Raw genomic sequence first — 288,358 nt, 5'->3', positions numbered from 1 at the left:
GCCCAAGAAAATAAGCCCCTAGGCTACGAGGTCAGGAAGGTCGTCCCCCATCAGCACAGCTGGAGCTGGCTGTCTCCCAAACAACTGTCTCACAAGGTGGAGTTAACTCAGTGCAGAGCCCAGCTCTTGGTTGTGCAAGTGACAATATTAACTGTCAGAGCACTGAGAGAGAGAGAGAGAACATCTCATCTTTCAGGGACATGTTCCTCGTTACCGCGCCTCACAGACTGACCCGTCACAGCCAGAAAGGTGCCGCGCTGTGACAACCATTGCACTTGACTCCAGGGTCCTCCAGCCTGCCCAGCTCTCCCTGTCTTCCTGCTGCAAAGGGAAGCTGTGCTCAGAGGGTCCCTAGAGCCTGGAGTCAGACAAGGAGAGTTCGTTACAGGGCTTCACATCAGGTGATAGCAAGTCGGCAGCCTAAGGATGTTCTTCTGCATCACGCAGATGTACCTGCTGCTCGGCCCAAACAGGGGAGTCCCAGGCAGGACCAGTCCACATGGGAGGTGCCTGAATTGGTCCTGCACCTTCAGTCAGGTTCATGGTCGCATGAGGTATGTGTTTAGGATAAACGTTATAAAGTATGAACATCTTTCCCCGGATGTGGGGGAGAGCGGGAGTGGAACAAAGGAGGGTTTACACCAGAGTTTTCCAGGTGGTGTGCTGAGGGTGGGTCACAACTACGATGGCCCTCGGGGTACCCAGGCAAGCCTGGGGACAGCAGAGCTGCCTGGCTGTGACCTCTAGCTGCACCTTGTCTATGCCTATGGTGGGCTGAACTGTGTGCCTCCAAAAGACACGTTCAAGTCCTCACCCATGATACCTGTGACTGTGACCTTCTTTGGAAATAGGATTGTTGCAGGTAGAGTTAGTGGAGTAGGAGAAGCTGATGCCCATGTAAGGGGAAGTTGGGCACTCAGAGGGGAGGAGGCTCTGTGAAGACACACAGACAGACAGACATGCTGAGAGACAGATGCACAGGGGGATGGCCATAGGACAACGGAGGGAGAGATTGGAGGGAAGCATCTAGAAGCCAAGGGATGTCACCAATTGCCTGCAGCACTGGAGCCAGGAGAGAGGCCAGGGACAGAGTCTCCCTCAGACCTCCAGAGGAAGCCCATCCTGCCCGAGAACACCTTTTTATTCTTTTAAGCCACCTGGTTTCTGGTACTTTGTGGCAACAACCACAGGGAACTGAGTGGTACAAATGCCATACAAACAGAATCACTTTATCTCCAATAAACGCAGGCAGGTACCAGCCTTCAGCGCCTGTCCTCCCCTCAGGGGCACCAGCTCACTGATCCCTTTCCCCTCCCCACCTCAGTCCTTCTCTTTACCTCTTTTCTTCTGAGGGAAAACACCCATTTCTCCACCTCTTAGTCCTAAGCAGGACCTTGAGCTCAGTAGCCACTGGCTTCTGCCCTGAGAGTCACGTGAGTGCCTTAGCCGAGGAGGAAAGGCTGAAATTTAAGGAAACTCACAAAGGTTCACACGGATCACTGTGCCTTCAATTGTTCTTTAGCAACTATTCAAAATACAGCTTAAAAAATTCAAATTGTTGAATGATTGCCACATGCAACATACAAATGGAGATAATGTAGGGATTATCTCCACCTACACTGGGGGAAACCGAGGCTTGGGTGGGTTATGCAACTTGCCCAAGATGGAGCCAAGGTTTGAACCTAAAACTGTCTGATTACAAAGCTCTTTCTGTTAACAACATGATCAAATCGACCTCAAAATATGTAGTCTTATTAATACTTGGAGGGGCTTGCCAAATTTCTCCTACTCTTCCTATAAGTTTAATATTTTATAGATCTGCTGGCTGTAAGTAGATATAAGATGCTTAAAAAAACCCAGAATGGAGAACCCATATATGTTATTATTAATAGTTTATTTTCTCAATTGATAATGAAAGTAATAATTATTATTTGGTCCAGAGCCTACAAGCCAGGAAAAGAAATTCTAGTAAATCTGCCCTGGCTGGTGTAGCTCAGTGGATTGAACATGGGCCTGCGAACCACACGATCGTGGTTCGATTCCCAGTCAGGGCACATGCCTGGGTTGCAGGCCAGTTCCTGGCAGGGGACACACCAGAGGCAACCATACATTGATATTTCTCTCTCTCTCCTTCCTTTCCCCTCTAAAAATAAATAAAATCTTTTAAAAAAAAAGAAATTCTAGTAAATCTATAGGCAGTTTCTTGAATAATCGGTTGATTGTGTTATACCTTAAGCTTTGGTAAAACAAACAAACAAACAAACAAACAAAACCTTTCTCTTTTTTCTTCCCTGAAGATCAAGTGTAGGAATATTCGCATACTTTTTAAAACCCGTTCAATAATAATTTTATTTCAAAAGCAAATTTTGTGTTGCATGAGATTCAGACATCCTATGAAATTCTTAGCCAGATAAAATAACAAGCACTCACTTATAGAAAGTCTTTTGCTGCCAAACTGCTTACCTGTTTGGCTGCGGCTTGACCTCCTGGAACTGTTCAGCCTGAATTGCTAACCTAAACAGAACTTGGGGGAGGGACATTCCTGTCTTACTCAAGCAGCCAGCCCCACCACTCTCATGTCACTAGTGGGCCCACTAGTGAGCCCTCGGTCCCCCGAGCACCTCCCAGGCTCTTAAACAGTTGGTCTCCGTCTCCCTTGGGCCCTGGGAACTTCTTCACAGACCATTCCTGAGACGCTCACGGATGCACACGGTGTCGAGCTGGGCCCAGTGCATATACTGTCTTATACTTTTGTTGGGATAAATGAACAATCTCAAGGCTTTGGAAAGGATTCAAGTCCCATTTGCCAAGTGAAGATTCTACCTAAATGTGTAGAAGGCACTGTGCCCTGGGCAGCACCAGCTATGGCATTTGCAGGCCTAATGCAAAATGAAAACCCAGGGCCCCTCGTTCAGAAATGATGAAGCATTTCAGGACTGCCCCCGGGGTTGTCCTTCCAGCTCCCAGACTGTTGGCCTCTCCTTCTGAAACCAGTCACTTGGTCCCCCGGTCTCGCCCCACCTTTAATCAGTCACCAGGTGCTATTGATGCTGTCAGCCAGGTAGCTTGCCAACACACCCATTTCCCCCTTGTCCTCTCCAGATGTTTCTCACCTCTGGCCACTCTCTCCCACACCCACCCTCTCAGCAGACCACTGTGCTCACAGTAGGGGTCCTGACCACCCATGCAGATGAGCCTTGTGTACCAGGGGGGTGGCGGGGCGGGTCTTATTGCTCTTGGTGGAAGGCCACCAACCAAAACATGGACCTCCAGACCTGGCCCTCCGTCCCGCTTCCTCCCCTGGCATCTCCAGCTCATGCCTCAGTCTCTTGGCGCTGTGTGTTTTAGTTTCCCTGGCCTTCTTCCACGCTGCCCCTCAAATAGGGACCTCCACCTCTGAGCCTCCTCACAGGCTGTCCCTTCAGGCTGGACCATCCTTTCTCCATCTTCACCTGAACCTCTCCTCAGGTCTTGGCTTAAGTACAGTGTCCTCGGGAAGCCTTCCAGACTAGGACAGGAGCCCCTGGCCACCCACTCCCCACTCACTCTCTCCGCCAGCTGACACAACTAGTCACGCTCCCTCCGCGCGTTTCCTGCCCGTGGAGGTGGCTGCTCTGCCACAGAAGCTCTGGAAGTGCCTGTTGACTGACTCAAGGCTCTGTCATGGATTCGGAATCCTGGAGCAAGAGAGCTCCTGTCAGTGAGTGAGGAGGGGAAGGTGCTCGCTGCGGCTGCTGGTGCGTGAAAGGCCACGGAAGGCGGAAGGTTCTGAGCAGCTGGGAGCTCTGCGAATGGCAGCGGGACCATCCGAACACGGGCAGCTCCCCGGAGAGGTCCGCTGCTGCTGCTGCTGCTGGACCTCAGTGTGTTTAAAAGGCGCCATTCCGAGATGACGTGGGTTTTTAAATTCCTTCTCTATTTTCCCAGTTTGTCCCATTATAGGCATGCATTACTTTGATAAGCATAATGAACCACCATGCCCAGCAAAGTTTGCTTTAAAAAAAAAAAGTGCCGGCAAGAGGAATTTCCTTTGGGGCTCATTTTCTTTGAAAACGTGTTTCCTCTGGTTGGAAAGGGGAAGCCCCGCCCCTAGCTGCTCCGCTGGTGGCAGCAGAAAGGGTGAGGAAGGTGGGATGGTGTCAGTGGTGCCAACTGAGTTCGTTACTGTTCTTTTAAAACGTTTATATAAAAGTAAGAAAGCAAGCACTGCCCAAAAGCTAAGCCCTGGGGGCTGCCGATTCCGGGAATGGGGTTTCTGCAGTGGAGGCCCTGAGCTTTGAGCCTGGGGAGGGCAGGTGCCCTCTGCGCCAACGTTGTGGCCGTACAGAGACAGGGTTTCCAGCCTCGCCCTCATATCTGTCTCCCAACACTCACTGTCTGCCCTTTTATTTCTCTTCTGCTACATTGGGAAGGAAGGAAAGTTTGAGCAAAGTCCATGGGGCAGAGCAGGCAGGGTCCGATGTCTAGTAAGGCGGAAGGGTCAGATGTACACGGATCAGATGTACGAGGGTCAGATGTAAGGCGCAAGGGGCAGAGCCGCGCCCGACAGGGTGACCAGCCATCTCGGTCTGTCCAGGACTGAGAAGTCACCCGGATCCTGGACTTAAAACTGGGTCGGTGCTGAACGAACCAGGATGAGCTGATCACCTGCCACCTGATGGCCTGTGAGGTAGCAGGTGTGCTTCTGGCCCCACCCCGCCCCGGAAGTTCAGACAGCCCCAGGGTGGTGTCGCATGGCCAGCCCCTCCCCCCCACTCCACCCTAGGACCTCAGCTCATTACCCTGGAGTGTGTCACTTTGTGTGTGTGTGCATGTTTGTAATTTTCTAGAATGAAACTCTTTTAACTTTTGTTTTAAAATGACTTGGGACTAAAGAGAAAACGGGGTCCTGGTATGAACTGAGTGTTAGACACATTTGCACTGTCAAAACTGTTCCCTTTAAGTTGCACAGAATGCAAATTTCAGTTCCTAAAAAAACCAAATAAGGTAGCAAGTGTTAAAGGAAGGAGGTTTGATGTATCTCTTTCCCTAAAATGATGACCTCGTAGGAAAATCGCTGATTGAGGAAGAACACGTCAGAGGTCCATGCTAACGCAGAGGCACACGGCATCGCCGTCAGCCGCAACCCCATTTCTGCTGAAGCGGGGGCGGGAGGGGGGCGGTCTCAGTAATTAGCTGCGAGCACCATTTTATACACACTCTGCTCCCGACGTTTCTTCTGCTCCCCGATGCCGTTCTCACCCTGGTTTCACAGGGAGGTGAAGGGGCCTGAGGACGGGCATCCGGGTCTGGCTGCCTCTGGAGTCAGCAGCTTTCCGGCCATGGGTCGCTGGGCTGCATTTCTTCTTCCAAGGTGGTAGAAGCTTGTCCTCTACCTGTGGGTAGCTCCCAGGCTGGATCAGCCAGTGGGAGCTGGGGAGTCAGACTGCTGCAGAGCTGAGCACCTCTCGCTGAGTAGGAGACATGAAACAGCCAGAGGCGTACTTTTAAGAGAGACGCTCTGAGGATTCCCTTGATTTAGGGAATTGTTCTTTAGGGAGAGCTTTCATGTCCCTTGGGAAGAGAAGGCAGAGCAGTAGCAGTGGCGGCAATAACAGTCACAGTAACAAAAGTGCCTGTGTGTAGGACTTGTCACATACCCAGTGCACTGACCTACACTTTTCTCTAATTTTTCAGAGGCTCTGAGAGGTGACTGAGCTGGGACCTTATCCCAAGGCTAACCTCAAAGTTCCAGCCTTCCGAACTTGATCACATTATTATTTTTTAGTTACTTTCTCTATTTTACAGTTTAGGAAACGAAGAATGCTGGAGGCTAAAGAACCTGCCCAGTTCACACCCTTAGAATGAACAGGGTTCATGGCCGTGTCACCCCAAGTCTCTGCAGGAGGACCTCGGAGCCCGGGTTTGTGAGCAGACGCAAGCCTTACGATGTCCAGTCAACGGGGCACCGCAAACCTGTGGGATGATGTGACTCTGAAATAAGAATCTGTCCAAGCTGGGAGCTTGCGACTGACGATACGGGCTAGAAAAGACCAGAGTGAAACTGACCAGAGGGGCCAGTTTCAGGAGTGTCCAGCAGGACCAGGAGTGAGCCTGTAGCCAGGCCTCTGGGAGGGACTGGCCACAAGCCTGGGAAGAAATCAGGGCCTTCTCTGTGGTTTCTGGAGACCAACATCCCCTGCTCCTCAGCATGAGGGGGAAGGAGGGGAGTGGACACATGATCACTGGCTGCTCCCAAGGTTACATATTTGAAGTCCAGCTAATGGGAAAGATTTCTTTGTTCCACTTCATTTTCCTGGAGAAGGGCCTGAGAATGGCTAAGTCTGGGAAGGTGGGCACCCACACTGCTTTAGACGGGAGGCGGGTGACCCAGGACAGAGGGCCAGCTCAACTCCCTAGAACCCTCACCCCCTCGACAGATGGACAGAGGATCTGGAGGGTGTCTGTATGTATCCAGCTGTCAGAACTTTTTAAAAAGTTACAATGAAGCATTATAATAACATCTAGACAAGAGCCATGCTACCGTTAAATGTGCCTGAATTCGTAAATAGATACCTAAAGTATTTATTTCATTAAAACCCTCCGGGAAATATGTATGGACTATGAGTATTGTTTACATTGTTGTGGTCAATTATTTTGCTGGAGCTTTTTTATTTTTAAAACTTTTGTAATGACAGCTTAGCTGAGAAATGTGCTAATGTAGTCCCGGTCAACTACGAGAATGGGCCCGAGAGTCTTCATAAGTTTTTTGGTACGAAGGAGTCTGCCACGACAAGTTTTCCTGGCTTGTGGTCAAATGGTTCCTGAAGCTCCGTTGTGAATAAATATTACAGTCTTTTTGCAAGAGAGTCGGGATGGAACATTAGCAGATGTGAAATTTTTGGCTCGTGATGTGGGTGGACGCTGCCCAACCTAACCCAGTTCCTTTCCCTCTGGAAAATTACTGAAGTACATTCATATGGTAAACAAATCAATTTAAAAAATGAATGCTTCAAACCCCCGCACGATAGCTGTTCACTTCTGCCACGTGGTGGGACTGGGAACATTCACCCAACCAGGAGGGTCTCTGATCTGGTTCTTTGCAGAGGGTGGGAGCTGGGGGCTGTTGGCTCAGGGCAATGCATTCATCTCTGAATGCAGCAATTGCCTTCTGAACTGAAAAGGCTTAGTGACCCTTGGCCTTCCTCCGGGTCCCTGTTCAGAAATCTGCACGGCAGGTTTACACTCTGCCTTTGTTACTATTTTAAGTTGATTTGGATAATTTCCCCATAAACTCTCAGGGCACTGGCATGTGTAATTATGTTTTGCAAGAGATTATTAAGTGCAGCACGTTTTATAGTGTGGTGTTGCGCGGCAGGGGCTGTGACTTTTTGACACGTGGTTGTTTAATTCCATGCAGGACAGAGGAGGAGACCTGTCCCGTCTGGCACGAGGAAGTGTGAGAGCCTTCCTGCTGCTGCCACATTCCTGCTCTGCACGCCTTCACTCCCGGAAGCCCGGTCGTGTCCGCCACGGGATGGCCCCACGATGCCAACAGATGATTCATCGTCAGCTCACGGGGAAAAACAGACTGTGTAGGAAGGTGCCATCTGGTCATACATCCGGGGTTTTGGGTTGTTGTTTTTTTTTGCCTTCAACTGGGTAACCCTGACCTTATTATCACACGTTCAAGGTGGAAATGTGACGTAATTGAAATGATTTACAAAAGTCACACATAGAAGCCAGTGTGACTTTTTTTAGCCTCGGTGCGGTTAAGACTTCCTTCCTCTGAGCCCTCACTGTGCAGAAGCTTTTAGAAGCTTCTGTGGCCTGGGGAGAAAGCCCACTTCGCATACAAGGTTTATTTTGCCTCCACCTCCGTGTTGCCCAGGAAAGGCCTTTGCAGCCCCAGTTAAATGCGAAGGTTGTGTTGCTCTGCATCCGCGGGCCACTCCTGAGGGACAGCCAACGGGGCGCAGCAGAATGGTGATTTGAGAACGGTCAGAGAGGGCTCGGGTGGGATACACAGCCACAGACCATTTTAGGTCCAGAATATCAGAGTGGAGAGGGTCTTGATCCAGTTTTAGGGACTGGCTCAAACAAGGACCTAAAAGTGCACACACCAAGCAAGTACAGTTTTGCATCACGTGCATGGGGACGTTCGAAGTCATCCTGGACATCTCAGCAGGTCAACTTGCAGAAAGGGACCGAGACGAGGTTAACGAACCTTGACCCCTGCTTCGCTTCCTTCCTCTGCCTGGTGAGATGCTGTCTTGGCTCACAGACATTGTATCCGGAGGACAAGAAGCACTTTGTGCAATACACTGAAACATAATGAGGCTGATTCTAAATTCGCTGGTAATTAATTGAAGGTGCTGGGCCATGTTTCTTAACCTGCAAACTTTCCCAGGATAAAATTTCCTGTTGCCTCTCCTCAGTGCTTTGAGGAATTGCCCGCAAGATCATCAAGCCCGTGGGTAATGTAAGCTGTTAGTGGGCATCATGGGCTGGGCCCTGGACGCAGGCAGGTGCACGCACCGGGGTGACTCGTGGAGAAGGGGGATTCCACCTGGGAGGGGAGCTCGCTTGGTGCTTCTCCAGCTGAGAAGAGCAAGTCAGCAGGATCGTGGCTCCCTGCCCGACCTACTACTGGGTCAGTCACCTGAACTACAGGACCATCTTGACGGCTTGCTTCTTCAAACCTGGTCAGCAGCAGTGTGGATGGACCTAGAGGGCACTGTGCTGAGTGAAACTCGTCAGACTGAGGAAGACAAACACCATACGATTCCACTTGTATGTGGGACCTGAAGAAAAAAGGAATGAAATAGAAATGGGCTCCTAGACACGGAGAATACACTGGTGGTTGGGAGGGGAGAGGTGCTGGGACTGGGTGAAGAAGGCGAAGGGGTTGGGAAGTGCAGATGGGTAGTCACAAACAGAGACGTGGAAAGTACAGCACAGGGAATACAGTCAATAATATGGTGATAACTGTGCACGGGTCCGGGTAGGGACTGGAACTATGGGGGGCCTGCTCTGTCAAGTACACGACTGCCTAACCACGATGCTGGACATCTGAAACCGAGACAGAACATTGTGGAGTGTTGAGCGTAACTGAAAAGCAAAATGAAGTCTGCTCTGCTCCCTCCTCGGCCTCAGCCTGGTCACTCAGCACCAGTTACCAGGGCAGCACACCCTTTTCTGTCTGATCCGTCCTCAATTCCACAGAGAAGGCTTGGGCACCAGGCGGAAGAGTTCCCCTCATTCCACGAGGGTCTGGCCTGGGAGCACAGGGCAGGGAGGCCCAGCTCCCGCTCAGCACTGAGCAGGGCAGGTGGGCCGTGCCTGGGAGGGCTGGCCGCCTCCCACCCACCTTCCCAATGAAACAACCACTCATTTCCAGCAGTAGAGAAAGAGCCCGAAGCCCAAGTCACACATAAGCAGCGAGTGGGTGCCTGTACAGAGGGAGCCAGAGAGAGGCCAGAGGGCATTGGCTTGCGTTCGTTCGTTTTCCCTTTTACTGGGGAGATGCGGTACGTTCACAGGATTTGTAGCCCTGTCCTCTGCAGAAGAAACATCACTCTTCAAAAATGCAGCGAAGCGAATGAGAAGAGAAGAGTCACCCGGTTACAAAGCGAGTCTGCCAGTTGGCAAGCGGTGCTGGCCACGCGGCTCCCAGAGCTGCTTCTGGACCTAGCCGGCCTGACACAGGAACGGTGAGTCGGGGAGATGTGCAGCCCCCCCGTGACCACTGCTCCCCAGGACTTTCCTTTTTGCTCGCTTCCTGGGGTGAACCACACCCCTCTGGAGCCCTGGCCTGGCTCCTTTCCCCGCTGAGCTGTTGCCCAGGGTCCAGTTGCGGCTTTCACTTTGCTGTCCTCAGACTTTTCACAGCACAGTGTGTCTGCCGTGCAAATGAGAGCTTCGGCTCTGAAGCCACGTGTAACCTCCTCCATGTGCTCACTCTGGGCACACGCTCTCCCTGGGCACACACTCCCTCCCACCACTGGATTCTGGAAAGTGTTTGAATATGCATCAGCCCTTCCTAGCCCTGGTTTCGAGGGACCCTCGTGATAACCCGTCAGAAACTATCAGCCTCCTGTCACAGATGGCGAAACGGAGGCCCAGAGCACTTCCGTAGACCACATCTGAGGTTATGTAGTTGAGATGCGCCAGAACTTGCCTCTAGGCCGACCCTTTCGCATCCTGCAAGCTCATGTCTTTGTAAAGAGCCCGTTTATGCTTAAGAGCCCCGTCTACTCTGCAGGGCCCGATTCTAGAATAATAGGAAAGAGGTGACTCATAACCAGCTTGACTTCTTGCGCTGCACACACAAAACCAGGCTCTCTACTTTGTTTTTCTGAAGAACCCATTACGTCCCTAAGAATGCTCTTCAGCTTCAAGCGTAAGTGACAGAGAGCGATCAGGGACCCTTGAAACCTGCTGTTGTCTGAATGAAAACCAAACCGTGCCTCCAACACTCCAAAAATAAGTGACTCTATGAAACGAACACCACAGAAAGAAACTGCAGGGGAATGTGTCGTCTCTTCTGATACAATCAACAGAGTCACCCAGGACGCTGTCAAAAACCCCCATCCGTGCGGCAGGTGGCTGTGGGACAGGCTTCCCCCAAGAAGAAGGGACTTGTCTCTGTCTTTGCTCACAATTGCCGCATATGGCAATAATGGAAAGCAGGCCAATTAGCTGGCTTTCTTATTATTTTCTCAATTCTCTGCCGACAATGCCCCTCCGTTCCCATGACGCCCTCCGCCCCCTCAGCACACTGCCAAGTGTAACCAGTGACTCATGCTACCCATCAGGTCAGATGGTTTCAAAATTGTTTTTATGGGTTTTAACTTTTTTTCTTTTTAAATAAGTAAATCTCACTTCCCACTGCTTGGTGGCTAGGTCCCGCCTTCCCTAGCCTGGTTACTCCCAGCTGCTGGCAGGCTCCTGTCGGCCAGGCCAGAGGCAGTGGGAACTGAACCCCCTTCCCCATAGGAAGCAGGGACTGGGGTCTGTCTGCTGGGACCCCCACCCCCACTCAAGCACAGTGGGGTGACCAGTCCACCAGGTTGGCCTCTGCCCTGATCCTGGCTTTCCTGTGACCCCAAAATCCAGCCCTGGGTGCCAAGCTAGACACTTGTGCCCCAGTCCCTGAAACCTACTTCCGCCCTGTCCCCAAATCCTCTGTATCCTGGACAGAGCTTGGTAGCACCATGGCACCAGCATCCCCGGGTGAAGAACCACCCTTGCCCGCATCCTCCCTGTCAGCCCTCTCCTGCACCAGCCTCGCCAGGCTGTCTGAGATCGGTGCTGGTCCCTGGGGCAGATACATGGGGTGGCAGCCCTGGCCTGGTTCCAGCGGTGCACTGGCAGAGGTTGACAGCCAGCTCTGGAAGGAAAGAGCCCTGCACCAGCTACATGGTGCACATCCTCCCGCCGTGGCCAAGGGCCTCCAAGGCGCCAGTGAATGCGGAGTTGGGAGATGTATAGCCACGCGCCGGTCAGGTAGGGCCTCCCCCCAGGCCTAGGGAATGGGTGTATTTAAATGAGCTCGACAGCTTAGAAGATGTAAACTATTAAGAAGTGATGAGGTGTAGGTGTTCATTCATTTCACTTTTAGTGTAATTCATTCCATTTGTGAGTTTACATAATTTAGTTTGTCATGGTGGCTGGTTTACGTTGGTTCCCCTGGGCCTGTCTGGGCCAGCCACCGCACACCACTGCCTGCTGGTTCCTCAGGCCCCATCCCCTACTGCTCAGCTCTGCTCACCTCATCTGGGAGCAGCTGGTGGGGCCAGTGGGGCAGGTGGGATCTCCCATCTCCGGGCTCTAACCAGCCAGGGCCAAGTGACTTCTACGCCCTGGGTTGCTAAATTGAGTGTATACATTCCAGCCCTCATTCCACCTGGCCTTCCAGGGGCACCAGCTCCTTGAAATGCACAGCATTCTGTTTTCCTGCCGCTGGTTTCAAGGGGCTCCTGAAGGTTCCTGCGGGCTCCGTTTCCCTGCTGGCCCATTAACCGCCCGCGGTGCCCTGGATCTGGCCATGGCTTCTGTCTCTCCTCCGTCCTCCATACTCTGAAGGTGAATGTGGATTTTTTTCCCCCAGACTATACCTTTGGCCCAGATCTCTCTTTTTTAAAAACAATACCTGTTTATTTTTCAATTACAGTTGACACACAATATTATATTCACTTTGGGGTATATGACTTTCTATAACTCATGAAGTGATCACCCCGATAAATCTAGTACACGTCTGACACCACGGTTATTACAATATTATGGGCTGTATTCCCTACACTGCACATTACATCCTATGACTGTTTTTATAACTGGCAATTTGTACACCTTAATCCTCTCCCTTTTTCACCCACCCCTGCAACCCCCTCCAGTCTAGCAACCATCAAAATGTTCTCTGTGTCCATGAGTTTGTTTCTACTTTTTTTGTTGTTTGCTTATTTTGTTTTTCAGAGTCCACATGGAAGTGAGTCATGTGGTAGAGAGAGCTCTATCTGACTTATTTCATTTTGCGTACTACTCCTTAGGTCCACCCATCTTGTTGCAGAAGGTAAGATTTTATCTATTTTATGGCCCAGTCACACTCCATTGTCTATACGGATCCCTTCCTCATCCATGTGCCTGCTGACGGGCACGTAGGTTGCTTCCACACCTTGGCGACTGCACGGACTACGGGGTGGGTGCGCTTCTTTGGGTAACCGCGGAGCCACCGGACCTGTCCTCTGAACCCTGGGCTCAGGCGGGTCACTGCCTGCAGCACCCCTCCCCCTGACCGCCTCCCACTGGACGAGTGCCGTCCTCCCCACCCCACGCGTGTTCTTCAGGCCCATTCCTCCCTCGGGCACTCTCGCTGGCCTCTGCTCCACACACACTCACTGACCACTGCTGACAATGCAGCCCTAAAGAAGCCACGGTCCCGGTCCTCGTGCAGCTTGCTCAGAGGAAGTGGTGTCACATCCTCCCGGGTGACCTAAGCCCGAACGCTGAGGCACCCCCGATTCCTGCCTCTCCCTCGTTTCTTACTTATCACCATTGGGTGAGGAAATCCAGTCTCTCCCACTTCCAAAACAAGCCTAGAACCCCGCCTCCTCCTCTTCTAACCGCACCACGACTGTGTCCTCTCAGGTCCGGGTGGTCTGTCCCCGGGTGACACAGGAAGCCTCTCGCTGGTCCTTCCATCCAGAGACTTACTGCCTTCTGTCCACTCTCTGTCATGTGGCATGACGAGGATTCTGAAATCACACCTATGATATTACTATTTCCTGGTATAGAATCTGTCTGTACACCTTCATAGTCTTCAGAACCAAAATCTCTTCTCCATGGCATGAAATAAAAGGCCGTCTCTGTGACTTGGCCCGTCTACCATTTAGTCTTCTTGTCACCGTTCCACTTGGGCCCTGTGGTCCAGCCAGAGGGACCTTCCTTGGGCCTCCCCACCCTTCTCTCCACCTGAAATCCCTCCACCCTCCCTTGCCATCCCCAGCCCCAGTCTCTTCTCGAATTGCCTGCTCCTCCCAGCCACCCTTCAAAACTTGTCCTGACGCCACTCGGCCAGTGTGGCCGTGCAGCAGCCATTGCAAAACCAGGGAGGGGCCTCGTTTGCACCCGTGGTCACCGCAGAGCATCAGGACCACTTTCTGGCACGTGGTGGTAAGGTGAATAGTGTCATTAAGGCCATCAATGGGGCTGCTCCTGCCACTTCCTCCTGCAGGTGTCGGTGAGCCCTCCCAGTCTGCATTCGGTGACTCTTCTCTGTCATGGCCACGCTGGGCCATGCTGTCAGCGTCTGTCGGCTTCTTTGGGAAATGAACTTCTAAGGGAGGGGGACGACTGTGTCTTTCATCTCTGTGTCCCCGACAACGAGGAGGGTGCAGGGCCCCTAGTAAGTAAGTGGTTAATAAACGCTTGTGAAAGGAGAGAATGTGTAAGTGATGACAGAGTGAGGTGGCCAAGGGCACGGGACCCCGAGTGACTCCTGGTGCAGACATCCCCGCATAGAGCGGTCTGGGCACCTCGCTCCACAAAGTTGCTACTTCATACGGGGGTGCGAAGCTTACGTGAGGAAAGGGGCTGGCGGGCTCCGGGTACACAGGCATCGAACGGCAGCTACTGCGAGAGAGTGTGTTTAGGTGCTTACGTTGCTTCTCTGTCGTGCTCCACAGTCCACTTTTTTGTGCTCCCTCTCACTGGTGGATCATTGTTACCTTCCTGATTTTTCCTAGAGAAGCGGCATAATCCTGATGGTATAGATTATTTTAAACTGCTGGCTCTTGGGGTGGGGTGGGGGTGGGTGTAGAAGGGGACGGTTATTCCAAGGTCCAGTGTACTGACGTGTGAGGTTCTGTAACTCACACACGGGACCGCTGAAATCTGGGGGAAAAGCTGCCCAAACCTGGATTATCTGGCCGTTCCCAGCAGCGGTCAGGCTTCCAGCCTGGCTTCATTTGTGCGCTGGACCACTTCCTGCATTCCCGACGAGCCGGCTCCCTGTCACCACGCCCTGTGCCTGCGGCAGCCAGACGGGCTTCAGTGACTTGGACTATGTTGCCCCCTAGGGATCAGGCCTAATTTTCAGTGAGTATTTCCTTGCTGGCTGGAGCATCTCCTACCTGCGTGTTGGGTTAGAAACTATAGGGGCAGAGAAGGGATTCCTATCCTCAAGGTGTGATGTCCACATTCAAGGATCGAGAAACTCGACTAATCTTGGAAAAACGTCAAGCAGGATTGAAATCCAGAAGATTTCTGAGTACAGTGAGGCACATGTTCCTGTGCCTAGTCCTGGATGACAACGAATTATGGCAAGGAATCGTATCTGTGGGGAGCTTGCAATTTACAGAGGGCGGTGACGTTTTCTCATTTAACCCTTTCAGCTCTTTTCAATAGTCCAATGGAACTACTGATAACTGCCTTGTCAGTCAGCTGGTGCTGTGTCTTGTCTCAAAGGTCATGCTTAGTTTCACAGGAAACAAAAACAACCCAGGATGTGACTCACTGGTATTAGCTTTCTGCAGCCTGGGAGCTCCCTGCCCCGCCTCTCCCGCGACATCTAAGAAGATCAAAGCGGAGGCAGACAGATGAGATTACTGGGGAGGCACCTTGTGGGTAATTCCCAATCCCTGCCTGGTGGCCATGATCCTAGAATTTAGAAAAAAATGTGTTTAAGATTAAAAGCATTTAGCTCTGTTTCTTTGTGGAAATAGAAAACCAAAATCATTCCGAAGTCATGTTTCTTTTTTTAAGAATCAAAACAACTTTTAAGCCCTGGCTGGTGTAGCTCAGTGGATTGAGAACAGGCCTGCGAACCAGACGATCCTGGTTCGATTCCCAGTCAGGGCACATGCCTGGGTTGCAGGCCATTTCCCAGCAGGGGACTCACGAGAGGCAATCATACATTGATATTTCTCTCCTTCTCTCCTTCCCTTCCCCTCTAAAGATAAATAAATAAATTCTAAAAAAAAGAATCAAAACAACTTTTAAATTTCTCATATTTAAGCTTAACTCACAGTGACGTTGTCCAATTATAATCTATGTAAGTTAAGTCGAATAGTGGGAAAGGGTCCTTTCTTTTTCTCCCTTTAGTGTTTGAGGAAACAAACAAACAAACAAAACCCCAAAAACCTCCAAAATTATGCCAGGCTGTCAGGAGCTTCTCTTGCCACACACACTCAAAGAAATGTCCCCAAACTCTGAGCCGGTGTTTGCCCTACTCAGAGGCATTCCCTTCCCTATTGAGAAGGAAGGAGGGGTTAACGCTCAGGAATATGGTGTCATAAGGGGCCACCAGGAAGGCGAGACAACGGAGAGAATTTCTTCCTGGGTCTTGTGAATACTCTTTTCAGGAGAGAAGACCCCTCTGCTAGGTTCCCTTCCTATCTCCTTGGCCAGGGTGGGGGTTGCTTATCTATTCCATGTCTATTGCTAAATCACCCACTGGCAGAAGTTGTGGGGTGGGGCGACTATGTTACCTCTCTGAGTGCTTTGGGTAATTCTTTTGGTGTAGGATGAATATTGGGGAGTTGACCATCACTTTGGACACTGTGTCTAGAAACTTTGACAGCCAGACCAGGCGTTTTTTGGTGTTAGACAGATCAGAGGTCCTTGGTGATTAAATGAAAGGGGAAAAGAAACGTGAATACATGTGTACTCCAAATCTGAATGCAGGATGTATCCGTTGTTGTCCTTTGGTGGAACACCTTCCACTCCCGGAGCTCTCCCATCAGCCTGCAGGGCAGGGATGCTTGCTTGGTCCCTCTGTGACTCTTTGTGATGGTGGGGAGGTCCTTTCTGGGTCCCTGGACAGCCCCTGGGTAATAATGACATTTCACAAATAACTTCAGCTTGCAGCAATTTGCTTTTAGCAAAATTGAAGTCCTTTGATTGGGGATCAGGAAAGCATTACAAGGAAACTGAGTCTTTTGACCTTTCTTTCTGAAGGGCAGCCACCAGATGCGGGCAATTCGAGCCCATTTTCTCCAGGACCCGTCTGCACGGGGAGGCCAGCAGGATCTCTGTGGTTCAGCAGCACAGGCACAGGACAGTGTTTCTCTTCCCGAGATTGTTGCTCTTTCTGGAAACACCTCAGCCTTTTGAAACAGTTTTTCAGAGGTTGTAACTAGAGAACAGTCCCACCAGTGGAGATATTTAATGTTAGGCAAAAGTGAGGCATGGCAGGAGCCTGGTTGGGAGACGGGGAAGGAGTCCCGTCAATCATGTCTCTGGGCCTTTTAGTTCTGTGGTCTTGGGTTCCAATCCATTGAGGGACACGCATTTAATACGTGTCCTTTGAAGTACATTGCCTTCTTGGACGGCTGCCTGGTCCCCTCTCTCTCCCCACCCTTATTCTGACAACAGCATTGGATGCTTCGGGGTTCTGACAGCTGCACCGTTATGCAGGAAAGCTCTTATTAAGAAATTTTGTCACAGAACCCCAGAGGCACAGAGCAGAGTATGAGAGGTTGATGTCTATTTTTAGGACTGACTTCCTGCCCATTTGGCACAAGGTTGAATACGTATAGACCCAGTTTCAAGAAAGCACTTTTTTTGGTCTAGACTCATGGTGGACAGCGGATGAACACAGACACGGTTCGGAGCCCACCCAGCAGCCACTCCGGCTTCCTCCCTGCTAACCGAGTCCCGATGGGGTCCGAGTCTGTATTCTGTGTCCCACTTCCAGCCCCAGGGACCAGTTTAGAGTAAGTACACCACTGGTGCTGGCCAATCTGGATTTCCCCCAGATTGCTGTGGGGAAATCTGGAAGCTTCTGGGGCGGGTTTCTCTGATTCTTGAAACAGAGGAAAGAGACAGCTCTGCCCGTTCTTCTGGACTCTGCAATAGCTGTTTGTAAGAGGCGGCCGCCGTGTGAAGGAGAAGGGAGTGACCAGGGGCAAATCTGACCTGTTATGGAGTATAGTGGGCTGCAGAAATGTAGATTGCTTGGATCCTGGGGTGTTCCGAGGCATTGCATTGATAAACTCCGAGAGGGCAACACCTCTGAATTTCTTGTTTTATGAGATTGAGTCCCCTTGTTCAGACCATCCTGAGTTTGGACTGAGAGCATCCTGAATAGCAGGCCACATGGGCTTCGGTCTCTGTGCACAGGCTGCTGTGTCCCCTGCCCTCTAGAAGTTCTCCACCCTCCATCTCAGCAGAAGTTTTTCTAAGCTTTGTGGGGTGGCGTCTCCATGCCTGAAGCTCATTAGCACAACTCAAGAACAGAAATACTCCTCAGCACAACTGCCAATGCTGATGCGAACTCCTCCCGTTTCCTCATCAGGGGCCCCTCATGGGGCCAGCGCTAAGCCTTTGTACCTTATCTTATTTAACTATCAAATGAGCTATTTAAATAATATCATTAATATGGTATTTAACGATCTTATTTAATTATCAAATTGACTCCATGAGGTAGGGACTCTAATGATTCCTGTTTGATAAATGAGAAAACCAAGGCCCACAAAAGCTGTTGTTTTCCCTGAGTTCTTGAAGAGAGTAAGTGACAGAGGTCAGGGTCAAACCAGACTCCAGCCTCCCCCTTGCCCCTGACCCTGAACTCTCGGCCCCACTAATCACGGGAAATGCAGACATTCACAGGGCAGAGACCTTGTCACCTGACGGGTTCTCAGCATCAGTGAGTTCCCTGGAGATGTAAAGTCTAATTAGGCTCTAAAAGTGACCGAATATATAAATTCACCACTTGGCATGCATTCTCCTGTGAGTCCTGTTTAACCTCCTGTACCGTAGATTCTCTATTTGTGAGGTTGTGACAAAGAGACTTCCCACCGCCTACTTCCTCAGGATATGAAAAGATAAGTGCGATAATGTATCTAAAAGCGTTTTTGCAATATTGAGAGGAAAAGTACCACAGAATGCCAGGCCATTGTTAATGTGATTTTAATAACCCCTCCCAACTCTTAGGACGTTGATGGTGTAATGGAACATGTTAATTTGTTGAAATTTTTCCATTCTGCTCCTTAAACTCTGGGGAGAAAAGTCTTTGTGAAAACAAAAATGAAAAATCAGAATTATCAGCTATTGGTTGAATGTTCTTTAATAATCGGCGTTTTACACGGAATAAAAGACAAGCCTGTGTTGAATTAGAGGTGTTTGTATTTCTACCTTGGTATTTGTAAAACGTAAGTAAAGGATGGATCTTTTTAAAAAAGACTTTACGTATTTATTTTTAGAGAGAGGGGAAGGGAGGGAGAAACAGAGGGAGAGAAACATCAATGTCAAGAGATCCATGGACTGGTTGCCTCTCACATGCCTCCAACTGGGGACCTGACCTGCAACCCAGGCATGTGCCCTGACTGGGAATTGAACTGCAGACCTTTTGGTTTGTGGGCTGGGGCTCAATCTACTGAACCACAGCCAGGGTGACCATTTTATAAAGGAAAAATTTCTTACTGATATCTGATATCAACCTAAATTATTTTTTATCTTACTTAAATATGAACAGAATAAAACTAGGTAGCAAGCTTTATACTGATAGACCTAATATAATTATAAAACCAAGAAAAATTTACAAATTAGATAAAAACAAAACGGTACAATGAATAAAAGTTGGACTAATGACATTAATTTAAGATGATGGATGGTGTTTTGTTGAAATAAGATAAGTTGCTTTAACAATATAAAGAGCAAAGCTCTTGTTCCTTTCCCTGTGTTTAGAGTTTCAGTTCCAGATTCTGGCAGTCTGGGTTCAAATCCCAGCTCTGCACAATCCGCCCCCCCCAGCTGTGTGGCTTTGGGTGGGTTGGTTACCCTCTCTGAGACGATGGGTGCTCATCTCTTAGGGTTCCAGTGAGGGTTCCAGGTGGTGACGTGTATTGACAACTTTGCACAATGCCTCGTACATAACAGGGGCTCAATATGTGTTAGCTGTTACTACAGATGTCACTTGTATTACTTCATGAACACTAATTCAGAGGATTCCTATTTTCCATAAGTGCGCTTTGTGAGAAATGAATGATTTTAATAACTTGTGTCCAGTTCCAAATGGTCAAGCTCTGTGTGTGAGCAAACTGTCAGTGAGTGACCCCGGAACGTACGGGGCGACAAGGGGCCCCTGGGGAACAGTGTGGAGTAGCCTCGCCGTCTGCAGAGCAGCTGAACACGAGGCAGTGTTACAATTTGCCTTAAGTGTAAGTTCGAACGGTTATTGCCGGAACGAATAGAACAGAAACTTTTCATTACGTGTTTACTCTTGCCCTTGGCACCAGATGCTGTGAGTGGAGAAGGAACAACCCAGCTGCTCCCAAAGTCAGGGGCACTGAACCCTGAATCTGGCCCGAGGCTTACAAAGTCTCGATTCGTCGACCATGTTTTAAAAAATGTGGACTACTGCAGTAAGACATGATTTGGTCAGGTTTGGCTAAGAGTAGACTCTGTTTTTGTTTGGTAAAAATGTCTCTGTGCATGCATGTGTACACACACATGTGCACACGTGTTTTGTCCGTTTCCCCGGGACCCTCTTTTGTTCTGTGCTGGGATATACTTTCTTGTAGGCCGTCTTTCTCCTGTGTTTCAGAGGATATATTTTTGAGTTCATGTTTCAAATGACAGAAATGTTTATTAATCTAATTGCCAGTGAGTCTTTGGGTTCCCTCCCAAATCTGCAGCTGCCCGGGAGACACCTTCCTTTCCTGAAGGCCCCTCCTCACTGGGAGCCAGAGCGGTGCCCGGGCCCGGGGTAGGGGCTGCACTGCTGCTGGCCACTTGGCAGGAAGAGGAACTTCCTGGAAACATCACCCCAGTGGGCAGACACACAGCCCCTTGACACTCGGTATGAAGGGCCAGGTTAAGCGTTGCGCCTGGGGACAGAGCTCAGGAGCATGACTGCCCCTGGCATCATGCCCAGCAATGACCACAGATGACCTCTTTTGGTATACTTGCAGTTTTAATGATTTCTTTTAAAGAGAAACAACTGTGTCCTAAATATATACAACCTCGATCTTAGAATACTTCAACTTTTAGGCATAGTGCACCTCACATACTTCAGGGTTTCACAGAATGATTATAAAGAAACGTCGATAATTATAAACTAAAAACTAACTCATGAGACATTGGATTGCTGGGGTTTTACCTGTGAGATGCCATCTATTAATTCCAACATTCAGCGCATTTTTGTTGAGCCCTGTTTTGGGTTCTGTATCTGTCTGTTGAGCCCCTACATGCAGGGGAACGAAATGCCAGGGCTAGTGAGGTCAGTGAGGAATAACAACGTCCTTACGTAACGTCGTACTCAAGCCACGAGACTGAAAAATCTCCCCTACATTTATTTGTTTCCATGCTCTCAGAGTGTAGTTGGAAAGAGAGGAAAAGAGCAATTTTGGATCAAGGGAGCATACCCGAGGAACTGGGTCGGAGCAGTCCCCAATTTAAAGAGCTTCCTTGATTCCCCACCCAGGATCCCAGGATAGTCCTCTGACCAGGGGGTGCACTTTGTCACCCATTTATCTACTCTTGCCCCTCATGAGTCAACCCTTCATTTTCGTGTTCTTGGAGCCGCTCAGAGAGCTGGTCAGTGACTCACCCGTCCTCGGCTCAGTCAGGGGAACCGGAGGTTAGCATCACTCCAGGCAGAATGGAGAAGCCGGGCTTCCAAGTCAGCTTCTCCCGAGTTAAAATCAAACAGCGGCTGGGAAGGATCAAGTCTTCTCCTCGTGGATCAACAAATCACACAGGGAACGACAACATCATCATTTAACACATGGGAAAGTTTCCTGCACCTGCGAAGGAGCTTGCTAGGTTTGGAGAAGGAAGAAATGTTGCTATAGGAATCCAGGCCTGGGCTTTCAGGTTGTCCCAAAATGACTCTTTTACTTGTGTGCTGCATGTAGCCTTCACTGACACCTGGCTGCGGCTGTGATTGTTGCTATTAAGTGAGCACCTACTGTATACCAGACTGTTGATACATTGTATTTTACTTCTCCCAAGAGCCCAGCAAAAAGGTAATTTGTTTGCACTTTGTAGATGAAAGGGGCAGAGGCTCAGAGAAGTTTGAAGCGGGTCCAAATCATATACGCGGTGAATAGTGAAAGCTTTGAACTTAGCTCTGCCGGACTCAGGACTCGGTCACTTTCTACCAGTTTATTTTTGCTTATTGTACGGGCCCTTGTCCTCCCCGAAGCTGTAGAGGAAGACGGAGTCCAGATGGAGCCAGAAAAGTTACCCCGTGAGATCCTAGTGAGGGGTTAGGGGATGAGCTGCTGCGGTGGGAAGATTTCCAGGCCCTTCTTGGTCCCAAGCGGTGGGTGGGGATGTGCTCCCCCCCCAGAAGTGCCATGCATCTCCTGGGCATGGGAGGACTGAGGAATCAGGGTGTCTGGAGTGGTCCACGGGGGAGGTGATTGCATTTGAGTGAATCCTGGAAGCAGGAGAGAAGACATGCCTTTCTGCTGATTATTGTCTTTAATCTACTAACTGCTTTAGACGATGTTTTGTATGGACACATCATAATTAGTTTATCCTGTCCCCTAACGATGCCTGCATGTATGTTGTTCCCAGTCCTTTAGTATAAGAATATACAGGCCCGATGGACTCAGGTGTTCGCGACTTTGCTAGATACTGCCAGTTGCTCAGCCACTACAATCACGCCGACCCCATCGGCTGGAACGCCGTCATAAAGCAACACTGAGCTGCGACAGAAGCAGGAAGAGGCAGTTGTTACTCCGGGTGGTGAGGTGCCTTGTTAAAAATGTAGTTCTCATGGAAGAAAGGAGAACAGACACTGAGGATGAGAAACAGATCTTTGAAACTTGAACTTCTTTGACTTTTAAAAACACTCCCTCCTGTCCTCTTCCTATTGGCTCTGGCGTGTCCCAGGATGAGGGGTCCTCCTCCCACCCTCTCCCTACTGAGGTGCAGGGATGGGGCTGGACATGTTGATGCCCCCCCCTCCCCGGGCAGCCCACCCATTCCCACTCCTGTAACTGCCGTCTGTGTGCCGACGACCCTCACCCGCACCCCTTCCCTGTGTCCTGACAGGGCTGTCAATGCTCTCTGCCATCTGGCATCTCCTTCACCCGGAACAGAACCATCCAGGGCCACCATTTTTAGTCTCCTTTTGAAATGAGGTTTCTTAGAAGTTTGAGCTGGATCTCAGGATGTAAGAGAAATCCTTGATTGCCAAGCCTCAGGTGGCCCTGGGTCTCCCTCAGACCTTTCCAGAGGTTGGTGGGTTTGTCCTTGGTGGGTGAGACCCTTGAAGCAAAGGTCTTCAAACTGGCCATGCAATTCTCCTTTGCAGGTTTGCGCTGGTGAGGTTCCTTCCCCTTATTATGGGATGGGTTACCTGGGGTGGAGGCTGGGGGCTGCTGGGGGAATTGCCAATGGTTTTTCAAAGAGGGGCATGCTTAACACACGTCCCCACCCGTCCAACTTCTCCACGGGGCTCAGCCTGGGACCTCACATCCCACACTCCCACGATGAGGTGTAAATACACTCTAAGGGGACAAGCTCTGTTCTTTCTCTGTGGTACCAGCCAGGAAACCACAGAGTCTATCGCCCTGGGGGGCTGAACCCAGCACTGATAACCCACCATCCACTGGACATTTCTACAGGGCCGTGTCTTGTGACACGGGTAGGTCACTTACCCAGAACTCATGCTGCCCCCTGCCTGGCTGCCTGGGGTGGGGGCTGGGGGGGACACTCACCCATGAAGAACCAGCTCCAGGAGAGTATGGAGCCTCCTCCGCCCCCTGGTGGAGACTCTGCCCACCCCCTCCTTGCACTCTGGCACTGTTCCCACCCACATTCCTGTGATCCTCAGCCCCTCCCCATCCCATCCAAGAAGGGTGTGGCGTAGCTCTCAAGTTGTGTTTCCTTCTTCCTTGTTCTCCATTTCGCTTTATTTTATTTTGCGTCTTCATTGGGTGGTCACTTTTCCATTTTTAACAAATGTTCAGTTGGGCATAGCTTTAGTTGTGGATCTAGCAAAATCAATTTCTATTGGGAACAATGCATGCCATGCCTTGCAAATATAAAGAATCAGTAGATACTGGCCACAACGCATGAGCAGTGAGCTCTGAGTTCATCTGTTGTTGTTTTAACCAAGTCTTTGACATTTCTCCAGTTTTAAGCCTACCTTTTGCTCAGGCCTAAGGCCTTGGAGGCCAAATTCCATGAGCCTTGTACAATGTGGGAAATGGTAGCGATTTAAGGAGGTGGGCGTGCTCAGAAGCCATCTAGCACATTCTCTGTTCCGACGGAAAGAGCACAGCACTTGGAATGAGAGAGCTTAGCTTTTTGTCCTGGGCTGCCTCTTAGTAACTGTGTGATTTCAGAGAAATCACTTTATGTGGCTGGTATTTTATCTCATCTCTAAAGTGATATTTACCTATTTACCTCCCAGAGGTGCATGTGAACGTGTGTGTGTGTGTGTGTGTGTGTGTGTGTGTGTTTACAAGGTGTTTGCTCCGTTCAACACCTACAGAGTGATGGAGCCCAGGACAGATAATTAAATCCAAATTATACCAATAAAAACTCAAAGTAAAAATTAATAAGAAATTAACTAAATGGCTGAAAAATATTAAATCCACTACTTCAGTTGTTAAATTTGATGTTTATGAGAATTTCGTTACATAAGAAAGTTATTGGTGAATTATATATATTTTTTACTTTGCAAAAATTCCTTAGTAAATGGATGATCCCCAACACACAACAACAAATGTCAAAGCCATATGATTAAACTTTATCTAAAGTGGGTTGTGCGTGCCTTCCAGTATTTTGCTGTGACGGGGGCTCACAGAGACCTTAACATGATGCTGGCCGCTAGGGCCGATCGCACATACGAGTAACAAATTACAGGATGATGCATTGACGGCTCAGAAAAACCTACAGAAGAACTGCTCTTGCCCCAAAAGGCCATCAGCCAGGAACCTCTGCCAAGTACTGAGCCAGCGGCTCCCGAATGTACCCGATCACCAAACAGCTGGTGGGGAGAGCCCGGGAGGTGACTGGGATGGGTTTTTAGGCAGCATTTCAAGTGCTTCTGACACCAGGCCCGACTTGGGAGCCACTGGGTTTAACCAGAGCCTCTCCCATCTCATTTCACTTCACTTGACCTTGGTTCATCCTTTTGAAAACGAGTAGCCCATGGTGCTCGTCTGGACCACATTTCTTCATGAATCTGACTGCGGCCAGCTCTCTCTTAGCCACGCAGGATGAGCCCGGTGCTGTTCGGATCACAGTGGAATGTGGCTCTGTCCTCAGCCCTTTCCTTCTCACACCTCTGAGCCATTCGAACTTGCCTCCCGCCACACCCCTCCCCCACCAAATCTCATCATTTGCACTGTCCTTGAAGTTCCTTCTAAGCTCTCAGATGCTGGCTGGACCGCCTTTTCTCTTCCCCGCTTTTTGTTCCCAGTCATGGCTTCTGCAAACCGTTTTTCTATGCTGGTTCGGCAACACTGGGCAGTAACAGGGATTTCAGGGCAGACCGCTGTCGAGGCTGGAAGCCCGGGACTGGGAATCGGAACCGATCATCGTTACAACCTCCTAGAGACCAAGAGCAGAGCCAAAGTCATTGCAGTGCCGGAGGGGGCAGGCGCAGAGACCTTTGTTGTTCTGGGCATTTAACCTTTCCTGGGGCAGAATGCCACCTGGACAGATGGAATTCTAAAGCCAAGTGGGGCACCACACTCTTCACTAAGCCAGGCCGGAGGTTCTCTGCTAGGAATGCGGCACTTGGTCATTTTAGTAGGGGTCTTGTTTTGGCTGTGAAGGTGGAGGTAGCTGCCTTCCTTCCCAGGCGGTAGGGGGGGGGGGGGGGGGGGGGCTTCCCCCNTAGGGGGGGGGGGGGGGGAGGGCTTCCCACTCGAGGTCTGTGTGCTTGGTTGGTTTGCGCAAGGAAAATATCCCAGGAATTACGTAGCATTTACCAATGGGACTGTGGCATGCCTCAAAAACTGCAGGTTTAATTATTTCTTTTTTAAAAAAGGTATTATTTATTTATCTTTAGAGGGGAAGGGAAGGAGAGAAATATCAATGTATGGTTGCCTCCCGTGAGTCCCCTGCTGGGAACTGGCCTGCAACCCAGGCATGTGCCCTGACTGGGAATCGAACCGTGATTGTGTGGTTCGCAGGCCCATGTTCAATCCACTGAGCTACACCAGCCAGGGCCAGACTTAATTATTTCTAACGGAGTGCAGCTAATTATAGATAGACAACTAACACGATGATGAACTTGCTTGTTGCATGAGGTGTTCATCAGGCTCACAATGCACCTAGTACATCATAGCACAATAACCACACACAGGCATTGGCACCACTTTAGTTCAGTGCTGCTCAGTGTGTGCGGCCAGCGAGTCACTGAGGTCAGAGTCACCAGGGGCAGCTGTTGAAAATTGCAGGTTCCTGGGCTCGGAGGCATCTGTCAGGATGTCTGGGGTGTGAGGCCCAGGAATGGGCATGTTCAGCTGGGCTTTCAGGTGATTCTTAGGACACAGAAATTCAAGAGTCCTAGATCAAATGAGTACTGAGTTTGTGTTAGAGATTTTATCTGATGTGAATAAAAATCTTGACGACAGTCTTAGAAAGTAGATGTTATTTTCTCCACTTTTTGACTGAAGCTTCCAGACAGTCAATAACATTTCTGAGGTCACAAAGCTAGTAAATGGTAAAGCCCGGATTCACACTCAGGCCCAGCGGATTCCAGAGCCTGTGCCTTCCCTGCCTTGCCCCCACCTTCCCTTAGAGGCCCCAGGGGCTGCCAGGCTACCTATGCAGCCTGTGACATTTGTGGTGACTGAGATGGCATTGAATGGGCGTGAGAGAGCCCCTGGCGGGGCCCTAACTTTGTGGGAGGCAGGTGGCAGTTGTGACCTCTCTCCTCCAGCAGTTGCTGTGTTTATTCTCCTCTGACTTGTGGGGACTCATAGATCCTCAGAGTCCATACTCCCTGCTGTGCCAGGGGCTCTCCCTGACCCCGGACACCCACACCATTGGAAACGCCGATGATCCAAAGCAAAGGGTGGCAGGTGCTACTGGGGACTCGCTCTCCTAGTGCTGGGTGACTGGGCGTCAGGGAGGGACACCCACTGCAGTCCCAGGAATGTGGTTCTGAATTAGCTTAATGATGCTGGGAATTCCTTTCTGTACCAGTGACTCAGCCACGGGCAAGTGACCCAATTCTTGTCAATGAGATGAGACAGAAAGTCTGTTGGGTGGTTCCTGAGATGTATCCTTCCCCAGCAGGAGTTGTCTGAGCCTTCCACAGAAAGAATAACACTGGGTGCGGTTCAAAACTTGTTCCCACGATCACCGATCAACGGGCAGGAGGGGCGTTAAATCCTGCTGGAAGCCCAGTATGAGCTGCACCTTGGGGAGAACACTGAGGGGCTCTGGGGGAGATAATGGGGTCCCCTTTAGAATAAACGGTTCTGCCTGCTGTCAAAAGCAATACACACTCTAAGCAAATGTCAGCCAGTCCATGGCTCTGGAACTCCAGCACGAAATCACAGGTATAATGTGACCGGGAGGAGGAAAAGACAACGTTCCTTCTGGGCCGCGCCGTGGTGTCATATTTACCATGGTGGACAGGCAACACTGAGAATCACACACTGCAAACGTGATAAAACAATCACCCCGAGGGGAGATGCAAAGACAAAGGCAGAACTCTACTCCAGGTCAGGCCACTAAACCGTGTCCTGTTGACAGACGTCCCTCTGAACCCTCACCACGCACTGCTGATGCCATTCATTTGAGGGAGTCATGTTTCACCCACGTGTCAGCTGGCGATGACCCTGTACTTTAGGTTCTCCTGAGCAGAAGTGACCTGTGCCCCATCCCACCCGCACCTGCAGACTCTGGGGAATCCGCAGGGTGGGGGTCGTCCGCACCGCGCGTTTCCTGTGTCACTTCTAGGTCTGAAATCCCGATTCCATGAAAATCAGCTCAGTTTGTGGGACACCCTGCACCTCACTGCCCTAACTGGTCACAACTTTCATTTTCCAAAATGCCTCTGACTGAGGAAGGCTGTGCACGCCGCTGACTTTTCCTGACAGTTTGAGGCCATGGAGAGGTTTATGTAACAGCATCTGAATCTAAACTGGAAATTAAAACGGAACTGAGTTGGGGAGTGAGCAGCAGACCCGTGGCTTTGGCCTTCGGTCTACTTTGTCCAGAGCGTCCGACGCCAGGTTTCCCCCGCCCCCTGCGCACTCCTGTCTCCCCTCCCCCTTCCCTGGCCTTCTCCGCTGGCTTGGTGTACTTTTCTCCACTCTCACCCAAACCCCCGACGCACCTGCACAGAGCAGTTTGCTCTTTCTCACTGTTTTCTTCAAGACAGAAGATGGCAGCCTCACCTCCCACCTGGAGTGGCCTATCCAGGTATTTCTGAAAACAAGGGCAATTATTTTTCTGAATGAAATTCTAGTGTGTTAGCTGGTAAATAACATTTTACCAAATACAGGTATAATTCCTTGTGAGAGCAACCTTATGATAGTTCTGAATTTTATTTAATGCCTGTGTTATTTTTAATATTTTAGTTGAATAGTAAGATAGTACACAGAATAGCCCCAGTTTCCATCCGCCAGACAAGAACCTCATGATTCCCTGGGCACCGGTCAGAGTGCTCAGAAGGGCTTTACCTCAATAGTGGAGAACAATGAACCCAAGGTTAAATGTGACTCTAGTCCACCTAGGAAATCATAAGACAGAAAGACAAACTTTTCCAAGTAACTTGTATAAAAATAATTCAAGAATCTTTATAGTAATACAAAAATATCTAGTATTTAACAAGATAAAATCCATAATGTCTGAAATCCAGTCAAAAATTTCCGGGCATGTAAAGAAGCATAAATGTACTCTTCATAACAAGAAGAAAATTAATCAAAATGAACCTAGAATTGATACAGATAATAGAATTAGACAAGGATATTAAAACAAGTACTGTAGCTGTATGTTTAAAAAACGAAGGACAGATGGGGAATATATAAGAAGGACCCAAACTAAATTTCCAGAGATGAAAGCTACACTGTCTGAGATGAAAAGAACATTGGATGGGATTAATAACCAGAGTAGATTACCAAAAAAATTAGTAAACTTCAAAATAACAGTAGAATCTACTTAAAGGGAAAAACACAGAGAAAAAAAGAGTTTGACAACGACAGATCCCCGGCGAGCTGTGGGACTGCTTTGGTTGGCTTAGCCTGTGGTGACTGGAATCCGGGGAGGGGAGGAGAGAGAGCAGGACAGAAAAGATGCTTTAAGAAACAATGGTTGAAAGATTTCCAACTTTTCTGTAAAAGTATCAATCCATAGACCCAAAAAGTTCAACAAACTTACATGAAGAAAGAACACGAAGAAAACAAGACACATCTTAACCCAATTGCTCAAAACCTGTGATGAAGAGGAAATCCTAAAGGAAGCCAGAAAAGACACACTGTGAAGGGAGAAGCAAAGTCAACAGCAGACTTCTAACCAGAAACAATGCAAGTGAGACGTCAGTGGCACAGCGTCTGAAGTGCTGACAGAAGAACAAAGTCCACCGGGAGTCCTGTACCCACTGAGATATCTCTCAGAAATGAAGGCAAGCCCTGGCCAGTGTGGCTCAGTCCATTGGAGAACCATTGCATAAATCAAAAGGTTTCGATTCCCGGTCAGGGTACATGCCTAGGTTGTAGGTTCGGTCCCTGGTGGGGCTTGTACAAAAGGCAATGGATCGATTTCTTCCCCTTCTCTAAAAATAAATAAACAAAATCTTTTATATAAAAAGGTGAAATAATTCATCACCAGCAGACCTGCACTATGTGAAAGAAAATGCTTCAGACAGAAAAAAAAAGATAGGAATCCACACAAGAGAGAACACAGGAACGGAAACCTGTGACACAGCATAGCACTCCACCGTGTCTGGGACCTCGGCTGGGAAAACTGGACTGGCCGGGGCCTGGAACCCACGAGACACGTCCTCACTGGTGTCTTACATCTGAGCTGGGATGACCTAAAGTCTGGCTCAGCTGGGGCGGCCTACTGGACCACCTACGCATGACTTCTCACGGCGTGGCCACTGGAGTTCCGAGGGGAAGGGTCTCCATAGCAGACACTGCAAGAGGAAAAAGGGGAAGCTACCTGGCCTTTCGTGTGCTAGGCTTGGAAGTCATACGGTGGCACTTCGGATGCCCTATATCTAGTTGCAATGGTCAAAAGCCTACTCAGGTTCAAGGGAACCCCACCTCTCAATGGAAGAGAGTCAAAAATTTTTGAGGCCAAATTTTAACTTGCCACATAATCCGAAGCCCAATGTCTTATAAAAACAACCATTTGTTTAAGTCACGCCAGGCAGTTTGTGTGGTCTGAGCTAGGCCTGGCTGATCCTGGCCGGGCTCATCTGTGGTTGGTTGGCAGGTTGGCTGGCGTTGGCTGGTTTATGCAAGTCTCGATTGAGGGCTCAATGACTGGTTTATGGTCTCCCCTCCCCTGGCAGACTGGTCACACCTAATTTATATGGTGGCTTCAGAGTTCCACTGTAGCACGAGGTCAAGCCTCAGTCAGAAAGCACTTTCCAGCCCTGGCTTGTGTGGCTCAGTGGATTGGGTGCTGGTCTGCCAACCAAAGGGTCACCAGTTCGATTCCCAGTCAGGGTCACAGGCCAGGTCCCCTGTCGGGAGCATGTGAGAGGCAATCCATAGATGTATCACTCACACACTGGTGTTTCTCTCCATCTTTCTCCCTCCCTTCCCCCTCTCTAAAAATAAATAAAATCTTTTAAAATAAAAATAAAGAGAAAGTACATTTGATTTATACTGGGACATCCTGCTCCACAGCCTGTGCTTCCGGTGGTTACACTGAACAAGTGGTGGGTGGGTGTGAAACCCCGGAGGGTCAGCTCAGGCCCTTGGAAGAGGAGCTGGGGATGGCCTGGGACTCGGGATACTTGGCCGTGCATCCGAGAGGCTCACCGCTTACCGAGTCAGCGTGTGTGCACTTGGGTCAAGGACTGTGCAGAATCAACCTGCATTCGGCATCAGGAAATCTATCAACAGTGGGGCCACTTAGAGATATAGAAATGGGGGGGGGAGACATGAACCAACGACTTGGTTTTGCTACGGAAAAGCAGTACGAATCGTAGTAATCTATGAAAACGGAGGACTATTTCTGCGGATTAGTTTTCTGGCAAATGCGAATGAACGCATACTCTTTGCAAGGGGCGTGCACATTGCTGTGGGTGGCAAGACGGTGACTCTTGACGTCATGAAGATTTCAGTTCAGAAGGACGGGAAACTGAGTAGTGACTGCACGTCTCAGGGCCGAGCTGTTGATTTGCAGTTTGGTTACGACAAGGGCTAACAGAATGAGCTCCCTTTCCCTCGGCCCCCGCAGCCTGACTATCCAATCACTGCTTAAACAATTTGAGGTTGCACTGTTGAGAACGGAGGGGATGTGATGACTGCGACATCTCCCACCACCAGCAGAAGAGGATTCGGGCCTCACCTGCTGGGCTGTGCTCAGCAAGCGTGGGGACTGACTGACCCTGTCCACAGGGAGGATGTCAAACTGGGCGCTTGTCCCCGACATGGTTGCAGCTTCACCAGGCTACAGGTGTCCTTGCTATCAGGTTACCAGAGCTAAATTTCCTTTGTCCTTTGATTGTGAGCCCTGGGGCTCAGTACTTGGAGGGCACCCAGAGGTTTCCTATAAAATGTCCATTCACGCCCAGACAGGAGATGCCTGGCGGGCTCTGGGCAGCCTCTGGGGGGGTTGGTGTCTGGGAGCCAGGGGGACCCCCAGGGGTCCCTGGATGGCGTATCTGGCTCAGGAGGGGCAAACACAGAGTCCAAGGAAAGGAAATGACAGAAAACAGGGTTGGCTACACGACAGGCCTGAAGGTAAGAGTTCACAGTACAATTCAGCTCTCTCAGGGATTAAAAATAAATGTGATTCTACTCTTTTAAGAGAATGTGATTTCATAAGATTAAAGAATCTTTTAATATTAGGAAAAAGAATGTTTTCACTTATGCCCTGTCTACTTAAAAAGGGGTATTAAGGTGGCTTAAAATATTAAAGCTTGTGTGAAGTGGGGCGGTGAACACGGAGATGAGAAGGAGCTCAGAAGCCAGGGGCGGAGGCTGAGGCGGCTAAATTTAGTGCTCACTCTGGAAGTCTCTAATTCGGGGCATAAAGGGGACTGGCTGTGACCGGCTATCCAGTCCATGTTGCCAGATTAGAGAAAACCTGCTAGAGAATATTTTCCAGGTACTGAATTTTATGAAGCATTGAAAAAAATGGATCTCATAGGAGGGGCCTGGGGTAGCACCTTCCACCATGTTTTTGCAGTGATTTTGTAAAGATAAAAAAAAAAAAAACTTCTGAGAATTTGAGGGTGCATCGGCGCCTACTTGCAGGGTGACCGGAGTGCTGTGCCTTCTCTGAGCTTCTGTTCACTCCCCCCCCCCCCAGCCTCACGAAGCCACTGAAGGCAGACAGAAACCCTTTGCTGACATCACTGCAGGAGGGAGCAACGGCGGCTGCAGGAGGAGCTGGCAGGGGTCCTTGGCATTAAGAGCACGGGGAGAGAAAAGGGAGGACGCAGCAAAGAAATGACAGAGGGCGTGCAGCGCTGTAATCCCTAAACGCAGATTTAAGATCGATGTGACCACAGAGCAGCAAGATTTACAACGACTTCCCTTTCCTCTCTCGTCCAGGGCATGGACAGCAGCACCACCAAAGGAATCACTCAGTATCAGACTGAGATACGAGAGAGGTGACTTCCACCTTCACCGCACCAGTCAAATAGAGAAGGCGATTATTGGAGAAGCAGCGCTGGCCTTTGGGTAAGTGAAACCGTAGAGAAAGTCACCGGTTGCAGCTTAGGGGTTAGGAAGGAAACGTCACGACACTTGACCTCTTGCTCCTTCAGCACCTGTATCAGACTGGGTGGTTTCAAAGCACTTGAGCCATCTCCCATCCCCCTCTCAGGTGAGCCTTTGATGGCCACATGGGAGGGCCTGCAAACCTCAGTGCCCCCAGAGCCAAAGGCGAGTCAAAGGGGTAATGAGGGAGAGCCACTCTGTCCTTGGGGCAGGTGCCACTTTGATCTCTGAAGCTGGCTCTGCCACTGCCTCCTAGGCCTGGCTCATTCAGCGGACACATGGGCTCTGAATGTCTCTGTGTGGCCAGGTATTGTGCAAGGGGCCCACACCACAATGAATAAAAACAGACCACGCGTCCCTGTTCATTTGTAACCACACTGCATAGCCAAGAGAAGCACCAGGAGGGGCGACAACAGGCCTGCCAGGTTCGGCGGCAAAGGGTCTGGCCAACGTGGCCCCAGGTGCGGAGAGGCAGGAGGGTGACCAGCTGACTCGCCTTGGGGGGTGCCCAGTGTGGGGGAGTCAGAGGGGCTCTCCAAGAGGCTCCAGATCCTACAAACAAATGCTCGTAGGCTCTATCCCGAGAGAACAGGGTGTCTTATGTGATGTAAGCGTGGGAGGGTGTGAGCGAACCTAGGTTTTGAAAAGATCTTGTTGTCTGTAGTTTGGAGAAGGGATTGAATAAGGACCCGAATCAGGTTAGTACTTTACCTCCGTGAGTAACTCTGACTTTGTATTTTCTGTAAGCTGAAGGTGATGAATAGGGTACTGTTTGATTACTAGCTGTAAGATTAGTGGGACCCAGCACTCCTGCTGGCCCGAAACAGTCCCCGTTGCTGTCGGTGGCCCTGGCATGATCAGATTACTAACGGTGCCCTTTGCACTCTCAAAAGTGGCTGAGTTTAGACAGTGAATTATACGACCGCTCTCACTAGAATGTCATTAATCACTGTTCCAGAACACCAAACGGGCTACTGGCTGGCCCGTGAGGGCTCTCCTTTCCTGCAGGGGCCAGAGTTAGGGCTGCTTCGGGGACGGCTGGTTACCTGGCTCCACGGTGTCTTCCCAAGCCTGGTTCTCCTCGTCTCTCTCCTCTGCCTCCCAGAGGGATGGCGTCGTCCTCGGCCCGGCTCCTCTCGGGCTGACAGCGTTGTCACAGCAGCCACAGTGCTGCAGATGGAGACGGGGGCCGGGCTCTCGGTGGTTGTGAACAAAGAATGGGGGTGACCACGCAGATATTGTAAAGCAAAGCAAGTGGGAAATTCATGAAGGAAAGGACGCTCCCCGAGATGTGGGAGCGGCTCTCTGCTATCGACTGGCTACAGGCGCCATAGGGTTTTCCCTTAAGCTTCTGCGCATGCGATTTCCCACAGTCCTCCTTGACTGCCCTCTTGGGGAGGAAACCCCACTGCTGATCACTGTCAGGTGTTACCAGGCCGACTGATGACAGCCGCAGGGTCCCCGGATTTCCCATTCCGTCTCCTGCCTCAACAGGACTCACTGCCCGCTGGGAGACACGGCCTCACTCAGCCAATCTGCTGTGTCCTAGCAGCCCAGACTGGGTCACAGGCCACTGCTGAGCCGGTGCTCTATTAACTGAATGCCATTCTCTGTGCCTGAACCTACACTTCATGGTCTGAGATACTATCCCCCCGATTTGGGGGTCCACCCCCCTCAAAATCCACGGGCTGTGTGAGGTGGAGGAAGCTACGTCCATGAAAATGTGCGTTCCCTCAGGAAAGCAAACGGGAGGAGGGACCCTGGACACCACGCACAGAAGTCGACAACACAGGGCATCAGCGCACCAGGGTTCTCTCATGGCTGAGGAGTTTGGGGAGCTTGTTTGGACAGACGGATGGTCCTCCTCTTTGGGGGAAGGTTGTGCTCTCTGACTGAGTGTACAAATTCCAGAGTGATGCGCGAAGCACGTTGAGGGAGGGAGGGTGGGGCCTCCCCAGTGCCAGATCAGTGAATCAACCCTGGTGATCAAGGGAGCCACAGATGTCGCAGGAAGATCACCTTCATGTCCCTTGAAGTGTTTTGGAAGGGACTGCTCTTTCTCTTTGAAGGAGAACAAGATTCCTTGTGACTAATGTCTCATTAGTACATCTTTGTGACCAGACATACTCAAGACTATTCAATAATATCCTCAGACCCAGAGAGTTCAGTGCTGTGTGCTGATGCCTGCTGGGAGCTCAAGTTCACCTCTAGTTTTTCTTCCTGCTGTTTTGGCATCACCGAGCTCCTGACGTGATACCTGTGTTCCCCCACCCCCCCACCCCCACCCAACAGCGCCTTTGTTTTCCAAACATCATCTTCAGTGAGTTGTCTTTGCTCAGTCCCAGGAGAGATGGAGCCTGATTCGGGAAAAGACAAACCTGAGTCTACTTTGTCTCTCGGCATCTAAATGTGCTTGCTTCTGTGTTTGACTCCTTGGCTTAATTCCAAAACAAAGTGTAAGCACTTCGGGAATGGCCATTATTTCGTGCGTTCTGACCTTGGCTCTCTTCCATGACCATAACAGCTACCCTCACACTTTTTACGAAAGAATCAGACAATTGCCCCATCTCTGAAAAGGGTGGAGGCAGTGGGTTTTCCCTTGGTCCTGGAGTCCGGGAAACCTTATTTTTATTCCCATTCTGGCTGTGCCCACCCGAAACAGATGGCGGAAGGAGAAGTAGATGGCGAAGTCACTGCTCTCTCGCCAAGAGGTGAGCATTCTGACAGGTCAAGGGACACCTGGGAGGCAGCTGCACTGAGACCTTCTGCCATTGCCCCAGAGGCAGGAGGCCATGGGATGTTCCCTGGGGTGGGCCTGGGGTGGGGTCCAGAAGGGCTGTGGGTGAGGACCCCCTACAGAACCTCCCAGAGGAAACACCTGCTACCGCTGGGCACCGACAGCCGAGGGCGGGCAGGATGGTGCCACCGGGTGAATACTCGCCCTCCTCTGCCTCCTTGTCCTCTTCACAGCGTGTTGGAGGAAGAAGGGGCCATGCGGAGAGGGAGGCGAGAGGGCCCACACTGCCCCTCCCCCACGCCACATCTCTGAAGCGGGGACTTTGACCCTGCTGATGGGAGGTGTGGGCAGGCAACAGAAGTTGGCATGATTGAACAGAGTTGTATTTTTCCCTCAGATAGCACTGCGTCATCAAAGAAATATGGAATCAGAATAGGATCACTAAGGAACTTTAACGAGTGAGAAAGATAAAGCAATGCCGCCTCTGTTTGGCACTGAAGGCCAAGGTAACCTTATTCAATAACGCAGTTAGCTACACACATCCAGTAGGAGTGGTGCCAGACCGATCGAGCTTTCATTGTTTAAGTTCAGGACTTCTCAACTACTAAGGGTGGAAGCTCTTTATTAGGGCAGGGTCTTCTGTATTTTTCATGCTGTGATGTCAGAATACATGGAGAAATAAGGAAAAGGATTTGAATCCGAAGAGGCTCGTGACGAGTCTCTATAGCAACAGCATATGGCTCCACCCTAACACAAGTCTGCTCAGCCTCCGTTACTTGCATGGAGCCTACTGTGTGCAAGGCCTGTGTTAGGGGCTGGAGAGGCACGACACACCCACTGCGTGTGGACACACCCACCCCATCTAGGGAGTGTTGGGCAGTAACTAATAGGACAGTGCAACGGGGAGGAGATGCTGCAGGGAGGTGGGGGAGGTGGAGGGAGAGACGGGGGTGTTCCCGCCCCCCAGGCCGGGGGTGGGGGGAGAGGAGAGCAGGGCGTGCTCCAGACCAGAACGAGGGAGGCCTGCCAGGCAGACACATGCTGCTTTCAGTGACAAACGAGCAGGGATGACAAAGATGAACTCTAGCCGACCTTGGGCTAATTCCAACAGCCCTCCTCTTGGTCACTCTGGAACATGTGCCATGGTGGTGGAGTCATTCGGCGAGAGCCCTGGGGCGGACAGTGCGGCAGATGCCACGGCTGCCACTGTTCAGTGACCCAAATGCAGCCTGGCCAGCGTGGTGCCCACGGAGATGGGCCACGGGCACGCCCAGCGGGGTTCGCAGTCACTGGACGCTGACTTTGCTTTGTGGTGGTATTTTCCCCTCCTTCCAAAAAGAAGCCATAATGGAAGTAGGGCATAAATCACTTCCTGGCAAACTGAGACAAATTTCTAAAATGGGCTGTGGCATACAACCAATATCCCATTAAACGCTGCTCCTTCTAAATGCTGAAAAGCTGTAAATCAACAAGCCTAATGGATTTTGTCCTGTCTGTTTGGTACATTCTGGAGCACTGAATTTAGGGTGTAAACATCATGGGGCCGGGGGGGACGGAACCCTCCAGCAAAGCACACAAGTTTGAAGATCTGCGGGGTGAAATCCTCCAGCAGAAAGCTTCCCTTCGTCTTCGTTACAGGCCGTCACCCCCGCCTGCCTCATACACTCACCTCTGGGTGCGGCGGGAGCAACGCGGCTGCCCGGCAGCTGCAGGACCGTGGGCCACAGACTTCTCATCCAGCTGGTGGACCCCTATGGGGCTACTCTGATTCCAAAGGAAGGAGGCTACACACGGCTCAACATAGCTCCTGCCCAATAACCCCCATGGGATCTCCATTCCTGTGATTCTGCTCCTGTTCTAGTTGTTTGCTTGGTTTGTTTTGGTGCAGGGAATAAGAAGCATAAATGGTAGGTGCAAAATAGACAGGGGGAGGTTAAGGACAGCATAGGAAAGGGAGAAGCCAAAGAACTTGTACGTATGACGCATGGACATGAACTGAGGGTGGGGGGATCCTGGAGGTTGGGAGGGTGCAGGGTGGAGGGGAATGAAAAGGAGGGAAAAAAAGGACAACTGTAATAGCATAATCAATAAAATATACTAAAGAAAAGAAAGCTCTGGCTCTATCACAGTTGTTCGAAACATTGCCAACTTCATGGTGGCGGTTTTTACGTAGCATCTCCCGTTCCCTTGCCCACTGTGTCCTCCCGTCTGGCTCAGAGGACAGCCAGCCATCAGTGCCTTACTCTTGGCTTGCCTGCCTCCCCTTCTCTCTCTGAGCAGGACAGAAATGGTGAGGGAAGGGCTCTGCTTTGAAACACAGCAGAGCCCACTGTGACCTCCTGCCATGCGAGGAGACGTCCTGTGTGGGGCTCTGGTTTCAGGTCAGCTGGGGACGGGGAGGGTTCCAGCATCGAAGTCCTTTTCCGGGAATAGCTGGCTGGCCCCCCAGCTAAGTGGAGCTGCCTTCCAGGCTGCAAGGACAGGGCCCACCCTTGCTGCTCAGAGCCCTGTGGGGCCAGGGACAGGCAGCCAGGGCCCGGGGCTGCCAGTTTGGTCATGAGGCCTGTTCTCACTCACTGTTGGGGTCACTCAGCCCTGGAAAACATAGCTGCATTGCACGATTTCTTCATTCCTTGGTTGCGCACCATCAAATTACTCATAAATTTAATGTAATTTGAGGTTTTCCTCACAAATGAGTCACATGGCAAAGACCCAAAGGAGCTGGCCAAACCCACAAGGACTCCTAGTTTTCAGATGTTGTCTGTGTGTTCCTGTTTATAGGTCATCTGTCCCATAATCTTTACAGAGGAGACTAATAAGGACAGACAGACACGGCTGGCTTCCTGCTGCCAGTAGCACCCAAGGGCTTAGAAAGAGGCTTAATTCAGAAAAGGATGTTTGACTCAGACGCCGAGCGTGAGGAAAGAACAAGGAGGAGAGAACATTTATTCACTGCCACGGTTTCTTTGGTCCGGGTAAAGGTTTGTTTCTACAGAAGCCTTTGTCCAACTGGTATGTGAGCACCTGTTATCTTGACCTTGGAATACAGGGGTGGGCAGAAGTAGGCTTACAGTGGCTCAAATAAATAGTACAATCATTAATAAATACTAACACAAGAATATATTCTATGTTTTGTATACTTACAACTGTAAAACTACTTTTGCCCACCCCTGTGTATAATAGAGGCCCGTTGAAGAGCGGGTGCTTAGACCAGGCTTGTCAAGTTTATGGCATATGCATCATTCCTAGGCATTGCTCAGGGCAGACATTGCACATGGCACACAGTCCTCTTTCTGGGGCAGCCTCAAGAATCCTTCGTGGCCCTGAACTCTGGATAGTTAGCAGCGATCCGTCAGTGCAGACGTGAGAGAGACGTTTTACTTATCACCCTGAAGGTCAGGCTATCATGTGAGCCTGGACTTAGATGTCAGCTGCCTTGGGGTAGAGAAGAGCTCGTTTCTCCTAAACCATAAACCATTGACTCTTGTCACATAGATGCTGACCGAGAAGACTGTTTTAGGGAGAGGAGTTGATGAAATTATCCTCTGAATTCATACCTTCCCAATTAGTTAGGACTCTGTCGTTCCAAAGATAGCACAGGTCAATGAGCTATTGCATTTCTGAGCAAGCAAAGCGCATTCAGGCAGGAAGCGGGCATCTGTTGTCATTTGGGATGGCGGTTGTTTAGGGCCCCCTCAGAGGGACACCTCTGTCCTCTGGCACCTGTTACAGATTGAGGACCGTCTGATGAAGCCCCTGGTAGGCAGAACTCCTCCAGGGGTGAGCTTTATAAGCAACTGGATGTGAAGGGAAGGGTGAAAGAGGGGACTGGGGACTGGGGAATGGGAGGAGGGACAGGTGGGTGGGGTGAGGGCACGTCCGATTCCCCACTTGGTAGAGCAGGTATCCTGTGCAGCACAGCAGCTATGGGCGCTGATAATGGGCTAAGTTCCAAAGGGCCACATACCCCTCAACCCTGACATTTCATTTCCCTCCACAGATGCAAACAACCTGGGCCTGAGTGCACTTCTCCTAGGTACAGCCGACCCCTGCAAAAGGGATCGTGTTCTGGCCACCACAAGCTCCTGCTTGGCAGAGGTAACTGGTCAGCTTTAAGGCAACTTACATGATTGGGTGGTGGACACTGTCAGTCAACTGCCCAATAGCTCTGTTCCCTTCCTGCTCCCTAACAGAATCCAGTCCTGAAGGATTCCAATAAGACTTAAGCAATCATGGTAATCCCATGCTGCTTGTCAGTGATTGGCTCTGTAGTCTAGGTTAAGCCAATCAGAGTTCATCATCCAGTTAGATGCTCTAATGGCAGAATGGGGTGAGTTTTTGAGCAAGGTTTCTCCATTATGCCTCATGCTTGTTTTGTCTTTCCCCCTTCATCCGTGAGCAAGAAATGGCCACCAGGTAAATTGTTCGTGGTGCCATGGTGTGGGCGGCCTCCACCGTAGCTGATAACTACGGCAGGTCTCAGGTCTCAGGTCTCATAGCTGTTAGTCTCGGCAGGTCTTAGGGGCTCCTTTAGTGGCTTTTAAATCTGCAAGAGTCCAGGAGAGGTTGGGAGGGGCTGTGTAAGAGAAACTCTCTCTTCCACCTCTCCTTCCTTGCTCTCTGGTGGAGGAATCTGGGGGAGCCGACAAGGGGAGATGGTGCTGGAGAGTCCCATCCTACCAAGGGAAGCCAACTAATTGCCAAAGGTAAATCCCCGTCCGACAAACATGCTGTGTGTTCTGTGTCTACGACAGGGAGGTTTGGGAAAGGGGTCCTTGGCTGGAGAGGACCCCGGCATCACGTGCTGGGACAGGCCAGCTCAGAGAAGCCACGGTCCTGGGGTGCTCAGCCCTTGTCCTGCTCTCCAGCCTGAAACCCCGGAGCCCTTCCAGGGACTGGGCATTAGTTTCCTTCACATCAGGCAGCCCCCCTCCCTAACTGTAAGTCATGATGGGGGAGATAATAATAACTGCCGCTTACTAAGAGTCACTGTATTAGCCACACGCTCTGCATGGACCTGCTCTACCGCTAAGCGCTATTGCAGAGGATGTGGGATGGTGCCCACTGTACAGGCAGGAAACAGTGGAGGCCTGCACACAGGGGCAGCTTGCCTGGGTGTACTCAGTCAGTAAGAAACGGAGCTTGGAGTCCATCAGAGACTGGTGGGTCTGTAAGTCGCACCCCTGTCACTAGACAGCACCACACCCACCATGGTGGTGCCCCACCATGCCCGTGTCCTCCTTGCCTGCCAGCCCACTCCAGCCTCTGCTTGTCACTGGGGGCTGACCCGGGGGGTGAGAAGGCAGAGAAGCTGCACTTTGCTGGTCAACCAGCTCCCCAGCCAGCTCTCAGTGGGTGGAGTGCATTGTCTCAAACCACATGCACCCCCCACTCCAGTGGGACCCAAGGGTCTTAGTGCCATTGTACAGCTGACAAGCAAAAGACCAGAGAGGGAGTGACCGGTGTCAAGCCACTCAAGGCAGGGACAGGATCAGTGGCTCCGCTCAGACCTCCTGCTTCTGCCCTGGTGACAGCGCTGCCTCTCAGGCCAGGCCGGCCAGGCCAGACTGCAGATTAGACCACTTCCCTTTGGGATGGACGTGATTCCAGTTCGATCAGGTGCAGGCTCGCCCAACGGGCAGGGGCTGCACAGAGAGCCACGCCTGGGGACTCTGGGAGAGGGGTGGGGGTTGTAGAAGCGCAGGGCCAAGTGGAAGGAGGTTTCCTTCAGGCCTTCATATCAGGGGCTGCAGACAGTCTCACTGTGACTAGTGGTTTTGGACTTGTCACTGTGGGTTGGGCACCTGGAGCGAGCTGTCTTGCATACACGCCTCTGTCACAGCACCCTGGTGAGGCAGGCCAAGGCGGTGTCATTTGAAAATGGAAGAAGTGACTCTCTACGAGATCGAGTGACTTGCCTGAGGTCACGAAATTCACAGGCAATGGGATCAGCGCTTGAATTCAGAGCTGCCAGAATCTAACTCCCTGGGTCTTCATGTTTGCCCAGGCTCCTCAATGCCCAGGACTTTGCTGCTTATGGACTCAACGTCTTTCTGGAAACTGGTAGAGCAAAGAAGGCCACTCCAGCGAAATCTGAATGGTGACTAGAAAATCGGCGTTTTCCTTATTGATAAGCCAGACTGGTGCTGGAACCTGTCCGGTAAGTCTGACTCCGCCCAGAAGGAGACGTGCAGACCCGTATACTTCACCTGCCCCCAAGTGGTGGCTCTTCAGTGGGCTCACAAACAGTGCAGGGATTCTGTTAGGGACTGACTGTGGTCCCCAGATTCAGGTGCGAAAGCCTTAGCCCCCAATATGACCTTGTGTGGAGACTGGGCCTCCAGGGAGGCTGAATGAGGTCATAACTGTGGTGCCCTAGTCTGGCAGGACTGGCGTCCTTAGAAGAGGAAGTTGAACCCAAGAGTTCTCTCTCTCTCTCTCTTTCTCGCTCGCTCTCCCCACCCCCACGCAGAAGAGGCCGTGTGGGGACACAGGAAGGTGTCATCTACAGGCCAGGACAAGAGGCCTCACCAGAAACCACCCACAGAGGCACCTTGATCTCAGACGTACAGCCCCCAGCACTGTGAGAAGAGAGGCATCTGTGTGGGCGCCCAGCCTGGGGCCTCTTGTCACGGCAGACAGAGCAGCCTAACAGTTCTCTTTTGGGAACCCCAACCCCACCTTCCGATGCAGGGGTGAGAGCAGGGGCTCTGGGGCCCCAGGGGTGCTCAGGTTCACCCTGGCTTTCCATTTAGTGGGGACCTTGGGTTTCCTGTCCTTCCACGAGCCTGTGACATGGAATTGCTAGGATAATTCACTGCAAAGATGTGCAGACAGTGCTTATCCTGATGGGTGGGACATTTAATGTGGTTACCGTTGTCCCAGTAAAGTTACCCTCCCTCTGCGTGGCCCGGGAGGGGGCGCTCGGCCAGAGGGACTGGCCGGCAGTGTGGAATACCTGCGGAAGGCCTGGTTTCTCCATGACAAATTTTCTGTTACTCTACACAATCATTTCATCCTTGTTTTTAACTTTTTAATTTAAAGTTTTGAGAGAGAGAGGAAGGGAAGGAGAAAGAGAGGGAGAGAAACATCGATGTGTGAGAGAAACACTCACCGGTTGCCTTCTAGGGACCAAACCGGCAACTCAGACATGGGCCCTGACCGGGAATCGAACCCGCAACACTGCCGTGCGCGAGACGATGCCCAACCAACGGAGTCACACCAACCGCGGCTCACTTTATCCTGTTTCAAAGTCATAGATACAGACTTGGAAACAGGTATTTTCTCTCTGTAGCAGCTCCCGAGAGGTGGGGACTGTGACAGGGACAGGGCAGCTCAGGGGAGGCACGGCACCACCTCCCTATCCGTAGCAAGTCTCGCTCTTGCTGGGGATGTAGGAAAACCCAGTCATTGGCAGAGGAGCGTGTACCTGGGTAACTCTAAAGGTTCTCAAAAAGCTGCTCGAAGGAGACAGGAGTTGTGAAGGGGAAGGAAGGCCCCACTTCCTGCAGCCTTGGAAGGACAAAGGACACAAAGGACACGAAGCCTCGGGCTTAGTTACTTCCTCCTGCAGCAGTGAAATCGGTCCTTTTTCAAATATATTTCCTCCTCAGATGCCCCGACGTCCCTCTACATCAGGCAGCTGGATGTGTGCAGGCTAAATGGGACTTTTGCTCCGCAAAGGAAACTGGGCCACTGGTTGGGAGCCTGAAATAGCCCTGACCCAGGAAATCCCGAACTGGTTTTCCCGGCTCCTCGCCGACGAAAGGGGACCGAGACATCGCATCCCTACTCCCTGTCTTTGGATGGGAACTGGGCACTGACTGTGGGTGCCAGTCCATGGGGGAAGACAGCCTGCTGGTACTGCCTGGGGCCAGACTCCACACAGAGGCCGCTGGAAGGGACATCTGTACCTGCTGTGACTTTTCATGGGAGAGATACTTGGGAAATGCCCTGTTCATTTCACGGTTCATCTGACTTTGTATGTAACTTACTTTTGATAACATCATCACTTTCTTGAACATGTGGCCAGTGCTTTTAATTTGTTTAATTAATATACTTCATTATTTAGAGCAGTTTTTGGTTCCTAGCAAAACCGAGCAAAAGCGTAGAGAGCTCTCATGTGCCCCTTTGGTTCCAGTGGCCACTGGGGAGGGTGGGTGCGAGGGTGTGACAAGGAGAGAGGCAGCTGCCAGAGAAGTGTGGAGGGAGTCCGAAGACCCCTGGCCCAGCCCGGACCTTAGTTGTTCTGCAGATATTTGGAGGAAGAGTCTCTGTCCTGAGGAGCCTCTGGTCAAGCAGAGCAGTGGACTGTCCAAAGCCTTGCCTTAGGGACAATGATTACTTCTCCTTTTTATTCCCCAGGGCTGGACCAGAGCTGCTGACAAACTAGGTCCAAAAGGCGAGCCTCAGGTTACCAGCCCTGCTTTCCTTTGCTTACCCTCAAGTGGAAGGTCAGAAAGGCAGGAGACGGCTGTAAACAGGCGGCAGAGGTTGGGGAGGCGTGGGGCCAGGAGCCACTCGGGCTGGCTGTCACCACCTTCAAGTCCTGGTGACGGGTGGCTGTGGAGGTGACTTCACAGTCTGCGCAGTGTCCCTGTGTCTGTGTGAAGCGCACTTACCGGGAGGTGGTGGTGATGCAGGAGCTTTACCCTGCCCTAGAATGGGAGACGACCACGTCGCTTTACTCCCACCCCACCCCCGCTTCGTGTGTGTGGGGGGCTAGCAGCACTGACACCCCATGGAGCCCCAGCAACCACGGTTGTGCTGAAATCCACAGAGGAGAAAACTAAGATCTTTCCCACCCACGCTGGATGTTGGGAGTCCTTGAACTCCCCTGGAGCCGGTAGGGAAGTCACACACGGACGGACCTCCGGAACTGGAGCCCGGGACGGGGGGGGGGGGGGGGGGGGGGGGGGGGGGGGGGGGCAGGGGCAAGTGCAGCTTGCACAGTCTCTGCGGACTGGCCCCCGGGCCCTGGGCTGTGTACCTGCCGCTGCAGATCTCAGCTTCTTCTGAGTTAAAGTCTTCCCTGGCCAGTGGGTGCAATGGTTGGGCCCTTGTCCTGTAACCAAAAGGTTGTGGGTTCGATTCCAGGTCAGGGCACATGCCAGTCCTGGCGCAGATTCCTGGTCTGGGTGAATACGAAGGCAACCAATCGACGCTTCTCTCCCATTGATGTTTCTCTCTAAAAAGCAAACAAACAAACCAAAAAAACTGTCCTTGGATGAGGATACCAAAAGGATCTTTCATCTATCTAAAAACTTGAGCACCTACTGTGTGCCAGGCCTTGCTCTGGGCTCTGGGAATACAGTAGTGAGCCACAGAGTTCCTGATTTTTAGGGGATTTATGCTTTATTGCGGGGAATGGGACAAAAATAACTTCAGTATGCTATACACGTATACCATGATGTTGAGAAGCAAAAAGCTCTATGGAAAATTAAAAAAGCAAAGTAAGGGGCTGGAGATGGATGGAGGGGGTGGGTTTATGAAAGGCGTTTGAGCTAAGAAGTGGGTCACAGATGCCTGGACAGGGGGTTCCACCCCGGCTGCAGCTGAGGGCTGGGTGTCGGAGGAGAGTCCGGTGCAGCTGCAGTGTGGACAGGACGCGGGAGGGATGGTGGGCTGGGAGGCAATTTCCTCCAGGTCGGCCCCACAGGCCGCTGAGGGAGAAATCACACGTGGCCGGGGCCCAGCCCTCTTTGTGCGAGGCACGAATTTCACAGTCACCAACTGTGCTGTAAAAAAGCCAAGTTCTGAGAACTACACACTTCCCAACTCTGAACCACCGCAGCTGAGTAGTCTAGGTACTGCTAGGTAAAGTGAGTCTGTGCTGGACTTCCTGGTCACCTCAGAGTCCCCTCTGCCCCCGATGCTGGGGGCTTCTCTCGAATCTGTGTGGTGTTTGTCACAGTGTCCTTGCTCACCGTTTCTGCTCAGTGGCCTCTGTGGGGATGTGACACCCCTCACAGCATCTTCAGTGAGGCTATGGCTCTGGGCATCCAGTTGCCTCTGCTCGCAGCAACCCCGTCGGACCCCAGAGGGCTGCTGCTGCCCGAGGGTGCTGCTTGCATGGTCAGCATCACAGATCCGCATGTTCACTCAGATGACTTTGCGGCAGTAAGTCACCATCTGCTCATAAACATCCGTCCCAGGTGTTTCCTGGCAGGTGGAAGTAACAGGTCTCCAGTACCTTCTCCCAATTAGCACATTGGTGCTCCACCCTGCTCTGCCCAGCCCAGTGCCCACCGCTCCTCTCTGCCACGCGGGGGCCTGGGCACGAAGGATGGGCTCTGCCTCTTTAATTTTCCTCAACCCGCTGTGACTTCCACCAGCTGCAAACCACATCAGAATTGAGTCTGTAGGCAAATGATCTCTGAGGTCTTCTTTTGGATTATCTGTATACGCATTGACTTTTTAAATAAAATATACAGAATTGAACGTACCTTGGTTGGTTTCCATGGGTTACAAAAACGGAAGTCGATTCTGTTAAAAAAGAAAAAGTAAAAGAAAGAGCTCTGCTCCCCCTTAGACAACGCCCGCCCTCCTGTGCAGCTCAGAGGGGCCCTCTGCTTCCGGCAGTGAAGGGCGCTGGAAGGCTCTAAGGGATTCTTCTCAGCAACAGACACTCCCCTCCCCCCAGCCGGTGGTGGAGCTGATCTGGAGGCATTTTCGGAAACAAAGGCCAGCCCCTTCCTTCAGATAATACAGACCTTAAAAATAGGTTAACCACAGCGACAGGAAGCTCACACGTGAATGAATTTCTGAAAATACATAGAAGCCCTTGGGTCACAGGGAAGCGCCAAATCACAGGGAAGGTGACAGCCGGGGTGGGGGGGCTGCTCTTCCTTTCAGAGGTCCCTGGTTTACATCCTGTACGGAACAAGAAGCAGGGGCTGAGCCTGAGAAGTGCAGTGCTGAGTGTGGCACACCAAGTACAGGGGGGTTTGAGGGGGGCACGAGCTTCCTAGAAGGCCCCCTCCCAGCCACGTCTGGGTCACCCGCCGCCGGGTTCTTGGACTAGGTTTTACTGCAGGATGTTGGTTTTCATTCAGATCTGGGGGGACAACCTCCTGAGGCACCCCCAGGATCCTGGCGACAGAGGAGAGCCCTGGGAGGCGGGGTCGCACTCTGACCTCCGCACAGTCAGTCCGAGACCATTACGTAGGGACGCGAAGGCCCTCGTCTGCGTTTCCCTGGGAACAATGGGTGCAGAACAATCCTGGTGGCCTCCAACTCCATCTGTTCTCACTGTCCCCAGAAACTGTGTTTTCTAGAACAGCCTCCAGACTGACCCAATAGCCTAATCAAGTTTCAATCCTCAGGCTAGAGTGCAATAGAAACACAGATGCTGCCAACAGAAGCATCGGCTGGCCAGCTTTCTCAAAAAGGGACATTGGGACGGACCTCCGTGTGTTGCCATCTCCTTTGTATCTTTCCAGAATGTTGATGGCTCAAGGAAGCCTTTTCAAAAGGCTTTATGGAATAATCTACATTTTTCCACTATGGTGTTCAATGCCAGCCGGGCAGAGCCCATGACGTGCTTTGAGCCAGGAGAACAACAGAAAAACGAATTCTCAGTCCCAAGTGAGTCAAACTGAGTTTAGCTATAGTGTCATCTAGAACTTCTGCCAGAAAAGCACCCCGGCTGAAATTCCTGAAGGCTCTCAGGAGAGAGGGAAAGCTTGTTGTCAAGAGATGCCTTGGAAGAAAACGTAAGGATTTTAAATCACCGGAAGTAGGAAATGAAAAGTTCTCTTTTTAAGTTTTGTTTGTTTCTAGTAGTGACAGAAAAACAATCTGATGCATTCCATGGGTTTCCAAAAATGGATTTATAATCTACTTGGTGGTGAGGCAGGAACAGCAGCCGACGGGAAGTCCATTTTCTGGGGCCTGGGACCTCCAGGTTCACAGGCCCAGGCTCAGGGCTCAGAACTTAGGAAAGCCTGGGGTTCAGGAATGCTTCGGGGTGTTCAGATTCTATGACTGTCATTAGTATTAGTTCAGGCAGATTATGGATTATTTTGCGGTCTGGCCTAAATGTTACTTATGATTTGTGTTTCTATGTAAAAACATATTCCAAGTTGCAAGCTAATTTATGGAATATCGTCAATCCATTAGTAAAAAGTACACAAAATATGCATTACTAGTATGTACTATCGTCATTAGTACATATGATATAAAACTAGTTATGTATGAATATGGACCAGTCTGTGATATGTTTGAGTATGATACATACTTTCAAGTGCATGCCTTATGCTCGCTTCATTCTCGGCTCATCACAGATTAGCCTTGTTTGTGATACGAACGGTCCCGACTGTCCATTTGTCAGTCATTTTGCCCCTTTGTCAGATACAGTTAGCTCGTTTGGAGCACGTGCCCTGACTCAGCATGAGCCCCAGCGACGAGCGTGGCGCTGTGCTCGGGGCTGGCAGCAATGAACACGGGAGAGACGGCGTCTGCCCTCGCAGAGCAGAACTTCTGGTAGGCTAGCGTTGGAGCCGCAGAGGACATCTTGGCACTGTGACTTCCTGTGTGCCCCGGACAAAACTCTCCGTTTCCTGCTCCCTCCAACAGGGACCATAATGCTGTTTGTGCATGCATTTCACTGAATCGCCCAGGTTTCTGTTTCTGAGTAAAAATGTGACTTTAGAAAAGTGGCATGTAAATATTTATTTTATGTTGTACTTCAAGGGCATCTTTTTTAAAAAAGATTTTTAATTATTTATTTATTTTATCTTTAGAGGGGAAGGGAAGGAGAGAGGGAGAGAAATATCAATGTGTGGTTGCCTCTCATGCGTCCCCTGCCCGGAACTGGCCTGCAACCCAGGCATGTGCCCCGACTGGGAATCGAACCGCAGTTGTTTGGTTCACAGGCCCACGCTCAATCCACTGAGCTACACCAGCCAGGGCAAGGGCATCTTTTTTACCAAAGATCTATTATCCAGTGATAAACGATTGTGGCTGTGAAATGTGAGTGCCTGGCACTTACTTCTCGTGGTACAAACAGCATGCACATTATTCAATGACTAATAGTATGTCATATGCCCAATGAATGCTTATTAATGGAACCGGTTAATAGATTTGTATTTAAAAAAATTTAAAGCATGCAATTCCCACATTATATACGTTAAATACTATGACTTTTTTTCTATTGGAATCATAGGCCTCAATTTTACCCCATATTAGGATACGCAGCCTGCCATAAGAACTGAAGGGGAGGCCTCAGGGGATCCTGTGGGGCTGAGCCAGACGCCCAGAAGCAAGTTCTTAGTTCAAGTTCTTGCTCCTAGTCCAAGTTCTCTCTGCACAGGGACTTGCATCTCAGCAACTTCCTTTCCTTACCAGTTGGACACGTAAGTGGGTAAAAGAGGAGGTGGCTTTTCTCTGAGGCCCTCAGGCCTCAGGACGCGGTCTGCTCCACAAGCCCGGGCCTCTGCTCCTAGAACTCTGGTCACTGCATCCTGGTCACCTCCACCAACCACCCCACACCTTCCCCAGCATTTGATTGTCACCTGTAGGTGTTTGCAGGGACAGAGAACATCCACATGAAAATAGAAACAACAGGTAGTTTACAAAGACTGTCCAATATGTGATGGAAATGTGATGGAGCTGGTTAGTGGTGGTGGTAGAACTGAGTGTACTGAAAACCACGGAATCGTAAGTTTTAAAAGGGCGAATGTACGATGTGTGAATTATATCTCAACTTGAGGAAATACACGGTGGACCAAGGACTTCAGGAGTTGTGAGGAAGGTGGTCCTTCAGGCTGTCAGAGATCTCATGGAGGTGTTGGTCCTTGAGCAGGTCGTGAAGACTGGGAAGGACTCAGCTGGAGGAGCACATGGCCCTTGCACACAAGACGGGGTGAGACGGGACGAGGGTGGGGCAGCCAGAAGGCACAGGGGTGTGAACGCCAGCCGGGGCCAGATGACAGAGGCTTTGATGTAGGTCCAAGCTTTACCCCGGGACCTGGGACATGCCTGGCGACGGCTGCGAAGAGTGATTTGCCAGGTTCACATAGGATGGACCTGGGAATTGGAAAAGATCCGAGAGGGGACCTCTTGGCCACTATTCTTACACTCTGGGGTAGGTAGTGAAGGTAGCAATAAGAGGAAAAGAGGAACAAGTGTATTGGGGGTTGAGGATCTGTATAGCTCTATGGTCATTTATGAACCGAAGAAGTTGAGAGTCACAACCGCAGGGAACCAGCGTGGGTATCTGTGATCAGCAAACCCTGCTACTGTCCAGAGGGGTGTCCACATAGTGCAAACCTACTGAGTACAAGTTGGTCCTTGAACACAATAAAGTTGCACTCTTCCCTACAACTGTTGACCTCGACAATATCTCTCTTTTGTTTTTAAAGATTTTATTCACTTATTTTCGGGGGGGGGGGAGAGAAGGAGAGAAACATCAATGTGTGGTTGCCTCTTGCACATCCCCCACTGGGGACCTGGCCCACAACCCAGGCTTGTGCCTTGACTGGGAATTGAACCAATGACCCTTTGGTTCACAGGCCTGTGCTCAATCAAGTGGGCCACGCCAGCCAGGGTGACAATATCTCTCTTATAAATACTTGCTTATATTTGAGGCCATTAGTGGTGTTTACTGAAGGAGGAAAATATTTTAATTTATTTCAGGTTCAAGGTCAATTCTGCAAATGTTTATTAAAAGATGAAAGGCACTTCAGTGAACATAATGACCTCTGAACACATGCAATGTCATGTGTGATGTTCATCACTGCTCAGACCATGGGCTTTGAGTACAGTGTGCTTGTAGTTTAAAATGCTTTATTTTTCATTTACACAACAATGTTGGACTCTTGTGAAATAACAACCCAGAGTGCCCCAGTGCCCTGAGCAAATGGTTAGTAAGGCTTCAACTTTATTATATTATTTATATTATTGTTTTTCTATTGCAGGGTAAAATCATCTCCATTCGTATAGAACCCAGAAGCCGTGTTTCCTTGGAGATGCCCGCCTCTCGGTATCCACGTTAAAACAACCAGGGCACTTAAGAGACTTCGTTCATTCATGTCTTCACCAGCAGTACCGAACACCTTTTAAAATGTCAACAACTGATGGAAGAAAAGTCTTTGCAAAGCACATGATCATCTGCTTTCCAGTCCATTCTGTATATAATTCCTGGGTTTGTAAGACTGAAGAAATAATTCCAGGTGAGGCCATTTATCTAGTCTTTGGCGGCTGCAAATGCAGTTGCGACAGAAATGATCTAATCTTGAATGTCCCAATTATTTCTAATGTCTGGATTCATGTACTAAACGCTGGTATTTAAATCCACCTTGACTGTCTTATCAGGATCGTGTGCAACGGGCTGGTAGATGGAGGATTTACTGATTTACAAAAATAACCTGTTACACCCCTGACATTTATTTGAAAGAAAAGGATGCTTCAGCTTATTCAATATCTCAGTGATAACTTATTCATAGGAGACAGAGAAAGACATCGCAAGGGACCAAAGGAGAAGCTGTTTCTCATGGAACACAGCACACGGAGCCACTCACAGACTTCCAGGCCAGTGCGGGGGACCAGGGGCCATTCAAGTTCATCAGAAAGGCTCTCGCACTTGGACAAGACTGTGCTAGACTCCCACAGCTCACAGGTACTTCATACAAAATGTAAACATCCTTTTGATGTAGGCTCAGCTTCAAAACAGTGGTAAGGCATTAATCAGAAAAGTATGTCTAACATTTGTCCCTTTATTCTCTCTTCTTACCTGAGCAAGAACTAACCGGGCTGCACAGTGTACTCGCGTGGAGGAGTGAACGGCAACCAACTCTGGAAACATTCCTTAAATAATTCATGTGATCCCTCTAGCTAACCCAGAAACTTAGGCTGGGGTGGGTAAACACTGGGTTCCTGGTGGAGAGGATGGTTTGTCAGGGGCAGGGGGCAACTGTTAAGTCACAGAAATGCATTCACTGAAGGGGGGAGTGCGGTGGCTCTGGGACCTGCAAAGGGACTGACTGGTCAGGCTGTGCCCTTCAGAAGCCTCAGCATTTCCCAGCAGTTCCAGAACTTCCCTAGAGATGCTGCCGTAAGCCCCAGTGTCCAGGACGCCTGCTGCCCAGCCTGGTGAACCCATTTTTCTTGCTGCTGAACAGATGAGAAGGCTCAGGACTGGGGCTTTCAAAGCCCTGAAAGGAGCCCTGCCCACTCAGGAGCAGGAATGTGGCTCCGAAAATGGGGCTTGCTTCTTGTTTTGAAGCCCGGTTGGTACCCTAAACAGGACAGGTGAAGACAGTGGTGCACGCAGAGGGCTGGGCAGAGCCCTACAAAGTTCTCCTCCGTGTGCTGTCCGCGGCAGCACAGGCATTTGGCATTTGCTGGCACAGGGTGGATGGACGCCAGCATTCTCACAGGCTGAAACAGTTCCATTGAAAAGCTGGCACGAGCACACACCCACATGCTGGGCCAGTTCTCCCAGGCACAGGGTGACTCGTCAACGTGCCCTTTCAGAGGAGGGCTATTGGCTCCATGCACCGTCCTTCCTAGGGGACCAGGGCTTTCAGGCTACATTCAGCCTTCAAGCGCCTGCGAAGCCCATCGTCCCTAGAGGGTTTCTGGGAGGATAAAAGCAGATGAATTTTTAAAGAAGAAAATGAGTGTGGATGTGGATGTTTGATAATGGTCCAAGCTTTAATAGCACAGTAAAATATTTATCTTATTTTTTTTATAGCTAGCATGCAATCAACCTGTGACACCCGGACAGAATTCAGATCTACTCAGCCACGGCTAGATGGAGCCACTCAGCACTGAAAAATGTATCAACCAGTTCATGGGAAATGCAGACCAGGCCCGTCACTGTCCTGAGAGCATCCCCCCACCCAAGTGCAAGGAGGGAGCTCCTGGGAGCACAGTCGTTCGTTCTGCAACCCTCTGTTCTTTTCCAAGCCAGAGCACAGGGCTGTGGGTACCTCTGTGGTTTGGGGTTTTAAGACGCTAATTGTCCCAGCAAATGGGCTCATTGAGTGAATATCTCTCTCTTGGACCCCGAAGAGCCTTGATTCGTTTCACTAGACTTCCCCATCCCCTCTTAGATAAATGATGTGGGTACTGGGGACGGGGTGCAGGCTGGGCTGGGGGATGGATAATACATATTATGTAAATATTCATCAAGTAAAGACAAATGAATAATGGCTCCTGCTTCTTGAATTTTTTCATAAGGAGGTGGGAAGGAAAGCTGGTGCTTGGAAATCAGCAAGCACTGAATTAGAGAATGTTGGAAACGGAAAGACCCCAAAGACCGCTGTCTCTGTATTCCAGGGACAGAAGTTAGAGGTGAACTGAGCCACTCAGACCCAGAGTGAGAATGGGCCATCCTGCCCCTCAGTGGGGCCAGCTCTCAACCCAGCTCCAGGGAGCAGACGGAAGGAGCAGAGAGGGATGGGAAGTACGAAGGCAGGTGGTGGGCTGTCATGTTTTGCTCTCAGACAGTGCATGCAAAAAAGAATCCCTGGGCATTGCTGGCTGTGAGTGGTTTTTAAGGGCGGGGAGATGCTATCTTCCTTATCCTAAATTCCAAGTGTGTACAAGTAGTTAGGAGGTCCAGAAAACGAATGATAGCTACACACAATTTACCTCTCGCATTTTCTCTTTGATGTACTAAATGAGACAGGGATGGTTCGGAGATACCGTGGCTTAGAATTCTGTGGCTATTTCCAGCACAAATTGTTTTTTTGACTTATGAAGAATCGGCTTTATTCCAAATAAGACTAGAAACTGTGCTTTTTGGTCCTTTCCTCCTTTCTTTTTCTTTGATATAAAAACAGGAGCTCTTTCTCAGATGAAACAGCCTTTTCCCATGAATGCCAGTCGCCGGGGGCTTCTTGTGTCACCGATCAGTGCATCGTGTCTTCCCTGTGGCTGAGGGGCCTGCAGGGTCTTCGGCCTGAGTAGTGTGGCTGTTGGGTTGACCATCTGGAGAGAAGCAAGGACAGAGTCCTCGCAGTCCCCGCAGCTGCCTCCGCAGTGACCCGACTCGCTGCGACACGGCCCGTTCCTTTCCAGATGACGCGTGGGCCCGCACAGAGCGGTGACTTTCTTACTTCCACTGCGGTGAGTGTCCAGGTAAGAATGAGGAACTACGTGATCTCAGCCCAGACTTTAGGCTGGTTTCCCCTCTCTCTTCCATACCTTCACTAGGACTGCAGGTCACCCTCTGAGCATCGGTGCCACACTGGCACGAGGCAGAGCAGGGCAGACGGCCCCATGGCACACCTTGTCCCCAAGTATCCTCTGCATGGCACAGAGGAACTGCCTGAGGCCAATTTGTGAACGGGGGACAAATTCCACTAAAACGGTGTCAAAAATAGATGAGGAAAGAAATGACACAAATAATGGGAAAAGCAGCTCTCTTATCCAAGAAATCACCCCCTCTGTACCCGCAATTCAACAGTCTGATTTTTGGCGGTGTGGGGACCATTCCTTGCCAGGGACACTTCAATCAGAACAGACTCTCTGCAGCCATCCCGATGACTTGGTTGTCATTTAAGCTGTTAAGGACAACTGCACACAGACCCCAAGTAACAGAGGACGTCATTTTATTGGCTGTCCACAGGAAGTGTGGTCACACAGGAGGCGGAGACTGTGGCGGGTGCGGCGCGACACAAGACCCAGGGTGACCACTAAACAGAAGGTGAACTGATTCTCGATCTGGTAAAAGCCCACCGCGCTCTGCAGCCCGCCCGGGTGGCAGGAACCAGGCCAGAGGAGCTGGCCGGCGACGGCGCTGTCTGTTAGTCCTGGGTTCTTGTGCAGTCTTCCCATTAAACAGCACTTGGAAATTCACAAAGTTAAAAAGAAAGAGGAAAAGAAAGCAGCACTTCCTTCTGAATACCAACACCACTGTAAACAGAACAGTGTGGCATGCAAATCCACATCTGGTCGGTTTTTTCCCTTTAGGTATTTTTTTTTAAATTAACAAATGGAATGGCATGTCTATTTCAAATATTAGTAGCATAACATGTAAGTGCAATATCAGTCTGGCCACCAGTCTCACAAACCTTCCGTGTGTCTGTCACATGAGCAACAAGCAGACAGCGTGACACCCAGGCACTGTCCTTCCCCCCAGCCGTGGACGGCAGACCCCCAGGCTCCTCTGTCCCCTGGTCCACCTTTCATATTCCAAATGCCTGAAAATAGCTCCCTCTCTATTGTCGTTGTTATCAAAGCCGTCAGTTGGGGAAGAAAATGCCAGTAACACCAAGCTGCAAGCACTGGAGTCCTGCCACCTCTGCCATCGGAGGGGATCCACTGACCCTCCACGTGGTCCTTGTGACCAGGACTGGGAGTCATCCTCGCCAGCGTGGCACTGAGTCATGGGAGAGTGGCTGCGGGCAGCTGCCCTCCGCCCACTCCCGTGGCCTGCAGTCCCCGGTGGCCAGGCTCGAGGTCACACAGAGCTGAGTTTCACCAGGCCGCGCACCGAGTCTTCATGCAGAGAGTCCTGGCTGGCCAGGCCCAGGACGTGCATGGTGCGGCTGTGGGCCAGGGGGCTGCCAGCCAGCAGCCGGGGTGGCGAGGGCGCTTCCTCTGGGGTCAGGAACTGGTGGCCCACGTGCTCCTCCTTCAGGGGCAGTATGTCTGTGAGCCCGGCCTCCGTGGTGAGGTTGGGCAAGGAGGAGGGCGGCGTGGGCTGCCCGAGCGTCAGGCTGGCACAGGGTGTGCCCAGGCCCGGCTTCCCGGACAGGTGTAGCTCATCACTGGTGAGGCTGGGCTCGCTCTGCAGCAGGGGCGTGGCTGCGGCCTGCAAAACGAATTTGGTGCTCTGAATGCACTGGTCTTGGTCACACTGGAGCGCAGGAGGGAGCCAGCAGAGAGAAGCCCAGACGAGGAGATGGCACAGGGTGGGGGGGAGGGGGTACCAGGGTAGGGGGTGGGGTGGGCAGGATGTGAGAGAGAAAGAAACTGGTTAGTAATGCCTCGGTTAGCCAGGGGCAGAGAGCGTGCACAGCAGCTCGCCTTCATTTGGAGACACCCAGCATGCAGCAGCACCCTCCACCTGGCACCTCAGGAAGCGGTCCAAGCTCACAGTCCCCCACGGGCACCCAGGGGTGAGACGCAGCCTCAGGCCACGGTGCCCGGGCCCTAGTTCTCAGACAGGATCTTATTTCAAAACAACCCCACCAATGGATCGTGGACTTGTCCCACTTGAAACCTACATGATTTTATTAACCAATGTCAACTCAATGGAAACAATCCCACGGACAGGGCCACAGGCTTCGCCACCTGCCACAGTCTGAGTGGCTGTTTCCTGTTTGCTACAAACCGCTTTTACTGTGTTGTTACGAATACAGGGCCTGTCCACCCAAGCTCCTCACAGCACTATTCCCAATCACCAGAAGGTGGAGGGAACCCAAGTGTCCACTGACTGATGAACAAATAAACCAACTTCGCACAGTGGAACACCACCGAGCCGTGAAAAGGGCAGGCTTCCTCACACAGGCTATGACACAGGTGAGCCTTGAGGACGTCACGCTGTGTGAAACAAGCCAAGGACAAATGCCATATGATGCCACCTCTGCAGGTCCCTAGAGTAATCAAATTCATAGAGACAGATAGTAAAATGCTGATTGCCAGGGCCTAAGAGGACAAGTGACGAGAAGTTATTGGCAGCCACATGTGTCCCGTGATGGCTGTGAGTGTGGCCCAACACAAACTCATAAATTTACTTAAAAATGATCAGATATTTTTATGATTATACATTGCAATGTATTTAATGGATGACCCAAGATAATTCTTCTCCTTCCGGTGTGGCCCAGGGACGCCAAAAGGCCGGACACCCCCTGAGCGGCTGGCGTTTCGGTTTTGCAAGAAGAAAAGAATTCTGGAGACAAACGGCGGTGATGACTACGTAATAATGTAAATGACCTTAATGATGCTCAATTGTACACTGAGAAAGAGTTAAAATGATGTTTTCTATTACGTATATTTTAGAAAGAAAGGAAGAAAAGGAAAGAAAAGAAAGAAAAGAAAAGAAAAACAGGGGCCACAGCCGCTCCTGCATTCTGTTCAGACTGTTGGTAAAAGCCCCCGAGTCCCCTGCTAAACTGTCTTCATGTTCAAAAACCACCAATTGAGCTAATGTGGTGTTTCTTAATCTGTGAAAGAGAAAGCCAACTTTTTACAAGATATTGCCTTTCCTTCTACGCGGTTTAAAGTCATATTATATCTCGTGTCATTTCTTTCACGTTTCTCATTGGCCAAAGGAGTGTGGGTCTCTGATTCCTTGGTAAACCCTTCCCTTGAGGTGCGGGCAAATTTCCAAACAGCTAGAAGAAGCTTTACTCACGATCTTCCACTTGACTCTGTGCAATGACTTGTTAAAGTTTCTCTTATCCGTGTGGATGGTAGGTGAACATGCCGGGACTTTACATTCCAGCATAAGCCAGCATCCACTCCATGTCTTCAAAAATTCTTAGAACACATATCGTGTTTCCCTCTTTACAAATGAAGACTGTGAGGTGCAGGTGGAGACCTTGCAGCCAAGGCGAAGGGAGGGATCTGGGTGTGGGACAGGGATTGCTTGATTGCAGACCTCTCTTCACTACACATCGGACACATAGTAGGTGCTTAGTAAATGTTACTTGTCTCGTTACCCCTCCCTCTCTTTCTCAGAATTCTGGAGTTACTGAGAGCTTTGTGATGGATGTGCCACCCACTGCTGCCCAGAGGCTCCCCTGAGCTGCTCACTGTCCCACCTCCGGGCCCAGAAGCTTAACCGGGTTCCACCAAATGCAGCCTTCTGGGAAGAGAGCTCACCCGAGGTCAGGGTGAAATTCCTTAAGCTTTTATCTCATCTGCTCCAGTCCTGTGTCATTCTTAGCCGAATGGGCTTCTTTTTAACATTACAGGTGCAGTCCATCCCCTCCTTGCCCCCAAACCTCCAGTCTGAGCAAGGTACAGGTTTTAGAAGTTCACTGACCTTGGTTTCAGCCAAGATTATGCTCCTAATGGAGTGTTAAGAGCAAAGTGAGTCTCAGGGAAGATCCTGGCTTTTCTCTGATTGTCTCATCGCAGCCGAGGGAAGTTCAAAGCCTTGGAGAAGCTGGGGAAAGGGCTGGAAAAGGCTGGGGTGGGTGGAGGGTCCTCGGATGCTGTACAACCACTGGTGAAAGGTGCTTGGAAGGGGCTGTGAGGCCTTAGCCGTCACTTAAGGCAGACGTTTCCCCAGTCACCCCCCAAATTGTTTTGTCACAGCAGTCCCTGTCAAAGGGTGCCTGAGTTACTTTCTCTGCTCTTGCTGGATTTCAGCTTGGGGAAGGGACCCTTCGCGCTGGGGATCTCCAGGCAGCCCGGCTGTCGGGCTGCAGGCAGCTCTGGCTGGCCCTGGGCCCACTCTCCCTCCTGCACTGTCGTCCGGTTCCGCACGTTGGCTCAGGCCTGACAGGGCCTGAGCTATTTTCTCCTGATTAAACATCTTCTGGAAAGTAGCCCCGGGCCTTGGATGGGCTGTGCTTTGCACAGAACGTTTGTGAAAATACCATTTCGTCTTCTTACCCATGGAGCTGCTGGGCTGCCTCTGTTTCCTGCAGCTTGGAACAGCCTCCCAGCAGGCCAGCCCCTCCAGGGCCCCGGGGGCTGAGATGCCGCCACAGAGGGCAGGCCCCTTCCTGGGTGACGGAGCCCTGCTCTCACTTGGCCTGTCCTGCTGCAGGTCTTGTTCATCCTAACACCTCCGTTCACACCCACCCCCAGCTCTCTCAGGAACTATGAAATTGTAAATCAGAGGGCTTGTCTCTGTTGACTCAAAGAAAGCCTTTATTATTTTTTAACTGAAAACAGACTGACCAATTCTGTTTTAGGGACCAGCCCTGTTTTAGGGACTGGCTCTCGAAGACTCACAGGGGACCGTGTTAGAGGTCAAAGCTGGAGGAGACTGTCAAGGTCAGGAGGCCCAAGGATGAGGGGAGACAGAGGCTCCCCTCCTGCTTCCGCCTTCCTCTCTCTCGGTCACTTGCCCTTTTCCTTTTCCCTGATCAGGCCATGCCCGGCAGCAGAGCTTCTGGGTACCCACCAGAACCTTCTGGAATAAAGGCTGCAAGCAGCACTTTGTTGAGTTCCTTAGAGCTGAAGTTCATCGGGATAGTCACGTGGAATTCGAGGAACTCTCTGAGACTTGATGCTAAAACATCGCTGGGCTGGCTGAACAAGACAGCACAGGCCTGGAGACGGATTTACTCGGAAGCTCTGAGGCTTCCGTGCGGGGCTGCTTGCTTGCACCACCCGCTTCCAATGCCTCCTTCCTGGCTTATTGTTTTGTTTTGCATATTGTTTCCTTCTTCTTCAAGAAGACTCCAAATTGCATGCCTCAGACCTGGGTCCTCTTCAGCACTCTCTGACTGGCGCTTCCCATGGTCAAACGAAGGACTTGTGAAAACTAGCAAATCTGTGCTCAGCCACAGGGCCAGGGCCCTGTTGAAAATGCTCTCTGGTTTACCAGGGGTAAAACACAAAAATTGAAAATGTGAAAGAAAAATTCTAGCTCAAAGCATCTCATTAACAATGCCCATCGGTGAGCATGAGTGTCTAAATCCTGCTTGCATTCCACAACTTTGAAAATAGCTCGCCCTGTTCAACTGATTTCCGCTGAGAAGACCCCTCCCACTCGGGCACCCAGGGAGCAGGCTTCTTCCTACACTGTAGGTCCCTGTCCACATCGAGCTCCCACGGGCTCACAACCAGCCACCCGGATGGGACATGGTGGACTCTATCAGATTCCAACCAAGGGCAGGGCGATGACTCTGCCCAGTGGGACGTACAGTTTTCATCATACAAATTTTGTGCTTTTTGAACATCTCCTTTTTGGAAGAAACTCAATGATTAGGGTATAGTGGACTTTTCTAAACATCAGAGCTCTTCATCCCGCACACAGCTGAAGTTCCAAGGAGAGCGGGGGACGAACCTTCACGCTGTAAATCCCACTGGAGAACTTCGAGGGAGAAGACACCAGTATCTCAGGGTCCCGTGGAGATGGCCCATGAGAAAGTGTTCTGACATCTCTCCTTCTTCGCCTCTGCTTCTAATTCTTGTTTGCTCATTCTTGTTCATTTTTCTATTTGATGGCTTTCTGTCTGGTCCCGCCGATTCTCCCCCTCCATCTTTCCCTTTCGTTGATTTCCCTCCCACTCTTTTCATTTCTTCTCTTTCTTCTCTTCCTTCCCACCTAGCCCTCCTCTCACCTTGTTTTTTTTACCGTCCCCCTGCCCTGCCCTTCCCGGCTTTTCCTAGGAGGACTCATCTGCACCCAGTGGGGCAGACCTCACCACTCATTGGCTTCTCTCCCAACTCCGCAGGGTTATTTACCAGCATGAACACCATCAGGGGTATTTTCATGTATAGAACCAGTTACAAAACCTGAAAAGAAAGAATAGCCCCAGGATACTGGACAATGACAATTCATTACTATGAACAGGAAATTGAGACACTCACGTTTTCCTTCCAAAAAACAACCCTTTACAAATCTGTTTAGCACATACAGGGTTGAACCACAGGAAATTGCCATTTGGGGGTCAAAGTCATGCAAATGCTGAATCTGAATAGAACAGACACCTGACCTTTTGGGAGAATGTCTCTGAAAAGGCCCCTCTGTTGGCTGCATGGACCTAGCGCCCTCTGAGCTGGTGTGGGGGGCCCAGCTGGGCATTCCGGAAGCCACCCTGACAGCTACTGACTGGAGCGCTGGCATTTAACTGGCAAAGACATTTACGGCTTCAGATGTTCGAATGTCACAGGCACTGTCATCACTCAAAGTTACAACTTAAATACACTCCAGGGGTAATGCACTGTTCATTTCTGCCCACCTCTGACGCTGTGTTCTGGGGTCTTACGAATGCTCACTAACCGTTATAAAAACCCTGTAAATGTCTAAAATTTACCTAAAATGCAGGTTGGGAGGAGAGCTTCCTTTTTATTCTTCTATCTGACATCATCATTTAAAGTTGCTGAAGTTCTTTTTTCTACAATATTTGACTTTTCAGATTATGCACGGAGAGTTCTTCCGATATACTATTTTCATAAATCATGCAACCGCTGGGTTTAATCCTGTTTTGATATTGGCTTAAGGGGGATTTAAAAATTAGGTTGAGGAAAGATAGGAAGCCATTTTCTAAAAGCGAGGAAAAAGAAAAAAAAAGGAAATTCCGAGAACGGTGTGCTGTCTGTGTGTGACACATGACCCCGAAGGAACTTCAGAGCGACAAGCGCCAGATTCCAACAGAAAACGTGACCCTCACTCCACGTGTAAACTTATATCAGCAGACAATCAGACGAGTCCCATTGAAAACAAGCCCATGGGGGGTGTCGTTCCTTACTGCACACCCATGCCCAGGGCTTCGGAGTTAGGTCATAACAAAGGCTCCGTGGTGGGGGCGGGGGGTGGAGTAATGGAAATGTGATCCTCAGTGGGCACGGAGGTTATCTAGCACTTAATTCTGTGTGGCGCCTCAGAATTTCACCAGTGTCTGAAGGACAAAGGCCACGCTGGGGTGACACGCACCATTTTCATGCTTACGTGTCACTTCGTGACTTCGGTAACACTGTGCTCTTTTAGAGTTTGGAGTAGAGGGCAGGCCACTTGGGCACTAGGTCACTATCCTTGACCTCAAAGTGTGTGAGGTGGGAAGCTAACAGTGAATTTTCCTGTATTTGACACAATACTACCTCAGTGGGCACTCGGAGGCTAGGGCTAGCTATTTACCTAGGTTTTCTGTTTTGCAATATCATCGTGTTTATCTAAGACCTAATGCCTTTACCTTTAATTTTTAAAATAGCATGCATTTCCCCCGAAATACTTTTCCTATCACTCAGGAATGACCTGGACTTTGGTCATAAAACAAAACAATTTCTTCATTTCCTTCCTCTGCAAACGAACATGCCGAGCCTGGTGCTAAATCTAAATGTCTCCAAAGGTTCCTCCTTCACTGAAAGCTCTGGCCACAGAAATCGTGTGCCAAGGTCAATTCCGTCCCTGCTGCTGACAGAGTGGGTAACAACTGTGTGTGTCTGGGCACGTGGCAACATAGGTCGCAACGCATCCCCGAATCAGAGATGGGCTCTGTTCCAAGGGAGGACGCATAAGCGACGCTGGATTGGTGCCCCCTCGGTACAGGGGGTACACGAAACTGCCCCAGACAAGTGAGGCCCATGGCTTCCAACAATGCACGACAGGACGCAAAACCGAGGCCCCCCAGGAGACGGGAAAGTCCAAGGGCGAGCCCGGCAGGCGGCTGGCCCTTCCCTCGACAAGGCTTTGCCAGCCATGATGTAGGCCAGTGATTGGCGACCTTTTTCATCTCAAGGGACACAAACGAATCACTGAAATTCTGCAGCACCCCGGCATGTATATTGCATTTTTTGCCGGTTTGACAAAAACAGGAACTGTAATTTTGATTCATTCACACTGGATGGCTATGGTATTGGCTGTCGTCATTTTTTAATTTGACAACCTAAGGGAGAAAAGATCCGCTCCCCCGACTAAATATTTCAGTCATGTTTTTAAACATTCTTGCAGAACACACGTGTGCCCCTGGGGCACCACAGAGTGCCGTGGCACACCGGCGTGAGAGTCACGGACAGTGGCTGAGGTCCGCGCAGAGCCCGGCCGTTCTGCAGAGTGGAGAACGCAGAGGTCAGACTGTGAGGAAGCCGACACAGCTGGATCGCGAGGCAGGGCACTGAAGAAGAGGATGCTGTACAGAGAGGGGGGGGGCAGAAGTCCTGGTGGGGCCCCTACGAGTCTGAGGCCAAAGGCTATGGTGCGCATGTGCAGGACGAGCCCCCCTCCCTGCCAAGACGGACGGGGCAGGGGCTGTAATGGGGCTGAGGGAGGGACAGAGACACCAGAGGTTGAAAAGTGAGTTCTGGGGACACGGACCTCATTAACACTCCAACACCGTGTCAACACCCCTGACGTCCAGTGGGGGCCTCAGGAAAGCTGGGCCTTAGGAGCAAGAACCAGGGCCCTAAAGTGAGGCCCTTGGAAGTTCAAGATGATTAGCCAGTCACTGAACTGCCCACTAAAACAAGAATCAGTGCTCTTCAGGAGAAGATGACAAAATCCAGAGCCTCTACAACATGTTGTTTAAAATATACAACATCAATAGGCGTTCAAGGAAACAGGACAATGTGCTCTGGGATGAAGGAAATAAGGGGTCAACAGACACCATACCCAGGGCAGCCCACATAGACTCAGCAGGTAAAGACTTTAAGCAATATTGTAATTATGTTCGAATAATTATAGAAAAAAAATGGCCCCTTGAGGAAATGAAAAGAAAATCTCAGCACAGAAATACAACTTGGCAGAGAAATAAAAAGAACCAAATGCAAATTCTAGAATAAAAATGCATAATGCCCAAATGAAGACTGTTCTAGGTGAGCTACGTGGTAGATTGGAACTAGCAGAATAAGGAATCACTGAACATGAGGAGAGGACCAAAGAAATAACCCAAGGGAGGACGTAAATCACTAGGAGACAAAGTTTGAAGGAAAATGCACAGAACCTCAAGGAGTTGTCTCCTAGCGTCACATCAAAGGCTCTAACATGTGGGAAATTGGAGTCCCAGGAAGAGAGAGAATGAGATAAAGCAGTAAAAAAACCCTGAAGACATAATGGATAAAAATGTCTTAATCGGATGAAAAATGATAACTTTCAGACCCAAGAAACTGAATGAACTCTGAACAGCTTGATCACAGAGTTCACCCTTGGGCCAGGTCAGTAAATCACCTGGATATTGATGTGCTTCTGAAACCTGGACAAAACTTTAGCACTCAGGCTGGACTAGTCCAAGGTGCTGCCAAGTAGCTTGGGCTTCGGAGAACAAACAGAGAGAAAAGGAGTTAATCTGCTACCCATTAACACCGTTATTTGTAACAGAGCAGAAACTGAAGATACTTCATAGACATCTGCCTGGTCAAGTTGCAGTTCGATTATGAAGAGGTTACATGTTTGGTTCCACGGCCTGGTTTTGTGAGTGACCACAGCAAAGTCAACCTCCTTCTGCACAGAAGGCCCATTCGGTGTGACTTCTTCAGCCCTGGGGGGAGCCTTCATGCCATTCCACTCCGGAGACCCGCCCCCCGGGAGGCTTTTGGTATACGGGCAAGAAGAACACTGTCTCGGAGTCAGACTGCCGAGGAAGAAATTTCAGCTCAGCCACACAGCAGTCAGTCAATCTTCCCCAACCCCGCTCTCATTTAACCACCATGGACTGAAACCAATCATCACAGGGACCTTTCTAGATAATGAAGACACAGTGCTGAACAAAAAACATTAAAGTATTCAATTATTATTATTATTATTAAAGGCTGAAATGCTTTTAATAGCAAAATCTTTCATTCACAATTGAAATTCATATGTCCCTGAAATTTGGCTTAAATTCCCTTTGTGATACAGATGATGGATAACAGATATTTTCCTGAGAGCAGATTTGATAGGGGAGAGAGGGTGAGGATTCTGGTTGTGAGGATTAAAAGCGTGCAGGAGAAGTATCACCACACACAGCCAGTGTGCGCAGCCCGGGCAGGGCTACGAACACAGACTAGGAGTCAGGCTCTCTGAGCCTCAGTTGTATTAATCTGTAAAGTGGGGGTGATATTAGTAGCAGCCCCATGGGGTTGTGAGGGTCAAAACGAGTTAGCTCTGTGGTATGTCGCGTGCTGGTAGGGGGCAGGATATAGTAAATACTGTGCAAGGGGGAGCATGAACGAACTCAAAGAGGCGTGGAGACAGGTCAAGCTTCACACTCTGCTTCGTGCCAGCCCTGCCTCCACGTCCACCCAGTAACCTGCTACCCACACCACCAAAGCCCATGAAGGACAACCGGCATCACAAGAGGCACATTCTCTTGGTGCTTGAATGGCCTATAAATGCACAGCAACGCCGGCCTGTTGACCAGACCGAATGGGCTGGAGGCCCTGGAGGTCAGCGGGGTCTGCCAGACAGGGTCTGCATGGGAAGTGGCCCTCCCACCAATGCTGCACCCCTCTGTCCACATCACTGGGGGTACAGACTCCCCCAGCCTGAACATCTCTGGGGGAGGGGGCCTCTGTCCCCCACGAGCTCTGGGTGCAGGACATTTCCCTGTTGGTTGAGCAGACCGGCCTTCCTGAACCCTCTGGTCCTGGCTCTGAACTGTGGGGCCACATAGAACACTGCTCATTTTTCACCCCATGACTTTCCAATGTGTATGGGCAGCCCCAGCTGAGGGTGAGAGCCTGGGGACCAAAAAACTTTCTCCCAGCTGCAAACAGAGTGGAACCAGGGATCCTTGTAACAAAGGCAGCGGTGGGGCGGGATAGAGGGGTTAGTTCACTTCTGAACTCACCTATGGGCAGCTCACTTACTTCATCATTGCTAACGATTTCTGTGTAATCAACTGCAAATCATCTCGAAAATGTAATAAAATTTTCATGAATGCTAAATTTAATAATGAATGAAGCTGACATATTCATGTGTCTTGTCAACATTAAACATTTACTAATTTTGACTTTATAGTTTTCTTTTTGTGTTTTAGAATTTGTCTGTTTTCAGGTCTTAAAATTTTTCACTTCCCAGAAAAGCTCATAGGCACTTTGCCTATAGTGTTTAATGGGTAAATGACCATGATCTCTGGTGTCTGGGCCCATGGATTAATTTGACCCTACCAAGGCCATCACTTCGTGACGCTATGCCACAATGTGCCTGTACTGAAGAGAACTCCTTGACTCTAGTTCCTAGTTCCACACTCAGGAAGGATACTTCTGCAGATGGAACAAAATCAGAGGAAGAAAGGAATAGGCAAGGAAGACAGGAACAAATGAATATTTGCCCGGAATCTCCGTTGAGAAAACCCCAGTGATGGAAACTTTCACATTCATTCAAATGGACATTTAATAAGCACCTACTATGTGCCAGAAGCAATGTTATAGAATGGTGATGGGGGATGAAACAGACAGGATCTCAGCCAATTCCACCACTATCTAGGAAGGTGAACATCCTTATCCCTTCTTTCCTTCCCTCCCTCCCTTCCTTTCTTTCTCCCTCCTTCCCTTCCAGAATTTAAGGCTCTTGGGATGAACTGACTTATCCAAGATCAGGCCCAGCATCAGAGCTGGCAAATGCGAGCCCAGGTGACTGAGGCCATGTCCCGCTCACTCTCCTGCAGAGCACAGTGAGGGTGGTGTTAAGGGCGTCACGGGGTGACAATAATGTAAGTTCATTGGTTCTGGTGAGGACTACAGTCATCCGTGGTTGGTTCTGGTAAAAATGTCACAATATCTTTCTTCACATTGTGCTATATTCTGCCCCCAGACGACTGACCTCAAGCGCAGAGGGACTGTCCCCTATGAACCTTGCACCCCTAGCTTGTAGTTGAGTCCTCAGCACACAGTAGGGACTCGGAAGAGTTGCTGAGTAAACACAGGGGTGTCTACATAGCGAAGCAATCATGGATGGAGGGTCAGGGTGCCAGTGAGTGGTGTCCTTACAGGACTTTTGTCAGGCACCTGCAGGTGCTTGAGAAGGACTTCAGAGCGTGAACATAGTTGACCTCACTGCCTGTGCACTTGAAGGACGCAGGGCATGGAGTGAGCGTGGGCCCTGGGGTCCTCAGACTGGGCCTGGACCCCCGAGGTAATGGCTGTGTACACGGGGGCAGAGGATCAGCCCCCCGCTAGCTTCAGCGAAAGTGAGGGCAGGGAGGCCCACGTCTGCTCCTGGTCTGGGATTAAACGAGGTAGGGATCGTCGTAGGCCCTGAGCACAGCCGATGCCCAATGCACGTTACCTCCTTTCCTGTGCTTCTGTCTCTTCACTCTCTCTGTCCTGATTCCTCTCCTCCATAAAACAAGCAGGATGACCCTAAGGGCTATTTGTGCGGGCAAATGCCGACAGCACAAGACGTGCCGGGATCACAGGGAATGGGGCAGCAAGGACCGATGTACATACACTTTCTTTCAAAGAAGACAGAACATTAGCGAAGCAAAGCGAACACTAACAAAACACTGCTCCCAACAAATAAACCCAGGGAGTCCTGCTTGGGGCAGGGCCTCGCCTCCCTGTCTGTAAACACGGCCGGGGGTCATGGGAACTGAGCTGTGTGTCCGAGCCCTGAGTGGTCGGAGACTGCTGGCTTTCACCTTGCAGTTCTGTGTGCTCAGCAACCATGGGCCCAGGAGGCTGTCTGCCCCCCCAACCACCCCCCCCCCCCCCGACCCCGGTCCACCTTGAGAGGCACGTTAATCCCAGGAAGGTCAAGGTGGGCGGTTCAGGTCTATGGAGAGCACACCGCTCCACCGGAGGCCTGCATAGCCGGGCCCCTTACAGAGCCACAGGACCTCAGGGAACTCTGCTCCAGATACAGAGGGACCGTGCCTCAGGGATGTGAAGGCTGGATGGTCAGGACCAGCCGGGCTGCGATTTCAGGTGCCCACGAGAGCCCCCGTGCCTGACCCGAGCCTCCCACCCGCAGACTGGAAACAAAGCCTGCCTTCCCACAGGGCCACAGCCTGGGACCCCCTTAGAGAGGCTCCGGTCAGCTTTCTCTGGGAGAGACAAGCACTGGGTCTAACCATTCACACTAAGGTGTGCGTGGCGGACCTAAAATTTGGCTGAGGGTGGGGCAGCTGGATGTGCTCTTCGCGGCGCACCAAAGAGGGTTGGGCAGTCGGTGCGGATTGAGGCAAAGGGACAGAAGGGGACATGGGGACACTGTCTAGCCCGCCAGCCCTGCCTGGGGCAGTGTGTCTCGTCCCCCAGATGACAGTGTGCCCTGTGTAAGGGCACCTTCCATCAGGAGGCGCCACAGGCTGTTTCTGGAAGAGATTTTGTGTGTCCCTCCCCTTCCCAGCCCCTAACACACTGATCACTCGGCAGCAGCCACAGCCCCCCCTCCCCTCTTTGTTGCTGGGGTCTGGAAGCGTTCTCCGTGTGCTGGGCCTTTTACGGGGTTAGCGGACAGAGAAGCGGGGGAAGCTGCTGCGGGGGACTGGCCCTGCTGCAGGCAGCTCCTACCATGTCGCTCTGCGATGGTGTGGCCCCATACGCGGACATCCCGTTGGAGGGCGCGGCTGGCTGCGGGGTGTCAGGCTGGATGTACCCCCTTCTGTCGATGAGGCTGCAAGAGAAAATGAAACAGTGAAGGAGAAGCAGTGGGAGTAAAGAGCCGAAAACACCACCAACACTGTTCTGATTTCCACTTCGGGGGTCCCTCTTTCTGGGACGGGCCCACCTTAGACACCTTGGAATGCACCCCGGTCACTATCACGGGTAGGGAGGCACCAAGTTTGTCATTCTGCATCTTCGAATCCCATAGTACCCATTCCCTCCGTGCCACCTGCTGCAGGCCCTGTGCCGTGCGCCGGCCTCCAGCCCACTGGCCACTGCCAACCGTTCACGCCCCCAGCGGAGGGCTCGACCACAGCCCCTTCCTGAGGGCACGGCTTTGGGAGCTTCAGCACCAACAACGCCGTCCAGACTCCTGCCTTGGCCTTCAGGCCTCACGCGCCTGTCCCCCCCGCTTTCCTCTCCAGGCTTAAATCCACGTCTCCTTGTCGCACACTCAGCTCTCGTAGGCTCGTCCCTCCACAGTCCTGTCTGAGTGCCTGTCGCCTGCGAGCACACTGCAGGGGCCAGAAGCCACCTGCCTGGTACATGACATGCTCTGAGCTCCGCCAGCTCTGGATTTTCATGGAAACTGTCTTTTTCTTACCCACAGTTACTTTTCCTCCCACATTCCACTGTCCATCTTGTTTTTTATTTTTGCATTTATTTTTAGAGAGAGAGGAAGGGAGGGGAGAAAAAAGGGGAGAGAAACATCGATTTGCTAGAGAAACATCAATCGGCTGCCTCTCTCACGCCCCCATCTGGGGACCTGGCCTTCAATCCAGGCCTGTGTCCTGACCAGAAATCAAACCAGCGAGCTTTTGCTTTGTGGAACAACGTCCAACCCTGAGCCACCCTGGTCAGGGCTCCACTGTCCTTTCTTCACGGCCAGGTTCAAAAGCCCTGCAGCCCCAGCTCTTGCCCCTCCCTGTACCCGCTTTTGTCCCTCATCTGGCATCTCTTAGTGCTGCCCGGGATCCTCCTGGTGGTGCACCTCCCCGTTTGCTGGTGTCACAGGGACTTGGGACAGTCCTGGCGGGCAGCCTGAGGCCCCCGAGGGAGGACAGTCTTCCTCCTTTCTCCCCCTCTGTCCCTGGTCCCAGAGGACATGGGGCTCAGAGTCCCTGGACCCATCCTGTTGGCATTGCCTGTGCCCAGGTCTGCATCTCTCACAGGTGTGAGCTCCACGAGGGAAGGACCGAGTCTTCCTAATCACTGTCTCCATCACTGGCAGCCAGGAGGAGGTGCACAAACACTCGCTGATGAAATGAGAATGGCCCTTTGACCCCCCTGGACAGGTTTGCTGAGCAACGCCGCTACAGCATCTTTCCTTAGCTCCGAGGCGGGGCTGCCCAGTGCGAAGGTGGGGTGAAGCTCTACCGTGCCATCCAAAGAGCTGCCTGGAGTGAGGGCCCAGGGCTGACCTTGAGTCTAAGGGCAGAACAGCAAAGGGCAGCAGGAGGCTCAGCTAATAAGTGGGTGCACCCACAATGGCCCCTGCGGAGTGGGGCTTGGGCCACACTCAGCGGCTCCTGCACGATACCTGAAGTGCCCCCCCCACCTCCTCCTGGGAGGGTGGGGGCTGAGCTGCTGGCAGCAGCTCCTGCTTGTCAGCTGGGCTTTCAGAAGATAGGAATTATCATCGCAACTACTGCCTTCAGGTCTTCAAGTGAGAGAAGAACAAACCATTAACAAATGGGACAGGATCTTGGAATGGAACTCTCTCTGCTTCAGTTTCAGTTGAATCCCCAGAGGTTTAGAAAAAAACAACAGGCACCAGGAACCTCCATCTGTCAAAGGGAGGTGCTGGATCCCCATGCAGGACATCAGAGGGGTTCTCAGACCAAGCGTGTCTGGAAAGGAGGGGCAGAGTGAAACAAGCTAAGGAGGAAATCTTGGAGGAAGGAGACACTGGCACCCCACTGAGGAAGAGGACTGGGGGGCGGCTGGAGGGTGAGGTGCGGGGAAAAGTTGTCCTGAAGGGTGTGTCAGGGGTTGAATGGTATCCCCCCAAAAGGTATGTTGAAATCCCAACCCAGTGTGGAAAGTGTTAACCTTCGATCAACTTTGGAGTTCCAATTCAGTGGAATGACATGATTTTGGAGGACATGAAAGTGTCCTGAATCCTTTTTTTCTTTTAAGTGATGGGAAAAATTTGGGGATTTGCAGGGGACCTCACCCAGGAGCAGAAAAGAACTAGGTCATCAACAGTGTCTGAAGGGATGCAGGGGAGAAAAATAAAGTCACCGGCCTGCATTCCACGCGGTTAACCTGCTTCATGGACCAGCCAAGGCTGACATCTGCCACAAGTCTCCTCACAGTGGTCCATGGCACCCTGCCCCTCGATTTGGCTGTGCTCCCCTCATCTCAACTCTTGCATTCAGCTCCCTGCCCCCGCCATTCTTGCTCCCCTGACAAGCCAGGCTCTCCCCTCACCTCTGAGCCTTTGAACAGGCTCTTCCCTCTGCCGTCCTCCCATAATGCCTTCCCCCCACTCCTACTCGTCCTGTAGAACGGATCACTGAAAGCCCCCGCCCCTGGGAAGCCCACCCAGAGGTCTCCTCGCAGCCCCTCCACCACTCTGAGGACTTGCCATGGAGGGGTCTGCGTTGCCCAGGACGTTGCAAGTGGCAGAGCTGGCCACACGGCCTGTGCTCAGCAATGCTGGCCAGGCGAGTTCTTAGGATGGCTGACCCACAGCACTGCCCATAGGGCCTGACCCTGACCACACCTCGGGCCTTTCTGTCTTTCCAATTTCCATTCTTCCTGTCACAGTTGTAGGAGGACCCTCTTCCCCCAAACCTGGCCACCTCTACCCTGCTGTCCCCACACTTCTGGGGACACTTCAGGGAACTGAGTGGGGGGGCTGCAGCTCTCACTGGGCCACAGGAAGACACTCACACGCTCCCTCTCTCATATGCGCATTGCTGTGCCATTGAAGAATGTTTCAGAGGCAACTCAAGTGCACAGCTCTGGCACACAGGTGGCGCTGAGCCCCTGCCTGGAGCAAGGACACTGCTCAGTGGGCGGGGCTAGCTGGGAGCCTTCCTGTGGAATGTGGACGGCCCTGGCCCTTTCACACGCAGAGGATTTGGGAGAGGTCAGCAAAGAGAGGAGAAGGAAGGAGACAAGAGGGAGGAGAGTCCGGCCAGCTCTGGGGGGCCCGAGGACCAGGTGAGAGAGATCAGCAGCCCATGGTCCCTGCGAGATCCAAGTGGTTCAGTAAACGCCAGCTCCCGCCATTATCTGTATTACAGTTGTCTTACCGTGACCTGCTCCAGCCACAGAGATCTCCCCTCTGAACTACTTTCAAGTTCGAATTCTGTGTCACTCAGCCCTTAGCACTCGTTCCTATAGGCTTCCTAACTGCTCCCTCCTTCGTGCCCTGGTTCCCTCACTGTGCTGAACACAGCTCCCCGCTGCTACCTACGCGCATCATGCAACGATTAACCAGGCCACCCTCCTCGGTGACCCTATTTGATCCTTGGGGGACTCCCCCCGAACCTGATACAAATTTGGTGTGTCCTTGCATAACACAGCCAACAGCCAGGCCTCTACAGTCCCTATTTCATGGAGGCCGTGTCCCTGTGGCACCAAGAGGAGGCCTGACGTGGCAGTCACCCGGGCATTGTGATCTGATCCACCACTGCGGCCGGGTGCTCCCCTGGGGCTTTCCAAAATCCGGGAAGGAGCACGATGCTTTCGGGGTCTTACCTGGGGGAGACGGGCCCACACAGGGCAACACAGCAGTTTGTGAAGATGTTTCCGTAGCTGTAGGGGTTATAATTCTCTTTACCTCTTTTATTTGACCAAGAGCCTTTAATCTGAAAGAAAAGGATAGTCAGTAACACAGTACCCTTCACATCAGGACCCTGGTTTAAGAGAACTGGACTATAAGAAGTCACTGAGAATGCAAATAATCTTTACTCATTTCTTCAGCAGGAGAGAGGAAGATGTGTCCCTCAAGGAAAACTGGATTCACCCCAAATTCGGAAATACCCAAAAACAGCAGGTCAGATTAGGGAGAAGGTAACGATATCTGGGGACAACCTCTTATCTCTGCTACAGAGCACCCCCAGCCAGCTCACATGAGCCCCGGGAGACGCCTCTCGGACTCCCAGCTGATGTGCTAGAAGATTGATTAAACGGAGGGCGGCCGGAAGGGGTAAGGGGGCCCCCAATGGCCACTGTACAGCCTGTCTGAATTCGGCCTCATGGTGTTGCCAAAATGCATTTGCAGATTCTATTATTCTCAGTTACCACATATAAACAACTGTATTAACATTCCTTTGACTCTCGTATCTCACCAGCACCGATTTTCTCAAGCCCTTCCGGCCACTGGAGTGACAGGGAGACTGACAGGCTCTGTCAGAATCTAAGTATTTAGATCGAAGAGGACCAGGCTTACGAAGAAACTCGTTCCCACATCCTGTTCCTCGTTTTTACAGCCCCTCTCCACCCACATGGGGAACAGGCAGGTAACCCTGCACAGAGGTTAAACTTCGGGGCCGGCGAGTCTCTGAAATGACATAGAGACGCTGACTGTGAAAGGCGATTCTACCGGTGCTCCCAGGCGCCAGCCTGCCCTGGCCTCTGCAGGGAGGAGCTCACACGCCACTGAAAAGGACCCTGGCGGGTGTGGCTTAGTGGGTTGGGGGCCCCTCCGCAGGGCGAGGGGTCGTCAGTTTAATTCCTGGTCAGGGCACGCGCCTGGGTTGTGGGTTAAGTCTCCAGTCAGGGGGCATTGCAAGAGGCAACTGATTGATGTTTCTTTCTCACATTGACATTTCTTTTCCTCTCTGCCTCCCTCCCTGCTCCTCTCTCTAAAAATAAATAAATTTTAAAAAAAACTACTGAAAAGGAATGGAACAGAACCTCCTCAGGGCTCCGAGCTGGGTGTCACTTGGCTGATCTTAGTGTCTATTTAACTGACACCGTCAGAAAGCAGGACAATGGAGAGACATCCCACATGGAGAGCGTGGAGCGAAGGGTGAAATGCTTCCAGGCCCCTTCGTTGCCCCCAAGGGCTCACGTCTGGAGCAGGGCGGACAAAGACCCTGGCTCCCAACCTCCTCTTGCCCCCTCCCTCTTGCTCGCTGAGTACGAAGGCATCGTAGGACTTACATCTTCGTTCGTCGTCTGGTTGGAGCTGATCAGGTAGGTGTGGAAGCCTGAGAGTCCCACGATGGACCAGACGGAGAAGAAGCACACCACGGCCTCCAGCACGGTGGCCTGGAGTCAAGGTCATGAACCGGGAGGAGGAGAGAGCTCCTGGAGTGGCCTGGGAGCTGGGATGGGTGGGACTCCCTTAGGCCTCCTGTGTAGGTCCAGCCTTGCAGAGGTGTCCTCCCCAACCTGGGGGACCCCCTTGGGCAGGCCCTCTGCCACGTTCTGCTCAGCATTCCCGTGCAGTAGGAGGGGTTCCCCTAATGTGACCTGTTTACTTCCTCATGGGTCCCCTGACTGCCCCACCACCACCTGCCCTTCCTCATGACACCCCTCCTTGTGGCTCTGGGTGTAGCCACTGAGTGTGGTAGCACAACCAGGACACTTGCTGGTTGGGGTAGCAGCGGCCCAGGCCTTTGAAGAAAGGACTCAGTACTGCATCTCACTTCAATCACAGACTCTAATTTTGGCTTCTGAGTGCTGAGGGCTGTGGCACCAACAGGTTTCTCCCCCAGCCCGATGTCGGGGCTGTGAGCGAATTGCCACGAGGCTGACTGTGGGTGGCTGTAGGCGGGCAGGGTTTATCGTCACGGCTTGCTTTCTGCCGCTGCGGCCTATCCACGCCTGGGTGGCTGCCTGCGTCTGTCTGTGCGTGGGCCCCTGACCAGCGGGGCCATTTCTCAGAGTGGCATCAGGGTGAGGGTCACCCAGCCCCTCGGCCCACCCCGACACAGGAAGCTCTGACACCTGGATGCTCACCAGACATGGAGTGACAGACAGTCACACCAGACACGTGACAACCAGAGGAGAAAAAGGCTGGCGTCCTTCAGAAGAAGAGAAATGTCAACCAAGAGTGTGGCAACTTGAAAAGACTAGGGAAGTTTCCTGTCTCACAAATGTTTATGAAATTCTATTTACAAGATATAGATGATTCTCAGGGAACGGAAAACTCTTCTTAGGTCTGGGAATTTAAAATACACCCAGCAACCCCCCATGATAACTTACGGGCAGAGAAAATAAACACTCACGCTTCCCTACTGCTCCCAGGGATGGGAGCCATAGCTCATACATCACCATTGATTTTTTTATGGGATCGGAGATAACTCATTTTTAGACCATAGACATGAATGCGGCCCACAAAGAGCTCCATCCTGAGTAACGAATGCCATGTCCGGGCGCGCGGACCCCACATGAGATGGGAGAAATGGAGGGTTCCTGCCTGTTAACTGACCATCAGCACCAGGATAAGCTGGTGGGTCTGCCCTTGGAGAGGTGCACAGTGCTTTACTTTTTTAAGGTATAACCTTCTAGAAACTGCAAGCTCACAGAAAAGCACCACTCTAAATTTAAGAGGATGCCCCAGGAGGAGAAAAACGCTCCTGCGCCCGCCAACTGGCCCACAGGGAGACAGCTGCGGTCTTCGAGGCTGCCAACCCATGACGCTCCCAGCAGGCCCTGCAGATCCTCATGGAGGAGGAAGGAGGAGAACCAAAATGCTATTCCAGGAAAGCAGGTAAAACATGGAAGGGCAGGCAGGATAATTGGGGGTTCAGAGAGAGGCAGAGACGCAGACCCCTCCCCAGGGCTGCTGCCAGCCTGGGCAACCCCTTCCGCTTTCCCAGCTGGGCCAGTGGTCACGGCAGGGGACCTGCTGTGCACATGGGGACACTCGGACGGTGGCCTGTGTGGCAAGGAGGGCCTTATTCTCAACTGGCTTCCAACAGGTCAGGGCTCACAGATATCCCTTCTCCTAACCTCATCCCCCCACCCACGGGACACACAGGTTTGGAATCAGCGGTGGAGTCCAGGGACAATGATGAAGTCCACGGGGGCAGACACAGTCAGGGAAACCGGGTGTATAGGGAGGTGACTGTGACCATGAACTTGCATAGGATGGGGGAAAGACAACGGATACAAAGATCAAAGAGGAGGTGACTCAGAAACCAGGCAAGAAATGGTCAAGGGTAGGAAAGAGAATAAAAACCAGAAGCAAAGATTTATTTGCTGAACAAGCCACAGAGAGCAGAACTTTGATCTCAGAAATGCCGTACAGCCACCACACAGGTGGAAAGAGGGTCGTGACCAAATGCACACAACGTCCTCAGGCACCAGCCGCACCCGCACCGGCATCACAGTGGAGGTGAGTGGCCGCGTCTGACGCGGCCAGTGCTCCTATTCTGTCCCTTTTTAAAGCCACACAGCATCATTACCCCACCAGGAGGCATTGTTCTGCCAGTGGATGTGGAATTTTAAAGGTGTAGAGCAACAACAAGAGAAACAATGTGTCTCAGGGGATCACCATCAATATCAGTGACGACAAAGGCCGGCCTCGGGCTGTGTGTTGGGTGCTGTTCCTAAGGCTTCCCAAGAGCTAACTTCATCCTCTGACCCACCCAGGGAGACGCACTTAACTGATGGGGAAACTGAGGCAGGAAGCAGGTAAGTAATTTAAGAAACAGCGGAACTACAAGTTGAACCCCAGGGTGTGGCTCTGCCACCCGACAGACAAACCATCGATGGGCTCCTTTCTTACATCTTGCCGAGGGACAGGTGGCTCCAGGCCCACCATCCCCCTCGACTCCCCACCCCCCTAGGGGAGATCCTTGTCGGGGACCCTTGAACCTGTGGCAGCCGGAGGAGACCACCGCGCCAAACCCTCTCGGACTGCGGCGCAGACATCTGAACAACACCTCTTCTCACCGACCCAACAGCTGGGTGTTGAAAACGACTATGCTAGAATAAGAGTAATATAAATTTCTCTTAAATGTATAGAAATCCATTTACTGATTTTTTAAAAGGGAGAAACGGGAGGAAACCTGCCAACTCCATTAGGAGCCAATTTCATAAGCACTTGGATGTTTACTGCATCAGAGATGAGTGCCAAATGAACCCTGTTACCACTGTCAGCCTCTGCCTGTCCCCCTTCCACCGAACCCCAGTAAGACAGGGAGTCCCCTTTGTGGCCAGGGGTATGGCTGTCATTCCCTGCAGCCCCTGGCCCAAGATGTCACCCCCGAGGTACTCAGGAGCTGATCATAGAATTGAAAAAATACTGCGAATGCTGATGGGCAGACAGACACCCCTCTGTCCAGTCTCCTCGGGAGCCCAAGAGTGCCGGCTCGGAGCCTCCCAAGGCACCGGCCCTGCCTGGGGACAGGCCTGAAGGGCACAGCGGAGCAGCCTGTCCACCCTGGGAAGGTGAACACGGCCTTGCAAGGATATGGAAATAGTGTTGGGTAGAATGGGGAGGACCCCCGGTATTCGGAGAATCATCGAAGTGAGACGTCAAGGAAGCTAACCTTTGGGGCTCTGACTTTCTTCTCAGGAAAACAAGTACCCAAACACATTTCTTTCTTAGCATTTCAGGGGGCCTTAACACCGCCCTGATGCTGCTCCCATGGAGGTGCCCCGACCCGAGTTAAGATGTCCCAGTTGGTTCCAACACTTTCACTTCACAGGTAGGAAGGACGGACGCTGACGCTCCGGGTCGTCAAGCCCCTTACAAGAGCTCACACAGCAGTCACAGCAAAACAGGGCTGGCACTGGGTCCCCAGGCTTCTGGGAGAGACGGCCGCTTCCCCAGGCCCCAAACTGTGGCAGTGCCCCACGACAGGTGTTAACTTTGGGCTCTCAGACCTCAGAGCAGCGGGACTGAGACTACCCGGGACGTCAAGCCTCGTTTGTCGGCCCCACACCCCAGAGCTGCCCAGAGCGTGGCTCTGTTAACACGTCCGGGCCTGTCTCTTTGAATCTCAGCAGCCAGGTTTATGACTTATTTATTTATGTATTTTGCCTAGTGCCAAATCCAGGTGGCAGTTTATTTTAAAAAGTCTGTTTCATGTGGGTTTTCTTATCGACCGAAATCACCTGGATCCCAGTGTGGTCAGGGAAGGCTGAAGCCTGTGGGTCCCCTCCTTTCTGAGCTCTGAGCTGATGAGGCCCTGGGAGCCACACGGAGTTGAGGCACATTGCCCTGAAGGCACCACGCATGCGCCCCGATCCTCGTGCACCTTACTCTGTGCCAGGCCCCTGTCTGGGGTTCTGATACTTAAATACAAGAAACGGATGCTGTTGGAAATCATTTCCTTCTTTCTTTCCTAAAAATCACAGTGAAACCGGCAATGCACACTTACAGGAAGAGCCTGGATGGAACGGCGTGTATCGGAGATATCTCCCTTTGTTCTCCAGATTCAACGTCTCCACCAGCACTCGATGCTTTTAAATAGTTAGGTTCAGGAGCTTGTTGGCATCTCATCTTCATCAGTTAGATGGCCGTACAGTCCCGAGACAGAGTCAGGGAAACCCAGCCTTCGCCTGTCACCCAAGTGCCCGCCACCACGTCTGGGATGTGGGCTGTCAATTTCACGCTGACTTACGTGGCAGAGCCCGAGACCAGAAGGTCACCGGGACCCTTCAGATGAGACACGTGGCCACGACCTTCCAGTCTCGCAACTCCTTTTCTCCCATGAGCCTTTATACTGGGCAGAATAGGGTGTAGCTTGTCCCAAGTTACTCTGTGAAGTCACCATAATTCTAATCAAAATTCCAACTGGGATTTTAAAACCTGAATGAGACACACTGGTCCTAAAATGCATCCAGAAGAGAAAATGGACGAGAAACAGTAAGATGTTTTGGAAAAGAGCACCATGGGGGTGGGGGCAGGAGAGGAGTTTTCCAGCGGAACGAGGCAGTGGGGCCCAAGACGGACCGCGGGCATGGGAACGGAGAAGGCATTCCAGCTGGTGGTGGAGGCACAGGCCGCGGGTTCCCAAGGGCTGGCCCCGGCCCCTTAGGGTTCCCAGGATCCCTTCAGGGTATCAACGCCCGAACGTGATTCCCAACTGCAGCCTCATTCTATCGTTCAGCAGCTGGTTCTGGAGGCTGCTTGATGTGATGTTGTAAACTGTCCTCACTCATGCTCACGGGAGGAGCCCTTGTGCAGTCTCGTGTTTTATTCATGTCTGCGTTAATTTCAAACGTGACGTACAGAAATAGACATACTCCATATATCTAAGGCCCGGTGAGGAGTTCTGAGACAAAAATATTTGAGAACCGCTACACTGGACTAACAAGCCGTATTGAGACCCTTCACTAAACACCCGAGAAAAATTAAGTTAAAACTGTAGCTCACACCACAGACACAAAACTGTACTACAGAGAAACTACTGTGCCAAGCTTAAGAAATAAAATATGAAGGTTTGAGAGGAAAACGAAGGAATTATTTGCATAATTTTGGGATGAGGATGTAAGGCGCAAAGCGTGGGATAGGAGCTTTGTAGTACGAGATTTATAGATCGACTTTGTCAATAAATGAAGCACTTTGGTGCATTCAGGTAGGTGACGGCTGGCAGAGATTACCGGCAAAGGATATTTTAAAAGGTTATTACTAACAATGCATAAAGAACGTGCTAACAGAAGAACAGATAGCCCAGTTAAAATATGGACAAAGGGCAGGACCGACCCACTGTGGCAGGAAAAAGAAAGGTCAATAAACATGAAAAGATGTACAAGCCAATTTTTATCCAGCAAATGGAAATTAAAACAATGAATTTTTCTCAGCCCATCACACTGGCAAAAATCGTAGCACTGGTAACAAGCAGCGTGGGTGAAGACGGAGGGGAACGGGAGGGTGAATCGGTGCGCTCTCTTTAGGGGATAGTTCGGCATGTCAATCAACATGTAAAATACACTTCATTTCTGGCTCAGTGGGTCCACATGGTCGTTGTCCATCCTAGAGAAATACCTACCCTTACGCACAGAAAAATACTGACAAGAAAATCTTCTCCCTTGTTTCTTGAGCAGCAAAAGAATTAAAAAATCTAAATATCTAACAATAGAATACACTATGGTTCATCTGTACTCTGGAATTATATAAAGAAGCTAAAAAAATGAAGTTGATGTACACGTTGACATGGAACTACTTAAAAATCAAACTGCAGAACAATGCAGAGGGCACGGCCTCTTTTAGGTACAAGCAGCCCCACCCCACACCCCCAGTGTATTGGTCTGCGTGTCTGAATGCATACACAGGGATTCACGCCGGAGAGAGGGCACTTGGAAGGATTCCTGCAGAGGGACAAGAGCAACACTTCCCTTTTATCTCAACCTTTCTAGTTGACATTTTTTATGGTGAGAATATGCTCTTGCATTACTTGGATGATTCTAAAAACCAAATGACCTCCTCCCTCACTCTGTGATCGTATGAGATATAAGTGGTGCTTATTCTTCATGAACCCCCCCTCCATCAGACGGGGTAGGGACAGCAGGAAGTCTTAGTTCCCTGGGTGGGAAGAGGGGCCTCTAGTGCTGGCAACACTGTGGTGGGTAAATCGGGGTCATTTAACCTGCAGCCGTCAGAGGACCCAGGATGCCTGTCCCATCTGTTTTCTGAGGACCAGCAGATATCAGTTTGGATGGGCCCTGAAGGCCCTGAGTTAGGGGAGACCCGAGTGGCCTTTGTTAATATTCTACCAGGCTGTTGGTGCCCTCCTTTTCTCCAAGCTTCCCACCAGATTCCACTAAAACAGAACAAAGCCTGTCGGGCTCGGATGATGGCCTGAAATGACTGGGGCCTAGCTCAGGACAGGGGCCTGCCTGGGGCCTCACCCCTCCAACCCTGTTGGAACACCACCCATCTTTCCAAGCCCCCTGCAGAGGCCACCCACCAAAGCCTTCCCTGGTTTCCCTGCGGGATGTGCATCTTCCTTCTGGACTCTACTCCCCCACTCAAGTGCATTTTCTGAGTCTTAGTGACACTTAAGACTCATTCTGCTTTTAAGAAATCAGAAGCCGAGCCTACTGGATGTTGACCTGTAGAGCTGTGTGCTAATAAATTTATGTTGCTTTAGGCCTCTTAAATTGTGACTTTTTGTTACAGCAGCAATGGGACCCAGCTTTTTGTTACAACAGTTGGATACGTGCACAGCAGAGCTGGCAGAGGCCGTGGCCTGGAGGTGCAAGGTCCTGAGCCTGAGCCGTGTTGGGATGCTGTAGGGAGCCCATCACACACTCAGGGCAGGATGTGGCCACCAAGCTCTGGAACGTGGAAGCCACGCTTATGTCACAGCCCGAAGAGGGCAAATGTCAGGCTGTTGGTGGAGGGGCAGTGGCTAGATACGGCAACATTGGGAAGACAGTGGCCGGGATTTTTATGAGTTTTCAAAAACTGGGCCGTAGGGGAAACTCTACCTCTATCTGAGAACGACATTCCACGGGAAATACGCTCAGATTTGCTCTGGACCAAATGAGAGCATTTCTCCCTCATCCACATAAACCGTTTCTGCAGTGGAGTCAGCATGCCGCTTCGGACACATTGCTGCCCTTCCTTTCTTCCTGCCAGCAGCATCTGTCTACTTCCTTTGGGGGAACACAGTAACCTTGACCATGCAGATTACGGGCACAGCCAAACCTTGAGAATGAGCAGACACACACGTGCTCTGACAGAAGGTTCTGGCAGAGCCTGCCCATCGCACAAACCGCCACCGAAAGAAGCCTTCCAGAAATCGCTCCTGCCCCACGTGGAAGCAGTGCTGTGGCACTGAGCATTGTCACAGGTACTCCAAATAGTTGGTGCTGTCAGCACAGTGCTGCTGAGTACAGAGTGGCTGACTACAGCGGGTCAAAAAACAGACACAAAGTGTTGAAAGAAATGAGTTGGCTCATAATTAGCTCTGATGGAGCAGGAATTAAAAGCTGTCCTCCCAGTCTAGGACTTTCTGCCCCTACCATCTTCCCCGAGGACTCATGCCAGGGTCCTGAGGTGATAAGATCTGTGAGCTGGGAGGTCTGCGCGGACAACTTGAACACCCCACAACAGCCCAGCGGGGGGCTGTGCCTGAGGGTGCCCGGCAAGAGCCACGTGGAGCAGTGGGAGCCCAAAGGCCCCTGGGAATGAAGCGGCTAAAACCCCCAGGCTTTAGGTCAGCCTTTCTGACCAGTGAGGTCACTGCCTTGGTCTGTCCACTGGAATGCATGTATGTGATATGCACATCTCAGTGAAGCTCTTCATTCCTTAAGAATTCTCTACCACAAGAAGACAACTCCCAGGAATAATGAGAAGTTCAAGTCCAGCCTACCTGGTTACGTGAAGAAGAAAGACAGCTGGGTCCCAGCCAGAGCTGGTGGGTGGGGCTGGCTGGCTGATGCGAAACCAGTGAGTGTGCATAGTGGGCAGACAGGGGAGGGGTGGGAGCCCACGCATGGTCTTAATAGGTGAACCTTTTTCTTTTAAGAAGTTCAAAATAACGTAGTACATGCCCATGTAGGCTGTTTGAGAGGATGGGATTAACCATCCTCTCATTAACTTGAGATCGGCCATCTTCGGTCATTCAGGGCAGTGGAAAGGTGTTCTATTTCTAAAAATAAATACAGATTATCTGTCCTGCCCAGAGCAATGCCGAGCTAACCGCCCCCCCCAGACGGAATCCACCCCCAGGCTCAGAGGATTCCCACCTGCCGACTAAGAAAGGAACGCCCACTGGCCTCCTTAAGTATTCTGTAGGGACCACCCACTGATCCAAATGAAGTAAGCCACAGCTTGCAGCCTGAACCAACCTGGTCCAACACACACAGGCGTGGGTTTCGGGGTGGGCAAGAGGTCGCACCTGGTTCTCTAGCGCAGGGGCCCCTCCCCTGAACAAGGCTAAACAAGTCGCTGCACAGAGCGAGCTTGCAGGTGCTGCTCCTCAGCCAAGTGAACCCCGGGAGGGTTCCTGCGGGCGCTTCGCAGAACGAACCAGAATACGGTTGCTGAGAAGACAGGCCAAGGCACAGGGCCAGAAGGAAGCTGAGTAGAAGGTCAGTCCAATACTTGGCCCGTTAGCCTAGTAAACGGCACAACCACCAGAAAGGATATCTCGCAGGACTGTCCTTCAGGGCGTTAAGGAATCCCGTTTGCTGCGAACCTGTGGGAGGGAAACCAAAATTTAGTATTCACACATTTACCTCCGGCAAAGCAGCCTTCATGCTGAACGCTCTCTCATCTACAGAGACATAACAGGCGTCTCAAAATCAATTAAGTAATTATATTTTTTATGTGCTGCGGCACCTAGGACACGGATGCGAGACTGAGATCCCACTGAAGTTACTCAACAAGAAAATGGCAGATTCGTAACTAGACCCAACATCTGCAGGATATTTTTTCAATTAAAAAAAAGCAGATGGATGTCTGCATACTTTCCCACAAATCACACTTCTGATGACTCCTTTGTTTTCCTTGTTTTACCAGGAAAACAGAACACTGTATGCAATCTTTTTCTCTTCTTTTATGGAAGACTATTTTCCCAGAGTTTGTTAACTTCTGACCCTGTATGTCCTGGAAGCCAGGCTGTGTGTGAAAGGGGCCTTCCTCTGCGCTCAGAGCGCACGGAGTGTGGTTTATTACTGACCCCCTTCAGTCAAAGACATTTCGGTGTGAATGGTCTGTGCCAGAAAACGCTTCCATCAGGACTTGAGTAAAGACACACCTGACAAGAAGCAATTTTTAGTTTATGTGTTGGCACTATGGTTTTTAGGAATAAAAGTCTGTAGGAGGAACTGGTGACATCCCACCCTGGGGTGGTGAGGCTGGGTCCCTGCTGCACTGCACGGAGCCATGGTGTGGGGACACGGCTTGGCCCCCAGGCAGCAGTGAGAAGAACAAGGAAAATGGATGGAGTGGGACTGTGGCATTTTGTGGTGGTGCAGCTGCCAGGTGGGAGTTAGAGGGAGTGTCCCAGACCCTCTATGTGACCGGCAGCCCCGTTCAGCTCCAGGATGGCTGCGAGTGAGTGGGCTCTACATTCTCCCTCTGTGTGTCCCACTCCCCCCCCCCGCCCCCGCCGTGCTCACTGAGGCACAGGGCTGTGCTATGTGCTAGGACGCCAGTGCGTGAGAGAACTGATAAGGAGAGTTAGGGCCTTCTCCTGCCCCTGCTAGGCCAGTAGGGCAGACTCGGCAGGGGGGCTGCAGCAGATCGCCAAGCAAACACAGCTTGAGGCAGAATGAGCTCAGGAACCTTGAGGTAACAGAATCCTCACCCCACTCTCCCTGCCCTCAGAGCCTGGCACCTGGCAGGGAGAACTCAGGTGACACTTCCCCAGCGGCAGTCTTAGGGGGATCATGGGGACCATATAAAAACCCTTGCCCTTCCTGAAAGCATCTCTGGTCGCACCAAATGGGGGGTAGGGTGGGGGTGTTGGGGTGCAGGGCAAGAGGACAGGAAAACCTTTAGCTGCTTTGCTTTGGTCCAGAATGTCTGGGTCACTTGCAGTCACAGGGATTCCGAGTGCTTTTCGTGCAGAAGGCTGGGTTAACCACGCACAAGCACAGACCACAGCAGGACCCGGACGGAGCCCGGGTCCTGGAGCCCGGCTGAGGGGAGCTCTAGTGGAGATGAAAGCGAACCGTCAGGCGGTGGGCTTCACTCTGTGTGTGTGCGTTTCCAGAGTTTACGTGTGTGGCTGAGTGAGTGAAAGCGGACCCTTGGTACCCAGAGTGCAGGGGCAAGGCCACAGGCACAGTGTGATTGTGTATACAGGGGGCAGTTGGAAGTTACTAAAGATGATGTAAAAACGTAATGTTTAAACTCCAGTTTGTGGCGTCCTGGATAACACGTTGGAGCACGGGTGCTTATTCCTTCCATAGTGCACACAACTGCTTCTCTCGGATTCTCTTGCCTGCTGGCACACAGCGAGGACCCTGGCGACTCTGGACATTTCTGACTCTGAACCGCACTGGCGTCCCCCACTCGAGTCCCCTGGGAACCATCTCTGATGACGGCCAACTCTGCTCTTGCAACCCCACCAAGGAACAGCTCGCAAGCACAGGTTTCAAACTTGCGTCACGTTCGGATGAAAGGATTTCAGCGAGAAAAAATGGGAACTAGGATTTAAAATGCCTGTGAAAGTTTGAGCTACTCCAGTTAATGTCCGAACCTGACGAGTATTTAAAAGAACTAACACGAAGCTTTCCTGACCACCGACTTCCCAGGGCCCATGCAGACTCCACGGAAAGAGAAGGGAGGAAAAGGCTTTGAACCTCAGCCTCAGCCCACACCCCCTTTGTGGTTCCAGTGCTGCTGCTTAGGAGGAAAGTGTGTGCTCAGGCACTTTCTGGAACATTCCAGATAGGAGATCTGCACTTGCTAACAGGTGGCTGCATTTCAGGAATGTGGCCAAGAGGCTCTGTTGGACTTTACTGGTGCTAATGACCCTGTAATGGAAGTTTAGAGGCTTAGATTTATAGCTCAAAGCCAATTAGCTTCCTTCTTATCACTGTCTATTATAGGAAAGTGAATGACCGAGAGACAAGCGAAATTCAAAGTTATGACCATCAGATTGGGGAATAAACCATGCCGTTTGCTTAGGTAGATGTGCATATATATATACATATATATATATATATACAGTCATTTATACTCAAATCTCATTTTTAATCCAGTTGCTTCCTTTATGTGCCAGGGTGGCGTACCGGTGTCCTAACAGGTAAGTGAGCACCTGATCAAATGTGTACCGGTGATGTGTAGATCGCGTGCTAGGAAACCCAGTCTTTATCCCCAGACACCTGTTTCCGGGGAGGTGACTGATCCCAGCAAAAACATGACTGTGTGCTCTGGCTGATCCCCCAGTGTGCAAAGGGTGGGGACGATTTTCCCAGGGGATCCCTCAGCAGAAGAGAAAGTGAAGTCGCTGAGGTCGGAACAGGGACAAAGTCTCGGGAGTACAGAGAGCCTGTCCCAGGTGTGACCCTGACAGCTGCTCTGGGGAGGATGGGGGGGTGGGGACTGGAAGGTGGGGCAGTGACGAGGGACAGAGGAAGGCAGAACTGAAAAGGGGGCATGCTGGAAGTGAGGAGGGGGCCAGGAGAAGGGGCAAGAGAAGAAAGAGAAAGCCCGAAATGATCAAAGTATCAAATCAAAATTAAATCAGAAAGCCAAAGTCAGGCAAACGGCCACATACTCAGTCAGACCCCGCCAGCATACTTACGAAGGATGACGTGGGTGATAACGAATGCAAATATAAAGACTGTCAGGAGAGACAGAGATAAGATAAACATATAAAAAAATCTGTAGTTTCTTTTCCCCACACAGTTGCCTACCCAGGGACAGTGGTGATCAAACCGTTCTGAAATGAGAGGCAAAAAAAAAAAAGGAAATCAATTAATAAAATGCTTTTTTTCTTTACAGTCAGGAGCCCCTCCCCCACCACCCAATGCTCCAATAATATAACAAAATGACATCATACTACATGCTTGCAAATTAGCCACTCATAGCAAGGCTTAACATTAAGACATTTCAAGAACATAATTATTCTTTCAACAGAACTTGGCTGTTCTGAAAAACAAAGAGTATACATTTATTCTCATTACAATGAGAAAAGTAAAGATTTCACCCTTTTGTAAAAAAGACAAAAACAAAAACCTCTCTGGTTCACAGAACAGCGTTTCCTTAAGATGGTACCAACCCCTCTGACATTAAGTGCCAGGCTGGGCGGGGCAGTTTTGCCACCTCTCGTGGGTGCACGGGTAAGTGTTAAGTGACTACTTCTCATGGCAAGGGGCCTGGGACAGGACAGAGGGACAACCCCTGGTCTCCTGTCCCAATCACGACTGCTCCTGAAGAAACGTCTCCACTCCTTCAACAGTTATTGGGGCACCGATATTGTTTTCAAAGGGAACCACCATCCTTAAGGGCAAGGTGACCGGACCACTCAGCCCACAGCCCTCAGCTTCCTGACCTGCAAAATGAGGGTATTCGATGGGGTTCCTGTGGGGTTAAATACAGGAGTGTCTGGGAAGATGTTTTAAAAAAGCCTACAGGATGCTTTAGAGTTTGTCAAGAGAAGTCGCATACATTAATACACTCGGCCCTGAAGCAGTCCTACAGGGAACAGGGCGACGCTGCCCCGTTTCACAGGGGAGCAAACCGAGCTCAGAGAGAAGGCAGACTGCGTGCGTGGGCCGCACACTTGGGAAGCAGAGAAACCCGAACTTGAGGCCAGGCCTTTCTCTGGCTGCTCCCATCTTCCCAGTGGAGATGCTGCCTCCGGCACTCTGTAACCGACACAGCACTGGCTCTGTGTGTCCTTGCACCGTTACCCCGCGGTATCCCGAGCGCAAACCCCATCTTCTCGCCTTGGGAACTTCCCGTGGACGCGTTTGTGATCAACCTTTGAAAGTGACTGCCGGTTGCTGTTCTTCTGTACTACTCAGCGGGGCAGCATGACGCTTTAACACCCCACCTCAGGCCGCCTGCGTGGGGGGTGGGGGACGCTCGGCATATGCTTTAGGGTTTTACTTGGGCTCCAAGCTTAGCTTCTGCCCAACTGTCACGTTTTTTTCTATCCATACGCGGTTTAAAACACACAGAGAGGGCCAGGGGAGGCGCGACTGTGCCAGCAACACACCACAAAGCTATGTGAGGCTGTCCACTTCATTACTTTTTGGTCACCCATCATAAATCACTCATCTCACGTTTTATGTCAAGTGCAAGCTCACGTCTTGAAAAGGACACCAGGACACCTGGAGACAGTGGTGGCTCAGGAACTGCACAAGTCACTGTGGCCTGTCAGTGACATTAACAAGCAGCAGGCAGTCCACACAGAGGACCCAAAGAGCAATCTCAGAGCTCCCTGCCCTGGTGACACCCCGGTGGCCTATGAGACTCGATGCTCAAAGGAAAGTAATTCCCATTGGTGTACCCATGTGACTTGCATGTTCACACGTGCCGCTGGAAGGTGAACCCCTGGGTGAAACAAGGTCACTGCCCCATGTCAGCAACAGACAGGGGCCACGCAAGGGCAAGGTCTACAAAAAGGGATGCAAAAGGAAAACAAAATCCGAGTCAGCCAGGTGCTCTAAGACTTGGAGGCTGTCGTTTTGGGAGACCTCCTTCCTCCTTCGCACAGCGCACAGGAAGTGGGAGTGAGGCGTGAGGCACAGAGCACGGGGAGGACCAAGCTGCCGATCCAGCTGTGGCGTCTGGTCTCCAGACCCCGGTGGGTGGGGGACAAGCCTCCTCTCTAAGATTGCCAGCTGCAGAGAAGACAGCAGGGCTTGGCGGGGGGGGGGGGGGGGCGGGGCCTGTGTGTTACTACGGAGCCCCACATGGGCCACACAGTCTTGGCAGCTCGCTGCGAAGCATTTCTGTGGGGTAGGCAGTTGTTGTATTCTGCTTTAGAAAGCTCACTATTAGCTACGCTGTGACTGTGCTTTCCTGAGGGCGGCACAGCAACAGCAGAGTGAGAGGAACAGCGGAGTGAAAGCAACAGGTGATGCGCAGGAGACACAGGCAGGGGCGGGGGCACTGGGGAGTGGCACTGTCCCAGGTGTGGGTGTGAACACCTGGCCCTCTGGCGGCATGGGCTGAAAGCAGTTTCCTCTTGGAAGCTCGTCTTATTATAAAACCTTTTTCACAGCTGATGAAAACCCCACTAAAAATGGAGGCTCACGGAGCAGTTCTTTTCTTTAATGCGTCTCATATCCTCCCGTGTGTTTGCTGGAAGTGTGGTGGCAACAGAAGGCCCCCTGGGCCTCTCTGAGGAACGAGGACATGTCGGGGTCCAGGTCTGACTGACTGATGGTGGCCTCCGCCCTCTGGCTCCCGACCCGGCACCCGCCCCTCACCCTCTTCCTCGGTGACCCTTCTGACTCTGGCAGTGGCTGCACCCAGGGCTCAGGCGGGGCCTCTTCGCGTCTCCATGGACACGCTCTCTCACTGGGCAATCTCTCTACCCCAAGATCAAATGCCAGCTCTACACAGAAGGCACTGACATGGTCACAGGCCGTCTTCAGGCACAGCCTCCTGCCGAACCACCTGACGTCCCAACCTTGACACCAGGGAGGATTTCCGGTTGTCCCTCCCCAAAGGCATCCCTTTTCACACTTCCCGCCTCCCTTCTGTGTGACCCGGAATCCCAGGCGCCATCCTTGACCTGTTCTTTCCCTCACCCTCACATCCGATCCAGGAGCAAGACCTGTCAGGGACCCCACCATTATCTAAAATCATCTTAGTTATTTGCTTTTATCTGCCAACGTTACCCCCAACCTTTAATGAATGCCTGACAAATGACTGAAGAAAACCTCTCGCCATCAAAGGACCCACGGGAGTAAGCACACTGCCCACTGTCACGAAGGTGACGTGCAGTAAGGTTGGCACAGGGCCCAGCTCCACACGCCTCCAGAACTCCTGACCACCACATGCCACGGGCCTTTCATATTTGCCACATGCCCAGCCGTGTCAAGTGCAAGGACCACTAAGAGGACAAACAGCTGCACAACACTCCACGGCCCCAAGGAGCCCCTTATCTTCTTTGGTGAGGACACGCTATTTTCAGGCTCCAGAACACGAGTATTCCGCAGACGCCAGCCAAGAACTCCCAGCGGAGGGAAACCTAATTTAGTGTTCAATCAGGCTGTCCTCTCACCACACACGAGTCTCCCTTTACGGGTCAAGGATAAAACGGTGTAAGGCGTGGCTCCCCCGCCCCCACGCTTCTGCTGCAAATGCATTCACCCTAGTTCTAAAGAGTGGGGCACGCGTAGGAGCTGCCTGGGGGCGTTTTGAACGGGAGGCTTGTGATATTTGTGTTAGTTGGTTTCCAGGGAAAAGAACAGAGCAACTGAGCACAAGCTGACACAGACGTGGCTCCTGGGGACCTGAGCGAAGCACTCATTGGCTGGAAGGGACAACATCTGGAGGCGGAGAGGGGAACCCAACAGCTGGCCACGGGCTGCGTGCAACCACAACATCTGAGACGTTTCAAACATCTATTATTAGAGGTCAGTTTGCGTATTTCTGTGTGGAGACACGGAAGGGCGGCCCCTGTGTTACTGGTGGGTGGGGCAGGGCCAGGCATGTGTGATGGGAAGATCTTTGGAAAAGCAATTTGAAGCTGTTGCCACAGCCCCTGATTCTGAAGACTGGATCCTGCCAGAAGGGAGGGGTCTTACACTACAGTATCTCTGGAGAATTCTCAGGAGCTACTCCCTAAAAGAGGCCACACTGGAACCGAGCCTGGGTGGGGAATGGGGGAGCTGATACATCCAGAAGGTTCTCTAATCACGTGAGATCTAAGTTGGTTAGCTGGGGGCCCTGACCACACCTCAGTTAGCATCTCACTGCCCTGACATAGGTTCTGGATTTTCCTCTCCTTCCCCAGATGAGTCCTTGGGGTGAGAAATCATTTCTCGTCACGCCGCTAGTAGCCCTGGCACGTGAATGTGTGTCTGGCACGTAGCAGACACTCCACAAATACGCCCTGAGAGAAGGAAGCACACCTTTAATTGCCTTTGGTTCCCAAGTGATCACTGTTCCTGGCTGCCGGGCGGAGACACTGGGAAATGACAGTGAAGATAAGACTTCCGGCAAGCCAGCCACAGGAATCGGGGGTCTGTGAAATTTGAAACTGCTCAGAGGCCGCTGAGGGTTGGAAAACGGTGACTCGAGGCTAAAAGAGCTGAGCGGACAGAGGTCAGTGTTGGGCTCAAGGACAGAGGTGGCCTCCGCCCTCCCTGCGTTGCTAACAGTGGGGAGGCAGATGTGGGTTCATTAACGACAGCTCCACAGGACGCAGGACGCCACAGGGAGGCCCAGAGGCTAAGGGGAGAATGCAAATGGGGGAGCCCTTTTGGAAAGTCAGCTGCCCTCAGATTCTAAGTGGTGGAGCCATTCAAGTGGCCGGGGGAAACACAGTCTAGGAAGAGGAGTTATGGTCCTATTGTGTTAACCTAAACCTCGAAAGACTAATCAAAATAGTTTGATAATTAAAACTGCCATTCACTGAGTGCCTGTTACATCATTATTTCATTTATCCTTGATGACAGCCCCACACTTTCCAGAAAAGGGAACGCCCAGGGAGGCAGGGAGGTGCCCCCAGGGTGGGCGGGCACCAAGCTGAGTGACACATTGATCACTGGGTTAAAGGAAGACTTAATTTCTGGGGGAAAAGAAAAAGAGCCCTTAAAAAGAAAGAGAAATGGAGAACGATTAAAAATGCAGAGTACAGAAAACTACACTGAAATATTAAGGGAAAGTATTTGCAAATGTTATATTTGAATACAGTGTTCACAAATGTAAAGAATTTGAACTCTCCCCAAAGTGGGGCTCGAATCTGGGCCCTCAGGAGTGGGGTCCGGAGATGGACAAAACCACAGCCTGTAGGTTGAGCATGGGTGGCTGAAAATCCCAAATTTTCCATGCCATTGTGGGCTCTGGGGAGACTGTGCCTCCGCTTGTCCAGGAGAAGGGGAAAATAATCCAACTACTTTCTCCAAGCGGGGCCTTCAGAGGTATGTGAAATAATAGATGTGAATGTGCCGATGAAATGTAAAACTTCTAATTTGAACGATAATTCAAGTTTAATTAAGTTAAATGATTTTAAATGTATGAAGTGGAAAAGGACTTTTTGTTGAACCTAGGAAATTTGAGGAAAATCTTGGAGGACTTTAAAAAAGAGCTTGACGGCAATGCAGTCACCGTGGGGGATTTTAACACCCTCTGTCGACAACGGGTAGCTCTTCCAACAAAGAATCAACAAGGATATTGTGGACGGCACTAGAGATCAAATAGATTTGATTGGTATTTACAGAACATTTCACGCAAAGAAGCAAAATATACATTATTTTCAAGTGAACATGGATCATTTTCAAAGACAGGCCACAGGGTAGGACACAAAACAAGCCTCAACAGATTCAAGGAAAACTGAAATCATATCAAGCATCTTCTCAGGTCACAATGGCCTAAAAGTAGAAACTAACCTCCAGGAAAAACTCAACAACTTTCAAATACATGGAGACTCAGTAACATGTTATTAGGTAATGAATGGGTTCACCATGAGTTCAACAAAGCAAGCAAAACGTAACTGGAAACAAACGGAAATGAACACTCAACAAGCCAAACCCTACGGGACCAGCGAAGGCGGTCCTGAGAGGAAGTTCATAGAGATACGGGCCTGCCTAAAGATGACAGAAAATTGGACTTCCGCCAAGATGGAGGCCTAGGTGGACACACTGTGCCTTCTCCCACAGCCAAGTTTGAATACAACAAAGGTTTGGAGAACAAAGACACACCCAAAGACCAGAAAATTGAATTATACGGAAGTCTGACAACCACTAACCGTTCAACGGGGATGGTAAGAGGGGCGGAGCCAGCAGCAGAGCTGGGTCGGGCAGGAAAGATCCCCCGACCTAGGCGTGCAGGCAGCCCGGACCCAGTCGCGGTGCGGGGCAGACTGACCAAGGTCGCACATTTGCGCACAGTGAGATGGACCACGCAGGCCCCAGGGGGCGAACCCAGTGGTGGAGGGCCGACAGTGGTGGCACACTGGAGTGCAGTGGAACAAATGCGTGGGCCTGGTGACAGTGGCGGTTGCGGTGCCGGTGGGGGCCGCGGCGGCAGGCGGCAGATGGAACGCTTTAGTTCCTCTTTGACCCCGCCCCCACATACAACGTCACAACCCAGCGACTGAGTTGCCCTGCTCTGGTGAACACCTTAGGGCTCCGATCCTGCTACGGAACAGGCAGGAACAGCCCAAAAGATGGCGCAAGAAGAACTCAAAGTCCCAGAGCCGATAACTCTCAGCGACCGAGAAATTGCCAGCCTCTCAGAAGCACAATTCAAGACACTATTTATCAGGATGCTCGCAGAACTGGTTGATTATAGTCACAAATTAGAGGAATATATGAAGGCTAAACTAATTGAAATGAAGGGAGATGTCCAGGAAACCAATAGCGATGGAAAGGAAACTGGGACTCAAATCAATGGAATGGACCAGAAGGAAGAACAAAACATCTGACCAGAAAGGAATGAAGAAATGAGAATTCAAAACAATGAGGAGAGGCTTAGGAACCTCCAGGACATCTTTAAACGTTCCAACATCCGGATTATAGGGGTACCAGAAGGGGGAAAGAAACAGCCACAAGTGGAACACTTATTTGAACAAATAATAAAGGAGAACTTCCCCAATCTGGCAAAGGAAATAGACTTCCAGGAAATCCAGGAAGCTCAGAGAGTCCCAAAGAAGTTGGACCCAAGAAGGAACACACCAAGGCACATCATAATTACATTAGCCAAGACCAAAATGAAGGAGAGAATCCTAGAAGCAGCAAGGGATAAGGGGACAGTCACCTACAAAGGAGTACCCATCAGACTGTCAGCTGATTTCTCAAGAGACCCTACAGGCAAGAAGGGGCTGGAAAGAAGTATTCCAAGTCATGAAATCCAAAGACCTACAGCCAAGATTGCTTTATCCAGCAAAACTTTCATTTAGAATGGAAGGACAGATAAAGTGCTTCTCGGATAAGGGCAAGTTCAAGGAGTTCATCATCACCAAGCCCTTATTATATGAAATGCTAAAGGGACTTATATAAGAAAAAGAAGATGAAAAATATGAACAGTGAAAGGACAGCAAACACACAGTTATTAACAACCACACCTAAAACAAAAGCAAACCAAGAGGACAGCTAGATCAGGAGTGGAACCATAGAAATGAAGAACACATGGAGGGTTAGCAACAGGGGGTGGGAGGAGGAGAAGGGGGGAGAAGGTACAGAAAATAGTATAGATGGTAGGTAGAAAATAGATAGGAGGGAGGGCGAGAATAGTGGGGGAAATACAGAATCTAAAGAACTTGAGACACGTGGTTATAAACTAAGGGGGGAGAATGGTGGGGGAGGGAGTGTGTGGGTGGAGGGGAATGAAGGAGGGGGAATAGAACAACTGTAATGGTATAATCAATAAAATATATTTTTTAAAAAGATGACAGAAAATTCGCAAATAAATCTAGGACATTTTACCTCCAGGATGAGAAAAACCTTTGCCTTTTGTTTTCTTAGAATGATGACTATTGAGATATAGTGGCACCTATTGTTACCTGGCTTTCACAGTTCCTACATAATTCATAAATTCAAGTAATAGGAATATTTAAATATTTAACTGGCTAATGTATTAGAGGACCACATTCTTAGACACTAAATAATTTATGCTGTTCTAAGACTTTTAGTGAAAGTTAGAACAGCTCGGCTACCGCGTTCAATGGCTGGTCAGTTTCCTGGCAGGCAATCTCATGTGCTCAGCGCCCCTCCTGCTCTCATTTTGTCCACCCTTTTCTGAGTCCTGGTTATGTGCCAGGCATTGTGCTAAGCATTGGATTGGCCAAAAAGTCCACTATGTTTTTTTTCCATAAAATAAAAGACACATTTTTCATTTTTACCAATAACTTGATTGATTTGGAGATTTTGAGTATGTCGGCTCTTTCCGGGTATTGGCTTCCAGTGGAGCGAGGCCAGAGGTGCTGCTGAACACCTTCCAGTGCATGAGACAGCCCCACAGCAGAGAATTATTTAGCTAAAATGTCAACAGGACCAAGAAACTTCGCAAACCACTTCATTTGACACGTTTGGTCTGTCACAGCACCTTCTCCATACACTGAATTTCGATTCCATTTTTAATAAATGGAAATAATAAAGCATAATAACCTGAAAACACTGTGTATCTTTTTCCATCTTCAATATTAAAATGGCTGCAGAAATATTCACCAATTTTGATAATTATTTTAAATGCTGCTGACAGGACAGCTGTCACCATACAACCTAAGAAAATCATTTCCAGTGAAGTTAAAGACAACTAAGCGCTCACCACTAGAGCCATCATATGGAAAAAAAAATGTAACAGACTTTTCGGCCAACCCAGTACTTCCCATGAACTGAGTCATTCAATTCTCACGACACCTGGGGAGGTAGGTAGATGCCATTATGCCCATTTCCCAGATGAGGAACATACAAATGGAGGAGTTGGCATGGGGACCAGGTGTAGACCTGAACTCTTAACCAACCCCCGTTACTGCCTCCTGTGACAGTCCTCCGCTGGCTGTGGTGCCTGGCAGGCTGAGGACCCGGCCTGTCTCTCCTGGGGCAGCACCTGTGAGCACTCACAGTGCCAGGCATAGCGCCTCGGTGGAGCGGGGACAAGAACTGAGCACTGCCACTTGTGTGGTGGCTTCTAGGAACTCTTCTGGTCTGGGGGTCCTGCCATCTGCCACACGTGGAAAAGACTTGTCTGGCCCTGGGGGTGGCCCCTCATTCCGGCAGCTCTCTAAGGTGTGTTCTCAGGGCAGCGTGTTCTCAGCAAGGCGGACATTGGAGGAAGTGGACCCTTCTTATGGTGACAGTGCTGCCCTGCAGCATGATTCGCTGAGACTGCGGGGCTCGGGGGTGACTTGGGGCAAAGGGATATATCGGGGAAGGAGGTTCCCCCACCCCCACTTCTTAGCTCCTTTTCCGCAAACGAGTTCTGCCTGTTTAATTTTATGGAGGAACAAAATTGAGAAATCATATTAACTAATTCTGTGGCCTTAATGTAATAAATCACTTCCACATGGGGACTCACTTTCTTCTCACATAAAAAGTTAAACCAGAAAAGCTCCAGGACCCTGTGATCCGTAAAAATGAAAAGCAAAATGACTGTTTCATTAGTACTTGCATGAATTCTTCTGGTCCTGGGTCCTCACTAATGTCTGATAAGTTAAGAAACTGCCGGTTTTAGCACCATTTGTTAACAAAACTAAAGTTTTCAATGTAAACCCAATCAGGAAATGTGGAACTGATGAGCAGTAGAAGTGAACGTGACTCTGGACAGTGGTGGGGAATCTAAGGAGCGGATCGGACGGTCACTGTGCAGAAGGAAACCTCGCAGCTCCTACATTTGGGATCGCGGGGGTCGTCACGCTAAGTAGTAAATTCTAACGAAGTAGAACTGCCTTCCCTCTGCCGCACTCTCAGCATGCCTGCCCCTCCCAGCCGCTTCCTGACACCCAGAACAGAGCCCCCCATCCAGGTCTCCAAGCTCCTGGGAATTTGGTGGCTGGACTAGGACTTGGCATGATAAAATCAGGACTGCACATACATGCAAGCTTGCACATCCTCCAGTCCTCGCCCACTGATGGCCCTCAGTACCTCTCCTGCTGTCCCTTGCTACGTCATGAATCTCTGAAGTCAGCTCCGCGGGAAGCAAACGCCCGCGCCTGGTCAGTGAGCCACCCCACTCCCTGACCTGACCTTGGCCCCTCTCAGCGTTGGGCTCACACTGTCTGTGGACTTGCAGGGCCAGGAACTACATCTAGAAGTTCTTAATTCTTCACAGGAGAAAACACTGATCTTCCAAATCTGGAAAAAAACAAACCTTGGGCTATCAACCCATCTCCCCCTCTGCAAACTTTGGAGACACTTCATTTTTCTGAGGTTGAACCTGCAGCCCCGGCTTCATCACCAGGATGTGGTGTTAAAATATGAGAAGCGATCCAGGAGAGGAACACACACATATGCAGTGTGCTTTGCACTTTTCAGGGGGCTTTCCCATGTACTATCTCGTTGGGGACCACACCCATGTGCACCCTGACCACGACTGCCTGCGTGCTAGCAGATTATGTGGACAGTGTTAGGTGGCAGAGTGAGGGGCGAATGCTCCTCCTCCGGCAGGTTCACCAAGAGAGAATATTTTTAAGAGGCTAATACGTTTATAACATTCACACTTGTCCTAAGTTTCTCACCTCTAAAAGGTGGCCTTGGCCAGAAAACCCTCGGATCCTTCCTGCTGGAGTTCTGGAGCCCCAGGGGTGAAGGGCATCTCCCAGCTCGCACCCTGAGTCCAGGTTCTTATGCTCAGTCCAGGTCTCCTGGAACGAGTCCTGGCCGTACCGATGTGTGATACAGAACAGACACAAAGCCAGACTCAGACGGGCAGGAGGGATGTTAACCACTCAGAAGTCACTGTGGGGCTTCCCCAAATTCTCATGGCACACTGTCACTCTGCACAGACCTTCGGCCCCCTGAAGACCTGCTTCTCCAGCTGCCTGTGTGATGGGCATTTTAGGGCTTGCCCCTGAGATTCCAGACCCCTTTGTCCCTTCTGCTCAAGGGCTGGAGATCTATCGACAACTTCCAGGTTTGGGAGCGTGCCTCTGGGGCAGTGGGCACGCCCAGCAGCCATTCCTGCTCGGCACAAGGGCACCATCTGAGGGTGCATTTGGAAGTCACTGATCCCAGGCTCCAGCCTTGTGCCTTGATGCTTTTTGTTGAAGACATCTTTCTCGGGTGAGTTTGTGCTGTCTTTCCAACTGCCTGTGAGACAGTTCTACGTGACTGTCCAACAGTCACCTCACATCCAGAGGGTCCAAAGCCACATTCATGGCACTCCCTACACTCTCTCTTCCTCACAAACCCGCTCCTTCTCAGTCAATGGAGCACCCGCACATCCAGTTGCTCACGGTAGAGAACACACTCATCTCTCACCCTTCTCTCTCGACCCTCATCCCCAGGCGGTCACGGCGTTGTTACCTGCATTCCTGCCATCTTTTCTATGCCTCCGATCGCCGTATAGGAGGTCACCGCAGTGTGCATGCCCCTTGTCACCTCTTTCATGAACCACTCTAAGATTTCCCAGGGATGTCCCCAGTCTGTCCACACTGTTTCCCGAGGGATTGCGAAGCAAGGAAGAGCCCGTGAGCCCTTTGCCTGTGTCCCCTGGGCGGCTCACTCTCCACTTGCTGCAGTCCTGACCTATCTGCCCAGCTAACCCGTTTCCAAGTTGAGCTCCTTGGAAGCCAGCCGGGAGACTCCTACCACCAAGCTCTCATCTTGTCCCCTTCATCTAGAGCAGACAGACCTGCATCCTTATTCCATTCTGCTTTCTACAGTGTCCTAGCTCCTCCAACCACACACAAGGATTACGACAGCCAGTACACATGAATAACGAGTCCCCAGGTAAACTCCCAGTGTGTGTGGAAATATGTGGTTGTAAAACAGGAGCGTGGTGGTGCACTGTTGAGAGGACACTGGATGTTAAACCAGAGGACCAGCTGGTGCGTCCTGGTCTTGTGCCAGCTCGGCGCGTGACCTGGGCCAGTCGCTGGGCCGCAGCAGTTGGCCCTGCTCTGAAAGGTTCTTCCCACCTCAAAGGCTGTGATTCTACGGCTCAATAACACTTTTCAAGAGTTGAAGTCAGTTGCATCTACCCCACGCAAAACTACGAAAGACTGGCAGACATGAGCAGTAGAAACTACAATCACAAAATTTAGAAGAACCGGTCCTCCGATAGACCAGGTTCAGCCCGGAAGTGAAGGGCGGCTCCGGCGGTCAGGAGCTCCGAAGTGCTGCACATGCGCTCCTGCGCCGGGGCCGTCTGAATGCAGCGCGCTGCTTTTGTGTGTGCGGCTGTCCCTCCTATGAAACATGCGAGCCCTTGGCTGAGTCGGGACAGGCGGGCCAGTGGGCCTTAATCACCTCTTGAAACAAAGGGGCTCAGAAGAACAGGCCAAAGGCTCCGCCTCGTGGTCAGGACTGGGGCCCACGGCAAAATGAAACCACAGGGCCTCTTGTTAAAAGATTAAGATGTTCAAGTTGGTGATGGCAGTGCATGCAATCGACTTTGAGTCCCGCACACACTGCTCACTGCCTGACGTAGGTTACGGCCTGTAGGTGACCCCTGGGGAATGTGGCTTTCTCGTTTGTGGCAGATCGACAGCCGGAGCTTCCACAGGCTTGTCTGAAGGGATTTACAGAGGGCTCCTAAGAGCAAGGTACAGTGAGGAAGTTGGGATTAACGGTTAAATGAACAGCGGGCTACCATCCACTGCACATGGAGAGCCCCGGGGCAAGAAGAAACCCCTCTGTGTCCCCACCCTGCTACACTCACACACTGCACAGTTTACACACAACTTCCTGAGAGCCGTTAGGCCTGGGTCAAGGATGGGTGACCTACTGGGTTACTTTGCTGGAGTCGAAGTAATTCATTTCAACAACTTTTCAAGTTGAGTTGTTCTAACAAGAAAGCAGGCAGAATGGTGTCTATGTTCTTTTTATTTTTTTTAAACTTACTAATTTTTCCTTACCTAGGGACACTTTCATTGCTGAGAAAGAAAGGGAGAGAGAAACATCAATTCAGCAGAGAAACAGTGGTCAGTCACCTCTCCAACCCGCATCTGAGGGGCACGCCCTGGCCAGGAATTGAACCCTCGATCTTGTACGGGACGGTGGTCCAACCAAGTGAGCCCCAGTGCCTGGGCGGTAACCTACTTTCTAACTGGCCTGCTAACGGTGCCACACTCTGGCCCTGCAGGTACCCACCCTAAAGCCCAGCGCTGCTCCAGGCTGGCACTCCGATGGACACGGTCCTCTGACCACAGACAACAGGGCTGCTTTTTTTAATGGGAAGGGCCTGTGTTTTTTTTTCAGGGGTTTCAAAATAAATGGCTGTGATTCAGTAGTGGGTCATGCAATTAATTCAGTTGGTCCTAAGTAAAAAAGATAGAATAGAAGGTATCAAGGCATCTCATGTAGTCACGTTAAGTACTACTTCACAAAACTTGATCTGAGTGTCGGTGGCCACCAAGTCCCAACAGAAAATGCATTTCTTCCTGTGAAGTGCAGGGGGAAATATTTGAAAGGTTCTGCTTTATTCTAATTGGTAGCTGGCACAGAACAGGCCCTGTAATATTTATTGAACAAATAATTAATATATAAGTTATATTCGTAATAGGCCTAAAGTATATTGTAGGTCATTTTCAATGTTGTCATTTTCATCCTCCCAAGACTGTATCAGGATTACGAGTTCCCGATCAGATCTAATTTTAAAAAATTATCATTTCTCTTGGAGTCTGAGACTTTCCCTTTGAAGTTCTGGTAGGGTTGAGGCAGGGCTGTGAGTTTCAGTTTGTTTAGACTGGAGGAAGGAAACTTTTTGGTTCTAGTTGAGAATACTAACCTAGTCATAGAGCCAAAAAAGCAACTTACTGTTTTGTTTTGTTTTGTTTTTTAAGAGAGAAAGGTAAAATGGAGAGATGAAGGCAGATTCAGACAGAGGTATACCCAGCTTCCTTTCCCCCTCCCTCCCTCCCTCCCTGCCTCCCTCCCTCCCTCCCTCCCTCCCTCCCACAAACATTAACTGAGCAGCAGTACGCCAGGCAGGGTGCAGGCACTAGAAATACCTGGCGAGGGAAACAGGCAAGGCCTGCCCTCTTGGAGTTTCACTCCCACAGGGCAGACACTGTCAGCGCATAAGCCCGTGGTGCACCATGACACTGTGGCCGATGCCGTGAAGCTGAAGGACTGGACCCTGTGGGGGAGGTAAGGCACGGGGAGTGTCCCTGAGGACCCACCCTGGAGCCCTCCCTGAGAGCTGGGCAGGAGTCAACAGAGGGGACTGTGGCTCTTCCCAGGAACTGAGAGGAGGCCAGGGGGCCACGGCCCAGTCAGTGAGGAGTGTGGTGCCTGTCGAGCTGGGGGTTGGCAGGGCTGGGCTCTAGCAGACCAGGCTCAGGATTGTGGCTCCTTCCTATTAGCCACCAGCAGGGCAGCCCTGCCAAGCAGAAGGGCAGTGTGATCAGATTCTGTTTGGGATTGTGGCGGGTAGCCTGGCTGAGGAGAGGCGTGGAGAGTGGGGGACCACCTAGAAGACCCCTGCTCAGGCAAGGTGAGAGACGATGCACCTGGCAGCTGGCCTCGGCGGGGCAAAGGGAAGGAAGTGGAGCGACACAGAGCCTGGCAATGGGTTAGATGAGGATGGAGAGGAAGGAGTCAAGTACGACTCCTAGGTGTTTGCCCCGTGCAACCCAGAGACACTGTTGGCACTCAGCAAGGGGTGGAGGCGAGAAATGCTGATTTGGGGGGTCTCTGAGCAGCCCAAGTGGAGACAAGTTCAGAAGGCAGGTGCATGTGCATGCCGGGAGCTCTGAGCAGAGGTGCGGCTGGAGACGTAAGCCTGGAGGCAAAGGAGGCGAGACTCAGAGAGGAGCACACGCACACTCAGAGACACGCTCAGGAGACACAGCCAAGGGAGACAGAGCCGGTCAAAAGGGTGCACGTGTGGGGACGGTGAGACCAACAGAGAGGGACTTCCATGAGGTGACTGCTAGCGGCTCCTCTGGGTGCAGAAGAAAAGTGCTTTTAACGTGCAGCTGCCGTCTGAGTCACAGGCAGCAGTGAGCGAGTGCTTCTGGCAGGACAGAAGCAGAAGCCACAGCCGAGATTGTCCTCCTCTGGCCCGGGCTGCTTTACCAGGCCTGGGACGGTGGCCCTCCTGCAGTGGGCACTGCCCCTGTGGCTGAACTCCCCAGCACTCATCCAGGGCAGGCAGAAAACATGCCCAGAAGCCCCCGAAATTCTATCGTTCAGGCTTTCCCATTGGTGGGGAACATACTTTCCAAAACAATTTCTAAATTACTAAGTAAATGCCCAGAGTTTTTAAAAGACCCGTTTTAACATTTTCTTTCAGTGCATTATTGTAAGCCATGAGCATCTCCAAACAGTGTGTCTCTGAAGCGCCCCTATAAACGTCTCCCAGGCTTATGGGAAAGTATCTGACTCCAGTGCCCAGAAGGCCCCGCAGGGCCGGCCGCACAGGGCTCTGCTTCCCACCACGACGCTACTGCTCATCCCATGATTATAAATGGAGCTTCAGATCCTGACCCAGCCACCCTGGCAGCCTGACTGCTGGCCAGGGCAGACTGGCTCTGTGTGTAGGCACGCTCCCGCCCCTGGGACATGAGTCACAGTCGTTTGCTGAAAACAAGGACATCAGCATTCTAGCTTCGCACATTTGGTGTGAGCCCTCTGTGAACGAGGTTTGTCCCACAGGGATGGCTCTGTCCTCGGTGCAGACACAAACCCCGGACTTGAAGCCTGCGAGGTGCAGGGCCCGGGACCAAGGGGGTCTGAGAGACCTCCCCTGACACCCCACACCTGAGTGTGAGATGGGACCTGCTGAGCGACAGGAGGCTCACTAACACTTCTGGGGCTGGCGGTTTATGTCACTGCTCCCACTCTAGGTCCAGGTTCTTGACTTGGGCAGGAGCTCCCTGGTTTCGCTGTCTGTGGACAACAATACGGGAGGGGTGGGGTCCTTCCCCGGGCCCCCCAGGCACCACCCAAAGATGCTGTTGGGAATGTCTGAGGCCCCCGAGAAGTATGAAGACTCATCCTACAAAGTTATGGGCAAAAGTTCTAAAAAAGGGTGTTGTGATGTTATTTCCCAGTTTTTTTTCTCTCCAAGAAATTGTTGATGACTTTTACCCAGCAAGTCTAGGGCAGTGAACCCCAGTCCAGCCTGGATCTGCCTCTGGGGGCCTCTTGCTATCCCCCGACGTAGTGGGGGCAGGGCTTGTGTTCCCCTCTGTTTCCTTAAATGCTCGCCCAGAGCCCAGCTTTTGCTCCTGGTGGTGCCTCGTTACCCATGGGCTCCCCTGAAGGATTTGTTTCCTCCTCTGGGCACTGTCCTCAGTGCCTGTCCCCATCCCCTGCTCTGTCCTGTGGCCCCAGCAGGCAGGGAAGACACTTGCTGCTCCAAGCAGACTGAAAATGCCCCTGTCGGTGGCATGCAGTGTAAATCCTTCTGTTTAAGACCTTAAACCATCCACCCGACTCCCTGCAAAACTCTTGGCACTCTTCCTGGCAGTACTTTGTAAACTGTAAAGAGCTGGTACTGGGGAGACACTGTGGATTCAGCGAGCTGAGTTACTGGGGGTCTGGGGCTCCTGGGGCGGTGTCTCCGCCACATCCAGCAGCAGTTGGGTCGCAGCACTGCCTGCCCGCAGCCCTGGGGGGACGTCGCTTCCCAGCGCCCTGGTGGCCACATCCACTCCACCAACTCACTCCCCTGCCTTCTTTATTTACTTTTCCTATGGTTTTCTAACACTTCTTCTCCCCCTCCTCTTTCTCTTTCTTTTCCACGAGTCTGACTTCACAGACATCAACCACCCATTCCCAGCTGACATCTGCAGTGCTCAGTTCTGTCTCTCGGAGCTGATTCCACGGGCTCTGTGTCCCCATGTTTAAGCCGCCACAGGCTGAGCTCTGGGCCGAGAGCCAGGGGGTTCCGGGCAGTTAAACTGAGCTGTGCCCTTCATAGACTCGGGTCACCATGTCCTGACGCACTTACAATGCGTGAACTCTATTTTTCATTAAAAACATTATTTTTTAACATGGGGAAATGATCCAACACCCGAGAGATAGGGATCATGAGCTTGTCCTCGAAGCACCGAGTCCCACCATTGCTTCTCTATTCCCAGAACCCGTCCACGCAGCTCACTGCCCCAGCCCGAGCCAGGGAACTGGTCCTCGGCCAGGTCAACGGCCCACCCACCTCGGCCCTGTCTTGCCACCATCCAGGTCACTCTGCAAGCAGACAGAAGGGCATGTTCTGCGACACATCGCTGACAAGGCCACTCCATGTCCCATGCCCTGGGGATAAGATCAGAGTTGCTCACCTCCTGCCTCTCCCTTCAGCCTTCTCTGCCCAGTCTCCACATAGGCCACCTCCCCCAGTCCCTGGGGCCAGCCTGCCTTCTCCTGCGCTGGGCCTCTCCGCCAGTCTCTCTCCTACCTGCCCAGCACACCTCTTTGCTCGCTGCCTCCCTTTGCCTGACGTCTGGTCCTCACCCTTCAAAGGTCTCAGAGAGGATGCCCCTCCTCTGGGTTAGGATGCCCCGCTCCTGGGTACTCCCACCTGTGTGGCACTTGCCCGTTATTTGTCACCTCCCTGTGTCACAGGTGTGTGTAAAACTACCCATGTTCCTCCATGGGCACCTGTGATCTCTTCACAGGCAGGACCGTGTGAATCACACTTGCCACCATCTCCCCAGGGCTGACCTGGCATGGAGCCTGACACACATCCCCAGGGGATGGACATGCCCGAAACAGGGGGACGAGGTGCTCACACAGCCACGGGCGCAGCCCTACGGGTCATTTGCCAGGAGCCGACGGCCTCGCTGAGCAGAGCCTGGTAATGACCCGGCACAAGTGCTCAGCCACTTCCTGTCCCACGTCCAGGCTCCGGCATGATCAAAGATGGAAAAAATGCATTTTTTGATCAGTGAATTGGACCGAAAAACAAACCTATAAATCAGTTAGTACTAACCAATGGCTTTTCAGGCACAAACTGCTTGGGAGAAGCTGGTATCTGCTGTCATACCATCTCGTAGAGGGGCATACCACTCTACTGTGATATTGTTATGAACTGAACTCCCAAGAGCCAAAAATAAAATGGGTAATGTCATCTTATTTTTGCCAACTTTCAGTGGAAAGATATGTGATACAAACCATTGTAAAGCCCATGTGGGGCTTGCAAATGACGTTTGCTTCAAATTAAAATATTGTGTTATCTTTGGGGAAAGGTTTTAATTTCCTTTAACTATACCAAGGGTTCTTTTCTTCCCAGTATATCTCAGTGGTCTGCAAGGATTGAGACAAGAACCATGGGAAGGAATAAATTCTCGACAACCTGAAACAGAGTTTAAGACGAATCTATTTTCCCAAGAACACAGAGCGGGGTTAGGAGCAACCTGGCGAGAGCCGGCTGCAGAGACCTGGCCCTGCCGCTGAGCTCTGTGCACCCTTCTTTCTAACAAAGGGTTAGATGGATGCTGCCAGAAAACCATGGAAACATGGGGGTGGGCTGAACACCAGGCTCAGCAGAACACCCGGGGTGGGTGGTCCCGGCCTGCCTGCCCACCTGCAGGAAACTCTGTGTGTGTGCTTGTTGCATACCTGCATTTAGGTTGAGAAACAGAGAAAGAGGAAGGAACAGAGGGAGGAGGAAGAATGAGCCCAATGCAGATTTGTCTCATTTAAAAAAGAGCTTTCTAAAACGGCATCCTTGAAAAAAATGTTGTCATATCTTACTTGAAAAAAATCCACATCAGCCTCTGGTGGCGTGGGGAGAAGACGGTTCCCGCCAACCTGCTTTCTAACGACTGAACGGTGTAGACGTGGAAACTCCCCAAGTGCCCTCCACAGGAGACTGGGCAGGGATGTGCTTCACATGCACGACGGGACCCTACGCCGCCACGAGAAAGGGTAAGATGCTGCCGTTTGCAACAACATGGATGGAGCTGAGAATATCATGCTAAGTGAGATAAGTCAGACAGAAAAAGCCAAGAACCATATGATCTCACTCACACGCGGGATATAAAACGGAAAACAACAAAAGACCACACAAGACCTCACAGACACAGACAGCAGAGTGGCGGTCCCCAGAGGGAAGGGGTGGGGGTGGTAATGGGTCAAATATAGGGTGATGGGAGGAGATCTGACTTTGGGGGGCGAACACAGTGCTGTATACAGATGGTGTAGCATGAAGTGCACAATTCTACTAACCGATGTCACCCCAACAAGGTTTCATTAGGGGTTCTTAACCTTTTCATGCCATGAACCCTATGAGCAGCCTCGTGAAGCCCATGGACCCCTCCCCAGAATGTTTTTAAATACATGAAATACATGAAGGGATGAAACCAATAGCGCTGTTTTGAGAATAATTTAAAAGTTATGATACAGGAAAACACATAGAACTGTATTAATATGGCAAATAACAAGAGCCATAGTTACCAGCCACCAAAATTCGGAAGCAGTGGGGGGGGTAAATATTGATCAGAACTGTCTGTGATGACTGAAATGCCATATACAAGTAGTTTCCAATAGTGACTAATTCTATTAATGTGGTTTGTTGCTGACGTCCATAACTGTAGGAACTACTACATTGCGCTTAAGAGGTTAGTGAGAATAAAGATGTAATTGTTGTTCCCACCCAAGTTCACGGACACCCTGAATCCCACCCATAGTGCCCAGGTCATGAATCCCTGCCCTCAGTGCACCCTGGGAGCACAGGTGTGCGTCCCTGGCCAGGCCCTGGAGAGAGCTGCACCTTGGCAGCAGGGCCACAGCCAGTCTGTCCTCATGGAGCCGAGCGCTCTCTGGCCCTTTTGGGGAACGTGTTCCATACAGGACAGGGAGGTAAATCACTGAGCTGGGCCTCATGCTCCGGGCTCTGCTTCCATTCAAATTGTTGCATCTCATTAGAATTCTGGTACCTTCTCATCCCAGCGTGCATCTCATTAAACTCTCTCCTTGGACCGTAAAGGCCCCACAGGACCCTCAGCGGGAAGAGGCCCCACACAAGATATGCAGAGCTGCTGTGATCCAGAAACCGCTGAAGATGTTCAGATGCTGTAACCGCGGGAGGGTACCACCACCTTCATACGGAAGTAGGAGAGCTCTTTACAACGCTGAAGCACTTATACGTATACCTTGTCTTGGATACTGAGCCTACTGCTGACTTGGCGTGGGCCCAACTTGGTCATGTCGGGCACTGCTTTACTCACCCTGGGGCCTTTATAAGCTTCTACAGACTGGTGACCACCTGTGACTCACCTTTCTACTCTCTGCCTGCACACTGCACGCAGCTCTGTGCCCAGACGGACTCAACGGCTGGGTGAGCAATGCCTTTCTACTAGGCTGGGGTAGAAGATGTTACCTTTTCTGATATGTTACAATCTCACTAGTCCACCTGTTGCTTACTTTCAGGCCAAGGTGCATTTCTGCTTGCCCCCGATTCAGTGGTTCATACATTTCTCAGAGTTGGGAGGCTGCCTTCTAGTCTAGTTCTAGAGTCCTGCCGTCTGCTGGTGGCCAGTCCCTCCTCTCTCTGCGCCTGAGCTCTGCAGCAAATGGGCGTGATACTTCCCACCCCAAACGAGGCTCAGGGTGCTCGTGAGCAGCGAATGAGGTAACACATGCAGAACTACCCCCAAAAGGGAAAAAGCTACACCGAACTAGATGATGGTGTCATAAAACACCATTTGTTCTCATTGAAAAGAGCTGTTTTAGTATAAATGGGAGTCTTTGTATTCATTTCACTTCTTTAATCAAAAAAGGCAATAATCACATTTTCACAGGTATATCACTAGATTTTAAAATGATTTACTGTTTTTCCTTTACCCCAATATAATGTTTCCATTTCCATTAGTTCTTTATTTAAAATACCTTTCAACCTTTTGAAAATAAAATAAAACTTAATGTATTCCAACAAGCCAAATTATTTTCATAGCTTTTGAAAAAATGAACAAACTTGCATGAAGCTTTCAAAACTAATGCACACAAGCTGCTTCACTACCCCAGTACCCAGTCCTTACCGGACTGACACCACCCTGACCCCTTACCTCACCTTGACCCCTGCCAACGACCGGTGGGGTTCTGGGAAACACTGAGGGTTCAGCGCCCCACGGAGCATCACTGGGTCAGCTGACACAGCCCCAGACATCTTGGGAGAAGAAACTTTGGGGCTGGTGAGGTACAATTTCATCCTTTGTGTCCCTAACTCCCATCTCTGTTGCTGGAGGCCAATGTCAATTCCAGGTATCTCAGATAAACAACTGATGACTGGACGTCTGCTGTAAGGCACACAGTGTGTTTTAAAAGATGCATCAGACACAAAACTGGTCCTTAGAAAGTAGTTGGTCTTTGGTCTTCAAGTCTCCCTACATGCAACAAACTGGATTATTTTAAAAATATTCACTGCTTTCCCTCCTGATGCAGCGTATCCTTTGCTGGCCCACTGACATGTCATGGTCATGGTCATGGTCATGGTCATGGTCATGGGCCTCGCTTGGCCAATGGAGTCTTAGCAGACGTGCCATCAAGCAGAAGCCATGAGACGCTGTAGGTGCTGGAGCCCCATCATATGGCCCAGTGACCCAGCACAGGGAGGACATGCCTGGCAGTGGCTTTCCCATCCATCTGGGTCCCAGGATCAAATTTGAGAAGACTGGACCTGAGCGATGCCTGGCGCCAAGCCCTGTCATGTCCCCAAAGCTGCCCCAGATGACCCACAGGCACATGAGAAAAAGAAATGCTGTTTGGTAAAAGAAACTGATCTTATGGGGAGTGTTTGTTACACAGCATCACTGGGCCACAGCAGACTAATACAGCTCATCAATTCACTTTAGACTTCTATGTGAAGTTAATCCTCTTGAGGGTGAACCTAACGATCTCCGTTTCCTGGTCAAGTGTGTGAACCAGTGGCTGAGTCCAGTCCTTCTTTCTGGGGTGTGCAGGGGACTCAGGGTGGCTGCCTCTATTTTTCTAGCCTTTCTGGACTGTCCTTCCACTTCTCCCCTTTATGGGAATTGGTTTAACATGACCATGCCAAGGCCTGATTAGATATCCTGCATGCTACAACCTTGTCAAATATTTCTCTTCACAAGTCAGCAGAAAAACTATCAAGGGCAGGAAGCCTGTCCCATACTAATTTGCACTGACTTGCACATAACAGTCACTGAGTCAACTCTCTTAGGTCAGTCGTAGTGCTTGCTTTCCAAGGCATTCCACAGACACAGCCTGATTTCTCAACCAGACTCCGTGGACTTCCACCCCTGGTGTGATGTCAACATCCTTCTCAGACCCCCCCGAGAGAGGATGACCTTAAGGTAAGAGGAGGAACACAGCCTTCTTGAATCAATCTTACAGAGCGTGGCTTCCAACAGGCCTCAAAAGATGGTGGCTATTTATTGATATTAATTTTTCAAGGCTGAAAATCATCCTAGCCATGCTCTGTCAGACGTAGCCACCCCCTGTTGCAGGCCACTGCTTTTCGTGACAGATGAGTCCTCCCCACTGCGTCCCAAGGAGCTGACCTTGATTTTGGAACCTGGGCAGGGTCAGAGAAAGTCTGTCCCTATGGCTCTCAAACTTGACTGTGCCTAAGAATCCCCTGGGCAGTTTGCTAAAATGCAGACTCCTAGCCCTGGGTGTTCCATTTCTAGGAGTTAATACCTACTTACATGCACTTATACCCATAACAAACATGTTATGAAATCAGTTATTCTGAAAGATTAAAGACTTTGTAGAATTGCCTCAAAAGCACTTTAGACTCTTTGGCAATTTTCGTTTTTATGGAAGAAACTCTTGGGAGCAGAACATGGGGCATCTTATTGTGGGAAGAGCATGTGGACGGAAGAGCTTGCCAGACCAGGGGTGGGCTTCTCGCGCTGAGACAGAACGCGGCTCCAGCCCCAGCATGCAGGGCACAGGAGGACAAGGTGGAACTGGCAGAACAATGAGGGGACAGCCAGGGATCGGAGGGGACCCATGTGAAGCACAGGAAATGAGCCCTGGCAGGAAGAGACCGAGAAAACAGTGCTCTGACATCCAGGAACAGTTTTAATTTGACACAAGAGGAAGTGAAAAGGCTTCTGGGAAAGAATGTCATCTCACGGCCAGATGAGTCAGAAAGGTTCCTTGGAATCTGTCGTCTCTCCCTGGAGCTAGTAACATTGAGTCACTGATCATGAGTGATAGCATTAAAACCCATCTCTCTCTAAAACCATCTGAGCTGCTTATAAGAAAACCAGGAACAAGTCAGTGCCAAAAACGCATGCCCTGGGGTCTTATTGACATTGAGGAGAGGGGGGCAGGCCTGGCTTCGAGCTCCTTGTGCCGATGAACGAAGCCTTTCACCAGAACCAAGGTCTTCTGCAGGGCCGTGGCAGGAGCTCTGGCTCTCTCGGAGTCGAGCAAAGTGTGAGTTCCATCCCCAGGATGGTAACATTCCTTGAGTTATCTGTCATTCTGCATGTCTCATTAGACCCTCAGCCCACTACCACAAATTATCTGTGAAAAGGAAAACCGCCACATCTGTTTTCAGCTGAGAGATCTCATGGCTGCATGTGTTCGTTTCCAGTCAGAGGTGAGAACACAACTGTCAGCCTGTCTGAGGTGTGCTGGAACTTTTCAGAGAGGTCAGTGAAGGGGAGGGGGGGAACACAACAGGCAGCTTGGATCCGAAAACATTAATTAGAATGTTTGACATATTTTTAAGTCTAGTTACAGCATCTGCTGCTTCACCCAAAAAGGCACTAAGGAGGAACTGCGAGGCAGAGGTGAAGGGTCAGGAACCCCTCAGACACAGTGGTCCTGGCCGACCCGCCACTCGGGGGCAGCCCTGACATCGTCTAGGAGGGTGGCTGTGCCACTGCTTTCAAATGTCCCTGCTGGGCCGAGTGCCACCCTCTTCCTGGCCAGTCTCTGAGCCCCTGTCCTACTGTCATGTCTGTCTGTCTGTCTGTCTGTCTACCTGCTGGGCCCTTGGCTCTTCTTCAATCCCGTAACTCCTACAGATGTTGGGACTCAGCGCAATGGCCGGCCACACAGAAAAATCTGGGCTCTTGAAGACGCTGCCCACCCCGTAGACTTGCTCCATGCCACTGGCTTCCTCGTCTCCCACAGCCTCCGCCAGCAGACTGCTCGACTTCGTCACAGGAACTGGGCGTTTCCATGGTCACGGGGGAGTTTGGAAAATGGAAATGGACAGTGCAGAAATCACACACGCGCGTGCACATGCATGTACCTGTGGGCCACTGAGTCACTTTCTGTAGTTTTACCTTTGGGTTAGGAACACACTTTGGACTTCACACTGTGCAATGCTGCACTGCTCTTTTCCCAGAATGTTACTGGTCATTACGGCTGGCTTAGTCGTTGAACTGAACTTTAGAATTATCTTACCCTGTCCCCTGCCTCATACTGCACTACATTTACAAACACATTTGTGGAGACAATATATCCTGATTTCCACTGGGGTTCCTAACATTCAGCGTCCTATTATAATGCATTTGTGTGGTGACTTGTAGTTCTGCTAAACTTAGAAAACGAGTTCTAAGGTTTGTTGGTGGTTATTGTTGGTTTTATCATCATCTACAGAAAAGTAATAATTTTGTTTGCTCATTTTTTATGTTTATCTGTTCATATTTTTCTCATCTTACTGCATTAGTTAATAAAGCTAAAAAAGGTTAAATATTAGTGGCGACAGTGAACATCCTAATTTGCTCCTAACTTCAATGTAGATAATTTGGTGTTTTACTGCTTTAAAAAATGTTACCTTTGTAAAAAAAAAGTTCAAAAAATATTCTTCATTAGTTTTCTACTGCTGAAGAGCAAATTACCAAAATGCATTGGCTTTAAGCAACACAAATCTATTGCTTCAAGATTTTCGTGGGTCAGGAGCCCAGTTCAGGGTTTCCCCAGACAAGATCACAGAGGTGGGGTGCAGGTCTTGGGTGGACTCGGATTATGGTCTTTCTAAGCTCAGTGGAGTTGGCAGGACTCACTTCCTTGTCCCGCTTCTCCCATGCACCCTGCCCACCCCCATCTTTAGGCCAGCAGTATGAGTGGATGCCTTCTCCTGCTTGGAATCTCTCCATCTTTGCTCCAAAAGGGCTCTCGTGATTCCAGGCGGCCCACCTGGATAACCCAGAACCCTCTCTGTAATTTAGGGTCAGTTAATTAGAAACCTTAATGGCATCTGCAGAGTCTCTTTGCTACATGAGGTGACAGAACAGTGGGAGCGAGACCACAGGACGAAGACCACAAAGGCCACATCCGGCCGACCACACCTCCAATCTCAGCTCTCTGAGTTTCAGAGTGAGACAGGTGTCAAGTTGTAGTACATCTCTTTTTAGTGTCCACGATCACGATCATCTCAAGACAGTCTGGTTACACTTGCATTTTCTAACAAACTTTATATATTTTGATGCAGTGTTATCTGGTGCATATATGTTGATGACTAAATTTTTAATTGTAGTCTTCACCACAATTACTCTCTTCGACCCACGTAATATGATAAATATATGTGTTCCACTTTGAATTCTCCTTGGTCTGCTCTTAATATAATGATCCATGGGGACAGTCTTTCATTTTGGCGCATCAGGCTGTTAGCACAGTGCCTGACACACAGGGGCCCATTAAATATGAGAGAAAAGCCAGGATCCTGGAAATGAGGGGGGGCGGTAAAGCCCTGTGTGTTTTGGCTCCTGGTAGGATACGAATGCCAGTTGACCCCATTCCCTTCCGAAGACAGACTTTCCTGTGGCAAATGAATAGCCCTCTCGCCATACCCAATCAGTTACAAGGAAATTCCAGAGGCCTGCCCACACTTTAGAATGGAGGGTGGTGGCCACTGTAGACCTCAGATATAAATCTCAGTTGCTACAATTGTGAAGCCGGGATGGCTCCCTGGGCAGCAGGGGCGCACAGCACAGCGTGCACACACGTGCGATATCTGCAGTCCCAGCTCAGGAACCCACCTCCGACGGGGAAGCAGCTGGATGGGGAGAGGGGGCACTGAGGGGCAGAGGTAAGACAGCGCAAACACCCAGGAGAGAAAGAGCACAGCTACAAAGAAAGGGGGAGATAAGGACTTTTAAAGATGATGGCGAAGCTCTTCCAAAAAAAGAGTAATGGACACTTCGCCTGTGCAGAGGGTGTGTGGGGGTTCTCTGTGCCACCCACAGCAGCAATGACAGAAGGGCAGGACAGAAGGCAATGGGACAGCTGCCCCACACCCCCCAGGAGAGTATGGCAATGCTGAGGGCTCCCCAGAGGCTCCCTGCACCACCTCCTCTGCCTCACAGCCCCTCCAGACTCGAGGGAGCTGTGCAAAGAGCGTCCCCCTCCCCAGGCCAGGCATAGTCTGGGATCTGGCTGGCTGCAGAGTTCAGCGGCCCCATCTTAGCCTCCAGACCAAGCTGCCTGCTGCCTGGTCGAAGTGAGGCGGGTAGACACTGGCTCAGAGCCCACTGAGAGACAGGCTTCCCGAAAGCATCGCCCTGGTCAGGGGAGCAGGAGGGGCTCAGGTGGGACTTGAGCGCACACACAGCCAGGGTGAGAGGTCCTCCTGGGGGCTCGCTTCCCGGATCTTCGGGGACTCTGCTTTAATGACCGAAGGGGCCCTGGGAGCTGCGAGAACAGAGCTGGCTGCACTGCCTGGTGGCTGGGGGTTGCCGGGATAAACAAACAACCCAAACGCTCTGTTTCAAAGGTGCAGAAGTGACGTGATGACCGTACAGAGAGAGCACTCGGGAGACAGATTCAGAGATGACAAAGGCAGGAAGAGAGAGGAGACTCACTTCCATGCATCCGGTCACCTGAACCCTACCAGGTCCCAGAAAAACTAGGCAACGCCCAACCCCGTGGAGGCCCCCTCGTTCCGGGAAGCGTCTGGGAGCCCTACATGTGTTCCATTCCCCACGACCACAGCGTTAACAACACACATGTCCTGAGCCCGCGGTGGGCACCAGGGCTGTGCTGGGCACCACCTCCCCTAATCCCTGAAAGACGCGCGGGAGGAAGTGCCAGGGTAACCCCATTTTACAGATGTGAGAACAGTGCGGGGTGGCAACCTGCCCGGGTTCCCATTTCCTCAATGATAGGACCGGGACGCAGGCCTGGGCCTGCTTGTCTTTAGACCCAGGTCCCCAGGCACTAGTGTCTGCGAACAGGTTCTGTGTTTGCTCCGAGTGTGCTCCCGGGAGAGCTCCCCCCGAGTCCTCAGCTAACCTACAGACCCTTGGCGACTTTGCTTGCATTTCAAACTCTCTTCACAAAGAAAACTATACTTCTGAGCTGCCTGGGAAATGGCATTTCCCCTCTCTCCTCTTCCAGCGCGAAGTTACATTTGACATTTACAGGTACTGTGTGCCCAGGAAGGACGGACCCAAATTCATTTGTCCTTAAGGGGAGGGAAACTGCCAGTGCCCACCCTGGCTCTCAGCACCTCACTGTGTGTTTTCCCCTGGCTGCAAAGAGTAGAATTCTTTCAATAAAAACTTTCCATCTAAAAATAACACAGTGGCAAACTGCAATTACACTTCTCACTGGGAGACATCCGCTTTCCCCTCTATTTCCCAAATGCAGAAGGCCCAATTTGCCAGTCTGCTAATGGGTCCCAGCAAAGGCCTGAACGTAGCTTAATGAGCTGAGAAAATGAAGCTGCATAGCTTTGAATCACTAAGTGGTTTTTTGCAGGAGTGCCGTGAGTAGCTTTATTTTAAAATCAACTGTATGCGACTCCTTCACCTGTCCTCCTAGAACCGTGAAATGATGCTCAGAGGCAGCGGCTGGCCATGGGCTTTCGGTCCAGTGTTCCTCCTCTGAACTCACTCCCAAACCTCCCCCTTGCCCTCCTTTTCCTTCGCTGTCCCACGCCTCCCAGTTGCAGGGCACCAGCATGCTTGGCTGTGGCGTGCTGGACGGCCACTGTGACTTGGACTTCTCCGAAAGGTTGCCGAATGGCTCCGGGATACTACCAATGGGGACTCTTATTTTCTCAGCTGGTGGTTTCTGTAAGAGAGGATGCCATCTTAAACAGTTACCCGGTAGGGGAAGTGTGCCGCTAACTGGGGCTGGTATGTAACGTTCGTACGGGGATTTTACGCCTAAGTCATCAGGGTTCTTTAAGGAAGATGTAAGCCTACGGGCGACGTGGGGAACAAATGAGAGAATTAATGACCTTTTAGAAAGTGCTGGACAACAATCCAAAGGCAGTGTTAAGACACGGAGATGGGGAAGGAAGTTTCATCGTGATGAGGAAGCCGGCTGAGCAACAGCAGAGGACTGAGACCAATGGACACACGTGACGAACAGAGACCGTCACGGGCGCACATGAACGATGAAGAGCAGGAGGTGCCCAGTGACCTCCTCAGGTTCGCAGTTACCAATTCCCTACCAACAAGTGCCAGCTGGACTACGACCTTGGACTCCAGGGGAAGGTGTGCAAAACGACAGGCGGTTTTAGGTGAAACAGCATAACCTACCTGCCAGTCCATCACATAATGTATGCAACATCCGAATGACAACCTGAGACAGGGCCCTGAAAATCCCGACAGACTGTTCCCCTGAAGCTATTTAAGCCACTGTGATCTTGTTGCCTTAAGAGTGTCCTCAAGAGGCTCATGGGGCCGGAGTCACCAGGGAGGGTACGAGAAACCACGCTAAGGCTGTCGTTGTCCTGGTAGACACCCCGACGGGCCCTCACATCGAGCACCAGGCACAGTTTTGGTCGTCCCGCCTGCGCAAGGCTACAGAGATCAAGAAATCATCCTGAGAAGGCCAATCAAACATGCCAAGGGAGAGGCAGTGACAACAGCAACCGCGTGCTCAGGGTCTCAGTGTACCCCAGGCACCCCTCTGGGGTTTTACCAGCACTGAACCGTTTACTCTCTCTGCCACCGCAGAGGGAGGCACTGTTATGGGCCCCATTGAGGAGATGAGCAAACCAAGGCAAGGGGAGCTGCAGTCGCTTGTCTAAGTCCCAGAGCTGGCAGCATCTGCACCCAGCCGTGTGCACCCAGCCGCGTGCACCCAGGCCTTGTGGGGCCAGGATCCGGGCTCTCAGCTGCAGGCTGCCTCCCGCCCGGGAAAGACTTGCTGCTCCACTCAGGGTGGAGGGCGGCACACAGGCTGAAGGTGATTTATGCAGGTTAATAGAACCAAGACAAGGCTTGATAGGAAAACCATGGGCTTCCTCACAAATTGTGGATGTTTAAAGTGAACTTCAGACAAAAAAGGGAAAACTGCTTGGCATAGCAGGAAGTACATTATAACATTTTATTTTCCCCAAGGAGAATCGAGACTACACATTCCGGCAGACTCAACAAGAGTGTGCAGTGATTGATGGCCTGTTCCTGAGGGGACTGGGCTTGGCCCGAGGTGTTCGACCCTTCCCGGCACGAGGAGTAGCCCTGGCCAGCTCGCCGAGAGGCGGGCTGTGGGGCTGAAGAAACGGGGGCTTCCCTAGGGTGTGAAGCCTCTCCAGGTTCCCACTGCCCTCCCTATGCCTCGGGTCTTTTGCCATCTCCTGCCAACCTCATCTCTAAGAAGCTCCAGCCCAGCAAAGACCGTGGTCTGCGGGTGTGGCTGGCAGCTGTCAGTCTGGGCAACCAGAAGGGCTCGCCAACTCACCCCAAGGGGCTGGGGACCCACATCAGTCTGGAAATCCTGAGCGGGTGGCAGTGGCATGACAGTCTTACAACCAAGGGCCTCTGGGCTCTACTCAGCTCCCTCTGCCCGTTTCCCTAGTCCGTCCTGGGGAAAGCCAGTAGATAGACAGGGGAGGTCGTGGTGGGCTCTGGGAAGAGCAACAATCCTAACTGCAGGTTCAGAAGCCTCCTGGCCTCTGCCCCTTTTCTCTCCTTCACTTCAAATGCCCCCAGCTCCCCACACCAATTGCCAGAGTACCCGGGAGACCCGCTCAGAGCACACCAGCAATACCTGCAGCCAGCTCATTGGGCAATGGAGGAACTTAGGGGGGGGAGTGGTTTGATTTCCCACGCCTGCTGCCCTGGCGGCTCCAGGAAACAGGCATCCCCCATGCTGGGGCACAAGCGCCAGGGAGAAGGCCCAGGGCATTGCACTGGGACAGGGGGTATTGCAGGGCGTAAGAGAAAAACAGTTTGGGAACGCTGGGCTTGGTGAACGGGGGTCCGTGGCAGGAGGCAAAGACATGGAAATATTAACTAGTCCAGTTTCAAAGGATTAAAGAGACCCGCAAGCGGACTCTCTCTCGCACAGGTCTGTTCAAAGGGAACCAGCAACTCCGCCAGCGACGGGCAGGAGGGGCAGGGACAGAGGCGGTTTCTGCTTCTACTCACCTACGCAGTTATCGCAAAGGCTACAATGGGAAGCACGAGGGGGCCGGAAAATCTTGCAGGTGAAACAGTATTTAAGTTTCACAGTCTGGCCATTGATGATGACTTCTTTGGTTCTGGGGGGCGGGCGGTACCCCCCTGAACTGGCGCCATTTGTGATATCTGTGGAGAAAAGAACAAAAAGAGCACATGCCCTTAACAGAGCACTTAACCTCTGCGGGTCCTCACACCTGGAGCACCTCGGATCCACATTCCCCAGGGAAAGGCCCACGTACCTGGCCCCCAGGTACCTGTGCCTTTCCAGGAGACTCCGAACATGGGCACCCAAATTCACTGGGGCCCAGAGCCCCGGCCCTTCCACAGCCTTGGAGCTGCTCGCCAGGGCTGCGGACCCCGCTTACTAATCCACACGGGTGGGAGAGACCACGAGACTGAGCTCTGGCCAATGAGGTGCAGCACAAGTGGGAGCTTCCCTGGGCTTCACCCACCATGCCCCCTCCCTCCCCTGGGCCACAGCCACAAACAAACTGGGGACCCTGAGTGACGGACTCTACACAGAAGGCTGCCTCTTCAGTGGCCACACTGTTACATGGCACCCAGCTCCTAGTGCTCCATGCCCGAGGGTCTGGGTTCCATTTGTGACAGCTGCATTGCCCTGTTCACCGTGTGCTGCCATGTACAGTGCGCACCCACATTCCGTGAACACTACACGTGGACTGTACACCACGTTCTGTATTCGTTATACCCATGTATCATGTGCACCCTTATTTTTCCCTGAAAACTTTGGGCAAAAAGTGCACATCAGACACGGCAAAATGCGGTAACTGTGGGTGACACTGACGTCAGGGACAATTTCCTTCTCCTGCGGAGTTCTCCAAACCCAGCTCAAGAATCTCTCCATTCTGCCCACTGGCCTTTTCAAAAAAACAGGTATTGGGGGGTGGAAACAGATTTAAATATGTATATTTAAAATCATTACGTGTATATTTTAAAGATAATTTGCTTTGTTTATTGTCTGACCTTTCAGTTTGTTAGAATCAGTTTTGTAAACGTTGAAGAAAATACAAATACATCTGATATTCAAGCTTCACATTATCTCACAGCCTGGTTCCCGTCCCTGAGTTCATATTAGAATCAACCAGGGAGCTCAGAACAACCCCCTAACGCACGGACCCTCCAGCAGGCCCAGGGCAGCAGAGCTGCCTGGCCAAGTCCAGTGGCGGCAGGCCGAGAGCCCCACGGGAAGGTGGAACATACAGGTGCATCCCCATTGAGGCTCCTCCCAGCCTGAGGAGGTTGCAGAGAGACCGGGAGAGGGGGAGGGGGATGCACCTGGAGCCATAGGTCAGAACAGGCTGCCGGAGGAGGGCCAAGAGTGAGACTGTCTGTGTGCGCTTCAGCAGGGACTCTGTGATAGCAACACCAGCAGGGTGGGCTCTGGTGGCAGGAGGAAATCTAGGGACCCTTCATGGCGTTCCCTCAAAACAGCTGGTAACGTTGAAGGTGGCTGCTCCTTTTAATCCACACACACTTAAAGGACACAGCACCGGACAGCAACCACTGCTAAGTACTTCCAGTACATTTCCAAAGTGGTAGCAATGAGTCCTGTCATGCACTCAGGGCCCCCCACGAAGGGTAAGAGACATTTCACTGGTAAGTGAAAGAGACATTTCACATTTCATTTCTCTTACCATTTCACTGGTAAGAGACAGCCTGGAGTTGGGGGTCTCAGAAGCCCCCCTGGAACGGGACTCCGTGGTAGTGGTAATGCTGGGGACTGCTGCACCAGGGCCTGTTACTCCAGTGTGGTCCGGGCAGCGCCTGCTCATCCCGGCGCTTACCCTGGGAGCTAGTTCTGGGCCCCACCCTGAGTTAGCACCGAAGAACAGGCATTTTCCAAGAGTTTCTGGGATTTGTGCACATGGAAGCTTGAGAACTCTGCTCAGGGGGCCGGTGGGTCCTCCCCACCCACACATCGCACACACCTTACTCTCACACTCCTCTTTGTGCTGGACCCAAGTACACTCACGTGTGTGGTGAAGAGCTACACGCAGAGAACACAGCTTCTCACAGGAAGTCGATTCACCAATCACTCCCGGCCACCCAGCATCCAGAGCCTGGTGACTGGGAACAGTGGGAGGGGGCTGCAGAGCGGCCCCTCTGCTTTACCTCTGTGAGGACAACCCTTCCACTTGGAACAATGAGACAGCTGTGGAGCCATCCCGAGGACTCTGGGTGGCCTCGCCAAGCAGGACGCCCTCTGCCCGGCACCCCGGCCGGCTGCCCCATGGAATGGCGCTAAATTGGGCCGACGCCTGGAGCGGCACTGAGCTGGCAGGGAAGAGGAGGGCCTCAGCCGCTTCTGTAAGAGCGCCAGGGGAGATAACTGGCTTTGAACCCTCCACGGATCAGGTCAGATCTCTGCCGCTGCCAATGGGGTGCCGCTGCGGCCTGAACGCATCAGGACTCGGTGTCTCCCTCGCCTGATGTCAGCTGTGAAATCTACTGTGTCTGTGTAGCTCTTGCAAACAGGGGTGGAAAAACTAGAAAGTCAGACATACAGGTTTAAAAGTAACCATAACCAATCAGAAAAGTCTAAAACTGACTTGTCAAGGAGACATTTTACAAAGCAGGGATGACAAACTTATCGGTGCTGGAATGACTGCTGAGAAAGCCTGGGTCCACGTGGCAGAGGCCTGAAAGAGAGGATTTGCTAGCGCTCCTTAAGACAAATGCCAGTGGCCTTGTAGTCTCAAAGTACATTTCTGAAAGATTAAAACTCTGATGTAAAGTGAGCTGAAGGCTAGAACTCAGCTGGCATGGCAAACCGGTGCATATGAATGAAACCAAATCACTGAACTCTGCGACTTTAGGTAAAAGAAATGGAAGAACCACAAGACCTGGATTCAGGGCCCAGCTACGCCATCACTGGGTGACTAAAGGACCACAGAACTAAAAAAAAAAAAAAAGTCAGTTGATGTTTAGAGTATTTACTATAAAGCAGAGGCAGTGGAGGGCCCATAAATGAGCAGAGATGTCTAGGGGGGAGGAGGGAGCGAGTGGGGGGTCCGCTGGGGCGTTTGGGGAGCAGCAGGTCTCCTGGCCTCCCCATCCCAGTCCACTCTCCTTAGGGCTCCAGAGCCGTTTCCTAAGCACAAGTCTGGTGAAGATGTCCAGGCGACGGGGGAGGCTCAAGTCTCCGAGCCGCCAGCCCCTCTCCTCTGGCTGTGCAGTGCCCCCCAGGGCCCGTGCTCGGGGCGCGGGGGCCTCCTTGCACTCCCTAACAGACATCTACATGTGACACCTCCTCCACGTCGTGTTCACCCCCTCTCTGGGCAGACAGCCTGTGTCCTGCAGGGTCTGCTCAAGCCTCTCCGGGAAACTCTGCCAGCAGGGTTGGTTGTTTCCCCCTTCAGGCTGCTCCCGTACCTAGCTCACTTAGTTGCTCCCTCAGTAGCTGTGTCGGGCCATTAGGTGCCAGCGCTGTGCTGGGGCTGCCTGTGCAGGGAGGGGGTGCAGGGAAGGACACACACTTTCTCAGCTGGAGGGAAGTCCAGGACCTCTGCTGGGCTGATTTCCCAGGCTCCCCGGAGGCTGCTGGAGTGCAAGGACCATGCCTGACCCTCTGCCATGTCCACAGTGTTGAGCACACAGTGGGTCATCAAGGATGGACTTGTAGCCCTGGCTGGTGTAGCTCAGTGGATTGAGCATGGGCCTGCAAACCAAAGGACTGTGGTTCGATTCCCAGTCAGGGCACATGCCTGGGTTGCAGGCCAGGTCCCAGCAGGGGATGCACGAGAGGCAACCATACACTGATAGTTCTCTCCCTCTCTCTTTCCCTTCCCCTCTAAAGATAAATAAATAAAAATCTCTAAAAAAAAGAATGGACTTCTAAATGTTAGGCCAACTATTCTGGCAGGTTGGCAGCAACGAGCTGGGATGCACAGGACTGGTGTCCCCGCTCCTCCACGCCCAGCTGGCAGAGTCTCCCTGCTCAGGGACTCCTCCCTCCCCAGAAACACCTGTCCCAAGGCCCCTCTGAGGCCGTCACTACTCTCCAACATGTCCTCAGCTGCTGCTGGTGCAGAGACCTACCATGCACAGCTGGTCAGAGCCACCAGGGAGGGCCTGGCACAGCGGGCTGCTGACCACCTCAGGGCAACCCGAGGCTGCAGTTTCCTTCGCACCATACACTCACCAGCCACCCTGGACTGAAGGCACGCAGGCAGGCCTGCTCCCAGGACAGGTGGGGGTCACGGGGCCTTAAACCCAGGGCTTCAAATACCTACCTAAGGACAAAAGAATGCTCCCTTTCACATTCAGACCAACGCCAACGGCCTTCCTGAAATCTGTTTCTCATCCCTGGGGATGCTGAGCACTGTGGCCCTGTGCCACGAGGCCCAGAAGGTGGCCTTCCTGTCTACTCCCGAATTACTGGGGCTTGGGGTTTTGGGTTTTGCTGTTGGCAACCATTCCGCCTCTGCTTCTTGGTGCTGCTCTTTGTGGTTTAAATGCAGCTGTGGACAAAGAGTAATTGAAGCCTGCGATAGTTAATGGTTAAAGAACACTAGAATTTTTCTGGGGGGGACCTCTAATAGTCCTGCAGGTTTATATAACCCAGTACTTCTGAAGGACATTTTTATACACGAGCGTTTTGAAAAAAAACTTAAAACAGTTGGGGTGGTCTTTTCCTTTCCACCCCCAACCGCTGAGAGTTGGAACAAACAGTACCATGGCCTCGCTCCTGGCGGAGAGTGAAGGGGCTGGGGAGAGAGGAAGGGGGCTGATCAGTGGGAGGTCAGGGACGCAAACTGCCTGTCGGGCAAGGTTTTCACTCAAAGAGAAGTCGTGAGCCTGTTTGGAATCTGGTGTCCCCAAAGCAAGGCCTTTTCATTTCTTGAGAGAACAACAGAGCTCACATTCAGAGAGACCCACCAGTCTGCCATTTCATTAGTCCCTGCCCCCAAATGCAGGGACAACGTAGTAGAAATTTTGAAACCTCTGACCTTTACCATGTAGTGGTCTCCCTTAATGATGAGTTTGCTTTCCATGGTTTCAGTTACCCACAGTCAACCGTGGTCCAAAAGTATCGAGTGAAAAATCCCAGAAACAAATGGCTCACCAGTTTCCAAGTGCGCCGCTGTTCTGGGTGCCCGCCCCGCGGGCGCTGCGACCCCCACCCCCCGCCCGCCCCGCATCTTCTGGGGAAAGGGAATGAGTGCAGGACAGTAGGCTGTTTTGAGAGACGCATTCGTGTAACTTTTATCACATGATAGTGTTAGAACTGTTCCACCTTATTACTAGTTATTGTTAATCTCCTACTGTGCCTAATTTGTGCATTAACCTTTATCATAGGTACAAATGTAGCGAAGAAGCCATAGTCCACACAGGGTTCGGTAATACTCGCGGTTTCAAGCATCCACTGGGGATCTTGGACATACCCTCCGAGGATAAGGAGGGACAGCTGCATCAAGGGATGAACTCTGCTTTTTCAAAATGCAAAGAGAAAAATTCCAATTTACAAAAGACGTAAGTTACAATTCTTATCCTTTACCAAAAGGATTCAGAACAGTGGCATTCGTGGGTGCTGACGCTTCAGAGACCATTCACCAGCTGACACAGCGTCGCCCGAGCAAGAAGGACCTCCACTAACAGGCCTTGAACCTGAATGAAGCAAAAGCACCTCCGCATTAGGACACGTGTCACAGGGAAGTGCAACGTGCTTTATACTCAAGCCTTAACCATTCTGTCTGTCCCATGGGCTGCAGGACAGCAGCCGTTGGAGCTGATAGGTCTGGAACTTTCTGGAGGCCCCTCCGCAACACTTGGGACACAAAATCCCCGACATTGGAGGGGCTGATCTATCGTGAAGGAAGGTGGTTCCTGATAGAGCTACTCAACCAGGTCTCTTGGCTTATAGTCTGTCAACTTCCAAGATCGTAAGAAAATATTAACATGATCAGATCTTAGACAAGTCAACTATTATTTTAAGTTGCTGGTGGGGGGAATAGAGCAAATTCTGCTCAGTCTACAGATACTGGTTAGTTTCCCGCTCACAAGTCGAAATGGGAATATTTTCTCACTATTCCATTGGCCGGCATCGGCTTCGCCTCCACGAATGTTTCTGTACAAATATGCACATGTGGGCACATGAGGGAGTAACAGTCCTCAGCCCTCCTCCTGCAGATGAAAGCTGTTACATCAATGTGTCTCAATTATTTGTCTTCAAGGACCGAGGCTGGTGCTACAGGTGAGACTCATGCAGGTGGAGTTTCAAACCCGAGCCACGAGGTGGGCAGACAGGAGCCTCCTCTGCGTTGCGGGGCCCATCGCAAGGAGGAGCAGAGAGCGTCCCCAAAGCCAGCAGCAAGAAAACAAGGGAAGATGACATGGGGAAGCCATGGGCAAGGGTGGGCCCCAAGTCTGCAGAGTCAGTCCTCCGAGGAGTGGAAGACACACGGCACGTAGGGCCCAGTTACTCTTTTCCAAATCATTCACTCGCTTGCTCGCTCAGCTCCTCTGAGAGTTGGAGGTGCCCTGGTGGGCACTACCAACCTGCCCCCTGCCTTCAGGGAGATTCCAGCCCAGAGGAAGTGACCGATATTAATAAAATAACCGCACAACTAAATGCATCCTTACCCAGCATGTTTCTCTGCAACAGAGAAGCAGGGAAGTCTGCCGGATGTGGGGACTCTTTCCAGAAGAAGTAAGTAGCATTTGGCCCAGGCTCTGAGAGACAGCTGAGTTGGGAATCCCTAGGCAGTGTGTATGTGCGGTACGGGTAGGGGGTCGTCCCTGTGGACGTGTGCATGAGTCTGCACGCACACTGGCAATTGCCAGCAAGGCATTTCAAGCAGGAGCAGCCTGTGTGCCGGCCTGGGGACAGGAGGCAGATGGCGTAGCTGCGCAGTGACACGAGGCCAGTGCTGCCAGGACGCAGAGTGTGTGGCAGATGGTCCAACAGAAGGGTGGGGACCGGGTGGCGCTGGGCCATGCAGCAGCCCGGCCTTCGTCCAAAGTGCGGATGGGTTTGACTGTTAGTCTGGTGCCAGGTGGCAAAGCTGTGTGCCCAGGTGTGCAGTCAAGCCCAGGGTGAATGTTGCTGCCAAGGTGTTTTCAGATGGGACCGCCACTTGAGTCAGCAGACTGTGAGCAGAGCCGACTACCCTCCGGCATGTGGGCGGGCCTCACCCATCAGCTGACGGCCTTAAGTGCCAAGGCTGAGGGTCCTCCGAGTAGAAGGGATTCGCTACCAGACGGCAACATGGGAACTCTGCCTGCATTTCCGGCCTGCTACCCTGTGTGCTCGGGACGCCAGGCTTCAGCAGCAGCCCCTGCCTGACTTTCCAGCCTGCCCTGCAGATGCCACACTCACCTGCCCCGCCCTCCCATGGGCCGGTCCCTGAAAATGAAATCTGAAAAATACATAGCTATTATTTTTCGTGTATAATGAGTGCCCATGTTTTGGGCACAAACTTTCAGGGGGGAAAATTCTTTCATTTTAATTTTTAATTCAATTTTTATTTATATTTAGATACTTGTGGGGGTTTTTGGTATTATAAAGGAATTGTAGCATTTATTTTTAAAACATATTTATGGTACTAGAAATTTTATGTAATACATCATTATAAAACATAGGAACAGATACAAGATATTTCAGGTACTACCCATGTATAATGCGCAACCTTATTTTCTCCTGAAAAATTTGGGCAGAAAAATGTGGAATATACAGGGAAAAAATATGGTATCTCCTGTCGGTTCCTTTCCTCTGAAGAAGCCTCACACAGAAGCCAAGAAGGGTTGTACGCTGTGCAGTAACGTGGACAGTCACATTTAAAAATACTTCTTTGGCTGCAGTCTGCAGGACGGACGGAAGTCGGGGAGACGCAAGACAGATTCAGGGCCTTCGGGAGAGGTCTGGAACGCAAGCTGAAGATGTTGGCCTAAAATGGTGTGCTGGTTGAGGCGATGGAGAGGAGTAGGGACATGGCAGAAAGACTCAAACAGTAACACCAACCAGAAGTAGACGAGGTAAGTGAGACACAGGTGGGTGACGAGGATGAGTCCCAAGCTCGGGCTGGTCCACCCCCAAGGCAGGGGGCCGTGGGCGTTGGGGTGAAGGCACAGGGACCAGGCGGAAGAGGAAGGGGGCTCACTGGTGTGAGGAAAGGTGCAGATACAGAACAGGGGCTCAGAGGAAGGGCCGAGCCCGGAGAGAAGTGTCTGGCAGTGACATGGGACAGCAGGAGGCCTCAGCTGGCAAGACGGCCGAGGGCTGAGGCTTGGGCGCTCCTGGTCTGTGTAGACCGTGTTCAGGGGGAAAAACCCGCACCCGGGATTCCCTCTGGGAGGCTGCCCTGCCACCCGCCCAGCAAGGGCGCCAGGGCCCTGGGAACCCAGGGAAACCCAGGCCTGCCCCAGTGTGTTTGGCTCCCATGCCACCTGAGAGTGCTCCCTCCCGCGTGGCCAGGAGCGGTGTGTGGCTGCTGGCGTGGGAAATGCTGGTCAGGAGGTGGGAGCAGGCAGGAGAATCGGGGTTTCCTGGGGACAAGGTGGGCGGTGGCTGTGACTGAGGAGTGCAGGGCTGGACAGAGAGGACCGGAAACAAAGCTCAGCCAGGACCGGCAGCAGGCGAGAGAGAGAGAGAGAGAGAGAGAGAGAGAGAGAGAGAGACAGGCTTGCCCTCAAGTGAGGGCAACAAGCTAAGGATGCAGAGACCTGGAGAGGGCCCCTTTATGCAGGGGGGAAGGCACAGGGGTGGGGGGGCTACTGCAAAGTCCTGGGGGTGAGGATCTGGAAGGACACCTGGGGCTGATCCCTTATAAAGAAATGCAGCTGGTGGTGGTGGGCAGGCAAACTTTTCCCACCGAGACTCAGACCTGGCGGCCCTGCCTTCGTGAGCAAGGCAGGGCACAAGGGGCCTGTGCTAGGGTCCGTGGCTGCCAGGGAAACCCTCAGTAAGAGGAACTGAGTGGGCCAGGCAGGATGCTTTCTGGCTCTGAGAGGGAGTGATGCAAAGAAGAGAACAGAGCTGATGGTGTTGTGACTCACAGGTGTGCCCCGAGCCAGCTCAGAGGGCGTAAGTGGTCGGAACAACTCAAGGGCAGCGGGGGCTGTGACAGACGAAGAGAGTGGGAAGAGAGTGCAAACGACACAACTGTGTTTTACAAAGTGGCGCAGGCTTGGCCTGGCCTCTCCCTGGACGGGAAGCTGGTTCCACGACACAGGACATAATTTCACCTGGGACTGCAAAGGACTTGGGCTTTTTCTGGACTTGGTCATCAAAGGGCTTGTGGGACGGACCTCCTCTCGGAGAGAACTTGCTGGAAAAGCCATCTGTCAGATGAGAATTTAACAGGCACCGTTGGCTCCACAAGAACCTGACGACGGGAGTGTTAACAAGGTACTGAGAGAAACACAATGGAAATATTTGTTGAGAATTGGGCAAAGCAATCTTTTTCTGTCTGCCTTAAAAAATAGAAAAAAGCGGCCTCAGAGAATGAGCTTCCTGCACTCCTCAGTGGAGGTTTCATTCAGTCACTCATGCATTCATTCGCTCAATTATTTATTAGGTACCTAGTATATGCATACTGAATGGTATTCCTGGTGCTGTAAACACTCTGGTGACTAGGGTAAGTCCTCTGTCCTTTGTGGCTTATGCTCTAGGGAGGTCAGATAAGCTCAGAGTATAGATCTTTCATAATGCAAGTGTACAAGCAAATCACAGTTAATCATAGATAGATCTTAAACTTGGCTGATGATCCAGATCGCCTAGGGCAGTGATTCTCGACCAGGGCTGCCGCTGCCTCCCCGGGGAAATTTGTCCTGTGGGAGGGGGTGCTGAAGGCTTGAGGAACAGGACTGAAGCCCAGTGAAGTCTCCGCCCCCCCCCCGCCCCACCTTTGGGGTACTCTGACAAGCACAGATGTGCAGATTTGCTTGCCTGGGGGGGAGGAGCTTTAAAAATATGTAGATTCCTTACTCCTGAAGATTCTTATCTGTGGTTGGAGCTAAGAATGGCCATTTTTAGAAAAGCTTCCTGTGTGCATCTGATAAAGCCGGGTTTGGGATCTGTGGCAAACACTATGCACATAACAGCCAAACCCCGGGCCGAGCTGCAGTGTCTTTGGCTGGAGGATCTGAGGCAGTGGCTAAGAATGCAGACGCTAGAGAGAAAAGGTGCGCGCTGTTTCCCAAGATGCTGCCGTGACTCAGCGCTGGTATTATCTAGTTAATGACGGCAAGGCTGCTTAATGAAACAGCCAGGCCAGGTTCTCAAACTGTTCATTTTTGTGGTACTTACAGAGAGCAACGTTCTGTTCAAAGAAAATCTTACCAAAAAACCTCAATATCTAAAACAAGCAAGAGGATCAGCAGACATTTGGTTCCGTCCAAACTGTTCACGGAGACGTTTGGTCTATGCCAAAAGGTCCTTGAACTTGGTCCTATCCAAAACACCCATGCTTAGAAAATACCCCTGCATTCAAATAGCCCGTACATTTATTTACACTCTTGGTTTACAGGATGAATGCCTTAAAAAATATATCACGTAGCAAATGTTTTACTGGGCAGAACCAAACATGACCAAAATCAAGACCCACCTCTGGGCATGGCCCAAATGTCTCAGGGGACGTTTTGGACAGAACCACATACCCTGCAAGGGGCAAAAGTGAAAGACCGGCTTCTGGGACCCATTTATCCGGTGCTCTGGTTCCAAGGGGCACAGTTTGAAAAATGCCCAACAGACAACAGCCATGGTCTCCGTTAAATTAAACTCTGTCATAAGCCACAAGAGCTCACAGCTACCAGCATGACCTCAGCATGCTAAACATCACTCTTCACTCTGCAGCAAAAAGAATTCCACGAGAATAAACCCAAACATTCAGGAAAGTGGTTCCCGAAGTATACAGTTCAGAAAACAGGACCAGCCATAGTGTCGGCAAAGAGAGGGACTTTTTTTTTAATCTGGTGGAGATAATTGGCTAGTTTCTCCCCATTTAAATTTTGATAATTGGGGTGCCTGTCACCCGGGGGGTATTGTAATTCATGGAAAGACCTGGAACTGTCAGTTACTATGATGTTCACAGTTATCAAAAGCTCTTTGGTGGGGAGGGGGCAGTTATACATATCTCACTAATTAATGCAATTGAAGGCGGAAGAAAAAGAAAATGCTTAGTAGCTATGCCCTTTTTAATTTTATCTAACTGGGTTAATCCAAAATATGCTTACAGCAAAATGAAAATTAATGACCATCTTACTTCTTGCCATACTCTATTTTCCACACGGATGGCAAATGCCTTTCCCTTCCGTGAAAAAGAAATAAAGGCGGCTTTGTCCTTGCAAAGTTTTCATTTTCCTCAAATTCCGTTAACGTTCTCGGAGCACACACACAAAACTGCTGTGCTGTGTAAATGAAAGTCAATTCTTCTACTGAAGGCCAATGCTACAACTGTTTCTGCGGAACAGCTTCTGGCTCATCAGAAGCTACTACATGTTAGACCCTGAGAGAGATCAGTCTGGAAGGTCAGGGTGTGAGATGATATAAGACACGTGGATGAGGACAGAGGACACACTGGGCTCCAGAAACTGTGCTGGGGCAGGGCTGTGGTTTGTCTGTATCATGGGGAAATCTGATCAGCTTCCACTGACGTAAGTGGCACTGATGTGAGGGCACTAGCAAGGCCCTGAATGTGAGGACGGGAGTCCATCTCCTTCTGTATAGCAATGTTTTTTTTTTTAAATTTTATTTATTTACCTGGCTGGTATAGCTCAGTGGATTGAGCACGGGCCTGCGAACCAGATGATCGCGGTTCGATTCCCAGTGAGGGCACATGCCTGGGTTGCAGGCCAGTTCCCAGCAGGGGCCAGTTCCCAGCAGGGGCCAGTTCCCAGCAGGGGATGTGCCAGAAGCAACCATACATTGATATTTCTCTCCTTCTCTCCTTCCCTTCCCTTCCCTTCTAAAGACAAAAAAAAATTAAAAAAAGATTTTATTTATTTATCTTTAGAGGGAAAGGAAAGGAGAGAGGGAGAGAAATATCAATGTATGGTAGCCTCTCATGTGTTCCCTGCCAGGAACTGGCCTGCAACCCAGGCATGTGCCCTGACTGGGAATTGAACTGTGATCGTGTGGTTCGCAGGCCCGCGCTCGATCCACTGAGCTACACCGGCCAGGGCTTGCAATGTTTTAAGATTTCATCTTTACTGAGGATGCAGTATAGAACTGGTTGATAGTATTTATAAATACACTATATTTTAAAGGAAAAAAATGCCCATCCATTATGACTATATCCTCTTATTTCTTCATTGAATGCGGATTGGGTAAAATGAATAAGAATCTTCACTGACTAGTGTCAGTCAATCAATCATTATCTATCTATATACAGATTTTAAAAGTCCTTAAATATGTAATATTAGCAATAACCATTTGGAAGCTATAAGGGGTAAAATCCCATTTACAATAGAAAAAACAATCATGACACTCTAGGAATAAACCTAATAAAAATGGTGGTAGGTCTCATATGAAGGAAACTATAAAACAATATAGAGAATTAAGAAGGTTTTGAAAAATGTGAAGAGACATTCTACATCCCAGAGTGGAAGACCCTGTGTTTTAAATGTCGATTCTTCCTGGACTGCTTTATGTATCTATTACAATACTAATGAAAATCTCATAATTTGGAGAAATTTTGATAGACTGGAAAAATGATTGTAAGCTTCACCTGGAGTAGTAAACAGGAGAGAATATTTGCAAAAGTAAAATGGAAGGGAAATAATTGTCCCTCAAAAACACTGAAATAGCCCTGGCTGGTGTGGCTCAGTGGGTTGGGCACCGACCTGCAGATTGAGAAGTTGCTGGTTCGGTTCCCGGTTGGGGCACGGGCCTGGGCTGCGGGCTGGGACCCGGTTGGGGGCGTGCAAGAAGCAACTGATTGAAGTTTCTCTCTCACATCTATGTTTCTCTCCCTGTCTTCCTCCTTTCCCCTCTCTCTAAAAATAAACAAAATCTTTTAAAAAATCACTGAAACAAAATAGAATATTCCCAAATAGATGGAAATTCAGTAAGATTCAGATTTTTACTAATGCAGCATTTTAAATCAGTGAGGAAATCATGGATTAGTGAATAAATGGAATTGGGATAAGTAGCTAATCATTAAGGGGGGGAATATGAAGTGGGCCCCAAACCTCAAGTCTTATATACAAAAGATTTTAGTGTAAAAAAATAAAGACAAATAAGAACTAAAAAATATACATAGACTCATCAGATTTGGGGGGTGAGGAAGCCCTTTCTAAACATGAAAGGCGGTGCACATAAGATGGGTAGTTCTCCACATGAAAATTTAAACCTATATGTCAAAACACTCCATAAAATGCAAATGATAAAGTAAGAACCTGTTTGTTACACATTAAATGAAGGGTGATATCTTTAAAGAGCTCCTACCAATCATTAGGAAAAAGAGAAAAACAGTATTCCAATAAGAAAATAGTAAAAAGAGATGAACAGGAACACACCCATAAAGAAAAAATATGGTAAGTGCATATACTTAAGAAGCTTTTGATACACTTGCCCAATTTCAAACAAATTAAGTCCAAGGTTAATTTTAAATGAGAATATTTAGTATTGGTGAGGGTAGGAGAATAGGAATGATCATGTACTTTGGGTGAGAATATAAATTAATCCAACCCTTGGAGGAACAAGTTGGCTCTGTTTCTCAAAACCTTAGCAATGTATATACCCTTTGGCTCTGTAAGAGTACTTTCAAACATCTGACCTACGGAACTTTCCACAAACATCTTCTGCAATACTGCCTTTTATTTTTAGAATAAAAACAACTTAAATGTAAACAAGAGGGAAGTCGTTAAATAAATTATAATATATGATCACGTAATGGACTAACATACACCTGTTAAAGAGGAAGCAGAATGGCTCATCATATATTAAGAGACAAAAAAATCTGTTTTCAAAATAATGTACAATGTAGCTCATATTTGTGTAAAAATATATTATGCAGAGAAAAAGTACTAGAAGGCTACATCAAAATGTTAACATGGATATCTCTTGATTGCTACGGTTAATAACTAAATTCATTTTAAAAATTTCTTTTTTTATGCTTTTCAAGGTCTCTACAATCAATAAACGAATGTTATTTTGTAACGAACAAAAAAAGGTTACTTTTAAACCAGTTTGGAAAGAGATGTTTACAAAAGGGATTGCGATAGTTCCTGCTCTACAATTCACACAGTTAAATGTCAATGGAAGTACCTCTGCTGCTTTGAAAAATAATGACAAATTCATAGGCTTCAAGAATAATTTGAAAAAGATGTCCTCTCTACCTCTCCGAAAGACTGGCTGTGAGCACCATGTTTTTTAAATTCTCTTTTCATTCTGGAAACTCTTTAAGGAGGAGGCTGCGTGACTCATCCGGGGCCACTTGTAGCTCTGGGGATTTCGATTCCCTCGCGGGACTCTGGCAGCCACACGGGGCTAGGTGAGGCCGAGTCACAAAGTTCGATCATAACTCAGAGTATCTCGGGGTAACGTTCGCCTCCAGGAAAAGTGCCTTTCATGCTGCTGGGCACAGCACTCTTTCACCCGCCCGGGTATGGGGTGGATTTTGTGCCAGGAGAAAGCAATGGGGGACAAGAGCATTCCCCTGGGTGCTGGGACACCCAGTCCATTGTATGGTCCATCTCTGCCACCACCGTGTGACTTAACTCCTCCTTCCCTCAGATCCACATAACAGGGGCTGGAGATGTGACTAATGAGGTTCCTGTCTTGGGGTACAGGATTCTGCACAGGGCTCGTGTTCCCCAACTTTATGACTCCACTTTGCTCTGTGCCCTTAGTCACAAAGGCGTGTGACGAAGTTGGAATGAACACAGAGTGACTTGCCCACATTGTCCGTGGACACAGTTCTCCTATTTGGCTCTAGTCCAAACACCCCACAAGCACATGGCGAACGGGCTGAAGCAGGCACACTGTAGGGAAAGCATGTAACGAATGCCTGCTAACCTGAGTCCAGCCCGCCATTAAATCCCCACCCTGATTCAACACCTTGCCACTCACATCGATCAAAACGATTCAAACACTCCGATGTCGGACGCAGCTCCAAGGACGTTTCTTTACCGCGTCCCTTTACTAACAGAAGCTCGAGGGCTCCACTCGTGCCTTAGGGAACCCACAGTTCCCCCTAAAGGCCCAAACCTGTGAGGTGTCTGGTGACAGGTCTAAAAAAAGGCCAACGGTGAGTTTTACCTAAACTTGGCACCTGAGACTGGCGGCGGAGACTCTGTCTGCCCTTCCTGCTCATTGCTCCTCTAACAAAGGACTGTGAGTGCTGTGAAATAAAAATGCACAAGCACGGAACAGAATTTGGATGAATTATTTACTAGCAAGCCCCTTGTGATCAATTTGACAAAAAAATAACAAGGTCGTTTTTCTTTGTACTCTTTCCAATGCTTACAAAGTGACCACAGCGACGGTCAATGACTCCCTCAGTGTCTGTCGGACCAGACTGGCTGAGAGGCAATTTGAGTTTCCACTTCCAGAGATTAGCAGGTATGGTCGGAAACCGTGGGCCTGCACCGAAAGGGGACAGGGCAGGCCCCTCCCTGGCAGAGCTTCCGGTCGGTGGTCAGGAGGTGACCAGGAGCATATTGCCCTTCTCACAGCCCCATCAGTCCTCAGCACTTGGGGATCCTGGGCCCTGCTTCCTTCCCTCGCTGCCCAGACCCAGTCGCTGCCCAGACTCACGACCAAGGCCGGCTCACCTGCACCGGTGTTCAGCCAAATGCGTCAGGACTAAGCCCTGGGCTGCAGCTGCCCAACCTCCCACCCCACACCCCTCGACTGGATCCCTGCAAACTGAACCTCCTGACCATTGCTGCCAAAAGCTCTCTGAGCCCAGGAACTGAAATTATTTTGTTTCTTGCTTAACCCATAAAACCCTCAGATACTAGGAGAAAAGAGTGGGTCTCCGAGACCCTCTCTACAGTATGGGTTTAACTCGCACGTTCAAATCAGCAGTTCAAGAGCTACTAGTAAGAGCGCCTGCCCAGTGCCAGGTGCGAGTACGGTTTGTGTCCCTGAGATTACAACCCGAGGGCAGCTGCTCTGTCCCCTGTACCCCCTAGTGTAGGACAGTGGGTCTGACATTTGGGACTTTGTCATCCATGTGCCTGGAGGGGAGCCCGAGCGCTGAGTCAGCGTCTCCAGGGGAAGGTGTGCATAGGTCTATAAAAAGATGTAATTATCAGAATGTCAGACACATATGTAAAAGGGGGAAAACGCAGGTAAAATGTTAAAGCTTCCCTGGGGATTCTGATCTGCACTAACGACCAAACCCTCGGCCTTGGCCACGCTCTGGGGTCTGACCGTAGGTGCCGCCGATGATGAGCAGTCAGGCAGCAAAGCCTTTGGAACTTGCCCTCCCTCCCTCCCCATCCGCCTCCGTGTGCTTCTCCCGTTCACAGGCCCATGGCTCTGAGTGAAGCCAAGTAGACCTCAACCTCTGGGGCATCTGCACCAGCCCCCAGCAGCGACTGGGAGGCAATTTTCCATGAAAAATAGTCCTTGCACCAGATCAGCTGGTGCTTCACGCTCTGAGGACCTGGGCTCCTCGAAGTGTCCTCCTATGACGTGCAGTTACATGCTGCTGTTCAGTTTAGTTTCCCGTGGGCTTGGATTCTACACATGCCCTCACAGCCTGGTTCAAGCTCTCCCATTTATGTTCTAGTGGTTTGATGATGCTATGTGTCCTGCTCGTTTAAGCAATTGGCTGCTTTCACAGACTCTTCAGGTTGCTGCATCCGTGCCCTGCAGTGCTTCTGCGAGTCGGGCAAGGCCATGCATCCTGCTATCTAGACGAAGAAATGAGGCCCAAGCCCTGGCTGGTGTAGCTCAGTGGATTGAGCACCGGCCTGCGAACCAGAGGATTGCAGTTCGATTCCTAGTCAGGGCACATGCCTGGGTTGCAGGCCTGTTCCCAGCAGTTCCCAGCAGGGGATGCACAAGAGGCAACCATACATTGATATTTCTCTCCCTCTCGCCTTCCCTTCCCCCTCTAAAGATAAATAAAAATTTTAAAAAAGAAAAAAAGAAATGAGGCCCGAGAGAGGATCCACAATGAGCCAAGGCCAGGCAACTAGTACGTGGGATTCCTTAATAACTGTGTGTTGCAAGGACACCTATTAGAGTTTATGCAAAGACACTCACTGTGGTTTTGTTTTTTGGTTATAAAAGTAATACATGCTCACTATAGAGAATCTGGAGTAGCAGGAACATATTAAAAAACAATTTAAAATAAAAAATTGTGGTCAGTCCAACCACACAAAAAAGTTAATCCTTCTTTCCAATTTTTCTATGCTTAAGCATATTTAAGATTGCAATGCACATACAATTTTATACTTTGCATCTTTTCATTTCTCTCTGTATCAAGGGCATCTTTGCAAGCCACTGTATACTTCTGAGACCAATGTCTTGATGTCTGCCTTTATAATAGCCTTCATAGAAGTATACAATTCGTTTATCCATTTTTCTATTGTTGTACATCTAAGCTGCCCCTGCTTCTTCTACTATTATAAATAACTCATTTAGCGTTCAAGCTCTGTGAAGCTCTATAAAGTGGGTCCTATTTAAATTTCCTTTCATATTGGATTCCTTCCATCATCTTCTTTTGGTCTGTACACTCATTTCTAAACCTTGATACAATATGGGACAATAGCTCCTAATCATCCTTCTATGAACTCCAGGACTTTAAAAGCTTTCCTTCCAGACTTTTGTCTGGTCAGAGTAGTTACAACTGACGTACTACAAAATAATATTCAAGACAACTGGAGCTTGAAATGAGGAAACACAAAACAGTGAAATAAATAATGTGAATATCCCTTTCACAGAGAAATGAGAAGTGTCCGTGAAATACGAATAGTTCTTTTCTCCCATGAAGGTCCCCTCCACGATGGCAGAGGGCAGAACTCTCTCCATCAGAGAAAGGCCAGGCCAGGCCCCTGCTCTGTCAGACTCCTCCATTGGTGCAGGATCAGATGGCGCCGATGACAAATCGTGCCAGCAGAAAGAGACAAGCGGCTGGTTCCAGAGCGGGGTTTTCATGCCCTCTCCGGGGAGCTGAGCTGTGTCGGCGAAGGAAGCATCAGAGGGGCAGGCAGCCAACAGTGGCCCCATCGGCAGCACACCTGGTTCAGAAGGCTGCCAGGTGGCCCGGGGCCTGGGCAGAAAGCCGCCTGTCACACAGAGAGATGGCACTGCCTCTGATGGCCAGTGGTGTCCAGTGAGTCACCTCTGCAATCAGTTTCTGGAATCACCATCAGACTCTCTGTGTCCATAATTGCTGAAGTGCGCAAACAGTTATTAAAACGTTGATGAAAAAAACCAAGAACCATTTATCATCACGGAGGAGCGGTTGTTAACCACTTTTATCTCAGGAGGGCTTCACGGGAGAGCCTGACAGACCTCTCCGCCCTTGCCTCGTTGGTACGAGGGAGCTGCAGCAATGCCAACCTAGGATGCGAGTCAGAGTGCTTCCTTTCGTTCCTCTGGAAGAGTTGGGGTGCGGGGGTGCGGGGGTGGGGGGTGGGCAGGAGGCAGGAATCCAGTGCCCAGAGACCAGAGCGGGGCGGCCCCCCCCAGATAGGTCGCATTTCCAGATGTTCTCTCCTCTAGCAAGCCCCCCTCCCCCCACCCGTCTCTGCCAGGAAAGAGGAGTCTGCAACAGAGGAGAAATCTCCAGTCCAGGTCATTTGAGCACCATTGTACTGTTTTATACTCCCAAAGTTCACGGGTGATTTTTCCAGAATGCCATAGCAATCATTTTTATTTTAGTAATGACTCCCTGGAACCACCCGAGTGCTGTCGGTTGGAAAAATGGGATCATAAAGGCCTGAAATGAGGATCTCGGACGTAAGAAATACAACCGAAAGCTTGGTCTTTCGCGGCCTTAGCCTGGGTCCAGTCTTTCTGTGTGGATGGGCCATTACCTTCCATTTAGAAATTCCTCCTTCCCACCCACGTGAATTCCATCTCAGCACCGACGTTATTATTGGTTTTATTTTCCTCTGGAGCGAGTGACGGCAGGATGTCAGCGCACCGGATGGGCCGTCCCTGTCACTGAATGGCCCATCTGGGACATGCTGGGTGACAGATGGCTCAGAAACAGCTTCCCGCTGGTACTGTGAGCAGGCAGGGTGGGAAATGACCCCCAGACCTGCATTCCTGTACTCCAGTGGTGAACGGGAAGCAGGGTGACAGGGACACAGCCAAGTCGGAGCCATCTCAAGCTGGATGGCAGCACTGTGGCTGGGAGTTTGGAGCTCTGCTGTCCAACTTAATGGCCGCTACCATGTGTCACTCTTTTTTTAAAAATATATATTTTATTGATCATGCCATTACAGTTGTCCCATTCCCCCCCTTCATTCCCCTCCACCCTGCACACCCCTCCCCCACCATTCCCCCCCTTTAGTTTATGTCCATGTGTCACAAGTTCTTTAGATTCTATATTTCCCCTACTATTCTTGCCCCCCCGCCCCATTTTCTACCTACTGTCTATGCTACTCATTCTCTGTACCACCTGTCACTCTTGAACACCGAGATGGGTCTTATCCCAACCAGGATGTGTTGTGGGTGTCAAACACACAGTGGATTCGAAAGATTTAGTACACAAAGGAGAATGTAAGAGATCTCGACACTCTCTAAATATGGATTTCATGTTCAAACAATAATCCTGGGAAGAACTGGGTAACATAAAATATATCATTACAATTAATTTCACCTGTTTTCTTTTATGACTAAAAAGAGGCTTCTAAAACATTTAAAACAACATATGTGGCTTGCGTGTGTAGCTCACAGTGTATTTCTATTGGGTAGTGCTGGTTTAGGAAGTTAAAAGAGCCTTCATTTCCTTTCTAGGCTATTCCTCAGTAGATGGCAACCCTCTCCTTCCCCAGCCTCCTCAGGCCCAGGCCTGCCCAGGCCCTGGGGTCACCTCCCGCTCACAGCCCCGCTTAGTGGCAGCCTGGCCCTCCCACTCGGATGCCTGTGGGGCGGAGCAATCTGCTTAAAACTCTCCATCTCTAGCTTTCCTCTGAAACCTGAGAATCCATTTGACTCTTCATACAAATTCCTGACATTTTTGTAAACTAGGGTCATTTTTTAAATTCCTTTCAAACGTTGCCTGACCACCTGGATTCCAAACCCACTCCTGCCTGCAAATGGGAGAGTCCTTCACCCTGGGAGGGCCTCCGCTCACCCTGCCCTTGGGCAGCAGGGAAGAGTGTGCTCCTAGCAACTGGAGAGGTCGCCATGGCGGCTCTAGTGGCTCCGCCCTTTACTGGCTGAGACTTTTGTTAGGTGCCTTCCCCTGCCTCTGCTTTTCCAGCTGTAGCTGAGATGAACCATAGCCCCTGCCTCCCAGGATGGCTGAGAGGATTATGTTAATGCTGGAAACACAGGAAAGAACCTCCAGGCATCACACAGCCTGTGCCACAAATGCAGTGGCCATTCTCCTCCTTTCCCGGTTCTGTTTTCTGGCCCGTTGAACTCTGGTCTGAGCAGGTGTTACCTGCCCGACACCAACCACACTCATTAATCATTACCCCTCACTCTTATGTACTGCCCTTGCCAGCCAGAGAAATCTAGTCTGGGCCCTGCGTGTCCCTCTCAGTCGCTAGTTTCTGGAACACCTCTTCCCTTCTCCTATTTGCTGTCTCCCCACCTCCTCAGGCAATTCTTTTCTGTACCCTCATGGCTTTCGAAATGCCAACCAGATTTGTTTTCTCTGGAGGGCAACCCGTGCGTGACCAATGTCTCCACCTCTTCCTAGGCCCGTGGCTCCCTCTCCCAAACCAGCTTACATTATAGCACCGGTTCTCTCCACCCAGCGACTTTGCCCCCCAGAAGGCATTTGGTGTGGTCAGGAGACAATTTCATTGTCACAGCTCAGGGATGGGTGTGCCAGTGACATCTAATGGGTTTGGGGGAGGGATCTGCTGCTGAACACCCTGCAAACACAGGATGGTCGCCCGCTGCAAAGAGTCCTCCGGCCCAGATTGTCGGTGACACAAAGACTGCACACCCTGCACTGTGGTCACCTGTCCCCGTCCACCTGTCCTCATCCATGTTCCTGTTAAAAAAAAAAAAGCTTTCTTGGCCTCAGGGGAAACCAAACCTGCCAGCACCTTGGTCTTGGACTTGTAGCCTCCAGAACTGCGAGAAAATACATTTCTGTTGGCTTGTTTTTAAAGTCCTCAGTGGTCTCACTTGAGTGCGCCAGCCTCCAGCTAGACTCCTCTTGATTTTTCCACAGGAAACAGCTCTAGGCATGTGCCGAGCTTAAAATGGGTTGATCACTGATAGCGATTAATTTTCTAACTAAACAGCCAGCCAGGGATATTTTTCATGAAATGTCATGGGTATGTAATTGCAAGGTAAAAAATAGCCACTTACATGTTGGAAACACTCTGCACTCGCTGAGAGACACATGCAGAGGTCTCCCTTTGTGGTCACCAACAAGAGCTTGCCCTCCTACAGGAGGGCTGGATGAGAGGGACAGCTTGCTCGTGACACTGGCCACAGCAACACAGGCACCCTGTTCGTGACGGGTGTCATTTCTGTGTTCTTTTCCAAGAACTTGACCTTTTTGTTCATATTCACAGGATTGCCATCGATGATAGCAAAGCCTGGCCACCTGCATCTAAGAGGAAATGCCTCTTTCTGGAAAATGGGAGCAGGGGTGGAAGAAGGCACACTGATGCTCTGAAGTGGCCATGGCGCCATCAGGCACAGGGGAGCAGACACTAGGGAACAGCATACCGGGCCACCGTCCCCTAGTCTGTCGCAGGTCTGTCCTGAAGCAATGATAACTAAACAGTGGGGGAGAAAAGACCCTTCTCTCATTGCCCCTCGGGTGGTGGCCCCCCAAAATTGATGGGTTGACTTAGAGTGCAAGTGATCAGGCCCTCAACCCAGTCCTGCCCAGGCAGGGAGGAAAGGGGCATGGCAGCCCCAGCATTTCCGTGCGACTCTTAACAGTTCCTTCTCCGCACAGCGGTGAGCAGCGTCGTGGTGGAGAGCAGAAGGGCAGCCCTGTCCCAGACACCCAGGCTTCAGTTGCTCCCTTGAAGAGCCCAGAATTCCAGTCTACTGAGGAGACCTGCACACCGTGTAGGTAGAACTCACAATAACCTTTACACAAAAGGTCTCTGATTTGGAAAGAATTACGTGCTGTCTTTTTAGACAATACTCTGCCAGCATTCCGGTTCATGCAAGTAGACCTGAACCATGGTAAAATCACACACGTCCAACATAGACAAAGGATCAGAGGTCACCAGGCAGAGCGGGCCTCTTCTCTGGGTGCTTCCAAAATCCAAGTCCGCTGTATGGTAGGAGTGTTACCAGGTCCCATCTGGAAAGTTCTGGCCTCCCTGACACCTGAGATGGCCCAACTCTTCCTCCCAAGTGCACCCACTATACCTGAGTCAGTGCGCAAGACTCATGTTCTGCACAAGAGCCTGGTCCCACGGGTCCTCCTGTGAGGATTTTGGCTTTGGAGCAGCCCTTGACAAAACTCACAGGAACACAGCAGTCCCATGTGACAGCAGCTACAGCTGGCATTAGGGATTAGCTGCCCCCTGACAGGAGGTGGAAGGAGTGTCTTGAACGTTCTCTGTGGGTGCTGGCACCCTGAGGCTTTGGTAACCATGGTAACTCTTCTCGACCTCTCTCCTCCCAGTTCAAGTGTGAGCTCTGCAAATCTGGGCCCAGTGCCCAACCACAGCTGCCCAGCTCTTTGCACTCAGTGGGCCCACGCGGAAAGGGGTCTGCTCGGCAGTCACCTGGGATGCTGCCCCTCGGGCAAAAGCATGGCCAGCTTCCCTTGGATGAGCCCACCCTGGGTCGTTCCGTCCAGCTGTTGTTCTTGAGTAAGTTTCTCAGGGATTTCCCTCGTGGGCCGCTACATCTGTCTCTGAGAAAGCAGACCACAGGGGGACGATCCACCCATTGCCCATCCAGCCCCTTTGAAAGACGCATGAATCTTGTTCAACCTTCCAGAGACGCTCAACTCTGCCTTCAGCCATGGGGAATGCATAAAAGGTACGGGGTCTTAAAGGGGAGACTCTGTCTCCAACCGAGTGATTCTCCAAGGGAGCCACCAGCCCAGCATCATTAACAACTCCTAGGGGCTGGTCAGAGGTTCGAGTGATCAGGCCACAGCCCTGCCCACTGCCTCGGGAACGCTGTGGGTGGGCCCAGCCGTTCTTTTTAGCAGGACCTTCAGGGGACCCTGCTGCACGCTCAAGTTTAAGAACTGGAGGCCTAATCAAGTAGCATGGAATTTGACCCTGATAACTAACAGTAGTAATGAGTCTGTTCAGGCATTCAGATGACTCCATTGCTCATGACTTCACAATTACACTGGTAGAAGCCGAAAGAAGAAGAAGAAACCCGTTGAGTACCACTTACCATACCACAGCCCTAGAACTGAGCAAGCACTCAATATAGTAATACCTGTCCCATGAGGGAGGGAGCAAGGGAGTGAATGTTACGAAGTTCTTCAAACACACAAAAAATGATGACATTAAAAACCACTTACCCCAGCTTTCCTTTCAAAGAATCCAAACCAAGATAAACAATATTGATAATTCTGAGAGATTCCAATAACTAACTTTTTGGGCCCAATTTTTTGTTGTGTAAGTCTGTGCTGCCCAGTGTGGGAGCCACTAACCACCAGTGTCTGTGGAGCACGTGGAACTTGGCTGGTCTGGATGAGGAGGGGCTGGACGTGTGAAACACATGGAAAATCAGTACGAAAACCAAAGAGGGCAACAGGGTCAGTGAGTACTTTTTTAAACACGGAATACATGTTGAAATGATAATATTTTGGATATACTGGATTAAAATATATTATTAAAATTAATTCCACCTGTTCCTTTTCATTTTTTTTAAATGTCACTACTAGAAAATTTGCAATTACACATGTGGCTTGCGTTGTATTTCTTGCGTTGGACACACTGATTGGTATCACTCCAGGTGTCTTCATTTTGTGAGGGCCACTGGAGATCCTAGCCTCTTTCTCATCTATTGATTTCCACTGAGTATAAGGAGCAACCCACCCATAAACTCATTCGAGGACCCTTGGACTTCAAGTTTCCATCCTTAAAGGAAAACAGATTTTTTTAAGTGCATGCTCCAAATTTTGATGGTATGTAATGTGGCATTCGCCCACTTGGCGTTCTGTTTTCCAGAAGGTGTTAATCTACAGTTTCCAAATAAATGGTCTTCACTACTAGTAAGCCAAATTTTCCCTATAGGAGCCTTGGAAGGGAAATCTGGATAAATGACAAGTGGGAGGAATTTTTCCCTTACCCTGCGTTATGGCAAGGGGGGCCCTCTGTGGAGGGTCCCCTCAGCCCCCTGCAGGCACCCCCCACACCTCCTCCATCCTCTGTCCCATGAGCCTTCCAGCCACTGTGCACTGACCACGGCTGAGCCCACCGCTCACATCCAACTCTGGACCACATAGCCGACAGCACTCTGCTAGTGTTTTTAGGTGATGGTCCTGAGCCTCAGAACTTAACTACGAGAAACACAAAATACTGTTGCTCTCTCTCCCACAACTCAGATTTGCATTTTCTAGGGCCCAGAAGGGAAGGGAGACGCAGCCCCCACAAAACTAGCTGTAAATCCCCCGTCAACAGTATTCAGTTCTAAAAAAAAAAAAGGAGAAAGTTCACTCGGAAAGCCCACTGTGAGCTGGCTTGGTTAAAACCATGGGCCCATGGGTGACTGTCGTGGCACAGTTTCATGAATATCATAGACCCTGAAGGTGGCCTGTCAAGTTCTAGGTTCACGAGGATGGGAGCATATCAATGGCCTGGGGGCATCCACAACAGGAAGGGCCAAGCAAGGCACCAAGAGCAGCTTGTCTGGCAAGTAGCTCTTGGTTGAAGCATATCCCTACTTCAGACCGCAGCCACAAAACATGTACATGTTTATCAGGAAGCAGAGTGTGGGATGGCCACCTAGCAAGAAGGAAAGAAAGAAAGAAAGAGCAAGCAAAGAAAGGAAAGAAACAAAAGTAAAGAAAAGAAGGAAGCCCTGGAACACTCGACCCTTTTGACTCGCTCCGTCACTGACGTCTGCGGCCCAGCAAGGCCAGGGCCCCAGGCTGCACCTGCTCGGCCTCCCTTGCCTCCGCACCCAGGCCCGCTTCCTTCCTGCTCACTGAGTCCTTTGTTTCCTCCGGCCCCTGAGCCCCTTTCCTGCTGCTCCGCACTTGTAATATGAAAATGCCTCCCACTTCCAGGCTCTCCTTTGATTCACCTCCTCTGGGGAGATTTCTTTGCTAAAAAGCTTTCTGGCCTCACTCCCCACACTTTCACACCCAGCACCCTCTCTAGTGTGGCTGGATCTCAGCCCAACACGCCCTGCCGACTCCTGGATGAAGTGACTTCCCTCTGAAACCTTACTGATGGACTGGCTCACACCTTCGCTCAAAAGAGCTATTATGTCACCCTCTTGCTTCATCCTCCCAAGGTACCAGTTAAAGTAACAATGATGGTATATTCCAGTGAGTCATTTCAATGTCTCACTTATTGTGCAGCACCTACAGGTTACTTGCTGAATTTACATGGGTGTGCGTGTAGCTCTGCATTCTAAAATTACCAACAGAATGGCCCTGGCTGGTGCAGCTCAGTGGATTGAGCACAGGCCTGTGAACCAGACGATCTCGGTTCGATTCCCAGTCAGGGCACATGCCTGGGTTGCAGGCCAGTTCCCGGCAGGGGACACACCAGAGGTAACCATACATTGATATTTCTCTCTCTCTCTCCTTCCTTTCCCCTCTAAAGATAAATAACTAAAATCTTAAAAAAATAAAAAATAAAATTACCAACAGAATATATCTTTCCTCCAATTTAAGTAGTTGAACAGGCTAAAAAACCTTCTAAACTATTTGGATTCTTGGATTTGCATGGTCAAGCAAAGGAGGAAGAAGGACTTATTTCTAGAATCGGAATGATAATACTGGAATGGACCTTTGCACTCACTGAGTGTACTGTACATACAGTGGAACCAAGGTCCAGAAAAGTTACAACACTTCTCAAGGAGACAGTGCAGGTAGATGAGCTGGAATTCAGGATCAATTTAACTGTAGAGCCACAACCACATAGTTGACAAGGTCTGGAAAAAGTCCAGCCCATTGTTCATATAACGAGAATGGTTTGTGCAACATCAATGCAACCTGGTAGCCAAGGAGCATGGGCTGGAATGAGTATGCGTGAGCAATGACTACTGTACTAGTCAGTGGGGACAGTAGGTGCCATTGGGTGAGCACATGTACTGTGTGGCCCTCATATTCAAAATGACTGCGCAAGTAGAGCAATGAATCTGCATCAAATTTTGTCTTAAGCTTGAACATTCCCCCATTAAAACTATTCGGATGATTTAGAAGGCTGTAACTATAGGCAACTGGTGATTGGCAGCTTCATCACGACAAAATACCCACTCAAGCATCACGTCTCGAGCAGTGTTAGGTGGAACATCAAATCACCCATGTGACTCAGCCCCCCAACAGCCCAGATTTGGCGCCCTGCCACTTCTGGCTTTTCCCAAAACTAAAATCACCTTTGAAAGGGAAGAAATTTCAGATCACTGATAAGATTTAGGAAAGTATGATGGGGCAGCTGATGGCAATTGGGAGAACTGTGTGAGGACCCAAGGTGCCTGCTTTGAAGGGGACTGAGGTGTCATTGTCCAGTGTCCAGTGTTTCTTGTCTTCTTCAGTAAATGTCTCTATTTTTCATACTGCACAGCTGGATATCTTCTGGACATGCCCCACCATACTTTTAAGAAAAACATATCTGGACTTTGAAACCGGTAAAGTACTATCTAAAGAGAATAGTTATTATTCATAAGTAACACTAAAGAATAAGATGCCACTTACAGATACCACAGAGAGGTATTTACACTGAACACTCATGACTCTGTATTTTACCAAACTCCTGAAAATATGAGCTGAGAGCATAAGGGGGGGAAGCAGATGCTGAGGCTAGAGGGGAAATCCCAGGTTCCATCACAGGTCACGGCACAGTCATGGTCACGGTCACTGCTGGGGGGTGGAAAGGCACCCAGGCTGTGCTTCTCAGCTTTCACGGAACCACTGCAGTCCAGTCTAACACACAGAGTCTCATTCAGTCCCTGGGTTGGTGCCTAAGGTTCTGCTTTTCCAATATGCTCCCAGGTGGTTTCAATGTGGCTTTCCATGGACCTCGCTTTGAGTGGCAAGCACTTAGGGATTCAATTTCAGAAGCAAAAGCCCAAGGGGTAGGACCTGGACGTGGAGAAAGGACCCCAGGGCTAGAGTCCTGGGCCTGTCACTGATTGGCTCTGTGTGAGAACAGGTAGATTTGTACCTGTCTCCCTCCGAACCTCAGTTTACTGGTCTGTAAATTGAGGGGGTCGTCCAGGCGATCTCCATGATTGCTGGAATGCTCTGTCACTCAGAGCACTGCGGCAGGCCAGCGGGCCTGGAGTCAGAAAGCCCTTTTATTGGCTTGGAGGGTTCTATGCATTGGCAACGCCTTAGAGGCCCCAGTGGCGTAAGGGTGGGCCTTCCATTTCCATTCACATGCTCCAGACCACCTGCTCTTTCCTTTGGCCTTACTCTCGAACCACATGGTCCCAACTTTTGCACCCCTGCATGCCTTTTGATCCTTCACTTCCCCTTCTGTGGGCCTCTGGCTTCCCCTGCTCCCTGGTGGGTGACCTTTTCCTCACCCTCGTTGTTTCATCATACCCCACCCCCGTCCACGGCTTTGGGTATAGGAATGATGATAATTATAGCGCATTTCTTTTCTTTTTCAGCAAAGCATGTTAACACTGCTCCATGCCATCATTTTGCTGATTGAACAGAAACTTGAAAGAAGGTGGTATCGGTGCTGAGAGTGAGAGAGAGACTGATTCTGCTCATCTGAAACCAAGACAGGCTGTTGCCTTCAGAGAGGGTTCCCCAGTTCTACAGAAGAGATTCCAGCCCTACGTTCATGCACATCCATAAGTTACAGCATCAACTAGATTAAGAGACACCCAGTAGGCTCAGGAAACACAGAAGCTACTAACATACCTCCAGGGTTTAGGGATTCAGAGTCCTAGGCTCCGTGCAGTGTGAGCTCGGGAGTGTGACCTCAGCAAGTTAAAGAGCTCCCCTTCTCTGCATTTCTTCTCCTGTAAGGAGGGGGAAGGTACCCCTTGCCACCCACACAGCTAAGTGGAGGGCTGAGAAGACAACTCTGTGAAGGGCATCCACCCAAAGGCAGAGCTGTGGTCATTATAATTCCCCACTCAGACCATTGCACAGTGTCCAGGTCCTAACCTCACAAATAAATCAACACGTTTGCATCAGAAACTGGCTTCACTTCCAACCCCATGTGTGTCCCTGCCAACGTGGATTTCTATAGGAAGAAGAAATCGCAGAGGCTCCAATGACCTTCCTGGATGAAAGGAAGGTCACCCTTCCAAACCCTCGGGAAAAACAGAATCTCCAACTCCTTCCTTGCCTCAGAACTAAACCCGTCATATCTTGCAGCATTTCCCTGAATGCCATCGTTGTGACTGTGACATCTGGTCTCCAGCTCCCCCAGGCTGGGCTTTCTTTTTAAAAAGGCAGTGAGGAATTCTGAATTTGGGAGCTGCTGCCCCTGCACACTGTCTCCTCCTCTCTGGCATCAGTGTGCACTACATAGTTCTAGCATTTTCCCCCAAGTAAGAAATCCACCTTTTTTTATTCCTAGATTGCCGGTTTGTTCAAAAGCCTTCGTCTCCCCCTGCAGATATTTCAGACACAGAGGGATGCCCCCACTGCCCACTCTCCTTAGGTCCTTCACAAACACCACAGGAAATCTGGACACCGAGGGCACTCGGACTGGACAAAGAGCCCACACCTGCAGGCAGCTCCCAGAGAGGTGCCAGGCTGTCCGGGGTTTCCCTCTCCTCCTTCCTTCTCCACCCACCTGGGCCCAGGGTTTGAGAACCAGTCCTTCTCGTCACCGAGGATATGGTGAGAGAGGCAGCAGATGGGACGGGAGAGCTGGAGGGTGGGAGATGATGACAAGCTGACAATCTGACAATCAGGCGGCAACCAGAAGTGCCACCCGCTCCAGCAAACCAGGACGCGTCCCCAAGGCAACCAGATGGGGGGCAGTGCCGTGCTGTGGTTCAGAGCATGCACCTGCACTGGACTCCCAGCTCCGGCCCAGTGACCTCTGGGAAATCACCTTTCTTTCCGAGCCTGGGCTCGCTCCTCAATGAAACAAGAGCCCCCACAGTGACTGGACATCAGCGAGCGGCTGCTGTGCCATCAGCTGTAGGTGAACCGTCCTGGAAAGAGTTCCAGTGGTGCCGGGCGCGAGGGGAGCACTTCACGGAAACCAGCCATGAATGTGGTTCTACCTGTTCATCGTGGACCCACAGACCAAGTGCTTTACAGGAAAAGCACGGGGGTGATTTATTTTCACAGACACAGGTACGTGCTTAAGCTGCTGCCTGGAAGAGAATGTCTAAAAGCTAATGACATGGCATTGTAGTAACTCTGGGCAGACCAGGGCTGAGAGCACCAGTGGAGCAAGGCCGGTGAGGGTGGCTGTGACTCCACCCTGACCAGCATGCTGGAGCCTCCCGGAGTGGTCCTGAGATGTCGGAATGACCAGTGCGGCCAAAACCACGCAAAGAATGAAGCGTGGTAACTTTGGAGGTGAGTAGGGGATGCAAGTGAGAACTGTGGGGAATGGTCAGAAAATGCCACCTTCTGAAAGGAAAACTGGCAAAACCAGTCGAAGTAATCACCTATGATGCCTACCATTTTTTCTTTCTTTTTTTTTAGTATATTTAGTATGGGCATTTAGCATACAGCACACAAAGCGACTGCAAAGCGTATGGAAGATTTAATCAGAGATCGACCACAGCCAACAGAGTGATTGCAAGGCAAAAAAAAAAAAGAAACCATAAAAACTTAAAGCAATGCTATAGTGGATACTACCAGTAGAAACAACCAACACAGAAAGAAATCAATAATGGCTTAAAATATATACATGGTAAAAAAAAAATCACCAGAAAAAAATTTGTCTGAATAGAAATAATAGTTCTATAAGAAAATTCATAATGGCAACATTCATGATATTTTTTAAAAACTGATCAATTAAAAACCTCAGTTATAAAGTTTATGCAGAAAAAGAAATTACTCCAATAAAAATAATTTTAGTAAAATAAAAATGCAAATGGAAAAAAGGGAAATTGTTTAGCTTTGCAATAGAGAAAATGGATTAAGGTCTTAAATTGGTTTCACAGTGTTCTCAAGAAGTATTTTCTTCAACAAAAATCCATCAGCATCGTTAAAACTGCAATTATAACAGTTCTTGTCTGAAACACAGAATTAAGGTGTCTTCGGGGGAAACATCTAGTAAGCCAAACTGGTGGCAACACCACCATCGTGTTCCCCCAGAGCTCTGGGTGGCACCGACGGGTGCTCAGGGCCCCAGCGTCCCCGGATCCAGGGGCTGCTGCTCCAGGCTGCCTAAACCCGCCCCCAGGAGATGCAGTCTGAAGACCAATGTAGGAAATGATGTGAGACAAACTTTAGGGTTGGCAGTGGTGATTGGTTCTGTGCACTATGAGAAAAACTGCTGGATGAGAATTTGACCAAAGAAGTGGGGAGCGGGTAGTAAGGGAGGGGGAAAGAGGAAAGGAGAAGTGGGGGGAGGGGAAAGAGGAGATGAGGAAGTGAAGGAGTGAAGAAGGAGGGGGAGGAGGAGAGGTGGGAAGAGGGAGGAGGGGGGACAAAGAGGGAGAGAGAGAAGGAGACGGAGGGCCCGATACAGAGAGAGAAGAGACACGCACATGCGCACACGCATGCACTGGGTCCAGCAGAGTAGTGTTCTAGTGGGGCAGCAAAAGGGTGCTGAGTGGAGGTGATAATTACTCACACAGGTGACTTTTTAAAGGCCAGCTGGCTTCCTTTGATCTGATTCCATCCTCACCAAGCAAGAGCCCTTGCTGGCAGCAGGGTTACTCGGACACAGGAGTGAGTTTCCGGAATAACTAGCCTCGTTTTCGGAACTTAACAGGCAGACCAGGTCACTTTTCAGCCCAAGCTGATGTCCTGGCTCTCGCCTCCTTAGCACTGTCCAGGGGCGGGGAAGAGAGGACACAGGCACGGGGTGGTAAGCAGAGGTAAGCCGCTGCTTCTCCCTGATTTGATCCCTGGAAAGGTTTATCCCTACTTGAAACAAAATGCTTTGATTCCAAACCAGCTGCATCGTGTCTGATTGTCCCTGAGCGAACTTTAAAAAACTGATTTTCTGAGACTAGTTTCCAAGCCGGACTCCAGGGAACCCGGCGAGACCTCCTGGCCCCCGCTGCCATGCTTTGCTGTCTTTTCAGCTGCAACATAAGTTATTGAGAAAGTTCCTTCAGAGAAAGAGAGGCCTTTCAAGAGACTCGCAACAGACTGCACGAGACACAGTCTCCTGCTCGCCACCTCCTCCTCCTCCTCCTCTCTGGGAAGCCGCAGGTGGGAAGCAGCGCAGGTCCTCGCCGGAGCTCTAACAAATGATGGTGCTCAGCCGGCTGGTTTCCAGCGGCTGGTTTCCAGCGGCTGTTACGGGGCCTCTATACATAGAGGTGTACTACAGATAATTAGAATTAATAACCCTAATAATGAGAAGTTTCCAAATCTCATTTTTCATTTTTTAGTTACAGCCCATAAAAATAAATGTGCTAAGCTTTCACGGAGACCCAGTCTTAGGCTCCACATTTGAGAAAAACAGGGCAGACTCCGTGTGAAGTATCAGAGCGCTCTGTTCCACCTCTGCCGCTTATGCCTGTTACATTGCAGGCCGCTTTTTATGGGAACCTGTGCTCGTGGAAGGTGAGAGAGAACTGGGTGGCAAGGAGAACTCCTCCTCCAAACACGCTCCCCTGCATGGAGCTCACCCTGACAAGAACTCTGCAGGATGCGTGTCACTGTTTCCATTGACAGATCAGAACACGGCGGGGGTGGCATTTAGAAAGTGAATGACATGCCCAAGGTCATGCAACTTGAGCGTGGGGAGCCCACCTTCCTCTTCTCTCCCTTCCTCCCTTTCATTTTTAACAGATGCGCTGTGGCGTGACTTGCACACCGTAACTGTTACCCACTGTAAGTGGGCAGTAGCATGGTTTTGGGTAACTCATTAGCTTGCACCACCATCACTGTGATCTGATTTTAGAGCGCTTTCATGACTTCGGAGAGCTCTGCCGTGACCGTGGCTGTCCACACCAACTCCTCCCAGCCCAGGCCAGCCTCGATCCACTTCCTGTCTCTGCAGACTTGCCCCTTCTGGGCACTTCATGTAAACAGAATCACACAGACCCAATATGCGGTCTTCTGACCGCTAGCCCTCTGCATGACATTTTTAAGGTCCACCCCTGTTGCAGTGAATGTCAACACTTGGCTCTTTCTTGTTGCTTGATGGTGTATCATCTGAGGATACGCCTCGTGTTTATCGTTCACCAGTCTCCCCACTGACGGACACCGGGGCTGGGCCAGTTTGAGGCCGTTAGGTATAATGTACATATGAGGATGCTTTTTTCCATTTCTCTTGGATCTATTCCTACGAAGGGACTTGCTGGGTCATATGGCACCTCTGTGCTCAACTTCGGGAGGCATTTTGAGGAACTGGTTTCCAGAGGGGCTGCCCCGTTTTCCACCCCCACCAGTCAGGTGTGCGGGTTCCCATTTCTTCATGTGCTCACCAGCATTTGTCTCTGTCAGTCATTTGGATTAGAGCCACTCTAGGGGGTGTGAAGTGATATCTCACTGCGGTTATGATTTGCGTTTTCCTAATAGCAATGATGCTGAGCATCTCCTTATGTGCTTATTGGAGATGAGCAAATATCTTCTTTGATAAAATGTCTGTTCAAAGCTTTATCTATTTTTTTAATAAAAGATTTTATTCATTTATCTTTAGAGGGGAAGGGAAGGAGAGAGGGAGAGAAATATCAATGTATGGTTGCTTCTCATGTGTCCCCTACTGGCAACTGGCCTGCAACCCAGGCATGTGCCCTGACTGGGAATTGAACTGTGATCCCTTAGCTGACACGCCCGTGCTCAATCCACTGAGCTACACCAGCTGGGGCAAGCTTTATCTATTTTTAGATGGGTTGTTGCCTTATTATTGAGTTGAAAGAGATCTTTATATATTCTAGAGATAAGAAAAAGATGCTTTACCAGATGAACAATTTGCAAATATTTTTCCCCACTCTGTGGCTTTTCATTTTCTTAATGTTGTCTTGAAGGACTGAGGTTTTCAATTAAATTAAATTAAATTTGTTGAAATTTTTCTATTACAGATAGTGCTTTTGGTATCGTATCTAAAAACTCTATGCCCAGCCCAAGGTTATGAAAACTTTCTCCTGTGTTGCGTCCAGCAGTTTTATAGTTTTAGCTCTTATAGTTCAGTCTCTGGTCCATCTGAAATTACATTTTGTATGTGGTATGAGGTAAGGATTCAAATTCATCTTTTTACAAATGGACAAGCATTTTTCTTTACTTGTTATGGGTTTCTTTGGATTTCCTATTTCTTCTTGAGTCTTATTTTTTTTTTGTCATTGTGGTTTTCTAAGAATTTGTCCATTCATCTAAGTTGTCTAATTTGTGCCATAAAGTTAAAATCCTTTTTTAATTTCTGTAGGGTTGATGGTGATATTCCGGCTTTCATTCCTGATTTTTATCATTTCTCTCTCTCTCTCTCTCTCTCTCAGTGGGTGGGGGAAGCAGATGGGTGTGGGCAGGGAGGAGATGGTATAATTAAGGCTCGTCAATTTTGCCGACCTCAAAGAACTATGTTTTGGTCTCACTGATCTTCTCTACTTAATCTCACTGATTTCCACACTCATCTCTGACACTTCCTTACCACTGCTGGCTTTGAGCTTGGCTTGCTCTTCTTTTTCTAGTTTTTTGAGGTGAGAGTTCCAGTTACGGCTTTTTGCCATTCTCCACTCCAAAGCAAGTCAGCCCCTCAGGCGGGGAGGGCGCTGGTCTGCGGGTAGAACTCCCTCCCCTTGGAATTCAGGGTGGGGACCGAGCAGCCTCAGGGAGAACGCCACAGATGCCCACTGCTCTCGTCTGAAGTTCAGTAGTTTTTCATCAACAACCTCTCCTCTGTACGGCCCCATTCCAAATCCGTGACACGACTGGCTCTGACTATTTTTGTCAGCGTTGTCATTACCCACCCCTTGGGGAGAGGATGTGTTGGGCTGGTCATTTCTGCCACGCCCAAGTCCTGTCTCTGAAGCCCCGCCCTTCTCCTTGGCAGGCAACAGCAGCTGGGTTTCATCCTTCACACCCTCTAGTTCTCTCTCTGGGGGGCACAAGGGCAATGCTGGTTATAGAAAAAATAGGTACCTTGAAAAATACTGCTCTGAGGTTATCCACTGTGTGCAATATATATATATATTTTAATGTGCTTTAGTGAACTCCCCACCAGCCTCGGTATTAATAAGGGTGGATGGAAACTGCCTCTTGGAGCCTGTATTTCTACCAGAGGACCCAGGGGCACTTTCCCACCTTTCTGCAAGGCAGGCAGACCGCTGGGTCCTACTCTTGCTGACTCAGCAGAGGTTCCGCACACTACTGGGGAGGTGACATAGAGAACAGGATCACAATAGGATGGGGCTGTGACCGGTGTGGGGGCTGGGCTCTGCGTGCATGCCACACTCCTCAGGTGGAGGATTATCGAGCTGCTGAATGCACACTAATGTGACGTGGACACCGACAAGGCAGTGACTACAGGTCTAGTTCTGTTCCGGGAAGGATGCACTGGGCCTGCTCGCCCTCTCTCCGCTCTGACAAGACAACCTGGAAAGAACGAGGACTAAGACGTAGGAAACCTGGGATCCAGGCTCTGACACTGCCACTTTCTCCCGTTGAACCTCTTCCCCACAAACTTGCTTGGAAGTGATCAAGTTCAGTGATCGCTTTTACAAATTATGAACATGCTATATATGTAAGGCCATAAATGATGAATTAATACCCCATCTTGAAATCCCAAGATGCAATGACTAAGAAAGAGATGTCTCCCCAGCGGTAGAAAGAGATCTTTCTTCCTCTTCTTCCATACCTCAGGGCACAGGAAGGCTGCTGCCCATCTGACAACCCACCACACGTTCCCACTATCAACTCTATCACTGCTCCCCTCCCATGAGACAGGGACAAAGGATGGAGGTAGGTGCTCAGGGGAGGTCACAGCTGTGCTTCAGTGCGTGGGGAGGGCCGACCAGAGCAGACACTGTCATCTAAGGCCACACTGGTACCTCCTTACCCTGTGCACACAGGGATCTTTCAGCTGAGCGAGGCTAGGCAAGGAAGCCCAGGGCCCTGGGGGAATAGGGAGAGGACCGTCTCCGTCATCGACCTCTCATGCTCAACCTGGCCCCTCCACCACTCTGGTCAGATTATCCATGTGCCACACCAAAGCTACGCATTCACAAATGCACAGTATTGGGGGCAAGACAAAGCTTTCTTTTTCATTTCATTTCAGTATATATCACAAGTATGTATCTCTGTTATGCATGATAAAGAAATTCTGGATCCCAGGCTGCATAAATAAGACAGTCGCCTTAGCTGTAGCCTTCCTGGATTCATACTACGAAGACCAGAATGAGGCTACGGAGGTTACAAAAGGGAAGGAGAGCAGGCACTGGTAACCACTGACCTTCACGCCTGACTGGGACACTTGGGTTTCACAAAAACGTCAGGAAGCAGAGCTCAGCGGCCATGCCCTGGCTGATGGCACCACATGCCCGCCTCCGGTGTGCCAGCCCTGGGCCTTACCTCTGGCTGCTTTACATCCCACCTCCTACTCAGCTCCTCCTGCGGCAGAGGGAAGGGAGCCTTCGGGGACTCGGCCCCGGTTCCTCGTCACCGTCCAGCGCCCTGCCCCTCTGGCACGGGCACCTCAGCCTGGCCTCCACACTCGGGCTGAACACAGGTGGGGAGGGGTCAGAGGCTAAGGGCAGACTTTCGGCGTTACCTATTTGCCTTTCCAGGTCGGCAGCTTCATCAGGCGTGGCTCGCGGGAGGACTCCAGGGTCACTGAAGCTGGTGCGAAGCAGGGTCCCCATCACAAAGAAGAACAGAATGCCACCAACCACAGGAATGGCAGGGGTGATTTTCACCGCTAGATACGGGCAGCTGCCAACAGGTTGGGCAGGCAGGAGGGGAGGGGAAAAAGAGAGGAAAGATAATGTCAGTCATCAACAGTAAGCAGACTACATTTTCCAGGGAGCTAAGGGTTACTTTGGAGAAGTGAAATTAATTTCCATTAAAAATTCATCTATGCTAATAAGCATTTACCTCTGGGGAGGCCCGCCATCCTCTCCTATGGACAATTCCATGCCCCCTTCCTGGTCACGACAACCCAGGCCCTCGGCTGCTGCAGCGCCACCCTGCCAGGACACTGGTGGAAGAATCATGCCCCCCACCTGTACGATCAGTGTCGGGGTCCAGCGCCTGCACCCTCTGCACGGCAGACATGGCTCGTGAATCTGTGTGACCCTCCTGCCTGGCCCTGCATGTGCAGAGCAGAAGAAGACACCAGCTCAGAGCGGGTCGAACCTCTTTGGGCACGAAGTGCCAAGAACTGCGAATTCACCCTCCAAAGGCTCAAAACCATTTTTCAACATTTTGGAGCTACTCTGTTCAAAAGAGGTTAATGGGTTATGGAAATGCACTTGCAGGCAAGTTTCCAAAAAGGATTCAAAGGGCTTCGGTGGCTGGGATGATCTAATCTCACGCCCCTCAGGAAGGTGTCCGGGCTCCCCTGGCAGATCCTGGCCCGTGAGCCGACATGCAGCCCGACTGTCACGGAGAGGGGCCCTGGGGACAGACCACAGTCTATGCCAGCGGGGCCCCGGGGACCCAGGGGACAGGGCGACTTCAAGCGCCACACCCTGGCCTGCTGTCACTGCTCCTTGATGCCACAGAGGGGACAAGGGGGCGAGAAGCCGAGCGGGAATGAGCTCAAAGCCTGGAGCTGAGTGAAGGGTGGGATCTGCAATGACCACGGTCGGTCTATCGTCACCACACTAGGCAACACCATGAGCCTCGAGGCATGCACTGCAGAACCACAGAATGGTAACATCCAGAGTGGAACGTGCCCCCCAGACCGCCCACCACGTCAGTGACACTGTCCCAGACACTGAAGACCAAACAGGGCTAGAGAAGGCAGGCTCGGAAAGTTTTGCTCAAGGCAAAGAGGTGATGGGGCTCGGCCGTGGGGGTACTGGGGGCCGCACCCCACCCCTCTGCATGGGGGGGGGCGGTGAGGCTTCTGATGGGATGGCAAGGGAACGTCCCGGCCATGAGAACCACAGACCATGGTCACCTTTACCGAGGCCAGGAACTGGCGTGTTAGAACACCAATCTTAAAAAGAGGCAAGGGGGCTCGCTGGGAGCTGAAGACCAGAGGCCTTTCCTGAGTTCCCTGCTCTGAAGAAATCCAGAGACTCCCCAGAAGTTTAAGAAGGTGGAGGGTGAGCCCCAACTCGACCAGGCGGGGTTTCCTGCCAGGCAGACGGCCTCCGGAAGACTCATGTGATTCAGACAGAAGAAGAGGGGTGGCATTTCATTCTTTTTTTTTAACATTTTATTTATTTATCTTTAGATGGGAAGGGAAGGAGAGAAGTATCAATGTATGGTTGCCTCCCGTGAGTCCCTCACTGGGAACTGGCCTGCAACCCAGGCATGTGCCCTGACTGGGAATCCAACCGCGATACTCTGGTTCACAGGCCCGTGCTCAATCCACTGAGCTACACCAGCCAGGGCTGAGGGGTGGCATTTCTAATATCGCTTCCCTGTCTCCCATACCAACCACCTGCAGAAATGAACCAAACACACACACAAAACAGCACCACATCACACTCTGGCTGGACTGCCAGTTATGACTACTCTTCACCAGATTCACGGGAAAGCAGAAAAAACCGCCAATTGCCATTCCTGCAACAGTATGACCCGCCCACGCTCCCAGACAATTAAGATCCTGGGAAAGGATCTTTCCCTAATTGATTAGGGAAATGATTGATTGTGTAGAAGAGAATTTTAACATCCTCAGAGGGTCTTGTAGGAAAGTGAATTTGGCAAAGACAGCAAGAAGATATAAAGAAGTTGTGATGGAAAAATACAGGTACATGAGCGTCTGACCTACAGAGATCCCCTTTGCAAAAGTAGCCACTTACCTTGTGAAAAGAACTCTTCAGATCCAAAAAGTTTGCTCTGTGTAACAGAGTATCATTGCTTTTCCTTGAGTGTTTCAGGCAAATACGAACATAAAAATTAATACCCTTTAGAAAGATGGGGCTTCCAGCCTTTCTTAAAAATTTGATTTTATGATTCTAGGCACTGAGAAGCTTCAAGGTGAATAAGCGTTTAAAGAACTGGCAAATCACACTGGTGTGATTTGCTCCTGGGCTTGTAAAGGGAATATTTTCCCACTTCTATGAGTCCTGGCAATGAGAGAGAAGATTTTGAAGGACGTGGCCTAGGGCAGAACTTGTACTTCATCTTGAGACATGCAGAGAATAAAAGACTGGTCAGGAAATGACCACCTTCCCTTTAGAAATTCAATAGAAAGTGACAGTAAGAATCACACTTACACTGCAGTGAACTCTGGATCCAAAACAGCCTGTGAGGTACAGTGCAGGGCAGCGGGCTACAGACACACACCTTTTCAGGGCGCGCCTATGGTGTTCGGTGGGGCACCTCGGGACTGCAACGCGGAGCCTCTATGACAAGCAGCTGTTCCAGATCGATCACTTCAGGCCTATTGATTAACTAAATCTCTGTGATAGCGGCCTGGCGTTAATATCTAGAGTCTGAAAAAAATTCAGACTCTAGAAGATCATTAAAAAGCATCTGTGTCATACAATATGACATTATCTTTGATAGTCTTGCTGTCAGATGAAAAGCGATCCTACCCTGTGTGAAGCCTTAAAAATGTGTCACAATCAGAAAGGAACAGAGACCCACTGAAGGCATAAAATTGACCCTGGTGCCACTAGATTTCAATTCATATACATTAGCCCTAAAATGTTTTTTTGACTCTGAAAGAATTTACTCTATGTGGCCTTTTCTCTTTTTTTTCTATAAATGACTAGGGAAATGATTGATTGTGTAGAAGAGAATTTTCCAGAATTAAAATTCAGAAATCAACAGAAGAATGAATGCCTGTTTGAACAATGGAAGAGAATAAAACAGGCCAATGTTCTTCCTCTTTATTGTTAGGAATGAGGTTGAATAAGAAACAATTGGTACAGTTGTTCTGTGACAGCACCCGGGGCACAGCTGCACCGCGTGATAGGGACAGACCAGCCAGCAGGGCGTGACCCACCCAGGGTGCTTGAGCTGTGATTTATTTAGTGCCCTGTGGCTTCTCCAAGGACTGGGAAGGTGGTTTCATAGATGTTAGGTTTTGGTGTTTGTTTTTCCCTTTTGGGTCTGAAATGGAACTTGGTTGACCTCAAATTTTGCTTCCATAGACAAGGTACTGAGGAAACCAGGTCCTAAACCCTTTCTTCTTGACCTGAGTGCACTGCATGGGGGTGGGGGGCGGGGGGTACCAACCTCCCCAGGTCAACAGCACTAGAGTCCTCGCTGTCTCCTCTGCACCCTCTTCCCACCTCCCACGAGGACGTGCGTGCGCTGCCCTCGCTAATGTCTGATGTTAAAAATTGGAGATCGATGTCTTTAACCCAAGGTCTGTGTTCCCCGGAACAGGCTCCCCCACAGGGACCCTGCACTGTGCTGTAAGTTGTTTGCACATGAGTGCCTATTAATTTTCTCAGCCCTTCTGGGAAGAGAGGAAGGGTCTCGGTGATGAGGGAATAGCCACTCCCTGCCGGGGCATCTTCTCGCTCTGACGCTGGTCATCCAGCGTGGAGGAATCCCATGGGAGCCTGAAATTCGATGTTCCCAGCCTCCCCTTTACACCTGGTCCTGTTCCTGCCCCTGTGCAAAAGCTCCAGTGGGTCTGGGACTTTTCTAGTTGTGAGACGGAGGTGACAGGAAATTGTTTGGCTGCATCGGATGGAGAAGTCTTGCTTAGGCAACTAAGAGAGTAGCAGTCCCAGACAGTGGTGGCAAGTTCAGACTCAATATCAAGTGAAGCCGCCCCCACCTACCCCTCTGGCCAAGTGCCGTTTCCGGCTGCCGGAGTCTCGGGATAGAAGGGGCCACACAGCGCTGATGTGGCTACTCTGTCACAGGTGGCTTTGAGCACTTGGGGCCTGGCAGATGTTTAAGTCTGGCTCTCCGAGTCCGCAAGTAGTTCAGAAGCACACCCCGCCAACCCAAGTGCACTGCTGCCCTCCTCCCCCTTATACAGAGCGTGGGCAGCCTCTCCCTGCCCACGGCTCACCCTCCCACCTCTCTGTCCCTACTCCCGGCATCTCGGGAACTGGACTACATGCTCTGGGCTCCTCTCACCTGGGGGACAGCTGGAGCAGCCAGCGCCTCAGCCCTGTGCCTGCCACAGGCTCCCTTTTCAATCTGCCCTCACCACCCTGCCAACTTGTTCCACACATCTCTGCTCAAAAGCCCACAATGACCCCCCCCTTTTCCTGCCAAATTAAATTTAAGCACCTTGTCTGGCATCCACATCCCATTGCACATACGGGTCTCTCTTTCTTCTCAGCCCTACTCCCCTTCCCTCGCACCCGGGGACAGGCTGACCCCTCAGCCTCCCCACACGGTCCCTGCCTACCCAGCCCTAGTGTCTGGAAAGCCCCACACCCCATCTCAGCTCCTTAAAGCCTCTTCTAAGGTCTTACAAAGACATTGTGAGACTTGCTTCATCCCCAAGCAGAAGTGATGGCTTCCCTGTCTGAACCTACACGGTGTTTTTGTTTTCCCCTCCCTGTGGTGCTTGTGGCTATTTGTGGGGTCCTTCAGGGTGCGACCTGGTGCTGTCTGTCTACCTGTGCATCTTTCACAGCCCCTGGAAGATGTTCTACAAACACCTGCCAAGTAACTCAATGAATGGGACCCACCGATTGAGCAAATTTCACTGTCACACGGAAAAGGGGAAATTCCAATCAGCCAAACCCTCAACATCAGCAACGCTGGTGGTGTGTCTAGAACTCACTTCTCTGTCTTCTCAACTTTCTGGGTCTGTGACTTTCTTCAAACAGGTGCCAAGGACCTGCCCTGTCCAGGAGGCATCCACACCTGAGTGCAGGAGGCGTGGACCCTCCCTGGTTCCAAGTTGAGTGTGCCAATGAACACATTCCCTAGCACTAACTAGAACCTCTAACCCATCTGCATGCTCAAGTTCTAGCCTATGAAACACCCGATGTTGGTACAACTTCGTACAATCTGAGGTGCTTTGTGACAGTCCCCTATCCCAGGAGTTTCGGTGTGATAAAGAACCAAGTTAGTTTCTCCTTGAAATCCTGGACAATGCTCTGCATAAAAGCAGCAGAATGGATGGATGCCTCTAAGCGAACCGTGAGATTAGTGCTACCCAGACCCTTTCCAGCTGCTGCTCAGAAAAAGAGGGTGTCTGCCATCCTTCTGGTAAAGACTAGGCGGACCCTGCCCACGACAGCTCACTAGACCTCTGAAGGAGGCGAGATGAGTGGGACATCCCCACCAACCCACCTCCACTGGCAGGGCCTCGAACCTAGAGCACTTCGAGGAGGAGCGAAGGAAATGCTAAGCCCGAGTTCTGACACTGCACACGGCTCCTTCCCATCTCTGTGCTGGGATCGCCCCTTCAAGTGCCATCTGTAACGAAGGGCACTCCTTCCCTAAGGGGCTGCACCCCACCACGAGAGGATGATGCAGCTGCCAAAGCTACCACTACCCACTGGAGCCCTCTTTCTGTCTGAAGAACTGTGACCTACATACAGCCCAGGGCCACGCCTGAAACAGGTGGGGAGCGTCTTAGGTCTCCACGAAGTGATGGGAGGAAACACGCAAGAACCTGAGAGCATGCATCTTCATAACGTGAAAGGAATGAGCTGTCATGGCATCAGACCAAACAAATGCTCATGAGAAGAAAAGCCTTGGGGACGGTCACGCCCATCTCTGCAAGCTGCATGACTTCGATAGGACTGCCTAGATGCCTGTTACAAGCCCTTAACTCATGGTGCCTTGGAGGTGAGGACAGGGCCTTCCAGGTTCTAAGGAGACAGTGCGGCCCCGCCACAGACTGCAGGGGGCGCTTTCCATCCCAGCGACAGTCTGCTCAGCCTTTAGGAAACAGTGATTTGTGCTTTGATTTTTACACGCGAGGTTGTTTCCTGGGCGCTCTACTACCTGAGGCCATGCAGCCAGCGTGTTTCGTCATTAACTGTGGCAAAACCATGTTACCACCAAACAGATACCAGTAACTCTGCATTCATATTAGAGAACGACTACCATTGCACACACTGTGATCTGACATGAAACTGGCTCCTTGGACAAAAATCCTGGGACTAAATGTCTTAAACATTTCAGATAGGAAGCCTGGATTTCATTATCGGGCAGCTTGGCCTCTGTTTTTCCACAGGACATTCTTTTGGGGGAAGATTAGCTTTACTGAAAAACAAAAACAAAACACTATTAACAAGATGTAGCAGAAACATTAAATCCAAGTGGCCTTTGGAACAAAAAGTGGAGAATCTATTTCCATATCAAAACAGTTTGAGTCATCGGTTAATATTTTGCCTGCCTACGGAGGCACATCCAAAAAAATACCGTTAACTGTCGCTCAGGATGGTAACCACCACATGGCCAAGGTCGGACACCTCTGTTCCGCCCTGTGCGTGCGGAAGCACAAGCGCACGAGTGCTGTTCTGGACACGGCAGGGCCAGGCGGCGGCTGCAGTTCGTGCAGGAAGGGGAAGTGGCCCTTCTTCGTGGACGCTGCGCTCCCGGAGCGTTTCTGTGTCTCGGAGATCACCAGGTCCATCCATCATGTCAAATCTCAGAGTCGTCACTGCCACGCATTTCCACAATGAATAGTTAAGGCCAACAGTCATAAATAATCTGGGCCACTGACTCACACGTCTGAAATAATAACAGAGTCGCTTTGTGAAGAAAGGAGGGTGTAGGGCTGCAATAAAAACGATCCTTTTCCCTTTCTGAGTCACTGTAAAATAAATGCACTTTCCATTTATAGGCAAGGACGGAGCATCATTAACTTTATGATTTGTTCCTTAATCACATACTTAGAGATGTAGCATTACAGGGCAAAGATAAGCACGTGACTTGATGAAAAATAGAGGGAAAGGGAGATTTCAGAAATAACATCCACTCACAACGCTAGAATGGGGGAAAAGTCCTCAATAGGTGATTTCATAAAACTCCTAAGGGTGCCACCCCCGAAAAACACCCCCTGACAGCACCCAGTGTTTGCACAGCCCCTTACACAGAATGATGAATCTAACGATATTATATGGAAGGAGCGAATCTAAATAAATAGGCCCAGGGACCAAAGGGGGGAATATAGCGAGATAAAACTGGAAGGAATAACTCAAGTGCAGAGGGAAGGGTGGGTGAGAGGAGAAAGCCCCTTATAACTGCAGAATTATAAAGACACCACACCACCGAAACCTGCACAGGGGCATTTTTACAACAATCTCCGTCTACTCTCTCATCTGACAACTGTAGTTTTAGGCTCACTCAGGGCAGAAGGCAGGAGAAGGCCACCCTGCCAAGGAGAGAACCACTCTGAGGAATCTGGCTTCTCCCTGCGGCCCCCCCCCCCACCCAGCTAGATGCCTACGTTCCATAGAGATATCTCCGAACATAGAGATATCTCCGAATGTCTTGCCTGAAGCCTATAGAGCACCTGTGTGACAAAGTCAGTGTCATTATTGTAACCCTGGGGCCCCCAGACCACCAGATAGGTGCGTTTCTCTGCCTTAAAACGAGCTCTTTGTTGTTGAATTGTATGAGTTCCGTGTACAGTGTGGACACCAACCCCTGACCGGGTGTATGACTTGTGAACCGATTCCCCCAGTCAGTAGACTGCCCTTTTGTTTTGTTGATGGTTCCCTCCGCTGTGTAGAAGCTTTTTAGTTTGACGTAGTCCCACATGTTTATTTTTTCTTTTGTTTTCCTTGCTGGAGGAGATGTGTCCAAAAAGATATTACTCAGACTGATGTTAGATAGTTTACTTCTTATGCTTTCTTCTAGGAGCTTTATGGTTGCAAGCCTTACATGTAAGTCTGCAACTCATTTTGAGTTTATTTTTGTATATGGCGTAAGAGGATGGTTCGGTTTTGTTTTGGTTTTTTTGCATGTATTTGTCCATTTTTCTCACCACTTGTTGAAGAGACTGTCATTACTCCTGTGTATATTTTTATCTCCTTTGTCATAGATTAACTGACTGTGTAAATGAAGATTTGTTTCTGAGGCCTCTATTCTGTTTCATTGATCTGTGTCTGTTTGGGGGCCAGTACCATACTGTTTTGATTATGGTAGCTTTGCCATAGAGTTTGAGATCAGGGAGCATGATACCTCCAATATTGTTCTTTTCTCCTTTTTATTGAATTTCCTGGTTCACAAAATTATACAGGTTTCAGATGCCCAATTCTACAACACAACTTTATTCTTCTTCCGAGACTGCTTTGGCTATTCAGGCATCTTCTGTGTTTTTATAGAAAATTTAAGATTATTTGTTCGAGTTCTGAGAAAAATGACATTGGTATTTAGATAAGAATTGCGCTGAATCTGTAAACTGCTTTGGGTAGTATGATCATACAACTCAATAACAAAAACAAGTAAATACACAGTGATTATACCAGCGAAGAGGAAGGACATTGGCAAGGACACAAAAGCCTCCCCTGTATTTACTGTTTCCAGGCCTGCAATGGTTGACGGATGAGTGGTAGGACAGTCTTATCAGACACACTGAGACTGGATGCCACCATCCAGAGAGGAGTCTCTGCAGGTTGTTTAGTCCCTGCTGCATCCCCAGCCCCCCCCAGGCACTTCCTGCTGCAGAGCAGGCCCCGGAGAACTCCTCGCTACATTGAATGTAATAAAGTCACCAGAGAGCAGGCCTGAGAGGTCAGGGTCCACGCTGTGTGTGGGGACTGTAGGATGATGGACAGTGCGGACCGTCATGCAACTGAAAAATGTAAAGCAGCCATGGGTGGGAAGGAGCAAACACTTGTTCTGTGCACTCCCGGCTGGTGCCAAGAGCACTCTTCCATTCTGCCCTGGTGCCCCTCAGCCTAGTGTCCCCCAGGCATAGGGAATAGGGGGCAATTAGGCTTCTTTCTTCCTTTTGCAAAGGACAAAGAATTACCGAGTAAATTTCTCTTCGTGATATTTTCCTAAGATCAAAAAGGAATTGGAGATTTTGTTTTCAGCAAACCCATCATCACAGACTTAGAATCAACAATACAGAATAAACGTGAGATGGAATAGCCAATGGTTTGGGCAGAGACGCACACGAGTTTGCAGAGTAAGGCTGTGCAGTCGTAAACTCACGAAACAACATGGTGTTAATGGCAGAGGCACAGTAACTTGGAAAACAGTACATGGTACTTACGTAAAATGGAAATACGATGCCTATAACCACAGGAGAGAAAGACTACACAGGTATCTAAGATGATAATGTTCTATCTCCCAAAAAGAGAGAAATAAAAACAAAACCAAGCAAGCAGGTTGATGAGCCCACGAAGCCTCTGGCACCTCGCCGGGGGCCACTGGGTGAAGACAGCCTTAGGAGCTAGTATTTGAGATGAAAGCAAACTCAGTTAAGTCCTCCAAGAGTTTCTGGACACTGGGTTGCCGGGGAGGGCTGCTGATTTATTTTTCCCTTCTCAGTATTTATAAACAGATGACTCCTTTTCCCCTACCCAGGACACTGCCCATGGTATTACAGCTACTGTCCTTCCTCTAGTGCCCTTGACCTACAAAACGCCGAAGGCACTCCTCTCCCTGGAGGCCGGGGAGGACCCCACCAGGCAATTATCCAGCCCCTAGAAGGCCAGATCAGAACAGACAGCTGCAGCGGCAAGTCCAGCCTTGCTGAACACACAGATGTGGTCCCACGGTGTTTCACGTACGATCACACGACCACAGGTAGCAGGCAGTAGACCGGGAGATGGCAGGGAGAGGCTGAAACTCTCCATTTTTTGACCAGGAACCTATGTTTCAAGCAGTTTCACCTATATTTCCTGTGTTCTCTACAAAAAATCCAGGATGTTGGTATTACTGAGACCACTCACTGATGGGGAAACTAAGCCCTAAGACTTAGGCTCACTAACCCAGGGGTGTCCAACTCATTTTCACCAGGGGCCACACATCAGCCTCACAGTTGCCTTCAAAGGGCTGAATGCAATTTCTACTCCTTAACTTTAAGTAGTTGAAATTACATTCGGCCTACCTTTTGAAGGCAACCAAGAGGCTGACGTGGCCCCCCCCCGTGAAATGAGTCGGACACCCCTGCTCTAATCTGACGGAGGAGACCCAGCTGGTCAGGTTCAGCACCAGGATTCAGATCGGATGAGTGGTCCTCAGAGCCCATGACACACGCTCTCAACTGTCCCACAGTGAAGCCTGTGTCTGATTGGCACCCTCTACCTTTTCTTGGTAGAAAATAGTAACAGTTGCATCTTTTTTTTCATCATGATCTCAATTACTGTCATTCTATGTAACTAAGAACACCTGGAAAACGCCTTGGTTCAGCCTGATGGTGCCTTGCCCGGTTTGGGGAGAAGACAGGCTCAGGAACCATGGGTGACAGCCCCTTGCAATGATGGACGGCCAGCAGATGGGCAGGAAAGGGACCGATCGTGGACCTGCCAAAAAGACAGCTGAGCGCAGGATCCTGACCGCTGTGAGCATGGACTGAAGCCATGGAGGTGGCTGCTGACCCAGGGAAGCTACAGCCACCAGTGTGTGGGACACAAGGGGAGGGACGCAGGCCACTGTGTGGTTTCTGCACCTCCAGGGACACACAGGGTCTTCTGCCGCTCAGCAGCCCTGAGCCTGCGTTAAGACTCATCAGCCACGAAGGTAAGAACATTCCTTTCGGTCTCTGCTTCCCGATTCTTCCTGATGAAGAACAAGCTCTGTGACTTCCACACAGAACAGTGAGCGGGTCCCCAGGGGCCCGGCAACCAAGCTCTGACCCTGAACGGTAAAGACCGCTCCTGCGACTTCCAAATGCCACACAGACAGTCTTCACGGCCTTGCTTCAGCCCTGGGGGGATTCGGGCGGGGGTATAAAGCTAAGGCAGACCTCTTGTTTGTGAAAAAAAGGAGAGAAGCTTCCTAAATTCCCAGGGTTGGCCCGATGCACACTCTGCCGGGCAGGTGGGGCGCAGAACCTCCGGAGAGGACAGGGGGCGGCACAAGGTAACACCAGGAAGTCCGAGCGTTCCTGCCAAATGCGACCAAGTACAGTGGCACCCTTTTAATGAAACTCCCCGAACTCTGGGAGAAAAAAAACAAAGACGACCCTGCGTTATGGACCAAATGCATGCTCTCACCACCCCCTCACCCGGTTGTACTTTTTAAGTATATTTTCTGTGGTTAAACTTTCATATCATCGCTTCGGTTTTCTTTGAAGCCACACAGTTCTGAGATAAACATCTTGGTTCATTTTCAAATCGAACAGGGTTCCCAAGGACTGCCCAGTGGCCAACGGGACTGTTAGTTAAAATAGCAAAAAAGGAGGTCAAAAGGCAAAATAATATTCACCAGTTGTGGGGAAATTACGAAAACAGCCTTGTGGGGTAGGGTGGAGCAGCCCGTCATAATTAATGAGCGATCACCAACAGGGATTCCGGCAAAGGAAGTCAGGCCCGGCGCTCCTGGCAGAATTTTTGGGCGGTGTTACTGCCATGATGGACCCGTGACCACCACCGCATCCCTGGAAGTTGGCCAAGCAGATGGCAAGGCTGGAGCGTCCCCTGGGGAGCTGGTGCGGTGCCCAGAGAGGGGAATCAGTCAGAAGGCAGCTCGGACCGGGACCTCAGTCACCTGGGGCGGAGCCACCTGGTCCGGCTGGTTTAACCTGCAGACTTGGTGAGCCCAGCAGTGTCAAGTTCTGAGGGTGGTCTTTCACGTTTCCAGAGACAATCGCCTGAGAGGGGTGTCACGTGCCTGCCAAATCACCACTTCACGCCTTTACCCTTGTGAGACTTAATGATGTCAAAACACAGAGATCCACCAAGCAGGGACGACGACGAAGATGATGACAATGATGAAGATGATGAAGGAGACAACGAAGAAGAAGAGGAGGAGGAGGAGGCGGTGGCGGCTCTAGCCTTCTTCTTCAGTGCTCCAGCTCAGAGGCAAGAGCTTGTGTGCGCAGTGCTGATTTTATTCTGGACAGTTCTGGAAGACTTCCTCTACCAGATTTCCACCAGTTTGGCTTTTGACCCCTTCGTCCCTCAGGGGGACGCGGGCCCGCTGCACTGTCCAAGACGAGAGGGATTGGTGCTGTCTAAACACAACAGCAAAGTCCAGCAGAAACGAAAAGGGCTCACAGACAGCAGTGCGATGACTGCCGAGGGGGCGGGGGGCAGGTGGAAGAGGGTGTAGGGGGGATAAATGGTAACGGGAAAAATGCAATTAAAAAAAAGAAAAAAGAAACACAACGGCAAGCTCTACAAAAATGCTTCTTGGAAGAGGAGAGTCCCTGAGTAGGACCCCTCAGACAACGGGTAAACTGAGCCAAGGAATCAATCAATCACTGCTCTTCTACAAACGAAGTGAGAACTCAGCCTCTCCTCCAAAGCAGACGGGAGGAGCACAGAGTCCGGGAGGAGGCGGGGACAGTGAGGCAGCCTGTCCCCTGCTGATGGCCACCTGCCTCGGGTTGCCCAGCTCCTGGGGGTCTCCATGGAGATTCTGCAAGCCATGTCTTGGCCACTCTGCAGACAGAAGACCCACAGATTCTCCAAGGGGGTTGACCCCACAGATATCGTGAACTGCTGCTCTTCGGGAGGCGGCTACATACTCACATCCTGACACAGAAGGACCCTCCCAAGCGGGCTGCCCCAAGTGTCTCAGTGTCCCCAGCCGCCTTGCCCCTCCCCACACCCTGTGGACCAGGCCATGGCCCAGCAAATGAAGCTACTGTCTGCTCCAGCGGGAGGCCTCCAAGTCCCAGACCTACAGGCTCTCAAACAACCTGGCTCTCAGCTCTGCCCACAGAGCCGGAGTGCACACGCGCGGCCTCATCCAAGCAGGTGGGTTCACAGTCACTGAGGTAGGGAGGAGGACAGGGGGCCAGGTCAAGGCGAGGCTGGTGCAAACGGAGGGCCAGATAGGGAAGCCCCTTCCTCATCCACGAGCCTGAGGGTGGGTATGACGCCTAAATGCTGAAACAACCCCTGTGTGAAGAAGGACAATAGCCAAGACAAATGGGAGAGCATGAAGGAGGTCCTGGGAGAGACTGAGGAGGGGTACCATCCCATCCCCCGCCTTGCCTGGAGTCTGAAAACTTCACCTTGACAAGACCGAGCAGACTGACAGTTGAGAGAAGACCCTGATGCAGTTCCACACTCGAATCTGGGGGACGGGTCCAGACGGCCACCAGGAAGAGTTCCATGGCATTGGGAAGACCTTAGACAGTGGAGTCACACCAGCTGGCTTTGAATCTCCAGTCTGGCACTTGCTCTGTGGGCCCGAGAGCCCTGTCTGTGGGGGTTTTATGGAAGCTTCATTACACAGGCATTACTGATTCACCCTCCAGCCCCTCCCCTCCCTGACGTCAGGGTTGGGGTGGGACTGAAAGCCCCCACCCTATGATCACATGTTTGGCTCTCTGGGTTACCAGCTCTGTCCCCCACTTAGGTGCTTTCCAAAGTCCCCTCTTTAACTAACAGGAGGCACCTTTGTTCCTCTCATCCCCGAGGAAATTCCAAGGGTTTTGGAAGCAGTGAGCCAGGAACCGTGGACCAAGTCCAAGTACGTATTTCTTTCTATAAATCACAGCAGGACAGCAGGACAGCAGTCAGCCTCCTGATGGCTCCAGGGGTCCCTGCCCCCAAGTATTCACAGTCACCTCATGTGGGGGCTCACCCTAGTGACATGCTTCTAGAAAATGGCAAAAATAATGGGGTACCACTTCCAAAACTAGATTACAAAAAAACAGCAACTTCCCGCTGGCTCTCCCTCTCTTGCTGGCTCTCTCAGAAAGAAGTCTTGCTGTCACACTGTGAACTGTCCTATGGGGAGGCTTGTGCAGCAAAGCTCATGACGGTGGCCTCTGGATAACAGGCTCCTGGTGAGTGAGCCCAGAAGCCTTGAGGTGACAGCAGCCTCAGCCCTCCTTTGATTTCTGTGCCCCACGGGACACTCTGAGCCAGGGGACACAGCTAGGCTGCACTGGATTTCTGACCCAGAAACACAAGATAATAAAAGTGTGTTGTTTCAAGCTGCTGAATTCTGGGATGATTTGTTACACAGCAACAGCTGACTAGCACAATGGCTCTGTCAGGCACAGACTACATTTGGAAATTACAAATGCCACGTAAAGAGGAATACTCTTCTTTCTACAGTGCATAGAATGGCATCACAGTCAGTGAGCAAGGTAATCCTCCGTATCCATATTCTATCTGTGACTTGCTCTGACTAGCCAAGTGGTATGAAGGGATCCTTCTGGATGGAAGGAAAACTGGCAAAGGACTAGTTTGGGCTCTGTCTCTAATTAACTGAAGCCCGAGTTACCTCTCCATAGGCCAAATGGCTATGTTCAAGGCGATGTGAAAATTTTACAGAAACAATAACCAAGACCATCTGACTTCTTAATATGTAAAGAGAGATTTACTAGGAACTAATAAGGAAAGAGAAAGCATATGTTTATGCTCGACCATATGCCACAGAAGGCACCTTGAAATTAAACTAGGGAGCTGGAAAATGGCTACCTCTTAAAAAACTGCAAATAAACAGAAGTCAATAAAGTGAGCACAAGCAAACTATTCTTGCATTTGCTAAAGTTCCTCCATTTACCCACTGCATTTCTTTAATCCTGGGCTAAGTACCACCAGACATCTCCCCTGCCCCACCTTTTTTATTTCCTAAGAAAATATTGCCAGCTGTTACATCAAACAGTAAGAGAAAAACATTTACCCATGAGCCTTAGTGTCTGAGTGAGTCTAAAGGATGTTCTTTCTGGAATCAGGCTATGCCCATGTTTGTGCTTCTGTGGTTTAAGGCTGTTGTGAGTGGCATAAAAAATAGTCAAGAGTTCCTGGTGGGGTTTGAGCCGCAGCTGACTAGACATATTGCCGTCCCTCCCTTCTACGTCCCATGAGGACTCTTCTGATGACACAAAGAGAAAAACAATGTCAAAAGCGATGACGGCAGAAAATAAGAGCTCACCACAGGCCAAAGTCCGCGGGTTTTCTGTTAATATACTGTGGACAGGGATGAGCTGGGAAAGACATTTCGGGATCACACATCGCACATTACATAAAACTTAAAACAGAACAAAGCACATCCCCCCCTCCCCGACCCTGCAAAGTGCAGGAAAGGACTTAACCACAGAAGAAGAAATTAAAATGGCCATCAACCCCACTAGTCATCAAATAAAGACAAATTAAAATTGCACTTGTAGACTCGCATTGACAAAGGCCCCTAAGACGTCTGAGAGAAGGAGGGGGGGGGAGAGAGGGAGGAATGGGGGTAGCTTAGAGGGAGGGGCAGAGAATGGCTCCCCTCCTGCCGGTGGGAGGGCGGGAGTGTGGAGATGAATGCAGCCTTCGTGAAAGACAGCCTGAAAATACACACTGAGTAGGACAGTTCAAGGTCTTTTTGTCCTTTAAGCCTTGTCTTGATGGAAAGAAGGTAAGGGGGCCACGGGGGAGGGGAAGGAAGTGGGAAGGAAGGAAAAATAATTTACAGTAAGTAGGTTTCTAAGGATCATTAAAAATAACTTTTAAATTACTTTTTAAATAATAAAACAAAAATTTCGGCAGCTTTTGAGACCAGAAAAGAAATAATTTCCTTAAAATCTACACCACCCAAAACGAGGCCTCCGCATTTCCTTTTCTAAGCCAGTCTTTCCTGTTAGTTGTTTCCCTATGGTCACAGAGGCAGGAAACGGGCAGAAACAACAGGGTCCATAAATGAGATGACACCCTGTCCCACTTAATGAAAGAGCTGGTGTGAAGACAGTGACATTTGTCACACCATGCCTGTTTGTGTGCACAGATTTACCAGTTTCACTTAACACGTGGCTTTAATTTGAGATCGTGTACCAGGGTCTACATCGAATTGTCTGATGGTAGAATTTCCCATTCAGTTGTGGAAGCCACTTTGATCGGTTTGGCTTCTGACCTAATGTTCCTATTTATACAGGCAGGAACCTACGCATTGAGTAAGTAGGTCCAGGGCCTGAAACAAAGACGGCATTTAACTTCCACCAGGTCCTGTGAGCAGGCATTGCAACAGGTGATGAAACAGTCACTAAGTGATGTGTCAAAGGTCATCTAAGTCGTAAGTGAAGAGGGCAAGCCAACCCATGACCACCTCACACCAGCGCTGGGTGTCTTCTGTGCAGCCCGGCTTTGTGAAATGTTTAAACTCAACCTGTTATTCCGCAAGCAGTTTTCAGGTGAACGAGGTGAATGCAGCCATCTCCAAAGCTTCTCCTGTACTGAACAGCCTTAGCGTTTCTACAGCAACCATTCCTCAACACGCACGGATTGGGAGGTCTGGTCCGGTCACTGGAGGGATCTCAGTCGCTCCCTGGGTTCCTTGCTGGGGCGTGGCGAGGGGGCGGTGATCCAGGCTGGAGAGAGGTGTGTCCCTGGGAGGGGGAGGGGTGTGGGGGTAGAAGCACCTCCCTTCCTGAGTCCCACCTCTCAGGAAACAGGGCACCTCTTCACACACCTAAGAAGCCTCCTGCTCTGAAGCTGAGGTTCAGACTGGAAAGCACAAGAGTCCAGGCCGCTCTCCAGAATTTTCTGAGCCCACACTCGGTGACTGGCACGGTGTTGGGTTACTATGACTTTACACTCTTAGCTAACACCTGACTCCAAACCATAAAACACAGCCAAGGAGATCTGCCTCACTGTGTGGACTCTTGACTCAGCTTCCCTGGGCCCCTGCCTCTTCATCTGTAAATGCAGGTGGACCAACTGCCCCCCACAGGCTCCTGAGTTTGAACATTCTGTGGCTTTAAACACACACCTGCACACGCATTTTTGTCTCTCCCTCCTCCGACCCCTCACACGCTGGTAAACGGAGTGCAGGGACATTTGATGTGGGTGTGAGTGTATGTGGATTTGCAATAGTATGATGACAAACATGTTAATAAAGCTTCATTGTAGGTGCAAAAATCCATATCCCTCTAAGTTAAAGCAATTATCAAGAACCATATCATTTTGAAGTTGGCAGGGAGTGACTCGTCAGCGACGTCACACTATCGCCCCGCCCTTTTCAGCACTAGTATTCCGTGCTCCGTCCGCAGGTAAACGGCGGTGCCAGCCACCCTCTGCACCAGCGCCCTACGGCCGACAGTTCTGCTCCATGGAGCAGAACATACGTGAGCGATTTGGGTGACTGTCATGTTGTGATTTAAGCATTTACTGCTGTTACAATTTAAAATCTTTTTAAAAATTCTACACAAATGTTTGCATGTTCACTGAGAACTAGAGTTGGTACTGGAAGACACTAGAAAGTTAATAACTTTGGAAAGAAATTAGACATTATAAAAACACTATTATTGTGTGTAAATATTGTGCATTTTAAACGTTTTGCTCAAAACAAGCAAAAGAAATGTTTGTAGATTCATGCTTTTGAACACATCTCCCTTTGTATAAACTTACTCCTATCAAAAACGAGTTTGTCTCAAATTATGAATTTTAAATCATACGAAATCTTCGGGAACTCATCCCTTGCATAACCTGTGACGACCACGCCATCTCTAATTAAATATGTCCCAGCAGGACTTACATGCCCTGACAGCTGGGGAAGAGAGACCTAGAAAGAGACAGCCAAAGAGCATTACAGTCAGGAATTGGAGGGAATACAGCAGCCGAGCCTCCTGGCAGCAACCAGACCCAGTGAGAATGGGGAGGGGCCTATTTCAAGGGCCACCACCCCAGACCAGGGCAGGGCTGGGACGGCACCAGGGACACCCACCTGCCTCAGGTTCTGGAGACATCACACACCTCAACTGGACTCAGTGTTTTAGATCTGGAAGCAGCCTTGGAAATCACCCCTTGTCCTACAAATGCTCTCCCCTCCCCTTCGACTTCACTGACGTGCCACCACCTCTAGTCTCTCCTGAGCAACCCTGACAGCTCATTAGTGCCACACATGCGTCCTGGGCATCCATAACTTTCCCCACTGCAGGCTAATTGCTGGTTTTCCTCTTTCTCTTTCTGATCAGGACTTTATGAGGTCCCTGGGGGGCAGGGACTGGTTTGTTAGCTTTTTATCCCCAGGACCTCAAAGCGACAAGCTCCAGTGGGCAGTCTGTCCATGTGTCTGAGGCGACAAGCCAGCGGGACCCTTTCGTTTCACAGATGAAGGAAGAGCTGGGAGGGATGAGCCCGGGACCACAGAGCTCCTGGGCCCAAGCAAGGCGAGAATCCCAGTCTCCTGGCTCCTGGGCCCTCACCTGCAGAATCCTGGCAAAGGCGATCAGTGTTTCTACCACAATTACGTCAGTGCCTTTCAGGAAACGATCCCGTTGGGCCCTCCCTTCCCCATGTGCTCACCTCTCTCATAGACAGGAAAGCTGCTCGGCACACCCTTAGTGAGCATCTGAACAGATGCTCAGATAGGAAACACATCTTTTTTCCATGCAATGTCCTGATTACCTCGGCATTTATTCAAATCGGATATCATTCCCTATGACTGCGTCGAAGCAAAAATACATAAATAAGAATAAACATCAAGCTTTGTCTCTGCTTCTAGTCTGAAGTAAAGACATTATCACAGCTGCAATATTGGACCTGGAAAAGTACGACATAAAAAAGTAGAACTGAAAAAAGTGCGTTGCGACTATGCAGAGTTTGCTCCCCACACTTTGGGGGAAAGTAAATAAAAACGGCCCGTTAAAACAACCCTACCCTCACACGTTCCTGGGCCCACTGACGCTCCCTGCTGCTCACAGAACAAGGTGGCCCCGGTCAGCCAGCCAGCGGAGCACTGCAGCCGCCTTGGGGAAGTGCTGGGGACTGGAGGCCCACCCAGAGGGTGACAGGAGAGACTTCCAGGTGGCGCCTCTGCACAGTAGTCACCTGGGCAGCTGCTGTGTGGCTTGCCTTCCTGTTACCTGTCCCCCCACGTGAAGCAGAGGGCCCCGCACGACATAGGTGCAAAGACTGCCGCTCACAGAGCACGTGCCTGGAGTTTGCCATGGAAATGGATGCAGAGACTAGTGCAGGTGGGGGACCGGCAGACAAAGACCTCTCCGGCTGCCACCGAGGTTCTGGGAGAAACATTCTGAGGTAGATTCTAAAAGCTACAGGCGGCCCGTGTGAGAGAATTGGGATTAGGCAAAGGTTGGGCCCTGGGGCGGGGAGGGGCGGGGAGGGACAGAGTGAGGGTCTGGGCATGGGTCGGAAGAACTGGCCAGCGTGCTCTGAGGTTGCTTAGGCCTGCTGTCGAGGACCTGGGGACATGCACGACTCCCTTCATGCCTCCTGTGAATTGCAATTCACTCCTCACCACAGCTCTTGGGCCTGTACAAGCCCTGGGCTCAGTGACACCTTGTTTCAGGTCGTTTGGAAACCCCTCCCTGACCCGCTGTCTCCCTGAGGAGCTCAGCGGCCACACGGTGCCCCTAGGTGACTGCCACTAGGTGCCACTGCTTGAATCGCAAATGTAACAATCAGCCTGGCTGAGGAAGACCCAGCGGGAACCCGCTCTTTAAGACAGAAGCAGGCCCGGCCATGGGCTGGTGTGGAAGACAGCGGAGAGGAGAGCAAAGGCAGCTGGTGGTCTGCTCCCCCAGGCCTCCCACCAGGCAGGGAGGGGACCTCTTGCTCCAGGAAAGTAAACAGGGCTTGGGGCAGCCTGCTGTGCACAGGGGGTCGATGAGGTCACTGCCCCTCCTGTCCTCCTGACAGACTGTGTCCACGTCCTGAGTGTTCAGGTGTGCACACACATGCACACAGAAAGACCCACACATGTATGCATAGTATACCTGCACACACATCACACGTGCACCCCACACACATGCTCACCTGTGCGCACACCCACGCACACCCACACCGCTTCACGCTGTCCACCACAATCCTGTGGTGACTCTCCCAGCTGGCCCTTCCTCAGTCACCCGCTCAAGCTGTGGCTGCCCCAACAGCCACGAGGGCTTCGGTGAAGAACACAGGCATCGTCTACAGCTGCATTTGAAATCTTGAGAAACAAAGAGGAAAAGCCAATGCCAGCACCGTTTCTGAAATGTAGTGAGTGCAGGGCTGTGTGGACTGAGGACCCACTGTGAGGTGGGGCAGGTGCCTCCAGGTGGAGCCTGCTCAGGTCTGAGCCCCCTGACGTCCCAGCTCAGGAGTGCAGGTCACGGGTTTGGGTGTATCTGACGTGTGCTTTCCAGGTGCACCACGGCCGACTGCCCTGCTGGTGCCTCAGGGGAGATGCCTGGCTCTTTGGGAAGAACCTTCCTCACTGTTCATGAGGAAGGGTCAGCAAGGAGTGCTCAGGGCAGCAAAGGTCTCCATAACAAGACTGCAGCCCTCGCCTGGCCCTGAAGTTCATGGCAATGCTGCACCAGACACCAGGGACGCCGGTTCCCAGGGGCGACCCAGGAGAAATAACCCCTTTACTCTCCACTTAGAACTCACAGTGCTCATTCTCGCTGCCTTGCTAAAGCCTCCCCAAAGGAAAAGGAAGGAAGCCCTGCTGCCAGCCCTCTCCCCGGGCACCTGTGTTGTGGTCTCCATGGACTACACATGGGACGGGCACAACGGGAACAGGGTTCCTTGGGAAGATAACAATTGTACCTGGTGTGGTTTAGATATTTACTAACTTAATGCATCTCATAGTGCCTGGCAATAACAGCCCCCCCCCCCACCCCGGAAGGCCATTGAGGGTCCCCTCTACAAGCTCTGCGATTCTCTTACTTGGTTGCACCCCAACCTTGATCTTTTACTCCTGGACTTGTCCTTCCTCCCACGGTCGTTGGAGCATTATGGGATCCCACGATGGTAAACAGAACTAAGCATCCTCACTGTGTGTTTCTCATTGCGGCCCAAGACTTCGGGCTCCATTCCCTCATCAAAACGCTCATTCAACTCATGTTTATAGATTATTAGTAACTGGCAGGAGAAGATCGGCCGGGTCCACTGAGGGCCCCAGGGAGTGGCAGAAAGAGCACTTGCCAGGCACGCAGGTCCTCGCCTGCCCATGCCAGGGACAGGAAAGTGCTCCCAGACTGTGAGACGCAAGTACCTTCGGAGAGCAGACTTAGACCAAAATAGAGTTGATTCGCCCCAGTGACTTACACGTGATGCTCAGAGCCGCCCTGTTCCTAACAGCCCCAAACGGAAGACACCTCCAATGTTCACCAACAGCCGAATGTGTTAACAAGTGATCCACCCCTCTGATGGCACAGTTCACAGTGAGGACATCAGTGCACTAAGTGCTGTGTGCAGCAGCACACGCGCCTCCCACAGACAGGGTGCTGGGAAGGAAGAGCACACCGCCACGGCTGCGGTCACTGCCACGGCTGCGGTCCCTGCCCTGCCCGGGGCAGCACTGCGGAGCTGCGCACCTGAAACCTACACAGTGTTACTGACCAATGTCATCCCAGTAAATTCCATACAAATCTTTGCTCAAAAAAACCCTACCATAAATTAGGAAAAAAGAATACTACTATAAATTTTTTTAAAATGTGAGTTTCATTTATATGAAGCTCAAAAACAGGCAAAAGTAAACCCATGAGAGGGCAGGAGAGCAGTTCCTCCTGAGGGACAGGGGGCTTACACGGGGACACAAAGGGACTCGTGGGGTGCTGAGAGCGTTCTGGTTCCTGCTCTGAGTACGGGCTCTGTGGCTCCAATAGCTTTGTGACAATTTACTGAACAGCACTCACAATTTGTACACTTTTCTGAATGTATGTTATATATCAATATATATTTACTTAAAATGTGTGTGTTTGTGTGTAGGTACAGGGTCTGTCCAGAAGGTATCCAGCCACACACTATGAAAAATAGAGACATTTGTTGAAGAAAATACAAGAGACAAGAAACATTATACACAGGACAATGACGCCTCAGTCCCCTTCAAAGTAGGGACCTCACACAGTTCTCCCAATTGCCATCAGCTGCCCCATCATATTTTCCTGAATCTCATCAATGGTCTGAAATCTTCCATTTCAAAGGTGATTTTAGTTTTAGGAAAAGTTAGAAGTCACAGGGTACCAAATCTGGGCTGTAGGGAGGCTGAGTTACATGGGTGATTTGATGGTTCCCCAAAAGACTCTTCATGAGATGTGATGCATAAGTGGGCATGTTGTGATGAAGCTGCCAATCACCAGTTGCCCAGAGCTGTGGCCTTCTGAATCATCCAAATAGTTTCCACAGAGGAATGTTCAAGTTTAATGCAAAATTTGATGTAGATTCATTGCACTACTCACTCAGTCATTTTGAATGTGACAGCCACACAGTACACATGTTCACTCAATAGGGCCTACCACCCCCACTGACTAGTACAGTGAAGTCGTCATTGTTCACATATGCGCATTCCAGTCCACTCTCCTTGGCTACCAGGTGACATTGATGTCGCACAAACCATTCTTGTTATATTAACAATGGTTGGAACTTTTTGGACAGACCATTCACACAAGTGCCTGCTATTAGAAATAGCAGGCAGCAAGTCCTATACTGGGGACTCTGTCTGACCCGACTTCTCGGTGAGATATGAATATTAAACAACAATCATGATCTCACAGGAGGATTTTTGCCATGACGATCCATAAAGCGGATCCCTTCATTCCTACGGGAAGCCCAAAGCCCCAGCAGCCATGTGGGGGGGCGGGGGGGGTGCCTGGGTTTGCTCCATGCACAGCGGAGTGTGTCTGAGCACAGGGGAAAGTGACCACGGGTGGGTGTGGAAAGGGAGGGAAATCCCGTCACGCCAGAGTTCCAAACGTGAACACGGAAATCCCTACAGAGGAGACAAGGGTCCCACTTGTAGAGGGGCAATGATTCCGCACGGCGCCCGAGGGGCGAAGGCAGCGGCAGGGAGCCTGCTGGTCTGCTTGTCCTGAAAGGAGTTGGGGAGCCCAGAGTCCGCTCGTGGCTGCTTGCCTTCACTACATCGTGTGCCAGCTGTTTTTTTCCTTTTCATCTCCAAATCTACATTTCTCACACTTGCTCATGAAAACTCAATGTGTTTCGTTGCTACAGACAGAGCCAATTCTGGGGAAGTAGACTCATTCAGGAGTCCTAGTGAGAGTGCCCGGCCACTGTCCGGAGAGAGGTGGCCACTGGGACTTCCAGCGCCCAGCAGGAGGAGCAGGGCTGCACACCAGGGCTGAAGACCACCGACAGGAGTGAGACCCTGGCATGTCACTCTCCTCTGAGCCGTGGTTTGATCTTCGGTAAAATGAGGGGTTGAAAATCAGTGTTTCCTTCCAGATCCGTGGTGGGTGGGTAAGGCAGCTTGTCTTCAAATCAGCAAATGCCTGGATTCTGACCTCCGATTCCACCACCAGCTGTGTAACTGGGGCACACTGCCTGCCTTCTGTGAGCCTCAGTTTCTTAATTCGTACAACAAAAGTAGTAACAGTCCCATAACAATAATCACATATGATGATAACATGGATACAAGTTCTATAACACAATATTAATAGTAATGATGATGAATGGGTGGGTAGATGTGTCTGTGGTATTTAGTGAGGTCCTCAGTCCAGTGCAAAAAATAAACAGCGAAAGAAAAAGAGGGTCGTGGGTCTGAGTCCCTGTTAACAGAGCCCCAGAGGGAACACACTGCCTCTGGGAGCAATCGTACCTTAGGTAATGGGGCAAACCGCTCAGAAACGGCTGAGTGATCAACAACTCGGACCCCGAGTCCTGAAATGACCAGCCCTGGCTTTACTGGCAAGTCTTAGAGCCACCGCCACATCCACAGCTGTGAAACGTCTTTTCTCTGATGACAACTCCCACGATTTCAGGGCACATTGATGGAAGATAATGACTCTGAGAAGAGGAGAATGGCGCGTAACAGCCAATTCCGTTTTCATCGCACGGAGCGCAGGAAGCTATCAGGAGCAATCTGTGTTTAAACGGCAAGAATGAGCTGGGCCACCTCTCCTGGGGTCCCCAGCGGAAGTTCCCCCTGGAAGAACAGTGTCGACTGGACCTTTATTCAGAAGTGGACGCATCACTTAATGAGGCACTGTGCTAACTATTTAGAAAACTGACGGAACAGTCACAAGCAGGCCTTGTGCAATGTCCCCAAACACTGGGGTTTTGTTTCTTTCCTGGGTCCTTTTGAATTTTTTGTCACTGATAATGACACACTAGTTGTATACAAAGGCAGCAACACAGACTCTTTCCGAGGTTAGGAAAATATTTAACTGGAACAGGTGAAATACATAATCCCTCAATGCGGATGATAAGAATGCTTTGAGAATGTTTCATGCAGTCAAATCTGAAATTCTAATGCGTGCACAAATTAGAAAATACAGATATTGAAAAGATGGATATTATGGTCTGTTTCAACAAATCCACCCCCTTCTAAAAAAGCAATTAATTTATTATCACTCTCTTTCCCCAAAGAAGCCCATGGCTGGTGTGTGGGTGGGTGGGGGTTGGGGTGTGTATTTTGAGCCACAAACTGATCTGCATAACACAGAAATGTCGTGCCATCTTTGAAAGATGGATGGCAAAGACCCTGAGGGAGGAAATGGACAAACCGAGAGCAGAGCGGCTGATGTCCCAGAAAGGCATGCGGCCATGCGCCAAGGACACCCTCTGGGTGGGCAAGTCAGCCTGGCAAGGAGCCCACACAAGACGCCGGGCTGCCTGGGGTGCTGAACCTGCGTCAAAGTGGCTGTGGTGAGACCCTGGCTCCCCACTTCCCTGCTCTGTGACTTCAGCCAGTTACCTAACCTCTCTCTGCTTGAGGCTCCTTAACTCTAAGACAAGGATAATAATCGGCCTACTATAGGAGGAAACTGTACTATTATATATGTATGATGTAACATATATGATGCCCTTAAGCTAGTGCCTGGCACTACTTAAGGTCATCACTCACTACTTTTTGAAACACACCAGCTCATTGCTTCGCTCTCTAGACCGTGTTTTCTCTGTTTCTAGCAAACCGAGAACACTAGACGGCGCCAGTGACCCCTTCCCTGCCAGCTGTCAGGCATATGATTGACGGCAAAAGCGTCATTAAAATGTCATTGTCCATGACTTTGTGCTAGGTCCTGCACACAGACACGTCCTCTAGAAATTCACGGCACAGAGGATATGACAACGACACGGCACATGCGTGTAAACAAACAAGAAAATGAAACACGCTGGGTGCTTGTGATACTGGCAAGCAGATGCACTGTTAGACGAAGGGCTCTTCCCACGTGCTCTCCACACCTCCACTCCCTCCGAGCAGGGCGACGGGCCCTTTCCCAGACAATGACCCGGGAAGGAAATGCTTAAGCACAGAAACACCAGGCACAGGGCGATTCCTCTTCCTGCTTCACCTGTGTCGGCCTCAAAATGCTGTCCGCCCCACCGTCCAGGAGGACCGGTGAGGCATGTGACCGGCCTTCCCGCCCCCGCAGCGTGGCTCTGGAACTTGCGCCCCAAGGATCTGAGCCCCGGAAACAGACTCAGGCCACACTGTGTTACAAGAGGCATGAGGCCTTGATGCTGAGGTGGAGACTGCGGTGGGCGAGGGTGGAGCTGGGGACAGCCACTTTCAGTGATTTTATTTCTGAACCACAGAGGTAAGTTTGATGACAAAAATGTAACATTTATATCATGTCTAATACTAAAAAGAATGTTAAAGGAAATGGCAAAAACACGGGTGGGCAGCCAGCTACCGAGGTGGGGTAGCTGAAGTGTGGACAGACGCTGCTGGAGACTTGAGGCCTGGTGGCCGAGTCCAGCCCACAGATGGGCGTGGCCCAGCAGGACGCTGCATCACATCTTGGATGGTGGATGTGACACGGGCTGAGGTGCCCACTGCGGTCCGCACAGGCCCATCCTCTGGCATCCCTCTGCCCCTATCCGTGCTTCCTGTGAGGTCCCCCCACCCCCATCACCGCCAAGTATGGGCACTTGCTTCTCCAAGGGGCCACAAAGATGACTGACGACAGGAGCCCGAATCCGCAGACTTTGGAAAGCAGGAGGAGAAAGAAAATCAGAAACGTGACTACAGAAGAGTAGTCAGAAAGTAGGAAGAGAATCCAAAGGGCTGGCAACAGAAAGCCAAGAGAAGAAAGTTCCAGAAGAGGGCTGTGGCCACACTGTCATGGGCTAAGGTGTTAAATAACACGGGACCTGCTGGGTCTCCTGGGGTGGGTGAGAAGAATGAAACAAAACCAACATCCCGGGCACATGCCTGTGTGTGGACTGGGGCCCAGCGCCGGCAGGGCTTAGGACACTGAGGAATGAGAACCTTTTAGGAGTAGGGAGGCCAGGGCACTGGCCAAGGCCTCCTTCTCCCAAGGACACAGGTTTAGGAAGCTTTGTGCAAACGCGGCAGTATCTACTACCCCCTATCCGGAGGGATGCTTCCCTTTAGCTGCAGACGAAAGCTCACACTGACATTTCCCCTGGACCATAAGCAAGCACATGAAGGCTCGGTAAAATGAGTGGACGTGTTCACACACCACCTGAGTTTTACATCTAATGTGCTCTGGAAAGTTCTAGCTAGTCATCGTTAAGTTCACTATCATTTGCGTACTTCTTAGAGGTGAACCTGGGATATAATTAGTGTAAGACAACTGAGAAATAATGTTTGTAGGGAATGACAGCACAAATGACAGCATCAGCGAGGTCATGCCAGAGGGCCACATGAGCCTCCCGTGACTCGAGGACAGGGAGCAGGATCGGTGGCTCTTCACCAACAGATGCCCCGAGTCACAGAATGCTGGAGCCGAGAGACTTCAGAAATCTCATGTTCAACCCATTCACTCTGCTAACAGGGACACTGAGAGAAGGATGAAATCACATTGTCCCATGTAGTCACTTGTGGTTAGGCAGTAACACGAACACTGGGCCCAGCCCAGGGTGTACATGTTGAGTGCGACACAGAAAGTCCCAAGAGGGGATTTACAGAGGGTGCTGACTCACGTGGACGCCCCACCAGCCCCACCAGTCCCATCACCGGGTCCAGCCTTGCGGTGAACCATGAGGAGGTTCTGTTTACAGGCACAGTTGGCAAAAAACCATCACCACAGAAGCGAAAGCGTCTGCCCGCCAAGCAGCAGGGCCCCGGGGGGAATGTAACGGAATGGAAATCACCACACAGGTGCGCCGTCTCCACGAAAGCTCATCCGCCGTGTTTCTGAGTCAGGCAGACCCTGCCGTTGCGCTTAAACTTCATTTGCTCAGCATTTCACCACCTGGCTTCACTCGCCATTCCCTCCGACCCAGGAATCCTCTTCTTGTGCATTCCTCTTCCAAGTTACGTATCAAAAGTAGGCACGGAGGCAGATGCCGACTGACCACTACAGAAAGGAAACGCTTACACTTACGCACACAAAGGCTCCTGGAAGTCCTCTGTTAAATTTATTTTTTTCACTTCTGATCCCTGCCTCCCTGAACGTGATTTCAAAGAAACTGCAAAAAGTTTCCTAGTATATATCCTACAAATGTATATATACCATATATAGTATATGTCCTATAAATGACATATAGCATATATAGTATACGTACTCCAGTTGAGTCAAAGGGTACATACCGATCGGTACATCTTCCGGTTTACAAGGTGACACCAGCTTTTTCCCCCAAAGTGGTGGCCAGACTATGTGCCCACCAGCAGTGCATGGGAAGTCCTGTCCTCCTGCTCACATCACCGCCAGCACTGCAGGGTACCAGGGTTGTTCGCTTTTGCCATTCCAGTGGAAGCAAAGTCACATGTTGTCCTGATTTACGTTTCCTTGATTGCTCATGAGGCTGAGTATGTTTTCGTGATTTCCAACTGTATCACCTGGCTCCTAATAACTGTAGGTAATTCATTTCGTATCACTACACATTGAACTACTCACCAGTCCCAGCTCCCGCTTAGGATGGAAAATAAGACTGAGTCTTCCTTCCTGTAATGCACAGCACTCTTGACTCTGTAACTGTTAAACTCCACCCTCCCTGGGTAGCAGCCCGTGGCGTGGAGAGCTGAGCTCAGCTCACAGAGTGGGCATGCATGCTCTGAGGGAATCCCACCCCTCTGGCCAGCAAGTGGTTCAGGAATGCAGGTGTGAACCCCACCTGACTACTGGAGGCTTCTGGCAACATCCTTCCTCTCTCTCACACACAGCAGCAGCAGCAGGAAACCAGGGTCCACCTGACACCAGACGGGAAGCAGGAAGGAGGGGGTCCTCACACAGCAGCCGTCCTAGGCCTGCAAGGAGCCCGTCAGAGAGTGAAGGTGTCCACGTGGCAGGCAGGGCCAGCAGAAGGAAACGGCCTGCGTGCATCTCACCACTCGACTGCCAAGGGAACCGACACTGGACCACTCTACCCCCGGGTGCCCACTTAGGGAAACCAAGCAACTTCCACGTTGCCTAAGCCAATGTGATCCTGCCCTTCTGTTTCTTCAACCAAAAACATCCTGATATGGGTTATGTGGTCGAAAAACAAAAACAACAAAAGTGATGAGGCATAGACAGCACTGCTGATGCTTGTAGAGAGCTTGCCAACAGCAAAACGTGGGCGTTTGTCTGGGAACCTGAGGTCCCCTGTCACCGTATTAGAGGGTGGATGAGTGATGAGAGGCGGGGGTCAGGCAGCAGGGACGGTACTCAGAAGTCTGGGATTGCTGAGCACGAGCTGCATTACCAAAGGCAGGCTCTAGCCACCCGCCTCCTCCCACTCCTGTCTAGGAACATTCAAAAGAGTCACTAATTCAATTCTAATCAAGGTATGTCCTCAGTGAGCTGACAGATGCCACCACAGTCTGGTTGCTGCCTTAGCCGCTTTCTCTCAGCACCTAGGGGAAGCGGGCAGCTCACACTCAGCCGCGGAGCTCTTGCTCATATTGAGTCGTCCTCTTACTGTTTCATATAACTACCTTCTTGGCCCTCCCTTAGACCAATACGGGCGGACGCATTCTAAGGGAAAATGCTATGCCGTCCTCCACTTTGCAGGCTCCTTTCCACCCATATGAACACTGGACCTGCTGATAACTCCTGTGGACCCGAGAGGGCCATCTCGGACCCTCAGTTTCTTTGTTAGAGAAACAACATTGCTAGACTGTCAAGGGGATCGTAACAACACACACTACGTGGTTAATAATCATTAATTATCATTAATGATAGCAGCCATTATCATTAATGCCTGATGTTGAGTAATGCATAAGAAGTGTCCAAGGTCCAGCGTGACCAGGTGTGCTCAAAGGCTGAGCTTTAGCCTCAGTTTCCCTTCCAGCCCAGAGCACAAAGTCCTGTGTACAAAACGGCCTGGAAAAGTTCTCCTCTTTGGAAGAAGTAAAACATTATTCATTACATTCTTATCAACAAAGGAGAATCTGAGCAACATTTATGTCAGCTGAAGAATGATGATCTTATTATAAAATCGGATTCATCACAAAACTAACCATCGACACCCTGCTACAGGCAAAGCTACCAGCCCCCTGAACCAGTAAGAGGCTTAATCCCTAATCCTCACGGGGTGCCAGTGTTGTCTGCAACCCTGCAGTAAATCCACACTGACTTTGCAAACAGGAGAGCGCTCTGCACATGAATGCACTCTTCAGTAACCTCGTGTCTTCTCCGATACAAAATATCTTCTCAGATACTTTAATATCACAGTTTAAATTTCAGTACTATGAAAAACATCTAATCATAGGCTATACGTGTCATCTTAAAGACCAAGAAATTACCCAAAGATAATTTCTGCCAAGGGAACACAGCTAATTTGCAGTAGAGCAGATTCCTGGGATAATTATTCATGAGAAAGTACCAGAAGTAGTTGACACCCCCCTAAAATCAAGTTATTTCAATTTTGCTCATTTTTTCCCACAAAAGTATCCTAAAGCAAAAGCACAGTTGTCTTAGAAAATGTAGAAACCATAAAGTACGTTGAATTCTTTTTTTGCAGGGGAAAAAAATCTGATAAGCAGCCTGGGAGGAAGGAAAGAATAATAGCAGAACAAAAGGAAAGAAAACAGGAAATCCAAAATGAGTCCACCCAACTGAGTAAAGTTCCTACAAGAAAATTATCTAAAATTTCAAATGCCAGAACTGAGAAAAGGGAAATCTGAATCTTCATTATTTGCCTCCTTTTCACCACTAACTGTCCTGCTTACGTCTGGGATTCCTGCCCAGCAGAAGAAACTGTACATTAAACCCAGTCTCGCCAATACACAAAATAATGAACTGCGTAATGAGCCCATGATAATGGGTCTCTTCTTGCTGGAAACTGCCATTTACTTTGTTTTTCTAAGGAACATCTGCTGTAGTTCTGAAAGGTTGCTAAGGAAAGGTTTTTTCGTGTTTTTGCTTTTCCAAAGGTGATACAAAGCCAGCAAAATCTTTACTCCATTCTTTACCAAAAACATATCACATTTAAAATTTTAATTTTTATTTCAAATTATGAAAGCCCCTTGAGGCTTTGTTCATTCTTGATCTCCATGAAAGGGCTGTGGAATCAAGCGCCCTGGGTCATATTCACTCTGGGGCATTGGGGGTGGGGGGCCGAGGGGGCAGAGCAAACCCCTCCATCAGCCACTCACGTCAACCATGAGAACGCTCCTCGTTCCAGTCATTTCCGATGTCCTCCATCCCGGCCCCAGTCAAGTCTACTCTGGTCTCTCGTCAGGAAACCTGCCACAGTTTCTGCATCCCCCCCGTTTCCTCTCATGCTCCCCAACACCCCACTCTCCACACAACAGATGGAGCCATTTTCAAAAGTGACTTCCTGTTGTACTTAGAACAAAGTCTAACATCCTGACCGTGGTCTGGAAGGCGGACGAGACCTGGCCCCTGCCTGTCTGTCTCCCTGGCTTCACCTCCATCACCTCCGCCTTGGCCAGTGCACCCCCGTCATGCTGACCTTCCCATCATGCCTCAAATATGCCAGTGCCATCCCACTGCGGGGCCTTTGCACTGGCTAGTCCTGCCCCCTGGAGTGCCCTGCCACCTGGTATTTGGGAGTCTCAGTCCCTCGCTTCTTTTCTTTCATAGTTCTGCTCAGTGTCCCCACTTGAAAGATGCCTTCCCTGACAAGTCCGTCTGAAACAGCCTCTTCTCCCCCAGGACGTGGTCTATTTGCCTTACCCTCTTCAGTTTCCTTTTAACAGTCGTAATTATCGTGTGACATTCCATTAGGCAATTATTTGTGCCTTGGATTACTGTCTGTTACCCCCACTAGAAGGCAAGGATTTTGCCTGGTTCCTTGCTAGAACCCTGTCCTAGAACAACGCCCAGTGCTCCCTGAATATTTGTTGACTATTAAATGAAGGACTCTCTTCAGACCTAAGAGTTACATAATTCAAACAAACTCCTACTTCTTAAGAAAAATCTATTATCCCATAATCATAAGCAGGTGGCAGCTTGTATGCTGAGGGTGACGCAAGAAGCCAGTACCTCACACAGCACGGCACGGGGCTCTGCGGCTGCTCACACCCTGGGGGTCGCCTGACAGACGTCCGTGGGGAACGGCAGGAACTGGATCCTCTCGGTGAGGTTGGTCTGGGCTGGTGAGTCCAGACCACACGCTGCTCTGGAGCCAAGGGACGCCGCAGTGGCGCCCACACTCCGCAAGGGGGCTCGGACCCCTGGTAAAGTTCAGCCACGAGAGTTTCAAGAACTAACGGAATTAAACCTGGGCAGGTTGTCAGCATTTGCTGTTTTTTTCTTTCCAGGTTTTCAGAAATGAATACACCATCTAACCACAAATAGACACAATGTCCAATACAGTTCTACTTTACTAAAGCTATCAAGAACACATAGGAATCCTTGTTAAGCCTACGTGGCCATAATCTGCCCGGCTAGCCCCATGTAATAGTGGTGAAGTCCGTGCGCAGGAGGCACAGGTGAGAACGACAGCTGTAATTAATGAGTAACCTCCCGAGTTTCAATGAGCAGATGTTTTGGCACCACCTCTTGGATCGCCACCACCCTTATCTGAATTTGCTATTTTTTATTTTACCTTTTATACAAGCCAAAGAAATAAACACAGTGAGACAAGAAGGAGAATGAACAAATCTTCCTTCTGTTTCGGGAAGATTCTTTTTCTCTCCATTCCATGGGACACCCATTTGCTAAGAGATCCCAGAGCTAATGTGCCTTAAAGACCTTCCAGAAACAGAAAAATCATCTGTGCAGTGATGATAATGGCACTTTTCTGCCCCAAACCCCTTGAGTCGCTGATTTGGACCGGACCCCAAGTATCGGCTGGAAGAGGTACAGTCACTCCCCACCCCGGTCAAACTGATCGATCTGACCCATGTGCCCGGTAATTCACTCCCCCGCCTCCGCTCGTGTTCATCCTTCCTGGGCACCCTCCTCGGCCCTAAGTGTCTTCTGTCAAATCTACACCCACGGCAGATGCCGCGTTCAATCTTCGCCTCCCCGAGTCACCCCAGGCTCTCTCTCGTCCCAGAATGCGTTGCTAATGACACACCATCATTTGCGGTGCATTTTACTGTTTTCAGATAACTAGTTTGGGGGCCGGGCAAACATTATTATTCCAGGATATAGGTGAAGAAAAGGAGTTTCTTTCTGAGATAAGGGCTCATGGAAGACTCTGCTGTCTTTATTGCCCTTGCTGTCTTCAGTGCATACCACAGCGACTGGCTTTGCCTCTCCAGTTAGGTTACAGGCTATGAGAAGAAATTACGTCCCATGTGGTAATTGCCTGACAATGTTGGTGGACTGGGATGGTACAGAGCGCCTTGGATGGCTGGCGACAAGTCACAGAGACTCGGAGTTCTTGTCTACTGACACAAGAGTGTTGAGCTGAGAGCTGGCACTGACTCTGATCCCGTAACTCGCGGACGATCTGTGCTCACAGACACTGCTTCTCCCGGGCTGATGCCTACTGGTGCTGTCATCAGGAGATGGTCACAAATTCCGAGTCATCAACCCCCCAGATTCAAAACCTCCTGTAAGCACGACAGAGGTTCTGGGCCGCCATGGACCCATCGGAACCTACGCCTCCCAAGTCCTTCCTCATGGGATTTGTATCATGGTACGCACATCACACACCTGGTCCTTCCCACGCTCAAATGACGCAGTATCATTAGACCCACTGCCACCGAGTACAGGCTACGACCCGTGGGGAATACCCATAGGACAGTAAAAGCTCTTAATCCTTATCCATGAGTGCCAACATCCCACCAGTTTTGCAAATCTAGACCTTTTAAGTTCTTTATAACTACTACCGTTCTGGCAACCCCTAAACACTCCATCTTTTCCAATTTCTGCAGTTAATCATGTTAGCAACAGAACCCACAATGGTTTGCCTTCCCATTTTTCTCATTACAGTCACAGCCACTCTCCAAAATATGAACTAACTTCCCAAATCAGAGAGCCTTGAAGGTCAAAGTCATGAAGTTATTTTGTAGTTTGACCTCAGTCTCCTTCCTTAGCCAACTCCACTCTGGGCAGGCTTGTGGCTCCCTGCCATGCCTCCTCCACCTGCCAAGGCCCTTGGCGCCAGGCCGCCATCCTGGCGACAGGCTTCCGACAGCTCTTCTGAACTCTTCCTCTAACCCATCCTACTCACAGCAGACAGAACAGCCCCTCCATCTCTGCGTTGCTACACCGCCCTGCCTCTGCAACCACGAAATGTGAGACGCCACTGCGTTCACACGAAAGGCAGGTAAGAAGAGACCAAGAGGAAGTGGTGAAGGAAACAAGGAGTCTGGTACCTGTGACCCGTGTCGGAGGAAGCCCTTTGAAGGCTTGCACAAGCTGGCGTGGGTACTGGTCTCCTCGGGCTGCCGTAACAAAGCCCCACAAACCAGGTGACTCAAAGCAGTAGAAACTGACAGCCCTGGAGGCGAGACATCTGAAATACAGCTGTTGGCAGGGCCGGGCTCTCTTGAAGGCCCTAGTGGGGGACCCTCCCCCACTTCTAGCTCCCGGTGTTTGCCCGAAATCCGTGGGGTTGCTTGGCTGGTAGGGGCATCGCTGCAGCCACAGGGACATCTCCTCCCTGCGCCTGTCTGCTCCACTGCTGCGCCCAAATACCACCAACTGGACGGGTTAAAATGAACAACAACTGCGTCCTCCAATCACCGTGTCCTCCGTGAATGAGATGAGTGGCCTTATAAAAGAGGCTCCAGAGCGGGTCTGGGTCCTTCTGCCACATGCGGACACCATGAGATGGCCCTGGCTGCAAGCCAGGAAGTGGGCTCTCTCCAGAACGCGACCATGCCAGAGCCTTGATCTTGAATGTCCCAGCCTCCAGCACTGGGAGAAATAAATCTCTGTTGGTTGTAAGCCACCCGACCCGTGGTGGTTTTGTCGCACAGCCCGAATGGACTAAGATACGACATAAGGAGGGCCGAGCTAGAGGACAGCGACCTGGGGGGTGCTCCCTGTCCAGCCCCCACGTTCCCGGAGTCCTTGTGTGTCTGCACCATCTCCTGCAGCCACACCAAACATCAAATCACAACTGAACGCAGCACCGCCTGCTGAGCACCCACTGTGGGCAGGGTGGACTCAGGGCCCATCGGTCCAAAGGTGACACTGATGCGGTCCCTGTCCCAGGAGGGTCATAGGTTAGGGAACACCCTGTTGCACCCCCACCCCTGCCACCGGAGCCTCACTGCTCAGCACCCTCTCTCCCTCTCCCCTTGTCCTCTTTATCCAACACCTGTCATCATGTCCCCTCGTTATCCCGTCTCTCCTCAATACATCCCTGGTTCTGTGACCTCAGCAGCCCCTTAGAGCCGGTTCAGCTGAGCCCTCCACCCTGGGTTCCCACACACCCCCCTCCCTCTCCCTCAGGGCTCGTCCTGGGGCTGACACCTCTCAGCCTGGGAAGGGTCAGGCTTCAGCACCACATTCCCCACACTGCGGCCTATGCGGGTGGTCATTTCCTGCTCCAGATCCTCCACCTGCTCCCTGCTGCCCAGGCAACCGCAGACACCTTGTCTTTCCTCACACCCAGCCTGCTTTCCGGTCCCACCCCAGGCTTCTCAGCCCTCTCCCCAAACGTTGGCACAGTCCTCCTTCCACACCTTCATTCACGCCATTCTTTCCTGCCTCCCCCTCTGGATAAAGCATGTGTCCCCTCAGATCGCCCATCCAGGCGATAGGTGCCAAAGGTGACCTGGGTCCTGTTGTACCCAGGACAACAAAATCAGTGCTTATTTCACCGCTCCAAAATACAGAAGTCTGCATTTCTTTGGTGCTTGGCAAGAGATCTATGAATAGGAGGTTTGGACAGGGCAGGGGGAACAGTGTTTGTAAAAACTCTCAACCTCCTTGGGGTAACTCCTCCTACATCCATTGTAGAAGGAAAGAAAAACAAAGCCAAAGCAGCGCTCTAGGAAGCCCTGGGCCAGCGGAGCGGAGCGGAGCTGTAAAGACAGGCTGAGACACCAGTTTCCAGTTAGGTTATTTCTAGGGGAACACAAGACAGGAAAATGCTTCTTTCTGCAGCCAAGAAAGCAAGAGGAAACTCTCAAGTTGTCAGTGAGCTTTTTATCACTTGCTCATCGGTTGGACTGTCCCTGGTATTATTCAAATGCAGGAAATGCATTCAGGGTAGGAAATGGATTGGAGACCGTAGAGCCTCCAAAACGCAATTTAACATTTTCTCTCTTTGAGTGTATTCGGTACTTAAAAAGTTATTTCCCTTCAAACTGCCTTAATGACACAAAGTGGGCTGCTTTGTAACGAGTGATGTTACGAGAGCGGGTGTGTGCAAAGGGGCCACAAGCAAAGTAAGTCACGTATGTTCCTCTTTATAAGAACCTGCCCGGAGTCTTGGGCCGCTGGGCCTGGCTGTGGGAAGAGGTCAGGGGCCTTGGAGTCCAGCCCACGTTTCCTGGATGTCCTCTCTGACCCTTCCTGTGGGAACGGTAACAACATCTGGCCTACCCTTCAACCAGGAGGTGCCAATGAGAGGACAGACCCCTGTGACTGCTGCCATTGCCATCAGGACTGAGGAGCCCCCAAGGACAGTGGGGGGTGGGGGGGGTCAGAGGGCTCAGGACACGTCAGGGGAGGGACAAGCATCCACCTGATGTCCAAGCGAGCAGTGCCCCGCACTTCATAGTTGAAGAGCACGAGAAGGCCCTTGTACGGACGCCGGCCTTGGCCTTTCAGAAATGTAGAGACTTTAAGGTTCTTTAAAGACAATCAAGTCCAACCCACTCACTTTAGAGCTGAAGCAACTGAGGAGACACCCAAGGCCGCTCAAGAGTCAGTGGCCGGCCAGGGCCCTCGGGGCTCCCGTGGGGGCCCCGCTTCTTTACAAACAAGGCACCCCAAACCACGTGCAAGCACACTCCTTGATTCCGCTCCTTCCGGGTGTCGGAGCTTGGATACCTAAGATGCTGCTCAGTGGACCGACAGTCAGAGCCGAGGACTAAGCTTGACCAAGAGGAACCACTGAAGTACAGAGACAGTGACCAAGGACAAGGACAACTTCCACAGGCTCACCAGCTTGAGGCGGGGACAGATGGCTGCGTGTGCTGTCCTCCTGTCCAGACGAGACGACAGGACCTCGAGACACCAAGAGGCCACCTCCAGGGGTGTGTCTGTACCCCAAAAGCCCATGACCCACAAGACAGGATCCCTAGGAGTGACATTTCCCGACAGGACTCTGTGGCTGCCCAGGGCCATTCCAGAGCCGGCCCACACAGCCTCCGGACAGTGCCACCGGCCCCCGGGCCTGCTCAGAGCTCTAGCTTTTCCACGTCGTGTTTTACAGCGGTGGGTCCCTGGGTTGGGGCAGCCTTCCACTGTGGATTATTTTCCCTGGAAAATGCATCTGACCCGCATGCCTTTGAATTCAGGGATGCTGAACTCATCAGCTGCCGGAGGAGAATGGTGTCCCTTCAGCTCTCCGAGCCCGGCTTCCTCGGCAGGGTGTCCTGGTTGTGCTCAGTCCCTCACCCCTGGGAGTCACAGGTCTGCCTTCCATTCCCCCTCGACCCTGAGCAGGCCCAGCAGGGCTCAGACCATCGCCTGGGCAGTGGTTGCCGATTCTGCCTGCACACTGGCCTGACCACGGGTCCTGGAACCCTGCCACCCTGTCTCCCACTGTACGATGAACGCTGTGGGATGGTGTGACCCCATTCTGACACTGCCACCTTCTGCGGGACCCTCCACTGACAACGGGTGTCCACCCCCACAAGAGATCGTCTGTCGAGGCTTCAGGGAGGCCGGCTTCTCTTCCAACTTGCAGCAAAGGGAATAGAAGGCTCCACAAACGTGCCCAAAGCCCAAACCCAGCGGAAGGGCTTCTGTAGGCCGCAACCCTGACGGGGCACAGGATGCATGTGGCAGGTTTCCTGAAAGGGGAGAGCCGTCACCTGTCACAGGGTGACACACAAACACTGCCATCAGCTGGGCCGTGTTCCAGAAAATGACATGTAGAGGGGGGAGGGGAAGGGACCTAGAGGGAGGGGTAGGAGGGAGTGCAGGAGAGCACATCTGTGAGAGAAGCGCCCCTAAAGCCACCCACGGGGGGTGGGAAAGATGAGAGCTCCGAGAGTGACGGGTGGTGTCAAAACTACCTACTATCTCCAAGACTCGGGCAAGTTTCTTACCTTCTCTCAGCCTCATTTGTCCATTCATTCATTCATTCTTTCAGGCATTTGTTGCACTCCTACTATGTGCCACTGTGCTAGGCCTGGAGATATAAGGCCAGGCAGCGAAGGAGGCAGGGAAAACTGCTTTAGTGAGCCTGGTGTGGGAAGGGCACTCCCTTGGTCAAGCAGTCACACTAATTCACAGATAAGCAAACCCTGAGACAGGCAACCTGGGGAGGAATGTGCTGCCAGGGAGTGACCTGGGCCAGAGGCTCCAGGCACAGGGACGGAGCACCTTCTCGAAGCAGGCACATGGCACAGACAGACGACCGCAGTGAGAGGGACAGCGTGCAACACCTGGTCCAGCCTCGGGGCCCTGGGACGCTTCTCATGCCCCCACCCAGTCCCTCGGCAAAGCCCAAGGGTCCTACCTCAAACCCCGTCTCATGCCGGACCCGTCTGCACCTCCAGAATACCACCTGCTCCAAGCGTTGCCACCTCTGCTGAGACCTTTGCAAGAGCACCTGTCGGTCAACCTTCTGCCCTTTCACGTGCCAGGAGAACCTTTAAAACCTAAGGTGGGTCCTCTGCTTAAAATCATCCAGTGGCTCCCCATCCAAACCGCAGTGGACCCATGGGACTGTATCCAGCCCTAATGTCCCACGTCCTTTCCCATGCACCCCACCTGCACCTCACATCCCCTCCCACTGACCTCCTTGCTGCTCTGAGAATATGCTAGGCCTTCGCTCCGATGACACCCCCCAGAGCATGCCCTCACTCTCCAGAGCCCCTCCTCCAGGCCTGCCCCCACCCTGAGCCCCCACTCTCAAGCCCCTCACCTGCTTCATTTTCTTTCCTGGCTCTCAGCACCTGCCTGTCCTGTTGTGAACTTACTTCTCCATTGTCCCAGGTTGCAAGCTGCATGGGAGCAGAATAGGACTTGGCTTGGTAGACGGTGACACTCCTAGCAGCCACAGCAAGGTGACACAGGATGGCCACTCAGGATACTCGGACGCTCAGCAAATGAATTAAGTTGGTAAAAAACTGAGCTTCCTTTTATGTCAGCAGTCTCATCCACAAAAGAGCAGAATCTGCCTCCAGGCCTCACTCCCCAAACCAAGAACTGGCTGTGCCTCCCCCAGGAAGTGACAGCTGAAGGGAGAGGGAAGGAGCAGGCAAGACCGGCAGTCAGAGTCCCAAGGCAGGGGCAGCACTCGGGTTTCCGGACAGAAAGGAAGCTGCTGTGGCTGGAACTCGGAGGGAAGGGGTGGGCAAGACGAGGCCACACAGGTGGTCCGGGCCGGACCCCGGTGCTAGTTCTGAGCCAGAAGGTGACAGATGGGGCTTGATTATGAAAAGGACCCATCTGGCCCCAGAGCAGATGTGGGGAGGGGAGACCTGTACTTGGGAAGGAGGTGGTTTAGACTAACGTGGTGGGAGAGGAGGTAAGTGGGGGGCTGGTTGTCTTCCCTTGTGAAGTGGGGATAGTAACCGTGTCTGCACGGAGGGCTGCTATGGAATAAATGAGGTGACACTCAGAGGCTGACGTCACAGTGAAGGGGAAGGTGGGCCAGCAGGGAGGAGTGCTCTGGCTTCTCTGAGCTGCCCAGTGGAGAGCTCTGAGCGCTTCTGGCAAAGCCACGCAAGAGAGAGTTTGATGGTCCAGGTGTTCAGTCCTCCGGATTATGACTGAGCTGCACACCACTTACAGACTCTGTGGTCACACTCACTCTCGGCCTGTCCCACGTCCATTCCAATGTCCTGTCATCTGCCCGTCTGTGGAGCTGTTAACGCAGTGACAGGTAGGCGACTGTCACCACAGCACCTCAGACCCGAGCCAGGTGACTCCCTGCCAAAATGGTTGATTTGAGCCTTTGATTCCCGAATTAACAAATTAAATTTTAATGTAGAAATTCACATTCAGCTCATTTACAGAAGTTGATTAAAAAAGTAAAAGAGGAAACCTATACGATCTCGTTATAAGTGTATTCATCAAATCCTACAGTTTTTCCATTTACAAAGCCTTTCAACTAATTTATCTCCTTTCTTTCCCTTTCCAGGGTCACCAACCTGGCCCAATCAATCACCCCATAAATATTTAGTGAGCACCTGCTACCTGCAAAGCAGTGTGCCAGGTGCCAGGCGGGAGCGGGAAATAAATGTGCTTCCTGCCCTTGTCTCTAAGGACACAGAAAAACCTCCAAATGTGGGCTCCATCCTCACCGAGAGATAAAATCTCACCATGGAGGGGCCTGCTTAACATACCTCTCCTCCTTTCATTTGCAGGACCATGCCCCCGAGTGTGGGCACACAGCCCTGAATGCAGCAGTGTGGGGTGGGAGCACCTTCTGATGAGGCAATACAGTAAGTGGCCCTTGTCAAGGATGAAGTTCAGTGAGGGAAGTGGCACCCTCACCATGCCTGTGGCCTGGCTGGCTGCAGCTCGGACCTTCAGGACACACCCTCAGGGGAGGCCCTCCCCCGCCACCCCCTACAACTGCTCCTCCCCCCTCACCAACCTTCTCCAAGTCTCACAGCTCTTGGAGCTACTGACCTCATCACCTCATCCATCCTTCGTCATACACTGAGCTAGGCAGGCTCAGACAGGCCGAGCTAAAAGGCTTAGAGGGGTAGGCCATTATGGTGGTGATAAATCAGGCAAGGTTCCAGGGAGGCGGACTGGGGAACTTGAGGTGGGGGGGGTAGTGATTCAGGCAGTGCCAGCCTCATAAACAGGGTTCCAGCAAGCAGGCTACACTCAGTGGCCACACCGAAGGGCCTGGCCAAAGCAGGTTGGCTCGAATGGCATTTTCAGAGGCCTGGGGAACAGAGGGACACCAGTGTGTGGGCACCAGGTAGAGACACGTCAGAGAAGTGGGCAAAACCAAGGGGAGAGTCGCTGCCCCTATTGCTCTGGAACTTGCCATTTCAATGCCGGACCAGCCTTTGGACGGTGTGGGCATCTCGACCGTTTCGAACTCCATGAAACTCCTCGCCTGGAGCCCCTCGCCCACTGTGGAGTCTCAGTACTTCCTCAGGTTGGATTGTTAGCGTGAGACGTCAGTGTCCAGAGCGCGACTCGCCCTCGGACCCCCGACTCGCATGGCTGGGCTGCTCGCCATAGACACCTAGAGGCCGCGTGAGGCCGCACCCACGTTCCCGGCAACAGTTGCCTGTAGGCGAAACTGTTACCCGTTAATCCAACAGGTGAAAATCGGGCTCTCTTTTTCATTTGTTTGATGAACGTTGACTAATCAAACTTTGCATGTCTTTTTCATGAATTGCTTATACACCATATTCTCAACCCGTTTTTCTGCCACGTGGATGCCCTTGTTTTCCTGCGCTCAGGATATGAATCTTTTGTCTAACGAGTGTCTTGCAAATACCTCCCCCCCGTTAGTGGTCTTTACCTTCAAAAGGGCTAGTTTTTGCCCACATTTAAATTTTTACATAGGACAATCTACCAAATCTTTCTGGCTTTCTTGTAATGCTCATAGTTGCCTTCTTCGCCCAATACTACATAGTCACTGATTGCTTTTCTATTGCTTTTACTTTTGCACTTATTTAAATTAAAATTTTAACCTACCTAGACTTGATGTAAAGTTTATCATAAACCTATCTGATGTAATAAATTCAATTCTTACGTAGTTCAGGTTTTATTCTGTGTGATTAGCCTCTCTCTCCTGGAATCAGAACAACACAACTTTAATGATCACTAAGTTCATAACTGAACCATTTACAAATTGAAATGCCCCCATCTTCTCTGCCCTCATTATTTACTTTTCAGAGTAATTCAAAATACGCTCATATATTTTTTCTTTCAGAACTCAAGAATTACTTTGAAAATTGCCTCCCACCCCCAAACCATGCTGCAATTCCACTAGAATTCTGCTGAACTGAATTTTAAAACTAGTCTGCTAAACAGACTAATTTTAGGAGAACTGACCTCTTTACTGTATTGGACTTTCTGTCTAGATACTCAATACAATTCTCCATTTTCAAATGTGCTTTTGTGTCTCTCAGTAGGTTTTGTGCTTCCCCCCTATGAGTACTGAACGTTTCTTTAAAGTTTATTCCTAGGTATAAATCACTTAGGAATTGGGTTAACATTTTGAATGACTTTCATTATATTTTTAGTTGCTCATTGTATTAAGAAAGCACTGTTTGAAAAATCTATAACTGGCCATCTGAGGTCTCTCATCTCTGATAGTTTGAGGTTCTCTGGAGTTTTGATTCTGTCCCTAGAAAGAGATGGACAATCCCATCTTTGGCAAATAATGATCATTTTGCCTCTTTCTTTCTTTTTTTCTTCTCCTCTTTTTTGATTCCCTTACCTAATTAAAGTAGCTGTCGCCACCAGAAGAATTTTAAGTGACAGCGCTCCGGGGGACACCTTTGTCTTGCTCCTAACGTCACTGGGAAGGCTTCCCAAGAAAAGTGAGGCTGGCTGTGTTCACAGCCTCTGAATCCACCTGTGTGGTCCCCCTGCCTGTGTCTGTACCACTTCGTCTGAAGGGCAGTACTAGCCACACACGGCCGTGTTTCACTGTGCTGCTTCAGAAACAGGAAGGTTTCAGGTTCCTGCCCCTCCCTCGTGCAAGGTGCCCATGTTCGGTCCTCCTGCCCCTTCTTCCCTGGCCCCTGGTCGGGGTGGGGGACAGATATCGCAAAGGAGTGAGGCTGGGACCCTCGCATAAACCATTAGTTACATGACCTGGATTAATTCACTTCTCTAAGCCTCATTTTTCTCTTATGTAAAATCGGGGCACTTAGGATTTAAGTATGATAAGTTTTGTGAAGTTCCCACCAACGGCTTGGTATTTATGAAGCGCTCAGGAACGGGCGGTCATTGCTATCAGCCTTATCGCATCACTGCTGCCCTCTCTCCTGCTCGGTCTTCTCCTCTGTGGCTCTCCCTCCCGCTCCACCGGCTCACCGGCATCTTCTCTTTCCTGTCTCCCACAAAAGGCCATCGTCAACACTTCCTTCAAGGCCCAACTCATGACCAACTTCTCCAAGAGACCCTCTTAGTTTAATGAGTGTGCCTCAAAATCTCTTGTGTGCGTTCTATCCACATTTTATATGTAACTCGTGTTACATTATGTACTTGATTATATGTTGCCCTTAGAATTTTCTAGATAATTACAACTGACAATCGTTTGTTGGTTTCCTGTAGCCACATCTTGCTTTTTTAATGAGATTAAAGCTTTTGAAGGCCAAGGATCGCATCTGCCACTTTGTCACCCACAGACCCTGGTGCCTCGAATAGTGCCGCGTATCCAGATATAGAATGCACGCTTGCTTAATTACTTGTCAAATATTAAGCAGATAAAATTATCCGACTCGTTTTCCTAATTCAAATGCATGCATATAAAACAGAATTGAAAAACTGAATAAACCATGATCGTATCTGTGTAGAGGCACCAGAAGTGATGTTTACGACCCTCATAAATCTCCCTGTCCCTTCCAACCCCAGGCTGCAGCAGACCTGTTTCCTCACCCCGCCAATGTCCCCACTGCGGGGCAATGGCCAACCACCCACCCGCTCTGCTTCTCCCTGCAGAACCCTAGGGGCCCGCCTCGAGCCCTCCCTTTCTTTCACCCCCCCTCCCGCCCCACCTCCAGCAGACCTCTCCTCCCCTGTGCGTCTCCCCTGCGGGCAGCCAGCTGGCCGGCCTGCTTCCGCTGCGGTTCCACCAGCACAGTCCTCACCCGGCAGCCACAGCGAACTCACACCACTCTTCCGACCCCCTCACTCCCACAGACGTCGTTCAGTGACCTTCCCCCTCCAATGGGAACAGTCCATACTCCCCTCTGAGCTCAACCCCCAGCCCTGGGACCAACACCAATTCAGGGTTTTGGGCCCCCAGGGAAGTGGATTTCAGGTGCGAAGACCCTCAGAGAGAATGACCCAAAACCTGTGTTTGAGTTCAAGTCAAGGAGGAGCCTGGCTCGGTGAGCTCCACGCTGGGAGATTCCCAGGCCTGACGCCCCATCAATGCAGAGGTCAGAGGCTCAGCACGTTTCTCCAGTCCAAACCCCCTTTCACCCTCCTCTCCCTCCCCAGACTTAAGGAGCAGGTCAGCTGTCAACGGCAGGGAGGTCTGACTGGAAAGAAGTCTGTGCTAAGGGTGGGGTGGGGGGAGGTGAATGGGGGGCAGGGAAGCTGACTGCCTTCCCCTGGGAAGGGACAGAGTAAAGTCTGAGGTCCCCTGTGGGTTGAAATGGGGAGAGAGCACTTCAGAGGAAGCGTCCACTTCCACCGGAAGCGGACGGAGGGCAGCCCAGCACCTGGTGGAGAAAGTAGCTCTGGTGCACCTGCCTGGGGGGTAGGAGGGGGCCTGGGGAGAGAGACAAACACTTGGCTGGCAGTCAGGAGACTGCCAGCCCAGCTTCCGCCATCTCCCTATAGCTCCTACCTGGCTCTCGGACTCCTGCCTAATGAAAACAAAAACCAGAATCACGTTGATAAAAGTTCTGACTCCCAGCTGGGCACCAGGCCCCATGCCGCTGGAAGGCAGTGAGCACAAAGGTTCAATGCTATGACCTGGGGCTCCATCGGAGCCCCACCACTTAGGAACTTAGACAAGGCGGTGTCCGTGTATTGGTGACACTGAGCACCTCCGCCTCACAGTGCTATGAGGATCAGATGGCACAACAGTCCCCAAAGGCATGTAGTAAAGACCCAGTAACTGCAAGCTAATGTTACTCTTCCATTTATTTTGAATTTCCTTGAATCCTCACGTTTTTGCAAAGAAACTGAGGTTCAAGGCTGCAAGAATGGCTAATGGTGGATGGGAGACAGAGGATCGGGTCTGTCAGGCTCCAAGTGCCTGTCACGCTCTGTCCAGGACTGTGACGCAGCCGAGTCCAGCCCAGCGGAATGGACAGGCTGGCCCAGAGCGGCTGCTGTGCTCCCTTCGCCCTCTCTACTCAACACGTGTCTCTCCTGCCCGAAATCCTCCTGAGATGGATCTCTCCACCTCCAGCCCCACACTCCCTAGCGAGGAAGCCAGGGCCAGGGGACAAAGGGGTATTCCTGCACCCCCTGGGAGGGCCAGAGACAAACACAGACAGGGAGGGAGGGATGGAGAGAGGGAAGGAGGGACGAAGGAGAGAGGGAAGGAGGGACGAAGGAGAGAGAGAAGTTGGCATGGAGGAAAGAGCTTCAAGTTCCGTCTTGCGAAGACCCAAGTTCAAATGTTGTTGCTCTTTTAATGACTACTTGTGAGTCCTTCTGGAAGTGACTTAATCTAAGTTTCACCATGCTCACTTGCAACATGATGCAGCCCCAATTATTTAACTCAGCGTGGGCAGGCGGTAAGTAGCAGCCCCTGTTACAATAACTTCCCAGCCTCACCTTCCCTGTGCTCCCAGGTCACCTCGGACTGACATGCAGGGCAGCTTCCCAGCACACTTCTCCCTTTCACACATTCTGTCGCTGGGCCTCACCTACCCCCTCCATCCCTGCCTGCCTTGTCATCTGGCTACACCCCATCTCTCTCTCAAGATGCCCCTCCGGCATGGCCTCCCCTGGGAAGGGTTTCCCTCCGTCTCCCCACGAGTCCCCAGTGCATCTGCCACATGCTGCCACCTGAAGACTGACCATGTCCCCCTACTCCGGAGGTGCGTGCTGTTCCCACCTCCTCCACTGGACCCTGCTCCCCGAGAGCGCAATCCACATCTTCTATCCCTGGACCTCAGTTCCCAGCACTTCACAGGCACTGTCTGGGCGCTTGGTGAAGTGGGTACGGAAACATCAGCACAGGCGGCGAGTTAGTGTTAATAAAGGAAGGGAGTAGATGGAACCGGACATTAAGCTCGCTTCGCTCAGAAGGGGCAGCATTCACAGCCTCCCCAGGAGACAGCCACCTCCTCCACCCTTGCCCTTGGGACTCAATCCCCAAGCAATCCCAGGCTGAGTCTCCCTTGGGAACCGCAGGCCCAGTGCCGGGATTACGGATGGAGGGAGGGCAGGGGGGAAATTACTCTGCTGAGCACACGCACCGGAGAAGCCAAGATGGTGACGTAAAGGGGAAGAGTCTAGCCTGAGAAGATCTGAGAAAAGAATCAGATTGGATGAGGACTCGGAGCCCCAGAAGGTCCAGGAAAGGGACTGGTTCGGGGGAGGGCCCAGCACAAGCCTGGGAAAGACGCGGGAAATAGGTTGGATAGTTTGAATGATGACCAGTTGGTTCCTAAAACCAAGAAAACAAATGGAGGATTATCAAGGACCTTGGAGCTGTTTCCAGAGCCAGCCTGCCCTCTACATCCCTGGGGGTGTATCGCTTCCCTTCACCCCAATAAACCTCACCCCCATGTGGACTATTCCCATGTGTGTGCCCTCTGCAATTCCTTTCTTGTGACACAGTAAGAACTCATTTTCACCAGCAACAGACATATATATACATATATGACCTCAGATCTGAATTGGAGAATTAAAACACACACCCAAGAGCAAGAATCAGAATTGCTGAATTTCAGAGCCGGGAGGAATATGCACACTCATCTTGCCCACTGCCTTCACTTTACATGAAGGTTTGCAGACTGGAACTTGCCGACTGCCTGGGATAATGCAGGTAAGAGACGCTCGGCCTGGCAAGGTTAACTAGGATGTGGACCACTCAGGGAACAGTGGAGCATCATTGTGTGGCCAGGCGTAGGCGATACGCTGAGTGACATCACGGGCGGTAGCAACGTGATGGCCCCCACACGTGGGAGGGTTTTCTGGGAGGGTTTTCTTTCTCTCAGAGACACCAGCACACACCCTGAGGTCATCCCATGGACACCCAGGGCCCCTCACATAACAGAAAGCAGCCAACGATGAACACCACTGACCAGCACACACATACGGTGACCTTGTTTCCTAGGGGCCAAATTGAAAAAAAAATCAGGAACAGGGAGATACAGGTGGAATTTTTTTAATACAATAATTTTTTAAAGCCTTACCTTTTAAAATCCAGTCACCAGAGCTCTGCACATTCCTGCCAGTGATGCAGAACCCATGTGGGAAAAGCATGCCTTTCAGTCCAGAACGGGCCAGGGAGAGCCAGAAAACCAGAATAAAAACAGAGACAAAACCGCCCACATACACAAATGGGGAAATCTAAAGACATAGTGTCTTAGCTGAGGTTTAGAAAGGAAAATTTTTAATAAAAGGAAAGACACCAGCAGGAGAAGGGAAATTATATTCCAAACTTTCTTGCTCCTACGCTTCCCCCTAGAAACCTTTTCCCCCCGGAAAAGCTGCCCGGAGACAGAGCTGTGATGACAAACGCAGCCTGCACGCGGGGACTGGCTTCTCTGGCTGGACGTGCTCGGAGGGTCATTAGAGGCCATCAAATCCCGACCTGAGGACACAGAGGACTGGTCACACCCAGAGCAACGATTCAGGCCACGAAGCCGGGGAGACGAAGGGCTGCAAAGAGGGTGTTGATTGCCTTTAACTTAACGTAGATCACTTTAAGGGAGAAACAGAAATGGCATTTAGAGTGTTCTACACACGGGTCCTCACTCCACTCAGGCACTCGAACCAGACATTCCCAACTGGCTTCTCTCAGAGGCCAAGTTTGTATTTTCACATAATTTCCCAGAAAACCCCAGTTCCCGGAATTTGAGGAAGATCAGATCACGAAGCACTTTTTTCTGAGTGTTGTCTTCGTGAAGTAGTATTCACGGGACGGTTACAGGCCAGGCACGATCAGGTTATGACAAATAAGCCTGTCTAGTTTAATCAACTCATTGAGATTCATTCTCTGAATGCAAATCCTCTCTGCCCACGTGTACACTGATGCTCGGTTTGGGGACTCTGGCTATAAAGGTAACAGTCATTCCTCAATGCAGTTTCCATGACACCTCTCCATAGTACCCTTCCTGGCCAGCACCCTCGGCGTGACAAAGACTCCATTGCAGGTGGTGGGACAGACATAAACGTCACAGAAACAAGAGGTCAGCTCCCTGGGGAGGGTGCCTCATGGCATCTCATTCACACATTCAGTCAGTTAATATTTACTGAGCTCCCACCGTGCGCCGGGCACCGTTCCAAGGGCTGGCACCAGCACACCGAATAATATAAGGTCCCTGCCCACACGGGGCAATACATGAGCAATGATTCATTGGACCAGTTCAAGATTCATGATGGGAATCGCAGTCACACACCATTTAATGGTGGGGGCATGTTCTAGGAAGTGCCTCATTAGGTGACCTCGTCGTCATGCAAACATCACGGGGTGATGCACACAGACTCAGATGGCATAGCCTACGCCACACCTGGCCATGTGGCACAGCCCACGGCTCCGAGGCTAGAAACCCACACAGCACGTCACTGTCCTGCCTACTGTTGGCCACTGCAACACAGTGGTAAGCATTTGTGTATCTAAAGGTACAATGGGCACAGTAAAAAATCCGGGAAACAAGATAAAAGGTATACCCGTGTAGGGCCCTTACCATGAATGGAGCTTGCAGGGCTGGACGCTGCTTTGGATGAGACAGACCATCGCGAGTGAGTGTGAAGGTCTAGGAAGCCACCGTACACCACCGTAGACTTTATACGCACTGTACACCAGAATCACCACAAATGCATACGTAAGCATTGTTGCTATGATGTTCAGAGAGCTACATGTCACTGGGCAAGAGGAATTTTTCAGTTCCGTTGTAATTTTATGGACCTCCATCAGGTATGTGGTCCATTGTTGACCAAAAAATTGTTAGTGGTGCACGAGTGTGTGGGAAGGGCCAATGTCTGCACCGTGAAACTAAAAGGCAGGAGAACGCGGCGACCGGGCCGGTCTTAGCTTGTCCAAACCACACAAATCTTACGTAGAACTTACAAACACCATGCTTTTCGCCACTCTTATTTCTAAACGGTGAGATCCATTGAAAGCAACTGGAAGAGCACAATGAAAATAAGACTGTGTTGAAAGACACATGGACGTAACAAAGAGCTCCAAGGACACGCACACGTGGGTGACACCAAGCCCGAGGGAAGAGTCTCGAGATCAGAGTAACGCATGTGCGGCTCAGCCTCAGAGGAGGATATGGTTCCGCTGCGGCTCCAGGTCAGGAAACCAGAACAAGTCCCCAAGTTCCACTGCCTCTCCTGGAGAGACGGGAGCCTGTGCTGGTGGCCACTGTCCGTCGTCATTACCCAACAAGCCACAGTCAACCTTGACTTCTCTCCTTGCATCCTCACAGTTGCTACCCTGGTCCAAGCTGCCAACAGCTCCCACCTGGACCAGTGCCACAGGCCCCTGCTTGATGTCCTTCCTGCCACTCCTGCCTGCCCGTCGGTCAGGGTCTGAAGAGGAGACAGCAGGCAGTCAGAAAGGGGGACAGAGCCTGCTCAGAAGGAGACAGCTCACTGCAGTGTGGGCAGAATTAAGGGAAACCAAGGACAGAAGAATCAGGAACAGCACGTGAGTGCAGTTCACACTCAGAGAGGGAAGAGCACCAGACACAAACGGCGGTGGACCCGGGTAACAGTGGCAGCTGGCCCCAGGCGGGTGCCCGGGATGACAGGAACTTAGAACCAACCCTCAAGGCCACCAGGAGTCCATCTGTCGTCTGGTAGCACCAGGGGCTGCTCCCCAGCCACAGGGCCTCTCCCTGCATCTGTCCGTGTTCCACCCCGGACCCAAGAGCCCTCCGCATTGAAAACAGTTCGTGTCTCTTTAAAGCCACGTGTGATGGAGGGAGAGGACGGGTCAGCAGAAAGAACCCCATTTTACTGAAGCAACATGTTTCCTCCAGACCCCAAAGCAAGAGTCGGGAGAGCTGGGAGCTGCAGGCTTGTCCTGGTGCTTTTACTGCACCACAGGGCCTCTCTGTGAGTGGGACCCCAGGAGAGGGTGCTCCCTGCCCGGGCCCTGGGAGAGTGTGCTTGCCATCGGGACCCCAGGACAGGGTGCTCGATCACCAGGGTGCTCCATCACCGGCCCCAGTCCGGGCGGAGCCCAGCGGCCTTCCCCTACCATTTCTCGCTGCTCCCCAGCCCCCCGGGGAACCAGGCAACCCTCCCACAACTGCGAGCCAACCACGTCCTCTTGTCCCCTCGAGAGGACGAGCTGCTGCTTCCTTCCCTCCCTCTTTCCGAAGCACAGTCTCACGTGATGAGGGGCTGTTGACTTTGCCTTGCAGGGGTGGAAGTCCCTGCTTTATTATTTTTGAGTGGAAATGACAGAAATTCCTCTGTCATCCCACCACCACTGAGATGCCAGGTCCTCTAGCTGCGAGGGGACCAGTGAGGGGTTGGTGAGGCACGCCAGGCCAGCGCTACTTGACACAGACTTGGGATCGTGCCAATTCTCTCCCTGACATATCTGGCCCCAGGATGGTGTGCTCAGGGGCAAGGGAAAACATCTCCTTACCACTTCTGTTTACACCTTCAAAAAGGGAAAACCAACCTCCTATGAGCTCAGAAGCCTGAGGCCAAAGCAGTACTAAAAATCCATGTAAACTCTGAGAGCTGCAGTGGAAGAACCTGAAGGAAACAGAGAACAGGAGAGGGAAGAGGGAAGCAGGTTCCAACCTGGAAGTCACGGGGAGAAGGTGCCCCAGAGCCCCCGGAGGGGGACGCTGCCACCCCTGCTGGGTGTGATGCGAGGAACCAGTTTCCCATAGAGGGGTGACAGCCGGCTGAAAACACGAGCACAGTGAAAAAAATCTTTAGACCCCTAAAGTAATAACAAATCCTTTGTAAAAAAAAAATACTTTATTTATTTTTAGAGAAGGGGAGGGAGAGAAACATCAATGTGTGGTTTGTCAGCACCCCCATCAGGGACCTGGCCTGCAACCCAGGCATGTGCCATGACTGGGACTCAAACCAGCGACCCTTTGGTTCATAGGCCAGTGCTCAATCCACTGAGCCACACCAGCCAGGGCAGTAACAGATTCTTACACGGCCCTTAGGGGGTGTCCACTGCGGGCCTAAGGACTTTCCACATCTGTGCTCACTCAATCCTCAAAACACCCTCATTAGAGCAGTGCCATATCCCCATTTCTCATAGGGAACTGGGACGCAGAGAGGTTAAGTAACTTGCCCAAGATCACACAGCCCGATAGTGGCTGAGCCAGGACCCGAAATCAGGAAGTTGCGCTCCAGGGTCCAGGCTGCCTGACAGACGGATGGGAGTGGGACTGCGGAAGGAGAGGCCCCCAACTCAGTGCAGCTGGCGGACATCTCGTCACCCCACAGACCACCCCTTGGAGCTACTGGGTTGGAGAGGTCACTGATCCCACCCCCTTGCTAGATCAGTCATAATTTGTGATTAAAGAAATATATTACCTATAGCTTTATAGATACTTGTATATACGTGACTTCACATGATTAAACTGGTTTTAAATAAAATGATACTGACCTGGTCTTCCACCTAAACATTTTTCTATGAGCATTTATTAAATTATTAAATATAATGAACACTGTGAGGCATTTGCTACGGCCCAGGCACTGACTAAGTGCTAAGGACACAAAGCTAAACTTTCGGATGGCTCTGTAACTCAGAGTCACCAGCAGCAGGCTCTGGCGCACAGGAACGGCCTGAACTGACAGCGCCCTTCGCGGGCCCGCTCCGGAAGTAGCCAGGGCGCCGCTCTTTCCCCATCCTGCGTGCGCACAGGCCGGTGAGAACCAGCCTGTCCAAGGGCACGCCACCCACTTCATAAGTCACTTTCAGCAGAACGATCTCGGAAGGAGAATAAAATGTGCAAACAGAAGTCTCACAGCTGACTCTTCCTTCTCTCGTGTGAAAAAATGAAACAAAGTTATTATTGTGGTTAATGCTGGAGAGAGGGACGAGCGGGAGCGTGTGAGACCGTTGTCAGAGGAGCAGAGTGTGTTGGGAAAACTCGGAGACTAGCTGGCGGGTTTTCGAGGGCTCGTTTTGTTACTCTGAGGCGTGATTTACATTTATGCTACAGGAATACATAACACAAAGTCTGTAACTGTCCAACTTTCCTTAATCATGATTGCTTCCAAGGAGACGTGGCTGAGGCTTAAAATATCGCAGACTCCCAAGCACATGTTTAATGCAAAGGTCTTCAAGAATATGCTCCTAAATTAGGACCTTCTCATCAATCCAGGAGGTGGCACTGAACTGTTTTAATTACCCTAGCGCTCTGTGTGAAAGTCGAGTTCATTTAAATAGACAGATACATTAACTGAACAGCAAAGGGTATTTAATTGACGTCTATGAGGATAAAACTCACAGCATCAAAACACAACAGGAAATCACTGATTATTTTGCTTATGTCAAAAGAGCAAGAAAATCCTCTTACTTGTTTGTTCCAGCAACATAAATAAATGACAAAGATCCTAAAGACAAAAGACAGTGTTACAACTTCTTAAATGTTAATAGACATTACAGCTACTTCACCCAGAGCTGTGGTTCCATATAGGCCTGAAATAGAGAAAACTGCAAATCATTATTTGCAACTTTATCTTTATTGTAATCCATCTTTGCCCATATATGCCTACTAAGAACCTTTTAGTCAAGTAACTTTTTTCTTATAAGTTTAAAATCCTATATACTTTAACTTGAGGTGTTTCTACATTTATGGATTCATAGGAATGTGTTCAAAAATCAAAAGTGAATACAACTCTTAAAATGGGATGTACATTTCCAAAAGCACCCTTTACCTTGCTATCTTTGCTTTTCAAAGCACAGAGCCTACAAAGTCTTCATTTTGTTCAGAAAGTGGCACGCAGTGAGATGTGGTCCAGCACAGCAAGGCCAATGCCACCGCCAAATGCCACCGCCAAATGCCACCACCAAACGCCGCCACCAAGTGTGAACTAGGCACTGGTTTTGTCTGCATCTAGGAGCGAAGCCGCCCCCTCTGCGTGCCTGCGAGGACCACACACGCGCCTCTCCAATTAGCCCTTCACCGCTTTTTCCGGGATAAGTTTCTCAGATGCCTGACTGCGAGGACATGTGTTTCCATTTCTCTTCACAGAAAAGTACCACCTGGTGAAAGGAGAAAAAGCATCTCTAGATTGACTTTTTTAAAAAAAATTCAATAGTAAATGTGGTGGCATTAAAGTTGTTTTCTACTCCCAGAATCACGCCTCGACACCACTGAGTCACTGGGTCAAGCAGGAACTGCAGCCCTCAATCCTGGAAACGAGCCGTCCACTAAACATGTCTCTATCTGTCTGTCTGTCTGTCTCTCTCTCTCTCAAAGGCCCACCTCAGCCCCATAGCCACTCCCCATGCCCAGGTGAAGGTTCGATGCTTCCAAGGCCTGGATTAATTCCCCAGGTATGCTCCAGGTGGGAGGGTCAGCAGCCTTGGGTGCTTCTGTCCCTTAGCTGGACCCCGAAGCCACACTGTCAGCCACCACTAGCCACAAGGCTTCGGCTGCCGGACAAGAGAAACCAGGGCCTCCTCAGGTCCCATCGCCCAGCTGTGGACAGGAGTACTGACCAGGAGGCCCCTTTGCTGGTGGCAGAGTGGGTGGGGCAGTGTGGGAAGTGCTCCTCCCCGTCCCCACCTGCAGAAATGCCACCTGCATTCTCTCACCAGGAAAACCGCAGCCCCACGCCGAGCGTTTTATCTACAGCACGTCCTGGATCTGCAGGGAGAACGCCCACTTCACAGATGAGGGGGCAGAGACACAGCGGTCTCTGAGCATCTTCAAGATTTGGCCACAAAACCACGCAGCTGGCTCGGAGTGGGTGTTTCCAACAGCTGAGACAATTAAACTTGTGTTTCATTCCCTCTGCTCCAGCTTCCAAGACCATCTTCTCTCCCCAGGCGTCTCACAACCACTGTGCTCAGCAAAACGGATTCGGTATTCTGCACAAAAGCAGCCATTTTCCCAGCTATTTCGAGCCCTCCAACTCTGAATTTCGATAGCTCCCTCCTGTGATAATCCCCTCCTTCTCACGGGAGAGGAATTAACCAGGGCAAGGCACTTCTGCACAGAGGCTGCGATCTGCCTGGGGAGCTGGCTGTGCAGAGGAAATCCCGGCTCCAGCTCCGGGGGAAGCCATGGGGAGAAGCAGGTGTGCTGGGGGCGGGGCACAGGAGGAGGGACTGGGGGGAGGGCAGAAGTTCAGACCACACAGAGACCACTAGGGAACCGAGAGCTGTGTAAGTATTTAAAGCTGAATTCTTCTCCAGCCTCGTAAGTCTGCTCACCTCGCAGACACACCTTGGGAGGCCCTTCTGTCAGGGACAGAGGCCTGTCCCCTCTCAAGGCGAGAGCCTAAAAGCAGATTCCTGGGTCCCAGTTGAGACTTCTGAATCAAAATCCTGGGGAGAAACATAAGAACTGGAGTTTGAAATTAGCCCTAGGAGATCCTGAAGACGATGTCAGGCACTGGAATAGACCCAAAATTATAGAAATGAAAGGAACCCTCACAAGGCCTCCTCCATGTCTCTGTGGGAGACTGACATGGTGACACCCCCAACCCCCCTCCGCCCCCCCCCCCCAAGTAACTACCAAAGGAGTGGCCAGCTGCTCACCCAGCTCTCCGGGTCAGGCAGTGCCACATCTTAAGAGCTTTCTAGTCCTGCAGAAGTTTTCACGTTGCAAAAATTTATAGGCCTATTCATGTTTGGAAGTCATCATGGGTGTGTGCAGTTCACTGCCCAAACTGCTCTATTACTTTTGCTTTGTAAAAACATTTCATTTCCTCTCTGACCCAATTTCTTCCACTGGGTTCAGAAACCAGATGCGATCTTGCAGCATTTTTACCTAAGTCGACCATGGCATTCATGTATCTAACTTTACATTTTCTTGATAGTGTTTCATGTATAAATAAAGGAAGGTCTTTAGGTTATTTTTCCAAAGTTCTCCTATCTGCAAAATAACAGTTTTTAAAACTATGTAAGTAACAGTGAAGAACACTGTGTATTCTACAGCGCTAACACACCTCCCATTTTTCGGTGTTTTTACTCCCCTTGGTTTTTCAACGGCACTCATGGAACACACTTGTGATCCACCAACATCTGCAACTTCCTGACACGTTTTCCATCAGTGTACTATCATGGGCATTTTTCACATTGTTATATAATCTTCCTTGTTGTTTTTATGCTGTATAACATTGCATAAAATCGGTATGTCATTATTTACTTAATCATTCCCCTATAGCTGGACATTTATTTTTGGTTCCTCCCAGTTTTCCAAATGTGTGTATAATAGAATAGCATTTTAAAATGAATTGATTTTCCATCCTTAGAATAGAATCCCAGACCCTGGCTGATCTAAGGAAAATAAAATTGAAAAACAGTGGAACACTGTGGGGTTTTTTTTTTTTTTTTTGGTGTGGTTATTTAGAAACCGTAACTTTTCATAAGATAGCACCTCACAAGTTGTCATTTACTGAACACCTACTATGTGCCAGGCACTGCAATCCTCACGACAACATACTTCAAAGCAATATTAGTCTCCATGTTTACAGAAGCGCCATGCTCATGGTCATATCGCCTCCTGGGTGGGGGTCTGGGTCTCATCCCTGGGGTCATTCACAGTGAGGAAGAGGGTGAGGAGGGGAATTGGAGGTGCCTGTGGGAGAGACATCAGAGCTGTCTGCCAGGCATTTCCAGCCCCTCCCCCCATGACTTCCAGGCCCTGGGAGGACTGTATCGCGGGGTCGGGGGTGGGGGTCTGGGTGGAGCCACGTGAACAGTTCTGGCCAATGAGTTGCAAGCAGCAGTAATGCGCAATGCTTCTCCCCCAGAGCACCTAATTGCTGGTGGAACCCTCCAGAACTCTCCTTCTGCCACGTGGCTGGCAACATTAGCAGGCACTGTCGCTCCGTCAGCTTGGGTCCCAGAGAGGAGCTTAGAGCAGAACTCCAGGTGACATCAGTGGCCGTGGAGCTGGAGCAAGAAATACATTTCTGGTGTCATAAGTCACTAAAATTTTGCAGTTGTCTGTTAGCACAGCACAACCTGGCTTATCCTGCCCAAGGCGATGTCCTTCAACTTCCAGACGGCTATTACTGACACTCCTCCCACATGTATCTAGCTTCCTTCACAAGGCAATCTGAGGGGTACCCAGGCACGGCCACCCGGAAACGCCACCCGAGTGACATCCATTTGGGTGAAGGGCTGTGGTTGGTAGCATGGGGTGCAGCCCCAGTCACCCACACCCGTACAGGTCCAGGCTCCCCAATGCCGCATCAGAGAGGGCAGTGCACTGGCCAGCTGCACTGGGGGCAGAAGGACAGGTCACAGTAGAGTGCTGGGCATGTGGGACTCACCTACCAAATGGCTTTGCCTCTGGCCTCCAGCTCCAAAAAGATATGAGTCTGCCATTCATACTGAGACCACGTCCCTCCCACGCAAAGAAGTCCCCTCCCGGTGAAGGTGCCTCCTTGCACTGACCCGCTCTTACATGTAAAATCATTCTCCAGCCGAGCGGATGTTGCTGGAACTTTGTCCCGCTCCCCAGCAACACCCCCTGCCCCAGCTTTGTCTATTGTATCTAAAGGTAACACTGCTAACACTTTAAAAACTGGACTTAGCAATTATTTTTTAAATCAGTAATAGAAATGCAGTTCTTACTTAAACATTTCAGCATTACAAATATAGGTTAACAATCCCTCTTCAATCTGGAAGTTCTGAAGCTTCTAGAAGTGGACTGGAAGAGCTGCCTGCTCTCGAGAAGCCTGCCACCAGGAACATGCAGTTTATACGTGAATTTTAACTCGTGCTGGCGTACCTTTGTTCTTAATCACATATGCTGAATCACTCCCTTCACTTTCAAAACAGTTCGTTTCTTTAGCCTTTCTGCTCCCGTGACTGCATCTAGTTCCCTCAGACCACCGAACTGTTAAATTGTTCTTTTCCATTTTGTACATAGGGGTGTTCGATAAATAGTATCGGCTGATTTAAGGATTACTTCTCCTCAAATGTCTATAACTTATGAAATTGATTTTAGTGTGAATGTATGTAACACTATCATTTGTCCAAATTCACAATTCTTTTTCTCTTACTATAAATAAGGGTTTATGAAAATAATCACATTGTTTTTTTGCCTATTTGAATGACCTATTATTGTTTAATAAACCACCCCGAAACTCGACGGCTCACTGGGCACGTTGGGGTTGGGACATCTCAGGCAGTTTCAGTCCAGTGCTGACCAAGCCAGGAGCCGACAGCTTCTCCGTGCAGGAGGGTGGCCCCCGTCTGGTACGGCCGGACCGTGGAGGCCGGCCAGGCACCTTTCCACCTGGTTTGCTCCAGCTCCCTCATGGCTTCGTGGTCTTGGGTGGTCAGACTCCAGGGGCTTATTTCCACTGGGGATGGGTCTCCCTCTAGGGTCAGTAACGACTCCCTGTGGTGAGGCGTTGCTGGGGCGTGGGGCGGTTCAGTAAAGCCTCAAACTCGATGCACTAACGTGTGAGCAGAGCTGTGGGTGAGAGAAAACACTGCCAATGGTCGGCATCCCTGTGGACACCAGGCTCCAAACACCGAGAGACAAGAGACAAGGCGGGCTGTGAGATCTCCTCTTGTCTTACTTCCTCAGGTCTCCCCTTTCCACACGCAGCCCTTCTTGACGGACGCCCAGGTGGCAGCCCTCTCCCACGCCCCAGTGCAGTCTGCCTGTCCACTCGCAAGGGCTCGGGCATGGAAGGGGCACCTGCCTCCTCGACCTCAGCCGACACGGGAACAACCCGGGCAAAGACACTGCTCCCCAGCTCAGGTGTCTTTACGGGCTTTCAGGAAATTTCCTTAGACAAGAAACGGGACCATTTTCCTCTCAAGAGCTGTATGAGGGTCACAGCTGAGCAACTAACACCACCACCCATATCTGTCTGCATGGACAGCACACGCCTAGCGCCTCACAGTGGGTGCCCCCAAAGGGAGGGAGACTGGCCAGAGCAGGGCAGGGCGGGGGACACCACGCCAGGCGCTCGGTGCCTTGTCATCTCGTCCAAGTCGCTCAGAGGGAGATTGAAAACACAGAAATTGTTGGTTCTGAGCATTAACCACACAGCAAAGCAAGGATCGGCTCAATTCTCCAAAGAGGCTCTCGAAGAGAACAGGAGGCAGAGGATACAAAACTCCTTCCCCTCCCCCCAAAGAGCCAGACGGTTACGAAGAGCCCTAGCAATCTGCACCCCGTCGTACAAACTCTGAGAATGGGAGACCACACTGCTTTTCTTCCCCGATGTGGGAGAACACAGTGTAGCAACAATGAAGAGGACGAAATGCGCTGTCTGCCTTCCAAGTCAGAGAACACGGGCTTAGGGCTCAGAGGAAAGTTTGCTGCTGACACCCTCAAAGGGGCCACAGCCGCCCCTGTGACAGCAGAGGCCAGCTCTGGCGCCTGCAGTGAACACCCCCGGGTGCTAAGTCAGGAGAAGCAGAGCCGAGCTGACCAGGGCGTGCCCGCCCACTCGGAGACCACAGAGCTAAGGAGGGCACTTGGAAGTGAAGGGGGGGAATTTGAGATAAACAGGAGAAAGCTAACTTGACGTGGTGGTAGGAAACCAGAAAACTCATTGCAGGGGAGGCCGAAGAGGCCAGAACTGTAAGTAAGCTCAGAGAAGATGTACAGTTGTAGATGTATAGTGAATTTTACCTTCTTTTACTTTTTTTTTTTGAGTTTTGCTCTATTTTTTTTAAAATCCTCACCCAAGGATATGCTTACTGATTTTAGAGAGAAAGGAAGGGAGGGAGGAAAGAAGCGGTGGGGGCGGGGGGAGAGAGAGAGAGAGAAAGAGAAACGCCCATCGGTTGCTCACCACATACGCCCCGACCAGGGGTCAAACCCGAATCCTAGGTATGCACCCCGACCGGGGGTCAAACCCGCAACCTTCTGGTGTACGGGACATTGCCCAGCCAACTGAGCTGCCCAACCAGGCCTCACGATACCTTTTTAAAAACTGTGGTAAGAGCACTGAACACGAGGTCTGCACTCTTAACTAACTGCCCTGTCCGGTACCGCGCTGGGAACTGCAGGCGCCACGTGGGGCGGCAGGTCTCCGGAGCACAGTCATCTCGAGTAACTGAGACCAGGCACCCAGCAAACAGCAACCCTCCATGTCGCCCTCCTCCCGGCCCCGGGCGACCGCCTCCCGCTCTTTGCTTTGGGAACATGACTGGTTTAGATTCCTCACATACGTGGCCTCATGTTGTACCTGTCCCTCCATGTCGTGTGCATCTCACTTAATGTGACATCCTCCAGGTGCACCTATGCTGCTGCATGTGACGGGCCTTCCTTCCCTGCCAGGGCCTCCCTCAACACCCCATGGCAGGTATCCACCACGTGTTCAAAATTCCTTCCTCCATCAGCGGACACTCGGGTTGTTTCCGCATCCGGGCCACCGGGCACAGTGCCGCGATGAACGTGGGGGACCAGGGGCAATGAGGCTGCCGATGCCCACCGCAAAGCTTAGCCACGTCACAGGCTGAACCAGGATCCCATCTTACAGGGCTTTTACAGTATTTTTCTAAAACATGAAAATTATCCTAAATTAACTGTAGAGTCTTAATGTATGAGGATCTCAAGACCCAGAACTGCCCCACCTCCGACAGGGGCCCGACGGGCAGCTCCGATGGGCAGCTTCTGAGAGAGCTAAAGGGCTGGTTCTGGAAGCTCCATCTACGGCCGTGTACACAGAGGCTGGCTGGAAAGTGCCGGAACTGCACTTCCCAGTGTCCCCTCTACAGGGCAGAAAACAGTGTCGCTGGGTGTCTGGCCACGTGTCTGCTTGCCCCACCACCACTGTCCCTCTCTGTTCTTCTGCCTCTGTGGCAGGGAGGTGTGTCGCTGAGGCCAGCATCTCCCTGCCCTGTCCTTACACCTGGGGTAGCACTACCCTTGGTACACACTGTCCCAGACACTTCAGACACTTTCGTATCTTTATTTCAAATCTAGAGGAATGTGTTTGTAAGGGGGCTTCTGATTTAAAGACCCTAATGCAAGATACGGCTGCTGTGACAGAAAGAACTAGGAACTAGGAGCCACGACTAGGGAGCACGCTTTTTACCTGTCCAAATGCCTTCACCATCGGGAACGACACGAGCCACGGGGCTTGAGCCTGTGATAAACTACACATATGCGCTCAGGAAAGCAAAGTTCCAAAACCCGTAGCCATTTGCCTCATTCCTGTGTCTTGCTACACTTGTATCCTGATGTCCCTCTTAAAGCTATTTTTAGTAATAATCATTCAACAAGGAGGAAGAGTAATTCACATCCAGTATATTCACAGAGGCCCAGGAAACTCTGCCCACAAGCGGGTGGCCTTTTCAAGGCATCTTCCCCCCCCGCAGAGACCCCTTTTCCCCTTGCAGCATTCGAGGCCGGCCGCCTGGAACCCCTGCGGCAGCTGCATCGGATTCAACAAGACGGAGTTCATGGCAGTGGCCACCTGGGAACTTCCCAGGCCCCTGGAATGTGTGGTGTTGTAGAGTCCAAGCCCAAAGTTCACAACAATGACATCAGATTCTCCACCACGAGCTGTGTGTGCATTTATCCAGCCCCGCCTTTGCTTCTTGCTCAGCCAGTTGCCGGGGAGAGCAGGCAGGAAAGAGAGTCCTCTTGGGCACATGCTCACTTTATTCACAAACAGGAAAAAAATAGATCCAGGAATTATCTGCCTACCTCCTGTTGTTACCAACCTCTGTGCACAGGAGAAGCATAACTGACTGTGGTCAGAAGGCACATGGCAAGTCTCCCCTCGGCCCTGCACACATGCCCTTTGAGACCCCTCCTCCCTCATTTTTCTAATGAAACAAATAAAGGATGTTTACACTCAAGCCCAGTTTGGGGCACGCTTTTCTGATTCCATGTAGGTCAAATGAGCAAGTAAGGACTGGAACTGTTGATTATAACAACGCATACTCTAGACTCCTGGGATGCTTTTTTATAGAAGGATTCCTGCACGGTGGGAGAATGGATTAGAGGACATCTAAATGATTCCTTTCCAACTCCGAGAGTTTATTTCCTACTCCTCAAGCAGCAAGCTTCTCCAACAAAACTCCAAGTCACAGAAATTCAAGAACTGCTACGGAGGTATCAACAGTGACTTCTGGGAGAAGCGGGTGCAGAAAGGCTTCCTTCTAAGGGACGTCACAGTCACATGGGGACAGGCCAACTCAGAGGAGTGAAAGGGAGGTCTTGCCCATTAACTGCCCCCTCTCATGGCTACTCGTGCACCCTGTGCAGGGGCGCACAGGCCACCTGTGACCTGCCAGCTTCTCCAGGCTTCCTCATTCTGGAGATTCCAATCCCGAGGCTGCCTCTGCTCCCGACTCCCCTCCAAACCCCCACGCCTTCCACATGGGTTGACAGACAGTGTCCGTCAGTGAGTGACACCTAGACATGGTAAAGCTTGGTCAGGCTTCGTTGTCAAGTTTCCAAACTTCCAGCCACCACCATGGAAATGAGGAGCTCCTCTCCTTCCTAGCTCCTGGGAAACCTTAAAGACTGGTAGGGAAGGGGGTCCGGGGAGAAGCCAAGGAGAAACTAACTTACTCTGTTCTTAAGGCACCCTGCCACCACGAAACAGTCATCGGAAACACCACGAAAACGCTGTCGGGTACAAACAGCAGGAGCTGCAAGGCACATTTGGTACGTTATTACAAAAGTCGAACATTTATTTTCCAGAAGTTCTTTCACGGACACTTTTGGAGAGACAGCTTTATCCTGCGTATCTCCAGGTTTACACATAGATCAACGCTACTCTGATAAATGGTTCAGAATTGTGGTTCCTGGTCCTTCCAAGGGCAGGAGCTATTTTTTAACAGTAAAACATCATGTGAGTCCCCATACGGTAGTAGGTGTCTTTGATATCGCTGGATTATTTAGAAAACATATAATTCTAGAAGGCTACTGTGAACTCAGCAATGCTTTTAATTGAATTTGCTTGATTGGTCACATGGGATCTGCATGGGCTTGGAAACACGCTAGAGCAGGCAGGCACGTAAGGCATGTTGTTTACTGCTTGCAGACGACACTGGATTCTCGGCCCCTTGAAGTGACCCCTCTGTCCCCAGTCTCTCCCAGTCTAAGGCCACAGGTTGGCAACCTCTGAAGTCTACCCGCTTGTGTGAATCCTAAAAAACAAATACTTGGTGATCCCAAAAGAATTTTGAATTTACATTTTCAAGAAGAAAAAAGCAAAATACTTACTATTAATTTTTTTCTCCCATGACACCCTTGGTAGGGTATCAAGCAACGTAACAGGTATCAATGGAACACCTTTTCTCCTGTTTTCGGCTGTCCAACCATCAGCAAACACTCAACAAGAGAAGACACTAAGAACTCACAACACTCTCTGCTCCTGGGGACTATTAGAGTCTAATTAAAACTCACAAGATCAATGCTACGTCTAACGAAAACAATCACCATGGGAACTATGAAGAGGAAAAAAGACTTGTTAGCAATCACATAAAATTACCCTGAATAATCCTCCTTCCTGCCAGCCACCCCCCCAAAAAAACACTCCCCTCGGCTTAAACATAAATAAATGCCAGTAACAAGACCCTCGGGGGCACCGACTTCAGAGGCAGAAGAAACAGCCCCAAGTGTGTGGGGAGGGGCGGGCCACAGACGCCAGCTGTTTGCTCTGCTAGTCTTCCCTGCGGAGCCAATCCGAGCAGATGTGCTCGCCAGCGTTTTAGGAGTTTGTTTCTTTGGTGTCATGTTTTAATTTGTCCAAATTTGCTTTTTGTTGTCACCAGGACACAGACAAGCCCAGGCCCACAACTGTAACAGCTCAGCGCGGAAGTCAAGGCTCCATCCTAGGGACCCTTTGTTGAATCTGCGTTCGACTGGGAGGGAGCAGGAGGGGCCAGGCAGTGGCCACTGGATGAGACCCCTGGGAACAACCAGAACCAAGAATGCAGGCTCCACACAGAAGCCACGTCAGTCCCCAAAGAGATCCCATGTCCAGGCATAATTTTTGACACACACCTCACCTATTAGCAGTTGACAGAAAAACCACACTTGTATTATGAAAAAAGCAGGGATAGAACATTTTAATGATTGGTAAAGATTCAAGGGAATATTGTGAGCTCTTTACTTAATTGCTGTGCATTCTTACTCACTGACAAAGGCCAAAAGGGAGAACAGTGCAGGCTTCTTGTCCATTTTAAAACATTTCAGGGCAGTCTGCTGTAGAATTCTTAGAGCAAATTACCAATTTCATGTTCTGGTTCCAGAGAATATCATTCCCAACTGACCTGGCCCAACCCAGTCCACAACACAGACTTCACGTTCCCGACTATTGTTCCTTCCTGCCCCCTGAGCTCCAGGATGGGTCTGGACTCCACTTGTGTTCACTGTGGCCAAACCAGCCAATCCTTGTGGCCGGACACTGAGTCCCAATCTGTGTCCAGCTCAGGGGCCCACAGACTGTCACTGACACCTCAGGTTTTGTACCAGTACAGACAGCGAACAGAATCACTGACGATGACGGCACTTCACAGTAATTTAAAGCAGAGGCGTCCAGAAACAAAAGGGCTAAACAAACTTCCCAAGCAATTGCAACACACTTCTCCAATCTCCCCCTTCCTCAGCAAATGTCCAAACTTCGAAAAGAGTGATTAGAAGAGCAGGCTGTCGTGGATCAGTGCCTTTCTCTGCCCACACTGTACTTAGGGGAAGTACAAATTGCCAAGACAGGGATGGCAAGGCTTTGCTTGCATTCCTGAGAGCTTTTTAACATGCTCGCCAGGAAGTGACAGGATAGCTGCCCCTAACAACTGTGGGTGCTGCACTGGGCGGCTGTGGTGCATGTTGCTTTGCACAAACCAAGGTTCCACTGGGCACGGGACTCACTTTGGGTTAACTGGCCAGGCCTTGGTACTCACCTCTCACCCAGGGCCCTTCCAACTACAAGAGGAAGAAGGACAGGGCCGCCTGGACCGCGCACGACAACATTAGCACCTGAGTGAAAGCAAACCCGCTGAAAAAGCCAAGGGAGAACTTTCAGGCCTTTGAGAGTGATCACGAAACAGAAAGGCTGGCAGGGCAGACCCACAGTGGGGACTGCCTCTGCTCAGGACCTAACCAGGCTCCTCCATTGGGAATCTAGGCCCAGGTTGTTCCCTGGAATGCAGAAACGGAGGAGCACGTCACCAGGAGGGGGTGCTCCTAAAGCACAAGAGCCTGTTTCCACAACAGCAGCAGGAACCTGCCAGCATCAGGGACCCCGAGTGAAACGGAGCCGCTGCCAACAGCGAAGCCCCGTCTCCTCTGGGCTCTCGTGGATACCTGCAGTCAACTCCCCTCTCTCCCCCGCAAGTCACAGTCTGGGGGCGCAGAGTGGTTTGGACCAGCTGTCAAAGGATGTCTTTTGACCCTGAGATAAGAGCTGGAGCACGCTGCTCACACACTCAGTGGCCAGCATGGTTCCCTGGCTCGCTGTCTAAACCAGCGGCTTTATCTGCAGGAAAAGGCCAGGCTCCACGCTCATCTTCTTTCTAACAAGAAGCACTTGTGTGGCCAGCTGACCGTAAGACAGATTACATTCTGTTCCTCAGGAAGACAATGGCAATGGTCCCTGCATGGCCCAAGGCTGGAGAGAGAGCAGCTGTGGTGAGGAAGCTGGGAGCACCTGCCCCTGACCCACCCCCAGCAGGACCCCACCGAACGCACTGTAACTCTAGGAGCTAGAAAACAAGACACGCAAAAAGCCCAGCATCCTCAGGACCTCCAGACTTCAGAAAAAGTCCTTGAGGAAAAACACTCTCCCCAAAAAGCCTAGTGGGGGTCTCACATGTGAGCTACCTGCTTCGTTGTGGGGGTGAAGGTCAGTGATGAGAAGGAACCTTGACTCAACATGAACCCTGCATGCAGACCCTCCAAGGCCCACGGTGCTCCCTTTGCTTGCTTTTGTCCTTTTGGGTTTCTGAGTCCAGAGACACAGTGGCTGAGCTCGGGCAGATCAAGCCTGTCCGTGCCAGGTCACCGGGTTCCCGGTCTCCTGCCAATGTGGCCTGAGAAATGCTTTGAGAACTGGGGTGAACATGCTACCGCAACCAATGCCCCGCTCGGTGTGAGTGAAATGCCTTTCACTTCTAAAAGCCTCTGCTGCCTTTCGAAGTGGCCTGATGGCACTTCCCAGGACATAGCGGGCCCTGGACAAGCAGCCAGGAAAACGAAGGGGTGAAGCTCTTCGATCTGCCGTGAGTGAGATTGGGCAGGTGGGCGACACCCAACCTGAGGCCTGTTTGCAACCACGGTAAACCACGACCTTGTTCCCAGGCCTGCCAAAGGCACGCACAAAAGGATGATTTCGGGGCCAACTGCAATCAGTATTGTGTTTAGACTGCGGCCTAGACAGCACTTAAACCTGACGTCAGCACCAATTGTAGCGTTAACCGAGGAGAGTACCAGGGGGGCCTGGGGCTGCCATCAAAGAAATCCTCTGTTAATGTGGGGGAAACCGTCAAAACTTTCAGAGACATTGAATGTGCTGGAAGAAAAACAGGAGCACTTAGTCTGTTAGCTTTTAATTTTGTTAGTTCGGGTTTAAAGATACATACAAAGTATTTTTTTAAGTTAGTAATATTATGTTACATGTTTCTTCTTTATGTTATGGAAATACACATGTCACAGCCAGGGATCTTCTAGAATTAAAGAATATGGCCTGTTACCACAAAGTATTTAGAAAAATAACAGAGAATTACTCTTTGGAAAAGTGCCTTCACCAGTAGCAAAGATTGAGGTCATAGAGGGGAAATAAGTAAGCAATGCTTAAAGATGGCAGATGCATATCTTTTGACTGTCTTTGTCTTGACCTTCAGGGTGGCTGAGATGCAGATACGATGGCTGGAGCTGGAGCAGCCAGATTGGACTCTGAGGACACCTCAGGAATACAAACAGGCTTCCCCAAAACAAAAGGGAGTCTAGACTTGAGAAATGTGGAAAGCAGCACTGCCACACCAACCCCAGCCTATGAGTAAGATATAAACATTTATTTTGTCTAAACAAATTATTTTTTCCATTTCCTCACAGACAAACCTCAACCTATGTGGTACGTAAAGCACTTGAGGTAAGCATTTGTAACAATGCCTGCCAATGAATAAGCCAGCCTGTTTTCAGAGCAAGAATTGAAAATAATGCATTGGCCACTGGAAGTAAGTGTTTACGTGCGACCATCTGTAGTCCTTTCCCACAAAAAATCACGGCCACAGGATGAATGAAATCTAAAAGAAGTCCAGGTGGACCACCTGCTCACCCACCTGGTCTCAGCACCTCGCACTGGGTCTGAGACACAGCAGATGCTCAGTAACAACCTAGTGGACAAACGGCACTGATGCCGAGGACTGCTGGCCAGGCTAAGCCCCGAGACCAATGATCAGAGGGTCCTTTTAAGTACAGAACAAAATGATAAGATTTAGAGGTCTCAAGCTTGTGTGAAATGTGCCTTCGAGTGAAAGCACATGGTTCCAGTGTCACTGTGGAGGGGCCTGAGAGCACAGAAGCTAACAGTTCGTAAAAAGTTAACGCTTTATTCCATGGAGTCAGAGAACAGTGAATTCAGGAGTGTCGGGGTTTCTGTGCACCAATACCCTGTCACTCAGATTTCATAAAGCTTAAAAAAGATCAGCATGCAGACGGAAAGACTTCTATGAGCCCAAGGAACAGAGGTAAAAAGTAGAGATCCCTTGAGAATTCCTGTCTGAGGAAAATGCCCCCGGGAACCTGGAGGTGCCGAGATCAATAATGCCTACTGTTTTCCTGAATAAATCCACCTCACAACAGAAGCTTTTTAGGACAGGAGATTTCTATCACATAAAACAAAAAAAAACTAAATATAACAGACAGTCAGGGGAGGGGTGGGGAAAACAGAATTATTGCGTTCATTACGGAGCAACTGCATTTTCTTTATTGAAAAGAACATTCCTGTGTTCTAGTGATCTTCAGGAGACTTGTCAAACATCCTTCTTTTTAATATAGGTTATAAAATCTAAACCCAAATCTCCTTGACAGTATAGAAGATTAAGGTATCACAAGCTCTACCAAAAGCAAAGGCTGTAAAGTGCAGAAGAACGTGGAGCTACTGTATTTTAAAGTTAGCATAAGAAAAAAAGTCCACTGTTGGTGGGATTGCAGATTGGTACAACCATTATAGAAAATAGTATGGAATTTTCTCAGAAAACTAAAATTGGACCTGCCCTTTGACCCAGCAATCCCACTGCTAGGATTGTATCCTAAGAACCCTAAAACACCACTCCCAAAGAACATATGCACCCCAATGTTCATAGCAGCACAATTTACAACAGCCAAGAGTTGGAAGCAAACTAGGTGCCCATCAGTAAATGAATGGTTCAAAAAACGATGGTACATATACACAATGGAATTCTATGCAGCAGAAAGAAAGAAGGAGCTCCTACCTTTTGCAACAGGGTGGATGGAACTGGAAAGCATTATGCTGAGTGAAATAAGCCAGGTGTTGAAGGACAAATAGCATATGATCTCACCTTTAACAGGAAGCTAAACAACAAAACAAACAAGCAAGCAAAATATAACCAAAGACACTGAAATAGAGAACAGGCTGACAGTGACCAGAAGGGAGGGAATTTCAGGGGAAATAGGGGAAGGATTTGGAGGAACATATATAAAGGATACATGGACAACAACTGAGAAGGGTGGAAATGGGAGGGAGGAGGGAGCACGGGGGGTGGGATGGGATGGGAGTAATAGAAAACTGTACTTAAAAAATAATTAAATAAAATTTTTTAAAAAAGAAAAAAAAAGTTAGCATAAGGTTCTGAATCTTTTCTTAAAAATTCATAATTAGCCCTGGCTGGTGTAGCTCAATGGACTGGGCTTGGGCCTGCGAACCAAAGGGTCGCCAGTTCGATCCCTAGTCAGGGCACATACCTGGGTTGCAGGCCAGGTCCTCAGTAGGGGGCATGTGAGAGGCAACCACACATTGGTGTTTCCCTCACTCTCTTCTTCCATTCCTCTCTCTCTAAAAATAAATAAAAATGTTACCCAGACTGTTTCATAAAGAGGGTGGGTTAAGCGGTTCACAGACAAACCAAAGTCCTTCCAAGTGAGTCCACTTGTAGAACCAGGAAATCAGCAGTGCAGGCAGCAGGCAGTTTGAAAACACTGGCAAAACATACATCAGAAATTGGGAGTCTGTCCAGTCCGAGGTTAGGGGTGGTGGAGGGAGGGGCCAAAGGAACCGTGGCCTCAGCCCCAGAACCTGCTGACCCAGGAGCGATACTGTGCTGAGTCAGGGTCAACTCGACTGCTTGGGCCACTCAGCAGAACGTACCAGGCCCCAAACCCACCAGCAATCCCTGCTGGCGCCCATGGTCCTGGGGAACCTCACTCGTCCGTCCCTTGGGACCTTGGCAGGCACTTACTGTTCCCTTACCCTGCTTTCTTGCTTCCCCTCAAAAGTATATCCTTATTCAATAATTGATATTTAAGAAACAAGGTGTCACCCTGGCTGGTGTAGCTCAGTGGATTGCTCAGCTCGGGCCTTCAAACCAAACAACTGTGGTTCGATTCCCAGTCAGGGTACATGCCTGGGTTGCAGGCCAGTTCCCAGCAGGGGACGCACAAGAGGCAACCATACATTGATATTTCTCTCCCTCTCTCCTTCCCTTCCCCTCTAAAGATAAATAAAATCTTTAAAAAAGAAAAGAAAAAAAAAGGCTTCCCAGCCCCACGAGATTATGCGAGTGTGGGGCTTTTTGTTTTTAATTTCTGTGAAATGCTTCTACCCTGAAGAGTTGAATGTGGCTTATTTGAGCCTAATGCTTTCTTAAATAATTCTTTTCATTGTAGTCTTGCAGATGAATCTACTGTTTCATCCTTCCATGTATTATTCATTTACTAGTAAGTGCTTATTGAGTGACATACACATTTACTGAATCAACGTTGATGGAACAGAGAGCCTACTATATGCCAGGCACTGTCCCAGGAACTGGGGATACACTGCCCTTTTGGGCACACAGTCCAACTCACAGAAAGACTCTGCTTTCACCGCTAAGGAGCCAGCAGACTTCATTCACCTTTCTCTGCCCTGGAGAACAGCACGTGACGTGGAAGCCAGGGAAGGTCACTCTTCTTTCATCTGCTACTTCTTTGAATACCTCGAAAATTGTCATTACTGCTGATATTGATCTGTGCTAAGTTTACTAAAGAAAGATGCACCGAGAATTGGCATGTGTCAGCTCTGATGAAGGTCCAGACCACCGCAAAGGTTAATTGGTTTCTCTGGAAACTGTGAGCATGGTGCGGGCATACCGGTTCATCCGTCCCAGCGCTCAGCCCCTGTAGGAGGTCAGGCTGCTCACCTGGGGAGGGCTCTGGTCCAGCTCCACGGGCACGCAGGGACACGAGACTCGGCTTCTGATATCAGAACCTCTCCACAGAGGAGAAGAGTCACGAAATAAAAACACGAACGTGTTTTTGCATGAAGAGATCCATCGTATTATAAGTGGGTCAACTAAAATGCTGATTATGGATGGATGCGTGCCTTCTGGAAACGTGAGTTAAGAATCTCCTTGGGAAACATTTCTAGAAAGCACAGCTGCCTTTTGTGTTATTGCAACATGCACACCTGCGGTAGCTGACCCGAGTCCAGGTTGCAGATGTGAGAAAAGGGTGGTAAAACTCGACTGTCAAAAGACACAAACAGACTGGCAGAAAATATACGACCTTTTGTATAAGCTGATTTGGTTTTTCATTTACCTCTTGAGGTACTGGGGTTGACCCACTGCGGGGCTGGCTGGTTCCAGACCCCTCGGTGTGCAGAGAAAATACTCCACACAGAAGCAGGAGGACGCGAACAGTGAGTGCTCGGGAATTCCTAGAGTTCAGGAAACAATTTGGTGTTTCTTTCTTCCTTTAGTTCTTAACTCAGTATATTCCGTGGACTCCGAACTAGTCTTCTTCACATACACGTATTTGCTAATGTGTATAAACACTTCGGTTGTTACCACGTGTCTCAAAAGGATCCTCAGATACGGCTCATGAACTGTGATGAGAAAATCTGCAAATTAGTTTGGCTTGAGCAATACCACAAATGGGTACTTTCCTCGACCTCACTTTATCGGTCCCCAGCAAGGGCATGTGATTCGTCAGACAACTATTGTTGTCCCCACTGTAGAGGTGAGAACACCAGGGCCCAGAGAGACTGAGCCCGGTGGAGATCCCGTGATTAGCAACTGGGAAGGCAGGCTGCCATTCACACCATCAACCTGTCTGGCGTCAAAGCCCGTCAATCAGCGCACGGGCGGGGGAGCTTCCAAGGGGTGGCTTGCCTGCGGTGCCTACGTCGCTGGGTGAATCTTCGCATCGGTAAGTCAGGAGGAATCGTGACACCCTCTGACTGGACAGTAAAGCTGAGTTCATGTGCCCCGGGACTAAAACAGTCAACGTACAAACAATTAAAAGTGGGCTCCAAGGAAGTGGGTACAAGAAGCCAGACACAAAAGACTGCATGTGGTCGGTTCCAATTAAATGAAATCCTAGAAAAGGCAACACTATAATAACTGCAGGTGCGAGGCTGCCCAGGGCAGGTGGCGGATGCACCACTTAGGGGCTCGGAACAGGGCGCTGCAGTCTGGGCTGTACCTTGGAGACTTTTGCACAGCCCAGCATGTCTGTCAGGCTCATCACCAGCTGTCCACTTAGAACGGGTTAGTTTTATCTTCTGGGAACTCTACCTTAATCAACCTGATTGTTTACGTGAGGCATTGAATAATATTCCTATGATATAGAATGTATCCTCTTTGTATTCCTTTTTAAATCTGTTTCAAGTAGACCTAGGTTTGGTGGGAAACTCTTGAATGCATTTGAAAAAATCTTTCGCGGGTTGAACTTCCTGTGTCTTTAGGAGCCTAACCTCACCCCCCAGGAGAAGTATCTTTCCCTGGCTGATAAGTGTTTGTGGTTGTTCATAATAAGGTCACTATCCTGGGTGCCTGGGAAGTGCAAAGCAGGTGTGAGGGAGGAGAGAGGGAGGAGCAAAGAGGGCTTCCTTCAGGGTCACGTGAGTTTCTCCCTGCAGCACAGCTGTGTGACCTGAGGCAAGTCACTACTCTTCTCTGAGCCTGAATCTCTGCGTTTATACAATGGGGAGCGTAGTGTTTCCCTTTAAGGGTTTATGAGAACTAAATGGCTAATTGTACATTAAAGCATGCTTATTTCTATTATTTTAATATGCAAAGAGGGTGTCTTCTAAAAAAAATAGGAAAACAGTCTCTTTAAGACACTGTCTCTTAAAGACACTGAAAATCGATTGTACTCTAGCACGCAGAGCTGAAGCCACAAATCATATAGTTTTACGAAATTTCTTACTTGTTCTCTCATGGTTCCGAGCACATAACTAGAATCTGACCTCCCGTACGTCCGCAGTGCTGGCCCCATGTTCAGCACAGACAATAACGACTTCAACAGGAGGTGGAAATAGGATGGGAGGAGGGCAGATGGATACATGTGGGTGGACGCGAATGCACTACAAAGTGAAAAACAGTATTTGTTGAAATGAGCTGATATTGACCAAAGGAGCTTTTATAATTATTTGTGCTCGACTTCATTTATCCACCCACCACACAAACTAGACAGGAAAAACATTCATTTGGTGAAGAGATAAGCTACGTGACAGAACACGGTTTCACTGAGCAATTACCCCAAATATATCCTTGAAGTTACTTGAAGTCAGACTGAAGTACCATGGTTACAAAGAAATCAAATAACATAAGTTGTAAACACTGCTGACCAAAGCCTAAAGTCTCCCCCTGGGATAAAAGCCCCCACAACGGAGGGCAAAGGGGAGAGAATGAGAGGCCCAGCACCCTCAACTAGAGATGTAAATGTTACAAGTCGAGGCGAGAGACTTAATGGCATGGGTTTGCCCTCCCACACAGACGTCTTCATCAGGACCTGGAAGGTCAAGTTCTAATTTAGGATTCTTGGCTCCTAGGCTTTCCTCACCCAGCTCCCAGCTCTGGCCTTCTTCCTACCCTGGCTCTGTTCCCTGGCCCTCATGTGGGGTGAGCCCAGCCTGCACGTCCAAGGGGTATTCACCCACCTGCCTCCCCCAGCAGCCACCTGGTGCACCCCTCAGTCCCGGGGATGCAGACTCACGGTGACAAGAGGATGGGCCAAAACGAGGCACTGCGCCCCTGACCGGCCAGTGCTGGCCTCTCCAGCTCAAGTCTGAAAGCATCCTCTGTTGCTTTAAAAATAGAAACTATTCTGGCCAGACAACCACATGAAATGGAAATGTAACAGAAAGAAGACAGGGTTAGGACAAATGAACCAAGATTTTATCTATTTCTAGCCCAACTTGGTTTTGTTGATTTTTTTAATAAACTATAACGGCCCTTATCTAATCAAAAATGCTGCAAGAATCCGGTTGAAAACAAGCAAAATTAACTCTTAGAATCCCTCTGTCCCTTTGGGACATATTGATTTATCCCGAGCAATCCAGAGTGGTCATTGTCAGGGTTTCACATAAACCTAACTCACCCAGGTAAGCAGTAACGGGAGGGGCAGTGCAGGAAGGAACCCTTTGCTGGGAGGCCCCTGGGATGGCCACCAGCCCCGGCCCCAGGCCCCATGCCTGTCCACCCGCTCCGAGTCCTTGCAGCCTGCGACTCTGGCTTCCACAGGGACCCTTCCCCTGGGGTCCTACTCCCTCCCTGTGAAACCCAACTTTTGGCCACTAAAGCCAACTTCAGGACTTGGCTTTAGTCATTCATTACACGATCCTCCCGCCTGACCCTTCACCCTAGCAGTGGGAACCTCACCCAGGCCACATGTGGACAGTCCCCTAAGCGGGCTTCAAACTGGTGACAAAGGAAACCAGTGCCCTTTGCCCACCGATGTTCTTCAACCAAGTTCTGGAATAATTTTCCTATTTAAAAAGTCTCAGAACTGTTACTTTAAAACGAACTAACCAACAAACAAATGCGGTAGGCCAAGGAGGCTGCCCCGGAGCGCACCTGCTGAGAGAACGAGAGGAAGGCGCAGCTGGGGCCTTCGGGCAGCTGTGGGCGGGCTGCACAGGGCCCTCAGAGGCCCGCTGTCCATCAGGAAAAAAGCTCCTGGGCAAGGCGCCAGGGAAATGATGCACTGAGAACGTTTCTCTTCTCCTTGGTTAATGGAAACAATATTTACTCTACCATCTGGGGGGGGGGGGTGGTTACAGACCCACAAGGATTCGGGAAGCCTGGGGAAGGAAGGCTCTCATATCCCATTAAGAACCTACTTACCTTTCTGGGACCAAACTCATTCATGAAGGTCGCCTGGGGAAGTTTCCAAATAACTTCTGGTATATTACGCACGCCTTTGAAGCAGGGCTCTGCTGCTACTATTCTGAGGCTGGATAAGGGGCATCCCTGCACCAACTTTCCAGTTAAAACCAAGGCACCATGAGGATAAAAGATTCCTGTCGTGCATTAACCGAACACTAACGCCAACCCTTAAAATACTCAATATGCGGGCTGTACCACCTCTTTCCACAAACTTCATCTTCTTGCAGTGTTTAACCCAAAAGTGAAGGCATTCATATTAACACGAAATACTTTTCCTATTGTACACTGAATAACAAAGTATTTGTACCAAGGAACAAACGGGTTCCCATGTAACACCTGTTGCAAGATTCAAAATACACAAGAAAAGACCAGTGGCCACAGGAGCGGAATGAAAGAAGCCGGGAGCCAGGGCCAGAGACTGCACTGTGTTCCTGCCCCTTCTGGGTTTCGAACACTGTGAATGTAGCGTCTATCAAATAAATGAGTAAGCGATGCTATTTACATTTTTTCAGTAAGAAGTTGGCTCCAGGTAGCTCAGAAACATTTGGCTAAGATCAGGCAGGAAGGTGCTCACAGAAGTTTCATCCACACTCCAGGGCTGTGACTTCCAGGTGAGTCCCCCTGCCGCCCTCCCTCCTTCATCGTGCGGCCACTGGCTGATCTGGTTAACTCAGGACCCGGACTGTGGCACAGAATCTGAGGCCACAGCTATGGGTTCTGCTCTGCAGCCACCTGCCTCCCTTGGGGCAAGTGCCCATGGAGATTCCTGTCAACCCCGTCGCCTCCCCTTAACTAGGCTCTGGCTCTCTCTTATCCCAGAGACCCATAAGGCCTCACTCTGGAGGGACAACTCACTGATTCAAACTCATGGGCCCCAAGTATTCTGAAAGTCAAGGTCAAGCTTCTCAAGTCAAGATGGTTCTCAAAGCTTCTGACACAAGAGAACTGGAGAATCAACTGCTCTGTGGTTCCCTCCGGTTCCTGAAGCCGTTCCCAAAGACAGCGCGGACGCTGGGACACAGAGCAAGGGACTGTGAACACAGTTGCCCAGGTTTTATTTCCAAACACAGATCCAGCTCCTAAACCAAGGTGGCACGTTGCTGCAGGCCGAGAGAAGGTCTGGACTGGCGGCGTCGCCAGGGGTTAAACTCACACCTCCCACTGCCCCCACCCCACGAAGACGGCACACCCACACTGTCACACGACCTGCGATGCGTCCTGGCAGGCAGGGTATACCTGTGACCCCACCATCCAGACCGGCTATGGGGCTGCTTTGGCCAACAGGGTGTGGACAGATGTGATACCTGCCACTTCAGAGGAGAAGTCAGTGTTGTGCTTTGACGTGGCATCTTGCCTCCGCCCTCTGCCACGAGGACAGCACGTCCAGATGCACACGGCTCCCGGAAGGAGAAAAGCCACACAGGGCCATGCTGCCTCCAGAGCAGCACCGTGGCCCTGGCTGGGAAGCTCAGTTGGTTGGAGCCTCGTACTGTACATCCAAAGACTGCAGATTCGATCCCGGGTCAGGACACATGCCTGGGCTGCAGGGGCAGTCCCCGGTTGTGGTAGGTACAGGATCACTGCTCCTCTCTCACACTGATGTTTCTCCCTCTTTCTCTCCCTCTCTCTCCCTTCCCTATGATCAATAAACACATCCTCATGAGGACTTAAAACACACACACTCAACAGCACTGTGCTATTTCATGGGCAAGAAATACACATTGCTTGTTAAAAGCCAGTGACCTTCTGGAAAGGTGTGTTACAGTAGCAAAGCTGACCAACACACAGCCCTAAGTCACAGGACTGCTGGGTTTGATCTTCCCCTTCCCTGCATGTGTACAAGTGTGGTCCTCCTGTGGCTCACGGGAAGGGCTCAGTAACTAACCACGACACTCAACATGACTGAGCTGTTTCCAGTCCCAGAGAAACTAGACGGTCGTGGGGACTAACGACGGTCGATAAGTGATGGAATTTATTCTTAAACAGTGGAACCGAAATATTCTTTAAACATATGCCATGCTGGACTGTCCAGGCCAATTTGTGCTAACAGTATTGAATTATCTAAGCTTCCTTTCTAGCTTAACCTGGACATTCTGGTAATCGTTATCAAACTTCGTGCAGCGAAAATTCTTCCCGTATTTCCCAGGCTCCACCATTGTGCTGGGGGCTGTGCCAGGCTGCTCTGCTGCTGTGAGCTCCGTGAATTCCACTGCAATCAATATTTTCTTTCTTTTTTTTTTTTTGCAAAGTAAATGATACTATGACTGTGTGCATTTAGGTGTGAAGACTGATAGAGCAGGCCAGGAGTTAAATGCAGGACACCTTTTTATATCACTAAGTGCCTTTCCCCTACTTCTGGGGCAGGGGATGTTTGTCCAGTGAGAACACAGACTCTGACACCAGACGGCCAGCTTCCAACGTAAGCTTCTCCCACTCAGAGGCTGTGTGACCTTGAGCAAGACCTCTCAAAGCCTCACTCTCTGCCTCTGCAAGAGCATCAACATCACCTGCTTGTCGCGAGGAATAAACAAGAAACAGGCACAAAGCCTTAGGCAGAGATCCTGGCGCTGAGAATCTGATACATATTACCGACTACACTCAGTAGTTGTGAGTTCTGTGCCCGTGGGTCATCAGGCAGAGTTACTTCACGCTGTTTTCCACTTAACAATATTACTTCCCCAAGGGTCTCCATCAACAAACAAACCGCTGTGGAGACAAGACAGGCAGGACCCACTTTCCTGCCTAAATCCACGTAGGAGGAGGAGGAGGGAAAGAAAGTCTGTACAAGTGTTGAACACAGGCTGACACTAACCTGGGGGTCTTTTCTGTGTGGAAACAATGCACACATACACACACTAAAGAAGGGAGACTTTTATTTCCTTTCCTCCTTTTCTGACACAAGAGGCTGTGTCTAAATTTGCACACACGCTTGTCAGAGAGAAATTAACCGGGGAAATGTCTTCCCTTACTCCCACACACCGCAGCCGCCAATCTAACCCTGGCAGAAGCGGCAGGCGATGAGGAGGCTACAGCCCCAGAGAACAAATAACCAAATTAACAGAAATCGGGGAATAAGTATTTGGTGTCTGCCTGGAAACGACTGCCAGCCGAGGAGCTCTCTTCTCAAATATCAGAAACCTGCCGGGGCAGAACGCAGACTCTGCAAAGCCTGGGGAGCTCTGAGCCACAAGACATCGGAAAAAAAAACCTCCCTGACTCCGATACCACCCCCACTTCCCAAAAGCCGAGCCAGGCGCCTCTTCACAGCTTCTGTTAGCGACGGACTTGCAGACCCAAAACTATTAGCAGACACCAAACAAGAGGCAGAAATGAAAATCCAGGGCATTGTTAGGTTCCTTCTGGGCTAAAACTGAAGTGGTTGAAGACCCCAGAAACCAGAAAAGACCCTAATAGGTCACACGGCCTGCTTGTCCCCCGCAAACAGCTCAAGTTCCCACACAGGAGAGCCTCTATCCTGCACGTGGCTTGAGGGGACCAGGAACTTACTGAGGCCATACTGTGTGCCAGGCTCAGAAATGGGTGCGTGTCATTAATCACCCAAGGGACTAATACCGATTGTGAACAATATTACTCCTCATTCATTCATTCATTCATTCAACATTTACTGAGCTCCTACTGTAACTGGGCACCATTGCTGTGACTGAGATTCGGTAAAAAATAAAACAGACTTAAAAATTCTGCCTTCAAGCAGCCTACGTTTTAATTGGAAGAAAGGAGTGATAAGCAATATAAAAAAGTAATACATTATATACACAGTGATTAGAATAAAGGATTCAAAATAAAGTAGGGAGGGGGGTTATGAGAGTGGAGGAGTTCCACACTAGACAGGGTGGCCATGGGTGGGGGTGGGGGGATGACGGAAGGTGACATTTGACTGAACACCTGAAAGACTGGGAAGAAGCTACATGCACGTCTAGGGGGAAGAATTCCCAGCAAAGGGAGCAGCGGGGGCCACAGGAGAGTCGCTGGGCACTGCAGGGGGGGGGGAGCATATAGCCAAAGCCAGGGTGGCTGGGGCAGAGGGTGGCCAGGGAGAGGGCGGGTCGGACAGAGCTCACAGAGCCTTCCCAGCCCCTGTCAGAGCCCTGACCATGCTGGGCAGAGAAGCAATTCGATCCAGGTTGTGCCTTAGAAGGTCACTCTTGTTGCCGTGCTGACAACGGGGTTGCAGAAGGGGTGAGGGGCCCTGGGGCGACGCATTGGGAGGTAGTAATGACTGAGGCCTGGATGCGAGGCGGCTGTGGGTGGTGACCATTGTCCCGTCACAGTCACACGTGTGTTCTCTCCCATGGGGTGCAGCAGGGGAATTGCCAAGGGCAGGCCCTCTGTGACCGGGGAGCAGAGTAGGTCTCAGTAGTTAATCCCTGGAAAGGAGCCCTCCCTGCAGGCCCTGAGAACCCAGTTCCTCATTTACAGCAGAGACTGTAAACACGAGAGTGATCAGACCCCCAATGACCATGGGCAGCCGGGAAACCGTGGCTGCCATCAGGGATGGCTCCGTAAGCCGACCCATGCCCTTCATAGACAGAGCAGCCAACCGACAGCTTTGAGAGCCCAGCGGGGCCACCCTGGCACAAACTTCCAGGTGATCGAAGGCAGCAGTGCCAACAATTAGATGCTCTTTAAAGAGAAGCTCCAACCACTGACTGAAAAAGGACTAACCCTCACACACTTAGCATAAGCACAGGACTGCAGGTCACCCACTGGTCTCTTAGTTTCTGGTTATGACAGCTACAACCGTAGCCTCGGTCACTCACACCGCTCATCTGCCGACAAGTGCATATTCCCTTGGGAACTGAGTCACAAAACTGGGCACAGTATCCTCGTGAGGGTCTGATAAACGGCCGTGCCCCACAGCTATTAGTGCGCCAAAGCACGTTCGCTCCAAGGGGAGGCCGCAGTCTTCCTTTGGCTTCCAGAAACACAACGTGTGTCTGTCTGTAACCACGGCCATCTTCCCCGTGTGGGAGCCGCATTCAAACGGGTCTCATCCAAGGCTCTGCTGTGCAGATGGACAGTTTCTAACTCACAGACTTCCGGTCCTCTCTGACCTCCATCCCCAGCTTTCAAGGCATTAACAAAGCCACCAAACTTGGTGTTAGGTGTAAATGTTATAAACACACTACCCTGTGCTTCATCCAGCTTACCGAAAATCACTGCACATCAGTACCAGCTGGTGTACACTCACGTTCCAGGACAAGTGCCAGGGGTCCTTCCCCCACGCGGAGGGCAGAGTGAAGAGGCGCCCTGAGTGTCTGAAGGTGCTGCCATCACCGCAGGAGCTCGCTGGCGGTCCCAGCAGGCGAGGCGCCCAGCGCAGGGGGCGGTGCAGGCCCGCTGCAGGCCCAGCTCTGCTTGAGGCGACCCTGGGTAAGTGTCCCCTTCTTCCTTTGACTCAGAGTCCTCATCTGAGACATGGGCACAACCCTAGGACAGGCCTCAGGGTGGGACTGGAGGATGAATGGGAACCCATATAAATTACTTGGTAGGGAATATCCAGGCTCAATAGACTCCCCGGAAGCTGCAGAAATAGTACCGAGGGGTCCCATGTGCCTGTTGCTCAGCTGCCCCTAATGGCAACATGTTGCATAAGCTTTATCTTTTTTATTCATCACGTTTTTTGAGCTGCATCCACTGTCAGCCCCTGCATATCATTGCGTTTCATAGATAAGAAAATGGAGGCATACAGAAGGTAGAACACTGGTCCTGTATGTACACCCACGCAGCCAGCGGAGGGTGTACGTCTGGAAGCCACGTGACCGGCAAGGGACTGGGAGGAAGGTGGAGGGTGGAGGTGGGCGCCGCTCCGGGACTCCGATACAGAATGGCCCTCCTGTGTGCGAGGCTGAGGCTGGAGGGGACATTCCTCAAGACACGAAATCACTGGCACTCAGCGAATGCACTGTCTGGGGAAGTGACCACTTTGAAAACATTTGTGTTGAAATTTCGGAGCCCTCAGTGGGCCAGGGAACCTCTCGGGCCCCTCAGCCCACGTGGCACCAAGCTTTACGGAGGTTCCCTGGGAGAAGCCTTTGAACCCTGAGGTCCAATTAGCTACACACACACCCCACCAGCAATAGCACTCTTAGGTAGGTAGTCAGGACTTACTGATAAACACGGTAAGGTTACAGAATGTCATTATAGCAAACATTTATCTGCCACATACCGTGTGCCAGGCACTTTACTTTTATGACCTAAATTAATCCCTCAACATCCCTCCTAGGTAGGTCCTATCATTACCTCCATTTAAAGATGTGGAAACTGGGGCTGGGGTCGCACAGCTGGGAAGTGGCAGAGCCGGGATTTGAACCCAGGCAGCCTGTCTGTAGCCCTCCTGCTCCTAGCTGCTACCCATCTGGGTTTTCTGAAGACTAAAACGAGCTAAGGAACCCCAAGCAGACTGATGCTTCTCTCCTTCCCACAAGGCCCCATTTGATCCCACAGAATGTAGTTTTATTGTTCATGTACGAATAGCTTGCACGAATAGCTTGCCTTCTAAAATGGTTCTCTGGGTGGACTCGGAGAGGACCCTGTTCTCCTTCTTCCTGTTCCTTCCACAGGGCTGAGTCCAGAGAGAAGCATTTTCTGAGCAGAAACTCTGCATGACCTCCTCCGCCCACCCACAGAGATTTTCATTCGGACGGCACCTCTGCCCCCCCCCCCCCCAGGAGCCCCGCTGGCTACAGCTCAGGTCCCTGGGCACTTTTAGTGCCTGTGCTCAAATGACTTATTTACCTAGTCTGCTGTCTCCCAAATAAAGTTAGGACCGAAATCAGTGCCCACCCTGACTTCTTTGTAGTAAAAGATGTTTTAGAATCAGTCCTCCTCTGGTCTTTACAAAACTTCGTGTACCTTCTACAAATTCTTAAAAAGCTTTTCTAGTATTCTACGACTTAGCTGCTTATGGGCCCCTAAGATGTTTTGAGAATGAAGGAAGGAAATAAGAGATGTAAATGACTTTACTAAATGGGGAAAATGACAAAGTTTCTTTGGCTGGGGAACCATGCCAACCTTAAGTGCCAGAATGTTAAAAAAAAAAAAAAAAGAGCCACTCAAAGACCCTCACATTTGCTGCAATAAAGACTGTTGGCAGTGTGATTCTCCAAGGCGTGACGAAGACAACTCAGCAGGAATGCTCAGCCCCAGATGAATTCAACTCCTGGAACTCTCTGCGGTCTGGACAAGACCCCGAATTACCACTCGCAAACTGTGTTTGTCCAGAGCTTCCCCTGCTAGCACCCACAGCCAAAGGCGCCCACAAATTCCACGGCCCTGGCTCCCACTGAGGTTGGAAACAGTATTGTAACTGCCCGACATGGACACTAACATTGTGGCTGCCTCTGCTGTGACATCCAGACTTCGGGACTTCAAAACAACGCCCAGAATAAGGGAGGAACTCTGCAGTACCACTGAAGGAAAAAATCTTTTTCTTCCCCGAACAAGCCTTTACACTAAACGCACAGGCATCTCTTACTAGCAACGTTACAACATAAAATTTAGTGTAGAGGTAACTATGGTGACTCTCACACTTGCAGACTCACGTGGGATTTCACGCTGTGCCGCACTATACATAATAACTGTGAGGGCTGTTTGTTAACTTCGGTGGATGAAAAAGGCAGAGACTCTTCCGGCCAAGACGGAGGCATAGGTGAAAATACTGTACCTCCTCCCACAACCAAATTTAAAAACAATAAAGATTTAGAAACAAAAATACAACCAGACAGACAGAAAAGTGAACCTTACCAAAGTCTGACAACGAACCATTCATCCAGACCAGTAAGGGGGGCAGGGTCGGTGGCCGGTGGAGAGGGGTCGAGGCAGGAGGAGGCAGTGATTGGTGACCTGGGTGGGCACAGGTGGAAACCCAGTGAGGGTGCAAGGTGGTTGGCTGACCACGGTCACACATTTGTGCACAGATAAACCAGGCAGGTTTGAAAACAGTCAGTGAAACAGACTGCGCAACCCAGGGCCCCAGTGATGGGAAATAAAGCCTAAAAGCACTGAATGGAAAAACTTTGGGGGGTTAAGGTACCAGGAGAGGCTCCTAGCCTCATAGGAGAGTTCGTTGGGGAGACCCACAGGGTCCTAGAACATACACAAGCCCACCCACCCAGAAACCAGCACCAGAAGGGCCCAATTTGCTTGTGGGAAGCAGCAGAGGGGACCGAAATCCGAGAGAGAGCAGAAAAAACATCATTGCTCCCTCTCTGACCCTGCCCCCAGTCACAACCCAGTGACTGGGTTGACCCGCCCCTGTGAACACCTAAGCCTTCACCCCTCATACGTAACAGGTGCAAACAGACCAAAACATTATGGTTCAAGCAGAAGAACAACTCAAAAGCCCCAGAGCCAGTACTTCTAAGCAACCAAGAGATAGCCAACCCATCGGATGCACAGTTCAAAATACTGGTGATCAGGATGCTCAGTGAACTGGTTGATATTTGTTGCAAATTAGATGAAAACATGAAGGCTACACTAAGTGAAATGAAGCAAACTGCACAGGGAACCAACAGTGATGGAAACAAATCTGGGACTAAAATCGATGGAGTGGACCAGAAGGAAAAAAGAAATGACCAAATAGAAAAGAATGAAGAAACAAGAATTCAGAAAAAATGAGGAGAGGCTTAGGAACCTCCAGGACATCTTTAAACATTCCAACATCCGAATTATAGGGGTACCAGAAGGGGAAGAGGAACAGCAACAAGTGGAAAACTTATTTGAACAATTAATAAAGGAGGACGTCCCCAATCTGGCAAAGAAAATAGACTTCTAGGAAGTCCAGGAAGCTCAGAGAGTCCCAAAGAAGTTGGACCCAAGGAGGAACACACCAAGGCACATCAGAATTATATTAGCCAAGATTAAAATGAAGAAGAGAATTCTAGAAGCAGCAATAGATAAGGGGACAGTCACCTACAAAAGACTCCCATCAGACTGTCAGCTGATTTCTCAAAAGAGACTTTACAGGCAAGAAGCGGCTGGAAAGAAGTATTCCAATTCATGAAATCCAAAGACCTACATCTAAGATAGCTCTATCCAGCAAAGCTTTCATTTAGAATGGAAGGGCAGATAAAGTGCTTCTCAGATAAGGTCAAGTTCAAGGAGTTCATCATCACCAAGCCCTTCTTCTATGAAATATTAAAGGGACTTATCTAAGAAAAAGAAGATAAAAAATATGAACCATGAAAGGACAGCAAACTCACAGTTATTAACAACCACACCTAAAACAAAAGCAAACTAAGTGCACAGCTAGATCGGGAGCAGAAACATAGAAATGGAGATCACATGGAGGGTTAACAGGGGAGTGGGAGGAGGAGAAGGGAGGGAGAAGGTGCAGAGAATAAGTAGCATAGATGGTAGGGAGAAAATAGAAAGGGGGAGGGGCAAGAATAGGGGAAATACAGAATCTCAAGAACTTGAGACACAGGGACATGAACTAAAGGGGTGGAATGGGGGGAGGTGGTGTGCAGGGTGGAGGGGAGTGGGGGGGGAATGGGACAACTGCAATGGCATAATCAATAAAATACATATATTTTTAAAAAGGCAGAGACCCGTCTACACGCAGCATCTGGTTTCCAGAGTCTCACTGATTCTCTGTATTTCCAAGGCAACTCAGAGTCCAGATCTTAATCTTACAACTTCCAAAATTGTCTTAGTTGGCTAATTTTGAGATTTCCTTCCTCCTCCAACAAAATAAAAATAATCACTTCATATAAAAAAATTCTATTTCTAGAATCTATGAGAATTTTCCATAAAGTGTTCTTATCTTAAATACTTGCTTTTTTTCTTGCCCAAAAAAGCCCAAGTTTGTGATACTCAGCATCCAGTTCAAGAAGTATACTGTTCCAAGTAAACACTTTATTACACTCTTTTCCATTTCCCCAACTCTTTTTGAAGATTCGAAAATTTTTCACAATAGGATTAATTAAAACTACACAAGGTCCTTAATGTCACTGATCTGCATACTTAAAAATAGTTAACATGGTGAATTTTAGGTTTTGTATATTTTACTTCAATAAAAAAAAATGACATGATACACAGGTGAACCTAGAAGGTATTACGCTGAATGAAATAAGTCATACACAGAAGGACAAACACCACATGATTTCACTTACAAGCGAATTCTAAAAAACAAAATAAGTGAAGAAACAAAACAAACAGAATCACAGGCAGAGAGCATTTTGACGGCTGCCGGATGAAACGGGGCTTGGGGGAGTGGGTGAGGAAGGTAAAGGGACGACGCAATACAAATCGGTGGCTGTGACAACTGTCGTGGGGGGGTAAAGCACAGGAAACACAGCCAATGACATTGTAACAACTCTTTGGTGTCAGACAGATGAGAGTGCGAGAGCGGGAAGGAGTCGCTTCGGAAGGTACGTCAGTGTCTGAACACTGTGCTGTACACCTGAGACTAACATAACATTATATGCCTCCTGTCGTTGAAAAATTTTTAAATGCACTTGCACTTTTTAAATGGTTTAATATATTTTTAGACAAAATGTCTTCAGCTTGATTGAGCTTTAACTGACAGATAACATCGTGTAAGCTGAAGGGATACATTATGTTGATTTGATACACGTATATGTTGCAAAATCGCCGTATCCTCAGCTACCGGTGCCATTTCTTTTGTGTGTGGTGAGAACATTAAAGATCTACTCTGTCAGCAACTTGCAAGTATATAATAGAGCATTGTTAACCATAATCACCATGCCACACTGAAGATGCCCAGAATTTATTGACCTTAAAGCTGAAGTTTGTGCCCTTTCACCTGGGCAAATTTTGAAGCAGCTGCAACTAGTCGGGTTCGCTGGTCAGCTCCTCCCGACCCCTCTGCCAATCCGGCTCGGCCCCTGCACCTTCGCGTTGGTGGTGTCCTCGTGATTGCTGGCCGCCCACGCTCCCCTTTCTACGCCTGTGCAGACCCACCCTCCCCTTAAATAGTTCACGACGCACTCCGGAATGAGTTCTCTTCCCCCCTAATCCGACCTAAACCCTCTGTCTCTTCCTGCGGCTGACCTGAGGGAGAGGTTTGGAAGAAAGTTCTCTTCCCAAGCTAATTTGAATCAAAATATTTGGTTAATTTAATCGTTGTGGGTAGATTGACATTTGAAAGAGGACAGTTATTAATCTGAGTCTTCTTGACTGGGTAGCGGGATTTTAGGGTCTGCGCAGGAGATGTTTTTCAGCCTGGCAGCACTTTCGCCAGCAGTAGCTCTCGGTCTCTGCAGCCCACCGGGGTCACGTGAGAAGCCTTTAAAAGGGGCCCCGGGTGGACACCCCACCCTCGGATGCTACTACAGTAGGTCTGGAGTGGGATCCACGTGTTGGAATTTGAAACAACTTTTCAAAGGGCATGACCGTTCAGTACACATGACTTTTAACTAGCCGAATCCCTTTTTAGAAAATGAAATAATTTATCAAATACTGAGAAAGTAGACCTGAATTTTTTTTTCACCCTACCATCCTATAAAAACACTAAGGTCTGTAATTTAATCAACTGTGCTTCCCCTTCTTCAAAACTCCAGCCCAGACGATCCCATAATGGATTTACATGGGGAACAATGAATCAGAGCGTTGGCAGGACTACTTCTCCCAGCTGTAAATACGCAAACGTATTATCTACAGCAACCGGCAACCTAATTGCATCGAGGAGCTGGCAGCCTTCGATAACGCGTATCTGAGTGCCTTTCACGGGGGCGCAGAAGGTCATCTTGTCAGGACCCGGAAAGCGCTGAGGCGGAGCCTTTCAGGGAAGGACTCGCACTGGGGTCTCCGGGGACGCCGGCCCCACTGTTACAGATAAGCACGTGGAGTTTTTCTGGGAAGAGGACTCGTTATTCCCTTTTAACAAGTTGGAGAGCCTCGATCTCGCTGCAGAGACAGACCCATTCACCGTGAGGGAGTGTCCGAGAGGCTCACACTCAGTGCCGCGTCCTGCTCTGCACCCACGTTCATCTGCACGGCACCCCTGTAAAGGGGACCTGGTGCCCCCCCGGCGGGGACCTGGCCCTCTTACAGAGGGACCCATCCATTCATGTGACTTGGTTTCCCACTTGGTCTCCATGGGTGCCATTGGAAAATGGAAACGTGCTGTCCACTGTGGACCTTCACGTGACGGGCAAACACGGACCCCCAGCAAAAGGCGTTGGCGGGATTCCTGCTGCAGCGCCGCCGGCTCCCATGGCCCATTTAGGTCCCACTGGCTGTAGGAAAGGGCTGGGTGGCACTGGGAAGAGCTGTGGTCTTAGGTCAGGGTCATACCAGCAGGGCCAGTTGCTGTCACCGTGTCACTTGCATGACCACGGCCCCTGCCCTTTCTCAGGGGCTGCCACATCTCACTCTGAACCTTGCTCAGCAGGTGAAGGCCTCCTTTGCTCCCCTGTTCCCACCACCAACCACTCCGCCCCTTCCTGGGACCTTAGGCCTGAATTCTGCCCTCCCTCTCCCGTGCTGGGCTCCCTGCAGGTGGCTGGGGGCAGATACTTCCCTGCAGACCCGCCTGCCCGACCTGTCTCCGGAGTGCCAGAATGCACTTCCTACCTCTGGAATGTCCTCATCTGGGAACTCCTTCCACAGGCACTGTGGAAGCAACACGACCCAAACTAAAACCATCGTCCAGAGCAGACCTACCTGGCTCCCACCTTCCCATGAATGGGGGGATCCCCCTAGGCAGTCACGTGCAAACTTTCAGCCCCACCTTTAGTGAGTCACTGAGTCCCGGAGGCTCAGTCCCCATGAGGTCTCTGGCACATGTACCTACCACTCATGACTCGTCACCTGGGCTACCCCAGTATTACCAGGAACATCACCTTCTACGGGTCTCCCCCTCCCCCCTGAACCACGCCGCCACTGCCAGAGTAACTTCCTAAGAGCCCAGCCGCAGTCCCACCCCCTCCCCACGGCTGCAGCCCTCTCGCATGGCCCGGCAAGCTCAGAAAAACAGTACCAGCAGGCTGTTACCAAACCCATCACTGCGTCACATGGTGCTTCCCACTTGACAGGACTTAATTCTTTAATCTTCCAAACAACCTCATGAGGTTGTACTTTCGGTATCTCCATCTTACACAAAAGGGAGAAATGGAGGATCAGAAAGACTAAGTCATCCAAGGCCCCGCCACCAACCCCTGGACAGGACTCGAAGAACTGGCTTCTGCAGACCCTTCAGCTGGGTGTCGAGGGTCTCCCGCAGTGTGACGTCAACCCGCGTGTCCCACCCCACTGGCTACTGCCCAGTGCCCTCTCGTTGCCCAAGACACCAGTAACAAAGAGCCACACTTGTCCCCCGCTCCTCATGCCCACGCTTTCCACTCTGCCTGAGATGTCCACGTCCACGCCCAGCGCAGCTGTCCATTCAAACCGTGCACGCTGAGCACATACCCACTGGGCGTCAGGCTGTCTGCCACGCTGTCAGCCCCTGGGACACAGTGCAGAAAGGAAAAGTGGGTGGTGGCAGGTGAAGGGAGGGGCGTAGTCCCCTGCCGTTATATACTGAGCTTATGGTCTAATGCTAGAGACAGACAGAGTCAAGAGAGCACATACTTGTCTATGTCCTAGCCTTTCCTCAAGGTTCATCCCCAAACCATCTACTCCACAGAGCTTCCCGGAGCCCCCTCTCCCCCCCTCACATCTCCACGTGTGCCAGCATGTCTCCACGGCGCCCCCTTGCTCTTTGTCGCCTTCTTCCTGGTTTACACACTCCCTGGATTAGGAGTCAAGCCCTAGGCCTACCTCCTACTACCTGATGACCACACAGAGCCTCAGTTTCCCCATCTGTGAAGCCTCTGCACTAGACGTGAGGGTTCAGTGGGGTACACACTCGGAAGGCCCGATGGGTGAATCCTGCCGTGTGGAGACGGAGTGGCTCAGGCGCAATGGTGGACGTGCCCTGTGCTCAGTGAGGGCGCGGGCAGCTGGCGTTGTCTTCGCATAAAGGTCAAAACAAAGGAGCCACGGCCGGAGGAACCCAGGAAGCTCGTTCTCTGGAGGCTCTGCGGGCAGTCCAGGAATGGCAACCCTGGGCGGGTCCCCTCTCCCAAGAGGGCAGCCAACCCAGACAGGACCCTCACAAAACACGTCCCGCGAGGATCCTCTGGTCCACAGAGCAGGGCCAGCTTCATTAAGCAAGCAGTGCCACGGACACTAATAAATGAAGGGAGGAGACCAGAGCTGCCTTTTGAAAATATCCCGGCTCTTCCCATCCTCGAGGAGGAAGCATCTTCACATGGCCCCCTGCATACAACAAATGTCGGGGAGACCGAATGAAACGGGGTGAAAGCTCCATCTGGAAAGTACCCAGAGGACAGTCGCAGGAAGCCCGACGGTAGCTATTCCCGTGGCCCCAGGGATCTGAGAACCATGTTCTCAGGGGCCCGGATGCAACGGGCAAGGGCACCTTGGAGCACTGTAGGAACTAGTGCGAAGAGGCCACCACCAAGCGGAGATCACTGTATCAGATGCAGGCCTTGCGGGACTCACAGAGCAGAGCAGAGGATGCTGGTGCTGCTTCAGCCACCATGCGGTCTGACACGAAACACGCAGCTCCCAAGGTGGTTCTCCCCCCGCCGTGGGGGCAACAGGAGGGATCCCCACTTCCTCCACGCTTAGTCTGTTCAGCACATGAGAGTGGCTCCGTGACCCTGCACGCAAACTGTAATGGAACCACTGTACGTAAATCTGTAACTTGTAACTCTACGTTTTATAAGCTAGCTTATTTTCAGATTACTCGTAATTAATTATCCAGCAGTTATAATAGTTTTTCTTTTTCTATTTTCTTTCGGTTGAATCAAAAGCCACACCCTGAGCTCCGTCTCTGGCCTGGGGCTCCCAGCCACTTCTGAAGCCTGTGCTTGGCTAAGTCACATTCGGACACAATTACCAGGAACAGAGTGCGTGTCCGCGGGGACGGGATCGCCCTCCTTCCATGTCACTGCTGTTCCCTTTACCCACCAGCTCGCTGCTCTCTCGAGAAAGACGCAAGCCAGCCACTGGGAGACTTCAAAGCATTCTCCCTCTTTGCAGCACATGTCCTGTCACGAAGTGCTAACATTTCCACTGGGAAAGGACACTGGTCAAGGTCACAGGGCGAGCAGCTGTGCTCTGGATTGGGAGGGGGTGCATCTGTGCACGTGTTTGCACACGTGGCCACTCTGTCCGGCTGCTGTGGCCAAAACCCACCCTTCCAGGAGCCCGGTCCCACAGCCAGAATCTTCGGAGCTGGAGCTGACCTGGAAGTCACCTGCTCCTCTCCCTGCCCCTTCCTCCCCCACAGCCAGGACAACACAGTGCCCTGGAGGCTAGGCAGCTGTTCCTGAACATCTCACCCCAGCCTCTCCGAGTCCAAAGCCTCTGGTTCTGTGACCCTTTTCTTCCTTTGCTTAGTGAGCACCTACCAGGCTCTGCATTGGGGCGAAGGAAATGCACGTTCCGAGAGGGGCCAGAACTATCCGAGGAGAATCGCTCCCCTTCTGTCACCAGCGAAGACACACAGTGGTATTTGGTGTGCAGCTTGCAGAAGTGTGCCCACATGAAATTAAAATAATTAGTTATAAGGGCCAACTTAATTCAATTATAAATTCTTATCACCCAAATAAGTCTCAGGAAGTAGAGTGATCAAGCCAGCAGCGTGCTGGGTTACATGCCCAAAGGCAAGCGCGCCATCTGCTAAGGCACACGGAAGGATTTTCAAAGAAAAGGGACCACGGGCCATTCAAACGTCTTCCGCAGACGCACTTGGCCGGGGAGGCGAGACGCTATGGCCCCGTGACAGCAGCAGCAAGACTGCTAAGGAAGATTTCCAGGCCTTCAAACTTTTTCTCTCCTTCCCACTTGATCAGCAGGGACAGCGCTCCTTTTGGAACAACCATCTGGATTCGAAAACACAAAAATGGTCCCAAAAAATAGCACATGCTTAAATGTCAGGGGTACACAGCGACTTCAAGCGGCGTGGAAAAGCTGCTTTTCCTGCCCGCTTTCTCTTTCTGCGCTCTGTTCGTGATCTCCGCAGGTCGAGGCGCTGGCTCGTGTCAGCAGTTTAGGTGGCCTGAAAGCCGCGTTGCCGTTCACAAAGCCACGTGGAAACGGCTCTAATTAGATTTCTAGTACAAAACAGGCCTCCACGCAGTCTTAACGCCTTTTATTCAATCCTGCGGGAAATCAAATTTTTAATTACAATGGAAATCCTCCAAGAAACCGCCTCCCATTGAGAGGCGGCCATCACATGGAGAAAACAGAGACACAGTCCAGCCTCAGTCGACTTATGAACTCTGTTCACCTCCCACCTTCTCTGCCACCTTAGGAAAGCAGTGGGCGAACACGTCCGCTGGACAGGAGGTTCCGTCACGTACGGGCTCGGCCCTGTTCTCTTCTGCCCCACGCGGTCCCTTACCAAGATGGCACTGTATCAACAAAGGGGTGATTAACGGGATTATTCATTCTACGCAGTTGTCACACACCCACTCTGGCCAATCCCGGAGACACCTACATGAGACGAGGTTCTCGTTTCCCTAAAACGTTTTTTGTTCATTTTAAAAGTCAAATGTGCCCAGGACAAGAATCCTCAAACGGTGTCTTACATAAATTTCACCACAAACACAGAGAAACTGCAGGTAAACTTTCCCCGAGTGGCCTTTTCCGAGCCCACGCACGGGCCCCCTCACTGCACTAGAGGGTCCCTGGCTGAGCTTTTCTGTGAGTCCCAGGGAAAGGATGCAAGTGACCTCCCAGGGCCAGAAGGAGAATGTGGGGGCTTGTTTGGTTTATCGTGACCACCGGTTCAGGCTGAATTTCTAAGGAGTTGAAGTAACCCTGGGTACCCTCAACAGTTAAGAGAATTCAACATACACACACTGGTACCAATGTAGAAATGTGCCCCCTAGGTCACATCAAATATAAAGGTCACTCATCCTCAGCCATCGCGTCAGAATCGCGGGCCCAAGGCGACCCCTTGGCCCCTTCCCACCAGTGAGACGGCCCCTGCACAGGACGTGGACTCTGGTACCACGAGCCCCGTTAGGGGGACAGGAAGCCTGAGCACACAGCTGACCCAACGAGGGAGATTCCCGTCCCGTGCTCGGAGCCTGGTGCTGATCGCCCCGCTCCAAGTGCTGGGCTGGAGCCCAGGCCTTGTCACTGCCCCAGCTGAGTCATCCACCGGATAAACCGCTGGCCTCCCCCCGCAACCCCTCCCCCTCCGAGCCTTGCTCTGTTTCTAAACAGGGATAATAATGGCACTGACCTCGGACAGCCCTTCGGGAGAGTGAATTCAAATAATACCGCACAGAGCTCGGAAAAGGCTCTCGGTTACCATGACCCATCCCTGCACTCATTCACCCCGAGCCCCACGGGCAATCGGGCAGGTGGGAGCAGGCGAGCCAGATGAAGACAGATGCTACTTACAGACTTCTGCAGTGGACACGGCTCAGAGGTGGAGCCATCCACCACCTCCGTGGGCTGTCACGGCACGCGAGCCAGCCCAGCGGCACGCCCCACAGACACAAAAGCTCTGGCAGGGGCCACCAGCGACCAGCAATCATAGAATCACAGACCATATGGGGTGGCAGCATGATGGCCCCACAAGCTGTCCACGTCCCAATCCCTGGAATGCGTGAATACGTCAGGTTACGTGCAAAGGGGAATGAAGGTTGAAGGTGGCATCACGGTTGCTAAACAGTTGGCTTTAAAATAAGTTACCCTGGGCTATTCCAGTGGGTTCATTGTAACCTCAAGGACCCTTACAGGTGCAAGAGAACACTGGAAGCAAGGACCAGAGAGAAGGCAGCATGAGGACTTAGTCCAACATCTCTGGCTTTGAAAACAGATGAATGAGGCCATGAGCCAAGGAAAGTGGCAGCTTCTAGATGCTGGAAAGGCAAGGGCAGACTCTGCCGTCGGGTTTCCGGGAGGAACGCAGCCTGTCGGCCTCCCCACGTCAGCCCAGTGAGACCCACTCTGGGCTCCTGAACCACGAGGCACTGAGGCTGTGGTAATCTGTTGCAGCAGCAACAGGAAACTAATGAGCAGCGTCACCCGACCAAGAACTCCTGAGCCGAAATCACCCAAACCTCAGTGAGAGCATTCTTTCCAATGTTCTGCTTTGCTCCTGCTGATTCCTTACTATTCTGATCTTCTGCTCTTGGGCTGAAGCTGCTTACCTCTATCCATCTTTATGGGGGTCTCCGCCACATCGGGTTCCAGACGACAGAGGCTATTGTTTGTAAAAGGGAGGAGAAGAGAGACGGCAGCTGGGACCCTAAGATGATGCTGAGGAACAAAATACAACCCCCAGATCTGCCCTATTCCAACCCTCCAGGTCTATGAGATCAGAGTTCCCACCCTCCCTCCCCCCACCCCCCCAAGTAACTACTTTCTTCCCCAACTAACTACTGAGCACCTAATATTGTTACCTACACCTAGAGGGGAGGGAGTACAAGAATGAATAATTCTTAAGTCTTCAATTCGTAAGCAAAAGAGCTCATCAAAGACTGAGCATCCATCTAGAGCAGTGACTTTCACTTCTGGCCCATGACCTGCAGCAATGAATGTGTTTTCACGTCATGCTCACACACACACAACCGAGACAAAGTTCTTACAAAACAGCACTTATCTTTACCAAAGTAGGGTGGATCTTCTGTCCTGTTCTTAATCTGACCAGCAACTTATAAAACAGACTTAATAACCGGTAAGGGGTCACAGCACTCAGCTGGAAAAACAAGACTCAGGGGTCCTGACCCCTGTCCCTAGATGCTTGCCACACAGGCCCAAGGAGGCACCAAGTCCTCAGGACAGGAGCTGGCTCCAGACCCTTCCTTTCTCCTGCCCTCCCCCTCTGTTTTCTCCTGGCTGCCAGCGGGTGAGGCAGCTCACACTGCTATTTAGATTCCAGTCATTGCAATGACAACAGTCACTGCCTCTCCCCACTCCCTCCCGAGCACGACACACTGTCTCATTGCCTTCAATGTGGAGAGAAGAAATTCGAGGTACTGAGTGTGGAAAACCGCGACTCACTCTTCCCATCAACCAGGTACACGGCTGTAAATGTCACCAAGTGAAGTCCCAGCCAGGAGCTCCGAGCGATGAACAACAGCATCCACAGAGGAGGCTCTGCCTGCTCACACCGAGCCAAGGGAGGGAGCTGAGACTGGATGCAGGAGAAACACCAGAGCCTTTGGACAGAACACGCAGTGACCGACCCGGGAACGTGCTGTAATTAACTCCAGGGGTCTTCCCCCACACGCTGGGAAGGTCATTAGGGAATATGCGAAGGCCCTGGTCTCTGTCCCTGCAAACCTGTGCTAAAGGTGACGACTGAGCAGGCTGGGCCTGGCCCCATGCTCACCCACAGGTGTCCCCACAGGTACGCGGCCACCAGTGTCGGGGGCTCCCTGGGAAGAACAGCTGAGAAGGTCATAGCACCCTTTGCTGCGAGCGCCAGCTGTGTGCAGGGATTTTTTTTAAACGGGAAATTTCACTCTCGATGACTTGTCATTCCACCCAATAACACGTCTTAAAGCTTATCTTTTCACAGGCTAATTTTAGACTGATACCAGCTCACAGATCACTAGTTTGGAAAAATACCACCCTGCTGGGCAAAGCCAGTCCACTCTCCCTGGCTGGCCCTGCAGGAGCAACAGGGTGGCACAGTAGCCAGAGCCAGTGGAGGCTGGGTGGGCCCCACGCGTGAGTGGGCACGCAGCCCTTTCCCTTCGGGCCCCGTGCACATGCTGCCCAGACGAGGCAGGGAGCAAACACCACAGTGGTGACTTCAGGGCCGGGTCATATCGCAACCCCGCCCTTGTGGAAGCTCCTCAGTGGTCTCCACGGGCTTTGTGGCAGAAAATGACGAAGGTGGGGGGTGCTGGAAACAGTGCATGCAGATGGCAAAGCCACCCCCAGGCAGGAACCCAGTGCTGCTCTAAGGCAACGCCCCCCAGGAGTGCTTCAGAGTCACCCCTTATGCTACAGCGTAGCAGAGAGGAAGCCTGGAGGCCCACCACGCATCGTCCTGAGGGCCACCACGTCCTTCACGGGCTCTCAGTCAAACGACATCCCCACGTTCTAACAGAAGGTGCGTTCGCTTCCCCTCGGGTTGCTGATTCTCAGCGCTGCAGGAGTGAGAGCCCTGCTGTCTCCGAAGTCCAGCCCAGTTCAACGGGCCGGCTCCCCAGGCCTGTGGACCCCTCTCTTCTCCTCGCTTCCCTCGGCCAGCCTGCACCCCAGGATTCATTACTTTGGCTTCTCTCTTGCCATGGTCTTTGGCTTTCGAGCCTCCTGGTCCTGCAGGTTCTCTGCTAAATCTTCCAGCCCTGAATGAAGCCAACTGCTACCACCTACATACCAACCCCATGCTCCTAGGCCCTGGGGGAGAAAACCACAGAGCCAGGGGCAGGTTCTCCATAACATGAATGGCCTCCAGCCCTAGGGACTCAGGGATCCTGTCATACCTTTGGAGACAGGTCCTCTTCCTGTTAGCACCTTGGGAGTGACGCTGCCAAACTCCGAACCTCCACATCTCTTCTCAATCGGCCTCTGGTCACACCAAGAAAATCCAGGCCATGAGGTGGGAACGCTCACAATGGCCCTTCCCCTGTCTTGTCTGAGGGCAGGGACAACCCTCCCCCGTGCAGGGCTAACATGCCTATGCGTTGCACGTTGTGTGCCCTCCTTTCCGCCTGGGGCCCTGGCTCTCCAGACAGGGTCCTCTCTCACCCATTTTTCTACCTTTTCCTCTGGATTTCTCCCTTCCTGACTTTCCTCCAGATACCGTCTTAAATGTCTCCCTCCCGTGTGCGAACAGGTGTCTACAGCGGAGCAAACACAGCATCTGCCTAGACCAGATGGCCCAGGGCCTGAGGATGCAGGTAAGACGCGTTCGCTCTTCCGAGCAACGAGCAGCAGGATGTGCTGGGATCGGGTCTGAATTTTCAGATGCCCCTGTGAAGATGCTTCATGAGTGAAGTAGTGACGGGCACTTCTCCGGCATAATAAAATAATTCTCTCGACCGAACACTCCCCACGCAGAAGGGTAGCATTCTGCTACTTGGGAGTAAGACGAAATGTCCACCATCATGGTTCTTTGGAGAGCTGGCCAACACACTTGAGTGGGAGAGAGAAACTACAGATTTAAAAACCAGAAATAAAGAAGTAAAATGATCACTACTGGCATGCGACATTCTTGTATGGCTTAACCATACAAGAATGTCACATGCAAGTAAACTACATGTGAGATATCACCTCATACCTGCTAGAACGGCCGTTATCAGCACAACAGGTAATAACAAGTGTTGGCGAGGTTGTGGAGAGAAAGGAACCCTCATTCACTGTGGTGGGAATGTAAACTGGTACAGCCACTATGGAAAACAGTCTGGCAATTCCTCAAAAAATTAAGAATAGAGTTACCACAGAACCCCACAATCCCTCGTCTGGGTATCTAGCCAAAAACCTCAAAAATGCTTTTTTGCAAAGACACACGCACCCCTATGTTCATTGCGGCACTATTCATGGTGGCCACGATGTGGAGACAACCAAAGTGTCCTTCAGTAGAGGGCTGGATGAAGAGGATGTGACACATACGTATTGCACAGTGGGACACTATTCACCCATAAGATGAAATTCTGCCACGTGCAACAACATGGATGGACCTCAAGAATATCATGCTAAGCAAAATGAGCCAGGCAGCAAAAGCTAAGACCCATATGATGTCACTCACATGTGGGACAGAGACTGAAACTCACAGACACAGACAGCAATAGGTGGTCACCAGACGGAGGGGGGTGGGAGGGGCAGAAAAGGGTTTCTCCTCTACTGGCCCCCTACAGGGAGCCAAATATGTGGTGAGAGAAGATGAGAGAAAAAGAATCTAGTGAGAACTTACTAGACCATAAGAGACTTTAGTAAGATGGTTAGGGGCAAACTCACACGTAGAAATAAATAACTTGCATGTATGCAAAAAACCACCAGCTGGAAGAGCTATTAGCAGAAAAGGCCTCCATGTATAACAGAGTGGAATTCTTCAGAATAAATGCAACAAGAACTGGACACGAGCCATATGGGGAGAACTCAGATGGACCTGGGGGCGCAGACGGCTGGAAAAGCCTACAGACAGGAGGATTCAACAACGTAACAATGTCAATTCTTCCTAAATTAATCTATAAATGTAATGCAATCCCCATAAAAATAATGTGGGTTTTTTAAAGATTCAAAACGATCTTGCTTTAGAGTTTATATGATAGCATGGTTACGGTGTGGCTATGCATTAAAGAGTGGGTGGGGTTGGGGAGGGGTGTGGTGGACTCTGCAGTGGTCCCAGGTAGGACCGGAAGAAATCTGGGCCTGTGGCCGGGGCGGAGGGGTGGACAGCTGAGCAGGGGAGGCATCTGAGAGACGTTTATTTGGTGAAACTCACAGGTCGTGGTGACCGGCCGGGCCCGAGGGGTGGCAGATGGTGACCCCTGCTTCCGGTCTGTGTGTTTTCCTATAAATCAAACCTCCAGCAGATGTGACTCCCCTTCACTGAGATCCCTGCGGGTGGTGAGGGCTCTGGGCCATGGCCTCGCCACACATTTAGCAGCCCTCCAGAAAGGCTGTCACTAGGTGGCGTTCACCACAAATCGAAGCGCCGACTTTGCTCTGTGACCCTGCTGATGAGGCGCTGAGTGTAGATATTTGGTGGCCGGAACGGTTTCAGCGGCAGAAAGCCTGCTGACCCTGCACTCCCCTCCCCGTGCTTTCTCCCCTGTGATTCAACACCGTGGGGGAAAATAACAGGGCAGTCCCTCTGTTTGACCTAATCACGCTCAACGTTTCCCTTAGCTGGGCCGGGCCTCTCTGCCAAATCTGTTCCTCCCTCATTAGTAAACACACTTTGTGGCCTACCCAAGCCCTCACCACCACGGGGCTGTCACCGGTCACTGGCAGTTTCCCTCCAAGGTTTGCTTTCTCCCCTCTTCCGAACTCTTCCCAACACATTCTCAAACAGCACAGACTGAGTTTAAATATGCCACACAGAGGCTGCCTCCCCAACATCTGCAGAAATTATTTCAGGGACTATGCTGTGTGCGGTGAAAACGAAGTCTATTTGTTGTGGGTACAAGGCATGTGTCTGTGAAAACCCAGGTGGCACAAACCAAGGTTTTGCAGGAAATAAGCTGAGACGCAGCTCACCTCAAACCCCCGCTGGGTCGGGGTCTGTGTGAAGCAGGGACAAGGTACCTGACCCCGGGGCCCAGACCCTTTCCCTGCACACGGATTGCCTGGGGGGAGGGGTCTCATTATGTGCAGATTTTGAGTCTGCAGGTCTAGGGTGGAGCCTGAGACTGTGGATTTCCCAGGAGCTCCCAGGCAATGCCTTCCTACCGATCCACAGATGGCACTATGGGTGGCCAGGGTCCAGATGGGCTCAGCAATGTAGAAGCCACGTTTCTCAGGAGTGACCCTGTAGCTTGGGCCTCCTTCTGATTCACAAAATAGGGATTTGCCACTGTCTCCTGCCAAAGAACCTCTGATGTAACAAGTGAATGCTTTAAAGTCTCTTCAGGCTTCAAATATCTGGAGGTCAGAATACCCCATCCCAATCTAACCTAGATGTTATATCTGATGGGAAAAAAAGTCAGACCTAAAAAATCCCACAATTCTTAGTAAAGTGTCACCAATGCAGATTAAATAAAAGGGATGCTTTAATTACAAAATTTTAAAAGTAGCATCAGGCTCATTGCATTCAATTTCATAGGCCAAGCAAGTTTTAGAAGTTGGAAACCAGTCTGTTCTTAAGTACTTCATATACTTCCCCACAGATCACATTGGTCTTACACCGTTCACACCAGGGCTGTCCAACCTTTTGGCGCCTCTGGGCCACACTAGGAGGAGAAGAGTTGTCGTCTCAGGCCACACCTTAAATATACAAACACTAACGAGAACAGATGATCAAAAAAAAAAGGTCCATGCGTAATTTTCATGATACCCACCACCACAGATGAGCAAAAAAGTCCTCACATAAGAACCCTGATCATGCAGCCGCCCTTTTGATAATCTTTTAAAATCACTGTGCAGGTCTCAAGTTTGTGATCACTAATATAGAAAATGTACGTATCTAAATAATAAAATTTAGTATGAAACTTAGTAATGAGACTAAGTACTGTTTTAAGTAAATTTAGATGTTGTGTTGGCCCAATCATGGCCATCTTGGGCCGCGGGTCAAACACCCCTGACTTACACTGTCTGTGAAAAAAAAAAAGAAAACAGAAGAAAAGCCTGAGTCTCTCAGGGAAAAGGAAACCATTTTGAATGTTGTCCTGCATTCAAAATCAAAAGTCTTTAACACCTAAATGTCAGTGTTGGTCCTTCATTAGAAACCTTTCCTATCCTGGCTGGTGTGTCTCAGTGGACTGAGTGTCCACCTGCGAACCATAAGGTTGTTGGTTCAATTCCCAGTCAGGGTATATGCCTGGTTTGCAGGCCGGGTGTCCAGTTGGGGGCATGTGAGAGGCAACCAATTTGATATATCTCTCGCACATCAATGTTTCCCTCCCTCTCTTTCTCCCTCCTTTCCCCCCTCTCTTTCTCCCTCCTTTCCCCCTCTCTCTAAAAAATAAATAAATAAAATCTAAAAAAAAAAAAGAAAAGAAAAGAAAGAAAGAAACCATTCCTACTAGTGAGCTTCATCCATTTTTGGGTTAGAACAAAGTAATGCCTAAAGTCATGGGAAAAGTCAGTAGAATTCAAGGTCAATGCCATTTTCAGGACCTTATTAAGCTAAGGAATGTCCACAGCAATAAATTCTACCCACAGGAGTCCCAACTGCCTCGAGGGAAGGTGTGAGTGTGTCCTGACACAAACACAGCCTCACCAGGCTAGTTGTTTGGCCTTGGAAAATATTTTCCTCACCAACCCAAAGGTAGAACCCATAAGAAAGAGTAAACGAACTGCTTTTTTAAAAGAAGGGAGGCAAAGCGCCCACAAGTAAGCTGTTTTTCCTGGAACTCACTGCACAGAGCTGTGCTCCGCAGGCATGAGGCCACCGGGCTGGGCAACCTGTGGGAAGGGCCACTCCACTCTGCAAGGAAACGTGCAAAATGTAGAGTAGAAAAGAACTTTAAAAGTGCAAAATAAAGATACAGAAAAGCACAGAACAGGCCCCTGCAAACGCCTCACACGTGCTCTTTTCCGGGTACCACGGCATCATGAATTCAGCGTGCCCTGCCCAGCCTGGTAACGAGAGGGGGAAAACCTCACAACACAAGACGTGTTTAAAAATCATTAAACTAAAAACCACGTATGGCCCAATGTTAAAGACCATGAGAAGTTTTGAGTTAACTGTTTTGTTAAGGCTAGTAACCGTCATTCCCACCACACCACCTGAGCTAACTGCCCCAGAGAATCCTGCACCAGAGGCTGAGTTCAGCTCCCGAAGCGCGAACCTGGGCCCTTCCATTCACTTTCCTCTGGGATGAGCGGGGTGAAATGGACATGGAGTTTAAAAGAAAAAACCCAGAACATTCCCCGGACAGGTACAGGTGACATCTGGCAGAGAGCAAAGAGTGTTTGCATTGCTCCTCAGGCCAAAACCCTGGGGCCCATATCCATCCGCCTTCAACCTCTATTCCTCCACCACTGTTCTCTCTTCACTTAAGAAGCTGGAAAAGCAGGAGCCTGGAAGATGCGCTGCCTACCGGCTGTCATGTGATGGGGGGGGGGCGCAGCACTGAGAGCCAGGAGATGGGTTCCAGGAGCCTGTCACCACCCCCCACCCCCGACCTTAGCGCTCTCTAGTGTTATTTGTCTGCAGCTCCGTCCCCACCCCCAGTCCACGCTGCTCCACTGTGGGCTGAGTCTTGCTTGTCCCCTGTGGTGTCCCTGCAGCCTGGCACAGGTTTGGCATTTTGGATCAAGATAAATCTGCCTCGGATGGTGAACCCGCCCCTCAACAGGCTGGGGTAACTACGGATGCGCTCCATCCTGACACAGTCCTCATTTACCAAGTGCAGCTAATCAGACACTGTTCACAGCCGGTCCCGGCGGTGGTGGCAGTGAAGGGAGGACTGATGACAACGAGAGATGTTTGATGAATCAATTCATCTGAGTCGTCTCCTTATCCGATCCAGGGGGGCTCCCCTCTCCCACTCCAGCCAGGGGTCCCAGCTTGGAAACGTGGCACTAGGGCTGAAGTTCCTGTAAATGAGCGGTCCTGGCCACCTGAAAGCGAAGGTGGACTCACTGCCCATCTGTAGCAAAGGTCCTCAATGCTGCGTAACACACTGTCTTTCTTGCCTTTCCCACACACATCAGCCTGTACCCGTGCACTCGCCCGGGGCTGCAGGACTCTGCGGGCTTCGTGGGACTGTGCGAGGAGGAAGGAGAGGGGACGGTGTGAGGGCAGCCCTCTCTGCACCAGGCATCCTGCTCTGTTTGCATGGGGCTCGGGCTTTGGTTCTTCTTTCGCTGGTTTCATAGTCAAAATGCTGACAGGTAAGGACTGCTTCCCCAGCACTAGTCGAGGAATTGTGCTGGGGCCTCGAGGAAGCCCATTTAAAAACTCCTCCCCCCAAGCCCTCCCCCTTTCCTATCATATTGTCTCTCATCCAAGTGAAATTACTGAATTGGGAGGATGTCTAAAAAGGGAAGGAGTAATCCTTAAAACTCCACTTGGGTCCTTCTGATCAATTGTTTCCACGACCGAGAAAAGGCAGGCAGCGCTGGCTGTACCCGACACACTGCCGTGACCTACTTTGCGGCTTTATATAGTCCCCCGCGCAGCGCTGACCTGACTCCTCACGGTGCCTTGGCGCCGTCCAAGAAAAATACAGTTTTGAAGCATGGCAAACGTGCGCCTAAATTTATGCAAAGGAAAAAAAATCTCCCAAGGAAAGAAAAAGAATGTTCTGAATGGCAAAGAGGGGAGAGGAATTGGAAAGGGAAAAGAAATAGCAAAATGCACGTCTCTCTCACCACCTGCCGGGCATCTGCTTTGTCAGCCCCGGAAATCTCAGACCTGCGCTCTGGCCTCCCTCCCTCCCTCCCGGCTGGCAGGCGCCAGGTCCCAGGGGCCAGGGCTGCTCGTGGCCTGGCCGTCATCACAACCACCCAGTGAGTGAGCATGTCGTCTTTGGTTAGAAAACTGTGCCTCCCTTGGAGTTCTTTTTGCCATTAACTTTTATTCTATCTTTCTACGGCACTCGGGATTTTTAAAAAACGGACATCATGTTTCTGCCAAATTCTTTTCTGATAAGCTTTCCTCTCATGAAGCATACCCCACCTGTTCTACGAAGGCCTAAAATTACCCAACGGACTTTCTTTATTCAATAAGCAGGTTGGATGAGGGTCCTATCCATTCTTTATATGACGGCACGCTGCCCGACAATTCATCTGGGAGTGGTGATCTTTTAATACTTTCCCATTCCTTGCAAAGCTCTTTCACAAACTGGCAAAAAAGACAATATCAATACACTGTTCTGACCATATTTCTTAGATGTACTAATGTTATTTAATAGCTACTGCCGGCCCAGAGCATAATAAAACTTCCTTTTTTAAAGGTAGTCATTGATTTATTACAGATGATACGTTGACTAAAAAGCTGGGCAAGTCCGAAGTATTCTCTGGGTGGCTCCCCTCACAGCCAGTGGGGCTCACCCAGCGCCCACCTTCTCTGCCAACACCACCCAGCATTCCCTCCCTGAGGCCTGGCCCTGTGAGTCCTTGAATGCCCACAGCAGTGACTTAAGTGCTGTAACTAGTGAGCCAAACAAAGGTCTAAGAGAGATGGGAAACCAATCTAATGCTATTAAAATATCCGGAAAACTTGCACTGCAGACAGGAGGAATGGAGCCCGCTCAGCAGCCCATCAGGCAGTTCTGTGGCCGTGAGACAGCTGTGAGCCTGAACTGGAGGCTGCAGGAGGGGGCTTCCCAAACAGGACACGAAAAAGGAAAGTGGCCAAGAAAGAATTTCCTAAGGCCGTCACTGAACTCAGGAAAATTAACACCAGCTGCATGGCACGGACTCTGCGTCCTCTCTGACCTCACACAGACTGGAAACAGCATCCCCCGTGTCCACTGGGGGCTGCCGTAGATGGCCCCGCACACAGGCAGCCCATGGCCCTTTCAGCCCCAACTGCATCTCTCCATCACCTGCTGTCCTCCTGGGACCCCAGACGACAGTACCAGCACTTCCGTGAGATTCCCCGCCTCCTGGCTTTGGTTTTGGTTTTATTTCAAAGGGGAGAGGGAGGATTGGCGCCATGAGGAACTGGCTCTAACCACCAAAGATGCCAACCTGACAGCTTCTCAGCTCATCAGGGCTGGAGGCCAGCTTAGAGACCTTCGGGTAAGTTTACAGGTGCAGATAGGAAAGCCCAGAGACAGCGGGGGAGCTGGCCGTGGGCGCCCAGCTGGACAGGGGCCGAGCTGGGACGAGGATCCAGCAGTCTGTCCGTGAACCTGTTACGGTTTCATGCAACATGTGTCTGAAGGCGCTTTAGATTTTATTCTTAGAGAAACAAGCCAAACACTCAATGCTCTGTGCCCAGGGCCTGCCGTCCTGATTTACCAAGTAAGCTCCAGACCATCTCCCTTACTTCCAAGAGACGGGCAAGAAGCACGGCTCGAAATTATGCCACGTTCACAAGCACGGGTCTCCAGTTCTTGGAAGTCAGGGGGCTGACGGAGGCAGCTGGAAGTGTCTAACCCCACCAATGCCTCTTCCTCATGCACTTGAACCAAAGCAGGCAAAGGAGGGCACAGTTCACCTTCCCGCAAAGACAGGTAACGGCTCCCGCCTGCCATTCTGGGCAGACCCTGCAGAGAGTTCAGTCACTTCTAGAGTATGAAAGAAATGCAGACTCAGCCCCGGACTCACTTACAGTTCCACGGCGACTCCCACCTGGACCAGGCTTGGGGGCAGGAGCATGACTGGGTGAAAGTGTTTCTACGCTGCTCAGTCACCTGGCCTGGCTGACCACCTTCCTTTTTCCTTCTTTTTCTTGCCCCTCCCTACCTTGGTACAATCAGCTTTTAGTATTTAGGGATTAACTGTGTCTAATGCATCATCACCAATGTTCAATGCTGCAGGAAATACTGTGTATTTAAGAAGCCCCTGAAAACACACAGGATGACTTCCTCGCATGCAATGGGGACCACGGCACCAACTACAAAACGGCATTAACACCATCCAGGCTGAGAGTCAAGGCACGGGGACTATGGCAGAGGACAGATAGAATGTCTCCGGGATTTAAAGTGGGCCATGAACCGCTGTCAGCGCCGTCCTGGACGGACTGCAGCCTGGGTGTCTGCCTCCCTCCGAGCCTCCCCTCAGGCTCCGGGCACAAGTGCCCCATTCCCAGGCCAGGCCTCCACCTCGGCTCCGGACTGCCCCCCCCCCCCGCCTTCCCCAAGACCCTGCTCCTTCCTTCAGAGTCAGCTGGATTCCCACAATTTTACTCAAGTCTCTACTAATTTTTAAAAAATGTAAATCCTCTTAGCCTCGGCCCCCCTCCAGCTGCTGCTGTCACTGTCCTTCCCTTTGTGGCCCAACTTGAAAGAGCTGGTGCTTCCTGCCTCCCACAGATTCCAGCCTACTGCAATCTGGTGTCCCCACCACCGTTCCAGTAAAACAGCCCTCCTTAAGGCCACCGACGACCTCCACGCACCAAACCTGCCTGTCCGCTTTAGCCACGGCATTCGTTTCTGAGGGTCACCCTCCTTGACGCATGCTCTTCCCTGTCCCTGCCCCCAGCACCCCCTCCCCAACCCTCCTCCTTCACTGCCACTGCTCACTGTCAGGGACACCCTTTTTGGTCCGACCTCCCCATGTCTAGGAGACCCGTCCCTCGGGTCAAACCTTTCCTTCCATGCCTGCAATGCACAGATAACCACAGGTTGGAGAGAAGCACCCCAGACTCGACAAACCCCAGTGGTCTGAGTGCTCTGTCCCCCCACTCCACCATCCATTCAGCCCTGCAAACCAGGAACCTGGGAGTCACCCATGACCCCCATCCCCAAATCCGATCTAAGCCCAGGCAACTGGACCTGCTCCAAGACGCCTCACCTGTGTTCACTTCTCTGCACCCCCTCTGCCGTACCTGGTTCACACCCCACCCGGCTTTTCTTCAGTAGCCCCCCCAGTCCTCTGCCTGCTGTACTCTGGCCCTTCTAATCAGCTCCCCATCCTTAAAACAGAGCTATCATTTGAAAGCACATTTTTGAGACTGTGCGATCCTTCCCCTGCACCTGACAGCTTCCCACCACTCATTTGAAAGGCCTGCTGCCCAGCCCTCTTCAATTCCCCCAAAGTGTCTCTGGGTGAGCTCACCTAACTCCCCAGCTTCACCCAGTTCACTCCACCTCATCCTTCAGACCTCAGCTCCCGGGGAGGCCTGTCCTGGCCTGTCCCTCCCCAGGCAGGCTGGACAGCTGCACTGCCCTCTCCTAATGCCCTGCACTTGGCCTTTACTCGAGTTCATCACAGCTCTAATTTCACATTTTCCCATGTGAGTTCTTGGCTAATAGGCTGGCCATCCCCCACTCCCATGGCCGCATGAGAATGTGCTTGCTCCTACACTTCCTGTGACAGGGAGCGCAGGGGAACTGGGATGGCCCAGCTGCTGCCCCCAGAAACCCACCTCAGTGTGTGTGTGTGTGTGTGTGTGTGCGTGCGTGCAGAGGCCAGGGCTCTAGGGCTGTCTCAGTCGGTGGCCAAATGCAGTGACAATACTAAGACCAGCCCCATCCTGGGAACCCTTTGTCCTCTAACTTTGAGTCAAGGACTCCCACCCAGCAGCTCTGCCAAACCCCCTTAGACCACACAGAACGCTTCTGTGCAAACCCCTCCTCCCCGCCCCAACCTGGGTCGCACTTGCATGGGCTGAAGGGGGTCCCCAAGTTTCCGACTTCCTCCCCATTCGTTCCCCCTGTAGCTCCCTCGCCCACTTGATCCCCTCGAGTGGGCTTCTCCCAGGACCCAGACTCACACAGCCCCGAAGGCGCCCCAAGGGCAAGGACCTGGTCTGCTTCGGTGTCCAGTTACTCTCCAGCACCTACTGCAGCAATACCGAGTGCGTCTCTGTGGAACTGAGTGGCTCAATTAATATGTCATTTTTGAAGGCAACTGGCATATGAACATCCAAAATCTCTTACTGATCGCAGGGCCTTGACTCAGTGCCCCATGTATCCACACACACGTAAAGCACTGGGCAGCCTCTCGAGGTATCACTGAGTTAGGGCAGGTTCCCCAGTAAGTGACAGTGAGTCACACTGCATTTGTCACACAGCCGTGAGTGATGCATTGACTTCTGGGACTAGTAAGGGCACAAAGAAACGAGTAGGGCAACCTCTGTGGTACCACTCCACACCGCCAGTACAGCCCTTGTCCCCACGGTGAGCGGAGCGTCCATGAGAAAGCCCCACTGACGGATGGCGCTCTGGTCCAGGCACAAAGCTCCCAGAGAAAGAAAAGGATCATCTGTGTGCAGAAAGGAGACGTGAGGTCCCAGGGAGACATGCTTCAGACATTAAAAGACATTTTAGAAAATGCAGTGTCGAAAGCTGCTCAGCACCCACACATCCTTCCCACTAAGTATCTGAATGTGAGAAAATTTTGGCTGCCTTCTGACTTTTAAAAAATGCTTTAAAAGAGAGATACCCAAAAAAAGAAGAAAGCAAGCCCATCATTCTGAAAGGACACAATATGCCATCTGAGGTCATTCTGAAACTATGAACTAGGACCTTCTCCTCCCTGAGGCAAACTCTCTCGGGAGTGATGTCACACCTCGGAGCGCTGGCCAGGGTCCCAAAGGACAGGGTGCGAACAGGACTGCGTCGTCACTTCTCCCTCTGCATACAAAGCCCGCACGGCATCCCACGAGCACAGCCTCTGTCCTCAGACGTTTGGTGCCGGAAAGATGACGTCTTACTCTGGGAGGCAGAGAGGACTAGGAGAACTACTTGTCCAGCCCTTGCCTCCCGCAGGGCCCCACTTGACGGTGCTCTACACGTCCTGACGGAGTCTCTCCTACAGCAGGCGCCCTTTTGGGCATTTCAAACACTTCTTGCAGAAAGGGGTTATGCCCTCTCGGGTCGCACTCTCCCGCACTGCCCAGACCTTACCTGCGGAACCTCACTTCCATCTGCTGCTCAGGAGCACGGGCTAGCCACCTCCACTTCACCATGACCCCGAGTGCTGACACCCGCCCCCAGGCTCTCCAAAACACACATTTGAAAGCTATTGTATGTGTGACCTCTGGGGAGAAAATACTGGTTTCCATAACCTGTCTCTGTCTTACAGACCTTATTTTCCAACCCTTTACAATCACGGGTAATCCCCTTCCAAGTACACCCAGGACTTTGTGGCCAAAATTTGACCTGTTGCTCTTTGCTCTGATTTTAACCAGTGTGTGTTTCTCGTGGGACACTTTCCCCCCGCGGGGGAACTGCGTGCAGTGCCCTTCCTTCTCCAGCTGGCCAGAGTCACATCGGTAAGGCAACGATGGCTCCACGCTGAGATGATTCCCACTGCAGCGCATACTCCGTTATGCCGTCGTTGATAAAATATTCCACACACTTCAGATCTAGGGCTGAGCTTCCCACCCAGGCCTAGTCCCACACTAACCCACGAGAAGCACCAACACATCCAATAACTGGGTGGTCTGGCCAAGGGGTCGCACCTCAGAGGCACCCGGGAAGTTCTTTTCAGCTTCTTGTTTGACATGATTATAGACACACAATCAATAGCAAAAATACTACAGAGAGTACTCAACCTTTTCACTTCTCTCTTCCTTCTTTTAGTTATCGTTCTTAACCTTGACCTCTCACAGATCTTATTTTCTATGTGAGCAAGTGCCCATCAGCCAGCCTGCCCCAAGAGCGGCAGCTTACATGACTAAAGGAAGTCGGCTGACACAGGGCAATGAACTAGACTATAAACAGTGCTGATTGCATCATTTTCCCCTCACGATCATTTATTTCATGTCTTTGGTATAATTTTATGGCCTTTTTATCACTTGTATAGATTAATCGAGACACAGAACTGTCCCAACAACACAAAGGAACTTCTCCAGCTGCCCTTGACAGTCACAGCGGCCCTCCCGTCCTGACCCCACAGCCACTTGTCCCTGTACAATGTGGTCATGTTGACAATGTTAAATAAGTGGTCTTGTGCAGGCCATGACCTCAGGAGACTGGCTTTTCTCACTCATCGACAGAGCTCGATAGACAGAATCCCCTGTGTTTCATCTCCACGCCCACTGCTCCTGTCCAAGCCCCAGGACTCTGATTCAGCAGGTCTAAGGTGGGACCCCGAAGATGGAAAAAGCTTCCCAGGAATCCTATCAACCATCATGTTGTGTCAGGCCACTGGCCTGGACCACTTCCTGCCGGTGACCGGGTGTCTGCAGTGTTAAAGACAGAATTCAGTCTCCTGCTCCAGGCAGGTAACCCTGCACCCGCCACGTCCCTCACCTGTCATACCCCGAGGGCTCCGAGGGAACTGGGGGACCTGGGGCCTCCCGCCCTGAGGTAACTACTTCCTCACCAACTTCAACTAGCTTTTACTTCCTAGCCTGTTCTTTCTAAGGAGCCTAATAATTAGTTTGTATGAGTTTTTTTCAAAATTATGTCTGGCTCGGCAGTATGCAGGCTCTGAGACCTCAGCTCAGACTTCTTCACGCAGAAGCCATTTGTTCAAACAAAACGCACGGCCATGAACCCGGCCGGTTTGCTGGTGAAGCGTCCCCTAGGCCCAGATCGTCCCCAGTGACATCTCAGACTCATCTTCACTTGGGTTCCCCTTTGCTGGAGGTGATCACGAAGGGAGGGCTGCAGTTTGGCTGACCGTCAAGACGTCGAGGATCCCAAAACAGAAAAGAAGAACAGATGCCACCAGGTGCAGGCAGGCTCCCGGGTCTCAGAAGCTGCCGGGGCAGCTGGGGAAGTAGGGACACGGGAGCCCGGCGTTCAGCCTGCACTGCCACACCTCCTGGGACAGCCGTTGGGATGGGGAAGACCGACCTTCTCCCCTCCAGGACTGCCAGCGTGGCCTTCAAGGACACAGGAAACCAGAGAAATCCTTTCACGGGATGACAGTGACAGTGATGGTGACAGTGATGGTGACAGTGATGGTGACAGTGGTGGAAAGAAAAGAAGAAATGAAAACGCGGAGGGCAATCCATGCGTTCGTTTGTGACTCGGGCAGCCTCCCCAGTGGAGCAGCGGCTCCGTGCAGGCAGAGGTGGGCGCTGTTCCCCAGGCTGCCGGGCGCTAGACTGACAGCCAGGGCTCCACAATGACCTATCAAGGGACACGTCTGCCCCACCCCCCAGGAGGGGTCAGGCCCCACGGCCAACACCTGGGGGAAGAGCAGGGTCACCGCAGGGTCGCCTCAGGTCGCCTCAGCCAGTCAGCTGCGGGTCGGGGGGGTGGATGCTCGGCACAGCTGAAGCAATGCAGGGGGGAGACACGAGCAGCACACAGCAGGGCTGCAGGTGCAGGCCCACAGTGTGCGCACCGAACAAAGGCATTACAGTTAAGGGGCACTGGCTGCATTATAGACTTCATCGAATTATATCAAATTATTTTGATAATTTTCCAGCAGAGAGGAATGCCTTGTTTTAATAAAGAATATTTATATAATTTTCACACAGCTGGAAGTAAACCAGCTTGAAGAGAGAATGACTTCCTCAGATCGACACAAAGGTGCCATATCAGTTGGTGACACAGCAATCAGGACTGTGCCAGGGAAGCCCCGGCTTAAACAGACAGCAAACTCCAAATCCCTCCCGCAGCACCAAACTCCATGCAACTCCTGGAGCAAAATCTTTCTAAAGTCATACACCTGTGGACCCATCACAGGATCAGGGTCAGGGTCAGAGTCAGAGTCAGGAATGGCCAAGCGGACACACGAGTCCCTTGGACTTGAGAATCCTTGCAACGTTCTTTCTCCTTCCTGACCCTGACAGTCCTGACCCTTCTTCTTCTCCTGACCCTTCCTGACCCTTCTCCTCCCCGCGCCCTTCCCTCCCCATCCAATCCTGCACCTGCCCTCACTGACCCCTCCGGTTCAGAGCTCAGGTCTGGTGGAAAAGCAAAGAATTACTGCGCACTCTGGCACTGGGATGATTCAAACATAATGCGTGACCGCTCCTGTTGGGAACTACTATTTAAAAGCATGTCCCTCAAAAGGACAAGGTTTAACTCAACAAATGAGTCCAAGGGGAGTATTATCCCAATTAGAAGTAGCAACAATGAGGAAAAGATTGGGGTTGTGGGAGTGGGAATGGAGCTGAGTGATAATTACCCAGAATTCTCCGTTGATACCCCATCTAAGTCTAAATCTCCCCATAGCACAGTGCAAATCCCTCTCCTTACCACCAAATCACTGGGAAATCATGGCGGAATTTCTTTGCTTGGACAGCAAGCAATTAAAGCAAAGAAATCGCAGTAAAGCAAGAAATGGCTTTATTTTCAAGGTAAGCCATTATATCCGAGCATTGCGCCTCACTGGTGAAGGGGAAGCAGTCCCAGGCTGTTATAATAAAGAATCGTTTATGTTTGAGTAAATCATGGCTCACAATTCAGTTCCCTATGCAAATATGTCCTGTGGTTCCCGTGAAAGCCACCACATACTTTCCACGCTGTCCTCCCCACCATCATTAATATGGGCTTGGACAGGTTTATTGACCGCATGCCCACACTCCAAAACAGGAGCGAATACTGGAACACGACATGTTTAGTCTTCTCAGGAAGGTTCCGCACTCAGTCTGCGTGGTATAGAATGCTCCCAGAGGGCTTCTCTCCTTGTTTCATATTTCTGGATTCAGCCCCTAAGAAAATATGTTCCTGAGCTACTTGGAATATATATATATATATATATATATATTTTAATGAGCCAGGAAAAGAAATAAGTAAAACACAGGTGAATCAGCTCCATTGCTCAGGGCACCCCGAGGCTGAGGTCCCCGACTCCTGAAGTTTGTGTGTAAGTCCTGTGTGTTTAGGGACTCAGGGTGCTGGGTTTTACCCACTGCCTCTGTTCCCTGGGGGAGCGTTCCTTCTGAGCTGACGGTGGAGCAGGAGGAATTGATTCACCAACTCTTAACTTCTGGTGGGGCCATCTATGGATGGCAAGAGAATATACGACGAAGAGAGGAAATACGGACAAGCAGATGAAGAAGTTACTGATTTTCACAGTTTTCTGTAGTGTGAAAATAAAGTGCTCATTTAAAACCATGTTATCTAACCAAAGACCGGATCCAACTTCCGGTTAGTGTGGACGAGCCACGCACAGTGCTGCAAGCTGCAGGTACGCCCTCTCCTCCGACAGCTGCCAGGAAGCTGTCAGAAGCTGGTATCACCCCATTTTTTAGAGAAAAATGAGGTTCAGGCAGCAGCACTTCTGACAGAAATGGAGGGAAACTCTCCATAAGGCAGCTCACAAAGGTCCACGAAGGCTTCTGTTAGTGCTGGGAATATTAATAAAGCAAAACACTACCGATTAGTGCAGGGGGCAGAGACTGCTTTAGAGCAAAACACCCATTTGCCACTTTCAGAAAGCACTGTTTTTATGGACAGCAGGCTCTCGTGACAGACGACTTCATCTGTCTTCTCATTGGTGACGGGAGGACGACAGTACCTACTGAGGAGGTGATATGAGAATTAAAAACAACGCACGAAAGCCCCTCCTGGCACCTGGCACTTACCCAGGCCACGCAGGGAAATGCCCTCATGCTTGCGGCCCACACTGGGCCGTCTGTGCCGGCGCCTGTCTGGGCACACGCTGGTGCTGGTGCTGCCTCAGCAGGCGCCCTGCCCGGGGAGATCAGGGAGATCGGCACTCTGGGGCGGGCCCGCCGCTTGCCTGGCGGCCTTTCATCCTCCCCTGCACTGTGTACGCTGGAGTGTCACATTAGCTAATGAGCTCATACTTGCTAAACTAAGCTACGCTAATGAGCTCTTCGGCTTCGCTAATCAGCTCAAAAGAAATGAGCTTCCTTTGCTGGTGAGTGGGCAACCCTGAAGTTAACTCCTGGGCTGGTTGCTGGGAACGGAAGTGCGTGTAGCCACAGAAGTAACAAGACAGAGGAGGGCCAGTTCTCAGACCAGCCCCACACCCTTTTTGGTCCTTAGGGAAGGTAACACAATGGCGCAGAGTTCTGGGTCTCGCTGCTGCGGGCCTGTGTGCCGGGAAGGGGACAGACCCACCGTCAGCCCTCTCCTAGGAGATCAGGCTGGGTGAGGACAGAAAGCAGAAGAAAAAAATAAATAACACAAACCCCAGTGGCCATTCCCTTCTGCCCTAACTACAGGGTCACCAATTTCACAAAATGTACGCTTTAGTTTATCACCTACAAGATTACTGACTTTCATTATGGCTTGTGACACACCACGGTGGTATTTGCTGAAAGGGACAAAAACAAAGAAATTTTGTGAAAACCCCTTACCCAACCAAGAGTGCAATTAGGAATTTGCTGGCATTTCCTCCTACATGCGAAGACCTCTAATAAAAATAGGTGCGCCAAGACAAGCCAACTCTGCGACCTCCGGTGACGAAGAGAAGAGCGTGGTTGTTACGAAGGACGAGCACACCCGTTACTGCGTAACGCAGCAAGGCCAGGCCAGAAAGCCATACTGTGCAGGCACACCAGCCTCAGCATCTTCACTTGAGGGATGAAAGAAGGACTCGCGCGTCACTTTTCCCAGGGAGGAAAATAAGCTTGAAACAAGGAATGATCAGAACAATTTCCCACTGACAACATTCTGTTGACAGTTAGGGGGGTGAAGAACACCCCATTGCCCCTCACTGCCTGTGTCGCCCTCCTGAGGTTAAGAAGGGGCAGTGGGTGGGGGAAGCCCCAGACAGGGAGTCTGCGATGTGCATCCTCGCTGCACCCCACCCCGCCCCCATGGCTGTCAGGTGGCAGAGAGGCCTTGCCAAAGTCGGCTGGCCCCCCGGGCCTTCCTTTTCCTCATCTGGAAGATGAGGAATCTTCCCCAGTTCTACCACTATCTGATCGCAAGGGAAAGAAAAGGATCCCCCCATACAGCGAGTAAAATTCTAGCCTGCAGTTCCCAGGGAGACTGACTAGAATCAACACTCATCATGAAAAAAGCATCATTTGAAAAGCACCTATTTTAACATAATATTTTTTGCTTCTAAAAAAAGTTTTTAAGCCCTGGCTGGTGTAGCTCAGTGGACTCAGCGTGGGCCTGCGAACCACACAATGACGGTTCGATTCCCAGTCAGGGCACAGGCCTGGGTTGCAGGCCAGTTCCCAGCAGGGGACTCATGAGAAGCAACCATACATTGATATTTCTCTCCTTTCCTCCTTCCCTTCCCCTTTAAAAGATAAATTAAAAAATCTTTAAAAAAATAAAAAAAGTATTTAGGTGTCTGTTGTTTCTAACACCCATGTTTCTATCTGTCCTTGACCTCTATGTCCAAACACTGGGCTGCCAGTAACGTCACTTCCACACCTCTTGTGAAAGGCTTTCCAATCTAAAGCTGACGTAACAAAGGAGGTTCTCGAAAGCACCGCGTGGTGGGAGCCTGTGCCTGGGTGTGAGAGCGGGGAAGGCAGGCTTTGGTTGGCCCTCCACTCCAGGGCATCGGCTGCGTCAATGCAGGTCCAGAAGCGCAGATGTAGTGCCCACTACGTACCATGCACTCGAACCAGAGGCCTGCAGCCAAAGAGCAGGAGGACAGGCCCTGGGCTCAGTGCGCTCCCAGCCCACGGGTGAGGAAGGCGGGCCCAGCGAGCCAAGGCACGTGGGGCAAGTGCCAGAGACGCAGGAGGAAGTGCGGTGGGAACGCGGCTGGGCCTCCACCTGCGGGTCGTGGAACACACACATCTGAGCAGGACCGGAAAGCAGGTCCTGTGTGTGCCTCTGAGGTGCAGGGTTGGAGGCGGGAAGAGTGTGGCAGAGGACCCTGCAGGAGTGAAGACGGGAGGGGTGGGGACCCGGCAGCTGTGCCCAGTGTTTGTCAGGGTGCAGCCTGTGGGTCATGAAATCAATTCTGTGGGTCAGGGGCATGTTTCAAGTGAACTAGTTTAGAAAAAAAAACAACAGGACTGAATGAAACAGAGCTCAGGACATGTGGCGGGGAACTGCTGCTTCCGAAACTTCTCACTGCTAGTGTGAGTGTGTGTACACGCACGTGTGTGTGTCCTGGGTCTCGGTGATGACTGCTTGGCGTGGCTCACTGTCTCAAGTTTGACGAAGACGCTGTTCGGAGCGTCCGGTGCACAGGGAGCCACCCAGTCACCATCCCCCTGCCACCTCCCAGAGTGCGGAGCACAGTGGTGACATCAGTGCTGAAAACGAGGACAGCGCTCTCCCACAGGGGAGGACACAGGCAAGGGCCAAGGGCCGAGGGCCGAGGGCCGTGGGCTGTGGCTGGCACTCGGGCCCTGTCCCAGCAGCTCGGTCGAGAACAAGACCTCCGCGAACGCCCTCACAGGCCCACCACACAGCACTTCGGACACCGGCGGGCAGGGTGTGGAAAATGAAAAAATGCGCCTTCAATGTCCTTGTTCAGAATTTTGCAACTGGAAAAACGTAAGTTTTGTGACTTTTGATTCAGTTTGGAATCGAAAGTCCCATTTTCATTTGTTGGGGGGTGGGGAAGGGGTGCTCACGGCCTTTGACAGGCTTTCACCCAGCACTGACGGAGGCAGCACAGCTGACCTGAGCCGAGCCGGTCCTGCACCAAACCTCATCCTCCCGTCCTTTCCAGAGCAATCTGACCAGTCCCCGTTGGGGGCGCACCCGGGCCTGCGTGTGTCTGCCGTAGGCAGGGGGCGTGGCCCTAGGACAGGGGGCCATCCAGCCCTCCTGGTCCCTGGGAAGGGGTTCAAGGAGAGTGGGGAAGCGCAGGTGTGGCCTCAAAACGTGACCTGCAAGGGCACGTGCCTGCAGGGGCGTCACTGTCTGGGCTGGCTCCCGCCCCCAGAGAAGGCCCATTCCAGAAGGCGGACGTGTGCCAGCACGGGATGCTTCTTCCAGATCTCTCTTTCTCTCCCACCAGCCCATGCACCCTCTGGGGAGGTGGGGTCTGTTTTCTTCATGTAAGCGACCGTAACAACAACAGCTTTTTGAAATAAGACTCCTTAGCGGGAAAGGCATGAATTACAAGAAAAGATCGAAGCCTACTGGAAGAAAGGGCGCAGACCTGTAACTGCAGGTAACAGATGAGGCAAAGTCCTGTATCTGTCATCTCACGAGACGGTGCTCAGAGACTCAGGAGACACTAACCTTGGCCCTGACAATGGACCACAGCTCCTCAATTTACACAGCCCACAGACCAGCTCCAACCCACAGCCCCTGATGCTTGGCATGCAATGATTACTCAGTAAACATTCCTGGAGTAAAGAGATGGAGAAATATTAGCAAAAACAAATGAAGAGTGAAAAACTCATGAAGAAAAAACAGTTCAATTTCATTCAACCTGCGGGGTGCCTGTGAAACACGCCCTGGGTCTTCCCAGCTCAGAAGAGGGAGCGCTCCTTTAAGGCCCCCTCTGGGGCCTCTCTAATTACTCCTGTGATTAGGCCTTGGATGGAGAGAGGGGAGGAAAACAATGACATCTTTAAACACTTCTTTAGGAAGGCAGGTTTATCACTCACTAAGAAGAAAATTTAGTTACACGTCAGGCTCAGCCTGGATTCCTGCATCGGCTCCCCTTTCTTCCCCACGAATGCAGGCCCTGAAAGGCAGACCCAGAGGGGACGGAGCAGTGACAGCCCAACCTTTACAGCCTGTCGTCCACCAGCCGGCCGCAGCCCCGCCCCGAGTCTGGGCCCAGTCTAGTGCCACATCCCTGCACTGGAGCCTCACCTAGCACTTCCGGGCCCCGCCCCCCCCCACCCCGCCCCGGGCAGAGGGCGGAGACCCTGCCCTCCATGACACCAGCCCCTTGTCTCCAAACTCTCCCAAATAAAGTGACCGGGCCTGCCTGATCCCACCTGCTGCCTGCCAGGCTGGGTTCCCTTCCTCCCCCTGCTGTTAGCTGATGTGTCCCCACCAGCACTCAGGCCATCCCACTGGGCAGCTGACCCATCTGCAACACTGAACTGTCATTACCTGTAGTGGACACTGTTGTTGGCCAGACAGACAACCCCCTCCTGCCCTTGCCACACCTTCTATTATTTCAGGGCGGAAGCATTCCTCCCCCACCCCCCACCCCCCACCCCGCCGCTGGAATGTTGGTATCTTCTAATGTCGGCCAAGTCCCTCTCAGGAAACTGCCTGCAACCAGACAGTCGCCTCGTCCAAGGTCCTGCCCCCTCCCCAGGGTGCTCACAGTGATGGCTGGCCATGTGCAGAAAGGCCTGCTGCCACCTCGCCTGGCCATCAGCAGGAGCCTTGACTGCGACAACATCCGCCCAGTGCTTCCCCCTTCACCCCGACAGGGGTCGATCTGAGAGCCCCTCCCGTAAAAGTCCCACAGGCCAACCTCTGTCTCAGGGTCGGCATCCCTGGGGGCCCTACCCACGAGGTGCACGGGGCTGGTCTATGCTCAGATACTCTGCCTCCTCCCATTGGGAATTCCTCAGCATTCACAGAGAACTCAGGCTCCTTTCGTGTATCCGTTCTGTGACGTCTGATGAACAAGCCCTTCTTGGGGAATATAGTCAAGTCTCTAACAGGCCAAGTCCAGTTTCACAGAGAGACCTCCGAGGACAGGGCTGTGGCAGACAGAACAATGGCCACCCAAAGACATCCACACCCTAATCCCTAGAACTGGGGTTTGGGGTACCTTTCATTGTAAAAGGGACTTTGTGATGCAGTGAAGACCTTGAGGTGGGGAGGCTGCCCTGGGTCCTATGGGTGGGCCAGTCTAAGCACATGGGTTCCTAAAGGAGAGAGAGCTCTTCCTGGCTGTGGTCAGTGGGAGCTGCGACTCTGGAAGAAAGGCACAGAGATGGGGCATCGCTGGCTTTGAGGACAGAGGGAGGGGGCAGCGGTCGGCTCCAGCAGCTGGAAAAGGCAGCAGAGTGCACTCTGCCCTAGAACCACTGGAAAAGAAGGCAGCCCTGCCGACACCTGGGGCCCAGCCCAGGGAGACCCATGTCGGGCCTCTAACCTGCGGAACTGTGGGTATTTTAACCCTCGTGGTATTTTTAAGCCACTAAGTATGTGTGTGGCAATTTGGCAGTTGTAGGACATTCATCCAGAGGAAAGCGGTGTATGTTCATGCGTGCTTCCCCCTTCAAGCTTGACAGGGGGGCCCCATTCACTCCTGAAAACACACCTAGGGTCAACTCTGGGTGATAAACAGCACTGACCCTGGCCAAGTAACAAGTTTAGGGCGATAAGTGGCCCTCTCTAACTATCAGTATCTATTCACTTTTAAAAAGACAAGTCATACCTTTTGAGGTATCTGTGCAAAATATGCTGATAGCTAATGAAACGGGAACGAAAAATGCAAACTCAGTATTTCCTCTAAACGGAGTGGCACTCACCATTTGAATGTGTGGTAGGGCCATTCTGGAGTTTCATTTGCACGGGTTATGGTTTGAAAAGGAAGCAGGAAAACTTATATCAAGTTAATAAATGTGAGATAATCTGAGTAAAAAATTCCCTCTGGTTAGAAAGACCAATAGACTAAATATAGCTGCAGAATTTCACTTGACTTTGGCTTATATGTTCAAAAATGCCCTTATCTGCCATCAAGAACATGCGTATGGGAAATTCATGACATTAAAAGACCCCAAAATAGTAGCATGCAAGATGATAAATGGTGTTGATTATATAAACCTGGGGCCCACTCGAAAGATCAGATTCCAGGGCATTGGTGGTGGTCCAGCTGCCCACTGCCAGGGCAGCTCAGCTCTGCAAACACGAGGCCCCCACAGCTGGGGCAAGAGCAGGACAGGCAGGCCAGCCAGGTCCCTTGGCCTCATCAGTTGCCCGGAGAAGAGTGAGCCTCCTCATACCCAGCAGTGTGGAGAGGCACCCCTGCCAGGGCCCTGCTTCTGCATTCGACCCTCTCCAAATCGACCCTCTCCAAAATCGACCCTCTCCAAATCGACCCTCTCCAAAATTGACAGACAGGACCAGGCTAGATCTTGGAGACCCCAGAGAAGCAGGTCAGGCATCACTCTCCATAAATTGTGAGAAGAACAGAAAGGTCCTGAATGCTGATTTTAACCATTCCATGTGGGTTTTCTTTCTCACACAGTGGGTGTGGGAGTCTATCCCTGTGCTCGTAACCAACACTGCACAGTTAGGGACTCAAGGAAGGAGGCTGGGACTGTGGTCCAGGCATGAGTGACCAGGGCCTGGGTCACCTGGACTCCAACTTCTGTCCCGGGACACATGTGACAAAGGACACCTCTCAAGGAGATAGGGGGTAGGCACCATGGGGGATGCAGTGTCCAGCTGCAGCCCTTCCTCTCCTGCCCCAGGCACCCTGGAGCAGAAGCGACGAGTGAGAAGCACAAGCCTTCTACCACCCCCAAGTGCAGCGACACCACCACTTCGCTTAGGGACCTGCAACACAGGCAGAGCTGGGCAGAGAGAGCTCGTGTCTGCCCTGTTCAGCTCTGACTGGGTGGCTCACGGGAACTGTGTGACCCTGCGAAGGCTCACTCACCGAAAGGCCTGCCCCGTGGGCACCCCGACCTCTGTGTGCCCTGGAGTCTGCCTGCATGGTCTCTGTGCCACACAGCCCAGGGCTCCGAAGGCACATGTCCTGAGAGAGAGAAACAGTGGCGGGGGGAGGGGGGTACCCACTATCACAATTCTAACCTAGCCTGGACCACACAGTCAAGGGGAGAAGAATTACATTCCATATTTTTTTTCAATTGGGAAGAAGGTTCAAACTTCGGTGGATATGTTTGAAAACCACATATCTTTTCTATGGAAAGAAAGAGGAGAACGCAGCCTAAGAGACACGGAGGAAAGGATTCCAGAGTGTGATAACTGAGAGTAGGTTGGAAAGGATGAAAGGGAGACTGTTTCGGGGAGAATTCTGGGGATGAGGAGAGTGTTCTTACGGAGAGGGGTGCAGCCACGAGCGATGCATCTGGGCTTTCTGGGCACCAGAAGACAGCTGGGTAGAGACCTCCATGGGCAAGAAGCAATGCAAGACTAGAAGGCAGGTGCTCCAAGCAGGAGAGAGAGAGACAGAAAAAGGCATGTGGCTAAAGGCAAGAGTGACGGTTCAAACTTGCCTGAGAAAGCTAAGAAAGGCAGAAGGGGATGAACAAAGTTAATGAAGGGCAAGGAGGAAAGAACAGATATAACACAGGGAAAAAGAAAGAGCTACAGGTCAGTAGCAGGGGAATGTGCTAGAAGCTAAAGGAGAAAAAAGGTTCAAATGAAGAGAAAGTAGTCACAGTCACTCACACCTCTGAAAGTAAGGGGGTGGGGGACGAAAAAAAGACCCCGACTTTGTCAAGGGAGGAGGCAGGAACACTCAGTGTGCAGGCCCATTTTTACTTCCACTATCTGTGCTGGGAGAGGCAGTAACCTCCCCCCCCCCCCCAAGTAGAACAAATGCTTCTAACGCGCTTGGGCGTTTTGCGTTAAAATGGGCTCTTTTTCTGTGTTTGTGAGAAGCCCCTGGAAACCACCAAAGGACAGTGGACTCAGAGAGCTGAAATTCCTCCCCACCAGAGTTAGACCACCATTCCCCCACTGATAAGAGTACCTCAAGGCCAACCACGCCCAGCCCCAGAGGGCCGTTGGCTCCGCCCTCCCTTATCAGCCCCTTCATTCACCACTCCTGTCCTGTTGGCTCTCAACAGCCAGAGCAGTCCCCGAGGACTTCAAGGCCTGCAGTCTTTAAAACCCAGCATAAAGGCATATGGAAATTAGTGTATTCCTGTTTTTGTTCAATGATACGTTCAGTCCAAATGTGCTTGAATGTTAAGACATTCTCCTTAGAGTTAAAAGCAAGTCTACTTCAAAAATCTTCAGAGATGGACGTGTATTCCAAGGCTGTGTCAGCTCTTAGCTGTGAAGGGCCCGGGAGGTAGAGGCTAAAACAGGCCTGAATTAGGGACAGTACAACCTCCCTGAACTGACGGGAAGCATGGAGTTGAGAGAAAGGGACACCCACATACACACACACAGTTGTCGCCATCCTCTGCAATCGGGGCCTGCTGATGGTGGAGGAAGAGGTTCTCTCTGCCCTGGACAGCATCAGGAGACAGGAGAGAGTCTGGGAGGGCGGGGAGCCGGCTGCTTCAGCCAAAAACCCCTTCGATCGGGACGTCAGCTACAGCCAGCTGCCTGAGAAGAGACTGGTACCAGAAGATTCATTAGACGCGCTCTCAGGGGCTCGATCCAGCTACGCAGGCGATCAGAGAAGGGTTTCCAAACATTGTAAGTGAGGGAGGACATGCTAAAGCCTTCCTTTAGAGTCCGCGGAACACTAGCATCCAATCAAGTTACGAGGATGGAATGTGTGACAGTCCTTCACGCATCACAAAGACACACATTCCCTTACACCTCACTCGGAACTGTACGCAGCCCCAACGATCAGCTGAGAATCAGAGCCACCGGCTGATTTAAGATTTCCGTAAATATTTTAGCCTTACGTAAAAGCACAACAGAATTGAACCCCTTGCTAAAGTCTATTTCAGTGTTGAGTCCGAATGTCTTAGTTACTTCCGGGACACACTTAAGAAGGAATGAAAGCCCATGAAGAGGCAGCCTTGCATATTCTACCCTACAAAATGATAGTAAACCCGAAGAATCAGTGAGAAGTCACAGAAAGAAAGATTAGAAAGGATATAAAGAATCAAGCATATTGACACAAATCAAATACTATACCAACAAAAACTAATTACATTATATATATATATATATATATATATATATATATATATATATGGTATATATATATACCAACAATCTGAGAAACAAACACAACATTAAGCTTTTAAAAAATCACCAGTTGAAAGTTGCAAATGCGGTCACTGCACTCTAACAGTGCAAACAAGCCATGTTAGCTCCAAAAGCACTGTTTTTACAGTATATCAGGGGCCCTGGCTGGTGTGGCTCAGCGCGGGCCTGTGAACCAAAGGGTCGCCAGTTCAATTCCCAGTCAGGACACATGCCTGAGTTGCTGCCAGGTCCCCAGTGGGGGGTGCTCAAGAGGCAGCCACACATCGGTGTTTCTCTTCCTCTCTTTCTCCCTCCCTTTCCCTCTGTAAAGATAGATAAAATCTTAGAAACAAATAAAGTGTATCAGGGAACTAAGGCTAAAGGTGTCAGTCAAGCCGTCCCCAAAAGCAAAGAACACTAACGTCATTCCTAGCCAAGCTAGCAAAGTGTCGGGAAGAACAGAAATCCGCCACAGACAGGAGTAAGGAGGACCCAGGCCCCACATGCCCTGCCGCCTGGATTCCAGTTCCAAGGAGCCTCAGCCATGGAGTAAGTCTGCACTAGCGGGCAACTGTTTCCAGTGGAGAATCATCACCAACACACGGGAGGAGTACACATACGGCTGAGGGGTAGGGCCAGGGAATAGGGGACATCTTCCCTGATGCCTACGGGAACTTCCCCAGGGGCAAGGCAGGAGTCGGGAGTTGGCATAGAACAGAACAGACCTCTCCTAACTTCCTCAGGCTTTCGCCCGGGGCACTTCAGCAGTCTCCCAAAGCTGGGGCCTGACAGTGGGGCACAGAGAGACCTCCGAGGTACAGAAAGCTGGGGCAAAGCTGGACTCAAAGAAGTCTTCCCAGTGACTCAGAAAGCTGGCAGTCTGGCTAATAAACAGAGATCTTCCAGTTCAGTGAGCTGGCTGTGAGACAAAAAGAAATCTTTGGAGTCTCACCAGAGCTCAGATTCTACTCCTCGCTAAAGGGAAAGTCACGATACTACCCTCAGAACACCTGAAGTCAGCAGTGACTTTGGCAAAGCTTTGGCAAAGCCACACCCATTTCAGGGACACTGACTCAGCCCACTCACCAGGGCCCTTTTACCCTACTTAGGGTTAGGGTTAGGGATGCCAGCCTCTAGGATTCTTTGACACACAATATCTGTCACACTATCAAAAATGATGAGGCACACAAAAAAAGGAGAAAAGGTAACCCATAGTCAAAAGAAGAAATTGCTAAAAGAAGCAATATAGATGCCGAAATCATTAGGCAAGGGTTTTACAATAATTCCAAAAAATATGTTAAATTGTCCAGTGGATAATATAGACAGCAAAAGACGGGGAATTTCAGCAGAGGAACGGGCATCATTTTTAAGCTATATTTTAAAATGCTATTTGTGAAATATAGAAATTTCAAAATAAAAAACAGTATTAGCAAAAATGGCTCAACATAGACAGGACACAACAGAGAAAGGATCAGTAAACCTGCAGACATACTAATAGGAATTATTCAAACTGAAACACAAAAAGAAAAATAGAGAAAAAATGTAATATAGTATCCGAGATGTATGGGACTACATGAAAATGTTAAACACAAATAAATGGAGTTTTAGGAAAGGAGAGGAAAAGGGTCAGAAGAAATCATGGATAAAAGTAGTTCTAAACCTGATGAAAGATACTAACCCATAGATCCAAGAAGCCTTAGCAAACCCCCAGCAGGAATAATATGAAGAAAACCACACCTCAGCCTCTCCTTGTTCTGATGTTGAAAACAAAAGATAAAGAGAAAACCAGCTGGGACAAAAACTGACCCATTAAATACAGAGGGAAATGCTAAAAATAACAGCCAACTGCTCTTCCGAAGTAAGAGGCCATAATTAGGGAAGAACTAAACAAAAGCATTAAGATGGTCCCCAAGCCTCCCAAGCAAAATTCCAGAATGTCACTAATTATAAATATCTATTGATCACTATTTTCTCTTTCCTAATAACCTCAGCTTCAAGAGGATAAATGTACTTCCTTAGAGCCCTTAATTTATATTTTCTTGCTGAGATTTGACTCTGAATTAAGAAGACTTGTATCAAATGGTCAAAGTTTCTAAGACAAATATGTTCTCTAAGACATGATTAATTATAATTTTTGCTAATGCTCATGACTTTTCAAAATGAAAAAGTGAAGCATAAAGAATTCACTTTTCATTGCTTCAGCATTACCATTATTTCATTAAACAACAAATATTTACTGTGAGCCTGCTATTTACTGGGACACAGCAGCAAATAAAGCAAACGGTGTTCTTGTCCTCACAGGGCTTATGTGTGTTGCTCGCGCACACAATGAGTGGGTTAGTGCACGCGTGGCAAGAGAGCATTATTAAGGTTCTGAAGCAAACGAAAATTCTCGTGGAGCAATAGTGGGTTATGAAACGTCCCTGACACCATGTGCCATGCTAATGGGGACAGTTCCGTGGTCCTGATGCCATGACCATTGTCCACCACCAACCTCATGATACTCTACGATGCACAGCATGGCCAGCACTTGGCCAAAAGAATATGGGACACTTTCTAGGTGTTTTCTGAGATGACGGAGAACTTGATGCAGTTCTGAATAGGAGAGCTGAGGAAAGATGGGATCTTGACGTATTATAAGGGCAGTACCTTCTGCTGGGTAATCAAGGATTTCCAATCTGTAGGAGAGAAATTGTTGGAAATGAAAGCCCTTTTCCACCTTCAGGCAAACATAATCCCAGTTTCACTGGCTACCAATTATTCATTAATTACAGCACGTCCTTCAAATGTGCCAACTTCGTTCAACGTCATTATTATGTTGATGAAATGCTGCTGGAACTTATTCATATATGAATTAGCCTATGGTAAAACTGGTTTCACAGAACCTATCAACAGTAAGTGGGGACTTACTGTGTTTCGGAGGGGATTAGCCAAAGGAAGAAAAAGAGGTGGAGGAGAGGGAGGGAAGGAAGAAGAGAAAGAAAAAACACATGGCTTTTTAAGAAAAATCACCAAGAGCTTTATAGTGCTGAGAAATGTAAGAGTGTTCCCACATTCAAAAGTGTGTCGGCTCTAGTAACATCTCCGACCTGTCCACGGTGACAGCAGGAAATTGGGAGGCAGTCAAGTGCAAGATCAGGAGCACAGGATGCTCCTGAGGACAGGAACCTACTCTCCCCTCCCAGTTCACCTCCTTCCTTCACCCTTGTGATCAAGAGACTATGAAATGCCAATATTTCAAGACCAAAGACTTAATTTTCAAGTTTTGAACTTGAAACAAAAGCAGGCTGTGTGGGAGTGTGTGTGTGTGAGAGAGAGAGAGAGAGAGAGAGAGGAGCGAGAAAGAAGTTAATAATGTTCAGTGACCTCTTCCCATTGCCGTTCTGGGGATGGGAGACAGAAGACAGTGCAGTGGGTCTTTGGTGAGCCAGCCCCCCAAAGAGCAGCAGGCTGTCTCAGTAACACAGCACCAGCGTCCTCCCTTCCCTCTTAAATACAGCTGTGAGACACTGTCACTTTGCATCCGTCCTCCATACGTTGAATAAAAGATGCCAAAAGACAAACAGCCTGCTCTACTTGGAAAACAGTCTAGTGTTGCATCAGGTTGCTTCCAGGAGCATTCTTTACTGTCTTCAAGGTTCCAGGATGATACCTCCGAAAATGGAAATGAAATCCATCCTCCCTTCCTGTAGGCCCACTCAGTGCTCCTTCTAGGGGCCTGCGTGAGGACGGTCCCCAGACATCCCTGTAGGACACTTGCTGCTCAGAAGGAGCAAGAGTGAAGCCACTCCTCAGATGCACACCAAGGTCTTCCTTTTAACCGCAGGCTACAGTTCTGCATGTTCTCGGCCCTATAACTCCCATGGTCATGCTGCCTATTAGCCCACATCCCCTCCCTCACAGGCTCTCCAAGGAGGGACGCCAGAGTCCTTGAAAGGCCACATCTGAGGTTTCCTCTAATCACAGACCCCGTTCCTTGAGCACTTGCTGTTATGTGTCAGACACTGTACTAAGTACACTTTTTCACTTCATCTTCACAGCATTTAAAGGTAGATTATTACTAATCTCATTTAATAGATTGGGAAATGGGGGCTTTAAAAAGTGAAATAATTTGCCTAAGATCGTACCTCTGGTGAGAATCTTGGGATCTGTCCATCCAAACCCCACGCCTGTACCCACCATTCTGTGCTGGAGGAGAAGAGGACCGTGGGGCATCCCCAGCACTGGCTCTGCCATCAGAAGCCCTGCCACCAACTAGTCCAGTACCTTAGGTGGCTATTTAGCCCCTCCAAGCCCCCGTCACTTCATCTTCAGTGTGGAAATAATCACTTCTGCCCTGCCTTTCTCCTGGGTTTGAAGGTGGTAGCAACGCCTGGTGCTGCATTCCGGCAAGTTCATTTCCCTCAGATGGACTTCCTCGTCCTTCTGTTTGAAGTTGGGCGTGAGAGAGGTGGGGTAGGAGCAAGAGTCACAGGATAAGAACGTCTAAAACTAACTTTAGAAGTCACATGTCCTCTTTTTAAATTCTGAATCTGCCTTTGTGTAACTGGATGGGGACGAAGGGCATCAAATGTGGGAAAACAAATGCTACTGATATTCAAGGTATCTAGGCATGAAATTAATCAGAACAGGTAACCATATCATACGTGCTCAATAAACTGCTAAAGGAAGGATAGAGGAAGGCAGGGAGCAAGCAGACAGAACTAACACCTACTTTTGATCTCTCTTATCTTTCAGCCTATCAGTATTGCATTACCTGTGCATGTAACTAATTGGTTCTCTGAGTCTCTATCAAATTCATTTAGCCAAAGTTATTTATTTTCCCTCTATAATTAGCAATGATAAAGGACTTAGAAACAATGCAGTGACAAATATTCTTTGCCAAGCCATCATATTCTACATTCTGAACAGCCCTATGACTTTTCTCGGCCGAGCCCTTGTGCTAGGATGAGCCTACCTTCCTGAAATGTCACATTGCCTAAACGAGCCACCCTCATGGAGACCAGACACACAGACACACATAGCTGATGTAAAAATGAAGCTACCCATAGTAGCTAAAAAGTGCCAGTGCATGTGTTCATTTCTACACCCGTCCGTTAACACAATGCTGACGCAGAGAAAGAGCCAGGACGACCTGCTCGTGAGGAGTTTGGGGAACTCTCAGAAGAAATGCATCCAGAAGTAAAGAAGAAAAAATCCATTTATCATGGTTTGGTAAACAGCAATGTTTGAATGAAGAAATGGTAAGTAATAACTGGGGGTGGAGGGCAGTGGCTAACCGTACGTACAGGGGGGATATACAAAATGAAGTATGCATCATTCTACCTGAAAGACACCTGTGGCTGATGCACTGCAACACAATTACAAAATTAACTCATCTTCTCCACTCCTAAGATTGCTAAAAAGAAGAAGCAGCAGCCAAAATGCCAATAGAGAACCCTTCAAAACTTTTTTAATGTTAGGAACCTAACAGTGACCATTCTGCCTCCAGAGGACCACCTGTAATGAGGCTGCCGTCAGAAGGATGGCATTTCAGTGCAATCACATGGCGTCGTCGTTCCTGAACTTACATCTCAGAATGCAAACTTGCTGGGCACATCTGGCCCCTTCCTCGGTTCCCCAGGTCTGTAGGGAGATGCTGATGGGGACAACAGCAGAAGGAACAGCATTTCTCCTGCCATTCCTAAAGCCTTGTCACACACAACCTTCCCCTCCTGTCCCCAGTTTCCCTGACAGACTCCACCAACTAGTCTCAGCTGTGCACAGAAGTTAAACTGCTCGGACAGACCTGGAAATGTTACCCAGTCAGCAACGGAGGGCTCGTCAGTGAGAAGGCCCGGGGGAGGGGAACAGCTCAGGCTGAGTTCTTGCCTCACCTATTCTCACTCAGTCCTATTGGGATTGTTCATTGTAGCACACCTGAAACTGTTCATCTTCCTGCACCATTCACAAACAGTATGTTTCCCCAAAGCAAGTCAGAGGAACTTAAGTAAAAAAAAATTACATTGTTACACTGTCAAGAGATCATTAATTTCCCAAAGAAACAACATTTGGAATAGAAACTCCAGGCACAAAATCAGAGCCTATTAATTCTTATCAGAAACAACAGTAAAGAAACACAAAAGGTTTTAATTTGCCCTCCCCCACAGAAGCAGACCACAGGGGATCAGGCCCCACAACAACCAGGACACAGGAAGCACAAAGAACTCCCAGAAATATGTTGCTTTTCTAATTCTGGAGGGAAGGAGCTACAACTTTCATTGAGCATAAGATACCAGCAATTACATAAGAAACTGAATTGCAAATGTTGGACCCAATAAGAGCAACCGAAATTGATTCTGGAATGTGGTTACACTGCTTTATCTAATACCATTAATAAATACGATCTTTCATTAGTTGGCAGGAGGATAGTTGCTACTGGCTGATCTGATTTTCCTGAAAACAGCAAAGACGCACACGCACTTTTTTTCCCAGATAAAAGCACTCAAGTCCCCAAGTGCAGTCAGTCCCAGGAAGGAGAAAGTTGCCAGGCAGGGCCACGCTTCTCCGGAACAGGTCTCAAATCTCCTTTCGCCTGTTCCCACATATGGGAGGGGAGGCAAAAGTGTTTGTTCAGAACATCTTTTTTGAAACTTTTTTAAAAAAGTGAACAGTTTAGAAACACTGTGGTAAACCAGCAATCGTTGTTCAAGCGGGAACATCTAAGGAGAATAAAAAATGAAAGTATCCTTCCAGGCCACCTCCAGTGCCTACGCTTTGCAACCTAAAATAACCAAGGCTCTCCATCATTCGGTGACGGTGTGCAGAAGATTAAGTCCACGGAGCTTAACAAGATGCCTTACAGCTTGTGAGCAAGAAAGGGAGTCAGTTCCATCCCTGCCTTGAGAATCAGCCTCATCCTCCTCCCTGAGGATACATCTGGGCTGCTTTGCTCCTCTCCAAACTCAAAAGAGACAGCGCCAAGAACCAGTCACCTGGGAGGTGCCACCCAGCCCCTGGAAGCAACAAGGCCGGCACGCTCCCCTCTCCGCTGCTCCCAGAGCCCGACCCAGAAACGCATAATCTCAGGGGACCTCCAAAAGAAGAAGAGGAAGAAATGGCTAGTATTATATAACAATATTCAGTAGATAAGGCTTCTAGAAACGAAAGTAACGAGCGGAAGGGCAGGGGAAGGCGAGGGGTGCCGGGCGTGGGGAGCTTTCGCCGCCACTTACTCGAAGGCGAAGAAGAGTCCGCTCGTGACCAGGATGAGGATGAGAGTCAGGTAGAAGACGCCAGTCTGCCGGGCCATCATGATCCTCCCGTTGCAGAAGAACTTGTTCCTTCCCGGGAAAACCTCCCATTTCCTCCGGGCCGCGATTTTCTTCTTGTGGGGCGACTCCATGGGGGAGGAGCTGTGGGTGCTGATCTGACTGTACTCGCAGTCTTTCATGGGCCCGCCGCCGCCGGGAGGCATCCACGAGGGCAGCCGGCGTGGGGCGCGCACCCCCAGAAGCCCCCCGGCCACGCCGGCCCCGTTGAGCCACGACCGCCCCCCGAGCCGCGGCGCCGCGGCCCCTACGCGGGATCCGAGCTCGGCGACAACTTTGCTGAGGAGACTCAGGTTAACCCCTCGTGGAGCCCAGCTGTCATAGCCAGATCCACTTCCCGGAGGGACGGTGCTCGCCCGCTGCCCGCGGCGGTCCTCAGTCGCTTCCAGCCCGCGTGCCGGGGCACGGAGGTCCCGCGGGGCGAGAGGGGCCGCCTGGCCGACTCCGGGCTCGCCGCTCGCTCGAACCCTCCGCCCCCGGCTCCGGCCCGGCGACCCCGGAGCGCTGCGCCCCGAAGGGACACGAGGCGGCGGCCGCGGCGCCGGCTAGCTCCGGAGCCACTTCAACGCCTCGGCAGGGTTTATTCTAATCCTTCCTCCCGGCGATGGATCCTCCCCAGGAGAAAGAGATGGAAACTGGGAGGCCGCTCGCGGCACCCGCAACCCCTCCCAGGGGTGGGCACACCAAGCACGTTATTCTGTCAGGAGCCGGCTCGGCGACAGCCCGGGAGCTGCTCCCGCTGCGACCCCGCGCCCGCGCGCCTGGCAACCAAGCCGAGTCCGCGGCCCCCGCACGGGGCTGTCCGGGTCGCTCGGGCCGAGGGTCGCAGCAGCGGCTCGCGGGTTGCGCTGCTAGGGGCTTCCTCGCTCCCTTTTGCCCCATAAGAGCCGGGCCCGGCGCGAGGAGGGCCGCCTGGGGGCGGCGGAGCGCGTCCCAGGGCCGCGGGGAGAGCGCCACGGACACTTGTTTGCAAGAATCAGCCCGGCGCGCGCGCAGCGCTCCGAGCGGGTCCGCCTCCTGCCGGCCGGGTAGGCGGCGGCCTAGGCGTCGCCCTCCTGGCTCCTCCTCCCGCTCCTCCTTCTCGCAGCGAAGCCCTGCACCGGGCTCGGCGGGGCCCGGACCCGGAGGCCCCGCTCCGCTCCAGCAAAGGCGCAGCGCTCCCTCTAGCATCGCCGGATGACCGCTCGGCCCCACCGCAGCGAGCACTCCCTGCTTCTCCCTCAGGCTTATTACCCGCAGGAGCTGCCGACTCGGGACACACTCACACGCACAAACATAGAGTCGCACACCCATTCTTGCAACTCCGGGGACCTGAGGACCCCGCACGGAGAGGTGACCCTCCTCAGCCAGTCGCAGTCCTTCCCCTTCCTCCCCTAGCGGGGCGCGTGGTCGAGTTGGGGAGGGGGGTTACTGCTGCCCAGAATGGGGTGGCGCCCTGGCCACCGTATGGGGAGGGACTACACTAGACAGGCCGAACTCCGGGATGGGGTCTGCGAACTGGGGTCTCGGGCAGGGTTTCCAAGATTCCCACGGGGAGAGCGAAGCGGTCTGGGTAGCTTCCGGCGCCGGCCTCTGCCTCCAGCGGAAGGACAAACCCGGTCGCTTCTTTTGCGTGGGTTGCTGCCTCCCAGGCCCTTTCTCACTTCTCCGACACGGGCGCTCACAATTTGCTCGCTTTATTTCTCTCCTTCCCCCTCGAGCCCCAACGGCCGCAGAGGTATCACCCTGCTCTCTCGCCCTGCACTGCCCCACAGTTCTGGCCGACCGGCTCCTGCGCTCGCGCCCTCCCTGGCTTTGCCGAGGGGTCTGAGCCCTCCGCTGGTCTGCAGAGCCCGTGGGAAGCGGAAAGCGAAGGCAGCCAGCGCAGACGCTCGGTTTTCCGAGCCCCACTTTTCTACCACGGCCCACTGGGATGTGTAGTTCTTCCTCTCGCCATCTGGCTGCGAGAGGAAACACGACTTGGGAATCAAAAACTACAAATCCCTGCATCCCCCGCGACGAGGGTGGGCGAGGCACGGTGCTGGGCAATTCTGGTGCTGTAGGGTGGGAGGTGGGAGCTAACAAAGGGAACTGTGGAGAAGGGTTCCGCTTCCTCCGTGCGGGTACTTTCCACATGACGCACGTTCTTTATCAAATTTGCATTACAACCCTTCGAGAGTCTCCGTTGTTTGCAGCTTCGAGGGCGGCCGATTGCTTGCCAGGGATCACGAAGAGCTCCTGTGGAAGAGATGGGACAGAACCCAGAAGCCTGGAGAATTTCCCCTGGAAAGCGCTGTGTCAAAAAGAGAAGAGACTGGTTTAATCAGAAGAAAGAACTTGGGGCCAGTTGGGGAGAGCTTCCTATTGTGGAGGGCGGGCGCCGCGGCGGGGGGGGGGGGGGGGGGNGGGGGGGCCACATTAGGGATGGCGATTAGAGAACAACACCGAGGTGTAAGGAGTTCTGAATTTTGACATGGAATTTACAAGCGTTCATTCTGAGTGGAAGGCCTCGTACAGTCAGAATCGAGTTCCAGTGGTTTTAGATATTGCATGATGGACGAGCCACGGGGGGGACAATGAAGTGCGTTTGGGGTGTACTATTTTTTGTAGGAAACAACTGTCAGGCCTCAGACATTGCGAGCCAAAGCTCCTGTGCTTGCCTGTCCTCTAGCCCGTGGTATCAGCAGGATGTTATTCTTACACGTTTTACAAGCACTTTTCTCGGGGTGTCCAACGATATACTAGACCCATTGACTTGATGGCCTTTAAAAGAGGCTCCTTTTTGTTCTCAATTAAGACTTACTTTTTTTTAGCATCGTGGTTATGCTTTTAAAAAGTCCTCCGCATGTGCTTTAAAATACTCCTGCCGACCCAGTTCCCCCCCCCCCCGCCCCCACCAAAAAAACCACCACGGTATAGATGAAACAATATTGGCAAACTGTTGAAATTTGTTAGTTACCTATTGCCACGAATTTAGCAGCTCAAAATGACACAGATTTATTACGCCAGTTTCTGTGTCTCAGGTGTCCAGCCTCCTGGGGTTGTCCCCTCAGAGTGTCACACCTGCCAGCAAGATCTGGGCCAGGCTGCATTCTCCTCAGGAGCTCAACTGGAAAAGAATCTGTTTCCACACTCTCCCCGTCACTGGCAGAACTCCCCTTGCAACTAGAGACTGAAGCCCCTGGCTTTGTTGCTGGCGTTCAGCGGGAGACTGCCCTCAGTTCCTAGAGGGCAACAGTTCATGGAGTTCATGCACTCCAGGGCAATGCACCTAGAGTTCATTGCCACCTGGGCTTTCCCAGCATGGCCACTACTTCAACAAACCAGCCAGGGCAGTCCGTCCCCAGAATGAATGACTCTGCTAGCACAATGAAGATACATGACACAAAATCATCACACAGAGGTGACATCCAATGTGCCACATTCTGTTGGTGAGACAGACACTGCTCTCAGGTTGCCGGCACACTCGGGGAAGGGGTTGTAGACACAAGGGCATGGGCACAGGGTGAAGGCCACGCCGGGCTGGGTCCACCACAGTGCACGCTCAAGTTCACTGTGTTCTTATCTACCATGTCTCCTCACATTTACATTTGAAATTTTCATAATAAAAAATCAATTATTTCTTTTTACGTATCTCTGAATTTCCCATGGCAAGTAAGTTGCTACATAAGCTGATGTGATTGTGTGCGTTTGTCTTCTTAGGAATTCCTGTTTCTTCCCACTCCAATTTTACTCAGCACTACAGCAATTACTTCAAGTGGGACCCACAACTAAAGAAGCTCCCTAGAACCAGGTATGACAGCCGCAGGTTTCAGCTCACCACCTAGAAATTACTCTCCGAGGTGTGGTAGAGTTCGTTCACTCTCTTCGCATTTATTTAGGAGCCTGCTTGGTGCTAATACTATTTTAGCAGCAGGCGAATGAAAGGGTCTGTGGTAGTGGAGGGGCCAGAGGGGAAGCTAGAGAGCCAAAACATTAAATGTAAATAAAATGCAAACAGTGAAACCAAATAAATAAGAATTCCAGGAAGCAGCTACAAGAAAAAGCAGGGTTGGGGGATAGTCTGAGGGGAGCGAGAGGCCTCTGCAGAGGGGGGCGTTGGGCAGAGAGCCAAATGATGAGAAACAGCAAGTGCAAAGGCCTTGAAACAGATCGAGCCTGGAAAGTTCGAGGGATACAAAAAAAAAAAAAGCTGGCTGGAATGGAGAGAGGGCGAGCGGTAAGGGAGGTGAAAGGCCTGTCAGGCCGTCTGGAATGGATTCCACACGTACTGGGAAGTCACTAACTTGCCACCACCACAGTACTGAGAAGGGCTGAAGGCCAGAAAGAAGAATAACATGGAGTACTGCCTTCAAGGAATATGCAGATCCCAAGCTCAATGCCAGAAGGACCTCGGTGCATCTCCTGGGTTGGCAAAAACGTCCATATGGTTCTTCCCGTAATAAAAGACACATTTTTTCACTTTCGCCAATAACCTCATTGAGTTGGATATTGTCAGTACGTCGGCTGTCTTCCACATGGTATAACATGGATTGGTCTCAATGTCGCGATGTGATGGCTATCAACTTCAACTGGTCTGCCCGACTGTGGACCGTTGTCCAGAGAGAAATCTCCAGCACGAACCTTCGCAAACCACTTTTGACACGTTAGATCAGGCAGATGGAGAGGACCTTCTCTATACACAGCACAAATCTTGTTTTGTGCTTCTGCTGCATTTTTACCTTCTTGAAATAATAAAACTTAATATGCTGAAAATGTTGCATATTTTATTCCATCTTCAATATTACAATAGCTGCACAAAAATTCACCAATTTTGATGTGTTTTTTTAACCCACGCTGATAGGACAGCTGTCACCATACAATCTAACAAAATTGTTTCAGATGACATTAAAGACAACTAAGCACTACTAGAGCCATCTTACGGGGGAAAACCAAACAAACTTTTTGGCCAACCCAATAGAACTAGTGACCAAAACACCTGTTTTGCATGTGAGGCAATCAAGGCCCTGAAAGGGAGTGACCTACTAAAAATCCTCTGGGAGTGCCTCACAATAAGAAATAATCCATGAAGGAATCTTGAATTGGAAGCGTTTCTCTGATGTAAAGCTCTAGAAAAATAAGGAATAATCATGTATTGCCTGTCACGTGGGAGGCAGCATGAAAAGTTAAACATGACAGAGAAGCTACAGTCTCGCTCAGGACACAAGGGGGAGGCTCGTGAGAAAGTAAATCACGAGAGAAAATAACATGATAAAGATAACAATCTCTTCTGGAGGATCCTATCTTGGTTCCTTATAGATTCAGTTCCCTAAATCCAGAGGACAATGACCGGGCAAGGATTACTGCCTTTGTTTCACAGAGGAGGAAACTGGAGATCAGAGAAGCGGGGTGGTTTGCCCAGGCTTCACGGCTAGTGCTACCCAAGCCAGGCCTGGAGGCCAAGCATCTATGTCCGATTGCCCCTTTTTCTGCCCTAGCCCACCACAGGATGGGAAGAGGGTGCTGTGTCTGAGTGACTGCCCAATGAGCAGAGAAGGCCATCTCGGTTTCAGAGGGAAGAGGCAAAAAAAGGGTTCCCAGGGCAGGGACGGTTGGGGTAGGCGGGACAAAAGGGGCTAGCCTCTCACAAACAGGCATGGTGGAAAAACACATGATGTTTCCAGTTGCAGTAGGTGGGGTGAGATTCAAGTGCAAGTAATTCACTCAGGAGGGGATTCCAAAAAACACCAGGAGGATAGTCAGGGAGGGAGGAGAGCCTGTGACGCATGGAACGAGCAGGTTGCACCAACTCTTTTTTTTTTTAAGATTGAATTAATTTATTTTAGAGAGGGGAAGGGAGGGAAAAAGAGAGGAAGAGAAACATCAGTGTGTGGTTGGCTCTCATGGACCCCCTACTGGGAACCTGGCCCACAACCCAGGCATGTGGCCTGACTGGGAATCGAACAGGTGACCCTTTGGTTCCAAGGCCGGCACTCAATCTACTGAGCCACACCAGCCTGAGCAACATTAACTCTTTTTCTTCTTTGTACGACCACCCTCCTGAAGCTACTACCAAAGCCATCACCACCAGGAGCACTTAGAGTTCCACACTGGCCCTTCCTGGACCGACGGCTGTATCTTCGGGTCAGCGGTCCTTTACCTGTTGTCATCTGACACAGGGTCCTCTGACAACAGGGGTTATGTTATCAACGAAAGTAGAGCTTCGTTACTTTCATCTAAGCCTCTTGAAGCATTTCACTGACCCACATCCCTAATTCTCAGAGTGCCTCCGGGCAGCGCACACATACCCATGGGGAAGGAGGGAGACACTCAGGACCTGAGTGTGCACCCAGTGTCGTTTCAAAGCACAGAGAGGTCCCAGGAACCTGGTCCTGGAGGGAGGACTTTGAAATCGCCAGAAAGGGAGTTCCTCTAAGTGTCCTGAGGTGGCAGGGGGTAGCTGCTAGAGCTCCCACACCAACAGAACTCCCCAGAAACCCAGACCCCCAACTCCCTCCTGTTTTTACCTACGCTCAGCACATCTGGGCACGTGTTATGTCAAAACATGAGGGTGTTGAAAGTAATAAACTCCCCCAAGAAAAATTGGGGGAGACAAAAAATCGAATCCAAAATTTTCTTGTAATTTCCCCCAAGTGACTTTTTCATGCCTTTTTTAGCAGGGAAAAATTACTTTTTAGTATTGTTATAAAAATAATACATGTGCATTGAAAAAACATTTTTGAAAATATCACACCCAAGTATTAAAAATGAAAAAGTTCAAATTCTCATCATCTTAACAATTATTAACATTTGTTGACCATCCTTATATAATTCACTTATGCATATATATACACATACACCTCTATCTATGTCATTTAACAAAAACAGAATCACACCATGCATGCTTTCACCCTGTATGCTTTTGTAAAACAATCAGAGCATTTTCCCTCTTCATCCCCCACCCCGACTCTTTCCCAAGGAACGGATGTTATCAACTTGGTTCACATCCTTTTTCAGGCTCACGTAATTACAGGCGAATACAGATCACACATATACACAGCCGATGTTCCACTTTTAGCAACTGTCTTCACAACATCTCTTACAGCCAGTTTTTCCCGTTGAGGATTGCACGTGCGCTTACACAATGGGACCCTCGAGCACCCTGCAATGTGGAACAGCCTCCCCCCTTTCTTTTAGGGTTTTGCTTTTGACATTTTAGAGGAGTATAGGCCATGTATTTTGAACAGCGTTGCTAAGTTTGGGTTTGCCTGGCATTTCTTCACAGTAAAATCCAGGACAGGCTCTCAGCAGGTTTTGGCCACGTGCATGCAGGCAGTGTGGCTGAAACCACGAGATGGTCACCTGGGTTAGGCCCGCTGCTTCTGGGCCCGCAGTGCCGCTCGCTCCGATGAGAGCACGTTTGTTTGAGGAGGCAAGTCCATACTGCTTCCAGCTGCAAGGTGCCGGGTAAATCTGGAATGTGCCTGGAGCCCAAGCCAGAACTGACACCCCGCGACAGACATTCGATAATTAAGAGGCACAAGAAAAAAGAAAGAAAAAAAAGTATGCACTCAATTTTCAAGAAGCAAAACTTACCAAGAGGTACAAGGCTCTCAGACTATTTTGTTGATGACTTGTCAAGCGTGCACCAGAGCAGGAAACAATGGTAAAAGGAGCTGCTTCCTACCAGCGAAGAGAAACAACTCTGCTACAATTAAACCGAGCAGGAGACCCAAGCGAGAGCCCTCTCCCTGTTTCCGGAACACCTACATCTGCACGGCGGTCAGCACCCACCTGCTCCGCCAAGGACGTGAGCAAAACAAAGGAACACTTATCTCAACTAAAAATGCTGCTCAGTCAGAAAGAATTCCCGAGAATCCAAAGTGGATTTCAGAAACCTCTTGTCTCCTCTGTAACGAATGGATTTTTTTTAAAGATTTTATTTATTTATTTATCTTTAGAGGGGAAGGAGAGAGGGAGAGAAACATCAATGTATGGTTGCCTTTTGTGCGTCCCCTGCTGGGAGTTGGCCTGCAGGGAACTGGACTACAACCCAGGCATGTGCCCTGACTGGGATTCGAACCGTGATCGTCTGAGTCGCAGGCCCGCGCTCAATCCACTGAGCTACACCAGCCAGGTGTAACGAATGGATTTGAGAAATGCCTTACGCTTCTTCTGAACAAAAGCCAGCCCCTGAAACAACTTGCATGTGACGTTGTTCTTTATTCTCAGAATACATGGAAACGAGGTCTGAGAACAGACTTTTCTTGGCATCCTTGGCATTTCTGCGAAATAACAACCTCATTGAATGAATACCTGAAACCTACTTACCTCAAAGGTTGGTTGTATATTGAAGGGCCTTGTAAACAGTCAATTCATGTGCAGGTGTTCATTGTATTCTTATTTTCCCTTTTCTCAGAAGTTTCCACTGTTCATGTCATTTTCCTTCAAAAAACTGAGACCTTTATGAGGGTTTTTACTTATGAAGGTTTCTCCTGGGGGTCAGCAGACAGATTGCTAATTCATAAAATAACATCCTTGTTGCCCCACAAACCTCTGCTATATATTAGTAGAATCCAAAGATTATTCTATTTGGAGTATAAAAGTATCATAAATTTTCTTAATTAAAGATAATGCAATAAAAGTATAAATATATTTTCTAGAAATTTTCATTTTTATAACTTTCTATTGTTCCTGTGATAATATTTCACCATAAGAGACATTTTAATTTGTTTCGGTACAGACTTATTTTGAATTTAAAATTATTTCAAAACATAGCATAATAACTTATACTTTAGTTATCTTACATCTTTCTGGGAACAACATAGGTATAAGTTTTATTAATAAGCTGGGACTGTTTCCAGCTTTTCTGTTTTGCTCATTTAGATATGTTGAGAAAAATATCAGGTCATACATTTAAAAAAAATTTTTTATTGCTTTGAGGTGGGGGGAGAGAGAGAGAGAGAGAGGACACTGGGCATGTGTCCTGACTGGGAATTAAACCTGTGACCCTTCAGTTTATGGGACAATGCTTCAAGCAAGACAAGCCAGGGCAGGGCATGTCATATGTTACCCCATTACTCATACAGATCATTTGAGAGGAGTATCAGTAAAGTGGTGTTGTGTCTTTCTCAGCCTCAGTTCAAAAGGCCCGTGATGTTGGGTTTGTCTCAATATTTGTGATGTTCATTTCTATCATTAGTGTAAGATTATTCCACCAGGATTTCCCAATGTATTCTTTTGCCTTGTTATTAATAATTACAAAGACTGTACATATCTTGTTCTTCATCAAACTCTTACCCACTAATTTTAGTATCTATTGGTGATATTTTAATCCTTCCTTCCTCCCTCCCTCCCTCCCTCCCTTCCTTCTCTCCTTCCTTCCTCATTCTCTCTCTCTCTCTGTCTTGCCTTCCCCTCTCTTTCTCTTTCCTTCTGTCCCCTCCCCCATTCTCGGCACACTATGGTAAAGAAAAACTGTCTTTTTTTCATTTACATCTCTATTCAATGGTTTGTTTATATTAATATGGTCTCATAGGCATTTATGATATCAATGGGTTGTGATCTATTATTATAAATAATTATTTTGATATTTAAATTGTCCCAGAGTTGGCTGGCAAGAGCCCCTGCGAGCTGACTCCCGTCACGTGACATGACCCGTCACCCCAGGAGCACCTGCTTCTCTACTGCCTGACCCAAAGGGTGTCCCAGCCCTGCAGGCCATCCCCTGTCCAAGGAGGCCAGTTTCCTTTCAGTGGAAAATGTATATGTTTATTTCTATCTATTTCTATCTTTATGAGAACATGTTTTTCTGCCTCCGTGGACCAGTGAGACTGCTAAAGGAACGCAAGCCACTCTGTTGGTGCACCACGGCCCAGAAAACACCACAGGCAAAGGGCTGACCTGACTGTGGTGCTCACCCCATTTTCTGCCTGTTGTTTAACATCCCAGACAGGGTTACCTTTTGATTAGTTTTTAACCACTTATGGAGAGAAGGTTAGTTAGGGACCAGTTATTCTGCCACGTCCCACGGTGGAAATCTCACAGCAGATTTGCATTACTGTTCTGTGGATTCCTGCTCAGTTGTGTCCTACAAAGGAGACTAATGCAGGCCCAGGCTGCCATTTTGACCCCGGCTCAGGGTATCCTCAGACCACCCCCTCCCCAGGAGAGTGTTCTGACACTAACTCAGCTTCTCCACCTCTGACCTTCACCTTCTCCCACTCAGAGGGGAAGAGCCACGTGCTGGCTTCCTGTCTGGATCTCAGGAGGTCATAGGTTATAGCTTGCCCCCAAGTCCCAGTGGTTTACTGTCCCAGTTAGGAGTAGAAGCTAAGGAGTGGAAGTTTAATAAACCCGGAGGAGACAAGACAGATTTATTCAAAACTCAATGTCATTACAGTCCCTCTATGGACTGTAAATGAGAGGGATATTTATTGAGCATCCTTTAACACAGAAAATAAATTTATATTTTTTATCCAATGCACACTCAAATGAAACCCCTGGTCAATATTTCTTTTCTTATGGAGACCTGTGACTAATACTTGAATCTGGTCATACTTCCATTTACAGATAAAGTTTGAGCAGACTGGGATTTATATTTGGGTCCCGCAATCCCCTCCCCAATACCGAGGGCAAAGTCAGCGGTGAATGTTGATGATAATGACGAGCCAGCCGCCACACCACCGAGTGTGGGCGCGGAGGTGAAACAACGCACTCCCGTGCACTGTGCTCACCTAGGTCTTTAGTGCTGCTCGGAAGAGCTGGGTACAGTGCGTTCACTGAAGCAACATGGTTTTTGATAGTAAAAAGAATTAAAATTTGAAACATTGCCCATTAGGGGGAAACTAGATAAACTATGGATTGCTCATACAGTACAATGTCATAGAGTGAAATAGAACAATGGGAACTATAAGAATAAACATATAAATTTCAAAAATGGTACGGAATAAAAAGAGAAACTTGCAGAAGGTTACTGCCATATATTATGTTTTTATGTGAATTATAACAAGGGATATTACACGTAGACGAAATTTCAAAAAGCTTCAAAGGATGCCAAACAGAAAATTCAGGATATTTATTTGTTCTCTGAAAAAGGAGGAGAAAAGAAGAAAAAGAGCCTCCAGAGCTTGTGCTGCGTGGTTGACACAGGGAAGACTGTTACATTTTAACACCCAAACTTCATGACTCTGCAACATCTCTTCATCTGTTTTGAAGAACACAGGACCACCTTTTCACTTCTGTACCAGATTGGTTTAGAAAGGAATACAAGTGTTGTCCAACAATAGCTTTTCTCGGGTTGAAAAAAATCTGTCCTTCAGAAGCCATGCAGCATGAGAGATTCCCTCCGACATTCGCTATTCTGCAGTTTGGGAGCCCCTTCCTGGCCTGCTCCCCACTGGGGAGGAAGGGCCACACCCACATCCTGTGATGCAGACCTGGCAGGGGTGATTATCGAGGCTCGGCAAAATATGCGAGCCATCGAACACGGGTAGGAGGAATGCCTGGAAAAGAGAGAAGGCGTGCCTAACTCACTAGGAAAGTGTCAACAGGGTGAAGTGCTCAGTTCCGTGTTAATATCTGTCAGGCCCCAGGATGGCTCTGTTCCACGGGTGGAGCCGTCACCACAAGAAAAACTTCATCATGCTGCCTGATCTCAATCAGCTCTTCTCTGTTAAATATTTACTACCCTCTTGGCTACAG

The 288,358-nt window shown here is 50.6% G+C and overlaps 1 protein-coding gene across 2 annotated transcripts; it reads right to left on the bottom strand.

The window, feature by feature from the left end:
• Window positions 1-53,586: 53,586 nt before the first annotated feature.
• On the bottom strand, window positions 53,587-277,721 carry ZDHHC14 (zDHHC palmitoyltransferase 14). Of its 2 annotated transcripts, none has more exons than XM_037054696.1 (9): window positions 276,602-277,721; window positions 150,597-150,757; window positions 114,525-114,683; window positions 84,270-84,407; window positions 81,161-81,209; window positions 72,265-72,367; window positions 70,855-70,964; window positions 67,051-67,153; window positions 53,587-54,853 (listed from the first exon to the last, which is right to left on the bottom strand). In XM_037054696.1, exons 1-9 carry the CDS (start codon window positions 276,841-276,843, stop codon window positions 54,455-54,457), a joined length of 1,464 nt encoding a protein of 487 aa, XP_036910591.1. In that variant the 5' UTR covers window positions 276,844-277,721; the 3' UTR covers window positions 53,587-54,454. The 2 variants fall into 2 exon arrangements, with proteins under 2 accessions (XP_036910591.1, XP_036910655.1); XM_037054760.1 differs by having other exon boundaries at window positions 53,587-54,808; window positions 276,602-277,720.
• Between the last annotated feature and the right edge of the window lie 10,637 nt (window positions 277,722-288,358).

The sequence above is a fragment of the Sturnira hondurensis genome, unplaced genomic scaffold (genome assembly GCF_014824575.4).
Source record: "Sturnira hondurensis isolate 20B ecotype Veracruz unplaced genomic scaffold, ASM1482457v3 Scaffold0000167, whole genome shotgun sequence".
Lineage (NCBI taxonomy): Eukaryota > Metazoa > Chordata > Mammalia > Chiroptera > Phyllostomidae > Sturnira > Sturnira hondurensis.
This window is presented reverse-complemented; position numbering and strand designations above follow the sequence as displayed.

Bases quoted from the DNA above. Each gene is read 5' to 3' on its own strand.
- ZDHHC14 (XM_037054696.1), bottom strand. From the start codon at position 276,843: ATGCCTCCCGGCGGCGGCGGGCCCATGAAAGACTGCGAGTACAGTCAG. The intron at 114,684-150,596 runs GTAACGCCGAAA...TTTTCTCCACAG, and splicing joins CGACCTGGAAAGGCAAATAG to ATATCACAAATGGCGCCAGT. The intron at 67,154-70,854 runs GTAAGACCCCGA...TTTCTCTTGCAG, and splicing joins TGTGGGCCCGTCTCCCCCAG to CCTCATCGACAGAAGGGGGT.